Source organism: Amblyomma mixtum, chromosome 8 (assembly GCF_055824585.1).
Source record: "Amblyomma mixtum isolate Tamu chromosome 8, ASM5582458v1, whole genome shotgun sequence".
Lineage (NCBI taxonomy): Eukaryota > Metazoa > Arthropoda > Arachnida > Ixodida > Ixodidae > Amblyomma > Amblyomma mixtum.
Genome location: NC_143019.1, coordinates 11,472,150 through 11,758,223, shown reverse-complemented (window position 1 = coordinate 11,758,223; position 286,074 = coordinate 11,472,150). Strand labels below are relative to the sequence as shown.

General features: G+C 45.1%; 14 protein-coding genes across 24 annotated transcripts; 11 read left to right on the top strand and 3 right to left on the bottom strand.

Moving 5' to 3' along the window:
* Window positions 1–1,533: 1,533 nt before the first annotated feature.
* On the top strand, window positions 1,534–10,208 carry LOC149331352 (uncharacterized). Its single transcript, XM_089555475.1, has 6 exons — window positions 1,534–1,807; window positions 2,973–3,037; window positions 6,449–6,562; window positions 6,672–6,716; window positions 7,973–8,023; window positions 10,073–10,208. Exons 1-6 carry the CDS (start codon window positions 1,708–1,710, stop codon window positions 10,106–10,108), a joined length of 411 nt encoding a protein of 136 aa, XP_089411601.1. The 5' UTR covers window positions 1,534–1,707; the 3' UTR covers window positions 10,109–10,208.
* An 895-nt stretch (window positions 10,209–11,103) lies between these two features.
* LOC149331351 (uncharacterized) lies at window positions 11,104–18,043 on the top strand. Of its 2 annotated transcripts, none has more exons than XM_089556485.1 (3): window positions 11,104–11,661; window positions 14,268–14,373; window positions 17,253–18,043. In XM_089556485.1, the coding sequence occupies exons 2-3, from the start codon at window positions 14,298–14,300 to the stop codon at window positions 17,507–17,509; spliced, it is 333 nt and encodes a 110-aa protein (XP_089412611.1). In that variant the 5' UTR covers window positions 11,104–11,661; window positions 14,268–14,297; the 3' UTR covers window positions 17,510–18,043. The 2 variants fall into 2 exon arrangements, with proteins under 2 accessions (XP_089412611.1, XP_089412610.1); XM_089556484.1 differs by having other exon boundaries at window positions 11,119–11,659; window positions 14,265–14,373.
* A 3,524-nt stretch (window positions 18,044–21,567) lies between these two features.
* On the bottom strand, window positions 21,568–91,255 carry LOC149331350 (uncharacterized). Its single transcript, XM_089556483.1, has 5 exons — window positions 90,764–91,255; window positions 32,134–32,277; window positions 30,218–30,319; window positions 28,425–28,526; window positions 21,568–22,304 (listed from the first exon to the last, which is right to left on the bottom strand). The coding sequence occupies exons 1-5, from the start codon at window positions 90,819–90,821 to the stop codon at window positions 22,270–22,272; spliced, it is 441 nt and encodes a 146-aa protein (XP_089412609.1). The 5' UTR covers window positions 90,822–91,255; the 3' UTR covers window positions 21,568–22,269.
* A 19,076-nt stretch (window positions 91,256–110,331) lies between these two features.
* Window positions 110,332–218,259, bottom strand: LOC149331344 (uncharacterized). 3 transcript variants are annotated; one of them, XM_089556478.1, is made up of 4 exons: window positions 218,120–218,259; window positions 216,070–216,153; window positions 113,746–113,853; window positions 110,332–111,106 (listed from the first exon to the last, which is right to left on the bottom strand). In XM_089556478.1, exons 2-4 carry the CDS (start codon window positions 216,137–216,139, stop codon window positions 110,373–110,375), a joined length of 912 nt encoding a protein of 303 aa, XP_089412604.1. In that variant the 5' UTR covers window positions 216,140–216,153; window positions 218,120–218,259; the 3' UTR covers window positions 110,332–110,372. The 3 variants fall into 3 exon arrangements, with proteins under 3 accessions (XP_089412604.1, XP_089412605.1, XP_089412606.1); XM_089556479.1 differs by lacking the exons at window positions 216,070–216,153; window positions 218,120–218,259 and adding an exon at window positions 119,214–119,529; XM_089556480.1 differs by lacking the exons at window positions 216,070–216,153; window positions 218,120–218,259 and adding an exon at window positions 114,070–114,222.
* On the top strand, window positions 155,562–165,224 carry LOC149331349 (uncharacterized). Of its 4 annotated transcripts, XM_089556474.1 has the most exons (4): window positions 155,570–155,649; window positions 156,847–156,933; window positions 162,845–162,928; window positions 164,447–165,224. In XM_089556474.1, exons 1-4 carry the CDS (start codon window positions 155,604–155,606, stop codon window positions 164,995–164,997), a joined length of 768 nt encoding a protein of 255 aa, XP_089412600.1. In that variant the 5' UTR covers window positions 155,570–155,603; the 3' UTR covers window positions 164,998–165,224. The 4 variants fall into 4 exon arrangements, with proteins under 4 accessions (XP_089412601.1, XP_089412600.1, XP_089412603.1 ...); XM_089556475.1 differs by lacking the exons at window positions 162,845–162,928; window positions 164,447–165,224 and adding an exon at window positions 159,670–160,774 and having other exon boundaries at window positions 155,562–155,649; XM_089556477.1 differs by lacking the exons at window positions 155,570–155,649; window positions 156,847–156,933 and adding an exon at window positions 161,117–161,626.
* On the top strand, window positions 175,543–180,304 carry LOC149331348 (uncharacterized). Of its 2 annotated transcripts, none has more exons than XM_089556473.1 (3): window positions 175,543–175,662; window positions 176,513–176,603; window positions 179,622–180,304. In XM_089556473.1, the coding sequence occupies exons 2-3, from the start codon at window positions 176,531–176,533 to the stop codon at window positions 180,170–180,172; spliced, it is 624 nt and encodes a 207-aa protein (XP_089412599.1). In that variant the 5' UTR covers window positions 175,543–175,662; window positions 176,513–176,530; the 3' UTR covers window positions 180,173–180,304. The 2 variants fall into 2 exon arrangements, with proteins under 2 accessions (XP_089412599.1, XP_089412598.1); XM_089556472.1 differs by having other exon boundaries at window positions 175,593–175,662; window positions 176,517–176,603.
* Window positions 185,885–190,064, top strand: LOC149331347 (uncharacterized). 2 transcript variants are annotated; one of them, XM_089556470.1, is made up of 3 exons: window positions 185,885–186,009; window positions 186,874–186,964; window positions 189,385–190,064. In XM_089556470.1, the coding sequence occupies exons 2-3, from the start codon at window positions 186,892–186,894 to the stop codon at window positions 189,933–189,935; spliced, it is 624 nt and encodes a 207-aa protein (XP_089412596.1). In that variant the 5' UTR covers window positions 185,885–186,009; window positions 186,874–186,891; the 3' UTR covers window positions 189,936–190,064. The 2 variants fall into 2 exon arrangements, with proteins under 2 accessions (XP_089412596.1, XP_089412597.1); XM_089556471.1 differs by having other exon boundaries at window positions 185,887–186,009; window positions 186,878–186,964.
* Window positions 193,580–197,922, top strand: LOC149331346 (uncharacterized). Its single transcript, XM_089555473.1, has 3 exons — window positions 193,580–193,732; window positions 194,429–194,528; window positions 197,179–197,922. Exons 2-3 carry the CDS (start codon window positions 194,456–194,458, stop codon window positions 197,736–197,738), a joined length of 633 nt encoding a protein of 210 aa, XP_089411599.1. The 5' UTR covers window positions 193,580–193,732; window positions 194,429–194,455; the 3' UTR covers window positions 197,739–197,922.
* Window positions 202,530–207,110, top strand: LOC149331345 (uncharacterized). The gene is made up of 3 exons (XM_089555472.1): window positions 202,530–202,675; window positions 204,112–204,198; window positions 206,091–207,110. Exons 1-3 carry the CDS (start codon window positions 202,543–202,545, stop codon window positions 206,639–206,641), a joined length of 771 nt encoding a protein of 256 aa, XP_089411598.1. The 5' UTR covers window positions 202,530–202,542; the 3' UTR covers window positions 206,642–207,110.
* LOC149331343 (uncharacterized) lies at window positions 208,142–229,246 on the top strand. 2 transcript variants are annotated; one of them, XM_089556481.1, is made up of 3 exons: window positions 208,142–208,492; window positions 226,073–226,158; window positions 227,554–229,246. In XM_089556481.1, exons 2-3 carry the CDS (start codon window positions 226,086–226,088, stop codon window positions 228,108–228,110), a joined length of 630 nt encoding a protein of 209 aa, XP_089412607.1. In that variant the 5' UTR covers window positions 208,142–208,492; window positions 226,073–226,085; the 3' UTR covers window positions 228,111–229,246. The 2 variants fall into 2 exon arrangements, with proteins under 2 accessions (XP_089412607.1, XP_089412608.1); XM_089556482.1 differs by lacking the exon at window positions 208,142–208,492 and adding an exon at window positions 223,827–223,895.
* A 1,930-nt stretch (window positions 229,247–231,176) lies between these two features.
* Window positions 231,177–239,111, top strand: LOC149331342 (uncharacterized). The gene is made up of 3 exons (XM_089556469.1): window positions 231,177–231,333; window positions 235,901–235,992; window positions 238,384–239,111. Exons 2-3 carry the CDS (start codon window positions 235,914–235,916, stop codon window positions 238,950–238,952), a joined length of 648 nt encoding a protein of 215 aa, XP_089412595.1. The 5' UTR covers window positions 231,177–231,333; window positions 235,901–235,913; the 3' UTR covers window positions 238,953–239,111.
* Window positions 239,112–243,967: 4,856 nt separating this feature from the next.
* LOC149331341 (uncharacterized) lies at window positions 243,968–253,673 on the bottom strand. The gene is made up of 3 exons (XM_089555471.1): window positions 253,518–253,673; window positions 251,970–252,053; window positions 243,968–244,678 (listed from the first exon to the last, which is right to left on the bottom strand). The coding sequence occupies exons 2-3, from the start codon at window positions 252,037–252,039 to the stop codon at window positions 244,116–244,118; spliced, it is 633 nt and encodes a 210-aa protein (XP_089411597.1). The 5' UTR covers window positions 252,040–252,053; window positions 253,518–253,673; the 3' UTR covers window positions 243,968–244,115.
* A 6,400-nt stretch (window positions 253,674–260,073) lies between these two features.
* LOC149331340 (uncharacterized) lies at window positions 260,074–268,947 on the top strand. Of its 2 annotated transcripts, none has more exons than XM_089556466.1 (3): window positions 260,074–260,225; window positions 262,719–262,807; window positions 268,235–268,947. In XM_089556466.1, exons 2-3 carry the CDS (start codon window positions 262,732–262,734, stop codon window positions 268,807–268,809), a joined length of 651 nt encoding a protein of 216 aa, XP_089412592.1. In that variant the 5' UTR covers window positions 260,074–260,225; window positions 262,719–262,731; the 3' UTR covers window positions 268,810–268,947. The 2 variants fall into 2 exon arrangements, with proteins under 2 accessions (XP_089412592.1, XP_089412593.1); XM_089556467.1 differs by lacking the exon at window positions 260,074–260,225 and adding an exon at window positions 261,463–261,582.
* A 6,172-nt stretch (window positions 268,948–275,119) lies between these two features.
* LOC149331339 (uncharacterized) lies at window positions 275,120–281,272 on the top strand. The gene is made up of 3 exons (XM_089556465.1): window positions 275,120–275,271; window positions 276,119–276,207; window positions 280,560–281,272. The coding sequence occupies exons 2-3, from the start codon at window positions 276,132–276,134 to the stop codon at window positions 281,132–281,134; spliced, it is 651 nt and encodes a 216-aa protein (XP_089412591.1). The 5' UTR covers window positions 275,120–275,271; window positions 276,119–276,131; the 3' UTR covers window positions 281,135–281,272.
* Window positions 281,273–286,074: the final 4,802 nt, after the last annotated feature.

Below are 286,074 nucleotides of genomic sequence, written 5' to 3'. Positions count from 1 at the left end.
TATTCCTTATTCACAACAGTGCACGAAACACGGGCAAAAGGGGGAGAATCGACAACACAAGTGCTAACTTCAACTGAAATTTATTACGGGAAGGGAAGAGTATATATACATCTTCAAAGATGCCTATATACTCTTCCCTTCCCGTAATAAATTACAGTTGAAGTCAGCGCTTGCGTTGTCGATCATCGACGTATCTACGGCGGAGGCACTTCCATGCATCCAGAATTTGACCTCTAGCTCATTTCTCAATGGTGGAAGATTTGAAACTTAGCGCGAACTTCAGAACCTTCTGAATGTGTGAACATGCATGCGCTCGTGGTTCTTGAAAGGTTTCCATATGCTCGTCGATTTATCAGAGAAATCTATCCTATTACTAGCCACCTGAATCGTCAGTACTTAGTACATAGGGCTGAATCTATCCGCCACGCTTCTCAGAATGCCTACAGCAACGTGACAAACGTTGAAGTTGCAGCGTACCTTCTCCGAAGGTAAAGCGTTATTGCTGACATTTAGCAGTGATAGGTGCCTCTGCAGCATTACTGAACTTACGAGCTGCTTTGATATCATATTGTCGCAGCAGTTCTGCGTTCCTAATGACTGCAGTTCCATTTGTTTTGCAATATCAACCTTCAATTTCTTTCTTCAGCACCAGCGTTTACTTATTCCAGCTATTAATGACCACGCCTTAATAACCAGCGTTTACTTTGCTTTGTGGCATCTTGCAGTGCGATATAATCAATCTCTGGACTCTTTTCTTTGGTCGACATTTCTAAGCTAGGCTGCAAGCACTGCATTGCACTCGGACAGGCGTTGGCTCCGTTCAGAGCTCGCTAGGCTTCTTGGGAGTCCGGAATCACTCAGAGCAAGATAGAATTTTGCTCGTACCGGCGCGGCTGCCACGGGGCTGCGTTGGAATCGCAACGCCTTTTCTGGTGACTGAGCTGTTTTGCGAACGTTGACGTCGATTTGATTTTAATTACGCAAGGTAGCTTGGCCAAAAGGCGTAATGCAAACGGGATTTTGGTCTGCACGAATTTGGGTCGAAAGACCATTATGTCAAGCATTTCACCCTAAAGAAGCCGAGAAGCAGGCCAGGGAAAAGCTAGTGCTCATTGAATGAGCAGCGGTTACCCATTATCAGTAGGGGGATCGAAAACCGTACTTGCCGCATAAGAGGTACACATATATCAGGGTTATGGGATAAAAAATTTCGAACAGTGAAACCAGCACACTTCGACCATCAGACTATAAACGCGAAGACTCTTGGATAGCAGCCAAATTTCGTTCAACTATTCAGGGTTAAAACAATGTGACGTGTCTAAACCCGTACTGACTTCGTAAAACGCTTTCTATAATATTTATAGGAACACTGTGCGCCTTTTACTTTGTTCACAAGCTTACTGAGCTGTTTTCGCACACCGCTCCCTAGAGTGAGATCATAGTCCATAGATCCAGCCCCCGACGTAAGAGCCCACCCCTTGAAAGCGCTCATGTTACCTCGGGGCGCCTAGGGTTTCAGCCCTACGCATACGCCCCCCTTGCGCGATCTGTTTCACCGCCGCCGAAGTAAACCATCCGCGTACGATGTGTCTCCGCACGCAGTGGGCTTGCGCAGAAAGCTGACAGAAGGAAAGGATCCAAGTAGAAGCAGTCTTCGAACCAGCGCATTCAGGGTTGGACCACTGCTCTACTTATATTCGCCATTGCATGTCCGCAAACTGCACCATGAACTACACGATTGTTTTAACGCTCGTAAGCTGCTACTTTGTTCTCGCTGCCTCTCAGATACGAATATGCCCACACCAAGGTAAGTTCTTGCTAGTCGTTATTCTAAGCTGCGTTTCATTTTTTTAAGTTATTGCTCGACAGATGAAGGCTCAAGCTCCACTGAGCTGTAATTTGGACAGTCGCTGTTGTTTTTTGCACGTTTCTCTTGTAGGTGCTGCCTATAACTCCTTTTTTTTGGGCAACCACGTTCACCATCTCCTTGGGGGAAAGAGGAAGCACAGAGTGCTTTTTAATATAAAGAAAAATTAGCTTTAGTGGTACTTAAACTGTGTTTTCTGCTCCTTGAAAGAGAAGCGCCAATATTGCTTAGCCAGGGTAAAATATAAATGTAACTTTTTCTTTAACGCTGGCCTAAATGGTTGAGACGTATATTTTCCAGGTTATTCGTTATCCACTACCTGAGTCTGAAACGGGAGTCCGATATAATATAACTGAACATCATATCAGATTCCGGTTTCAGAGTCGGGTAGGGGGTAACGATTAATCACAGAAATTACGTCCTAGTCAATAAGACCAGCGTTAAGACATCAGATTACTCCTGTTTCCCATCAGTCATGGAATCTTGTCCTTGCAAGGTGCTAAGAAGCTAAGAAGCTTCGCCGCCGAACTTGCATTGCAATTCATAGCTTTTAAAACATTTTTATTCACAGTTTCACTCTTTTCGCAACAACACAAAACAAGCCCGAAAATTCTTGACTAGCGTCTCTATTTTGTGTGACCGTCCGTTACCCGGTGGCGCATGAATTTCATCATTACCTCGATTGCTTCAGTTGGCCGAGTAACTAATTAGTTGATTATTCAAGCAAAAACGTTAAAAGTTATTTACTTGAAAAGATTTAGCGACGCACCAATGCGAACTGAATAATTTTTAGACCGGCGCAGACACAAAAACGGCCACGTCGATTCCGGACAAAGGCAACTGACAGATGGCAGTGTTAAAATAGTTGGCGTGCATCGACTCCACGAGGGTGAGACGCACGAGTACAGCCTAACTTGCTCGTTACTTAGGTTATCCTGAGAAGAGAACAACGAGAAAACGAAATGTCGATTGCGCTGACTACAGTCCCTTGAGATACCAATGCAGTATTTAGCTATTGTCTAGAAGAAGGGATCCTGCCGCACATTTTCCCCAACTTGGTTCATCTATGAAATGTTACGAGTTAATCAATTGCATTTGCTTCCAGAGCACCTATCGGAAGAACTTCGCAACTGCCACGGTCGAGAAATGGTGAACAGCGTACTGGATAAGGTGACGCCCTGAGATGTGTTTCCCAAATAGATTTAGTATAATTTGTTATTTATTTATAACCGACTGCGTCATTTCTGTGGTTGTCTCACTGACATACGACATAACTATTTTCCATATGAGAATAGCACAGCCTTAGCTCACTTGTTTCTGTAGGAGCACCTCTTCAGCTTTTCCTTTTTTTTCTGTAGGAGGGCAGGCCTCAGTCACGTGCTTTTAGCGCCTTTTGCCTGCTTATCCTTGGTTTGCATATGTTTTGTGAACCAAAAATAAAATAAAATAAAAAAATTATTCCAGTGTATGAATTCTTAATGCTATACGTGCGACGTAAACGTGAGCTATTCTTGTGATAGTATAATCAGGTGCTACTGCGTTTTCGTGTCTTTCTTTTTTCTACGCTCTTTTCTTTCAATCTATGTGTGCTTGCAACTGCTGAATAAGTGTCTGCATACTCATTCAATATATTCTCAAGAAATTGCGCTCGCAATTAAAATATTGCGAAGGAGTGTCATGTACTTTTCACGTCACTTCACAAAGGAAACGCTGAGAGGTACTCCACACTATGGGCCAAATAGGTACAACGATAGCGGCAGGTACCCTGCACAACTCTCCCAGAATTAATTCTTTTGGTTTGTATTTCTTTAAGAAAGCAGCATAGGCATTGAACGTGAGCGAGTGACGTGAACTTACGAAAAATATTTTGTCGTAAGAATTTTACAGAATGATTCCAACAAAAGTACCGCTGTGACAGAAAATAGCCCCATAGGGAATGAATAGATATCGGCAGAACGATCGCTTGTGCTGAACTCTGTTCTCCTCCAAATACATATTGACCAAGAACCATTTCATTCTTGTGGTATCTGGCGGCCTTCGAGCAAATTTCTTTCAAGTATTTGCATTTACCATGCTTTTTCATTTAAGGCTCTTATGTTTGAGAGGCTATGAGGATATCCTTCATCGTCATCTGCATTCAGCCACAGTTGCCATGCGCCATGCAATTCACTAAGGTGGCAGTCTCGGCAAGTCGATTTCTTTTCGTTGCACATTTCCATTTTGAAGCGCCATCTAGATTTCGAAGACTTGACAGCGCTGTTCTCGTATTCATGAATGTATTCTGTCATGGAAGGAAATTTGACGTGATTTCTTCATTTCAATGAAGCGACTGTGTTCTACTTCTTATAATGGCATCTAGACTTGTGGTGTGTGGTGTAGGTAGCGAGCCCTCTGTACATGAACGGCAGAAGCGGAGGTGGGGACAAAGGAGGGGGTCTCAGATTGTCCTCTCCATTAGGGCGAATGTTGTGCTTTTTTCAAAAGAGTTAGCAGTTCAGACCTTGCTACGCTTAGAGTGCATCTTCGCAGCAAGTCATATCAGCAGCACGGGAATGGCACTGCAGAGACAGATGGATTAGGTGTGAAGTGTATTGCTTGTTATTTGAGTGATAGGCAACAAAGATCCAATAAATATCTTCTCCCATTAAAACTTTCCCGCATAAGGGTGACCCCAATTACAGAGCGTGGCTACCACACATCTGTACGATGTACAGCTCGTTGACTACTGACGCTGCTGCTCATGTCATATTAACCCATTAGGGACCAAGAAAAATCTAACAGTGGGATTTTCTTCATTTTTAGCACATAATACTCCCATATAAAGAAAAAGAGATTGCTGAAATTTCGTCATGATTACTTTATTCCTTCCAGAGGTTACACAGGTGTACTTTTTATAGTACACTGGGGCTTCCCCATAGCACATGTGGCTACTTCACTGCATTCCTATTGGTGGCGTGAATTTTGTTATTATGTCTGCGATTTTTACGCAGGGTGATAACACTTCTTGCAGGCCCTTATGAATATTTTCTGGCTATACTGGCACGGCAGTTATCCTACTTTGCACGGAAAGCTTTCTCCTTTTCAAAGAAGCATCAGATACGATTGAGCCAGAGTGTCTGGGAACCGCTGGTTACTGCATGTCAAGGTGTAGATAATAATAAGTAACGTTCTTACCAAACCAAAAATAGTCAGCAGGCTCGTCTCTGGCAATTTGGCAGATTGTTCAGGCTTTCACAATGGGAAAGTTGAGCTTTGGTGTCAACAACCACTATCACTTTTTGTCCCTGAGGCTGATATACTGGCAGTAGATGGCTTGATGCGAAAGGTCAACACTTGCCATACCACTGTTGTAAAAGGAAAGGAGTTTTGGCTTTAAAAAAATCTGTTTTTCTTGTGCTATAGGCAACCACCACTCTACAAAACACGTAGGCTCACTGCTGTTATAGTTGCAAGCCATAGTTACTATACTGCTGATCGTAGACTTCAATAAAACCATGTAACCTATACTACTGAAGCAAGAATCGATGTTTCATGGCTCCTTCTATTTCATCACTTTATTTGGCCCGAGTGGACACTTCCTAAACCCATTTTGGCGAACGGTTCCTCTAGCCCTAAATTGCTCCCCGTGGAGCATTACAAGAATGTCTTGAGAGGTAAAAAAATTACAAAAAAAGATGAAATGGTCATTAAGCGTTGAAATCACCGCAGGTGACGACAGGACAACACGCGCTTCCAAAAGTTCCATTTCTGAACTCAAGTACTTTCCGCAGACGGTGTGAATTGCATAACAGTAACTGTCTTCTCTGCAGAACCTTCAGTTCTTATAACCAAACTTTATTACAACCAATTAAAATCATATCATCATCATACTCAAGACCGCTAGCGGCAAGTACAGCAGCCTCCGAGGCCTTGCTGAGCAGAGAAAGTGATTTTTTCCGAAAAATTGGAAGGAACCATAAGATCTATGAACTGGAATAAATAGTCACCGTTCTGCACAAAGGAAGACCCAGTGTACTATAGAAAGTACAGCAGTATATAAATCATCACAGAGCAAAAAACGCCAAAGGTGCGGGACATTCAAAGCATCCGTTGTTTACTTTCGTCTTTCGTGCTGCTCTATACTTGAAACTAGAGTAATATGTACATAAATGCGGCCATGAGAAAATTATAAGCAAGCAACTACCGGTGCAGTTCGTGGGAAACAAACATCCTTAAGTTTCACCACGGAAAGCTGACATACTGAGCAGAGGAAGTGCGCCAAATTAGTTAAGAGTGGTTGGCCAATCCCCTGTTGACAAAAGCATGCCCTACTTGAAAAGAAAATTCCAGTCTTTGGTGGTGAAATTATAAAAAAATAAACTGTACTTTTAAAAGTACGCTGGGCGCTAATGGGTTAAAAAGTTCTCCGTAAATATCATCGGTCTAGCTCCACTGAATGGCACACCGAGTTACATGTAATAAAATATTATTAAACTGCCCGTTCCAAAAAGGTATTTGCCAAATTATAAAACGTACTTCAGCATGGAAAGTTGCACGTTCTGTAAATGGTTCATAAACGAACCGCAATATTTTTCTGCCCAGCTGTCGAAGATCAGCGAAAGGTACGAAGAGTTGTGCGCAGCGAAGCTGATGCCGGGCTCCACGTTAGCTGAGCTTTGGGCACAGCGGTGTGCGGACAAGCATTTCAATACCATGGTAAGCAGAGTGCCACTTTTTTTCTGCGATACGTGTGAAGCATTATTTCAGTCCTCCGAGGAAACGTACGCGTAATGGCCTATTTGACAAAGGACCTTTATTCTTCCAGTTTTATGGATGCTGGGCGGACATGTTGAGCGCGGATGACTTGCTGGTAAGCATTCTTACCAACCAGTCGATTGTCCATATAGTGTTCCCGGCCTATTGCGGCCAGTGTTTAATGAAATGTTCGATGGTCGTTGCTTGCACGAACGTAGAGAAATATTCTGCATTGTCGTGAAGGCCATATTTCCTCTGTTTGACTTCATCAGTGTCGCCCTATATAAATAAATATTTATAACTAGCACATCTGTAATGACAATAGCAGCAACTAAAATTGTCAGAATTAAATGTTATGCAGAAATAAATATTGTAGAATAATCTGAATGGTTTTTAAGGGCTCAAGACGATAGGTATGAAAGAACCATTCGGCGTACTTAAAAACTACTTGAGTCTTATCGAGTGATGTGCCCTGGATGTCGATTATTTTTTGTTCAAGTATAAACGGCAGAAGAAGCCAGAAACGCCTATGCGAAAGAGAACGCATGGGACAGTACCGAGTTGTATTTATTCGTCGGAAGTGTAATGTAAATTCTCTCATTACTACAGCATCAAAGTACACAGTGACCAGGTGATTTAGTAACTTTAGAACCAATAATTTGAAGAAGTGAAAAGTTTTATAGTGTTCCATATAATTTCTAAAAGTCTCGCTCAGTAGCCTTAACACTAAGCGTAACGGCTGGTCTAGTTGGTGGTGTTTAGCACTACAAGTAATCTTCACAAGGCACAAAAAAAAAAAAAAACACGGATTGAGGGAGAGCAGACACCACAAACGATATACGCGCTTTCTGTGCGCTACAAATACGAGTAATAGCCTAAACACACCTAATATACGTACATGGCTCAAGAAAACTTTGGGCTTGAAGTCTCTCTTGTTGGCCGTTTTGCGTTTTTCTTGTTTTTCTTTGAATTTAAACAGAAAGGGGAATTGATATATATTCACGCGCCATGTTCGCCAAAACCAACCAAGCTGCCGTCACTCCTTCTGATGCCTTAGGGTGGCTTATTACCAACAAGACGATGACAGCAAAAGCATAGAGCTTTGAAATGCAATTTATCTTGGTAACCATTGAAATTTGGACACGCCAGCCTAACTGCTCCTTCGCAGTATGCTTTTTTCTTGGTCACTGCAGCTAAGTTAACTTGGCATTGAAGTGGCATTTTTTTCCAGAATGACCCTGCACTATCCAAACTACATCTGTTAGTACTAAACCTGGCTAGAGAAAACTGTTCAATGCAAAACAACTCTACTTCTCCGTTTGGAGATGTACGTTTCTTTTCGTGATAAACCACCGAATTGTTTTTCCGCAGAATGCACCAGGACTGAACAGCAGGGACGTCGCAGTCTTTAAAAAGGCACTCGTAAGTTTCGCCACCTTTCATTTTGCTCTACTGCAATTTAGCCTCCATGATACTTGGGTCCATTGTTGTTTCAGAGCTGCAGGAACACTGCAAAGCTGCTATTTGTTCCAAATTACATGTTTGTTTGTGGTATCAATGGTTGTGGGTATCTTGATATGCATGTTACAGTCCAGGCATTTTTAGAAGTTTTTTGCGTGACCTATGATTTCGAACAGCCCTCTCGTATGTGGGAGGTGCGGGGTTCGATCCCAACAGATGCCAGATATCCGCCGGCAATATAATGGGTACAAGTACAAGTAATGGGTACAAGAAATGCTTATAAAATTGGTCTTTGACCCCACCTCGTCTAGGCTAACTACACATTGTGAAACGGCTCTCTTTTGCGAAGCGGTCCTTGCGCCATTAAAATTCATCTCCATTTTAAACATTTTTTTTGTTCCAAACATACACGTGTTTACTAAAACTGACGGTTCCACGCATAGCTTTCCTCAAATGTCACACTGCCCTTCTGTATAAGGCTTATTCAACATCGTTCTTGACAAGTACCACGAAACTCCTCAAATCAATTTATTCTCCCTTGAAATCAGATATCTACTGAGCAAATTGTTTCCTTTCAAACAAAGGCAACTTTTGGATACTTTGCAAGACAGTGACGATCAACTTGAAATGCAAGGTAAATCGGCTTTGCCGCATTGACTGTTGCGTAAGCATTACGAGCTCTTTTTTCCCAGTACACGCAGGCAGTATAAACGTTTAACGAAAAAAAAGGTGGAACCCGATAATTAACCGATTGTGCAGTCGCCGCGGTGGCTCAGTGGTTATGGCGCTCGGCTGCTGACACGAAAGACGCGGGTTGGATCCCGCCGCATCCATAGCATTTTGATGGAGGCTGTATGTTCGGGGCAGTGTACTGTGCGATGTCAGTGCCTGTCAAAGAACCCCATGTGGTCAGAATTTTCCGGAGTCTCCCACTACGGCGTCCCTCATAGTCTGATTCGCTTTGAAACGTAATAGCGCACAAAACCAACCAAACCAAACTATTACTATGCCTCCAAGTGTTCCTAAAAGTGCAAACTAGGTATATATCACTTTTCCACGTAAAGCCATTACCTAGAACTAGATGTGCAAAACGGCACCTGTCCTTGAGTCCCGGCTGCCTTCAAAAAAGTTGCGCCGCTTATAGAAATTGGTGCGTCTTTTCACGGGGTAACCCGCAATGCTTATATGTTAATATTCTGTTCTCTCAGCCCGAGCGCAAGACTAAAATTACTGTAGTAGAATGGAAAGTTGGGCGAGTTGGTATACGTTCATTTTGGGTGGAAAAAACAGCGCGAAAGGGACGGAAGACAAAGATGAAGGAAACCACACGGACGAGCGCTGACTCACAACTAAATTTTTTATTCAGAAAAAACAGACATTTATAGTTTAGAAAATCAGACATTTATAACTATAAATGTCTGTTTTTTCTGAATAAAAAATTTAGTTGTGAGTCAGCGCTCGTCCGTGTGGTTTCCTTCATCTTTGTCTTCCGTCCCTTTCGCGCTGTTTTTTCCACCCAAAATGAACTAAAATTACTTCATGACTCGCCCCCGTTTCCGCACCTCGGTGCCTATATTATTCCTAGGATAATGCATCGAGCACCTGACACCTAGCACAAGGAACAGTCCTATCTTAAAGGATCCACATGCAGTAAAAACCATCACGGGCTCCCCTTGCCGTGTTGACCGGCCCGAGGGATTCCTGTGTTGTATATTTTTATCTGAGCAAACTTGTGGAACGCATCACAGTTAACAGTGGAAGCCCTGGGGGAATGTCAAGAACAAACTGCCATTTATTTGACCACAATTTTCATCACACGGTTTAAAAGATTCCATCGTAACAAAGGAGCAGGGGCCGCCCCCTGGTCGATTTTCCGAAGACGGAATAAAAACAAAAGTATAGAAATTAGGTGGGATAGTAGAGATAATACGGCATCTTTTTTTTAAGTGTATAAAAGAGTTTCACGAATTCGCACTGTTCAAGAACACATCGTTCTATCTTTTGTTTCAGGAATGTGAATTTCATGTCTTGGGAATAGAACACTGACCGAAGGACTCCATGCATCAAGTAGAAATGGGCACGTGGTCCTGATTTCTGCGACTTTAAAGCTACCAGTTGCTCGCAATAAATGTGATTCTGAAGTTTCTCCACTTGCCTCCCGAGTCAGTGCAAAAATAAAATCACGTTGTGTGGTGTGTTGTGTTTATACTAATAAAGATATATATATCGAGACACATGGTCTGATTAATTAGTGAACAAATTGTTAACAAACTACGCAGAGACGACTTTTTTCTCCTCTACCGAGACCTTTAAGCCAGGGTCCACAAAAGGCACTTCCTGTTGATAGCATATAAGGGCCCTAAATGTGCGCCCGACAAGCCATCATGCTTCGTAGAAGGCATCTAGAAGACATGAAAGAGCAAGGCTTGCTTATCCACATCGTCACAAGGCAAATTCGAACACCATTTAACTCGCCACACTTTAGCTACACCTGTACAGCATGTGAATGGCATTTCCAACGCAAAATGAGTGTGAGGAAAGAGTACCAGGGCAAAGCTAACACAGCGCACGTACTTTGTACACATGCAAAGGGAAATCGCCAACAATTGCTTCACTTTTTTCTTCGTATTAGACGCGCATATGAGTCAGAGAGCACTGATCACTCGCGGAGAAGAACGTTCAGTCTTGAATCCCTTTCGCGGTGTCCTTCATTGTATTCAAAAACACCGCTCTCCCTCAAAGACATCCGTTCTACGTGAGAGCGTACGCGCGTTATGCCTTAGGCCAAACTTGACGAAAGCACTAGAAACAGCTGCTACGGACTTCGCCTTAACAGTTCTGTGCTATGCCGTAGCGGCTGCTAAGTATCTAGCCTGACTAAAGAAAGTATCCCACAAAGACGTCTGCAGAGTTCCTTCACTACGTCGCACCTGTGATGTCTGAAGAGGCTTTCACTTTCTAAGAATGAATGAGGCATTCATCTATAAGGTAGTCCGAGTGCATGACAAGTGCTGGGTTGCAAGCAGCACCAGGTGCACAGTTCTAAGCCGCCTAAATGATCCCGTACCGCTGAACGGAACTAGCCTTGTTAAGCGTCCGCGTGAAAGTGGCGAAATAGCCGCCGTTCGGAAAACAACTCCGCGCTTTCCTCCGACTTCTAGACGGAGCCTGCTCAGAATTCAGCGAACGTTTCGTCAAAATTGCTTCTTTATACGGGCTGGCTTCTGGCTGGGTATCCGTACCGAGTACGGCAGTATTCGACAGAGTGCTGCCAACTGGCGACTGCGTGGAAAAGTGCCGTCCGTGGCCTCTGATCTTCTCTCGTAGAAAACGCAATAGCGTACGAGCGTAAGGAGCGGCTGTATTTGCAAGTGGCGACTTTAACGGCGTTTAAGTACGCACCTTTGCGTTTATCGTTAGCACATCCCGATCATAAAGCACGGTCTTCTTGCTTAGCACTAAGGGCCCACTGGTAGTCGCGCACAAGAGAGTCGGCATCCAGTCGGCGTACACTCTTCTCTGGAACGTTGTCAACGAACGTTTTTCCTTCTTGAAGACACTTCGCACTTGGAGCCAGTGAACAGGAGCTTCCTTCAGGTAAGCTTAAATCTATTTTGCATAAATTTAGTGGCGCAATAATTCAACAGTATTTACTGGCGTTTTGTAAGCAGAATGCAGTAACTCGCGTTTCTGCCATAGGCGAGAGCTTGCAGGAGACACGAGGGCGTGGCACTGAAGTTCAGAGCTTCCGTAATGCATGTTGGTCCTATCGGTAGTTGCGATAGTTTGTTCAGCTGATTCTGGGAGGAATTTCATCCGCTTGTTATTACATCAGTGTCTTTGTTAAACCATAAAACTGGCGTACCGTAGCACTCTTTTCTTAAACATCGCAAACAAATCTTTCTTTTTAAGAAAAGGGTTCGCATTGGTATAGCTTGCTTCTTTCCAGCTTGCATTCTTAATTACGCATCTTTATTTATATCAGTCTTATTCATAGCTCATGAATGCTAGTTTCATTCTGATCAAATAGTGTCGATACAGGGCAATCAAAATTAAACGTCACATAATTAATACAATTAGATGCGGAGAGAACCTTTAAATCCACCTTTGAGCGTAATTCATGTGGCCATGGGGACACGAAGTGAGATAACTGTCATCGCCAGGCATGTAATTAACAAAGATCTAAAAATTAGTTGACAGTGACTGCAGTAAGTGGGAATTTTTATATTGGAAACACAGACTGTCGTATTCCTACACAATTCCATACGGCAGAATTCTTCTAGTAGGAGTGTGTTCACCGATATTCGCACCAAAACTTTCAGCCAGATTTCTATATCTACGCATGCAAATTGGTGACGATCGCCTGCCAAAGGCGTGGAGCGATTAGAGCGGCTGATAACTGTTTCGCTTTAACTTTCCGCTGACGCAACTGAAGAAACGCCCGACGCAACAGCTTCGTAAAAGGGAGGATCTTAGCGCCGACTGCCACCGCCTTACATGCGTAATTCCACGCACTCAGTGGAAACTTAGGGGCGGATATCTCGGAACACGAGTGCCCTAGAAGAATCTACTAAATGAAGTAGACTAGAAATGCGACTACCCCTGTGTTTCCAACATAAACATTCAAGTTACCCGCCGTGGCTAAAATTTCATTGTTATATTTAATTTTATTGGTACCTGATGGCAGGGTTGCCGTTGGGAATTTTTCAAAAAGAGCCAGAACTGAAGCTAAAAGTAGCCAAAAGTAGCCACGCCACCTGATCTTGGCGCCAAATTTGTAGCCAAGTAGAAAAGAACCATTATTATAAGCAACTTTTATTAATGAACAATACATAATATCATTTTGAATCAACACAAAAACACAGAGTAAATAAAGAGCACGGAATTTTGGGCCTCTTGCTCGGCCTTCAAGTATCAGGTACGTTGCAAATAAATAAAAGTTCAGTAATTTTGGTACATTCTATTCAACAACTCAGCAGGAATGTTAAACGATGATGCTGTTTTTTCTTGGAGTCGTAGCCCAAATTTGATTCACAGAATCACCATAAGCAAGTCCAGCTTCATTTTGTTACGGATCTCTGTTTTCGTCAAGTTCACGCGAGAGAACACGCGCTCTTCATCAGCATTAGAAATTGGAAGGGTCAAAATTTTCAGTGCTCCTTGCGCCAGGTGTTGAAAAGGGCATTCGCCGCAAGTGTCCTTGTACGATGCCGCTGCGTGCCAGAAAGTCAAACATGATGTGCGATCAAGTGCACCGCTAATTCTCTGCTGCTGGCGTATTTCAGACTCCAGTTCGTTGGAGGAATATATGCGTCGAGGACGCGCGCGCGCATCAAGGCGACCAAGACAGCAATGAGGACAGCAAAGCTTGGAAATAATTGTTCTTTTCTGTTCTTGCTTGCTATTGTATATGCAATTGAAAAAAATGGCTAGTAAATGCGCCAAAATGGAAGTTCAAAGTAGCCAGAAAGTAGCCAAGGAGCCAGCGTGAAATCTTCATCGCCAGACGGGGTCGAAAAGTAGCCAATTTGGCGCAAAGTAGCCACCAACGGCAACCCTGCCTGATGGTGACAACACAAAAAGTGAGATAATAATCTCCCTTTTTATCCCCCTGACCCCAAACTTTAGCGCTAGAGCAGATTGCCCGGTATCTGTGAGCGTCTAATCGTGAGAAATCTGTAAAGATTAATTTTGGCACCCAATATTTTAATAGATTAAATCTCGAGCATATCACATAGAGCTCATGAACTAATAATATCACTGATGCCGAAATCATAAGCTTTCAATTAGCTGAAGCCGCAATTAAGGCTAATTCATAAACAAAGAACCCATTCTTGGGTTCTCATAGCGGCCTTGTCGCAATGAGCGCGATATTATGTGTTTTCATTCCTGATTGATTATAACGACAGAGTTTTCAATGTTGATTTATGCGCGCTCAGTTGGGTCTTCTTTCACTGTGCCCGTGAGAAGTGCACGCTAGTCTCCAAAAGTAGTCATTTTTCTTTTCTGTAGGACCCCCTCTCTTCCCAGCCATTCGATTAGCTCGACGTTGCTAAATGCACAGAAATGTCTAATATTCCGCGCGCGTTCTTTAGGTGGACAATAGTCATGACAGTCCTAAAATAAATGAAAGCGAAGAAGTTCATGAAAATGGTTCCATGTTTTTGTTATCAATAATTATCTTTTCTGTTTGTACTCATAGGTGTACACAGTTCTCGGGCTTTGGTTTTCAACCATGACGGCAAGAAAGCTAGCGGCAGTGTTCATATTGACAGCCTTGGCCGCTGTTTATGTTCTCGCTGCCCCTCCAAGTAAGTTTCAATGGTTTTCAAGCATGGATGCATTGCTTCGCCGCATGATGAAATGTGCATTTCATAAACAAAACAGCTTGTACAGATATTTCGCCACTGTTTCATTATAACTGCCTTCATTCCCCGACCATGACAGGAATTTGTCGCTATATCATTCATAAAAATGTCAAGTTATAATTTTGTTTGTTTCTGTATGTTTCTGTACATTTTGTTCGGTACATTTGTTTCTGGGTTGTGTTGCTTCGTTGCCGTCAATGCCAGTGGGACCAAGATTTTTTTCAAGCCGTAAAGGAACGGCTTTTCTTCTTGGCCCCTTTCACAATGTGTACGTCATGTTGTGGAGAACAAATAAAATGAAATGAATGAAAAAATGCCAATATTCGTGCATACGTACCCAATAATTCTGGTCAAAAGCATTTTTAACAGGAACCAGATTATGAACTGAATATTTTCATATATTAAGACTTCACTATATCAATCAATATAACCACTGATCTCCTGTCGGCAAGCTTACATTATTTTGCTATTAATGTTTTGGCTTTTGCCAAAACTGTTCTCCGTTGGTTTTCTAAGGTAGTCTAAACTGCTCGATGCGAGTGATGGAAACACAATAAAATTAAGATTTTGCTACATATAGGGTAGAAGGAATCATTACCATGAATATTTCCATAACTGCTGTTTACAATATTCCAATATTCAAAATTTTTCCAAGAATGTTTGACATGTGTGTTCTGCTTGCAACAAAGTATGCTTGAACCTGATTGTATCACTATAGCATGTGTGTAATAATTATTCGATGTATACATTGCGAGCGGAATCTTAGCGGTGAACTTGTTTACTGCTTCTTTTCGACGCAACAGCGGTGGGCTATATTTATTTTGGTTCACATGTGGCAGCATCAAATACTGTTTCCTATCTTTTGTCATATGCTCCAATGGATAGAAAATTTTGAGTAGCGGTATAAATGCGCGGATCAATTTTTGTATAGTGTCGAGAGAAGCGCAGCGGTGCGCATTATTTCTATGCACTTTTTTAGCGACATGAATTGCAGAGAACTCGGACGACCTCACCTAACTGCACTTGTTTCTCTTGGATAGATCTGGAAAGAAAGCTATTTCGAAGGGCCGTTCTGCCGCGTAATCGCCACCCTTTAACTCTTACGATGTTTGCTTACACCTCATCTGCTATGCTTATTCAGATCGTGCTAAAGTTCAGAGATTCACTGCCAATAAAAGCCTGGCGGCACTAAGGAGACGTGCATCACCACCAGTATGTTGAAAAAACTTGGAGGGTCATGCATCACATATGTCAGTTCGGGGCAATAGCTCCTTTGTCGAACGTGTCCGTGTCGAATCTAAAGCAGCTGCAACTTTGCGGATGCGAAGAAGGTTTAGTACACAGCACAGAGACAACTTCAATACCTCTTGTTCGGCCGAGAAAATCCTTGCAAAAGTCTATACAGGAGTAGATGAAAATAAGTGTAGCACGCTTTTGACGTGTAACATTTTTGAAGTGTTGCCGGATTCAAATTGCCGGCTATGGTCTGTACATGTTGGTAGTAGACGCCAGTGCACTTTCTAGTAGAGAAACAATGTTTCCTCGTTTTAGATAGGGCAGGCGTGATTCCACTTAGAAGGGAATCGCTCTCTCCGTTTACTTCTTTCCGCATCTGCTCATCGTAAAGATATTAAATAGTTTGAAGCCGGCGGTAACTATTACGAGTTGAAAAAATATTGAAAGCTGTGATAGTTGTCAGAGGGCAACGATGATGCAATCACTTTCGTTTTGGAGCGTTTTGGAAGGAGTCATATTATGGGGCGTTTTCCCAGTTCTAACTTTTTAGTTACAGACCTCAGTAAGTAGAGGCCACGTATTAATGTAATGCGCGAGTCTAAAGTCTGGCTTGGTTTAATTTCTCGGCTATAACCCCTTGACAATGAAGGTTCCAGAGTGATGAACAGTGTCTATCTTAGTTTCAGTCTTTTCGTACATGGGCAACAAAGAACACCTTCTTGTGTTCAAACTCACAATGAAGGAAAGCTACGGCACAACACTCGTTTTTTTCCTTTTATGCACCGCTGCGTAGTAGCGCGCTGCGCATGTGATGACTAGTGTTACTCCGTTTGATGTAGTGGAGGGGCACAAAGTGCAATGAGTGTGCCACTGTCAAAGAAAGCAAGAATTTTATTTGAATTTTATTTTTCAGCTTTTCCAGAAATAGTTTCAGCTGGAAAATTCGATCAAGACTCATTTTTTTACCCCACTGTCCATATATTTAGTCAGTCGTGTTTTCCTTCTTTGATGTATAAATAAAGGAAGATGATTGAGGGTTCAAGTTTTTTTACCTTTAAGCTAAGCGTGCACAAAACTTTCTGTTAAAAGCATGGAGTTTTTCATGAGGTCTTACCCCTGATTTTATTTTCTGCATCGTGTAAACAACAGGCAGTGATCTGAACCAAGTCTGTCGTGACGCTTGTTAATATACTATACTATACGACGTCCGAGTTCGTGGAGCAACTATTGGAGAAAGATGATCCTGCTTGCACCATGTGACAACATCTTTTGGCCATCTCAAGTCAGGCGGTCTTTTTGCATGACTAAAACGGATGTTCCCTGATCACTCAGTCCTTAAAAAAAACAACTCTGCTATAAAACATAAAAACTCTTTCAACGAAGTGGTCATAAATTGAGATCACCGTTAATAATTCGCCTGCTCCAAAGAAGAACGCGGAATGAGTTCCTAACTTGGGTGATCTTACATCTTTCACATACTGGTAAAACCAAGCAGAGATTTAACCCATCTGTCAGGCAGCCACTGCAATTGTATTCAGGTTTCTTCACACTTACATGCATAGCTCTATCGTGCCGCCCTTTTGCAGAGCCATGCAACCCGGGCGAACACGACGACTACGACGAGGAGAAGGAGTTGAACTCGTGCCAGGGCTTCAGCCAGGAGAGCGACTGCCAGATGGTCCTCGAAGCCGACGGGTGCCGACGCTGCCAATGCCCACGAGCCTGCCCATCCATCTACTGTGGGCTGCGCTGCCGCAGGGTTCTCAGGACGGGAGCCTGCCCCTACTGCGACTGCCGGCGGGGAAAGCAGGTCTACGTACTCGGCAAGAAGCCGAGTACGTAGAACGGGCCGACTGGGCCTCAAGATTCTCGGAGAACTATCAGTGTTCTTACTCTATTCATTCGCATTTTACGGGCGAAGCTGGTGCGGCTTTTCTTCGCGGTTTACACGACTCATGATCACTTTTTCTGCGGTTGTTTTCGTTCTTTTTTCCACATGGCGGCTCCGCAGCTTTAAACGTTTTGGTTTTGTGGAAGTAACATCGCAGGCTACTTGCGGATTTAACGACGCCTCTCCGCTTCTCCATTTGGAAGAAATGAAATCTAAACGACAGCGCATAGAAGGTAGCTTCTCTTTTATGCTGCACTCTTTCGCCTGAAAGCTATTTATAATGCATAGTCGTGACATGGAATGACCTGGTTGGTTTAGCCCACGAGAATTTTCTTCTCTTGCTCCGCGCCAACACAGAATGGCTTCTACTCCGTAAATGATCATGCTTTCATGCAGACAAAATAACCTATGATATTTTGCCTCATCCCTACACTATGCTCTGTTTGTTGCACAAAACATCGAATAAAAGGTGTAAAGAAAACTTAACCATAAATTCCTGCATTCAAGAACAAAAAGTAGCTATTCATATGTTGCCGCCTTTTACGAGAACACGATGCAAAACTTCATTCATTTATATTGTGCAAGTGAAGGCATATTCCTGTGCCCTCACTGCATACGAAAAACAAATGAGGCCGACATTTTCCGAGATTTTTTGATCGATGAATTCAACTACACGTTGGAGTGTCCCTGCACCAGCGGAAGTACTCAAAAGCCTCACGTGTTAAGCGTAGAGAGTTTGTTATGATGGAGGCTAGATAAAGAACACAACATTGACACAACGTTAGCCTGCCCTTGCGAATCCCTTCCTAGTGGCAACCTCTCACGCCAAACCTTACAGGGAAACCTTAATGTTCGCATCCAGCGGAAACCGGCAACAAAGCGTACCTCGCTCTGGCACGCGAGCTGCATATATTAGCATACAAAGAAACAAAAACTGCGTCCCACGGAGTGCGCTCAAGCAAGTAGCCAAATGTCGGTTACTAGGCTTTCTCACTTATGCATGACGAGTCCTACAAGCACAAAGTTGCATGTTCATTAAACGTTAGTTCTCTTCTACTTTGAAACAATTTACAGGAGGTGCTTCGGAGGCACAGGTTGGCGGTTCACTGCTAGACCAGGTTTTGATATAAATGAACAAAATCGCAAATGACTGACTATTGTAGCTGCGAACATCACACGGCCAAAGATGTGCACCTAGTAATACTCTATTAATAATGGATGCAAGTGCATGACCAACAAGTCCAACAGTTTGTTTTTCTGGATTACTGTGTTGCCTCGGCACAAATGCTTATTGCGTTTCAAAAAGGATCATAATCTTTCGGGTGGAGTTGCACTAAAAAACAGGAGACAGAGGGAAGACTACGCAGGGAAGGCGCTTACTGGCAACTACAGCTGTCTCCCAACCCTCCTTCGTTTCTAACCACAACATAACCACAACTTGCTGTCCAGCTTCCAATATACCCTAACTGTATGGCAATGAGTTCATGAGAACACAGTATGCTCATAGGTTATAAACATTTAACCTGGTAGAAAGCTGTTCTCTTGCCATTTCCGCACATCTCTGCCCATGAAACTATATAGAACAAATGATTAAAAGCGACATCTGGCATTTCCTTGAGCCATGGTTGCCAATCGCACCGAGGTATGAATCTCACGAGAGGAAACGGTCCAACCTTGATCTTAGTATCAAGTCCCTCTTCGAGCGGCGTTGCACGAGTTCAAAGTTCATATTTGTTTTCATCATAATGTGTCTTTCGCTTCTTTATAATTCCTTCCCAATGGACACGATAATTTTTTTCGCAGTGTTCACGTTCGTGCGTAGACGCTTTATGCTTTGCAAGTTGCCTAAAAGCTGGCTGCATGTTTTTTTCTTCGTGTATTAATTTTGGTTTTCAAGCGGCATAGCTATGCGCAGGACAATACGGTTGATGGGGTTAGCTTATGGGCTAAGAAGTGTAGCTTATTCCTAACTTGTCTACGTTATACAGAATTTTTGTTCTCACTCTCCAAAGCTAAGAAACTGCACTGCAGCCATAAAGTTGCACTAAACTATACTGAAGAACGCTCCCCAGAATGTGTACTTTTGGCAAAGCCTTCACCAACTAGAACATGAAGACATTTGAAATGACGACCTCTAAATGCAGTCGCAACGCAGTCGATCGAAAACTGGAAAATATGGAAGAAAGACAGGCCAGATCATTTGTGAGTTCAATAAGAAATACGCTACCCTTTTCGACCTCTCGCTGATTGTAATGCAAATTTTTCTTTTAAGGACATTTCGTAAAAAACGCATCACTTCTCTAGTCTAAACGTTTTTGGAAGACAGAGAGTATTCACTGCGCTCCCACCCACTGATCTCCACTAGGTGGCTGGATGCCGCATTTCCGCTTTCCGAGACGAGCGCGAGTGAAGCCACCGGAAGTTGGACCGCTTGTCCCGGAAGTCGGGTGTCTGCCGTGTATTTCAATGCAAAAAGTCGTGTCTTTCGCCCTTTCGTTCTCAGTTTTTTGCGTTGTTTTCGTGTGATGTCTGCTGTTATATGAAAGGAACAAGCAAGCTGAACGCGAGAAATGTGAGCATTGTGTGCAGAACCCTGTAATTTCTGCGAAAGTGAAGAAAACAGGCATGCAGGTCTCACCCTGCCTCGGCAAAGGGGTACGTACATTAAACACTATGTGCTTGCCTGGTTCTTGTATTCCGAGCGTAAAGGAGAAGTAGTGGAATGACGATGAGGCTAGGTCACCTTAAAACCGAATTTTCGTGCAGCAAAGAAAAGGCACAGCGCGAGAGGAACGACTGACAAGAAAGGCGAATGGTGCAGTGCGCGTGAGAAGCGCTGTTAGAAGTCAACTGCACCAAGCACCACGAATTAAAGACCATTCAGGCTTAACTTGCTACAACACGAAACAGTACATGACACGCTCCGTCGAAAAAGCAGTACCATACCTATTGGAGGCGCTAATGTGAACCAACCGAACACCGTCGACACCTCACAAGATAGTAGCCTAGCCCTCGCTCCGGTTCGGTCTAAATATAATTCGGTAAAATGGTCGCTGCAAAGTAAGCTGCCTGGTGAATGTTTCAACCTATTCTTTCTTATATTTATCCCCCATTGATAGCATAACTTGGGCTTGAGCGTGGGAACAAGCATCGCAGTAAAGAGCATAGTTGGCGAAGCTAGGCAAACGAGACGACACCAAGCCGAGTAGACGAGGCTCCATACTTGCTGTGCGTAGCGGCGTCCTGTCGTCTGCTAGTGTCGCCCCATTGAAATGCCATGAGCCCTTATTTTTGAAACGTCCTTCCCGAAGACTTCACTAGTCTCCTCGCTCAGTTGGCGGCGCAAAAGGTAGGCATTGTCATGGAAAAAGACGAGAACGGCGAAAGGACGAAATGCTAAGTGGGAAAACAAAACTGGAACTGAAAAACCGTGCTGAGCTCCGATTTCATGCACTGCCAAAGGCTGACTTCCGAGACAAGGCCGCTTACTTCCGGTGGCTTCACTTTCGGGCGCCCGATGCGGCATCCAGCTCCACTAGTGGAGATCAGTGCTCCCACCTAATCAGCTTTTAAAAACTGCTTAGCAACACGGACGCTAATGAGCAACCTGCCTGCCTCAAGTCTCAAGTTTACAATGGTAATGTTCGTAATTCTGACTTTAACACCAGTTCTGTAGCGCACGCATTGAACTAAAATGAATCATAAAACATTCCTGCTTCTGTTCGAAGGCACAGAGGCGCTCAGCATAGAGCATGGAAAAAGCTCACAGACGCATAAGGGTTCGACCTGCGGCCGCAAAAATGTTGGTGTACAGTCATGAGAAATTTGCGGGGAAAAGTGTTCGAACATTCATTTATTGATTACACCACATTTATGCGTGACAAGTCGTTTTTTTTCTGTTTTCTTACTAGTTGTCCTCGGCGTATAATATCAAATGCCATTGTCAGATTTTGTCGAGAAATAACCAGAAAATTAACACTTTTTCCCAGAATGTTTCTTGCCTCTCAAATTGCTCGCAACGTACATTCGTGGGAACACCAGGACTTCGCAAATTTCTCTCGGTTCAGGCTGAAAAGCCCAAATATTGCTCTGTTTGACGAGGAAGAGAAATGCAATGCACTGTGCATCTGCGTGAGTGGGTGAATGTGTAGTAATTAGAAAAAAACTGAGCTGCTCACACGGTAGTTGTGCACCTAGCAAAATGTTTAACACCTTTTCGCTCGGACAGCACAGAAGCGGAGGGGAGAAAGGGAGTAAACAAAAATAGGGAAGGGGACAATTTTAAGGTGCATTTATTCTTGGGCTAGAGCACGGAAGCCGCCGAAGGCACGCAGGTATTCTTCTGCGCTCAGATGCGTGATTTGGCTGCAGACCTAGCACCTCCAAATGGCACGGCCTCTGTAATCTAAATAAATAATGAAATCACCATTTAATGGATTTGTGTACCAAGGAAGCATACACATGTTTATTCTGTTAAAGATGTTTGGTGCTCCTCGTTTATCATTTTATTATTCCTTTTCTCACAAGTGATTTAAATTAAGGTAGCATGCGAAGACTCCGAGGGTCCTTATTATTAACAAATGTGGACTGTTTTGAACCCATGTTAGCAAATGACAAGACCGTCCTGTATTGTCCATCGTCCGAGCAGTTCTTCTTGGCATGAGTGGTGCGATGGGCTCCAATTGGGCTCCAATTGGGCGATGGGCTGCAATTTACCCACCATTGCGTGGGCCTTGCTTCATGAATCCTGCATGTAAAATAACAAAAAAGGCAAGCAGTATTTGTCAGGGCTAGTGAATTTTATGATTCTTTAGAGTATGGCCTATTTATGACTTCCGTTTGGTTTGGAACGTTTGACACCACACACCCCAGTGTGAAAGAAGTCAAATTCTAGATCCCGCATTCAAGAGAGGCAGGCAGATTTTATGATTTCGCACACACGCACCGAGATGAAAGCGCGAAACAAAAAAAAACTTTGAAAATGTAAACCTTTCCGGAACTGAAGAAATGACGACCAATCAAATGGCAAGATTACTGGAAGATACACTTAAGTAGTTAACAGCCTTTGTCACTTCTCCGATGGGAAATCGAAATACATTAGGCATTTTCAATAGCATGTTACTAATTTCCAAATATCCATTTTCATCAGTCTGTAAGACTGTTATGGCTGCTTGGCATGCCAGAGTAGTGGATTTTTTTTATTCTCGCAATCTGATCTAAGCAAACAGAACCTTTTTCCCGCAGCCTCGCGCTCTCACTAAAAATGCTTAACAATGTTGCTTGAAATTAAGCGGAAATGTCTGATTTCTACGAAACCCTACTTCGCACGATAGCGAGGGTTGTACAGGCGTTGAAACACACAGGTTGAGCATCAGTGGCATTTCTTTTTTATGTATTGCACAAAAGGTCACGAATGGCGATGCATGAGTATAAAATTATTTCAGCGCTGTTTTGCTGTCAGTCCTGCAGATATAATTTGAGTGGATGAAGAATGCATATTGTCAAATGCTTCAGGATTTTCACTGCACTAAATTACTGATTGCACAGAAATGTTTTCTTTTTTTTTCCTAAGTGGCATCCTTAACGCATTTCTCCATTACGTTATAAATCGAACGAAAGCGTTCGATGTCAAGCAGCAAAGATTAAATGGTATCTATTAATGCATATCTTTTTGAAAGAAACAGGGCCAGCACGCAGCGCGTTGTCGAGAAGTAGACTAATTCAGTTGACCGATGTTTGGAAAAAATAAAGAACATCATGTGCGAAGTGCATTCCATAGGCGGTAAACGATTCTTGCGCGGGTAATCAGAGGGCGGCACCGTAGCATAACGCTTGACTCTAATGACGAAGTGCTACACTGCACCATCTGACGGCCGGGCTGAAAGCCCGTTGTGAGTTCTTGTGTAACTTAGCGAGAGATGGCGCTTCGCTTGCAACTACCGTCTGCTGCATGCATTGAGGCGCTACGATCAGACCGGTTCTGACTGGGCAGGCTGTGTAGTGCATTTCTTAGGGCCTCGCGTCGCACGCTACGGCAATCTGAGCTATGCGGTTTGTTTCCGCGGAATTTGAATAGCTTCATTCAGCTTCTTACTCAGTGAACGGTCCCATAGTGCCGATTGCTTTCATGACCCCTATTCTTAACATGTGTCAAGCTTCGAGAAAGGCCGAGAAAGGCCGTCTACGTTCGGCTTGCCGAGTCTTTGGAGCTGAGCTATGTTACAGGAAGCGGACCATCTTGCATGTTTCACTGTCAGAAGGACAAAACGAGATAGTAAAAAAAAAAAAAATAGGAGACTCACAGCCGAACCTTAAAAATATATAGGGAAATGACACCTCTATGTCCCATTTTTTTTATGTGTCCAGTGGACTGAGGTTGAGGAGTGCGACCTGTCGTCAAGTCATCGAGAATTTTTCGTGTGCTTGATGCAAGCTCGAGTACAGAAGCTTTCTGAGCTTTCATCGTTATTTTAGATTTCTGGAATATCTTGAAAACGCCTAATCGGAGTATGCAGAATTAGGCGTTGCATATTTCATAAGAATCTGAGGTTAAGAAATAATTTTTATGTTGGTCAAATGTTTAGGGGAATCCCCCAAGGTGGAGTAGATTTGTAATAAGGGAGTAATTACTCATTGGCATCCACCCGAGCGCAGCCATACGGCTACAAAGGCAAGCTATACAGCTTTCTCAGAAACTTCGTAGTTAAAGAAAAATTCGTCCTGGTCCGGGGTTCGAACCCAGGACCACCGCCACACCGGAGCAGTCGCTCTACCAATTGAGCTAACCAGGACGGCAAGCTTATGGTAGTGTGAGATCGAACTGATCAATAACTCGAAGTGGGAACTGTGTTGGTCAAATGTTTAGGGGAATCCCCCAAGGTGGAGTAGATTTGTAATAAGGGAGTAATTACTCATTGGCATTGTAGCCGTATGGCTGCGCTCGGGTGGATGCCAATGAGTAATTACTCCCTTATTTTAAATAATTTTTATACATCTGCATTTACTTAATTAACTGACAGCACGCGCAGCAATAGGCATGAATATAATTCAGAAATTCGCCTCACGGTGACCTGGATATACATCAGGTGTAACACTGGTGGCCTGAATATAACCTCAATTTTTGATTAGTAAAGCTTTCAGGTGAGGCAGAGTCAAAGTCGGCTGGAAATTCCTTCTAATCGCTAATCAGTGGATTCATGACTATACACAAGTTTTGTCATTACACTTATGAATAGTAAAGTATTTTTCAAGGCTTCTTAAAACAGCGGTTACAAGGGCGGTAAGAAAGGGGTTCGAACCGTGAGGGTTGTGAATAATGGCCGGCAGTAAACCTGTACGACTTGCAATGGGAAAGAGTATTCATACGTAGCCTACACTGTTTTTGTTCGCTGAACTGTGCATGTTCAGGCGACTTGCAACGAAGCAGAGACACTGTCGTCTATTTACACAGTAATGGAAAAGGCAGACAACGTGGTAAAAAGGCGGTGAGATTCTTCGATTCCGAGCCAAGAGCATTAAATGCCGCGCAAAAAAATAATAATAAATAAATCAACAATGAAAGACGCGGTTAAGTCCCAATTGTCACTGTACAATTTTGTCAAGAGGTTCTCGCTTCCATTGCAGTGCGTCGTTGCAGCAGGAAGTGCTCCTGTACGAAGGATATCTTTCTCTTCAAAAACGTCTAAATTATGATGCCAGAGAACAGACAGGCACAGTTACATTTATCCACGTTTACGCCTGCAAATGCTCTCGGATATAAATTTTAAGCTTAATATTTTGATTCTTTATTAAACGGGGCTTGTGCGAAGCTCGGTGTTCGTCAATATAGTAAGGCTGGAATTCAAAAAGGTTTTTCAGAGCTGTACTTTTGTGAAACGAGAAAAAACAAACAAGTAATGGTATCGCTTTGACATCCTGCCAGCCACGGCTTACTGTGAGCGCAGCTGTTTGTCGTGGTAACATTTGTTTTTTGTACTGCCACTCCAGGACGATATTCGATGATGTCCTACTCAGAAGCGAGAAGAAATGGAAATGGACGAGACGTGTAATGCGAAGACAGGATAACCGATGGCACTGTCCTTAATGGTGATGAACTAGCTTCCACCAGAGGACAAGCGTAGCAGGCAGTGTAAAGAGTAAGATGTCAGGTGACATTAGGAATTTGCCGGGAATAAGGTGGTCGCAGCTTGCGCTAGACGGGGTTAATTGGAGAGATATAGCAGAGGTATTTGTCCTGCAGTGGAGGTGGTTAGTCCGATAATGACGATGAATAATGATGACTCAACGTCCGAGGCTTTCTTTTTGCGTTTCTCGGCGCTTACGGCATCGGCCGAAGCAACTAACTTTCGTCATTTAAGGGACTACGATTTTAAGATTAGACTTACTTCTCTCTTCCATCGTATTTTCAATGCGAGTATTGTTTGGAATAAAAATAGAAATCGAGAAGAAGAAAACTTCAGCGTCTAGCCGGAACGCGTTGCGAGCACTGCTTTGCCTTCGTGACACCGTTTGTCGTTTCCTCGCTTACGCATATTTTTAGACTGCACAGGCATCCAAAAATACCCTAATAACCACAATTTCGCCGTCTCCGCAAGGTGTCCAAGGTGGCAGGATGGCAGCGGCCAATTTTTCTTCTATCCGAAGGTCCGTTCCGCGAGCCCTTGTCTGTGCAATTTTTGGACTCCTATGGAGCGTCATGCGACGAATGCGGCTGGAGGGCGGCTAAGAAGGCCGCGAGTGCAACGATGAATAGAAGCGTCTGTTCCTCCTCGCATCGCCCCTGCGATTCTGCACGCGGGGATGGGAATGCCGTAATGGCGGCCGCCTTTGGATGTTCGAGGTGTACATCGTTCGTGGTGGTGACCGATTAGAGTTGGCGCGCGCCGTCAGGCTTCCGGGGCGCTATTTGGAAAGTTGTTTGTCCAGGTGGTCCCGGCTGCTCGGGATGCGTCGGTGAAAGCAGTTCGCCTCAGGCACTGGTCTCTGGCCGTTCACGACCTCGTCGCCGCCCGCATACGCAGTTGTGTGCTGCAGAGACGGGCGCTTTCGACACGCATGAGGAATAAATACTCTGCAAGGCTGGCCCATTAGAAAGAATGTTAGTTCGTAGTTTTTTTTTTTTGTACCTCTGTGATTGATCGTTTTTTTGTACCTCTGTGCTTGATCGCATCAATCAAGGCCGAGTGGAAAGTGCTTGCGCTTCCAATCGAAGAACACTCAGCCCAGTACATTCGTGTGTTTTTTCACGAACAGAGGTGTCCCAGTAATTTCGATAAGACGTGCAATCGGCCTTTACTTTCTTTCCACCTGCATGATATCTGCTGTAGAAAGTTATGAAGAGTTCGCTGTTTTTTCTAGTCACTGAGGTAAATCTCGATCCTATGGCACTAACCGCAGTGCATGGCAACATGATTTCAGTCTTTCAACTGTGTGCCACAGCCACAGATATTAGATGACTCCAATAGGGGAGGACTCCCCGCTCCACATAAGTGCCGCGGGTATGCCACGGCAACAATGAGATTCCACTTATTGTGGTGTGTTGGCCCGTGAGTGACTCATAGTGACGAAATGTGTGTAATCTACGGCCCACCAAACTTTTGTCACTACAAGACAGGGAAGGCTTGGTATGATTTTTGTTATATTTTTTCCGCAACTGCGCACAAAACCAATAATATCAGCAACGAACTCATGTTCTTTTTTAGGTGTCATTTATGTGGACACCTAATTCAGAGCTTCCAGCTCCCGCATCGGTGAGGCAGTTTGACTGCCTCACCGATGCGGTCCTATAAGGTGCGGTCCTATAACGGGCATCTCAGTCACCCTGAATCTGAAAAGCAGAGGGGTCTGGTGCTCAATCTGCTCTTTTAGTTAATCCAATTTAGAAATTTTGCTGATATTAATACTGCGCATAAGTTACAATACACTTTTTTTTGTTTTAAATACAAAACATTTTCAGTACTGTTTACCACGGCCCGAGGACCAAAGCATTTTCCATTGAACTCAACTACAAGCAGCTCTGTCCTACAACAACCTTTGTCAAGGCGGCCATTGTCTCCACGCTTAAACACCATACTATCGCTGTTAAAGCTATGGACTAGGTTTCAAGGACGAAATATGTTTACGATCATGATGCTCGTACTTAAGACTTTGCACGAAACGTAGTAGGCGTTGACAGCTCATTCAGCGTGGCGTGAAGTAATCCGGGGCGTGGTAATATGAGGGTATAATTAAAGTCCCCTTTAGTTCTCTACTCTGAACGCCCTCCAACTCTGCTCAAACCATGTCACGGATTCGCCTTCCTCGGTTTTTCTTAGACGGTGTGATCGAGATAGATGAATAGAACAGATGAATAATCACGATATAACAGTCACCATGGATGCCATGATATAAGCGGGCTTGCTTGCAACTATAGTCTGCTACAACTCAAGACTGAAGCGGATTTCCCCCGTCAAAGGATCGCCTTCCAGCCAATGGCGTCGATCGAATCTCGTGAGTTGGCTGGCGTGACGATGCAGGGAGTCACAGATGGGGATAGCCCGTCCCTGCATTGTCACACCACTCTCTGTATTATTACGGTAGCAGGTACATGATAATCGGCCGACGCACCACTGGCTGGAAGGGGGTCCTTTGAAGAGTAAAAGCCGCTTCGTTTTTGAGTTGTATCCGACTGCATGCTCTCTGAATTCCCTGATTTCATGCCAAGCACTGGCTACTGTCATGGAAACATTTTAATACGCGACACTGGATTTTTCTGGGCGACGCCATCGTAGGTAAGCATCATACGTGAAAACCTTTCTAACGGTACGTGCTCTCGTTTATCGTACCACGGTCTATGTGAGACCACACCCGAAATATCGACGGGACGTACCGCACTTGCAGTAGGGGCATTTCCCTGTCCTTTGGCGAACTAGGCATCCGTACTCCTCCGGACAGTTCCCAATCGGAGGGCACTTGTTGCCGGTCACCAACGCTGCGACAGGAGGAAAGGCGTAACAAACTTACTTATTTATTTATTTATTTGAACATACTACTAGCTTCACATTTGAGCCCGTCGCAGGAGAGGGACATGATATACACTAAAATAACACAGTTCAAGTACGTGTAAACACAAAGGCGATTGTAGTCCAGCAAGGCAATATGCATTATACAAAAGCTAAAAGAGAATGACAAAACAGGAGCAAGCCGCATATTTGAGGACTTAGGCACGGGAAAGGAAAAAGAAACAAAAAAAGAACCACAGTAACAAAAATGCAGACGTTTTAAAGTTAGGGAGCAAGAAATGAAAAACTGGTGAAAAACTGTGCCAAGGGAAGACCAAAGACTGACAGAACCACGCAGACAGAAAAATGCTTGTCTGCAAAGTCCTGTCTGTTTTTCGTCTTCTCTTCGGTCTATTTTTCATCGTGAATTTGAAGCAGCCAGCCAAACTTTGCTCGAATTTTGCTTCTTGAATTTATTTTTCTTTGCCATGTTTTTGTTTATACTGGTTATTTATACTTCAGAATTTCAACCTGTCCCGCTTGTACTAAGAACAGATGCGCAAAATATGATCGGCACGCAAGTACTCTATGGAGTGGCCTTGGTACCAAGCGTCGGTGCAGAGATCCTAATCCTGGAACTGCTAATTTAGTAACAACTTGACGCACATCCCTGGTACCACGCCTTTTTGTTACTCAGGAAATGTGTTACTACTGTTTTGCTACGTCCCGACGGAATGTATTGTCTCCGGAGCAGTCGGGAGAAAGCGGGAAGCCCAGACACTTCTCTGCGTGAACACACAACTGCGCATTTTTATGCGATTACTGCAATTAGTCACAAAGTGGAGTTATTTGCCCTACAGGATAGTGCGCTGCCGAACATCCACAATCACGAAACAACGCTTTCCTGCGCTTTTCATCGTTTTTATTTGTTGGGACCAACAATGCTTGGACTTCAACTGCATTACCTGCAAAGCGTGGCATGGTGTTCGTAATTTTTATATCGTTGAAGCGGACACCTTAACAGCAAAATATAAAGTGTCGAGATTTGTGCAAGCTCTGCTTTCCCATATGGGGCTGCCGTAATGATAAAACGCTGCTGCAAGCCGATAGATCTGCCCCTGCTGAAATAGCGATGGCAGGAAGGGGGCGAAGCATTCTCGTGTAAAGCGCACACTCCAAGCGCTAACCCGCCTCTGAAGGAGGAACCGTCGAAATGATTGCCACACTCGCTATTGTAATGGGTCGCAAACACACCGAGAACCATCCCCTTAGGCTTAGCGCACAAAGCTCCGTGGCACTGCGGCCATTCCAAGCCACGCACATCAGTATTACAGTCAGGTTTGCAGGCGGCTGTACGTCACACTCATAGCTATGGCTAAATACTTCCAAGGCCCACAAGAAACGCTGTACAGCCATGCAATGGATTTGTTGCGGCAGGTCAGTCACCCAAACCCTCTTGATGGGCAAGGCCAAGAGTTGCCTTCACACTATGAAGCTCAGAAGCTTCAGCCGTTGCATAAGTGCCCACGAGTATTACAACACTGGCTAGCTGATATTCTGCTTTGGGGTCAATTGAGTAAGAATGCACTCCCCTCATTATAGCACTCTATTGATTGGTAGAAGGCTGGTAAGAAATCACAAAAAAAAATGAAAATCACCCACACTCTTCACAAGTACTCACCGCACTTGCAGTAGGGACATTTCCCCCGCCTCTGTAGGACATAGCAACCGGTCTCCGATGGACACCGCAGCCGGGGACACTCCAAGTGGTCGTCTATGATTACTGGCTCGGCATGGTAAGGAACAAAGGAATAAAAACACACTTTGAGGATCAACCGTTCACATATCAGGAGAAATACGCACTGTGCTAGCAAGCTAAACAAGTTTCCATTTTGTGGGGTCTGTTAGCCATGGTCTCATTTCGAAGTGTCAAACAAAATGCTGATTCCCCTGAGGAAAACGAGGCCTGGGAATAATTTCGAGGAGTGACACCATCCTTGCATTGCCGTTTTAAGGATGTAAACATTTAAGACGGTTTTTCAAATTTTTGAGGTTGCTACTGAAACATCGCTGTCTCTGTACACTTTTTTTTAAGTATCACTGAAATTTTTGGAAGATTTGGGTGTATTTCACACCTCCTATTACATCACAGGTTCCTTAATTTTGTTTTTACATCTCACAGCTCGTATAGCATATCAGATTGTTAGGCCTGCTTTGAGTTGCAATAGCCGTTGTGTCAGTCATGAGATCCGGTCCAAGGTCACCTTACCTGGGGTCACTTCACCTGGTGGGTTTTAAGAGGAGGAGTTTTACAGGAGGTGCTGTAGCAGGATCGCTCCAGCGCTAACTCGGGGAACGGCGTAATAAAAGCAGCGCTCTAAAAAGTTCAACAAACGATTTATAGCACGATGAAGAACGAGTAAAAATAACTCTGTGCGAATCTTGCTTCTGTGCACAATTTTTATTATTTTATTCATGACCTTCCTCCACTGTGTCAAGACGGCCTTCTGTTGAGTGGCCAAAAAGAAAATGAAGGCATGGCTTTCTCTAACGTATGTTTCGCGAAGACAAAACATATACGAGGGTTTACAAGTGCAGTTACCTAGAGGCAACAGTTTAAGTGGCAGCTATGGGTATCCAATTTTGCACGAAGGTGGCTCGCGCGTGTTAATGTTTCCAAAAATGAGGATAACAGGGTGCTTCTACTAATACGCAGTATGTGTTACAAACTTGTAAGAAGGAAGTTAAAACTGGCGACGTGGCCTCGAGATGCAAAGTAAACGAGTTTCCTGACAACGAAAAAACGTGCCGAAGTGTTCTTAAGCTCCTCATGTAGCTTTATATGGACAACTTCATTAAACGCGCAATAACTTTTCAATAAACGAAATCGCTTCCGTAGTGATATGAAATCGCCAATGAGCATGGTGAGAGCTACTTTCAGATTGTGCCGCACTACTTTCTTTTTATTCTCGTCACCTGAAAATTAATTTAAAAGAAATATTGATGTCATTGGTCCCCTTACCGTGCGGTAAGAAGTGAACTGTAAGGATTCGCCTTATTGCAGAAAAAAGTAAAAGCGGAGGGTGTCCCACGGCAGGTGTGACGCCGCCATTTTCTTCTGGCGTACAATACTTGTATCCAACAGCACTGCGCTCTTTCAAGTTTAGCGTGAAACGCCTGTTGGCTGGTTTTACATTCGTTACACAGGAAATCAGACGGTAAAATTTATTAACGTAGGCATATTGTTTCATTAAAATGACATATCAGGATGAGCTGGGTTACGCCTAATTTGAGCGTAAAAGGACATTTATTTTAGTACAGAAACTTGAGTTAGATTCAGGCGTAAGTCCTATGCTAGGTATGAGACAGTAGATAGAGAGAACAAATGAACACTTGGGATAACCCCGAACTCTGGCATCATGTGAGCAAAAACACCACCGCTACAAACATCAATATTTACTGTCCACAAAAATGTCATCGAACTATAACGATGTTTAACTGCAATAGTCTGGATTATCGTTAGGTAAAGCTCATCGGCAGGCAGGTTATAGGCATTGAGACGGCAAAGAAAGAAAGGAGACTGAAGGCGGCACTTACCTGGCCTCCTCTCCTGATCGCTGTCGCTCGTCGCACTGTTGATGTGCCCGCAGTTGCAGTGTGGACACCCCGTGAATGGCTCCCGCGTCACGCGGCATCCCAGGTCTGTCGGGCACTCGAAGCTCGGACAAAACGTGTTGGGCTCTGCACATGTGGAATACGCTTTGAGTAGGCGATTATCATGCCTTGTGTCGAAATTAAGATACATATTATAAAGCATGCAATGTACGGTACATTCATATGTCAAATGGTGCCGGTGGTAAGCACGGTGTCAGTTGAGGAAACCGAAAGCGGACTGATTACTGTCTGAGGCAATTGCTTGTGCAACAACTAGAATGATAGTTGCGCAAAAAGTTGCCATCGTAAAGATCGCGATTATTGTGTAGTTCAAAAGCCTGCATCACTTTTCACATGACCTGTATGCGTGTTTGCAAACATTTCCCAACATCGTGCTATTATTTCGTATCGGTTATTAACATCTGTTGCGAAAAAGAAAAAAAAAACTAGCGGCATCGTGCTAGACGCCTTTGAATTCCTGTCTATTAGAGAGCTGCACAACACATGGGTATAAAGAAAAAACGTTTTAAAAGGCACCGAAATAACTTATCGCCAAAAGGTTTAAGCATGCTCAGAGTTTGGATGAATTAGAGCCAGGACGGCCCAACCAGCACTTTCTTAGAACAGAATAATGACACTGCTGTAGTACTCAAAAGGAAAGGCAACAAGGGAAAGTATGACATAATGACACGACACACAGAACCGATGGTTTGTGGATTAGAGAATAATTTGTTCAGGGGTTCGACAAGTCCGTGAGTTACATATTCATTTACACCTAGAACCCATCTTACAGTAGCATTATCCCCCGTGCTTTCCTAATCCCCTTCGTGAAAAGCCTGGCTAACATTGGCTCATCTATAAGAACAGATGTTTTTGTGCTCCGTAATGCAGACCTTTTGGCCCATTAATGCTTTCAGTCTATGCGTACTCAAAGTAGAGGAACAACTGAGAACTGGTTTTTCTTTTTTCTCTGTGTTTTTACAGCCCCCTAATTTACACTTCGACTTTTCAAGATGTCATAGGATATCGCCAATAGGCAGTACCAAGCATTTTGTAAGACAGTGGTCAAAAGAACGAGATCTATTATAAGCATATCATTGTCATTTAAGTCAGTGCCTCGAATAAAAAAAAGTAATGGAAAGGGATCAAAATTAACGTTGAATGAAAACTACGGAAAAATAGGTTAGATTAGCCAGTCATTAAATAAGTGTCACGGCACTTTGCCTCAATTCTTGACAGCAGCAATCGTCTCTGGCCGCGACTTCCAAGATCTATTGATGACATTGAACTTTATAACTCCATTAACGCTGTATGACTAAGGATTGACTGATTCAGAACCATGTTCTCTTGACGCGCAGATCCAATTCCAATCGTTCATAGTTCGGTATTCCTGGCTGTTTTCGCATGCACGAGTTTGGGGTGTTATTTAACGAAAAAAAAAAACAGCACGACCCTCCGTGCGGGCTGTGGCTACTTCCGAAAGCCAGCGTCCTTGCACCGATCTCTCGAGCGGCCGACCCGCAAAGGAACAATGTCCCGCACTACATTCGCTCCCTCTGCTCCGGCCGAAACCTTCGTAGAGCATCGACGGCGGTTTCTGACACACTGACAGGACGTAGGAACAAGCTTGCAACCGAAGATGACACTTACTCCTGCCCTACACCGCGGTAGAGCAGAGCACGGTCAGCAGGTAGAAGGCGACGTCCCTCGGTTTCCACACCACGTGGGAACAATGAGACGCGCTGCCCGGCCCCTCTGACTGGATGGCTAATGGCGTGCTCGCCGCGGTCTCCTGGTAAGGTAGGGGTCGACGATCCCATTCAGTCTACCTCTCGCCGCGCACACCCCCACCGTCATGGAAGAGCGATTGTGTCCGCGGCGACAACCAGTGTCTGGAGGTGGCGTAAGGTCATCTCAGCCGCCGGGAAAACCGGGCTGCTACACATCTGTCTCTTCTTTTTTGTTTTGCTTTTTCTTTTGTTCTGCTTTGATTGGCGGCGTTTAATGACCGGACATGTGCACTCACGCGCGGATCTGCACTTCTGGCCAACACAAACACGAGAAAAGTGATGCCGAGCAAGATTTTAAAATTGGTGTGTCGTTATAGTGTATCCTGTTTCGCAGTCTCCTTTGCACCTCAGTAGAAGCTACACGGCTCCTGCCACTTGACTGGGGGATTACTATTGAACGCCCATGCGACGTAGGAACACTTAAGCGGCTCGCGCGGGTAGCTGCGGCAGTCGTGATAGACACCATAAAATCAAATCGATTCACTCGCCACGATGGCTCAGTGGTTAAGGAAGTCTTCTACCGAGCCGGAGTACCCGGGTTCGAACCCGACCGCGGCGGCAGCTTTTCGATGGGGTCAAAAGGCGCCCGTGTGCTGTGCCACATCAGTGCACGTTAAAGATCCCCAGGTGGTCGAAACTATTCTGGAGACCTCCACTACGGCAGCACCGCTGCGTATTTACTACGGTCATGGCAACCCCGGCGCCCTATAATCGTTGTCTGGATGCCAGCACATGCTGGCCTCCCTGCCAAAGAGGAGGCTCATTCCAAGGTGTCACATTCCACATTCCGGGCAGGAGGCGTCGAGAACCCCTCCACGGGCATCGGAGCTCCTGCTCTCCTTCTGTGATATTCCCTTGCACTACCGAGACAAACGAAGGGAATACGCCCCCCCCCCCCCCCCTTTTCCATCCCTCACCATATCGCAGGCTGCACATGGGCGACAACTGCAAACCCGGACTGCTCCATACCCAATACTGCTTCATGCCCGATGCCCAGACCAATTCCCGTCATCATGCAAACGTTGCGGCACACCAGGAGACTTCTTACACACCCTCCTCACATGCCCCACCTTCCTTCATCTCCAACCACCAACCGCGGCGGAGTCTCACTGGGAGTCTTTTCTGACCAGCTCGTCCGCTCAAGACCAGCTCGAAATCGTCTGTAGCGCTCGCAGGAGGAGTGCTCTCCAGGGCCTATCCTTCGCGTTGTAAGACTGCTTCCTAACCATGAGGGGGCATCCAGTTGTGATGTTTGGGGCTTTGCCCCCACTATTTACATCATCGCCGCCGCGGTGGCTCAGTGGCTATGGCGCTCGGCTGCTGACCCGAAAGACGCGGGTTCGATCCCAGCCGCGGCGGCTGGAATGTCTTTGGAGGAGAAATTCTAGAGGCCCGTGTACTGTGCGATGTCAGTGCACGTTAAAGAACCCCAGGTGGTGGAAATTTCCGGAGCCCTTCACTACGGCGTCTCTCATAGCCTCAGTCGCTTTGGGACGTTAAACCCCATAAACCAACCAAACCTATTTACATCATTGGCAATAAATGTTTCCACCACCACCTCCACCTCTTTTTCTCTTTTGAAGCTAAATCTTCATTACTGGACCTCGTGGTTCGATCGCCCGGTGCCTAGTTTTGACTTCAGCTGAGTTATATGTCAAACCATGAAAAAGAGAAAAAGAAATTGCATCAGTATCCATGACAGGGAGTCGAACCCGCGGCTGCGCGAACAGATCTCCTTTAAGTGTCGCTCAGGAGATCACTTTTTACCGGACCAGCTTCCTCTCCTGATGCGCTGTATATCCTTGCCGGCTTTGGTTTATTGGTTTATTGGGGTTCAGCGTCCCAAAGCCACTCAGGCTACGAGGGACGCCTAAGTGAAGGGCTCTGGAAATTTCGGCCACCCGGTGTTCTTTGACGCTCACTGACATAGCACACAGAACACGGGCCGCAAGAATTTTGCCTCCATCGAAATTCGGCCGCCGCGGCCGGGATGGAACCCGCGTCTTTCGGGTAAGCAGCCGAGCGCCGTAGCCACTGAGAAACCGCGGCGGTGGTGGTGATGGAAAACATTTATGTACAGGTATAATACAGGAGGTTGTGCATGAGTTGACCCAGAGGGGGCCCTTACAAATACTAGGTGGAGGTTTCTAGTTCGGGACCCCAGTGGCATCGGCCGCCGCCCAGGCTCGCGCGACCAAGGCCCGTTGGGCCTGCAGGTCAGAGCAGCCGAGCAGGGTCGCCTCCCAGTCCTCCCGGGTTGGGTTGGGGTGAGGGGTGATAGCAGGGTTCGAGGGGCAGGCCCACACCACGTGGTAGATGTCCGAAGACTTCTCCGCACAGTGCGGACAGCTGCCCGAGAAAGAAGGGGCGAAGTGTTTCAGAGCTGCCGGGCACAGCAAAGTATTAGTATACAGGCGGAGAAGAAGCCGCTCCTCCACCTTTGACAGACCTTTACACGGGCGGGAATAAAGACCATGGCCAGATTGATAGAGTAAAACGATGTCTTTGAAGGTGTAAGCTGGAATAAATTCGAGTTCCTGATCGTCAGGGTCGGAGGGGAATGTCCGGTGAGAGAGCGCGCGGGCGGCTGCGTCAGCTGCCTCATTTCCCTCAAGGCCCATGTGAGCGGGAGCCCAAACGATACGCCGGTGCGGCGGCGCAAGAGGACAAATCGTTTGCATGACTTCGAATGTTCTATGTCAATTAGTTCGCCCATAAAGTGTGTTTGGTTCCCCAAGAAGTCAAAGTTTCGGGAACCAAAGGTACTCGTGCGAATCACTATGATGCGCTAGGCTTTGATTTGACTAATAATATTATGCTCCGTAACGCGCAGAATCATTTGACACCACTCCAAAAATTCACGCAATTAGATGGCCCGAAATATGTGTACCAATGGTACCATCCACTGGTCCGACATGGGTGGCCTTGTGTTTTGTACTAACGGGACCTTGAGCAATGGTGGTATTGGAAATAACGCTTTTCGGCCAATTGATTTCTGCGGTTTCCCTCGCGCGTATGGACCCCTGAACTTTCTTCGACACATTATGGTTTTTGGACACAAGTTCCCTGCGTGTGTGTGTTTGCACCGGGCGACATCAGTCGCCGAAATGTATCTTTGTTTTTGTAGACCTTTTTGATCAAGGGTTCAATAAACTTCTCTTAAGTCTAATAAAGAAGTACATGCATGTAATCAGGCTATGCATATGCTCCAGTAGCTGTACCAGGCTACTGCTCGAAGTAGCAGCTCTACAATAAACATGCATCCCGTAATATTTTTCGGAATATAGTAACTGACAAGGGGTCATTGTGTCGTCTACTGGTAGGCTGCAAAAGCTGTTATTTTAAGGCGAAAGCCTTTAATGGCTCATGCTCGCGGCTTCCGTCCACCCTCCTCACACTACCTCTCCCTCCAGACACGTCCCCAGAGGCTGCAGAGGAAGCCGCCATTGCACTTGCTATCACTCGCACGGAAGCCCGGTATATTTTAAGTGACTCTAAAACTGCGATACAAAATTTTGCTCGAGGCAGAGTTCATGTCCCTGCTTTTGACATACTGGACTCGCTCGATGCACCCCCGCCATGTGGAGCTGATGTGGGTGCCTGCGCACTCCGGGAATTCCGGAAACGAAGCCGCCAATCTTTTAGCCTGAGGTTCTTTAAACCGGGCTCAGGTGACGTCTGATCGGGGATTCACGAAGGAATGCATGCACTCATTCAGTGATCTGACCCAGGCATACAGAGCCTCACGCCAGCTCTACCCCCCGCCCCACCTCTCCCTAGATAACGAACACGCAACACTCTGGCGCAGACTACAGACACACACTCTCCCTTCACCCCTTAACCTAGCCCACTATCATCCCTCGTTCCCCACTTCGGCATGCGCTCTATGCCCAGAACCCTTCGCCTCTTCCCTCCACATCATTTCCCTCTGCCCGGCGGACCCTCTCCCGCGGGACCTAGAGAACCTCAAGGCCTGGGAGGACTGGGAGACCATTGCCACCGGCCGTGCTGCCAGTGTTATGGACCTTAGGAACATAAACACTTGAGTGCAGTGGGGTCGTGCGGGGACCCTGGGGCGTGCCCCGAATTAATCCTGTGTAAAAATTCAGGGGGCACTTTGACTGTCTAAAGTGCGTAGAGGCGAAAGCGTTTTCCGCACCACTTTGATGCTTCTGTGGCACTGGTGGCGTCACATGTAATTAAGTACTAATTACTAATTGACGACAAATCACTAATTAATGATTAATTACTGATTTGGGCCTGAATACTAATTAACTGCTAATTAATGACGCTTAAGCATCGCCTTTAGAAGTGGAACGCGACAGCGTGTTGTAGCGTGGCCCAGGGAGTCCACGGAACACCCCCACCCGTTCGGCGCGATGCCTTGCCCTTTGAACGCTTTTTGAGGAAAGGAAAGGGCGCAGTAATTCTCTGTCATCTCGGTGGAAACCTGAACCGCACCGTAGAAGAAGGGAGGAAGTGGGAGTGGAAGAAGAAAGACAAAGATGGCCCGCAATGAAGAAAATGAAAATTGTATTTGAGGAAAGGAAATTAGGCAGTAACTGTCTCACATATCTCGGTGGACACCCGTCAAAATTCAGGGGGGCACTTTTTTGACCTAAAGTGTGGTCACGGATGTGTGGTTAAGATGTTAAGCTTCGCCTCTAAGAGTGGAACGCGACAGCGTCTTGCAACACTTCCAGGAGTCCATAGAACGCCATCGCCCATTCGGTTCTATGCCTCGCTCGTCGTTAAATTGGTTTTTGCGGAAAGGAAATGTATCTGTCTCTCATATCTCGGTGGACACCTAAACCTCGCCGGAAGGGAAGGGAGGAGGATGGGAGTGAGCGAAGACACCGTATTCACTAGACGCACCTTCGTTCTTCGAAACCATCGAGCTCGCATGGCGGAGAGGATAGCATGCTCGTCTCACACTCCGAATACCGGGGTTCGATTCGAGAGCTCGGCCAATTTCTTACTGGGTTTTATTTATTTATATGGCATGACTAGAAAAGTTAATTAGGCTAATTGAGTAATTAAGCAATTAACTAAGCTCAGTCCCATTTACTTGGAGCATCACTATACGATCCCTTCAATTGGTTACCAGGTTACTAGCCAAAGTACAATTGGCCCCGTTTGAAATTCGCGCACGGTGACGTCACGACCGTTTCGACCAATTGAAAAGCGTGACATTTCTGTCGACAACTGCTGCTTACAACGATGAGACATTAAAGGCTTTCGCCTTAATAAAGTTTTCTCTCTCTCTGCATGCTCGCGGTGTCCGTCCTTGCGCTGGAATCGTGGCCTCTCCTCCGCGCAGGGCGCAATCTCCTCCGTAATTTCTTTTTCTCAAATTCATTTTGCTTCACTACGGGCCCTATTTCTGTTCCTTCTTTTACTCCCACTTCCTCCCTTCTTCTGCAAACGGATGACGTGTGTCCACCGAGAGATGCGAGACAGTTACTGCATAATTTCCTTTCCTCAAATAGAATTTTCATTTCTTCACTACGGCCCTTCTTTGTCTTTCTTCTTTGACTCCCACTGCCTCCCTTCTTGTACGATGTGGTTCGGGTGTCCACCGCGACGGTTGCTAGGCAACGGCTCTTGCAGCCGCAGCAACAACACAAAAGCGCGACTGAGGCGTCCACTGTCCCAGGGAGCCAGTTATGAGCGCTTCCTTTTCCTTGAAATGATCGGAGTCTAAAACGTCAAACCCAACGCCAATGAACACAATGAACGTCGAACGGACAACGGCGATGGCGACGTCGCGAAACGAGCGTTAAAGAGCTGCGCTCTTAAAAAACTACTATAAAAATAGAGACCGCAGTCACCAAAGGCGATAAAAACCGCACATGCAGGAAGCCCGCCACGCGCCAAGCGGTTCGGGGGGTGGTGGTGAAAACATTTATTTCGAATGAACTGGAGGTATGTTTGGATCAGCCCGTAAGGGACCGATCCTTACAAACACTAGGTGGAGGTCCCTAGTATGGGACCCCAGTGGCGGTTGCCGCCGCCCGGGCGCGCCCAACTAAGGCTTGTTGGGCCTGTAAGTCGTGGCAGCCGAGCAGGGTCGCCTCCCAGTCCTCCCGGGTTGGGTTGGGGATGGGGGGAATAGCGGGGTTGGAGGGGCAGGCCCACACCATGTGATAGGTGTCAGAAGACACTGCACTAGTGTGGGCAGCTGCCGCTAAAGGAGGGGTCAAAATGTTTTAGCGCTGCCGGGCACAGCAAAGTATTGGTGAGAAGGCGGAGAAGGAGCCGCTCATCCGCCTTCTTCAGGCCTTTACATGGGCTAGGGTAAAGGCGATGACAATTTTGATAATATGTTGTAATATCTTTGAATGTATAGCGGCGGTGGGTTGACCACAAGGCTTTCGCCAAGAACACGTTAGAATTTCTAAAATGTCTTCCATAATTTTTTTGCGAAAGTAATACTACGCCAGGTGTCGCGTCTTCGCGGTACCGCAGCCTACCCTTCACGGTCGGTGGTCGGTCATCAGAGTACTGACGTCATACTAGAGCGTGAGATGGGGCACCAAGTCGGCTCTTCAACGCGCCGCAGCTAGACCACGGCCGAACGACAGTTGGCGGTCGGTCATGTGACTACTGACGTCATACCAGAGGGAGAGATGGGGCACCAAGTAAGCTCTTCAGCGAGCCGCAGCTAGAACTTCGCGGCCGGGCGACCACCTGCGAACGGCGGCAAGCGATTGACGTCATACAAGTTGCACGAGTTTGCAGGCCTTGCTGCGGTGATGGATATGAGTTGCAGCGTGTGGTATGACGTCGTCCACAGACATCCAGGTGCTATCAGGTGTAAAGTATAGCGCTGCTAGTCGGTTCTTCGGTATAGCTATGGAAGCTTCGGACGGGAGTCAAGATTCTTGTGTTGTGCTACCGTCTAACCTGATAGATGCTATGGATATCGAAGATTCTACAAGTTACACCACTTGCCTTCGCAATTACCTAGGCTTAACCAAAGCTAAGCCGCAGCAATTATTGCGAAAGCAATACAACTCGCACTTTCAAGCCTTCGCGTGACCCGACCGCAGTTACGTTTGACCTTTACCGGAGTGAATATGGGCGACCAACTCGCTCCTTCAGATAGCCCAGCTGCAGTTACGCCGCACCGCGCACCTGTGGCGCTACTGTCGCTGTGACGTCATACCAGCTGTAGATTATGTTTTCTTTGTCAGTCGCAACAATATATAAAACAACATATACAAAATTACCGAAGACGCTTTGAGTAGTCGCGCAGCGGCGGCCGGTAGCCGCGCGTCACCTGTAGACGCGGCGCACTGCGTTCCAAGACGCTTTCAGTCGTCGCACAGCGGCCGCCGGTAGCCACCCGTGACCTGTAGACGCGGCGCACTGCGTTCCTTCAGTTGGAGGCCCTGCGCTTTTGCTTTCGCAACCTACCAATCTTAACCAAAGCTAAGCCCCCGCCAATTTTTTTTTTTTCTTGGACGCCTGAATCACGCTTTGAGTGACTAGGGTTGGTGAGAGAGAGATGTGCGCTGCTCGCGTTAGCGCTGACAACGTTGTGGCAGTCACACGGCACCGCAGCAATATGCCGCAGCGTTCCCTCCACATCCTTTCCCTCTGCCCGGTGGACCCTCCCCCGCGGGTCCTAGAGAACCTCAAGACCTGGGAGGACTGGGAGACCCTACTGCGCTCGGAGGACCCGGCCGTGCAGACCATCGCCACCGGCCGGGCTACCAGTGTTACGGACCTTAGGAATATAAACACTTGAGTGGAGTGGGGTCGTGCGGGGAGCCTGGGGCGTGCCCCGAATTCCTGTTGTAATAAAGTTTTCTCTCTCTCTCTCTTCATTGAATCAGCAAACTCTCGCAAACAACCATTAACTGCCCCGTGCCAGGGTGGCAGGTTGGGCGCGCTGCCTATCCAGTGTCCAGAACGCACTCAACGATACCGACGCCAAGCCGCGTACGATTACGCAATCGATACGGTACGCTCTCTACCAGGTTCAGCAGTAGTTTGCGAATCACTATGATATGCTAGGCTTTGGTTCAACAAGTAATATTATGCTCCGTAACGCGTTGAATCATTTGATAGCGTCCAAATATTCTACGCAAATTAGGTGGTCCGAAATATTTGTACCAATGGTACCATCCACTTGTCCCACATGGGTGGCCTTGTGTTTTATACTAACGGGACCTTGAGCAATGGTGGTATTGGAAATAACGTTTTGTAAACATTGACACGCTTCTTTGTCGTGCACGAAGGTCGGCTGGTTATGCCGGCGCTGCGGTATTAGCCGGGCCGACCCCCCCCCCCCCCCCTCTCTTTACCGACTATGCTGGTTTGTTCGAGGATGGTGGTGTATAATTTTGAAAGGGCCAATCACCCTGAGAAAGATCCTTGCCCCCCCCCCCCCCCCGTGCGTCGTTGCTACGGTAGGCTGATTCTTCTTTGTCCAGTGTACGTTCTATGCACTATAGGCTGTAATTTGTGATATGAACGGTGTGTTAAAATATGGTGATGGTGTTTCTGGGTGGCCACCCACTTTGTATACATTTCTTTTGCCCTCAATCATGAGTGTGTTTCCAATGTTCTGTTTGTTTGCACTGTTGAATAAACTTCCCTTTTATTCAAGTATGCATGTCATCAGGCTATGTCAAACTCTCGCGAACAACCATTAACTGCCCGGTGGCAGGGTGGGCGCGCTGCCTATCCAGTGTCTAGAACGCACACAACGTTACCGACGCCAAGCAGCGTACGATACGCAATCTCGATACGCAATCGATACGGTACGCTCTCTACCAGGTTCAGCAGTAGTTTGCGAATCACTACGATATGCTAGGCTTTGGTTCGACAAGTAATATTATGCTCCGTAACGCGTTGAATCATTTGATACCGTCCAAATATTCTACGCAAATTAGGTGGTCCGAAATATGTGTACCAATGGTACCATCCACTGGCCCCACATGGGTGGCCTTGTGTTTTATACTAACGGGACCTTGAGCAATGGTGGTATTGGAAGTAACGTTTTGGAAACATCGATTTTTTGCGGCATGTCATCAGGCTATGTCAAACTCTCGCGAACAACCATTAACTGCCCCGTGGCAGGGTGGGCGCGCTGCCTATCCAGTGTCCAGAACGCACTCAACGTTACCGACGCCAAGCCGCGTACGATACGCAATCTCGATACGCAATCGATACGGTACGCTCTCTACCAGGTTCAGCAGTAGTTTGCGAATCACTTCGATATGCTAGGCTTTGGTTCGACAAGTAACATTATGCTCCGTAACGCGTTGAATCATTTGATACCGTCCAAATATTCTACGCAAATTAAGTGGTCCGAAATATTTGTACCAATGGTACCATCCCTTGTCCCACATGGGTGGCCTTGTGTTTTATACTAACGGGACCTTGAGCAATGGTGGTATTGGAAATAACGTTTTGTAAACATCGCCGCGGTGGCTCAGTGGTTATGGTGCTCGGCTGCTGACCCAAAAGACGCGGGTTCGATCCCGGCTGCGGCGGCAGAATTTCTTTGGAGGAGAAATTCTAGAGGCCCGTGTACTGTGCGATGTCAGTGCACGTTAAAGAACCCCAGGTGGTCGAAATTTCCGGAGCCCTTCACTACGGCGTCTCTCATAGCCTGAGTCGCTTTGGGACGTTAAACCCCATTAACCAAACCATTAACCAAACCGATTTTTTGCGGTTCAAGTATGCATGTCATCAGGCTATGTCAAACTCTCGCGAACAACCATTAACTGCCCGGTGGCAGGGTGGGTGGTGGTGGTGGTGAAAAACATTTATAATACAATAAATATTTACAGAGAGGTGATTGGGGTAGGCCCTATTGGCCCTTTCCCCTAACAATACTAGGTGGAGCCCCTATTCCGGGGCCCCATTGGCAAGCAACGCCGCCCGCGTCCGGTGAACCAAGGCCTTTTGGGTCTTTAGGCCCTGACAGCCGAGCAGGGCCGCCTCCCAGTCCTCTCTGGTGGGGTTGGGGTTGGGGGGGATAGATGGGTTTGACTGACACGCCCAAACCATGTGGAAGGTGTCAGCCACCTCCCCACAGAACTGGCACGCGCCATCAAAGGATGTATTGAAATGTTTAAGCACTGCCGGGCACAGTACAGTGTTAGTAAGAATTTTGATGAGGAGGCGCTCGTCAGCGCGATCCAGACCCTTACAAGGGGCCGGGTAGCGCCGGTGCTCCTCCTTGTAGTAATCGGTGATTTGTTTGAATGTAATGGCCAGATTGTCTGATTGGGAGTACCCTTCCAAGGACAGGGAGATAGCCCGGGGAGAGAGTGCGCGGGCGGCCTGATCGGCCTGTTCGTTTCCCTGGAGTCCCTGGTGACTGGGGGCCCAAATCAGGTTGCGTGGAGTTGGATCTTCAGATCGACAGCTATATTCCAGTATGCGCCAGGCAAGCGGGGGAGCCCAGCCCAACTCGTAGTTCCGACAGGCCCCTCGCGAGTCGGTGATGATGTGTTTCGACTTGGGAGTAGTGAGAGCAAGAGCAATGGCAATCTCCTCCGCGTGTGTTGCGCTGTAGGCTTTGAAAGTGAGCCCATTGACTGTGTTTGTGTTGTGTACGACTGCGGCCGTGTACCACACCCCGTGGTGTGGGCCGGCAACGTCCACGTAATACACATGTTGTTGGTTACCATAGTATCGCGCCAACGCTTCCGCGCGCGCCTGGCGACGACCGCTATGGTCTTCTCTGGACATGTTGCGGGGAAGGGGTCGGACCCGGAGGGCGCGTCTCCAGGGTGCTGGCACTCTCTCCCTTTCCTCAATATGGTAGTCATGTTTGATGTGTAGCCGGTCCAAGAGGCGGCGACCGGACGTGGTCTGTGCAAGACGCGTGTATTGGTTGACTACGTGGGCCTCTCGAAGCTCCCGAAATGTGTTCACCACGCCCAAGGCCAGAAGTCGCTGGTTGGACGTGGTGACCGGGAGGTCGAGAGCCCGCTTGATGACTTTCCGGTGGATGACCTCCAGTTGGTCATCATCATGTTTGCGCAGGTGCAAGTAGGGGGTTGAGTAGAGGATTCTACTCGTTACGAAAGCATGGGCAAGCCGCAGTGCATCTTCCCTCCAAATTGTCCTCTTTGCCCGGGATACATCACGCTCTTTATGCGGATGACATTACAATCTGGGCCACGCAAGGTAACCTGGGCCACATGGAATCCTGCCTGCAAGCAGCGGCGGCCCTAGTCGACGACTACGCGGCCTACTGCGGACTCCAGTGCGCCCCGTCTAAATCAGAATTTGTGCACATACGTCCCTCCCCTCGGGACACAACACCGCTTTGCATCAGTCTCCCCTCGGGACCGATCCGGGAGTCCAAGGAGATCCGCGTCCTTGGTCTCTTCATACACCACCAACGCAGAGTCGACACCACCCTAGCCAAACTTCGCACGGTGGGAGACCAGGTGGGCCGCATGGTCCGCCGGGTCTCCAACAAGCGGGGCGGATTACGAAGCAAGGATGCACTGCGGCAGGGTGGGCGCGCTGCCTATCCAGTGTCCAGAACGCACTCAACGTTACCGACGCCAAGCCGCGTACGATACGCAATCTGGATACGCAATCGATACGGTACGCTCTCAACCAGGTTCAGCAGTAGTTTGCGAATCACTATGATATGCTAGGCTTTGGTTCGACAAGTAATATTATGCTCCGTAGCGCGTTGAATCATTTGATACCGTCCAAAAATTCTACGCAAATTAGGTGGTCCGAAATATTTGTACCAATGGTACCATCCACTTGTCCCACATGGGTGGTCTTGTGTTTTATACTAACGGGACCTTGAAGGAAGGAAGGAAAGAAGGGAAAACTTTATTTACAGTAATGGTTTTTCCTGCAGTTTGGGGGCATCTTCAGAGACGTCTTGGTTCTACCCCCAGGAGCCTTCTCTGTCGAAGTCGTCCGCCTCTAATCAGTGGTCGGTTGCCCTCAGTCCAGGGCTCCGCTGGCCACTGCCGCCCGTTGAGCTCGCTGTACCAGACCTTGTTGGTCTTCGCAGCGGTCACTGGACAGCAGAGTCTCCCACTGCTCCGCACTCGGGTTTTGTATTTTGGGGACCACGTCTATGTTTTGGCAGGCCCATGTGATGTGGTATAGTGTAGGTTTTTCGTCGAGAAATGTCGAGGACGGCAACAATCCCCGACGAGCTTCGCAAGACCCTCAAGGTAGCGCCAATACCAAAAAACATGGATCCCAACCTCCATCGAGGCAGAAGAGAAGCGAGGGCCGAATTCATCGAGAAAACATACGCTCCTCAAGCCACGACCGTGTATACAGACGCGTCTTGGAGAGGAGGAGATACCAAAATCGCTGTAGCGGCGGTGGTCGATTCGTCTTTACGCGAAATGACCAGCGCGTCTCTCCGAGGCTGCACAGCTGCAGAGTCCGAGGAAGTAGCTGTTGCTCTAGCGTTGGCGGAGGGCTATAGAACCGGGCGGTCACTAACAATACTTACGGACTCTCAAACAGCCTGCCGAAATTACATGAATGGCAGGATAGGTCGTCACGTGCTCCGTATACTCCTCGCAGCGAGTGACAGAATTAAAAACCGGGAAGAACAAAACGACAAGATCCGACACAAAATTGTGTGGGTACCGGGGCACACGGGGGTGGCAGGGAACCGAGAGGCCGACAGGATAGCTCGAGGATACATTACTTTCCGAGCTTCCGACGAGACCGCGGAACTCGCGCCAGCACCCAGGGAATACTCGGCCATACTACAAAACTATAGAGGCAGAAGAATGCGATATCCCCCACCGCACAAATCTCTCAGCAGAGAGGAAGCTGTCACTTGGAGACAATTACAAACAGGCTCTTTCCCAAACCTACATATACTAAACAAAATGCACCCTACGATATACACGAACAAATGTCCCTGGTGCGACGGGACCTTGAGCAATGGTGGTATTGGAAATAACGTTTTGGAAACATTGAATTTTTGCGGTTCAAGTATGCATGTCATCAGGCTATGCATATGCTCCAGTAGCTGTAACAGGCTACTGCCCGAAGTAGCAGCGCTAGCATAGACATGCATCCCGTAATATTTTTCGGAATATAGTACCTGTCAAGGGGTCATTGTGTCGTCTACTGGTAGGCTGCAAAAGCTGTTATTTTAAGGCGAATGCCTTTAATGGCTTATGCTCGCCGTGTCCGTCCATGCTCGCGGCGTCCGTCCGTGCTCGCGGTTTCCGTTCATGCTCGCGGTGTCCGTTCTTGCACTGGAATCGTGCCAAAATTCTTACTAACACTGTACTGTGCCCGGCGGTGCTTAAACATTTCAATACATCCTTTGATGGCGCGTGCCAGTTCTGTGGGGAGGTGGCTGACACCTTCCACATGGTTTGGGCGTGTCAGTCAAACCCATCTATCCCCCCCAACCCCAACCCCACCAGAGAGGACTGGGAGGCGGCCCTGCTCGGCTGTCAGGACCTCAAGACCCAAAAGGCCTTGGTTCACCGAACGCGGGCGGCGTTGCTTGCCAATGGGGCCCCGGAATAGGGGCTCCACCTAGTATTGTTAGGGGAAAGGGCCAATTGGGCCTACCCCAATCACCTCTCTGTAAATATTTATTGTATTATAAATGTTTTTCACCACCACCACCACCAACTGTGGCCTCTCCTCCGCGCAGCGGCGCAACCTCCTGCGTAATATTTTCCTCAAATTTATTTTCTTCACCGCGGGCCCTCTTTCTGTTTCTTCTTTCACTCCCACTTCCTCCCTTCCTCTGCAAACGGATGACGGGTGTCCACCGAGAGACGCGAGAGAATTCCCTTTCCTCAAATAGAATTTTCATTTTCTTCACTTCGGCCCCTCTTTGTCTTTCTTCTTTCACTCCCACTGCCTCCCTTCCTGTATGATGTGGTTCGGGTGTCCACCGCGACGGTTGCTAGGCAACGGCTGTTCCAGCCGCGACAAGAACACAAAAGCGCGATTCAGGCGTCCACTGACCCAGGGAGCCAGTTATGAGCGCTTCCTTTCCTTAAAATGATCGGAGTGTAAAACGTCAACGCCAACGCCAATGAACACAATGAACTGAAGCACATTCTTTATGTCGACGATATCACCCTGTGAACCACACACGGCAGTGACGGAGACATAGAGAACACCCTACAGGAAGCAGCCACCCTCACCCAAAATTACGCACGGACCATCGGACTGTCTTGCTCCCCAGAGAAGTCCGAACTCTTCCTCATCCGGCCTAAGAACCACCGCTGCCCCCGCTTCCCCATTGCCATTGAACTGAATGGTGACCCGGTACCTGAGGTTGGAACCCTCCGTGTATTGGGCCTGCACATCCAGAACGATGGCAAAAACACCATCACACTCAAGAAACTCAAGCAGGTTGTAGGCGCGATATCGCACCTCATCCGCAGGGTTTCGGCACGTCATAGAGGCATGAAGGAGCGCGACCTATGTCGCCACATTCATGCCTGTACACTACCCCATACTTACAACTATCCAAACATGACATAAACGCTTTGGATGCTTTGATTCGCAAGGCATTCAAAGTAGCACTTCACCTTCCCCTCAACACACCCACAGACAGATTACTAGGCCTGGGCCTCCACAATACGGTCGGGGAACTGGTGGAGGCCCACCGACAGGCCCAATACATCAGGCTCATACAAACCTCCACAGGTCGGTATATCCTGGACAGCCTCGGAGTCAAAATACCGGCCAACGACCCAACCCTCCTCGCCATCCCACGATCCCTTCACCGAGAGCTCCTCATCAGGCCGCTCCCGAGGAATATGCACCCGTTCACCATGAGCAGCGCCGCAGAGCCCGTGCGAAGGCACTCCATCGAGCGTACGGCCCCCAGCCGGACGCCGTATGGGTGGACGCTCCCTGCACGGGTGATGAAGCGACAGCAGCTGTGGTGGACTCCTCTTTTTCCGCCCTCCTCACACTACCTCTCCCTCCAGACACCTCCCCACAAGCTGCAGAGGAAGCCGCCATTGCACTTGCTATCACCCGCACGGAAGCCCGGTACATTTTAAGCGATTCTAAAACTGCGATTCTAAATTTTGCTCGAGGCCGAGTCCATGTCCCTGCTTTTGGCATACTGGACTCGCCCGATGCACCCCCGCCCCGCCAAGTGGAGCTGATATGGGTGCCCGCGCACTCCGGGAATCCCGGAAACGAGGCCGCCAACCTTTTAGCCCGAGGTTCTTTAAACCGGGCTCAGGTGGCCTCTGATCGGGGATTCGCGAAGGAGCGCATGCACTCATTCAGTGAGCTGACCCAGGCGCACAGAGCCTTACGCCAGTTCTACCCCCCGCCCCACCCCTCCCTAGGTAACAAACATGCAACACTATGGCGCAGACTACAGACACACACACTCCCTTCACCCCTTAACCTAGCCCATTATAATCCCTCCTTCCCCACTCCGGCATGCACTCTATGCCCAGAACCCTTCGCCTCTTCCCTCCACATCATTTCCCTCTGTTCGGCGGACCCTCCCCCGCGGGACCTAGAGAACCTCAAGACCTGGGAGGACTGGGAGACCGTGCTGCGTTCGGAGGACCCGGCCGTACAGACCATCGCCACCGGCCGTGCTGCCAGTGTTATGGACCTTCGGAACATAAACACTGAGTGCAGTGGGGTCGTGCGGGGACCCTGGGGCGTGCCCCGAATTCCTGTGTGAATAAAGTTTTCTCTCTATCTCTCTTTGCCCACAAGGCTTTCGCCAAGAACAATTTAGAATTTCCAAAGAGTCTTCGATAATTTTTTTTTTCATTAGTGCCATGCCTTCGAAGCGAAAGCTTCACGACGGGACCTCGGGCTATCTTCGCGCCGCTGGCGGTTTTCACCTTCATTTGACCTTCAGATAAAGCAAAGGGAAATAAAGTGCGTAACTGGCCCCTTAGAACACCTTAGTAGCTCTTTGAGCTACGAAACCAATGGAGCACGGCACCTTCGAAAGCAAAGGCGCATAACTGGCTCCCTGGGACAGTGGACACCTGAATAACGCTTTGAGTGACTAGGGGTGGTGAGAGAGAGATGTGGGCTGCTCGCGTTAGCGCTGACAACGTTGTGGCTTCACACGGCACTGCAGCAATATGCCGCAGCGTTCATTGAGGGTGGGCGCGCTGCCTATCCAGTGTCCAGAACGCACTCAACGTTACCGACGCCAAGCCGCGTACGATTCGCAATAGCTTTCGCTCTCTGCCAGGTTCAGCTGTAGTTAAACCGCAGCTAATTTTTTTTTATTTTCAGTTGGATGCTTAACAGCAACGTCAAGGCAAATCTTTGGATGTTTTTGCACATGTCTCAGCCCTTTCATTTCATTTCATTTCATTTCATTTATTTCTTCCTTAAAGGCCCGAGGGCATTACACAAGGAGGGGGTTACAAGTTGTTTTGCGTAAATGCACTCATGATGAAAAACATAGGCAATGAAAGAAACACTGCTCTGAAAACGCTACAAAATATGAAAAAGAGTATCAAGTGGTTATGAAATAAGCGAAGCCAAAAAAGTACGGAAAAATAGAAAAAAACACCGGGAAAATACAGAAAAAAAAGTAAAGGCCAACAAACGGTTCACGTGTTCTGAAAATGACTGATGAGTTTCGCGCGAAATGATGTGCGATCGTTGCAACACACTATGTCGTTGGGCAGGGCATTCCAATGGTTTATTGCGGCAGGAAAAAAGGAGAGAGAGAGAGAGAGAAAAAACTTTATTTACACAGGAATTCGGGGCACACCCCAGGGTCCCCGCACCACCCCACTGCACTCAAGTGTTTATGTTCCTGAGGTCCATAACACTGGCAGCACGGCCGGTGGCGATGGTCTGCACGGCCGGGTCCTCCGAACGCAGCAGGGTCTCCCAGTCCTCCCAGGTCTTGAGGTTCTCTAGGTCCCGCGGGGGAGGGTCCGCCGGGCAGAGGGAAAGGATGTGGAGGGAAGAAGCGAAGGGTTCTGGGCATAGGGCACGTGCGGGAGTGGGAAAGGATGGATGATAGTGGTCTAGGTTAAGGGGTGAGGGGAGAGTGTCTGTAGTCTGCGCCAGAGTGTTGCGTGTTTGTTATCTAGGGACGGGTGGGGCGGGGGGTAGATCTGGCGTGAGGCTCGTATGCCTGGGTCAGTTCACTGAATGTGTGCATGCGCTCCTTCGTGAATCCCCGATCCGAGGCCACCTGAGCCCGGTTAAAAAACCTCGGGCTAAAAGGTTGACAGCCTCGTTTCTGGGATTCCCGGTGTGCGCAGGCACTAATATCAGCTCCACATGGCGGGGCGGGGGTGCATCGGGCGAGTCCAGTATGCCAAAAGCAGGGACATGAACTCGGCCTCGAGCAAAGTTTAAAATCGCAGTTTTAGAGTCACTTAATATATGCCGGGCTTCCGTGCGAGTGATAGCAAGTGCAATAGCGGCTTCCTCTGCAGCCTTTGGGGATGTGTCTGGAGGGAGAGGTAGTGTGAGGTGGGTGGATGAAGAGTCCACCACAGCTGCTATCGCTTCATGACCCGTGCAGGCAGCGTCCACCCATACGGCGTCCGGCTCAGGGCCGTACGCTCGATGGAGTGCCTTCGCACGGGCTCTGCGGCGCTGCTCATGGTGGGAGGGGTGCATATTCCTCGGGAGCGGCCTGATGAGGAGCTCTCGGTGAAGGGATCGTGGGATGGCGAGGAGGGTTGGGTCGTTGGCACTGCTCATTGCTAAAGTACGGCTCTTGATGCTGGCTATGGGGTGGCTGAGGCGACTGGAAGTTCGGATCGGTGGTTTCAGCAGGGGTTGTTTTGATATCGGATGGTAGTAAAAGCTGTGCAGTAGGCAAAGGCGTGAGATGATGCGGCGTGATTCAAATGTGGGGAGGGAGATCGAATGTTTGAGTGCAGTGATGCTACTTTATTTTGAGAGGTGATAAAACGGGCCGCGCGGTTTTGGATGGCCTCAAGTTCGGCGCTAAGGTACGCTTGACAGGGATGCCAGATGGATGATGCAAATTGCCGAGGTTTCTTGTCACCCTCCGTCAGCAATAAATGGTGCGCTCTGAAGCAGACATCATGTAGGAGATGCTTCTCCATGAAATTCTTCGCTTTCAAAGTTTGAAGCTGCAGGCTTAGTCATCAGTTTTCAGACAATTAAAAAAAAAATAGGTGGAAATTTGAGCTCCACCTTAAAGGTATAGCGCAACACGGTTGATGATCATTTACCTTTTCTTTATATTTTTACCTCTTTTGACTAAACGCTAGTTTACAGATACCAGTCGGCAAAGCAGGCCACGCGATACATTACAATACACACAATAGCTTCCTTTAAGCATATCGGGTAAACGTGCCTGAATGGCCTGGTGGTCGCATGTTTGACGAGGAACCTAATGGTCACGGGTTCGGTTCGCAACTAATTATCCTTGTTTTATTTGTAGCGTTATTAATTTACTCTAGAACCTTATATGTGGTGACGGCAATTGAGTTATGCGACGATCTCATAATCAAATTTCAATCCAAGCTTTATTCAATTTCATTTTATAGCTCAACGTGTGACGTACAAACCCTGCTGAACAACCCCGATTTATAGACACGCCAACGCCAACAACTCCAGCGATTTTCACGGTGATCCGCAGCTTGACACTGTCACGTAAAACGAATGAAAAGGCTGCAGCCAAACGACAAAAAATGAAGATGTAGCTTTCTCCAGGAATGCTTTGAGAATAAAATTCTCACACACTTGTCAAATACTGGTTGCTGAAAAAACGTTTGAACGAACTGCAGCTACAGAAGAGTTCGTTGCAAAAACTCGAAACCTTGCTGGTGTACAAGACCTCGTTGCAGAAGACTTCGTAACATTTATTCCGTTATCGGGTATTCAACCACCACTCAGTTGTTTTCATAATGCTGAATTCCCTTGTTCTTGCGGTGTATGGCACTTCGGGTGTATTTTCCCCTTATTCTTTTCCATATGTGTTTCTCGTGCATGTGTGGTTTTTCTTAACCCTTTTTAATTCTTTCTGCTCTCTTTAGAAGGGAGCACATATTGCTTAGCTGGTTTTGATGTTTTTTCTTGGCTGTTTCATAATCAGTGTTCACTGAACTATTTGAGCTGATTGTCACGAGTTTTTGGCTTCTTCTTTATTTCTACTAACTCCTGCCATGGGCGCCGAAGAGCAGACGGAGGTATTTGAAAAATAAATAAACAAACATTCAGGGAAACTTATAAACGTGTAATGTTATTCATGAGCCCCTTGCTGGTGTCTTTATTTAAACAGAAAGCACCACATCGAATTCTTATCACGATGATATCGCATTTGGCGTTGCCCCGCCCTTTTCTAGCTATTTTCGTTGATTAAGTAAACATATGACATGTGGTGTCACCCCAGACAAATATAATTCTTTCCTTCTTCGGCACAAGGTTTCTGATCATTTACGCCACTCTTCTAGAACCCCGTTTCTTTTGCCAGGCGGGCGTAACATGAGAGTACTGTCTTTTGTGAAATTGAATGCGCTTTCATACTGGAATACTGGAATATTCTGGCACACAGGAATACCTCGCCATTTCTAGCTTCAGAAAAGCGGATGTAGAGTACTCACTGACACAGCTCACTTTGAGATATGTATTTTTTTTTTGCGCTCGCTCACTCCTCGTGCTGGGGTTGGTTTAGTGGAGTACGACAGGCCGGAAAACCTAATGACACGGCCCGAGAACTTGTGTGAAAAGAGCGCGCATATACCTACCTGCTGCACACTTTTAAGACAAGTTGGAGCGAACCATGAGCAGTAGGAGATTGCGGGCGATAACAGCCTTGCAATGAAACAGTAGACGGGGCGCACAATGCTGGAAGAATGCCACGTCCACTTCAAGGAGTATTCATCGCGCGCAAGTCATTTAACACATCGTTGTAGTGCAAAACAAGCGTAGTCAATGTAATAGGAAGCGCATGCCATCACGAGTGACATGGAAAGCGTTCAGTTCCCATGAACGAGCCTTTTATCATTAATGTTATGTGCTTTTTACTCAAAGGTTTACACCATTTACCGTCATCACAACGTTTTTATATTTTTAGTGGGCGCTGGCAGACAAAGAACATGGTCGCCACACTTCCTCCATGATGGTGTTGCCACGATTTCAGGCGCTGGGAACGCTCTCATCTCAAATTAACTCAGTTTCCGGGATGCTTATTAGATTGCAAAAAGACTGCGAAAGTTTCAAAAACAGCGAGTGTGCTGCATTATCACCACGAAATATGAAGACCACCTCATAAAACTGGACCACCAAAGACGGCGAGCAGAAAGAAAAAACAGCACCAGCTCTTGCTTATGATAATAGTCGTTATTACTTACGGAATAGTTCCTTTTTATACAGTGCGTTTAATTCTTACTTGGCAAAAAGCGTCCTTCGGTTCTGCGAATAAAATTAGTATATCGGCCTGCCTAGCGTCAGTCAGAAGAAATTTTGCGGTGTTTTCTTCAAATTCAAATAAGGCATAAGTTTTCAACACTTTTTCTACATATTTCGCCTCACAATGAACATTGTAGAATTGTACCCGTCTGTTCTCTTCTTTCGCACACATCTTTTGCTGAAGAAATATAACTTTTACTGTGCTTATTAGAAGTTACTTTTCTGAGCATCAGCAAAAGTAAAGAGCGCCTCTAGAACACGTGTAATCTTCCGGTATTTAGACGTAGACGAAGCACAGCACAAACACGAGGCTGTATATAGCATTACTCGTTCCCCACACAAATAGGTTCAAAAGAAGTTCTATTTGTGTTCTCACGCACCGAGTCGTTCCAGCTTTCTGCAGCTAACGTTCCACGAGCAAATAATTCATCCTAATAGCCACAAAGACTAGTTACAAATGCCAGTAAGAAGAAGCATCACATATCAGGACAAATACTGTGACTGTCCACGAGGTCGGGTCCACCAGCCTTCCTGAAATGACAATTCGCACCGGATCGGTAATGACTGCATTCCTCCTCATCGTGCTGAGCAAGACGGAGAAAGTGGCTTAGAATTCGTTTAAGTAGTTTAAGAAAGAAACAGAGACCCTATGCATGGAAACGCCAGCCAGAGCATTTCTTGGCTGCCAGCCCACTGATCGAAAAATAAAGAAATCTATGGTGGTAAAGGTGGCTTTTAACAGGCAATTTTTCGACAGCAACTGGCCGCATTGAAGACATCCAAGGTGCAGTCTTCGTCAAAAGTATACAGCCCAGGGGTCTGCTTCTGAGCCCTGTAGCGCGGCTCCTCTTGAGTACTCAGGGGCCCTAATCTCACGAAGACGGAAGAAACTTAAGTCCTCCATCCTCCCAAGCTTAGGACTGTCAAATATGCTAAAGAGCCCCGCTACATGGCTCGGAAGCAAACCTCTTAGGCTGCATATTTTTGACAAAGAATGTACCTAGGAAGCCACATGACACAACTAGCATGGACATGTCTGTGGAACCAAGGCGAAACATGAGCGGAGCATCCTTGTGTAGTACTGCTCAGGGCTGATGTGGCGTACTAACCGTGCAACCGCTGACGGACAAAAAAAAGACGGCAAATAGGAGTGAATCACACGGCGCGAGGGAATAATTCTCATAAGTGTGGCGCAGTGTAATGCACTGCTTGTGGTCATGTGTTCGAGGCATCGGCACACAAGTATCAATAATACTCGCGCGCGGCACTGCTTTTGTGCACCTATTGTTGAACGCAGTATATGTCTATGCTGTAGTGCACATTAAGTACGAGTAATATTTTTTGCCTGTGCACATTCTCCACTCTGCAGTCCGTTGAGTGGCGCAGTACTGCTTTTTAACTGGTCTACGATGCAAAAACAAAGAGGCGCAATACAGGACGGCTACTTTTTTTTTGTAGGTTCTTGAGAGCACATCCTGACTGTTTATAGATTGGCCTCGACTTAGCATAATTCGCGTAGCACTAAGATTGCAATAATATTTTTTTCTCCGAACAATTTAGTTATCACACCAGTTCAGGCATGCTGTTACTGTAACTTCTTGAGTCGTGGTAAAAAACTAATTACTGCATTTAAAAAAGCCCCCTCCCTGTGTACCTTCCCTGTGGGTGGAAGGCACTTGAAACTGCTATTCAGTAGCAGAGTGGGAAGCTGCTCACGCGTATACTGTCCGGCCTATTTACCATCTCATTATCGCTACCACTGGAGTTCCCTACGGCAGTGCGAGCCTTTCATGAACGACCAGTAAGGTGACTCACTCTTACTATTCTTACACGTGGTTTGGTTAGAAGCGACTCGGTTTCTATACTAGACAAGCGACTATAATTTGGCCCGTGGCAAAAAGGCGACGGCTGCTGCTTTAAATAAGCACGGTCGTCTTCTCCGCATGACCCGCCTCGTTTTTAAGCTTCGAGTCACACGAATGAGAGACCTCCTCCGGACAGCATATAATTACTCCGCCAAGCACAGGTCAAAAGCCGAGCACAATCACGCCCAGAAGTGGGTAGGCCGTGGGCAGTATTTGAGAAAGATTAATATGAAGGCCCGACTTTAATTGGCCCCTTTCAAGGCGGAAGTACTGTGCGATGCGCCCGCGCTTTACGGCGTGTGTGTGTAGAGAGGAACGTCGCTAAAGTAACAACACGTCGAATAAGGAGAGATTCTGAAGCAGCCCGAGGACGTGTGCATGGACTGCAATTTCCGCCGACCAATTAGACTTCTCTCGCGTCTACACACTCAGTCATCGCACTTTTTAATTGTTAGCCCTAAGGAACTACACGTAGTTGCGGCATAACACTCCTGACGCGTGCATCACAGTGATTGATGTAACAATTCCCCGGAGCATGTGGTGCCTGGAGGTAATTTCCTACTTTCTAGTGTGGGAAAACAGAATACCAAAGGTAGATCGGGGTCGTTTGGGAGACGCGCACAATTTCTCGACTTTCAAGTGGCAAGCGCAAAGCTTATCTGTACTTTTTGTGTGCACCAGAGATGATTCAAGTGGAGAAGCATGAAATAACTTTCCTTCTTTCTTCAGACAATCATCAAAACCACATTTGACTTCACCTTACGTGTTGAATGTTGTGTCGCGCCTTCGAGACTTAAGAATGAACTGCGATAGATCTTAAAGCGTGCAGAATATCATTCTACAGAAAACGCTAAGTTAGTAACCCCGTAACCTGGAACCCGCTTAGTTTTAACATGTCTTGCTGTTCTATGATATTATGAAAAATGCAAGGAATTAAACATTTATTACACAACAGCCGTACCGATCGCGATTTACAGTTCCACGTGAACAATTCTTGTTTAGTGAAGGGAACCAAACTTTTGCGTCTTGCAAGCGCACCAGTTGTTAGTTTCTTCTCTTAAAATTTGTTAGATTTTTGCTCAAAGATACGCCAAGGCACGAGCAGTACGAGTTGCGCTCTCACAAAGAAAAACAAAGAAAACAAAAAATGGCGCACATCCAGTCAGACAGAATTTCCATGTGTGATATCCGCTGTTCTCAAATTCCTAATTCCTCATGCTAAGGCCGAGCCGGTGAATGCAAATGAACGACTTCCGGTAGCCGCCGCTGCGGCTCCTCCATCGAAGAACCGTGGGAATACAAACGAAAGGGACATTCGATTTTCATCTGTGTTAATTCTTTCGCCAGCACGTGCGGCCACTAAGCGGAAGACGAGACAGAGATCTTCCTGATTCAGGGAGGGAGGGGGCACTCCTACACTAATTTGTAACCAGCGAAAGCTCTGCGGTCACACAGCTGCTCGGCGGTAGCAGTCAGTGTCTTCGAAGCCAGCAGGTAATCCTCGTGCCGTGAGACGAACTGCGTGCAATTAGCGCTCCCACGAGAACGTGAGCTTGACCGCATTACGCAAAACAGAACGGCATTGTGTTCTCGTACGCGTGGCGCCTAATCAAACTACACGATCAGTGCTCTGTATACTAGTGCAGCCAGAAGATAAAAGCGATATATTCTTCTAGAAAGTTATCAAGACCAGCCTGAAATGTGCCGCTAAATGCGAAGCGAAGAAATGTTGTTGGTCAAGACACTTTATACACAGAAGAGATAAGCGGTATTGCGTCATTGATCGAGAATAGATACCGAAGTATAGAGTATCGCGGGCGCAAGAGAGAGTCAGTTGGAGAGAAAAAGAGGAAATCTGCGGATATAAAGCCGGCGCGACTGGCTCAAGGCAGAGTAATTAGAAAGTTTTTGGAGAGGTATTCGTGCTGCACTTAACTCTACCAGAGCTCTGATGTTAACAATAACGATAATCGAAATATTATCAATACTTTCACTGCAATGCAAGCTATGGACGAAGATTGAGACAAGTAATGTTCAGTGGAAGTTCTTTGTACAGCGCATTTTGTCCCTCGGCTTCTCCTATTAGGCTGGTATATCTTTATTTTTAATTAAATGTGTGCGGGCTTTGTCGTCACAAACGTTTGTCGCCGTTAAGAGGTGGCCTGGCTTGCATAGTTAAGAGTTAACCAGCTGATGTCGCGAAGCTGCAGGCGGTGGACGCAATGCATACCATTAGAATCCAGTGAAGTGTACTTCACACTGTGGCAGCAGCGTGCTGGGCCAAGCCTCAAGAAAGCTTTCGGTCCCAGAGCCAACGCACGTGAGAAAGGCACACTGTTTTGCATGGAGACAATGTTGTTCGCCATTTGCTTCGACCTTCGGCGCGAAAAAACACCAACTACTCGGCGCTGGAACAATACGAGTTTCGACACCAAGAGACCCACGGCGTTGAGCTAACGCCAACTATCTCAATTATTTAAACTGCGTGCAAACTTGTTTCGATTCGCGCAAGCCCTCTCGCTCTCACTATTGTACATTCAGCCGAATTACCCTCGCTCGCAAGCTTACACCAGCGCCTTTTGTCATACCTGAGCGCCACGCGTTTGCGAAGGCTAGCCGCGCTTAGAACGAGACCAGTATTGATGACGCTCCCGAAGACTTGTAGGGTAGAATGGAATTGCCGGAAACTTTGAAAAAGCGCTTTTAGAATGCATTATAAGGTTATCTTCTGTAGGGGCATTAGAAGAAGAAATAGCCGTCCTTTGAAATGAATGAACGAATTAATGAATGAATGCTTTAGACGAAAGGAAAATTTGTTCTTTTTTACACTGCTTTTTGGCCGCATCAATATTCAGCAAAACATAGACAGAAGGCAAAAAATGTTATTTCTTGTGAGAACATAGCCACAGGAGCTTCTGCAAATACATTGAGGTGCACTAGATTGGCAGGCACTACAAAGCACGAGTACTTAGAGTTATGTGCAGGTTTATCTCAAACTAAAAAGAAGTCCACCTTCTAGCGTCTGAGGAAAGGGAAGTTTCTAATCAGCCGAAAACGGTAGTTCGTCTTTTATTTGTTTAGTGCTCACGAAAATACCATTTCGAAGGTCATTAATTTACTTCCAAAAATAGCCGTCATTCCGGTCAAAAACCGACATTTTGGTCTCTGGCGACGAGCACCTCTGTTAAGAACGAATTTTGAGACTTAGAGGAAGATACACGCTGATACCAGTTGGCTTGTTGGGTGTGGTTTGCAACTGTTCGGAATTGCGGGGTGCATTGAAAAACATCGGTAGCATTTTTTAGTTTTAAATTTCTCTCCACGCTCTAGCACCCAAAGCGGCATCCCATTGAGCAGTCAGGAAGCGCATGCAGTCTAACAAAGGGTGATCGGCCCAATATTGCAAATGGATGATTTCACCCTGGGCCTTTGTAAGACCGTCATTTTCCAATCCGTTTCCAATATTGGGCCAGCTACCTGCGCTGCTTGGGTTGCACGCTAGACCAGTGGCATTCTGGCAGCGTCCTTATGAACAGTGTGATTATACTTTGCCAGCTCCTCAGCAAAATTTCAGCCTTTTCATAGCTTAGTTCGAGCGTGTACGAACTACATGTGTCAGAGTGCAGAGTTCCGGAAGTTCTTCAGCCAATAGCTGACATAATAATCTAGAATAAAATCGTCCCTGATTCAGCGAGAACATAAAAATCTAGTTATGTTTGCGCCTAGATTAATTTATTGTTGAAAATGGAGCCACAGATATCGCTTCCAACACTCCTTCGATAATCATTGTACTTTGCTTCGGAAGCTAGGATAGTATTGAGTTTTTTTTTTCTTTTTTGAGCGGGTACTTGCGTGTTGTGACACAAACCTCAATTTGCAATTTTCTATCATCACTCATTTCTTCGTTCTTCCTCTGGCTAGATCGAGAACAACCACTGACCTTAACTAGCAGATTTGTATCCCTTGATATAATTAGGCTGTTTCAGTGGATGTATACTTATTACTTAAATCTCCCACTTTCTTTGAAAGAGGAGCCCGGTTATCGATACCTGTCCCAGACTTTAGACATGGGGTGACTGCAGCTTGAAACTGTGCACTAACCTTAACTTAGGCACCTTCTTACGGGGGTGAAGGTAAGTGTGAGCTCAGCGGGCGACCCTCAAGCCAACGTCCTTGTTTCTCTTGCATTTCCACACCCTAGGTGGTATCTACGTGTCATATTCAGTAGACAGTTTTGGCACGGTCCCTGCGCAGAACAGTCAATACGCTCCAAGAGCTGAACGCCTTTGATAGGGATGAACTCGCAGCATTTTTCCTCAAACAAAATATCCCATGCTGTCAAGCTCTCTAAAGAAACACCGAATGGTTGCGGCATCCACTCGCAAGCTGGCGCAATCTTTCCTAAGCCTCCGATTTGTTGCTTGTTTCCATCATTTACATCGATGATGTACAAAAACGCAAGCGCTCAAAAATGCAGCTTCAATATTTCGAAGAGGAATGAATTCTCCCGAACAGCGTTACGCAAAGGCCGTTAGAAGGGAACAAAGACTAACGACGGCCGTCGTCCGGAATGTGGGCTGATGTGAACGGATGGCCGCTCCGCGAATCCCTCTTTCTTCCTCGCAGATTGAACAGCGCGCGGAGCTTATAACGCGCGGCAACTGCGAACGTGCGCGCGTGCGGCGTCGGCAGGGCATCGCCGCGGGTCATCTCTGAGCGTATTCAGGTTTCGGGCGCAAGCCGCTTCGGCAAATACTGCGCGTGTCTTTTAGCGCCGCCCAACCTTGGAAGAACCAGCGTAGCCACGCGTGAAGCGGAATGGAGGGGGGAGGGGGTAGTTAAAGGGAAAGGATTAAAGTGCTGCCTGATCAGACACAATCGTTCGCCGGTCGTTTTTTACTTAACGTGAACGCAAGGACTTTTGTAAGAGGTGAGCGCTAGTCAGTGACTCGTCGACATGGTTTTAGCTTGCATGTAGTACCGCTTATCCGCGTACACTACTTGCTTTTCGAGCGCATCAAGGCAACCCTTAGCGTAGCTAAATGGACAGATAGGTCAAGGCTAAGAGCGTCTACCCCTAAAGGAGCTGGTGGCGAGCCAATAGGCTCAGTGTTCCGTTGTCATAATTTCGAACTCTTCATTTAATTCATAGTAGACGGTTAAATCTTAAAATTTGCTCTGTTTTGTTACTTCTCGGCATCGTTACAGCGGTCAGGCCACGGCTGGCGCCCACCACGTATAGTGTTCATTTTGCCACTTTCTACTTCGATGGAAGAGTCGCTAATATTGGTTTGTCATCAGTTCGCTCTTATTTCTCGCTAGCGGGACGTTGTTTCTATAGCCTTATCAATAGTTTTTCCTGACCAGCTTTCGCGTCCCTTTGGGCTCATTGGCGCTTTCTTCCCATGCTCGCTAGTGTGCCTCTAAATAATGCTCTAAAAATGTGGAAACTTCGGAATTCCGCTAGTGTTCCTCGTCAATACTTCAGGCGGTTGGGCGGATCTGCGGGTATGGACGGCTGAACGTATAGTGTGCGCTAAATGGACGAACGCCGTATTTATAACGCTGAACACTTCAACCTACATCGAAGAGAGCATTTCTTGCTGCTCCAGCGAAGAGTGTTCAGTACTGAGCTAGAATGCATGCCGAAAACTAAAACAAAGGTGTAATAAGAGCCATCAAACCCCACTGCTCGCGGGCGCAGAAAGCGAATTAACGACATAAAACCGCCTCTGAACAACCGAAAGCCTTTTAGAACACAGCTGTTCGCTGATAAGTGAGTTTAGAACACGTTTCTGCATCTGTGGGGAGCTGGATGTCACTGGGAATTAATGACGCATGAGTCCACCGCAGCAAAGAAGGGGAACAGTAATGGTTAAAAAAAGTGAAACAGAGCACACACTTGCGTCGGGTACTATCTGTTTGGCAGAAGTGTTCACGTTGACAACTGGCGGTTTTGTTTTTTACCATTGGACTGTTCGGCCCAAAATCGGAGACGCTTCTGCGATATGGTGTTCCCCATATTCAACATGCTCACTTATTATTCGCTCACTTATTCACTTATTCACGCTCACTTAGGCTTCTGCATGTACTCGTACAAGCTTACTATCTAGTATGTTGCGAAGTCAACACGAATCAACGAATTTCTGAAAAGCTGCCTCCACCTGTATTGAAGACCGTTCGGCGCGTTGAGTGTGGGCCTGATTCCACCTGTTCCTTAACACGACTACCACCACCACATATTTGCTTGCACGAAGCCGTGATATCAAATGAGAAGATCGTGATGGTGGGGCACAAGCTATGCAGTGATGCAGGCTTCATAACGGCTACGAGCGAAGCGTTCCAACGACAAATTTCAGAATCGAGAGGGTTTGAAGAAAAGTTTAAAGGAAGGAAAAATGCCAGCGGCGAATGCAATCGTTCTACCTCAAATTTACTCCCAAAACATGGCATGTGAAACGTCCGCTGACCTAAAGGAGAGTGGTTTGACGCAGTCGCTACGAGATTCAAAGGTAACGCCGATGCCGATCTCTCTCCTATCGAGACCCCCGATCAAACGATGGAACGCCGCAGGCCGCCGGTAACATTGCATAACCGACTCAGAAGCACAAATCAAGGCTAGGCAAGCCTTTTTGCAGACCCTAAGGCGAGAACACTCGCCTCGGGGCAGGTTCTCGATCGGTCCGCAGGAAGCGACTGTCACAGTTGTTTGCGGCACGCGCTCGATAAAAATGAGCAGTAAGGCGTGAAACTAAAGCGAAAGAATAGAATCGTTAACGGATTGGCTTACTATCAATCACTTTTCACTTCCACAACTGCCACCTTTTCCTGCACTTCAATCTGAACATCTCACTATTCCTATATTACTTCCCATTGAAATGCCGTTGCCCTATATTGCACATGAATTTTTGTTTGCATAAATACGTGAGATAGAGATTAGCGTACCACCCTCACGTCCTTTTTGTGCTATGATCCACATTGTCACTGCTAAGAAGATTGCATGGCGTCGGCAAAGTGAATACAAAACCTATAATAGAACTTTTCTATCAAGACATCTATCTGCTCTCTCTCTCTCTCTCGGATTTATCTGGGGTGTAAGAACCGAAAATGAGGCATAAATTGTGGTCCGAGGAATTGTGGGCCGCAGACTTAAGTGCTGACGCTTGTTTGTACAGTACATAAATATATTTTACTATCAGCAAGAAACTGAAGGCGAACAAGACAACTGAGCCACGAACAGCAAATTATGGAGCTCTCAGCCAGGAAAAGATCATTACACTAGCAGAGGGACTCTTCTTCAGAAATATTAACCAACCACGTTTGCATTTGCTCTCCAATTTTCTTTTTCGTGGTTCATCCGTTCCTGTTAGTACTTGTCTTTCATGCTGCATTGGCAAGCGTGCCAGCACTCGCTTAAAGCGGTATTATTCTGAAGTGACTTAATTTAAAGCACTGCAAGTCATGTAAAGCATGCTGTTTTTTCACTGAAACCATCAATGAAACAGCCTTACTGACAGTAGGATGAGTGGGTTAAGATGGTGAAGCGATTGTTAAGTCAGCAGAGGGTCCGCCTTACTTATAATAAAGTGCTCTTAGACGGTTAAGCGGGTTAAGATGCTTAAGTGACGATTAAGTGATGGTTAGTTGAGCAGAGGGTCCGCCTTACTAACAATAAAATGTTGTTCGATGGTTAAGTGGGTTAAGATGGTGAAGTGATGGTTAAGTGACCGTCAAATGAGCAGATGGTCCCGTTGAAACCTTTACGTGCAGGAAGAGCGCATGTTTCGATCAAAGGGGTATTGCCTGCGGAAAAGCTAATGTGACATGCACATTAACAAAAGGACTTCCACTCCCGTTCCACGTTCAGCTCATTCTGGTATGCGCTCCTGTCAGATCAAAGATCGCACCGTGCATAATATGTTGGGCGCGTATAATATTCAATACGCGCTTGCAAATGGAACGGTCCGCGGGTGGCAATTAGGTGCACGCCTTCTGGGAGATAACAGCGGCGCCCGTCCGGCGTTCATCGAACTCCCCCGTGTAATCAGGCGACCTTGCGCCGATTTCAGACCGCACGAGAAACACGCGAGCCCACCGGGCGTATAAGGTGTTCTACCTCGTTCGACTTGACAGCAGCAAGCCGCAGCAATCGCGGCTAACCGACGTGCCGTAAAAGCGAAGCTGAAAACTGCGCAGCGCCTCGCTAGTTCTGTGCACCGATGCGCGAGAAGTTCAAGTAGCGAATCATCCATGCGGAATCACCGATAACACTTGGAGTCATTGAGAGAACGACGCAAGGTCGTTCCTTGAGCCGCTTACAGAGCTTCTTTGTCGCTATGCATTATGTGAGGTACAGCTTTCGGATAAAGACAAGAGGCGGAGGTGTTTGCGTCAAAGCCGTGTGCAGAGACTTCTACAGTATGTGTGTTAGTCTGTAGGGTTGAGGACGAAAGCTCTCAGCTATGCAGATCGCACGACACCGCATGACCAGGACGCAAATCACTTTATCGGTTTATTGGTTTATTGGGGTTTAACGTCCCAAAGCAACTGAGGCTATGAGGAACGCCGTAGTGGAGGGCTCCGAAACTTTCGACCACCTGGGGTTCTTTAACGTGCACTGACACCGCACAGTACACGGACCTCAAGAATTTTGCCTCCATCGAAATTCGACCGCCGCGGCCAGGATCGAACCCCCGTCTTTCGGGCCAGTAGCCGAGCGCCGTAACCACTGAGCCACCGCGGCGGGGCGCAAATCACTTTAGCTCAAGACTTCTTACAAAGGTTATGCTTGATGTACAGTCAGGCCGGAATGAAACGCGAACACGCATATGTCATACATTTCTGCTTTGCAGCGAGATATTCCTTTACAACCTATTTTCGATTATGCATTTCAGTAGGCCCTTTACCCAGACACATGAATCAGGCGAGTTGTACACTTCAGCTCCAAGTAGGCAGGTAAAATATTTTGTTTTCTTGACATGCTCTGTTCGCGTTTCATTCCGGCCTGACTGTACAAACCACTGACGCAGCAATCCTTCTCTGCTGCCAAAATTAACCCAGATTCCTGCCGAGGCGAGGTGCGCCTGCTATGTAGATATTCACCCCAGCATGTTGCGCTGTTCTGTGTATATTTCGCTAAATGGCTGCTGTAATAACGTGCGCGCTGAATTAGCCTGCCTCAGTAAATGAGTTTTAGGGGGCTTATTCATTCACACATAGCGCGGAACTCGTGTCACAAGGCGAAGCCGGTGCGCAAGTTCCGTCTATTGTCATTCAAGGCTGTTAATTATATATGCAGTTAATTATGCGGTCCCGTGTGGACATAAAGCAGGAGAGAAACATTAACAGTTTATCGCTCATGTTCAGCGTTGTAACGGAATGAAAAACATTATATCGAAGCGTGACTGTGCAGCCCGTTTTCTATCTTTGAAGTTTCGCATGCTAAACTACGCTATATCATTTCCTTCACGCGGCAATGTTTGCAAATATCGCCTGTTCCTTAAGAGTTAGTATCTAGTAAGGAGTGTTTGTAAACTTAACATTGGGTAATTTAACAGCAAACTAACACCACTTCGCAATTTTCTTAGCGACAGCACGTCATGCAGCCCCAGATTTATTTAAATAATTTGGTGATATGTGTTACATTGTACTGATTTGAAAGCGTGCTTTACTGAATAAACGCATGTGAGCGCAAAGCTGGCACTCGTGTTGAAAAATTCATCACATTTGAGCCATCATTCACATATTACAAAAATATCATCACCCTTTAAGATGTAAGGGCCTGTAATCGTGCACGCTCATATTACATTATATAGTATACATGAGCCCACACACTAAACTTGTAATGGTCACTAAATAAATGCAGCTAAAGTGCTGTGTCTGCACGAAAACATTTTTTATGTGATATCTCCGTTTCAAAAGATTTCTGTGATCTCCGCAAAGTAATTCTCTTTGTGAGATTTACACTTGTGCGTCATGTGCCCCACTGTACTACACTGTAGCAGTGTAGTGGTTGCAGGATGATATCGCTGCACTCAGGCGCATGCTACGTTTCGCAGACAGAGTAGGCCTACCTACTGAATGTGCCAAATCAGGGGAAATTTGTTGAAGTTATTGACAATATTATAAAATAGTAATTGAATTAAAATTGGCCTACTCACAGTGCCTGATAAGAGATGAAAAAAAAAGCTATAGGCGCGTAAGTATTGCGTACGGTGATTGATCAGCAGAAGCTGGCTTGCAACGCCGCACAGAAGGATCCATAAATGGTCACGAGTAGCTGAGTGGATTCGAAGGCAGACATCTCCTTTATTCATTAAAGTCTCTCTCTCCCTCTCTCTCTGAATGGATTCGAGGCTGAGGAAAAGTGTACTCTGGATGTCCGCTCGGGTAAGCGCCTCCGGTTTCATTTGGTTTACCCAAGGTGGCCTTTGCAGGAGGATGCAGAGCAGGGTACACTGGACAGTTTGGGAGCCATTTGCTGCTCTGCTTTGTGGCATACGGCAGGGCAGGTACGACGACGACGAAGTAGCGAAACTCAGGGAACTTGGCTAATACATCTAGCACTGTAATAACGTTGTAGACCTTCGCACAGCTTCGCGTTTGTGCACCGCTAATATGTTCTCCTTTCTTAGCTCTAACCTGAGGAGCAACCAACTTTTTATCACAGTCATTCATGCGGCGCCCATCACATGTGCGGTGCAGCCCATAAGTAATATCTTCGTGCTTTTCGTTTTTCCCGGGCACGAAATGTGGAGCGAAAGTTTCACAGCGCCCTTCTTAGGCCCAAAGGCAAAAAACCGCAAAGGGACATTCTCAAGGGCGCTGAACACTCTCTCCATTTGGGTACCATTGCAGCAAGCTAGTTTGTGAACGCGGTAGCATTCGGCTCGCGGAAAACTGGCGTTGTAAGTGGCAGCCAGTATGTTCATCCGCAAACGGTGGTTCCTGAAGCCTTGTTCGTAAAGCGCAATTTTCTTTTCTAATACTGACTTCGAATGGAGGATGTATTGTCACAAGACTGCTCATATTGCTAATGGCCATATCAGCGAATCAGCGCGAAGTGATCCTAAGCAAGCCGCTAATGAGGGCTGCATCGACTGAAGAAGGTAGCCCTGCTTTGCACTCTAGTCAGCGCTATCCGGTGGCGCTGTCCTCAATAATCTGCACGCAGCACACACGTGCATCTTGAAAGCGAGTTTTAAATGAGATGCGCAAACGCACGTGCACGGGTTTAAAGGTGAGCCGACCTGATTACGCCGCAGAAATGCGAGAACGAGAGTTAACGAGATTTCAGCAGCAGCGCGTGAGTAATAAAACGAAATTGGAGCACGCGGCAGAGGACGCTTCGCGCACGACAAGGAATGCGCACGAACAAAGAATCCAAAGGGTTAGAGTGAAGCACGAATAGCCTCAGGCCAGGTTCACGTTGAGTGCAAGGAGCTAACGCTGAGGCGGTCGGCCCCTGACAGTGCGCAGGACAAAGTTCCAGAGAGTGAAATCGGGCTCAAAATCAATGAGAAATGGTGTGGTTAAGCAATTTCAACGCGTAGAGTGCCAGCCCTGTGAAAAATTTTCTGTTGTAACGGATTGTGTTGCCATAGTTTGGAACCTGAGAAGAGAAATGATTGCTGTACATGATTGGACGTTTATTTATGCCGACCCGTGGGTAGCAACGTAGCCAGTTCTGTGGCGACAGCACACATCTCGGTAGCACAGGAACAGCTGCTGTAACAATAGGACGAAGCAAAAGTTTGTCGCATACTGCGGCTGGCTTTGTCGGTATACTTTAGACTGGGAGATCGTAGATAACCAATAAAGAGTTCAATCATGAGAGTTGGCTCAATTCTTCGCATTGAAAATGGGGCATGAGCCTTAGTTACAACTGGTGAGCGTAGAAGACACTGCTCAGAGGCAAGTTCGGCGATATCATATATATTTTAAAGAAAAGCTGGTCTGCGTGATGGTTTACGAACTGCAGAAGGACTGAGGATTGGGCGAGTTGGTGGTGATCCATTGTAGAAAAACCAGCGCTTACGAACACGGACAGAGGACAAGGGAAACAGACTGAACGGCGCTGATCTTACAACTGAATTTTATTCATACGTACGCAGTCAATTTATACATTTACACAGACATGCGCAAAGACATCTTGTCAAACCCGGATACACTGTTGCCACTCACAAGCGTAAGAATAGAGAAAACAAAAAACAGCAATCATCCATTCAAGGCACGTGTGTCAATACCTCACCCTCCCTACCCAGAATGAAGCAGGCTCATTTCCCTCCCTGACAAGCTAATCGAGGATTTGCTTACGCATCCCTCGCCCTTCCTGATGATGTGAAATGCTTCCGCGATCTCCCTCGTGCGCTGATCATGATGTACAAACAACACTTCCGTGTCAACAAAATACGGAATACAATCACACGTGAGGCAGTGTTGTGCTACATTTCTATTATCTCTGCTGCTGACCGAATTGGCGTGTTCTGTGAGGCGTTGTATCAACATTCGACTCACAGAACACGCCAATTCGGTCAGCAGCAGAGATAATAGAAATGTAGCACAACACTGCCTCACGTGTGATTGTATTCCGTATTTTGTTGACACGGAAGTGTTGTTTGTACATCATGATCAGCGCACGAGGGAGATCGCGGAAGCATTTCACATCATCAGGAAGGGCGAGGGATGCGTAAGCAAATCCTCGATTAGCTTGTCAGGGAGGGAAATGAGCCTGCTTCATTCTGGGTAGGAAGGGTGAGGTATTGACACACGTGCCTTGAATGGATGATTGCTGTTTTTTTGTTTTCTCTATTCTTACGCTTGTGAGTGGCAACAGTGTATCCGGGTTTGACAAGATGTCTTTGCGCATGTCTGTGTAAATGTATAAATTGACTGCGTACGTATGAATAAAATTCAGTTGTAAGATCAGCGCCGTTCAGTCTGTTTCCCTTGTCCTCTGTCCGTGTTCGTAAGCGCTGGTTTTTCTACAATGGTTTACGAAGCAGCAACAAAACTAGTGTACGTGTCTATGAGAAGCAGTTTTCTAAACTCGGACTGAACCATGTGGCGTAAGCATCTTCATTTAAAAATGGCCGCTATATTAGAAATCAAAGAAACAAATGTGCAGAAAACAGAAGTGGACACAGATAACAAAACATCCTTTACCAGGCATCGCCACATTGATACTGTTGGTCATCCCCAGCGTTGCAACGTCCTGGATTGTACAGACCAGGGAGCGCCTGTCAGAACTCGATCATTAAGTGAGCGGAATAAGGTGTGTAGGCATTTTTGCAAAGTTCTCCTCTTTGGATTTGCCGCCGTGGGCACGACAAGGGATTTCTTTCAATCTGGCAGTCGCAAGGAAGGTATTCCTTGACCCCTCGTAAAAAAAAGAAAGAAAATAGGCAAGCGTATTGGACGTCGTTAGTGCTAATCAATGAACAAAGGCGCTCAAAATTCATCCGATATATACACTGCTGCATTTCTCATGGTCGGCTACTGCGTTAAATCATTACGGTACACTTATGTTAAACCCAGGATACAGACTTCATAGAGGGCTATGGAAAACTCTAAGCGATTCCGCTCACTTCATGATGTAGTGAACGTAAAACTATCACGCCCAACGCAATGTTACTTTTCTTTTCGACTTGACTGCGGCGTACATCTTCCCGCAGCGAAAGATAACTCTTCGAAATCGAATACCGAAAGCCGGTTTTCAATCGTCAAACAAAGCCAGCGCAAACAAAGCAGGCACAAAAAATGGGGTCAGCACTCGAAAACAACAACAAAACTCCGAGCATCCATGTATTCTCTGCGCGTTCTTGGGCTCGATCCTTCCGCCTCGGTTTATCAAGCTCTCACCGAACTCCGGATTCTTGCATAACACTTGGCGTGCCTTTCTTTTTGCTCTTTACTAGGCCTAAATCCTCCTCAAGGCTGCCTGTGTCCGCCAGCGAGTGTGGTTATCGATTCGATCGAGTCTGTTACGTGGACTGTTACGTCGGGGCAGAAACGCTAGCGGCGTGTCCACAGTTGTACGAGCGAAGCTAGGCTCGCCATCTGGGCTTGGCTCATTAATCAAGACCGGAACCTTGAAACCCCCTACGTAGCGTCGCCTGCAGGCCGCCGCACCCCACTTTATCTTTACAGCGTAGTTGCAAGCTTCACTAGGGAGACAAACACGAAACTAGCACGGCCAATTATCGATAAAGCCTCCTGCATGGCAAGCACATCCGGTGTTTTGTGGCTGGAGTCCCCGGCAAACACCTTTTGACTGGACGCGAGCTCATTCTGTCTTGTCGTGACCGCTGTAGCTTGGCACTGGTTGAGGCGAGCCTCCGATTGATATTAAAAGCTTTACGATCGAGTTCTCACAGCCTGACGCACGATCGAGGGTTTGGCTCATACAAGAACCTAGACGAAGTTGGTTTGTCTTGGCCGAGACAGTGTTAATAGACGTTTTGTTTAGGTCCTTACAGTTTTACACCCTCGTCTGTCAGCTTTATTTAAACGGTATTGAGAGTACTGTAATGCGAAATGGGTGGAGACAGCTGGGAGCCCAAGGGCATGCCTGCAGAATTAACTAGTTGAGGTTTCGGGTACTTCGCATATCCGACTTCAACAAACGACTGAAAGTTCTCGAGTGTTAAAGGTGGATTAGGGCAACATTCGAACTCGCGCGGAGTGTATGTGTATATCACAGTCCTAGGGGACTGTGGAAGCTGGCAGCGAAACAAAGTCGAATTAACTAATAATAAAGGGGGAGCCAACCCCAGGTTTTTATGTCAGCCATAAAGTACAGTTTCTTCAATCTGCTAAAGCCCAGTTTTCAGCAATGTTTAAGTGTGCCTGTCATATCACCATTCCCAGCGAAGTTATTTATATCCTGTAGATGACATTTGTATTTGGTTTCTTCAGCTGTGCACATGTAGCTGCACCGGTATGTCTACTTGGCACAAGACAGGAAAGAAAACGACATGATTTCTACGCCTAATAAATAGACCCACTCCGGGCCTCTACGATCAGTCTCACTTGTATACCTTGCTTCTGCATTACAGGATAAGGGACTGTTATATGCGCAAATTTAAGCGCACTAAATGCGCTCCCTTTGTGGAAGCCTAAATAGACTAACTTTTATGACAGCACTCTATTCGATAGAAGACAAGTGGGTATTGGAGTGCTTAGAGAAAAAGGCAGCTGTAAGCAGTAAGAGAAGGGCAAACACCACCGCTTTCTGCCGAAAAACAAAACAAAAAACTGCAGAGTTTGAATATCGTTTTGCCTGGTGCTCAGGGGGATCTTTGTCGACTGTTCAGAAATGAAGCCACCGGAAATATTAACGCCAAATAACAACTCATGCGCACTTCTTTTTGAATTCAAATCATGCCCACGGCGATGGCTGCATTCAGTGAATATAACTGTCAGAAAACGCAAGTCATTCGTGACGTGGGCATAATGATCTAGGAACTGTGGTGTGCCTGGAACCTCATTTGATGCTTCAGTAAGCAAAGTGCCCCAAATGATGGTTTCTGCACGGAAATGTACGCAGCAAGCATGAGAGCGACATGCGCCTTAATACTGCACCGTGTAACAATCTTTTCATGCGGCATCGTTAAGGAGGGCTCCACACGGTATCTGAATGTTGGAAACGACGCTCGGGCCACAATATCTAGTGGCTTCCTCTGTATGCATCTCCACATCGTGAGCAGTACTAAACACGAAGCTGGTATTTTTTCACGAATTAAAGCCGCTAAAAGCCTTTATGACTGTGTAATGCCATTTGGTACTGTTCATTCGGCATTACCCTGCTCAGCTGCGTCGTGTGTGGGCAATGTCTTTTTTTTTTCACCTAAAGAATGCGACCTACTCATCCCTCTATCCGTCTCCGTCACCACCGCTGAAGCCTTCAGCCGGAAGAAACTTTGCATGGTGTATGCAGAAAGCCTGTTGTCACATCCGACATAAGAGGACTCGCAGAACACTGAGGCCAGAAATGACCAAGAAACAGAAAAACAGACAAAATTGCATACAAATGAGGTTTTCGCGTTGCATAAACGACACGTTTGATGAATGCCGGGCCGTCATAGCTCGGGCCACACACTAGAAGGAATAGGACGTGACATTCACAACGACAGCTTGAGAGGCCTACCGGAATATCCGGTTCTCTATTGCTCCCTTATACTTTAAACGCGGGCCTCCAAAGCAGAGATGGTTATTTTTTCGTGCAGCCTCGTATTCAAGATCGCTTTTCAGTTCGAAGCTTGGCACGCTTCTTTCTCGACGTGAAGCTGCCCCACATATCAGCCACGTCAGATGGGAGCGACGCAAGAGTTTTGAAAGCTCAATCATTCCTCGGAATGCGTAGGAAAATCGAGTTCACAAGAGGATCGCGCCACTTGATTGAGGTCTTGGTTGAACATCCGTAGTTTGACGGCTCCATTGGCTAACCGCTAAAGAGCATGCACGTCAACAGCTATCCGATGTTTCATTTCTTTCTGACTCACCTGCCTCTCTGCCTGTACCCTAATGGTATTGGCATCCTTTGTCTTGGGCGAGTTCCCGTTCTATGTTCTCGATATTTCCGTGGCTGGAATGGCTTTTTTTTTCTTCTCCGCCATTCGCATCCTTAGGCAACGACGTGTGCGAAACGCTTGCCTTTCTCAAATACCAGCGTCGCATCCGCATCAAAGCGCCCCCTTTCTATTCGTGCGTTGATTTAGCTTTCGTTTCAAAGCGTGCGTCTCGCTGAGGGGATGAATCACGCTCCGGCCATTACGAAGCCGGGTCGAGTACCGTGTTTGCCGTTTTCTTCCCGGCCACGTCATGCGTGCGTGCGTGCGGCCGCTTGGTTTACGTGAGAAGGCCATCTTGGCTGCCCCAGTTCAACCTTCACTCCAAGTGTGGCTTGACTCTTCTGCGAGTTACCCTAGCCATACAAAGAAAAAAAAAGGCGAACAATGTGGAGTTTATGGCAGGAACGGACGCTTTTGGGATTAACGCATACGAACATAAAAAAAATTGTATACGTAATATGAATTTGACACTGTGACATACAGCCTGTTGAACGAGTACGCATTCCACAGCGTGAGTACGTATTACTGACGTCCGGTCGCTGTACATTTGCTGCTGTTATGCCCCAAAATTTGGAACCTGCATTTGAAAGTGAGCATAAATTTGCTGCTTGGTGCGCAGGGTTTTCAATATCTAGGAGTGTAACTGAAGATCCATGATACTGCACTGAGGTCCTTCTCGTTCATAGCACTTCGAGGTTTCCATGATCACGTGTCTATACGAAAAAGCTTCGCGCAGCGCTAAGCTCCACCCCCAACAGAGGAAGAAAAAATGCTCTTGCTTAGAACGAGGCGTACGTGTCACTGCCTTGTGGCAGCATTATGTTTACGATCTGACAAAGCTACGCATAGAACACTATTAACCGTGTATAAGGCGCAAGCTTTATGCAAGTCTCTCATGCATACAAAAAGTAAAACTGCGCCCAGACTGGCTGCACAAATTGAAAGACACCTTTCAAGCCATTTCGACCACTGGGTATGTAGAGAATGAAAGACCTAAAATGTGGACTTATCCGTACCTCAGTTTCTTCGAAGCTCAAAAAAAATTGCTGCAATATTGAAAATCGCTTCAATAAAGTATTATGAGGCAGTCGACTGAGGAAAATAGCTCGCAAGCTCAACATTTTTTCAAATTTTATTTTCTTGCCAAACTAGGCTGCGCCGAACTGTGCACCTGGGCTTTTAAAAACACACACATTACCAAGGATACCGATTAACGATTAACATTGTCGGTGGTGGGTCGTACTATGAGTAGGGAGACAAATTTTCGCCGGTGGGTTTCCGGAACTGCACCCAACTGTGGGCGCTTTCACCGAGCAGTCTTCCTCGAAGATGGAGGCTTCCCCCACACATAGGCAACGTCGTTTTCGACAAAATAGGGCAACACTGCTAACCCGGTAAAAGCTCCAGTGTCGGAAGTAGTGCTGCCCTCAGCTACTACTCCAGGATTCTTGGAAATCACTTTTAATATTAAGGCAACTGTGAAATACTGTAATGTACTATATTCTAAATATTGAAGATAGTGGTCCATTCTTCTGATGCGTAGCAAAATCTTTCTTCTAAAGTTTGTCCACCGCTCGCATCAAGTAGTTCAGCCTGTCGTAGAAAACCAATGCGGAACATTTTCGACGATAGCAAAGAATTAATAACAAAAAAATCCAAGCCTGCTTGTTGGATTTGTGCGGATATATTGATTTTTTTTATAGTAGAATCATTATTTTTACAAAAAATTGCGTTCGTTAACAATTTTGCGCACGAAAATGCGCTCGTTCAGAGTTTCTGGGTGTGCCACGGTGCTTTTGCTCTCCTTTCGTGAATGTCTCTTAATAGTTACATGTGCGTTTTTGCTTCTACCCCTTTGGAATGTAACAAGTTAACCACAGCTTGGACGCATAGTTCATTTTGGCAATGAAGTTAGGCGAACTGAATAACAGCTAGTAGAGAGCACAAAGTTACACACAAGGTTACACGTTGTGGGAACCCTGGCTTTCCGCCGTCGCCTTTGCGCGGCTGTGCCGGCCTCCCGCGTTGTTTCTACTCTATCCCTTGCTCCCGCCTCAGGCGGTGGAGAGGCGGCTGGGTGACTAATCACTGTCATTTGGCCACAGCTCCGCCCCGGCTCCCCAACGGCCTTTGCCATTGGCGCCTTTTGGCGGGAAATCGGGACCCGCTACGGGCGGCCGCGCACGGCGCGACCGTCCGAGCGGGGCCCAGAGGGAGAGATCCCTCCGAGACAGCGTAAGGTGCGTACGTTACTGTTTGTCCGTGCCGGCTTTGCCGCTCGGACCAGTGCTTACTCGAGCTCGCCCGCACGTGTCCTCTGACCTGCAGCGGCTCGAGCCTGTCCAGCGGGGTCCAGCGACCTCCGACAGGCGTACCTTGCGTTGATTGCCCACTCTCTCTCGCAACCGGCCCAACGGTCGACACGAGAGAGAGATCACAGCACTGCCGCGGGGACATTCTCCTGCAGCGGCGTGCTAGCGGCGCACATTGCTCGAGTCGCTTCGTGCGCGCAGCGGAGCCTTGCTCCTCGCGCGCCCCCGGGACGGGGTGACGATTGAGTGCGTGTGTACTGCTGAAGGACGACGTGAATAAACGTCTCCTTTGTGAACTTGGAGGCCTATTTCTTTGCGGCGAATCGCTCTCCTCCCAGCGGAGGCTGAGTGCACTGCATCGGTGTCCCAATGTGTGTGTGGTGACGGCTGATCGGGGCCCTTGGCTCGCGCGAAGCTCGAACCGGCGGTGGGTGGTGGCCTGTGTCCACGTAGAAACCCACAACGTTGAAGGAGTTAGGCACAAACAAGGCTCCTCGCACAAATACACACACAAAAAAAACAAGCCTGGAGATGGAGAAAGCATTGACATGCTCACCTTAGTGACTAAATATGCAAGAAAACAGAAAGTCGACAGCTGAGCGTCCGCCACAACCGTACGAATAAAGCCCATACTGCAAATTGGCCAAGGTCTCATCTCGAGCGTATCGTGACTTGAAAGCAAAGTAGGCTTAATAAGTCAGAGCCTAATGCTTTCCTAATGTCTTCTGCATTGCAATGCACCTCCTAGAAGGCTTTGAAAGATGGCCGGCAAAAACGCAAACAAGGACGTGGTGTGGAATGGAGAAAGCGAACTACGAGGACTTCTTGAGCTGAGTATCAAGTACCGTATGAGAGCCATCGGAGCACCACGGCTCCTATGATCCTTTGTATGGACAAGGACTTCTGTGTTTGATGCTGTTCTTGCACCAACATTTGCATCAATTACCAGACTGGCGCCGTCGCCTAACTAAAGCGCAGCTCAGACCCACACGCCGTCTCGCTAATGGGCAGGCATGCATCACGGTTTTGCTTTTCCTGCGGTGGTCGGCACGAGAGCGGCACGGCGCGAATGTTTACGGCTGCAGCATGGCTGAACATCCTTCCTCCGAGCGTGACCTCTGACCCTTGCGCCACCCTTGGTGACCCTTGGGGCGGAACTTCCTCGAAATCGCTGCTTATCATAATCGCCTGGCTGCGCAGAATTATCCTTGCTTCTTTTTGTGGCACCTCCGTCTCTGCACGTTGTTGGTACCTCGAAGGAGAACTGGTGCTGAGGTAGAAGGCGCTGCTAAAGATAGAAGTCAAGCGTATGGCTCGCAAGTATGCATCTCCCTCTACTGGGAACTCGTGTGCTTCACTTTTGTCTCTACTAAACCTATGATCTGCATATGTCACCGAAAGTTCTCACCTCTACAAGCTTTAATTTTCTTCTGAACTCCTTGCTTCTTCTCTTTGTCTTTCTTAAGTATCAGAACTAATAAAAATCTAAAAGCTTCAAATCTTAAATACCATAATTTTGTGCCACAAAGTTTAAATTCATCATTTTATGCAGGCACTTGGAGGCTGCTATGTAATGCTGTAAATGCGGCAAGCGTTTTCAGTGACATTACGAATTTGCAAACAGATAAAAACTGGCTCTGGTATTTTGCACAGCATATAATTGCATGCTGTTCTTGGAAATAAAGAATGATCAGTAAGACAATGATTACTGGCCCCACCTGCACATGTTCGAGTCAAAGCGGAATAAAAACAATACAAACTTGGCATGAAAACAGGGCATGACTTTGCAATGTGCTAAAAAATGTACGCAAAAGTATTTTCGCGCACAAGTGAGGCATTAACAAGCTTTCAAATAAGCGCGGTGAGCTTCTAATATGCACAAGCTTGGCGTCAGTCATAATTACTTGGGCTCTTATTCTGATGCCTATTAAACCAACGCCCTCCCTATAACTCTGTTCGAGATTTGATGGCTGATCATGCGGATGCAGCAGACAGTTTTCTGAAGCTATGGTACTCAGAAATTGGCTACATGATTCATTTGTGCCAAAAGTATTTGTACTGGTGCGGTCGCATCTAAAATCGCCAATCTTCATTGAAAGGTGCAAACCTCATGCGTGCCCTTTAGTACAGCTTTTATCTGTACTCGGTTCCACCAGCTTTCTAGAGTTCGTTTTATCAACGCATTTTTAGAGTTTAGGGTCGCGAACCAAAGCTATATCCGGTTAACCTACCCAGCTTTCCTTTTTCTGGTTTCCCTCCATCTGCTCCTCTTAAGCAGTTGCTACCACGCCATACGCGAAGCACTTTACGTAACACAGGGACGCACATTAGCCTCCACCCCGTCCTCCCAAGGAAGCAAACGGTCATCGTGTGATCAGCTCGCTAAAGCTGGTGAGCAAGATACCACGTGTTTCACCTTTGGAGCATAGCTCCGGGAACAGCGGTGCTCCCTCTCACTGCTACACGCTGACTCACACAAAGGAGCGCTCGTACCACAAGCGTGTGAGGGCCTCGGCGGCAGAGCGGTGGCCTCGCTGGCCGGCATGACCTTTTTTTTTCTCCGGTGCCGTCGCGAGGTCGGGTAATCTCCGGTGGCCTGATTTTCGGCACGTGGGGCTTTCATCGCCCGTAATAGAGCACTTACAGCCCGATAGCGAGCCAGGAGCCTTCGCGCCTGCATGAGAGCATCTTGAACTAACACGAGAACCAGCGCTTCTGACGGCAGTTTTTGCATAATTTCTAGAAGTCCTGACCTACCCAACGACATCGCAGCCATCATGTGCTCATCCAACTTTGCCAATAATGTTACCAGTCATGTTTCGTTATGTTAACACTTGCTCACCGAAATGTATGTACCCACCCCTTATGTAATACCCCTCATGGGTCTTTAAGGTAATAAACTGAAATGAAATGAAATGTTCTCGGTAGAAACGGACCCACTTCCTAACGGTCCCTAATGCTCTGGTCTAGCTGTTATAAAGATGCCTGTGTGAAGGGTTTTGTCACGAGCAAAGGTCCTCGACCCGGCGTATGCCGTAAGATAAAATTGCCGAATGTGCCTACTGCCCAAACTATTGTCCTCCAGGGGTTCTGAGGCATGTGTAAGTAAAAGATATGGACCCGAGATGTACGGGCCTGAGGCCGGTGGGCTAGATGCATGTGCCCCTGAAGTAGGAGGGCTTGAGCCAAAAAGCTCTCGAGAATGCAGGCCCTCTGTGGTCAGTCACGCATGGAACCATTGAGTGGAGTGCGGTATAGATATATTTATAGCTTGCTCGCCAAGGGTACGTATTAAAAGAGCGGGGATTTGCTGAGCCATAGCTCGGTCTATATATGCATACAGACGCAGTCCATATATCATGGCTATATATGCACAGCTCTCTCTCTCTCTCTCTCTCTCTCTATATATATATATATATATATATATATATATATATATATATATATATATATATATATGAAAGAAGCCAACAGCCACAGAAACCAAGGGGCACAGGGAATTTTTTTTTTTATTTTATTTACTTATTTCGCGGTGTTCATCAATTTAGAATATTACTGAATATGTTATCGCTTAAAGCTAATTGATCAGAAAAGCAGAAGAAAAAAAAAGAAGAAAAAACAACTACTGCCGCCGGTGGGATCCGAACCCACGACCTCCGAATTACGCGTCCGGTGCTCTACCTCTGAGCTACGGCGACGGCTGTCAAATCATCTGCTTTGACAGCCGTCGCCGTAGCTCAGAGGTAGAGCACCGGACGCGTAATTCGGAGGTCGTGGGTTCGGATCCCACCGGCGGCAGTAGTTGTTTTTTCTTCTGCTTTTCTGATCAATTAGCTTTAAGCGATAACATATTCAGTAATATTCTAAATTGATGAACACCGCGAAATAAGTAAATAAAATAAAAAAAAAAATTCCCTGTGCCCCTTGGTTTCTGTGGCTGTTGGCTTCTTTCATATATATATATATATATATATATATATATATATATGTGTATATATATATATATATATATATGCATTTGCCATAATCAACAGTGTGGTTCTGTTAGTAGAACGTCTAATGGCCTGTTCTTTTTAGGTATACCTACGATTGCTATTCATGAAAATAGGTAGAAGCCCCTTCGTGCTAAGCTGCTCCAGAATTGGAGTTCGGGAATGGCCCCGTCAAAGCTGATGGGGAGTGAGGGTTGCCGATTATGTAAATAATGATGTCAAAAAGATGGCACGTCAGCCAGAATCGGTTTCCAGATTAGGACCAGATTAGGAGTGCAGAAGGGTAATGAAGCAGTCAGCTTACGAAAAGCACGCCTTACCTGCTTCACAACGCTGAAAAGGCCCTATTCCGCAGCGGAAGCGAAACTTAGTGCTTTGACGCGGTCAGCTACAGCCGACGGGTCGATGCACTCTTCGAAGCTGTGAACTTGTCCTGGCCTTTCCACCGCAGGTACGCGATGTTAGAGCGCTTTCAAAGGCAACAGATAATTGATGATGGGGCCCATGTGTTGAATGTCTGGCTGTTAGCTTATATCGAAGCGCAAGACTCCACAGCCTCTTTCGGAAGTAGCCGCCGGTGTTTGTAGTATTTGTGTACGCATAATTTTTTTTTGTGTGATAAAAATGCATGAGGTCGAAATTTTCGCTCTTTCCCTTAATTAAGTATTCTATGCGAGCTTCGATACTTAAAGCAGTATAGACACTTAACTCTTCTGTGCGTGTTTTCTTGTTTGTAATGTGCATATGGCATTATCACACAAGGCATTATCACTTGGTATTTTGCTACGAGCGCTAAAGAATTCATAGTCAAATTTTTTCCTCGTGATGTTTCCGTTTCAACAGCCAAATGAAGACTGTGCTGTGACGTCAAAGTGCGGTTATAGGTCACGTGAGGCATAAAAAAACTGCAATATAATCGCTGCTTCCACATTCGTTCTCACTCCGCCTCTTGAGAAAGGCTGGTTTCTACACTGTAGTGAATTAAAATCGTGAAGCAGCTATTATATCGACGTTTTTCGATGCCTCAAGTCACATAAACCACTCTTTGACGTCGCAGCCATTGTTCGGCTGTTGAAGCCGAAACCGAAACAGCAGCAGAGGAAAATATGATTATAAATTATTTAGCGGTCGTAGGTTAACACCACAAGTGATTCATGCGTAGTCGTGTTTTGCGCATCATTGAACAGAAGAAAACATGGCACCAAAATGAGGGGTCTATACTCCTCTAACGGGCTACTGATTCGTGAGTGCCTCCATGTGCGCCGAAACGAGAATACATTTGTGGGGACCGAGTGTAGAGTCAATTTCAAGGTTAAAGGATGCTCCACATAATCGTGAGTTTTCTGGAAAGAGGTTGTTCTAACAATATGGCACGCGTTTTAACTACGGATGCTGTCCAGACTAAATACCGCAAAAACAAGAAATATTAACTCTGTATGTGCATTTTTCTAAGTGCGAAAGTACTGTCACAGTCGTAATAACATGAAAGTGCACACATTAATACTAAACTGCTTCAGGAGGATGTGTGATGTGAAAGAGTGAAAGTATACAGTCTTCACAAATGACTCTTGCTTTTTTCAAACTTAAACTGGAACTTGTTACCACACATCAGTCTTTCCAGGTGAAGAAGACTGGACATTACGAGGTCGTGCTGAAGACTCTATTCCAAATATTTGCTTATGTTTTCAGTGGCACTGGTCTAATGGATTGTAATTATGCATAAATCTGCAAAAGGCACGTCTTGGAAGTAGCCGGCCGAATTCAATTCACACGAGATCGCAAGTACAGGTCAGTGCCGGAAGGAGAAGGTCACGTGCGGCGGCGTCCGCGTTTTATTTTCACCTGCCATGCAACAGAGCAGCGGCTAGCCTCACATGACTTTTTGACCCCACAACATCGGTCAAGTGCCTCCGTGGCTGCCATGGTGGCTACGGTCCTTGCTCTTCGCCCTCAACAGCTTCCCGCTTCCCCTCTCTTTAAAATTCCGCCAGGCAGCCGCACAAGAAGATAGTGCGGGCGGTCGCTTACCTCATGTGCGAAAGGGAAAGCCGACGGCCTTGTCGCCTCGTACTCGCGACACTCGCGTCTCTTCTTTCTGTTCTTCGCTCTCGTATGTCTGGTGGTAAGTCTTGTACCTAGTCTAGCTGGCCTGCCCTTCGTCTCTGCCTCGTCTGCCTCTCATTTCCTGGGGGCGTCTTGGCGGTAGATTTCGCGGTGTGCTACTCTATGTGGCTTGTGTGTGCGCTACCGCCTGTTTATTCTGTTCATTCAAAGTAAACTCCCGAGTTTCGTTTCAGCAGCTAGCAAACGTCGCTAGCCGGGCGCGGCATAGTAAGTAATAGAGATATCTTCTTTGTTCTATCTGGAATGTCGCACTTTCATAAGTCGTCGATGAATCTTTTTCGCATTCCTTTCCCTACATATCCTTCAACATTACTCCGCTCGATTGTCGCCTTCTTTAATTTAAGACAAATTCTTATGGGGTGATAGTACGCTTGTAGTTTGCCTGATGAGTATTTAGGATGAGGTCGTTTTAACAATCTACCACTTTTTCGAAGCCTTTACTGAATGGAGATTTTGAGTCAAGCATACCCAGTATTTGCTCTCGATTATTCTGTTCATGAAACGAATTTCGCTGCATGCCTCGGTGTTAACTTCAGGGCAAATAGCGGCATAGTAATGGGACACCGGCGTGTTAAGACAGCAATATTGACACGTGTTGTTTCTTCCTTTTGCCGTTGCGCACTGATTCACCTGCCGACTTGACACTAACGAGCCGAACTTTGGAAATTGAAACATAAACAGTAGAAAATGCTGCACTGGGCTACAAAAGCGAAGTAAGAAGAGGTCGAATTACTGATAATCAAAACAAGACGTTTCTTCTACTCATTGGTTCTACCGCCCATGATAGAAAATATTCGTAAAAAATTGCTGAAAGCGATTAATCCAAACCGCTATTAATCCGCGATTAAACCGCGATTAATCCAAGCCAAAGACGTTAACCGTAGTGTCTGCTTTGTATTTACTATATAGAAACTGGCAGCAGTTTACCAGATTTTCCTCATTACGATCACGCAGCCAATATCAACATTACTTTTAATGCGACCGGTATCGCGATAATCATGGAATCACTGAAGCTTTCATCGAAATCAGGCATCGATGGCGTCAACTCTAAAGAGCTAAAACACATAGTGTACATAGTGAGTGATTTTATGTCATTGTTTTCAGCAGTTAATGTCGTCAACAGTGGTGCCATAAGTCTGGTAAATACGCAAGGCTGTCCCGGTTCAGTATAAAGGCATTCCTTTTTATGTTATACTTATCATCTCATTCTTTCCAGAAGCCATTTTTCGGAATTAACAAGTGCCGTAATCCTATGTGCTAATTAATCGAAGTATCTACAAATACCCTTCATCTAACCAACACGGTATTCGTACGAGGCTATTACGTGACACTAAGCTAGCTTTATTCATTAACGACGTCAGTTGAAATCTATTTTAAACACACCAGTCGACGCTAGCTTGGAGTTCGAAACTACTTTTGCAAAGTTACTAATCAACGACTGCTAGTCAAGACTGAACCTTTACCACCTCGTCTTGGAATGTACATGCTACTTCCTTATCAACCGGCAACAATTTCTATGCAGTAATAGCTACTGGTCAACTTGCTCTCCAGTTCACTACGGTGTACCTCAAGGAACAGTACTCCAATTATTACTCTTTCAAATCTACATTGTCGACCTCCCTAGTAATATTTTCTCTCAAGTCCGCCTGTTCGCAGACGACTACATATGTCGCCTCATCAAGAACAACTCAGAGTACCGCAAAGTTCAAGGTGACTTTCAGCACGTTGAACCTTGTGCAATAAATTATTATTGCCTTTTAACACTAATAAAACCTTATTACTCTTTTTTCGTCATCGGCAGCATTACCAGCTCTAAACCAGTATACCTTACGCGGCTCAGAAATATCCTGTGCTAATCCAGAAAAAAACCTCGGCGTCACTCTTTCTAATACCGTCTCAGCTGGTGTACACACGCCATGAAAATTACTAACGAAGCCAATCGCACTCTTGGTTACCTCCGTTGAAACTTTCGGGACTCGTCCCTTTCTCGCTAAAAAAACGTTAACTTATCTCTCATTTGTTCGGCCTAAATTTGAAACGCATGCTCAATTTGGGACCCTCGTAGTATGACATTTCTTACACCCGCGAATCGGTTCAAAATCGCGCAGCCAGATTTAATTTTCGGACTACTCCTACTACTCCATCCTCATCACAATTAGATCCCAGGATTACTCTGCCCATATCGAATCGAGACGCGGCATCTTTAGCCTGTGCCTTTATCACAAATTTTTATTATGCACCACTTGATATATCAGCCAATTTACGTGCTCATCGTCTATAATGCCGCTGCAGTTATCCTAAAGCAGTACAACCTGCTCCAGCACAGACTGCCTAGCATCTCCTTTCTTTTTCCGTAAAAATTGTCCATTGGCTGGAACAGCGTGCCGGTTGACGGCACCACTGCGGTCCACTTCAATCAATCAATAAATAAATAAATAAATAAATAAATAAATAAATGAATGAATGAATGAATGAATGAATGAACGAATGAATGAATGAATGAATGAATGAATGAATGAATGAATGAATGAATGAATGAATGAATCGATGAACGTTTATTTTGGATTTTAATGCACACAAAAATGTAGGGAGCGTGGACAGAAAAAGCTGATCTGAGGCGAGCTTCACTGGGTCACAAGAGTTTTATCTGCGCTCTTTGCGTGCACGTGTTTTCTGTCTCTGTCCGTTTTACATGGCAGCTTTCGCAGCAGTTCTAGGTCAAGAGCTTAGACAGAGTACAAATGATTTGCAGCACACGCGATTTCTACGTAGATGGACTTCAGTTCCAGGCTGCTATTTGAATGCTCAGCCAATCTCGTATAGAATGCCAATTTTCATGGCTATTTGATGTTTAATAAAGAATAATTAGATAAATACATAAATATTTTGATAAAAAGTGGCAACGTACTGGAGAGTGACGTTGCCGACCTGCGATAACACTCGCTAAGTTTTTCGAAGTAAAGGACGCGTGGCGTCTCTTACACGGAACACTGAAATTAAAGTTTTTGTGTGATTTCCAGTTATTTTTATACTCTCTATGAGCACCCTGCCAATGGCTGCGGTAACCTGCGTTACCGCTCTTGTGTGACGGTGCACAGTGCGACGCCTTTAGAGTCAGGAAATGCGTGTTTTGACGCCGCAACGACCCGTGCAGTCCAGTTCGGGGAGAACTGCGCTCCAGTAATGCACCAGTGGTATTCAATGGTGTCTCTAGTTGCGCAATTATTATGTTCCTGGACCGGAAATTTCCTCGCCTGAGGGTTTTCCGCAAAAGATTATCGGGGCGTTGCGATAGGGCAGAGCATGAGGCGCCCGCAGCGGGGACCATAATCCAGTCTCACACACGATGCACCTAGCACACGCGAATTCACGGGAACGGCGTGTTTTAGACCGCTTTTCTCCTTGATGTAAAGTGTGGACATTTAATGTTACTTCCAGCAATGCCGACAACAATCTAACCTCGACACACAGTTGTGCCCAATTAGAGAACAAAAGAGCTCTTACCAGCTGGTGTCCTAACGAAAAAGCTGTAGAGAACGGGTTCACGCTAGAAAACTTTTCTCTCGTGTCTATACTAGGCCGCTAGCATTGGTCGTAATTAAAGAAACATCCATGTATGTTTATGCTTCCAGGATTTTAAGTCAAGTGGAGTCGCGAACACAGGGAAGTAATTTTTTTTACAGAATCTACATATCGCAAAACTTTTTCCAGGCTATACAGTCCCCGTCAAAAGTATACAGCCCATGGAGTTTGCTTCTAAGCTGCTTAGCGTCGCTTCCTAGCACATCAAGGACTCACAACTTGGGAGAATTGAAGACGCAAAGCCATTTCTCTTTCGAGCGATTACGGTCGATGAGGCAAACCCCTTGGGCTGTGTACTTTTGACAAGTGGTGTAAATGATTCGTTCGTATAAAAATGTGCTGCGCAAGATGTTACAGCCAAACTTGACGATACTTGGTCATCACTGAAGTTGGTGAGTCGTTCTTTATTTGTTTCGAAGCGAGAGGTTCACTCTGCTAGGTAAAGCTGGGTATCGCCGTGTGTGCATCACGAGCATGACTGGCAGGTGGCGCCAAGAGAGCAACCCAGGAGGCAGGTTGGCTAGGTCACGTGACCTTGCAGCGCCATCACAACCTGCCAATCGGATAGTGAACAAACTGCCCACTGTGGCAAGTGACCATTACATTAATGATTGGTCGCTCGGGAAAAGCAGCATGGGCCACATAAAGCACACCGCTATAAGCGCCTGCCATCCCAGGGCTGTGCCGCATCACTTAACTGCTGCACCACTGAGCTAAGAAGAGTATAAGGACTCCCAGGGATCTATGAATGTATAAAATAGAGAACGACCTTCTGCATGTATGGGAATTACCTCAATACGCTATCGCTTCATGCCCTTAAGGAGGAGCTTAAGTGTACCCTCTTTTACGGCAGAAGCATTGTGCGGGGCTGTCTGTGAGGGAATCGCGGTAAATTTTGCTTTTCTGGGCGCCATTGGTTGTATCAATACTCCCGCGTTCCCTCAATAATCGAGAAAACTTGCTACCTTAAAGGCTTTTTTACCCTTCTTTTCATTTATTTTTGTAGAATTTCGTGTTATTTGCTGCCCGCGCCGTTCAAGATCATTTCACTAAGACCTCCACAGGCAGTGAAGATTAATGCGCAGGTTCCAACAGGAGGCGACACCAATGGACTGAATCTCCGAAATGACGCAAAAGTGGGGTGACCAAAGACAGAACGCCTAAGCCTGATCTACATTCATTTCTTCATATTTAATGGCGCAACTTTAGCCTGGAAATAATATCTCGATTCTTTGCCAGCGCTATAGTATAAGTGTATGAAGACGTAGTTTGATTGATTTGATTTATTTGGGTTTAAAGACACAAAGCGACTCAGGCTATGAGGGACGCCGTTGAAAAGAGCTCCGGAAATTTCGACCACCTGGGGTTCTTTAAAGTGCACTGATATCGCACAGTACATGGGCCTCTAGCATTTCGCCTCCATCAAAATTCAGCCGCCACGGCCGGGATCGAACCCGCGTCTTTCGGGTCAGCAGCTGAGGGCCGTAACCACTGAGCCACCGCGGCGGGTAAAAGACATAGTTTGGTCTCTGTGCACAGGGGAGGGTGGGGGGGAGGTTATTTGGCGCATAATTGTGGCACTTACAAATTAACCAAAGCTTTGTTCGACCATATCTGTCCCTTCAAAACAAAACGATGAATAAAACGTGACGCTTCATGCGCTTTACGAAATCACTCAAGACGTCACTTCCGGTTGCAAAAGAATCAGCATAGGCAGCAAACGATAAACAATGACCTGACAGGCCCCGATAACTCGACGTTATCGGACTCTTTGACAAGGGCTTAGGAATGTTTGCTGGACGTCTAACGGCACAGTTGAGAGAACGGCATCTAGCAGGACAATTCGTCTTCCCATGTGCCCCTGCGTAATCGTCAGCTTCCGACGTGACATGTCCGGCGCTGACCTGCCTCATTCCTGCTCATCATACTTTCAGCAGGACCCTTTTCCTGGCTCGGTTAATAGCGCATGCAAGCGCTGAAGCTCCGTGCGTTGCCGGAACGGGCTTCCCTGCTCGCTCTAAGTGACCCGAAGCAAGCGGAGCGCGGCGAATAGTCGGTCACGCGGCCATCACCAAGCCCTCTGGGGGCTCCAGGAACCCCCCGTTCTTCCACACTGCCCGCGTGCGCCTTTTGCGCCGGCACCTGCTCGGGAACAGCTGCGAGCCCTACTATATTTGTGCTGGCGACTGGCTCCTGCCAAAGATCGACACCCCCACCTGCAGTGCTCTTTGCACCGATCAAACGTCAGGCATACATTTTGCTTTTCATCGAAGGCAAGCCGAGGTGTCGGGGAGCGCACAGCTCCGAGCTGACTGCTCACACATCCACCTATTAAGTTTGAGGCCCGTGGAAAATCGCTTTACTAACATTTACGAAGGCGCGAAGAAACCTACGAATGCAGCTCAGGTGGACGGTGTCCACTCTCGTCGTCGCTGAGCGCTGCGAAATGTTTGTTCATAAGAGCGTGAGTTAGCTAAATGCCGTTTGCCATGCGCCGTTCGTGACTGCAAGTATCCCGCGTCCGTCCTGAGCCACTGTGTGTAGGCACTGTAGCAGTTGCAGAACTGAAGCTTTATGACGTGCACTGCTTCCACTGGTAATCGTGTCAGCCGTATCCTGTTGACTTTCGAAGCAGCCAAGCGTTTCATCGTTACTTCCTGTTCTGCAGGGTGACAAAAAATTCCTTGTGTGCGTGATAAAAACTCCGCTAAAGTTATAGGCGCTATAAGAGTATAGGCGATATAATTTTTGTGTTCTGATAGCAGGGCAAGCACAGGTCAAAATACGGTGACGCATGCACTCCCGATGCAATCGAGAACAAAGACCGACGAAACAATTTCGCGCTATGAAACTCTGCTCGAGATGAAAGTCTAATCGAGCATGTATGTATCACAACTAATGATGCATTTTTCCATGCACTGCAATAATTGTTTTATACCTGTAATGAAGTCTGTACCCCCATGCTGTAATGCCCTGCGGGGCGATGCAGGTATCTAATAAATAAATAAATAAATAAATAAATAAATAAATAAATAAATAAATAAATAAATAAATAAATAAATAAATAAATAAATAAATAAATAAATAAATAAATAAATAAATAAATAAATAAATAAATAAATAAATAAATAAATGATCTGTCTCTAGTCGTGTTTCCTTTAGCTCGGGACCAGATCCTAAAGTTGTGACACTAGTTTATTTACCGCACTGAAACAAAGTGCGCGGAGAACACTACGAGAAGTAATGCCCGAAATATCCGTCGCTTCGGCTGCAGATTATAAAAATAAAAAAAAAATCCAGAAGTGCACGCCATTCTTCTGTGGATTCGACGCGTGTAACGGGTCTAGTGCGCCGAGAAATTTCAGGCCACAGTTTCCAGCATGGCATGTCTTCCGGGCATTAATTTGCCTGGCCTGCGTTTCTCAACTGTTCTGAAAACAGCGTATTTCATCAATCCTTTGCACTCCATGAATGGACTTTGTATGGACTTGTATGGACTTTGAATGTGTCGACCGACTGCACAACCAATCAGAAGCAAGTATATTTCAGTGCTTAGTGAGACCTTTCGGAACACTTATTAGCCTATCACTCAACTGCCAACAATGGATACTTCGCAGTGTGGTCACTTGTAGAGAGACCAGTGCGAACTTAATGTAATAAAATGTGTACCTGGTGTGAAGCCCTTAAAGGAAAACCTGTTGCAGGAAAAGTTAAAATACCGCTCAAAACATCAAGAAGCCTCTGTTAATTAGATATTTTTGACCTATATATTTAACCATAGGCACTTTGATTATAGAACAGTCAAAACCCGAAATCAGGTTCCAAGCGGTGGATGGAGCTAAAGTCGAATGGTGCTGGTAGCTGCGAAACAGCGTAGCCCGGCTTCCCTCTTGACATTTATGATTAAAACATGGCCATAAGGAGAATAGGCATTGTCGCCTGCCTCCCAGCAGAACTGTTGTTCGCCTGCGGACTACAATAGACTGCTTATTCGACCCACATGGCGTTTTGCTTGCAAAACAGCCAGGCTATGCGGGACGGCTTCCGAAGGAAATGTCGCTCAAACTGGCTTTTGGGGCCAGAAACCGGCCGCTGCTCTCGTTTGTCGTCATTCAGTGCGGGGCGGGCACGGGGCATTCAGAAAGCGCGTCGGTTTGTTTATTCTCCCTCTACAATGCATTGTGAACAGAGTTCGAAGCGAAGCAGGTTTCGACTCAATACATCGTACCGATTGCCAAACAAGTTAATCTACTCGTCGCAGTTCAAGTCAAGAGACCGGTTTTTCGAAAGACTTGGAACGATGTTGTACGTATGAATCAGCGACTCTACTATGATATTATTTTATTTTTCGCTGTACTGTGGAAAAAAGTGCAACCGGTGAAAGCCGTTCTTGACGTTTTCAAGTCCTTTTCCCACCAGACACACAGGCGACCAGCAAGCGGTACAATATTTTAATAGCAGAACTTCTAGTTGATTCACTCCTGAAGATGAGCAGTTCTTTTCTAGTTTCATTTAAAAGCTTCTTTGACAAAAAAAAGCACTCCTTTTAAGTGGTCAGTACTAAGCAAGGCAAAATTAGCGACTGTGTACAAAGCAAATAGTTTCTATTGAATATTATCTACACTCTAATGATGAAAGCATGCGCCACGAAAAATTTAGGTAAACCACTTATGCAAGGAATCTGCTATAATACAAATATGAAGCATGCCTTACACTATGCTACAAAGCGGTCAAATACTTATTAACTTCCAACCATGGAAACCACTAATCACCTTGTGTACAGTGCGCTAGAAGGAAAACTCCTTCCATGTTACCGCACATACAATTAAATTATTTCACCTAATCGCTGCTTTAGACGACTTTTAGAATGCCATCGGCTCACACCTGTTTCACAAAATAGTCTTCGGTTCCTTTACAACATGCATAAGCTTTTACAAACTTCATGAGTGCTTTGCAAGATGGAGATGTACTTAGTGGTTCTGACTGGACTCGCACTCCCTAACAATTGCTGTGTTGACCACCGAAATAAATTGTCAGGTGCCATGCGAGAGGCTAAAACGAGGCATGTTTTCGAATGACATGAACGAGAAGCGGTCATTTCATCTTAGATATTTTGAGCATATGCTTGCGCTCGTATGAAGGATGGCATAAAATGTACCACGCAGATTCCTCTGAAATAAGTTAGCAAGAAATGCAAAATATTTTTACTGGTATGCTCAAATTAATGTCTTGAAGATACGTATGGTCTATTAAGAACGCCGTAGTGGACGTCTCCGGATGAATTTACAGCACCTGGAAACATGCGCTGACATCGCATACACGAGAAGTTTTGCATTTTTCCTGCATGAAATGCGGCCGCCGCGAACGGAATTCGATGCCGCGACCTTGGAATGAGTAGCCGAACGTCAATTGGACTCAGCCACCGCCGCAGGTAGAAAAGTGAATAATGGGCACAGAACATTGAATGCAGGAAAATGCTACTCCCGAGTAGTTCCAGAAGGAAGAAAGAGGTCAGAAAAGCACAGCTAGCCTTAAGTGTACGAAAGGAACCCGTAATTACTTGATAAACATTAAATTCCGAACATTTCAACAATATTTCCAGGACCGGCACAGTTTCTGAATCCGTGACTTTTCTGGTGGCGATGAGAGAGAAATCGGCTGATGAGAAGAATTCTTCTAGATTGTGGCTGTTTAACATCTGACATTTATTCTTGAGCACCATGCCTAACACCAAGCAACTCTAGTTCTCTTTATTATTTTATAGTTGGCTGACCCGCCGACTGGTCCGTATGATTTCCTTCACGGTGGTTAACAAGGTTGGCTCTCATGTCGGCGTGCATATTATTTATACAGCTCGTTTAACTAGTAGCTCGTCCAAAGCAAACCAATGAGAACAGGCTGAAACCATTGCCGCTGACATAAGAGAAGATTCAGCTGTGAAAAACAATCACTTCACCTTGCATTGGAAAAAAGCTCAAGGACACTTACCTTCTAACATGAGCAAGAGCCACAATCCCATACGTGCCCGCAGTAAGCTATAAACCATGCCTCCTGCTGTTCCGGTCAGGGCAAGAAAAGAACTCGACGGGAAATCCGAAGCACAGGCTAAAACCAAACGTCGCTAACTGCAACGACGACGAGTGGCAGGACGACGACGGCGACGGCGAAGACACACTCTGGTCGAGCCCTCCCGTTGCCGTCATGACCGCGGGCAGAGACTCTCCGGAGCATGATCACTCTTTTTCCGCCGTAGGAGCTGCATCATCGCCTCTTTCCTTTTACTTTTCGTCGCTTCCCAATCCCTCCACTCCTGGTGAAGATAACCCTCACGGATGAAGGCGGGGAGGGGCCGAAGACTCGCACAGAGGGGGTCGAAACGGTCGAGTGTGGCGGCGACGACGTGCCCAGCGGGGTAACCGGTCGCGCACGACGACAGTTCCCAGCTCCCGCTCTTTTTGCCCGCGCACCGGTGCCGGCGGCAACGCGAGAGCGGCGGTAGTGACCCGTCATTGGCCGCCACCGTCGCCGGTGAAAGTCGGCCTGGCGAGGAGGGGAGGAGGGGAAAGCGGTGCCGTTGCTCTCGCTGTAATTTAGGGTCCCTATCCGGCGTGCATGCGAGCGACGCGCGGTATACAACGCGCGTGAGCGTGGCTGCGGCGGCAGAGAGGGCTGTGAGAAACTTGTTGCCCCGGGACTGTGCGTTCCGCTCTCTGATGGCATGTGGCAGTGAAGTGGAGTGGCAGTGTTTCTTTGGTCGCGGCGCGCCCCACATGAAGAGAAATGTTCGAATAGTGTCATGTAATGGAATAAAAAAAATATATTCAGGCGTATTGCTCTCTTCATTCCTATCGAGGGAGCTGTGGTCGAAATTTCCGGAGCCCTTCACTTAGGCGTCCCTTATAGCTTGAGTTGCTTTGGGATGTTAACCCCCATAAACTATAAACCACCTAAAGATGCGGATTTTTAGCAGGAGTGGAAGAAGGCCTAAGTGGAACCACGTCTCTAGCATAAATTATATAGGGCCACCTGGGGACGTGTTGCGTAATTTTGCTTTTCTTTCTTTTTCACTTTGCGGTTAACTTATCGTTACGTAATCGTGACGATAATGTGACGAAAGCAACTGCAGGTGAGGAAGCAAACCATCAGTCAAGACAAGGCCTGTCTCGTCGTGTCATCGCTGCTGCCTACCCCACTGCCGACCCATCAACTGCGACCCAAGTGACAGCTGCTATGCTCCAACAATGCGTAGCACAGCCACTGCACAGTTTCTTTCCCTATATGGAATTACAGCCAATAGAGAATGCTAGGCGGGCCTACGCGTCACCAGTTCCTTCAATCACCGACGTCGACTCCAGTTCTCCATGGCGGCAAGATATGGTGGTGCATCTATGCTAGTGATATCATAGGCGTGTTCCTGGTGCGACCAGATTGTCATTGCACGTGGTCTACTTGACCAGGAGTAGCCACCAATGGGTGAGGATCGAACAAAATTAAAATAAAATGAAATGTTCAAAAATGCATCCCACGAGTGGCATTTCGATCAACCAAGAGGTTTGCGCGTCATTAGGTTGTGGCAGGTTACCACGCCGACACCATGTTCTTACCGAAGGAAGCACCGCCCTTACCTGGCGTTACGATGGCCAAAGACGAGGCTCGTGGGCTGGTTTAGCAGATAGGCGGAAGCAGACTGGCCTCCGTTTGGTCAGAATGGCCTGTCTTTTGCGAGTGACTGTGCAATGCCCATTACGAGGCACTCATTGAATGGCTCGTCATCAAGAGGGTTGCGGAAGTACCCTGCTACACCCGCTAAGCGTACGTGAAGCGTGGACAGAAATTATACGGCCAGCTGTCGGAGTTATACAAACACTGTAATTAAGGCCTAAATATGGCTGATATCCTCATTACGAGAGATTAGCCTACACCCATATGTTAGGTAGAAATATGAGCAACCTATGAAACCACTTCCTTTTGTCTCTTTTATTTACTCTGAGAGGCTGGGGTAATAGAAGTTCGAAATGTTTTTCCTTCCGAGCTTCGGAAAAGATTCTTATACCTTCAGATTTTGTTGATTACAGCTGCTCATCAATTGCAGTTTATAGAATGGGACGTTGATATTCTTCCTTTTAGCCGCATAAACAAAAAATTCTCTCTAAGATATCCGATAATTAGATAGAAAGTTTTTGAGAGGCAGGCCAAGAGAAGTGTTCTGAACTCCTGTTGGGAAATATATCTTAGCAAGTGATTTTAGCAAGAAACATAAGAATTGCTGCTGCTCCGCCAATTGACCCGTTTTTTTTTAGGCACACACTGACTCGATCGTATTCAGCGCTCACTTCACTCCTCACTAATTCTTCTGCGGTTAACTTTGATATTGTTAATATTAATTTTCTTTGAGGCAATACTTTGCTACAAGCGTAAGCCAGGGAAACGGAAGTTTATTACTCTCCTCACGGGGTCAACTTCCTCTTTAAAGCCGGATAATTATTCAATGTATGGAGGAAGAGAATACGCACAATAAAGATGCATTTTCGTGGACAAAAGCCATGCTTGGTGGTTTTGTCATGATCATGCGCAAAGCGCGTTTTCTTTTCTGGCAGAATCATAGTGAAGTAGATGCAATCAAATCTGCCGACTGCTTCCAGAATGGGTTCACGGTTCCTTTTGAGCGCATGCTTAGAAGGAACTACATGCACACAAACTACATGCACACAACGGAATGCTTGCACGCGAAACGGTTACGATTTCTTCAGTTCAAGATGTCGAGCACAAGCTATGATACAGTAAATTGTTGTTTTCTGACATAAATTAGCAATTAAATTTAATTGTCACCGTTACTGCGCAAAAACGTGGTGCCCAATATATGGGACACTAATCACAAAGTGAACAAGGGAGGGAAAACCTCAGGCTGCTTGCCCTGAGTAGAAACATTGAAGATCATGTTACGGTGCAGCTGGGACCTTGAAGCGGCTTCAATTAAATGAAAAATACACAAGAAAATTGGGGCGTAGGTGGAATCGCAACGGGCCTCCAGCTTGCAAAACGGGGACGGTTGGACTCTGCCACGACTGTTTTCTTTTCTAAACATGGTATTGACTACACGAAGTTATGTGCTCCGCCATGACTGTTCGATTCTCGAAAGTGAATGAAGGCGCGTCTAGTGAATTCACAGATGTCCAAGTAACATATCTTCCAGATGTGTAGTGAGGAGTGCGTGAATCATTCAATTATGAGCATATAAATTACAGACATCCCAATTAAGCCAGTAGCTAAGTACGTTTCCATTGAATTTCCTTCGTGCATGGCGCGTTGTCGTAGCACCATCATGCGGCATTCACTCAAAGCCCAACACGCAATGTAGGGCGATGGTCCAGCAGATGACACACGTCTAGTGAAAAGACAGATGTCTTAGAAAAGTATCTTCGAGTTATGTGCTGAGACGTTAATGAATAATTTAATTCTGAGCGTGTAGATTACAAATTCTGCAGTTAAGCGAGTAGCGAAGTTATGCGGAATGAACTCAACGTTACAGAGACCAAGCCACGTCTGGTTGTCCGATACACCATAGCTTTTGCTCTCTAACCAGTTTCAGCAGTAGTTAAACACGCGTAATGTTTTCCTCCCCTGTTCTGGTTGTAGTTATCAAGAACCATCTGAAAAACCACTCTCTAAGTAGAACATTAGGCATATATGGTTTAAACAAAAACAAACAATGCGCCAAAACACTTTCCCTAGAAGACGGCCTCCACCACCCGAAAAATTTTGTAATGAGTGACGCCAAAACAAAAGAAAATATCTTACTAGTTCACAGATAATTGTCCGCTGGCATGGCCGAGGGAGGTCTGATTTTTTTTTCGTATTCTTTTTTACGTAATACAGAACAAATGGCGCCCATATATTTTTGTCGTTCCCGTTCAGATCATTCCGAACACGGGAAACTCTCTGGGAAAACTCGCTGCAAGCAAATCAAAAAATAAATGTATGTGCGTGCATATCCAACTAATTATTTTGCTGCCGGGGATGCGTGTTGTCTCCACAAAGCACTTGGCTCTGCTTCCGTGTGCGCCTTGATGTATGCTGCGCAAAGCGCAGTTTGTTTAACTTCTAGTTCATTCCTTCGCTGTTCCTTGTTTTCGCGTTCCTCTTTCGAGTAATGATGCCATGTTAGCTCCGTTAAAGCGCTCACATGCACGATATCGGGAGGATGTATGAGCCCGGCTTCGTCTGGAGCGACAGTGCTTAGGTTAGCGCAGCCGGCCGAAAACATTTTTCTGTCAGTATTCGCGAAGAGCTTCCACTTATCCCAACGTTGTGTCAACTATCGCAGGTTTGAGTATTCTTGTTGTTTATTCTATAATGTATTCATTTTAGTAAAGTGGTAATTGGGGAGGGAAAGCAGCGCTTCTTGAATATATCGCCTCGCCGTAGCTGTGAAATTGAAAACCCATTCCGCGGCATTGTTAACATTGTTAACCTTGTGCTCTATGGTGCGGTGTGGGTAGCATAAGCCGGTAAGATACTGTTGTCTAGAACGTGCAGCTTTCGTGCGCGCCCACCCTAGGTATTCATTCAGGGATCTCAGCCGTAAGAGAAGGGTTGGGGGACGAGGAGCCGCAATTGTCACTTTTTCACATCGGGAAATGGTGAGATGCATGGGAGTGTTTTTATTTCTCTTTTGATTTACTTAGATAGTTTGAGGCACCGGGTTCAATGATGTCATACTGGCCAAAATGTTTCAAAGGAAATGGTAAAGGGGAATTAGAGTGCTAACGAACAAGGTGGTGGTAGCATGCCTTAAGCTGTGCTCTCTCGGAACCGAAAGCTAGAATTGTCAACCAATAAACAAGAGTTTCGACCTAAAATAATAACCGATATAAGCAAGCTTTAACGGAGGATAATTGCGATTGTAGAAGTTGAAAAGTACGGTAAATATACCATTAAAGTAGTGAGTGGGCTGGCTTTAATCGTGTAAGTGGGTAGTCGAGGCAGCTTGTGTAGAATTAGTTTTTTGTATTTTGACACAATTGCAGGAATTTATGTTATTCATGAAAAAAAATTCCGCTAACGAAAAAAAAAAGTTTCCATCCTGAAACTCATGGAGAGTGCCGCAGCTTACGTGAGCAGTGAGTTTTAAAAGGAGCTCCTCATGGCAGTAAAGTTGAAGTAGAAATATTACCTGCACGTTTGGGTAGAGAGTCCTATTTTTTTCCTCATCATGCATTGAAAATTAGGTTCTTGACATTTATGCAACTTTTATACCACTGAAGATGCGCAATGCCCTCTATTAACGAAGTTCTATGACGTCAACAAGAAAACCAAATCACTCAGCCTTCAAGCAATAGCCTTGTTATGTGCTGCCCATACTAAGTAATTTCCGCACTTTGCAATAGGGTGAGCTCACGGGCTAGTTGGTTATTCATGATAATTTTTCAACAGGGCATGCTACACAAGGACACAAGACGAGGAAACACACACACAGCGCTGACTGCAACTTTATTTGAGAAAAGGCGCCAACCTCTACATATATACCCTCAAGGAACCGCCCACTAGGGTAAAACCTAAAATCACTGCACGTGTCATGCCACAAGAAAGAAAAAATATTCAAGAGTTAAGCATACAATACAATGGTGACCAAGACCGCAAAAAAGAAGAAAGATTACAAGAAGCAGCGAGAAGAAATTATTTCACTTGCCCTTTTCTTGCGTAACAAACAGTGGGCAGAAATCGTTTTTAAAAGTGGTAAAAGCACAAATCGCGGTAACTAAGCATGATGATGACCGAGGCGAAAAAAAACAAAAAAAACATCTGAAGTGCATGAGGGCCAACAACTAACACGGCTAAAAAAGTGCTGAAAAATGAGATGTAAGAAGTGCTAACACGAAGACTAAAAGAGATAAAACAGAGGTACAAAAAAGAGGGTAAAAGCAAAAGTAAAAACGAAGGAAGAACTACCGGAAAAAACCAGGTCAAAATCACATAAAACCAGAAAAGAACGCTATCTCTTTGTTTGACAGAGAAACAGAAGGCGTACTAACGCATTCACTCTTGAGGTTACAAATCTTGGCTGCTTCTATTATCTCGCGAGTCAGCTGGTAGGGGCATTTCTTCAGAATGGTTGTTTTTTTGAACATAGGGGTGCATTTTTAGCCGTGTTAGTTGTTGCCCTCATGCACTTCAGATGTTTTTTTTTCTCGCCTCGGTCATCATCATGCTTAGTTACCGCGATTTGTGCTTTTACCACTTTTAAAAACGATTTCTGCCCACTGTTTGTTACGCAAAAAAAGGGCAAGTGAAATAATTTCTTCTCGCTGCTTCTTGTAATCTTTCTTCTTTTTTGCGGTCTTGGTCACCATTGTATTGTATGCTTAACTCTTGAATATTTTTTCTTTCTTGTGGCATGACACGTGCAGTGATTTTAGGTTTTACCCTAGTGGGCGGTTCCTTGAGGGTATATATGTAGAGGTTGGCGCCTTTTCTCAAATAAAGTTGCAGTCAGCGCTCGTGTGTGTGTTTCCTCGTCTTGTGTCCTTGTGTAGCATGCGCTGTTGAAAAATTATTATGAATAACCAACTAGCCCGTCAGGTCACCCTGTTCAAGTATATTTCTAGTCCAGCGGGCACTTTCTCATCGTCTTTTGCCGACCCCTCGCATATAGTAGCCCTCATCGCAACGGTGTCCTGCAGGGCAAGGCTTCTTGGGTTCTGCATTCGCCATAAAATACTGCCTCCGGAGCTGCTGATGTTGTTTGGCGGCGTCCAACCCACGACTGCCCATGCTACCCGTGTGTGCAAGATTCTACGCTCAGAATGTCAACATCTAGCTCGTATCCACCGGGAACACCTCCGGCTCCTCGTGCTGTCATCTTCGCCACCGCCGTCCTCGACGAGGAAATTGCACGAGTTTTCTGCCATTGCTGCCCGTACCACCGAATTCCTCTGGCAGCAGATTCTTCCACGTCTACGCGCGCTTGCGCCGGCTAAGAAGAATCCAACCAGAAGTCCTGTCCACCTCATCGGCGGCGTCAAGGATGTTCCGGAGGACGTCCATCGGTTTCTTAGCCATGGTCCAAAGTTCGCCGTGGAGCCTAGAAGGACTGCACCTGATCTGCTGACCATGGTCAGGCAAGTGTCCAGGCTGGCCCCCCAGGAGGAGGCGGAACGATGCATTGCAGATGGATTGGATGTTGTGACACGAAGCAGCGCTGAGGTGAAGAAGTTTCCTTTCAAAAAGACAATTTCATATTTCGAAGCAAAAAAGTTATTTTTGCTAACTGCCGATAAAGAAGGAGGATTTGCGATCCTACCGCAAAGCGTCTATTTTTCTAAGGCTGATGAAGCCGTCCAGTCCGCTTTCGTAAAGTGTCCTGATGTTTCTGTGACCAAGATAAGAAGCACGGCAAAAAGATTATGCGAACGGTTGAACCTAGGGAAGCTGACACGAGCAATAGAGAATGACAAAAATACCTGTCTAGAAATGTTCTTTACGGTTAAGACGCATAAGGTTGGATACCCTCTGCGCGTTATAGTTTCAGAAAAAAAGACCTGGCAAAAAGACGTTGCAATATTCTTAAAAGATAAGCTGAACCTGCTTCCCTTAAATGACCCTTTTCAAGTGAAAAATGCAGAAGAAGTGGTTGATTTTCTGAACGACAACCATAGCATGGCCTTTCAAGGGTTCTCCATTGACGTCAAAGATTTATTTTATTCAATCCCTAAGGATGACCTTCTGAATTGTGTACGCGAGGCTATTGATTACTACGGCGCTGTTCCTTTTCAAAATCAGTCTGGCATATCTGTTGACGGTTTTTTGGAGCTACTTTCGGTGTACCTAAGTTCAACAATCGCAGAGTGGAACGGGTCCCGGTTCGTTCAAAAGAACGGGATCTGCATTGGATCTTGCATTGCTCCAGTTCTCAGTGACCTTTACCTTGCCATGCACGACCGAGCTCTCAGAGGCAACCTTCAACATACGTCCATTATTAAGGTTTTCCGATACGTAGACGACTTTTTATTTCTTTTGAACTGCGACAGTGAATCTTTTCCACTTGAAGTGACTCATGTCCTCAGTGTGTTTCAAACGACATTGGCCCCTCTAGAATTAACGCATGAAATACCGGACAACAGTACCATTAGATAGCTAGAAATTAGGCTTTTTTTCACGCCGGTTCACGTATGCTGGGCCTTTGAGCCAAGGGGCAAAAAACCGATCCTGGCATATGATTCCGCGCACTCAAAGTTAGTAAAAAGAAATATTGTACAGTCTACTCTGAACAACGCCTTAACAAAAACATGCAAGCATAAGCTAGAAGAAAGCTTTTCAGCTCAGGTGTGCAGGCTGGCGAACTCTGGTTATCCACAAGAAGTACTCACTTCTGTGGCGAAAAAGATGTTCCGAAGCATTCAGCGCACGAATACTAACGCTTCAGCCGACGTGCGGCAGCGAAATAAAAAGGTCGCCGTTGTTCCATATATGCACACAATATCGCATAACCTTAAAAAAATAGGAAAAAGGCAGGTGTTGATGTCGTTTTCACGGCCCCCCAGCGCCTTTCCAGACTGTGCCGGAGAATCAATGCAAAGACAAAAATTAACTCCGGTTGTACCACGCGGCACAGAGATCCCTTGGTCACGTGTGCTGAGGGTGTAGTCTACTCGATCCCTCTTTCTTGTGGGAAGGCGTACATCGGCCAGGCCGATGTATTAATGAAAGATTAATGGAGCATCGTAGGGATCTATCTGGTTCATCACTCAGGAACTTGCCAGTGCACTGTAAGAATTGCAAACTTAAACTAGGTTCTAATGAACAATGCACCCCTATGTTCAAAAAAACAACCATTCTGAAGAAATGCCCCTACCAGCTGACTCGCGAGATAATAGAAGCAGCCAAGATTTGTAACCTCAAGAGTGAATGCGTTAGTACGCCTTCTGTTTCTCTGTCAAACAAAGAGATAGCGTTCTTGTCTGGTTTTATGTGATTTTGACCTGGTTTTTTCCGGTAGTTCTTCCTTCGTTTTTACTTTTGCTTTTACCCTCCTTTTTGTACCTCTGTTTTATCTCTTTTAGTCTTCGTGTTAGCACTTCTTACATCTCATTTTTTCAGCACTTTTTTAGCCGTGTTAGTTGTTGGCCCTCATGCACTTCAGATGTTTTTTTTCGCCTCGGTCATCACCATGCTTAGTTACCGCGATTTGTGCTTTTACCACTTTTAAAAACGATTTCTGCCCACTGTTTGTTACGCAAAAAAAAGGGCAAGTGAAATAATTTCTTCTCGCTGCTTCTTGTAATCTTTCTTCTTTTTTGCGGTCTTGGTCACCATTGTATTGTATGCTTAACTCTTGAATATTTTTTCTTGCTTGTGGCATGACACGTGCAGTGATTTTAGGTTTTACCCTAGTGGGCGGTTCCTTGAGGGTATATATGTAGAGGTTGGCGCCTTTTCTCAAATAAAGTTGCAGTCAGCGCTCGTGTGTGTGTTTCCTCGTCTTATGTCCTTGTGTAGCATGCGCTGTTGAAAAATTATTACTTTGCAATAGTAAGTCTAATCCCGGCACCGCCACCGCGGTGGCTAAGTGGTTACGGCGCTCGGCTGCTGACACGAATGGCGCGGGTTCGATTCCGGCCGCGGTGGTCGAATTTCTATGGAGGCGAAATTCTAGAGGCCCGTGTACTGTGCGATGTCAGTGCACGTTAAAGAACCCCAGGTGGTCGAAGTTTCCGGAGCCCTTCGCTACAACGTCCCTCATAGCCTGAGTCGCTTTGGGACGTTAAAGCCTAATAAACCAATAAACCAATCTAATTCCCGCACCGTGAAGAAGTGCGATTGACGAGAGGAGAACAAGACCATTCGCGCCGGCACTCTGAAATAGCGAAGGCGCTTAGAGCGAGCTACATTGCTCGCAAAAGAATCGGAATGACAAACGTAGACAAAGAGAGGACTAAAACGGTGGCTCAAATTCCCAGCTTACTTGACAGCTCAACATAAAACTGTGTTTCAAAGTACACACAATAGCTGGGACATCCTGTATCGTGTGATGCGTTTCTCCTGTACTTAAGCTTTACAAAAGCTCATCACGGAGACACTACGAGCTCAAAAATTACCCAGCCTTCTCCCAGACATTGTTGGACACCATATGTGCGCACTGTCTGTCACGGGAAGTGCAAATGAAAACGCTGCAGACAAAGGCAGCGCAAACTACCCATGCTAGCCGGCCGGCGTCCAGTCCACTCTCATCCCAAAGCGTCTCGTGTAGCCGGACGAGCCACGCGCGAGGGCTTCTAAAATTACTCGCTGCGGGTTTGCCGGAAGACGCGTAGCTACCGCCCTACGCAGCGCGAATCGAAGAAAGCCGTGACGGCCCAGAGAGAGTCCGAACCGGCTGTGTGCGCAACAACCGAAAGTGCCGCAGCAGACAGGCCGCGCGCCGCATAACTCGGCGTAAAGCAGTCGGACGCGCTTGACAGAACACGACGCTCTCGTCCGCTCGCCCCGAGAGGCTTCTTCGACGAACGGTTTTTCCAACAGCCCTCTGGCACCCACTTTCAACGCCCGCCGCGGCCGCTGGCTACCGGCTCTACTATAGAATCCATCCAGGGAGAATTGTGGCGCGTGGTTTCCGGTAGCCTAGCCGCTCGTGCGGAACCATTTATAGGCATCCATACTTGGGCCTTTGTTGCTTTTTGCTGCGCATATACGGGTCTGGTTTTGTTCTTGCCTGGAAGGCGTTCGAGCATCGAGCGCTGTCCAGCGCGAGAGGCGCTCGCAACTGCAACCACGCAGTGCCTATGTACGCACGCGCCGCCTTGGACAGATGCTAGACGTGGCCTAATATTTGCGTGTTCGCCTACCAGCTCGCGCTGCTCACTGATTTGAATGGCGCCCGGCCGCGTGTCTGTGGCGGCGGAGGAGACTGATTGATTGCTGGGGGAAAGAAGCTCAACGCGATTGGTGTCGGACGTCACGCGGCAAGGAATGTTTTCAATTGGGGCTGCATTCGAGTTGAGAGACCCGCCATTTGCCTGTCTGATAGCGCAGGTGGACGCGATCGCCGTATGAGGGCGCAATTTTGGCGGTTCGAATTAGGCGTGAATCGTCACGAAACTTGACCTCAGCTGCACCTCTGGTTGCATCGAATCGATTCAACGGGACTGTCGCTTACGGGGGCCAATTTCTGTCACGTAATGACAGCCATCGATGAGACAGTTGAAGGCGTTCCTTTTTAGAACTACCGCAAGTAATATTGACCCAAGGCGTATGCTTGGCGGATAATTCTTTTTTCTTGTTTTTTCAATCGCTTGCTCAGACAAACACGTGTATGCGCCTGCATTGTGTATGCTTGGGTATGTGCTCCGGTATTGAGGTTTCATCGGTGAATGCCTAGTAATATAGGGTGCTGTAAGTTTGGCGGGTTTGGTCACATTCATGCTGGCTCAAACTAAGAAAGGAAAACAAAGGATAAAGAATGAAAGCACTGCACTGAAGCCATTTGTGGAAACTGAAGAACCCGGTGTGTTATGAATGGCGAAGACCTCAGAGAGTTTTTATTGGCTGGGGAGGCCCTCCTTACTGCAGCGTATGATTGAAGACCTAAGCTGGCCTACTACAATAGTATTAAAAATAACATCCCTTACGCTGCAGTAACGCGAAACGCTCCAAACAGCCAGAAACAATTCACAAAAGATGTCAGACTATTGAAATGCGTAATAGGGTAAATACATAGCGCTGTAAGCTGGCGAGTTTTTAACACATTGAGGAACGGCGGCGCGAAAGACAACACATGCGGAAGCGAGCACAGAAATTTATTGCGGTCGAACTCGAGTGTGCACTGGAGTGCCCACTGCAAGACGTTCTTCTGCAATGCCCATTTTGAAAAACTAATAGTCTGATGAAGTATCCTAGAGCGGAAGCTTGGGCGAGTTGGTAGGACATTTTTCTGAATAACAGCGCGAACTTGGACGAGGACAGAAGAAAGACACATGGACAGGCGCTGATGTGTCTTTCTTCCGTCCTCGTCCAAGTTCGCGCTGTTATTCAGGAAAACAAGTATCCTAATCGCTCTACCAAGAAGAATAATGAAGAAGACTGTAGCGTGAAATAGAGGACGGCGGACGATGAAAAGACAAGTACGACCGCTGACGTCTAACACTTTTATTGTTAAGGGTTTAAAGTACAATCTATTGCAAAATTTAACAGTCCGTCATTCATTCAAATCACGTCTTGGATGGTAAACTTTTGGCAACAGACTGTATATATGAGCTGTCTCAGGGACAAGAATCCTTTGCACATACGCAGAAAAGCTAGCAGCTTGTACTTATTTGAGAGGGCATTGGTAGCCGTGCTCATGCAGTCCTTCCCAAGTGTTGCGACGCGTTAAGATCCGACCATTTTCCGCGTGGGACCATTTGTGATTCTCTAGGTGGCAACCATGCTCTCGAGACCAAGGGTTCAGTTTTTTGCATTAAGACAGCTCAAACAGCTACTAGCGATCGAACTATCGCAATATTTTCAAAACATGCATTTTGTTTTTGTATTTGTGGTGTACTAAGTAGCCTTTCATTCCCACATCTTCAGCATTGTGCACACACATCTCCCCCGAACCTAAAGCTATTTGATAAGGAACAATAAAGTGAAGATATATGTTGGAAAGACTTCATCATGCGTGAATGAATGGTAGTGGGAGGAAGCCAAAAATGTAAAAAAATGCACGTGAAGAGAAAGACTATGGCGCTTTTCTCGCCAGTGGATGCTTGACCTGTCGTGTTGCACGGAATTGCACCCCTGATTTTGAGACCGCTGTTGTCATCAAGTGCTGCCAAGAACAAATAGCACGGGAAACTGTAGAATTTTAAAGCATTGATAGACTTGGGAATGACTCCTTGAGGACGGCTTCTATTGTCCTGTCAGACAAGAAGCTGGCGTTTCCGCGTACGCACCAATACTTGCGTAGCTTTGGACACCATGTGTATAATATATGTAGATAACAGCATTTGGATTTCAGCACTCTTTCTTGACAGTTCTTCGTCCCGTCCTCCTGTTTTTTTTTTTTTTTGCGCTGCAATCATATTCTGTGAAATATATACCAACACGTCCAATTCGCCACATCAGTCGACATTAGGAAAGCCTACCATACCAAAAGGCTTTTAAAAGAAGCATGTATGCGGCCGTTTGGCACATTCCAGGATAACGAGAATGCTTTATTTGCTGCCTTTAGTGATTTCTGCTTTTTTTGTTTGGCGGCAGGTGCAAATTTACCTATATTATATGCCCTTTCTTGAACAAATCGTAGTGGGTAGTCAGCGGGTGTACGGTGTCCACGTCTTGTTTCTATTTTAGGCGGCCGTTCCACAATGCATAAATAAATCGAGGTTAGGTTTTCAGGATTATATGCAATCAACACTATCAGAAAAGAGCTAGCCGGAGTATAAACACGAATTGGCGCGTTTTGGCAGGCACTCTAGGGATATGAACCACTCAGTACTAATATTAGCTAAATGGAAATTAGGTTACTGATGTGGCCTGTAATGAACTACTGCGCTGAACCTTGGCAGCAGTATTATGGACCGCCAAGCCTTGTATAACCCCTTTAAGTATTGCAGTCGCATTTGTGCACACGGCTTCCACAGCACGAAATTTGCCGTATGAAGGCTTTCCCCACTTTTAGACCGCAGATGTGACTGTGGTAACTACTCCACAAATCTCATCATAATCGTGTCCACTCCCCGTCTCCTCTGGTTCGTGTGGCGAAATTCGACGCTCTCTGAAAGATCTCAATGGTCACTCTTTGCTGTTCATAGTTGATGCATTGATGTTGATGCAGGGATGATATATTACAGGACAGGTGATATCCCCCAGGGCGTTCTGTGAATGCCTCCTTCTTTATCGCATTCAGCTTATTGATATGTATGCCCTCAATGCGATATGCAATAGAGAACGAAGTGGTTACAGCATCAAATAAAAACTGAAAATGCAGAGTGTGGTTTCTAGTACTCTAGTACTAATGAAGCGGCTATATTATACAGTGCCAAACCGGAATATTTCAAGTTTGGAACATTTTATAGAAATTAGTAACAGATTAATAAATAGTATTTTTACCATGTCATAAATAATAGAAAGGATTTTTCCTGGCTGTAAAGTGCTAGCAAGAAGGCTATACAAATGCTGGTTATATTAACCGGACAGGATTTCAGCGTGAAGGTGTCAAACACAAAATGTACAGGGACCAAATAACTGAAAAAACTTTTTTTTTTGCGTACGAAAGTTGAGATAGAGCTTCTGGTATGATCAGGGGCTCAAGCGATGCTACATGCAGACCACGAAGGTGTTAAGTAGTGTTAACGTTGGTGGTCCGAGTTAGATCATGCGAAATGAAAAAGTAGGTACCGCTTCGCCTACAACTCGGGCTGAATTTAACTATTTATGAAGGAACTCATAAATATTGAGAATTTTTTATTTTCCTTGTGCATTCATATTCTTGAAGCACCAATAGAATTTTCTTCCAGCCACCTGCGGACCTACGATACTCTACTGCCATGCACAGCGCGAATTGTTCTTAAGGCGACACTTCTTCAACCATAGAACTGGATGCTACGATCTATTCCCTTCAAGTATAATAAAGGATGCCAAAACTCGCCCTACAAGCCGCGCATCGACAACAAAGACAGCGCTGATGCTCGCAGCACAAGAGACAGAAGAGAGCTGTTGGAAACCTCTTACGTTACGCCGTTGTTCCTCAGATACGCGCTTACCCCCACCCACCTTTACAGATTCTACTGCTTGTAGATTTTAGTGTCTGCATGAAATCCGCCATCTTCACAACAGGCTCAAAGTGCACACTAATGCTGTATCTCGCTACGCCCACGGGGTTGGTTGTCACATCAAGAAAAACGTGTGCAGGCGTCGTTTAGGAGCCGGAAACTCTTACAAACGATACATTGTATGTTTCTTTAACACCTACCATAACGCAGTTTCAGTTACACAAAACCATTCTTGGCAAAACTGCACAGTTTCATCAAAGGCTTATGAGTACAACTTCATTTAGTCAAAAAAGACTAACCTCGCTACCTTATTAATGCGAGAGAGCCTTATATGGCTCTGTCACGTCAGCAAAGAGTGTCCGCAATTTTGTTCGCACGATTAAGTCGTTCTCTGAAGATAAATGTGTGGAAGCGTGAATGTGACAGATAGTGTGTGATAAAACGTTGCCTTGGGAAAAATTTGGTTGGTCAGGTGCAATTAGTGAGTTAAATAATCGCGAAAAATACACTTAGAAGTCAAAATAGGCATGGACGTCGATATAGTACATGGCCGTAAGAACCGCCACGGACGTCGTATAGTATGCGGACGTTTCGCTTTCGCATAGCTCCAATGCGGGTCGCGGCATGATCACCAAGATTTTAACCCATTGCTATCAAACGGTGGCAGTTGCCAGTAAAAATATTCTCAATACAAATGCAGCACGTGACTCGAAAATGTTTATTTCGATGAAGGCATGGGACATTTTCAGGCCGTTTTTTGATCAGGATTAGATAAGGTCCTCATTATTTTCTCTACACTGCGATGATGCGCCTATTCAAATTTTACATTCGCCCAAGTAATTTTAATAAGAATTTATTCGCTTGGCTGATAGCCACTGGTGAACATTATTTTCTCGGCAAGCAAAGACGATTACGCATTTTATGAAAGAAGTGGCAAAGGCCGGAACTTAAGCAATGATGGTTGCTTTCAGGTCTGCTAACTTCTTTCCCAGTGTTTTATGACTTATTTTCGGTTTTCACCCCGTCTAACAAAAGTATCTCGTCTTTAAAAATTGTTACGTTCTCATCATCAGCAGTAGGCTAGCGTTCTTTTCTGCAGCGACTGGAACGAACAAAACTCATTCAGTGTATCGGGCTTTTCTTCGGTGACATTTTGCGTTCTTGATGCTTCGTAAATGACCAATATTCGCGTGTTGAACTATACATACGTGTTGGCTACATGCTTGTTTGCGAAAAAACACTTCTACACGAATCCCCTCGACGCCATCGTCGAGTTTGCTTGCAAGGGACTATGGCTAATTTTTCTGAGATGCAAAATGTTCTCCTAAAATACTTATAAAAAATTGCTCCATCTTCAAAAAGCCATTGAAGGTGCGCTGTGTGGTTGCGAACTTGATGAGAAGGAAATTTCAAGGCGATCGATTTCGTGTAGAAACTGCGTAGAAAGTGTTTTGAACGGAATGAAAAGTGTTGGACTCCGTTGTAGTTTTAAATTGTGCTATAAAATACTTCATTAAACACTAGGCGAAAATTGGTCTCTAGAAGCTCTACCATCTTTAAAAGTTAGTTGGGAATACGTCACGAAGAGGCTTGCAGAGAAGTAACGAGGGAGGTAAAACGAAATAAATTTTCTTGAAAATTTAACTCAGCGACACGATCGAGCGATCTGCTAGGTCGACAATATATCCCACCATTTTTTTTTTGTTTTTGAAAGAAACGTGCTCGTGGCATGTTCAGTTCCTGACCGGTTGTCTCGCTTTTTCCCGTCGTTGTCGTGTGATAATTCTTTCGTATGTTCTACGAAACGGAAGATCAAGGGAACAGGTTTCTCCAAAGGCGTTGTTGCCCCGTTCCATATACAGGCTGTTTCAACTAAAGCTCTTGTATAAGAGCACTTTCTTCGTCACTGAATTGTCAGAGGTGGGGTGCATCAGTGTACCAGTACCGCTATGACATGTTAAGTAGGTGGCGGCCTAGCAAATGTTAAATTGTGAACTTTCAACTTTTTAGTCACGAGCCCAAATTATTTTATCACTGCACACAGGCGAAACGGAAACTATGCAGTCGGATCGAGTGACCTGCAGCCAAGCCTACGGGTGCGCATCAAACTCAGTACGAATAGCGTACACTAGGTGGAGACACGAGTGCGGAAAAATTTTCTCCGAGATGTACAGTGAACGGCCCGCGTTTGTTGCTTTAGACATCTAGTGGCAGCAAGGAGAAGCTTCGATGAACGTCGAGAGATCGCGCCAATAGGTGGCGGAAAATCCGCGCTCATCAGAGGGTGTTTCGATGCGTACTACACGCACCACACCTGAAGAATAAGGCAGGGATTCCTGCAAATAGCTTGTTTTACTATCTTCCTGTGGTTAAAATATGAAAACAGTTTCAACTTAGCAAAGTTACTGCAGCAAACACGATCTCACGATCTCTGTTCGCTACTGCCGTTGCTTGAAGGACACTCTGAGGTGTACGCGAAAATATTCTTTGAGAATAAGAATATGAAAAAAAATCGCTATAGAATGAGATCAGCTTAATTGTATAAAACGAATTTGTAACGTTACAGCAGTTAGTTGCATTTACTTGACTTGCGCCAATTATTTTACCTAATATTTCACGCTCATGTGCCTTTCATAAAGTATTTTTCTTAGGATGTCTTTATACACTCATCTACAAACGATATTGCACTGCATACAGAAACGCTTTTTTTAGTGCTACTGTGATACGTGTCGACGAAATGGATTCAGCTTTGTATTCAGCAATGTTTTTATCTCATAGCTTCCTTAACAGAGTGAAGAACTGATGGGTTAAAGGGTGGTTTAATATTTTCTCAAACTATCAAATATGCTTTTGATCAGATTATGCGTTTTTTTCTTGGTGGCCAATGTGCACTAAAGTTGCGTTTCCTTAATAACCAAAACTTCCACACTTGTACGGACATAATGACCGCAGGTATTGAATTTACTCTGCAGGCAGCACCGAACATTAAAATAGTGTTGTATAAATGTTATGTAAGTTGCAGTAATTTTAAATGTTCCACTGTAACTTTGCACTAACGTTAAAAATTAACATATCCCGTTGTAAGATATATCGAAAACTTATTTTAGCGTTCAAAAACTAACACTGTTTCAATCTAGTCTTCTAAACGTTATTATAATGTTAGAACTATAATACAAGATTGGACATATATTTCGAGCACTAATTTCTAGAACTTTTCCCACTCTTCTTAGAGCAACAATTTTTTACAAGTAAAGGTACTTTGCAACGGCATCTCTCACATAGAGTACTCACCATCGATTGCATGCACTGCAGGATTGTTTTGTCAGAAAACTGGTTTTTATCCACTCACCATATAAGCTTAACTCCATGATATGTTAGGGTTATTCTTGTATGCCCCAGCTTGGAGCTTTGGAGCCGAGCAACGAACAGACTCTCGACGTCATAAAGAATGAGTGAGGGCGGTGAACGGGGTACTCCGGTACGCACACACTTCAAGGAGGCACACAATTTTAGCTAAAAGTTTTCTGCTTTGCCATTATGCGTAGGACACTGCATAGATCGCCATGTCGTATTCATTTACGACCGCTAAATAGTTTACAACTGAATTTAATCTCTCACCTGTTTTGGCCTAGGTTTCAACTGCAGAGCGAAGGCTATGGCGTCAAAAGTCAATATTAACGAGTGGAATCCGTTACCACCATCATCAACAGTTGATATTGATGCCATTGAACAGGCCGTTCATTGATTTTTTTTACTTGCCTTGTACTTTTTGTTTCGTGCTTTTTTGTATTGTGTTTATTGTGCCCCTCCTGCCAGGGCCCTTCACTGGGCCTGCAGTATGTCCTAAATAAATAAATATAGGTCACGTGAGACACGAAGAAAACTGCAATGTAATCACTGCAGATTCACTCGTTGTAATCGGGCTCTTGAGGCAGGCTAGCCTTAGCGCTGTGGGGCATGACAGCGCTGAAGGAGTGATTACATCGTAGTTTTCCTATGCATCAGTTTAATTAAAGTGACGTTTGACACCAGAAATCTCGGTCGGCTGTTGGAGCCGGAAAAGATGACAAGAAAATTTGTTACAAATTATTTAACGCTCGTAGGCGAACGCCGCATGATGCCATGCGCATATCAGTGTCATACGTATCATTACAAAGAAGAAAACACGCAAAAAAATTTGATACTCTAATACCCCTTTAACGCGCTCTTGCGTAATCACGTGCGAACGGGATTACGTGCGTGTCTCTCTCCCGTGAGCACGACCTTCTCATTTAGCAACATTTTCTACTACATATACCACAATCACATAAGGGTCAGCTTTGAAGTCAGCTGAGGCTAACGTACCCTGTTAGTCTTTACAAAAGATTTTGGAAGTTCCAAGGTACGCGAGGAGCCATTCACAGTACTCAGGTATCTAAGTATTGAGGGATTTCTAAATCATAGCAATTTTAAACAAAACCTCTCAATGTTTTGGCGTTTTATGTACCCGCTGCATGTTTTCAGATTAGTTTTGAACATCGGCAGCACTGCCCTTTTTTATCATTAAATGAACACAGAATTAAGAAATACTAGAGCCAAAAACGCAACTAAATTTGCCACAGCAACTGAATGAGTTTTTTTGAACGCGACGTGAGTTACAGTGTTCTTTAATCAGTCGCAGAGGACACCCCTCAGAAAAAGAGCTCTTCAGGCAGCATGTTCGGGCATATCTTTCTCGAGTAGCTTTAAGAACTAACATTGCACACAAAACTAAAACAAAAAAAACGGCTTGCATGCACAAAGTGAGTCACACGTTGTTATGACTGAAAGTTCTGTAAATTGAAATAAAATAGAACAATGTATTTATTAAGTTAAAGTTCCGTTTTCGATTTCGATTTCTTTGTATCCTTTGGTGTGTTCTGGAAAGGTGAGTCATCCTTAAGGCCAGCCTTGAGAAGAGATTCAAAAGCCCCCGAGAGAGCCGACTCGAGTCCGTCTTTAGCGCCATCTTTACTAGATTTGTCGGGGCTGAAGATGGCTTTCACAGCTTGAGAAAACATCTTTTCGAGTCCTCCTTGTCCACCTTGCTGACTGCCCATAAGCAATGATAGCAGAGACAGAACGTTTGGTTGAGATCCTCCGCTCTGCGCTCCTAGTAAGGACGGCAGTCCTTGAAGTACTAACGGCGCCAGTTTGGACAGGTCGAGAGACTCTGCCCCCGCACTTCCTGATGATGAGCCTTTACCATTGAGTGCGCTCAGACCTTCGAGCACAGTCTTCAGGCTGTCCATAGGGTTAGCGGCATCGGCCTTCTGGGAGGCGCTGCCAGTGTTGCCGAGATTCGAGAGCAAGGATCCTAGAAGAGCGGCCGAGATGTCAGGTTGAGCGTTGGCGTTGCTCTTCTTGGCGTCTGCACTCGCGGGCGGCACACTGTCTTTTTTGGGTGTGGCACTGTCTCCGTTCTGTTGAAGCCCCCTTTGTAGCAGCTCTTCCAACGGGGAGCGGGAGGCTGAGTCCGCCGACTTTGACACGTAGTTTTGGTATAGTTCTATAGCTTTCCCCATAATGGCCAACCAGTCGATGTCGCCGCCTTTGGAACAGTAATCTGGGAGAGATACACAAAAAAAGATAGAAGAAAAGTCAATATATTCGTCGTGTTAAAGGGGTGCACAAAACGAAGTGAGAAAAGACTGAAGTGATTTGCACTCAAGAATGAAGTCCTTCCTTACACTGCCGCGAACATGAAAACATTTTGATATTTCATGTGCCAAGCGAATAACAGCTCTGAAGAAAAAAGTACATTTCCATCGATTTTTTCTACCTGCGCATTGAATATAGTTCTACTTTATTAGGATACAAAGGTCGGTGGCCTTAAGAGCAGAAACACTTACGTGACAGAAAATGACGCGTTATAAACTTACCTGCTTATAGATTTAGTGCCGCACGTTCCTATTAAAATAGGAGAGGTAAGCGCTTAAGGCGCCGTTCAGCAAAATAAATCTAAAGAGTGGGCGAAATAATGCGTTGGTGGTAACCTGATTTGCAAGGCCGTCCAAAAAAAATCTACCCGTTTTTGCATTATTCACGGCAGCAAGCATGCGATAACACATACTGAGGGAATTCCCAGCTTCGAAACGGGATCTTATAATTGTGTGATTCAGAATAACGAAGAGTGAAAACGTAATCTAGTTGTAATCTAGTTGTTTGCCCTCAGAATTACATAATTAATTTCATTCAGGGAATCTTTGTTTGTTCTTTTCTCCAAAGTCATTTTGATTTTCGTTAAAATGAAGACCGTTATACATAGTGGAACGGAAATCTCAGTGGATAAACAAAAAGCACAGCGGGAGGAAAGACAATACAGACGCCAACTAGTTGCATGGGCAAGAGCATTTCGCTTTTCATTTGTTACGACAAAGATTTGAGAGCTTTCAAACAGATATTTTGCTTAGTAAATAGACCATATGCTTCCTTCATTTAGAACGCTCGTTATGTTTTTACTATAAAGTGAGGCTGTGCGAGTGCATGCGATAATGACATAGATAAGTGGCGCAGATTAAGTTCGCCAAAAATGTATTTGACGAGGAAATTTGCGTCTTGGTCTCGTACAGTAAATACGGCTTTCTCTGCCAGACTATTTCACAGCTTAAGGTGTAACTGCATTTGTTGAGCTCCGTTCCACTACGATTCTTGAAAACACGTATTTTGAAGTAAAATCTTTTTCTTTGCGCTCCCCACCTTCTAAACAGCTTGAAATATTTAGTTTTTTTATATATTACACCTTAAACACTAAGACAACTTCTATTCATTAGTTCCTTTTGCCCCCACACACAAAAAAAAACATGGCACACCGCAAAAATAACATCAATGTTGATTTTTGACAGGAATTACACCGCTAAATGCTTTCAGCTCTTGTAAACACAAATGCATGCAGCTTTAAAGCCTACATTGCAGGCGACGTCAGGTGTGGCAACAAAAATATGCACGCAACTTAGCAGGAGCCTCTGTATGATTTCACAGGAGAGGGTTGGTTGAGTTAACGGTGCAGCCAGGATTCTCGACAGGAAGAAAAAGGAATACATTAGCATTTGTGCGCTTGCCAGCAGAACAACTATAGAGCATATTACGCGTTACTTGCGATCAGGAAATAATGACGTGTCGCCCTCTAAATAGGGACTCTCCACATATATACTCAGAGAGACATCGGCATAACTTCTGTTTCCCTGTGCGTTCCCTATCTATCAGCACGGGCGAGGGAAGGACACATAAAATCACCTATATCGCAAAGCCCAATGCGGCATGTTGTCGTCGTACAGAGTCAAAGAAGATTCCGTACTGACTGATTTAGAGGCTACGTACCGCAGGTGTCCAGACGCATTTTTTTCAAACCACGGTGTCTTATTAACGCCAATTACAAGAAATTGCGCCAGAGTGGTTTTGCTTATCGAAGAGCGAAAGAGGGAAAAATTTCCAGAGAATGAATGAAGACGCCACTTTCAATCTTATTTTTATTCGGTAGATTTATTCCCTTCACATCACCGCATAATTGTACACTGTACGTAACTGTGTCCCGTATGAGCGCGATCAAGGGTTTGCTGCCGTTTTTCGCTTTGTTATAAAGATAGGGCTGTTTTCGTCGTGCTGTCTTTTTTGCTGTCACAGATATGACTGATATAAAAGTATGGTCCACATGTGACGAATAGAATATTTCATGCCTTACTTACGTATTTCAGATTCACACAATTCAAATTTGCTTCTACAAAAAATGCACACAAGCGACTACCAACATCTTTCGTAGACGTGGCCAGAGTCCTAACAGCAAGGCGAGAATAACGCACAATAATAAGCATATATGCTGATAATTAAGTATGCTAATGATCAACTTCACTGCCCCTGTGTCTCGTAGGAAAAAAAAATAAATCACGCACCATGTCATCCTAAAAGCATATAGCCTTCGAGTACAATGCGAACAGTGTTTCCTTCCCCATTCTTCACAACCAATCCATAGCGTACACCTGTGAACTTTTTACGTTGTTTAGCCTTCTGTTTTAAATTTATGCCCGCTTTTCCCGTGTTCAATTGAGCATCACATTTTAATAAACATCGATCTGCGCACCTGTCACTGTTTCTGACCACTCCGATTTTTAACGTCACACATTAGCAGAAGGTGCTTTATAACTTTCATTCCTATGATTACATCTCGTGGATGCGCGTGCGCCATACAATATGGAACTGAGCACCCACCTGGCAAATCCTTCTGCGGTGTATCTTGCGCCGCCTGGGTCAGGCCGAGTACCGCAAACGCCAGGAGAGCCGAGGGCACCAGTTTTGTGCGCAGCCCCATGACACTTGCTGAAACCAAAGCACAGAGACCGTTGAGTAAAATACCATGGCGTCCTCTAAGCTGCAACCTTTATAAGTTCGACAATACAGCTATACAACACAAGCACTATTGTTCCAGCAAAAAACTTCATCCTTATTGCTGCAAACACGACCACAATCAAAAAGCCAAATCTTATGTCGGCGACTGCGGCCTCCGAAGAAATATTGCAGCGTTTTCAAGGGCACCTATTTCTCAGCGGGTCTCCGCTGCCGAGGCAGAGACGTGTGGACCGCCGCTTCTTCCTCCGCTTACTCTGCAGTGCGGACGGTGGACAGGCGAGGAGGGCCGGCGAAGGGGTTCCGGGCCACGTGCTACGCACACCGCTGAAGCGATGCAGCTCGGTACACAGAGCCCCACGCACGCTACGCGTAGAATATACCGACGCCACGTCTCGCTCTAAATAAAAGCGGGGGGAGGGGGAAGGGGGGAGGGGGAGAGAGGGGGGAAGGAAGCATACGAAGGGTAGGACAGAGGAGAGAAGGTTGTGTGGTGGTTTAATGTCCCGTGCTGCGATCAGCGTAAGTTTTATAAGTGGGGGGGACTATATGTGGCCCGGCTTGAATAGTGCATCCTCCACATCTCCATTCTTGTTTTTTTTTCCCTCGGTTGGTTTCATTGTCCCGTCGTTATGCCCCGACAAGTCGCAGCATGGCGCCTGGAGATGGAGATGTCACGGGCCTACGTAAGACGCGTTCAGGTCGCATGGCATGGTGAACGCGATTTGAGTGCTTTATATTGCCATTTTGTTGAAAAGAAGGGGCCCTTGTTACATAATGCGTAGTAGGTCGGCCAATTTGCATGACAAGGACAGCAGAGTAAGAAGGTGCACAAGCAACAAGAGCACTACCTAGGCAGTGAAAGATTGTAAAAGAGGGAATGCACCGGCGAGCAAAGGCAAGCTGGTTTGCAGTTTACTACGTCAGCGTACCCTTTATCTTGCTTGTGCCAGCACGTTTTGTAAATATTTGGGTTTAATGAAAGTGTTTGCATATCAGTAACCGGATCGCCGTATAAACAAGCATGGCACGTAACAGAAAGGTGCTTTTAGACCTGAAAGTGGCTTACGCCGCTAATATAGCAGGGTGTGGTATGACTGCTTTCTTAGGGCGCTAGGAGCACAGGAAATGTCCGGATAGTTTAAGTGCTAAAGCGGTGTTTGTCTACGGCGAACGCATACTATAAAAATGGAAGATGTGAATGCACAACTTCTACTTCGCATCCTGGCAGTGGAGTACAGTTTTAGGCACGTGTGTTAGCGTTTCCAATCCAGAAACGTGTTTTTTCTTTAGTTTTTGTCGAACTTGACGCTGTGCGAACAGAACCTGTTTCTTAAGGCTGAATAAAATTTCTTAAAGCTTGCGCGATTAAACAAACTGTTCTTTGGATTTACGGCTTAAGCGTAGTTACAAGCGAAGGATGGAGAGGATGGAATGGCGTTGCTGCTATAGCTTCCGAGTGCCCATGCCAATATTATGTCTATGTACCCGCTCTTGTGGACACTCTTTTTTTACAGTATGACGGCTCTCCATTTGGAAGGAGGCACCGTTTCAGATGCCAACTTTGCCGTTTAATGAATATTTCGAAGTGCTTACAACATACAAAAAAGAAATCTTACAGCGCATATCCAACCAAACATTTGTGCAACGACGACGGAAATGACGTAATTAAATCTCTACTATACGCGCAGGCGAACGCGTTCGACGACAAAGGCAGAACTCGAGGAGTAAGCTTAGGAGATGCCTGACTACGCCATTTTGTGTTTGATATAAAACATTGAAGACGCTTAATGCGTTCGTAAAGTGAAGTACAATTTTTGCATCATGTTCTTCCGGGCATTAAAGTTCTAAACTTTTGGATTTCGACACCGGAGGTTCTTTATTCTTGCTTTGCATAATACACGACCAGCACTTTCTTTTGCACCGACTCTCAGCATACAAAAGAAGTCACGAAGCGTTGCCTTCGGTACAACGCTTATGCACTGCCGTGTTGCACAAAGCTAAAATCCACACAACTGTTTCTTTGACAGCCAGTTCTCCACGAAAAAGCAGGTTTCGTTGATGACAGGCTGCTGGGAAACAGAATAAGGCAGGAAAAAAGTTCAGCGTCTTTTGGTTGAACCTTTTGTTCCCTGCAGTCGGCAGCTGTGGATTTCAGATCGCGGTTATTGTGCATGTGGCTTGAATCTTTCCTGAGGATTGTTCAAGTCCAAGAAATGTGTAAAAACGGTTCTAGTTGGCACGGCTACCAGTACGTGCCGACCAGCGCTGAACACTCAAAATCGCAGCGGGAATTTCGAGTGCCCGGTACATTTTACATCCGTTTTCTAAGGCTATCGGAAATGGTTTGTTTCAGCGTGGGAATCATTTTATTGGTCAAATATTGCAGCGAGTTTGAAGGGTCGAAAGTTATATTCACCATGTTCGCGCAGAATTCCTCGGGACTCCGTGGTTTGCTTATAATTAGTTTTAAAATACTCCCATTGTGTTACGTGGTGCCCGCTAACTCCCGCTAACAGATGGCGCTAGTTTCTGAAGACCCGGAAGATGGGCATACTTTAAAATTCTGTTTCTACAATGAAACGTTGTCCCCGGATTTGAGGATTTTGCAATGTTTCCGTCACCTAAGATGCCTGCCACTGAAGCGGTTTGGCTCTAGTAAACTTTCGCATTTCTAGCATTTTTTATTTTCGTCTCTGTTATGATGTACAGTCTTTCCCAAAAGTAACCAGGCTGTAAAGTTTGCTTCTCAGTCGTATATTAGAGCTATTATGCCAGCCCTCAAGCTCTAAATCTCTGCATGGTAAGGAGAACACCTGCGCTCACCTTCAAAGAACTTTTTGATCTTTAGGGAGGCCGTAAGGACTCTACTATTCGAATGAGAAGCGAACCAAGCAGCCTGATTACTTTTGGCAAAGGCTGTACATCCTTTAAACCAGTGCATAAAAAGTATTGAAAGCAGAAGTGAAAGAAGAAAAAAACAAACAGATATTTTGAGATTCGAGAATGCTAGGCCAATTTTCGTACCGGGATCATGAAGCAAAAACAAGCTTTAGAGTAAATATTGTTTGGCAACGAAACAGCCCTTGTCCACAGTTGGTTGATCCATCTGACAAGGTGACCAAGACAGGATCTGCCCTTTTGATAGACATTATGATTGTTGTAAGTACGAAAGATCAGCCTGACTACTGAGCTGTTTCTCTTCCTCTAGGCTGAAAAGTTCACACTCGCAGAAGTGGACGGAGAGCAAGGGTTTTGTCAAGAGACGTTTGTCCTCTTGTAACACAGAAGTGACGCGAAGGCGTGTTAGCCTGCCCTCCGCGCACTCTACGTCCTGCAGCCGCTGCAAGAACTTACCAAGGACGAGCGATATTTGTAGCAGCGAAAGAGAGCGAGAGAGAGAGAGTTGACTCATATAGAAGGAACTTTAGAGGAGTGGTCTGAATTATATCCTTCTCTGGACATCTACTTTGAACTGGGGGAGTGGAAGAAGACAAGAAAGTGGATTATCACGGGTATGACTCAACCAGAGTTCACTAGCAGTCCTAAGAGATAATATGAAAAGACGAAAAATCTTGACTAAAGGATCAGAAGAAGCGAGGAAAAAGTTTTCAGTATGTTCTATCTTCGAGCATGTAATCTAAAGCCAATCTCCCCACGCCTTTTGCGTTCTTTCCGATAAAAGGGAATCCGCAAGTTTCACAACTACAGTGTTAAGGCTGTCTTCCCTCCTCATCCGTACAGACACACAAACTAAGAGCAGCCTCTGAGAGGATGAAATTTCTTCATGCAGCCGGCCTAAGCTGGAGCTTTTGATTTAGTACGCGAAACCAGAGAACTCTATGGATGCCGGAGATAGAATCGTCCACACCCTACATTGTGAAATCTGCACTAAAAATAAAGAATAAGGGTGATAAAACTCCGTGCTGCTGGCGTGGTTGCTGGCAAATACGACGTCCCACCCTCTATACAAGACAACTGACATTAAAAGAAATTCAAGAAGATTTCGTTTGAGTAAAGCGTAAAAATGATTTGAGGTAAAAAGCAAGCAAGGGATATGCTAGCCGACCTGCTTTATGGGTGAAGTAAAATTAAGGAGGCCACCGAACACGCCTAAGCCATTTTGAGCAATCAGAATCTGCCAGGTCCTTTTGTCATGTGGATCGGTTCTTCGCACAGACACTGCGATGCAAAACACCGCTATTACCCTCACTGGTCCTCACGAACGTCTTGGAGCGCTGAGAACAATAAGCTTCTTCTGAACCCCGTCAGCTCGTTCTCAGATATGAAGGGGGAAAACTGGGCAGACCGTGAGACCATCATGAAATAACACGGACGAGGTCAATGTAAGGGTGCTTACGAGCACGCAGAAACAGCTTACTGTTTTACTGAAAAGCGCTTGCTTTCTTTCCTCGCGGCCTAGTTTCCTGAGTAGCTTTGCAAGCGTGAACGTTCGTGCGGTGTCACGTTCTTACCATCTTGCTTTGCGTGGTTTCCTTTTCCATTCCGCCCCTTTTGTCATTTGAAGAGCGGCCTGTCAGGACCATGTTTTCAAGAATCGCTTTGTCTGCTTCACAAAAACAAGAAACCGCAGCCAAGCCTTCGTAATGAAAGGCTGGTTCCATTGTCACACGTCAGCACCTTGGAACATTTTCTTCCACGCACTGACACTAGGTGGCGTTAGTGAAAAAAAAAAAGAAAACAATAACACGGTGCCGTACACGGCAGAGTTTCTTCCCGTCACATATATTCTCAGGAATTCAGGAATAGAGTTTATAGCATGTCTAGAAGCTTGTAAGTTTCCCCCGCGGTGCGTCACCGGCGTTGGCGTTCGGCTGCAGATTCCAAGGTCTCGGGTTCGAACCCTGCAGGGGCATTTGCATGTTGATGCAGGTGAAATATAAAAACACCCGTAAGCTGTGCTTCTTCAGCGCACGTTCAATTACTAAAGGTGATCTAAATTAATCATCCCTAGCCGTCCACTAGGGATTCTTCATAACCTATGTGTCGCTTCGGGAGGGTAAGCCCCATAATTCAAACTAAGCCCCGGTGGCTTAGTAAATGGCACTCGGGTGCTGACCCGAAAGACGCGGGTTCGATCCCGGCCGTGGCGGTCGAGTTTTTTTGGAGGCGAAATCCTAGAGGCCCGTGCAGTGCGATGTCAGTGCACGTTAAAGAACCCCAGGTGGTCGAAATTTCTGGAGCCCTTCACTACGGCGTCCCTCATAGCCTGAGTCGCTTTGGGACGTTAAACCCCGATAAACCAAACCAAACCTAAACTATAAATTAAACGCTTTCGTCAGAATAATCGCGTCGAAAGAAGAGGCACATACCTGTAGATCAGGAACTTCGGCGTCAGCTGATCCCCACTAGCTTGGCTGCGCGATATCCCTTTCTCTTGTAAACAAGTCTCGCCAGTGACTTAGCCGGCGGACAGCGAGCGGCGGCCTTGCGAGTGAGTCTCCAATGGAAGAAGCTCCGCTGTTTGCGACGTCGCACACGCGAGGCCACGCTCGCGTCTACGTCCAGCGACGACGCAGCTTCGCGGTTTTCCGCCGGCGACGGCAATCTAGCCGTGTTTGGCGCGCAGAGCTCGCGTGGCACGGTTTGCGGTTGGCGAGGACGCGGCCGCTGAAACGGAGGTAGAAGGAAGGGACGGCTACGTCACGGACGCCGTTGAAAGCGCTGAGGGAGAGGAGGAGCGAGGAGAGAGAGAGGGGATGGTGACGGACGTTGCCAGAGCTCTTGGCCAAAGTATCGCCGAGCGAGGGAGCAACGAGTCCGCTATAGTTGCCGCTTTATTCCCGGAACGCCAGATGCGCTTGCGGTCAACTTTCGCGAGCTGCCTGCTTACGTCCGACAAGTTGTGTGTTGCAATACATGAGCAATTGTTCATTATTTTTCTGTTTACAAAGAAATTGTGCACGTTACGAATGTGCTTTCGGCGGCCGAAGAAATATGCTTGTTTCATATATGTGCACTTTGGCAAACGCTATACGATATGCTCCAGCTATGCTGTTTCGAACTAATTTCATGTTTTTCTCACTTATGTGCAGTCGGGGACAAAAGTCTCTGGACCACGTGCTCTTCAAACGAAGCCGATAGCTCTGCTATTAATTGGCGGCTGAAGACTACATTTGTGGAGATGAAAGAACAAAATTTTGACTTTCACTTGCACAAGTGTTGTCTCCAATCGCCGACTAATAGCGCAGCTATCGGCGTCGTTCCAGGAGCACGTTCTCGAGAGACTTTTGTCCCCTACTGTACGCAATTTTGGCGCTAATAGACGCAATGATTATTATGTACTGAAAAAGCCACGTTTCCATGCTTAGGTGTTTTCAGGCGACACGGGGATTGGCGCCCTATTTTTAATACTGCAGAAGAAAATGGCTCGTTAGTTGTTGAAGCTTAGTGTTTTAAACTTGAGCTGATGGTTTTGCTGTTCGTTTCGTCAATGACATCTATTATTGCAGCTAAGGGGAACCAGGGTTTAGAAGGGGCATATGTTGAGGTACTAGAAAGTATCTCTATATCAGCTGCAAAGCGCTAGAGTCCTCCATTCGACTGGTGATGAAATCCCAATCAGTAAGGGTGTCAGAATAGAAGACGCCATCTCTCCAGCACTATTCACTGCGGGGTTTACATGAGGTGTAAAGAGCACTGGAGTGGGAAGGGTCGAAATAAAAATTAATGAGAAACCTTACGATCAGCGATTTCTTGATGGTATCGTACTGCGCTAATTGACTCAAGAGACGAATTGCAAAGAATTATCGAGGATGTAGAGAGGTAATCCAGAAGAACGGGTCTAAAAAGTTAATACGGAGGAATCTAAAGTAGTATTCAGTGTTTCGGAAGAGCACTGCAGCTTACGATAGGCAACGAGGTATTGAAAGTTGTGAAGGAATAGATGCACTTGTGGCAGGTAGTGGCTGCTGAAAAAAGCCGCTGCGGTAGTGGTTATGGCGCTCGGCTGCTGGCTCGAAAAGACGCGGGTTCGAGCCCTGCCGCGGCAGTGGAATTTCGATGAATGCGAAATTTTAGGGGCCCGTATACTCTGTGACGTCAGTGCACATTAAAAAACTCCAGGCGGTCGAAATTACCGGAGCCCTTTAGTACGGCATCCCTCATAGCCTGAGTCGCTTTGGGAGGTTGAACCCCTATAAAACCTAAAACCGAACTGCTCACAAAATCTACGAGAGAGTAGTAGTAGAAGGTACGCAGCAATTGTATCTGGCCAGTACCGCTCTAAGAGGCGGTACCAGGGAGGCGACTAAGTACTTCAAATTTATTTGGAGACAACGCTGCGCAAAAGCGTATTGGTGAGGGAGGGACCCTCAAGATATAAATTTAACAATCGTAAAACCATGTTTAACCCTATTTTATTGACGATAGCAATCAATCAATGGTAGAGTTCAAATAGAACGCCCCCCAAACAGGCTCCTCAAAGCAGGCCCATAAATCTGCCCCTGGCGCAGGAAAAAAAAAAACTATATGTGTAACGTAGAAACATTATAAAGAACAAACTCGAGGTATTGAGAACTTAGTTTAAAATGATAACAGCTGCCCAAGCAATGCTAAGGCAAGATAACTGATTATAACACGGGAAGTGATAACTGGTTGGGTTTGGGGGATTTAACATTCCAGAGCAACTCCGGCTATGCGGGGCGCACTATTGAATGGCTTCGGAAATGTCAGCGACCTGGGGTTCTCTAATGTGCACTGATATCGCAAAGTATACGGTTGTGTATAATTTCGCCTCCATCGAAATTCAGCCACCGCGGCCGAGATCGAACTCGCGTCTTTTGGGCCAGCAGCCGAGCTTCATAACCACTGAGCCACGGCGACGGCGCGGAGTGATATCTGATAATAACGGAAAGGAATTCAAGAGAAAACAAGAGTTCTAGTGGGCAGCGGAGAGTCAGGTAGGCGTATGAGATACGGAAGTCGATGGTTTTTAAGGTTTTAACGTCACAAAGCGACTCAAGCTGTAAGGGACGCCGTTGGGAAGGGCTCCGGAAATTTCGACCCCTTGGGGTTCACATCGCACAGCACACGGGCCTCTACAATTTCGCCTCCATCGAAATTCGACCGCCGCGGCCAGGATCGAACCCCCGTCCTTCGGGTCAGCAGTCGAGCGCCGTAACCACTGAGCCGCCGTGACGGCAGGTAAGGAAGTTTACGGGGTTAATGTGACCCTATCTGGCTCCGCACACAATTGATTAGATAGAGTAGAGTCATTTGCCCTGCACTAGACGTGATCAGAATCATGAAGATTTTTATATAACCTGCAGTATGCGCAAAAAAATCAAGGAATTAATAGAGAAATGAACGAAATCATAGAATGTACATCCAGAAGGGTAACAATGAAGATGATGCTGTTGCTGCGGCAGCGAAGCTTTCATGTACAAGGTCGAGAACGCACGATATAGGTTTGCGCGATTGCGAAAATTCATCAGAATTAGAATGAAAAAAGCAAAGCGAGAACAATGTGCTCAACAACACTAGCAAGGCACAAATTGCTCACTCATAGAAAATACTGAGAGATGGAACTGTGAAGCCAGTGAAAACCCTAATTCATGCCGTTACCAGGAGTACGGGAGAGGGGTCTAGGTCCCTCGATTTCCATCACGAGGTGCATGATAAAAAAGTAACACCTACATATTTTTTTTTCCGGAAAATAAGTTAGCTGCTCTTGCCAAGGTTTATTTGTAAGCATCATCATCAGCCTGACTACACCCACTGCAGGGCAAAGGCCTCACCCATGTCTCACCAGTTAACCCTGTCCTTTGCCAGCTGCAGCCATGGTATCTCCGCAAACTTCTTAATCTCAACCACCCACCTAACTTTCTGCCTTTCGACAGTCTCAACATTGATGAACTTTGGACACTGGGTATGTTTTCAATATTTCAGTGCTAGCCAGGTTTTAATGGCCATTATATCAGGTTCAGAATCTTAGTTCAGAGACGTTTGATTACCGTTGCGGTTGACGCATACCGCAGGCGAAACGTATCCTTGCCTATATGAAATGAATGGCTTCTGTAAACAATTTCGACAACACTTCCACATCGTCTGTACGCCGCTGTGGGGATTACTCCGAATACGCAATAACAGGAAATCTTCAAAATGAACGTTTCCTCTTGTTTACAGCAGCTCAGCAAAAAAATGCTGTAGTGAAATGCGCTGCTGTGTACAGTGTCAGCAGTGTGTACGGACAGAAGGTCATAGCGTGCAGCGGCCGGCGCATTCGCGTGACGTCACCTATGAATCATCACCACAGTAGTAGGGGCAGCAACAGAGACGGAAGTGGTTTTCACCTCATTGCAATTTAGTTAGAGCAAAGTGCTCCCACAGAATTTTTGTCCCTTTTGAATGCAGTAGAGGGCCTTTCTCTTATTAACTTATATATTTTCCTTAGCCATAACCTGCCGCTCCTCACCTGCAGGCGCAGGTGAAGAAGTGAGTTTAGTGTCGCTTTTGTGCTGGACATTCAGCATCCGTTAGCCGGGCCTGTATCATATAAGTGCCGGTGCCTGTTTGTCATCACCAGCTCATGTGCAACGTGCTGCACTCCCTCCTCTCTTCTTAACCCCGCCTTTTCTCCCCACGGCCCTATATATGCACGGACCGTAATAAACCTTGCAGTTGTTGTTCCCTGACTGTGCCGTTCGTCATTCCGGTCAACTTCTCGATACAGGGCCGTGGCACAGTCACGTCTCATGCGTGAAGACTTTCTGGCTTTGCTGCCACGTTATTTTCAAGTGGTGGCGCGTTTGTTCAAAACAGGCGACATACGTCGAAAACGGCAAAAAAACCGGCACTGACGAATACTGCGTGCCGTTACTTCGAGGTTAGTGGAACAAAATGCTTCGCTACCAACAACGGAGGCGGCGGCGGCGGCATCGAATACGAGGAGAGCCCTTACTAGATTAGGATGGGCAGGTACGGCTTGGTGAAGAGCGCGCGGATCACGCCGAGCAGTGCCATGCTATGAGCTCAGTGGTGAGGGTATGTTTAGGGGAGTGATTCACGGCCACCGCCGATGCAGAGGAGGAGTATTGCCGGTGTGTGGGTGGTGCCACGTAGGGACTAGGGTGCCTCGATGCCTGCCCGCCGCGCCGGCGGCGCGGCATCGAGGCACCCTAGTAGGGACTGAACCACGGAGCCGACTGGTGGACACTGTGTGCGTTGGATTTTTGAAGCGAAAGCGTTACTACGCTAGCTAGGCGAAGCCCAAGGTCACCGTGCCTGGAGATTTCACCTTCAGATGACCTTGAGAGCAAAAATTCAGGCGGTACTTTGACTGTCTAAAGTGCGTAGAGGCGAAGCGTTTTCCGCACCCCTTTGACTGCCTCTGTGGCACTGGTGACGTCACACATAATTAAGTACTAATTACAAAGTAAAGACAAATTACTAATTAACGGCTAATCACTGATTAAGGACTTAATACTAAACTGCTAATTAATGAAGCTTAAGCTTCGCCTTTAGGTGCAGAACGCGACAGCGTGTTGTAGCGCTGCCAGGGAGTCTACGGAACGCCACCACCTCTTCGGCGCGATGTCTTGCCCTTTGAACGCAACGCTTTTTGAGGGAAGGAAATGGCGCAGTAATTCTCTGTCATCTCGGTTGACACCTGAACGGCACTGTACAGGAAGAGAGGAAGTGGAAGAAAAAGAAGAAAGAGGGGCCGTAATGAAGAAAATGATACATTTGAGGAAAGGAAATTATGCAGTAACGTCTCACATATCTCGGTGGACACCCGTAATCCCTTTGTAGAGGAAGGGAAGAAGTGGGAGTGAAACAATAAAAAGAAAGAGGGGGCGTAAGAAAGAATATATATATGAGGAAAGGAAATTACGCTGTAACTGTCTCACATATCTCGGTGGACACCCGTCAAAAGCGGGACACTTCTGCCGACAAGCTTCTGCTGACAGCCTTCTGTCGACAACAATGAGCATTAAAGGTTTTCGACTTAAATAGAGGAAAGGCGCATAACTGCCTCCCTGGGACAGTGGACACCTGTCGTGCTTAAGCTGCGTGGCGGTAGTTACAGATGTGCGCTGCGGGCGTTGGCGTTGACAGCGTTCTGGCCGAAACGCGGAACTGAAGCCATAGGCTGTCCGTCGGCGTTCAGTGTGTTTTTTGGCGTTGGTGTTGACAACGTTTTAGTCTCCGATGATTTTAAGGAAGGGAAGTGCGCATAACTGGCTCTCTGGGTCAGTGGACGCCTGAATCACGCTTTTAGGTATGGTGGTGGTGGTGAAAAACATTTATAACGCAATAAATATTTACAGAGAGGTGATTGGGGTGGGCCCTATTGGCCCTTTCCCCTAACAATACTAGGTGGAGCCCCTATTCCGGGGCCCCATTGGCAAGCAACGCCGCCCGCGTCCGGTGAACCAAGGCCTTTTGGGTCTTTAGGTCCTGACAGCCGAGCAGGGCCGCCTCCCAGACCTCTCTGGTGGGGTTGGGGTTGGGGGGGATAGATGGGTTTGACTGACACGCCCAAACCATGTGGAAGGTGTCAGCCACCTCCCCACAGAACTGGCACGCGCCATCAAAGGATGTATTGAAATGTTTAAGCACCGCCGGGCACAGTACAGTGTTAGTAAGAATTTTGATGAGGAGGCGCTCGTCAGCGCGACCCAGACCCTTACAAGGGGCCGGGTAGCGCCGGTGCTCCTCCTTGTAGTAATTGGTGATTTGTTTGAATGTAATGGCCAGATTGTCTGATTGGGAGTACCCTTCCAAGGACAGGGAGATAGCCCGGGGAGAGAGTGCGCGGGCGGCCTGATCGGCCTGTTCGTTTCCCTGGAGTCCCTGGTGACCGGGGGCCCAAATCAGGTTGCGTGGAGTTGGATCTTCAGATCGACAGCTATATTCCAGTATGCGCCAGGCAAGCGGGGGAGCCCAACCCAACTCGTAGTTCCGACAGGCCCCTCGCGAGTCGGTGATGATGTGTTTCGACTTGGGAGTAGTGAGAGCAAGAGCAATGGCAATCTCCTCCGCGTGTGTTGCGCTGTAGGCTTTGAAAGTGAGCCCGTTGACTGTGTTTGTGTTGTGTACGACTGCGGCCGTGTACCACACCCCGTGGTGTGGGCCGGCAACGTCCACGTAATACACATGTTGTTGGTTACCATAGTATCGCGCCAACGCTTCCGCGCGCGCCTGGCGACGACCGCTATGGTCTTCTCTGGACATGTTGCGGGGAAGGGGTCAGACCCGGAGGGCGCGTCTCCAGGGTGCTGGCACTCTCTCCCTTTCCTCAATATGGTAGTCATGTTTGATGTGTAGCCGGTCCAAGAGGCGGCGACCGGACGTGGTCTGTGCAAGACGCGTGTATTGGTTCACTAAGTGGGCCTCTCGAAGCTCCCGAAATGTGTTCACCACGCCCAAGGCCAGAAGTCGCTGGTTGGACGTGGTGACCGGGAGGTCGAGAGCCCGCTTGATGACTTTCCGGTGGATGACCTCCAGTTGGTCATCATCATGTTTGCGCAGGTGCAAGTAGGGGGTTGAGTAGAGGATTCTACTCGTTACGAAAGCATGGGCAAGCCGCAGTGCATCCTTGCTTCGTAATCCGCCCCACTTGTTGGAGACCCGGCGGACCATGCGGCCCACCTGGTCTCCCACCGTGCGAAGTTTGGCTGGGTGGTGTCGACTCTGCGTTGGTGGTGTATGAAGAGACCAAGGACGCGGATCTCCTTGTACTCCCGGATCGGTCCCGAGGGGAGACTGATGCAAAGCGGAGTTGTGTCCCGAGGGGAGGGACGTATGTGCACAAATTCTGATTTAGACGGGGCGCACTGGAGTCCGCAGTAGGCCGCGTAGTCGTCGACTAGGGTCGCCGCTGCTTGCAGGCAGGATTCCATGTGGCCCAGGTTACCTTGCGTGGCCCAGATTGTAATGTCATCCGCATAAAGAGCGTGATGTATCCCGGGCAAAGAGGACAATTTGGAGGGAAGATGAAGCATTGCCAAATTGAAGAGGAGGGGAGACAGGACCGCGCCTTGAGGTGTTCCCCTCGAGCCGATGGTGTATGGCCCGTGTTCCGCATCTTGTATGCGTATGTAGGCTTGACGGTCTGTAAGAAATTGTTTTATGTAGTTGAATGTTTTGTGGCCACAGTTGGTGTTACTGAGGTGGTCCAGGATTACTTCGTGTTTGACGTTGTCGAATGCGCCTTTAAGATCCAAGGCCAGGACCACCTTGTCGTTGTGGGGACATTCGACAGGATCTAAGATGTCGTGGTGAAGCTGCAGAAGTATATCCTGTGCAGACTTGTGAGGGCGAAAACCGAACATGGTGTCCGCGAAAGTGTGCTGTGTTTCTAGAAAATCGGAGAGTCTGTCGCGCACCATCGTCTCCATCAGCTTGCCGACACAAGACGTGAGGGAGATGGGGCGAAGGTTCTCCACATCAATAGGTTTGCCGGCTTTCGGAATAAAGGTCACGAGAGCCGATTTCCAATCGAGAGGGAGAGGAGTCTCTCCGTCCCAAATGCTATTGATGTATTTGAGGAGCGCGGCGTAGGCTGCGTCGGGAAGGTTGGCCAAGAGCTTGACCGTAACCTTGTCGCGCCCGGGTGCAGTGCCCCGCTTCATTTTGCTCAAGGCCGCCCGGAGGTCGTGGAGCTGGAACGGCTTGTCCAGCTCCGTGTTCTCTTCGCCTGCATACGAGTACGCCGCCTGCCGGGGGTCCTTAGTGGTGCACAGGTAGCGATCCCTGAGCGTGTGCGCTAGTTGTTTTGTCGTTCCTGTAAAGTTGTGCAGGGCCCTATGTAATTGGCGTTGGGTTTCCGTGCGTGTTTGTATTGGATCGATGAGAGCGCGGAACAGGCGCCACGTGTTGCGGCCAGACATCTGGCGAGCAGCCGCGTTGCACCGGTCCACCCAGTTAGTGTCGGCTAGCTGAGTAGCATATTCCGCTGCCTGTTGTGTGAGTTCGAGGATGCGGCTCTTTAGGCGTCTGTTATGTTTCTGTTTTTCCATCGTTTCGTGAGGCTGCGACGGGCCTCCCAAAGGTGGAGAAGGTGGTTGTGGGTGGTGAGAGAGAGATGTGGGCTGCCAGCGCCCTCTTTGGTTGAGAAAACTCTCGCGACTACCCATCCTCTCTATCCGCTCTGTCCGATCTCTATCTCTATCCGCTCTCTAACCAGGTCCAGCAGTAGTTAAACCGCAGCTAATTTTGTATTCCGTGTCGAGCGCAAAGATGGTGAGTAGAGAAGAGGAGGTGGTGGTGGTGAAAACTTTATTTACAACTGGGGAGTTTGGGACACACAGGTCCGTGGGCCCCCGCACGGCCCCACTGCACTCAAGCGTTCATGTCCCGGAGGCTCATGACGCTGGCAGCCCGGTGGTGGTGGAAAACATTTATGTACAGGTATAATACAGGAGGTTATGCATGAGCTGACCCAGAGGGGGCCAGCCCTTACAAATACTAGGTGGAGATCCCTAGTTCGGGACCCCAGTGGCATCGGCCGCCGCCCGGTCTCGCGTGACCAAGGCCCGTTGGGCCTGCAGGTCAGAGCAGCCGAGCAGGGTCGCCTCCCGGCCTGTGGCGATGGTTTGCTTGGCCGGGTCGACAGAACGCAGTAGGGTCTCCCAAGCCTCCCAAGTGGTGAGGTGCTCCAGGCCCCGCGGGGAGGATCCGCCAGGCAGAGTAAAAGGATATGGTCGAGAGTGGCTTTAGAGTGGTTGCAGAGGGTACAGGATGGTTTGGTTTATGGGGTTTTAACGTCCCAAAGCGACTCAGGCTATGAGAGACGCCGTAGTGGAGGGCTCCGGAAATTTCGACCACCTGCGGTTCTTTAACGTGCACTGACATCGCACAGTACACGGGCCTCTAGAATTTCTCCTCCAAAGAAATTCGACCCCCGCGGCCGGGATCGAACCCGCGTCTTTCGGGTCAGCAGCCGAGTGAGGGTACAGGAGGGGTTTGTGTAGACTTGGTGATAGCGCGAGCGTATATAAGTGGAGGGTAAAGTGCGTGCTTGCAGCCGCCTCCAAAGTTTCTGATGATAATGGTCGAGGGAGGGGTGAGGGGTGAGGGGGGAGGGTGAGCAAAACCTGATCGTCGCAGGCACCCGGGAGCCGCACGTCGCGGACAAGCTTCTGCGGGAATTCGAACTTACAACATCGAAGGGCTCGCTCTCCATGTACGGGCAGCTGAAACTCACTGGCGACGTGTGCCGCGGCGTCATCACCGTGGGCAAGCACGAGACCAGTGAGTCGCTCCAAAACAAGATCCAGTGGCGTGCTGGAGAGCTTGCCGATATCCGCAAGCTTGGAAAATCAGACGTCGCGGCGCTCACCTTTGCGGGCAAAGTGGTGCCGCGATATGTTCACTATAATTCAGAGGTGACGCTTGTGCGGCCATACAAAAAAACCATCCCGGCCTGCGTGCTGTGCGGCACTGTGGGCCACCGTGCGGACACATGCCCCTGCCCGGACGAAAAGTGCGGCCTCTGTGGCCAAATGGTGAAAACCGTCGACGGGGTCAAGACACCTCATCAATGCACTCCAACATGTGCAGTCTGTGGACAAGCCCACGCTACCAACTCCCGAGACTGCACGGAAAAATTCCGGCAGCCCAAGGTGCCCGGCCCCAAGGCCAAGCGCACAGTGCTCCGAGGAAACCAGCGACCTGGCAAGCCGCCAAGTCACCCAAATTCAGGTGCCAGTGCCGGAACGCCGCGTGGTGCTCTCGGCACCGACGACAAAGTGTCGTCGGCTTTGCAATCATCGGTTAAGTCAGCGCCCGGGAAGAAGACGCCGCCTCCACCGCCCAGCGGCAAGGACACTGGCCACTTCCCGGCCCTCAAGACAAATGGCACTACCGGCGCCCGGGCATCAGCGCCTCAACACGGCAAACAACAGGTGAGCAGCTGGGCTGAGATCGCCTCCTCCTCCTCCCATCCCTCCTCCCCCCCAGTTAGTGCCTCCACACTAGATGCGGAATACAAAAAACAGACAGACGTGCTCCGGGCACAGAATGAGCTTTTGCTCGCCAAAATTCAAAATTTAGAATCAAAATTGGCGTCCGCCGTTCCGAGCCCACCGAACTCGGACGCAATGGAGAGCGACGCGGAGATCTCGCCTGTCCTCGTGACAGCCATCTCCGCGATGGAGGAACGCTTAACCTCTAAATTACGATCTATGATCGAGACCGCCATGGACCAGATCTTGACCAAGGTCAAATCTGCCATCCCCGCACTGGTCTCAAAACACATCTTGGACAACCCCCGCCTCCTCCGTCGGACGGGGCCCATTAGGGACGTATCCCGTCCTTCAAAATTCAACCGTCTCATTATTGATTCGGACAATGAGGACAGTTGCCCCGCTCCTTCCGTTCATCACCCCCTCGATGGCACAAGTAGCTGGCTCTGGGGCAGCCAATACCTCCTCCTCCCCCGTAAAAATTTTAAATCATGGCGAGACACCTTAATAAAAGGAGTTCCGCCATCTCCAATTCGGCCGTGTCCACTTCAATAACACAATGGAACTGTAGAGGCTTTAAAGACCGCACTAAGCGGGCCAATTTCCGCCTCTACCTTGAAACCTTCGAGTCCCTACCAGCCGTGGTTGCCCTCCAGGAGCCAGACCTGGGCGCCACACTTTCAAATTACACGACGTTCCAACAGTATCCCGCGTCTTGTCTTCTCGTTCACAAAGCCTACACAGCCAACTTAGATCTCGATCTCCAGCTCGAGTATTCTTATGTAATGGCGACTATCCTACCACTCCGCTGCAAGGACCCGCCGTTGCATATACTCAACGTGTACTGCACTCCCAAACTTAAGCGAGTGACTTTTTCGGACCTCTTTAGCCGTGCGCTAAGAGTTGCGGGTCGCGATCCCCTGCTGATTGTGGGCGACTTTAACGCTCCCAGTCAGCTGTGGGGGTATCGCAAGGAGGAGTCGCGCGGACGTAAGTTGGTGGAACTTGCGTCCAAGTTGGGCCTCACCCTCCACACGGACCCCGTCCACCCAACACGGCTAGGGAATTCTGTGACACGGGATACGTGTCCGGACTTAACCTTCACTCGCAACATACGACACGCAGACTGGCTCAACACCGAGGAGACCCTCGGTAGCGACCACTGCATCCTTAACACTACACTACGCACACGACCCCTCAAGCGTCCCAGAACACAAGCCCGTATCCCAGATTGGACGAAATTCAGGTAAAATTTTCACACACTTGATAATACACCCATTTCGGAGCAAGGATACCAGGCATGGTCCCGACAGCTGCTGACACACCTTTGCTCGCATGAAACTCAGATCCAGCTCTCAGAGGCGGTCACGGAAGTGGATAACCACCTTCTACACCTCTGGGAAGCCCGTCGCAGCCTCGTCCGCCGTTGGCGGCGCCAGAAACATAACAGAAAGCTTAAAGCTCGAATTACCGAGCTTACCCAGAAAGCGGCAGAGTACGCGGCCCAACTCGCCGACTCCAACTGGGTGGATAGATGTAACACGGCCGCGCGACAAATGTCCAGCCGCAACACGTGGCGTCTCTTTCGAGCCCTAATCGACCCAACCCAAACACGAACAGAAACACAAAAACATTTGCAGCGAGCCATGCATGCTTTCCCTGGCAACACAACTCAACTGGGACAGAAACTTCGGGACCAGTATCTGTGTACAGCCCAAGAGGCCCGTGGATCTGCGTACTCTTATGCAGGCAAGGAGAACACGGAACTGGATCAACCTTTCCAGCTCCATGATCTGCGGGCGGCCCTCGCCAAAATGAAACGGGGCACTGCGCCAGGGAGGGATAAGGTCACCGTCAAGCTTTTGACGAACCTGCCCGACTTGGCATACCAGTCCCTCCTCGCCTACATCAATGCAATTTGGCGCGGGGACACCCCCCTTCCAATTGACTGGAAAACGGCTCTGGTCACTTTCATCCCTAAAACAGGCAAACCAGTTGACACAGATAACCTCTGCCCCATCTCTCTCACCTCTTGTGTGGGAAAACTCATGGAGACAATGGTGCGGGATCGGTTATCTGCATATCTTGAACACAAACATGTATTTGCGAGCACCATGTTCGGATTCCGCCCGCACAGATCCGCACAGGATGTCCTCCTGCAACTTAATCGGGAAGTCCTTGACCCCCTCGAATGCCCCCATAATGACCGGGTAGTACTCGCCTTGGATCTCAAAGAGGCATTTGACAATGTAACACACGAGATCATACTCACTAACCTAAGTCAGACCGACTGTGGCCTCAACACATTCAGATACATATGCCAATTGTTAATGGATCGTCAATCCTACATCCGCATCCAAGATAGAGAGCATGGTCCTTACCTACTCGGCACGCGGGGAACCCCCCAAGGCGTGGTACTTTCCCCGCTGCACTTCAATCTGGCTATGAGGCACCTGCCGGCACAACTGGATGGTGTCGCCGGCGTGCAGCACGCCCTGTACGCCGATGACATAACCATATGGGCTACGCAGGGCAGCACAGGAGACATTGAAACCAGCCTGCAAACAGCGGCGACGATAGTAGACCGCTACGCCCGCCGCTGCGGTCTTCAATGTTCCCCTCAAAAATCGGAATTTGTGCACCTCCGCCCCTCACAGAAGTGCGCAACTAAAATTTCTCTTTCTCTTGAGAGTGGTCCCATACGCGAAAGTGACGAGATACGGGTACTAGGACTCTACATTCACAAACACAGACGGCCAGACACTACATTGGCCAAACTCCGAAAGGTGGGGGACCAGGTGGGCCGTATGGTCCGCCGGGTTTCCAACAAATGCGGGGGGTTACGAAGTAAGGATGCCTTGCGGCTGGCAAACGCCTTTGTAACCAGTCGAATTCTTTATTCGACTCCTTATCTCCACCTACGGAAACAAGAGGAGGATGCGCTTGAGGTCATCCTTCGCAAAATTATTAAGCGTGCCCTTGACCTCCCCATCACTACTTCAAACAGCCGGCTTATGGCTCTTGGGGTGGTGAATACTTTCCGGGAGCTTCGGGAGGCGCACCTTACAAACCAGTACACGCGCTTGTCGCTAACGGAGTCGGATCGCCGCGCCGCCTTCTTGCTCGACTCCATATCCAACACACCCCTCCAATGGAAGACAGGTTTCGCATCCCAGAACTGTGGAGACGTGCCCTCCACGTGCGGCCTCTTCCAGCAAACATGTCACACGAAGACCATAATGGTCGGCGCCTGGCACGAGCGGAAGCGCTAGCCCGACATTATGGCAACAAAACAGGTGTATACTACGTGGACGCCTCCGGTTCTCACCACGGGGGATGGTACACGGCCGCGGTAGTTCACAACAGCAACACAGTTAACGGCCTCACCTTCAGAGCCAGAAGTGCAACACAAGCAGAAGAGGTCGCGATTGCTCTCGCGGCCTCACATTCCGATTCAAAATACATAATCACCGACTCGCGAGGGGCCTGTCGGAACGTCGAACAAGGCTGCACTCCCTTCCTAGCCTATCGAATATACCAAAATTGCATACGGGATACGGACCCCGCACACCGTTACATTATATGGGCCCCAGCTCATCAGGGGTTGGCAGGATAATAAAGGATAATGGGCTCACCGAACGTGGGAACAATGAGTAAAATAGCGCGATTAAGGCAAACACGGATACATGGCAGGAAAACATAACAAAGAAAACATCCGAATGGCACGAGAGTAGCAGCAAAGCAAAGAACAAAAAAAAAAGATGCCCAGGCTTAGCTTGGTTAAGCCAAGAATGCGTTGCATATTGCGCGGTCTTTTTGCGCGAGGTATTGCTTGGCGGCACTCGATTTTCTCAGCAGCTTTTCCTCCGTGACGTATGGATGGATGGATGGATGGATAGGAGCCCCCCCTTTGAAACGGGGCGGTGGCAACCGCCATCATGCTCAGCCGTTCTTTTCTTTTCTTTGGTTTATCTTTTTTTCTTTTTCTTTTCTTTTTTTTTGTCTTTTTCTTTTTTTTTTCTTTTTACTGTGTTTGCAATTCTCACCAAGAATCGACATCATCTTACCTACGGTTTTTCCTCCGGCTGTCGTGACGCCACGTCACGTGGTTTGGTGGCTGCCCGGCCGCGCCCAAGGGCTGAACTGTGTGATTGCAATATGCTACGCATAAAAATCAGAAAAATAAAAAAGACGAACGTAGGCGTGCTAAATGACGGTTTCAGTGAAATATGTGATGAGGTGAGAATGGAAATATTCTAGATTAGACGCGGAAGCAATGTTGTCTGGCAGATGATTCCATAATCTGATGGCTCGTGGTAGTGCAGATGAATTGAAAGCCAACGTATCACCATATATTCTTGCGAAACTGAACTGAGTATACAATCTTTTCGACGTGCGGCATGAGAGATCGAGTGGAAATTAACTAGTTCTGAAGTGCGCATATTAGTGAAATAGTGTTAGGAGAGCGATGTCACAGCGCGTGCTTAATAGTTGTAGAGAAAGATCTGTTTTAATCTGAGTGACGCTTGAACGGTAGCTATAGTTTCGTGAAATGAATCGTGCTGCCCTGTTTTGCATAGATTCTAACGCGATGATCATGTTCTTATTATAGGGAGACCAAATGGGAGAAGCAAATTCAAGTTGTGGACGAACACTTCCCGGGCGCTGGCGTCGCCGACGGGAGAATCCGGCCGACGCGGCCTGGTTCGAACCCAGGAAGTCTGGCGCAGCCACCGAGCGCTCTAACCACTGAACCACGACGGCGGGTCGGGGCTTATTACTCCAGTGCCGCTTTTCTGCCAGCAGGTTAACGACAAGACATCGAGTGCACGTCTGCCACCACTACCACGAACCTCAAAGCACGATTGAGGTGTCTACCTACTAATTATTAAGGCGAAAGCGTTTAATGCCTCATCGTTGCCGACAGAAGGTTGTCAGCAGAAGGTTGTCAGCAGAAGCTTGTCAGCAGAAGCTTGTCAGCAGAAGCGTGTCAGCAGGTGGTGGTGGTGGTGGTGAAAACATTTATTAAAAAGGGACAGGAGGTATATTTGGATCAGCAGAGGTGTCACGCTTTTGACGGTTGTCCACCGAGATATGTGAGATAGTTACTGCGTAATTTCCTTTCCTCAATTACAATTTTCATTTTATTCATTACTGCCCCCCTTTCTCTTTCGTCTTTCACTACCACTTCCTCCCTTCCTGTACAATGTGGTTCGGGTGTCCACCGAGATGACAGAGAATTACTGCGCCATTTCCTTCCCTCAAAAAGCGTTGCGTTCAAAGGGCAAGGCATCGCGCCGAACTGGTGGTGGCGTTCCGTGGACTCCCTGGCAGCGCTAAAACATGCTGTAATAATTAATTAACATATAACTAGTAATAATACTAATTAAACTATAATTAATTATAGGTTGATTAGTATTTAGCAATTTATTAGTAATTAGACATTAATAATTAATTCGTAATTACTTAATAATTAATCAATCTGCTTGGAATAGTGAAATAAACAATAAACTACATTTGGTAAAACCTGTTTTAGGAGAATGGAAGTCATGTGTACACCAAGAACGTTTCAAAGAAGTGATTATCTGCCGTCTCCGTATAGGTCACACGCACCTTACACACAACTTTCTGCTCACGAAACATGATAAACCAGTTTGTGCATGTGGAGGTGAACTTACAGTTAACCACATTTTATTTTCATGTTCTAAACTCGAAAAACTAAGGAAAAAGTGCTTTTCTCTGTTTTACACGCAAACCATTCCTTTCCACCCAGTGCTACTCATAGGCGATAATGCAATTGTGGACATATCTTGTGTTTTTAAGTTTTTATCTGAAGCAGGTTTTCTCAACAAAATATAAATCATGACCCACAGCTTCACATGATGTCCCTCAGCCATTTCCTCACTCGTGAAGAAAGGGCTGAGGCTTTTATTTGATTGGTCGGGTTCCTCGACATCCTCGCCCAGCCAAGGATGGCTGCTGAGGCTACCTGACCTTTTTAAAGCTTTTACCTTTAGCAATTCTTAAATCTCTTTTTCTCTGTTATTAGTAGATAGGTAAATGTTTAGGCCCTTTACACCACTTTATTAAATCGCACAGAAATTATTATACCTTGTGTTTGGCGCATGATGGCCTTAGCTGCCTATGTGCCATTAAACCTAACATAACATAACATAACATCAATAATTATCTGGGACTTCATCCAGTGGTGACGTCACCAGTGCCCCAGAGGCAGTCAAAGTGGTGCGGAACGCTTTCGCGTCTACAAACTTTAGACAATCAAAGTGCTCCCTGGATTTTTTGCAGTTACGCGCCTTTCCTGTTCTCAAAACAAGCGGGCGGTTTACACTCCGTTCATTCGAGAATAGGAGAGGGGCACAACTGTATTAAGTGTAGGTGGATACACCGCCCATCCAAAGCGCGATTCAGGTGTCCCCAGGCCCAGTTACCAGTTATACTTGCTACTGAGGGGCTTCAGCCAGACACACACCGCTAAAACCCGGGGATGGCGGCTATAAATGCTTTCGCACTAAAAGCCATGCACTGAAATGACAGCAAAATTAAAAATTGCTGGCTTGCTTTGGTTTGGTTGCTATTGGAAGAAAGATGGGCGCAGTGAATTTCTGCGCCACCGGTGCACTACACAGTGTTCCCCACGGTGCAATCTCTTATAGGGGGTTGTAGGGATTTGAACCATAAGCATTGGACATGTTTTTCGCGCTAAACAATTTCATTTTGATCGATAAGCGTTGGATCTCCATTATTTTGCAATTTGGTTTTAAGGCGAAAGCTTTTGACGGGTGTACACCGAGATATGTGAGACAGTTGCTGCGTAATTTCCTTCCCTCAAATACTATTTTCATTTTCTTCATTATGGCCCCTCTTTCTTCTTTCTCTCCCACTTCCTGCCTTCCTTTTCAAATGGATGACCGGATGACGGGTTTCCACGAAGATATGCGGGACAGTCACTGCATAATTTCTTTTGCTCAAATACAAATTTTATTTTCGTCATTACGCCCCCCCCCCCCCTTTCTCTTTCGTCTTTCACTCCCACTTTCTCCCTTCCTGTACGGTGCGGTTCGGGTGTCCACCGAGATGACAGAGAATTACTGCTCCGTTTCTTTTCCTTAAAAAAACGTTGCGTTCAAAGGCCAAGACATCGCGCCGAACGGGTGGTGGCGTTCCGTGGACTTCCCGGCAGCGCTACACGCTGTCGCGTTCCACTCCTAAAGGCGAAGCTTAAGCGTCATTAATTAGCAGTTAATTAGTATGTAGTCGTTCATGAGTAATGAACCATTAATTAGTAATTTGCAATTAGTAATAATTACGTGTGACGTAAACCAATAGAGACGTCACCAGTGCCACAGAGGCAGTCAAAGATGGGCGGAAAACGCTTTCCCCTCTACGCACTATAGACAGTCAAAGTGCCCCCTGAACTTTTTTAGCCATAAGCGTTGGATATCCATTACTTTGCAATTTGATTTTGAACCGTAAGCGTTGGATGTCCATTACCTTGCAATTTTTACTCAGCTCAGTCTGTAAAGGATGGATGGAAACAACAATGACTGAGGATCGGAAGACCCTATCGAGCCATTAAACTTTTAGCTGCAATCTCCAGGGTTATTGAGAATGCTTCTTCCACGTGGCAAAACTATAAAAGAACCGTTCATGTTTGATAGGAACAAAAAGATGTTAAAGGTTTCGTTGAGTCTTCAAAGAATTATTCGCGTAATAGTGCGACCGTGACTTGATTCAATGACCACCGGTTAACGAAAATTTAAGCGTTAAGGCCAATGAAATCAAAAGAAAATACTACCACGCATTTACGTTACATCGCAACGCGCATAAAAGAGTCTGCTACGACATTTTTGTGCAATTCTGTCAGAGAGAGCTACGCTTTCAATAACGCGACCGCCATATTCTTCAATCCGCACCGAAGTTCAAGCTTAAGGGCTTCATGCCAGTTCAGACTAAACAAGCTGCTGACAGCGCTGCAGGGAATCAAACTCGCTATGTCGATTTCATTAGCAGAACCCAACGACTACTGAGCGACTGCGGCTAGAAATGGGTGTTTCACTGCTGATAGCATCATACGGGCATAGCCAAAAAGCAGGATTATGGTAAGCGATTTGCTATCCATAAAATTACTACTTCAACAGGCAATGATATATGTAGTCAAATTACAAGGAAGGAGCAGAAGCGGAATGTATGTGCTGATTTCTTTCACTGGACAAATACTAATTAGCGATAATGCAGCAACTATCATGCAGCAGCGATCATACATTAAATGTACTACATATCAGCGAAGTTGAGGAACCTCGCACACATTATCTGCGCAGTGTCGTCTATTATAAAAAGTGTTTCTTATCGTTTATATGTGTCAGTGAACGAACCTAACCGGCTAATCTGTGTTGCCGGGTTGCTGTCCACAGTGTGGCATTCTTATCAACACTCCAGCTAACCGTTTCTTCGTCGTTTTTGTCAACTTGTTTGTGTGTGTGTGTTACTAGTAGCGCTATTGATGTGGAATAAAATACAGCCTAGTGCAGTGTAGCAGCTCAGGCTTTACCGGCAATGCTTTGCGGAGTGTAATTTTCCCCTTAACCAAGTGTGTTTTAATTGGCGTTTGCTTTTTAGACCGCAGCTCTTTGGCGTCCGTTCCTGGGTTTCGCATCGTCGTCGGCGTCGTCGTCGGCCTCGTAACCAGCTCCGCCCCCCTTTCATCCCCCCAGCGCTAGCAGCGACCGACTGATACCGCTGGATGCCGCTGACGCCGCTAGAGAGTCAAGATAACCTGACTGCATAGAACACCGTCGCCGCCATGCAGAAAGAGGAGGAAAGGGTCCCCCCCCCCCCCCCCCCCCCCCCCCTGTTCTTGTGTGGCGGATAGGGTGCTCTTCAGTTGCCGACGCGCCGGTTATTTCACGTAGGCCCCGGTACGTCGACGAATACGTGACCACCTTCCCACGGCTAGACCTGGTTCTTAGCGCTGCGGAAGCGAGGGTATCATATTGTTTGTGTCGGCATCGGCGGCGTTGTCCCTGAAACCAACTCCGCAGCTGGGGTTGACTCACTATCGAAAAGGTGAAACAGCTTATTTGCTGCGCTCAAATTTCGCATTAGGAAGTAACGTAATCGTCGGTAATTTTTTTTGTCACGGTTACGGTGCAGGAGTAAAAGAGCTCTAAAAGAAAGTATAGATTAGGCAGAATCCAAGGCCGAAAGAAATTTACGTCTAGTTTGCGAATTCATTGAAACGAATCAGCTGAGGCTTCCCAAAACGGGCATAATTTGTCGTCATGTTGACCAGTTTTGTTTGAAAATAGTGCATATTTAACAATTAACAACGCAGCGGCTGGTTTGAACATGATGATATAATGAAAAACCACAATGTTCGTCAATGTCCTTGTAATTAAATTTTGTTCATTACGAAAACTTAAAAATAAGCGATAATCGATGCTCTTGGATGCACCCATTTTTTGCAGGCCTTCTTCCTTGAATACTCATCTACTTTTATTGCGATCCAAGAAAATGAATTCCTAATTAAGGTACTCTCCAGCGCTGAAACTCAATTAAAGCTGCTTCCTCTATTTTTAATTTTTGAACCGTCTTTTCTCAGTGCGACTCTGATGTGTTTAAGATGCCCTTTGTAAGAAACGCCCATACTGTTTTATTTATTATATTATTTTCCATATAATCATTTCCACCCTTGAGCAAAGCGATATCACACAAGAGAGCACGGGTATCCATTTAGCGACCTTGGGATGTCCTTATCTCGGATCCTCCGTATGGTGTTAGTAGGACAGACCGACATCCTATCCTCCACTCTAGTGAAGACGAGATTTCGTCCGTTGCCCCGACCAGTTTTTTTGCTTTGTTTTTGTTCTAGATGGTAATGGCAAGCGAGTGTCACGTGCTTCTATCAGGAACCTCGTCAACACGTATCTTATAAAGCACAAAGTTCTTTTCCTTCAGTACTGAACATGAGCAAAGCCTTCATATTAGGCTTACGTCTTGGTTGTCCTTATCGCAGGGGATTATGAAGTGGTGGCAAATATAGACCACGTAGTGTTCTTAGAATCGCATGTCTTGTTCTTACTGCAGCTTCAGTGGCCCGAAACTCTTTGCAGCAAACACTATTTGAACGAAACGAAAATTTAACTGCTGCTGATCCATGAAGGCTCCAAAACCTACAAAAAATATTTAGACACAATGCGATGCATAGAAGAGGAAAAGGCACATAGAAAATATATACTGCGGGCAAGGAATATGGCAAAATTTCAGGACGACCAACACTTTTATGAGATAGTTTATGAGCAGCATGTACACAAGAGCATTGCACGATTAATCGCCTAGAAGACCCGCTGGTAAAATATTTGAGAAGAAGGAACTTTTGGCCACTATTACATGTTGAACCAAAACGCTCAGCTTAAGGGTACAACATTCCTGAAGGCAACACGGAAATACGCCTCCAGCAACTCTCGAACACCAGATGGATGCGTTCGCTACTATTCCATCGCAGCTATGATTTATTACAGCATTGAATTTAAAAATAAATATTTTTTTAATTTTTCAATATGGAAACTACCTGACGCTGATAATTCTCGTTAGAAATCCGCAGCCATCCTATGAGTTTTTGATGGCTTGTTGGAGTTCTTAAATACTCTTGGTAATTGCCCCCCCCCCCCTCCCCCCCAAAAAAAAACATGCAGTGGGAGCCGTTCCGTACCTCTCCACTGTGAGTTACCGAGCGCCATAAGTATTTTATGAAAACCTTATGCAGTTGGCATTTCGAGTGTTGTTTTACTGAATTTTTGAGGATGGAAACACGGTCACAAATTATTTGCCGCTTTAACATGCAAGAGCTGAGCAGCATCAAGTCTTTGCAATAACTTTCATCACAGCGCAATTTCTTAAGTCTTTGTCGGCCGTCATTGAGACTTCTTCCACTACTCGCGATGTAATAACCATCCACGCACGTTTCATGGGCTAAATGTCACTGAAACCCTCTCAATCGTAGCTTAATGCTATCTGAATATTATTCAGCGATGAAAATAACAGGCACTGACATTAAGAACATTATACGCTGTTTAAATATAAAAACAAAATCTAAAGTTTCATTATCGCATGCGAAAGAGGGAGAAATGTTTTGGCCTTGATGACGGTCTGGAATTGTCGGGTTTGGGAACAGCAATGACAGAAAACGCGTAGAGATGGGAAAAGAAAGAGAGAGTTCTGGGCAAACGAATGAACAATCATTAAGGAAGCAGCAAAATCTGAAAAGCAAGCTGGGTGAGGAGAAAAATTAAAGAAGAGGGGAATAAAAAGGAAGAAAAGAGAAAAGGGAAACTTATAGGGCGGTTATTAGTGTGGGACGCGAATATATGACCGGTATCTATGGTGAGAAAGCAAAGAATGTTGATATTCTTCTCGCCTAAACGAATAGACTTCCGTCCAATGCTTGAGCGCCCCTACTGCTATACGCGTCGCCTCATACATCATGCCCCTTCCCCGCAACCTCGCTGGCCTTTTCTAGTGAAAGCTCTACTATTCTAGTCCAAACCAAAGTTTCGCTACGTGTTGCCGGTGGTTAACAACGCCGTCCCTACCAACCGGATCTGCGTCTAGAAACAGGTGGCCGCTGCGCCGAGCTCCTCGCTTTGCCTGGGCGTTAGTGTGTCCTTGCGAACTTAATAGTCAGTGTGGTTAACCATGATTACTTCAGAGTACAGTAATGAGCATACATGTCCACATGTAATACATCATTGAAAGGAGGGAGTTAAGCGTAATGAAGTAAAATTAACTCTACAGGTTAGTTACGGTACTTGATCAGATAATATGTACATATATTGCTATAGCAACGGATAACTGTACTGCATAACACTTGACGTGATCTTCAACTTGACCTTGAAAAAGAATTTAGCGAAATGTAAGAATAACATTGGGTGCGCACATGACGTCACATACGGTACAACGCTATGTAGGCCACGTGACTTAGAATGACATCAATCCGCGCGTTGAAAATGCGCCTGCCGAGGCTGCTCTCGTCACAGACGGGTGCGACATGGACGGGAATGAAGACGCAGTCGCTTCGACGAGCTCCAGTACCAGTAGTTGTGCGGGATTATTGATGCTGCTATTGGCACCATATCTAGAAGCATGTTTGCCAGCTTTAAATTGAAAACAGCCTAAAGGGGCGGTGATTCTGTTCGTCGCCAGCCGAAAACGCTTGTTCCTATCGCCTCCGAGTTGTTCAATGCTTTGTGAGTGGAACTCAGCCCAAGAAAGAGTTTCTTGCGCAAGCCTTTCAATGTCTTCCTGTCTGCTTGGCTGTGGTGATCCGTGCAGGTATGAGGAAGCAATATTTTCTTAACATTTCCGCTCCCGGTTGTGATTGTGGTGCTGTCGAGAAAATGAAACTATCAGCAGATGATTTTCGCTGTCCTCACTGCGTAAACCCGAGTCAGTGAATTGATACCCCGCGATACTCCTTGGTGAAAATAGAGCTGTGTTTCCCTTGCAGCTCCCCTTTAGATGATACATCGTATTCTAAGCGTTCTTCTGTGTACCGCCGCGCTATGCCTGTGTCTGCTGCATGGAGCCCCTATTATTCCGTAAGAGAGCGCGAAAGGATGTATGGGGTGTTCAAGACTATTCCTTATGATGAGTAATACATGACAGCTTATACAGCATCTGGGTAGGGGTTAAACGCACCAAATTTTCTTTGTTAAAATTAGGCGCGCTTTTTCCGATGGTCATTCTTGTTTATAACAGAACGCAGCTCTCGATTCTATTTTTTTTCCGAATATTTAATTTGTATCCGCTGACAGTTTTTTTACTTGGTGATATTAGAGCAATATATCGTTCCGGTGCGGTTCAAAGTCATTTCGAGTTTATTTTGACTTTCATTTGACAGCGTGAGCTGTCTATAAACCAGTTATTACCAATCAAATGATCCTTCATCAACAGCAGCAGCATGACTACGCCCAATGTGGGACAAAGGGCTCTCCCATGCCTCTCCAATTAACCCTGTCCTTCGCCAGTTGCGGCCACCGTATCCTGGCAAACTTCTACCATTCACCGACCTAACTTTCTGCTGCTACATGCTACGCTTGCCTTCCCTTGGAATCCACTCCGTTACCCTTAAGGAGCACCGGTTATCTTGCCTTCGCTATACATGCCCTGCCCAAGCCCATTTATTCCTCTTGATTTTGGCTAAAATGTCATCAACTCGCATTTTTTTCTGGTTACAATACTGGATGTTCCATCGTGACACCCCGGCAATAAAACAAGCCATCGGTTTGGGGTACCTGCTCGAGTCCCAAGCACAGACAGTAATTCGCTGGTGAGTCACGCAGTTGAAACACCGCTGCATTCATTTTGAGTTCGGCAATGACCAGTTCATCCTTTAACCGCAGCATGTAATACCGTTATCTTTGTTATTTAACGGCTGAACGACAAAATGATTCCTTGTACGATGCACTCGACATGAGTAATACTTGGTTGCCTTGCAGGGCCCGACGTTAAGCGTGCAATCAGATTCGTATTTCTGCCTCACGAAAAGGAAGGCAAGCAAATACGACCTCATTGTAACCTGATCCAATACTATGAGCCAACTGCGATGCAAACTGAACATTTAATGCGCCCTACACCTTAATGAAGCCGGAGCAGTCTTAAGGCTGTAGTAAACGATATGTGGGTGTCTTTCAAATTCTTTCCAACTTGCTTTACATTACGTGATTTCGGGTTAATGACATCTTAACCAATTACGGGTTAATGGCATCTTAGTTGAAATCAAGAGGAAAAAATGGGCTTGGGCACGGCACGTAATGCGAAGGCAAGATAACCGCTGATCCTTAAGGGTAACGAAGTGGATTCCAAGAGAAAGCAAACGTAGCAGGGGACGGCAGAAAGTTAGGTGGGCGGATGAGATTAAGAAGTTTGCGGGGATACAGTGTCGGCAACTGACAAAGGACAGGGTTAATTGGAGAGACATGGGAGAGGCCTTTGCCCTACAGTGGGTGCAGTTAGGCAGATGATGATGATGACGTGATTTCTCCCAGAGGGTCCCTGTTTAATACAGGGACTCACATGAATAATTGCAACAGGGAAGCGTGTGAACCAGGGATATAGTAGCGGCGAGTAGGCCATGAGTAAGTCACTCAGCTTTGGATAATATGTGGATGCGCTAAATTCAGAAACTGTCGCTGCCATTTATTACCTCAGTGCGAAAACAACTGAGCTGTACTGGTAGGGTGGTTGGTGAATTTCATTTAACCTTTCTCGGAGAACCACAAAGAGTATGTTTCTGCACCATGTAACTATCGGATAATTTCGGCGGCAAAGAACTCTTAGTTCCCGCCTAATTCCGGAGGCATAGTTCACTTTATTCATGCGGTGTCAGACAGAATGCTACCAGAGTAGAATGTGTAGCTTGCGTCTCAACGACAAATTAGAGGCCTCAGCGATGTAAATGGTGCACACCTACAGTAGTGTCAGAATATATGAATTTTCTGTAAAGTAATTGTTACTTGCACGCCATCGAAAAGACAGAAACTAGGAAAAAATACGTAAACAAAGAGTGACAATAGCAAAAAACGTTGGAGAGGAAGCAAGATGTGTAGGAATCAAAAGCCAGACCACTGAGGAAATCAGGGAACACAAGTTCCACGTTGCAATTAAAATCCCCTGTCTCCTAACATTTCGCGCGTCTTTTATAAAAACAGCTAGGAATTTGAACATTATCACGAGTTTGACCACAATCTGGAAACAGTAACATTTTTTTTCAGCACAGATTCGAAGTAAATTTCGCAGCTAATCGCTCTTTCGTACATTTCCGTGGTAGCCGCGAAATGCTGGTTCATATACACTAGAATAGGCATAAGGCAGGCGATACCACTATCGCCTGCCTTATGCCGATGTCGAGGCCAAGAGGTCTGCTGCCTAAGCAGAAACGAAATAACATGAAGAAAGTTTCGAATGCGGTTGTCAATTTTCGCGTGTTCCGTGACTGTTTTGATGAGAGAAACATAGTAGTGAATTGAAGAAAAAAAAATTATGCCTCGAAATGACTGCAAGAATTATTAGGTTTTTGCCAGAGTGTGGATTCGCACAGTAATAATTGTTTGCTGAATAAGTTGACCACGGATGCAGTCTCTATAATATACTGGCTAGTGTGGCGAGCGAAAACCCCGGGGTTGCAACGAGAGCAGTTACTGCCAGCGCCTGCCAGCCTTACAAAAAAAGTTTTAGACAGTCTATAGAGTGTCTATAGACTTCTGTCTCTAAAGTCTATAGACTATCTATAGACAAAAGTCTATAGGTAATACAAATGCCATAGCCAATCTATAGACAATCTATAGATTTAAGGCCAACACTTTTAGTAGACTTTTGTCTATAGACAGTCTGTAGACTATGAATAGACAAAAAGCAATATCTATAGAAAGTCAATAGAGTCAAAAAAAGTCTATAGACTGTCTATAGACCATTTTTATAAGGGCACTTCGACGCGCTGCCTAGTAAGAGTGTGCTGAAGGCCGAGCGCACTGCGCCTTCCTCGCGAAAAACGGTGTCACGAATGCCATTATGTTTTGCTCGGACAAAAATAGCCTACTTATTAACTCCCAATATATGCATCACATTAAAAAAAATGAAATCTCTCGTGACGTCACACTGTGACTCAGGTCGTGACGACACGTTGATACAAAGCATTATCCGTTCTTTACAAGGCCGCTTTCCCTATCACGTTTTCGGTATGCGTTAGTCAGATTAGAGATCACTGTACCGATGTGCCCTCGTCAACACCGAAACGGTGAGTGGGCTAAGCGTATCGTCTGCTAAGCGAGAGTGTCCGCTAGCGACGCACACTTCTTGTAAGTGGCGCCTTCAATCGGCAACTGTTGGCAGCCATTTGCAAACGGCACAGCCCCCTTCCCATGGTGAGCTGCCAGTGCTGAGAAACCTAGCCAATATATTCTAGGCCCTTTATCACGGGATACAGGAGGAGCCCATTAGGACGTTCATACAGTAACAAACTGGAAGCTTGTCCCGATAGCATTTCCCGCAGAGAGAGCCTAGAAATAGCGCCTTGTTAGAGGTCTAGTACTAAAGGCATCCACTCGCTATCCTGAGCCGCTAACAAGGCGCGGTGCTGCACCCGCAGATAGGCCTTTCAGCGGATGTTGCTTGTTTTGTGAAGATTAGACGGGGATGCGGACCTATGCTGACACGTCTCATGAGTTTCGTAAGTTAATTACTGCGAGATTACAAGTTTGGAAGGACACTCGAGACCGACGAAGGCGCTGGTACACCCCGCTTTTGATGTTTTCGTGTCTAACCTTTTCCTTGAAAGCGCTGCGATTGTGGAAATGACGTTCAGACGCTCAGAACAAGTGAGTCTATTCTGCTCACGCGCAGTGTTAATTATAATGCGTTCATTATTAATTTATTGTCTGCAATCAAAGTGGCAGGCTCTTGCAGCTTCTGTATACGGCCTAACTGGTTCCTTGAGCAACATGCAGAATTGAATACGCGTTGTGCCTTCGAACAGCCCAAAAGTAGAGAATTCTTTGAGGGTTCGGAAAATATGAAGCTAAATAAACAGGTATTTTGGCAGAAAGATGTTGGAGAGCAGCAGGGAGTGCCTAAATATCCTCATGTATGAAAATGCAGAGCAGTTGAAAGGAAATTAATGTGCTTTTATATGTGCCTTCGGTAATGTTGTCGTGATGAAATGCGTTCATGTAATATAAATAATAGCTATCGTCAAAGCTTAGGAGAACGGATGAGTTCGTACATGACAAGTGTAATTAATTGAAAATGGGCAACAAATTGGGCGTAATGTCAATGAAATGAAATTAAATAATGTCAGCCCATGCAGGTGCGAGGACACCTTAACAATGCAAAACCAAGGGACCTGCTCAAATGGTCAATGCTAAAAATACATCGTAGGTCCCCTAAAATTAAATTAATTCGGGGGCCATTTGTAGCAGTACCGCTGATTGAAATAATTCTTTTCCTCCCTTCAGTATGTTAACATTCTTGAGAAGTGTTACACACTTACTTCTGAGTGTCTGTTCTAAATGTGTGCAACTGAATGCATTTATAACAGTTGAATGATCATGACGCCATAACCTAAATTTTCTATCCAATTCATAATGAATCGTCTATCAAATTTATTTTTCCAAACCTGTCTTCAACGCCGCATATCATACCATAGAATTTAAGTATGCTGGTTCCCCGCAGAAGACGTCTGCAGCATGCAGACGTTGGTGAGTGGCGACACCACGGGGTTAACCCGAGCATCCGCAGGGACATCCTCGCAGGGGGATGATGGTGAGCAATGCGTTACCACGGACCCGAGCATCCGCGCTTAGCCGTGCGTGGCATCGCCGTGTCCGGGGAAAAGGGGATCCTGGTGATTGAGCCGATGCCAAGCGTTTGGACCCTTAAGGCCCCTCGGCGGAGGCAACACACCCCTTTGGCCCCAGCTTCCTGTAGACGGCACCTCCGGCCTGACCCGACCGGGGGAAATCGGCAGTCGCCTTTTCCTGTTCTCCTTTCTATCTTTCACTGTCCTATCTCCTCTCTTACAACTTTCGTGTATCCTCCTCCCTTCTTGGTTTTTTCCTTTTTTCCTGGCGGCGAGGGTAAACCTTGTGTGGCCAACTAACCTGAGTTGCGTCATATTTGGTTATAGTTAAGGTGTATAGCTGTCGTAGGCAGGACTTGCTTTCAAGTTCCTGTCGCGTCCCCTTGTTGGACTCCATGGTGGGTGGCTGGCACCATGACCGAAGAAACTAAATTTTTTATGGCTCCCCCCTTTCCAAACCTGATCGCCCTCTCAAAAGAGGGCGGACCGACGTGACAGCTCAGTACATTCAGAAATCTAAAGAAAATTTCAACCAATTCCATGTGCTGCAGAGCGAAGCGACAGACAAACCTGCCCGAACAATATCTCCATTCTTGGTAGCGAAAAGCCTGACCGATGCCTTAGGCACGGGTTACAAGCTAAAAAAAAATGCCTAGTGGCGACCTCCTTCTGGAGCTTAAAGACAACGGCCAACTTTCCAAGCTCTCCACCATATTGTCAGTCGGGGAAACCCCAGTCTCAATAACTCCACACCGTTCCTTGAACAGTGTCCGTGGTGTCATTTCCGAAGCAGACTTTGTCTGCCTCACTGAGGAAGAAATCCTTGAGGGTCTCAGTGACCAGAATGACACAAACGTGCATCGTATTAAAATAAGGAAAGTCGACAAGGAAATCCCGACGAAACATATTGTTCTGACATTCAACTCTAGCACTCTTCCAGACACCATCGAAGCAGGCTACTTGAAAATAAATGTACTTCATTACATACCGAATCCACGAAGGTGCTTCAACTGTCAACGGTGCGGACATGGGTCACAGAGATGCCGTGGCCACAAAACTTGCGCTAAATGCGCCTCAAAAGACCATGCTTCTGAGAACTGTGAAGGAGCAGCAGTTCACTGCGCAAACTGCGAAGGTGATCATCCAGCATATTCTAGGTCATGTCCTTCTTGGAAGGCTGAGAAAGAAATCATAACAATGAAAACAAAACAAAACATAACTTTCAAAGAAGCAAGACAACTCTACCACGCAAAGAACATCTTCACGTTCTCAACAAAAACAAACTTTGCTGACGTGGTGCGCAGGGGCGGTGGTGCACCACGCAGCACTCCGGCATCTGCAGCCTAGGCCACCAACACAAAGTTATCGCACGCAGGCCTACTCATGAAAAAGTAAACTAATTTTAACTTCAAATAAAACAACTGGGTCAGCATTCAAATTTTTTTTTCCTTCCGACGGTTCCATGTTTCAATAGCGGAAAAAAAAAGGAATATTTAAATGTGTTAAACGTACAGAGAAATGACTGTTGCACTTCAGATGATTGCATCTGTCCAAAAGTGGGAAAGATAGCCTGATATACCTCCATTATCTATGCTTATGTGACTGTTAAAAAGAAGAAAAATAAACTTCATTGCCGCGACACGTCGCCTTTATATTAGGCTCGGATTGTTAGCTTGTTATCGTAGAGCAGTAGCGCTGTCGTAATGCGAGTATCCGGAATAAATAAAACAGAGCGCCGTGGGCTGTGTCCTCTCTACTTTTTAGATTAGATAAGCCTGGTGCTGGGAGCATACGATACTGGCATACTAAAGTATCGGCTCAACGAAGGATTTATAGGCGGTTAATTTTCCATGAGACAATGCTGTAGCCAGTTTCCGACGCAAGAAATTGAGCTGCCTGTACGCCTTTGCACATGTGTTATCAATTTGGGCGTGTCAACCAAGCGTGTACGATAAGGACACGCCCAAATATTTTGCAGCACGTGAATGCGTTACAGCTGCGCCTCTTAGATTGAAACTAAATGAGGCAAATCCAAAACTAAATGCGCGATCACTTAGTGGGCAGGGTTAATAAAAGACAACAGGCTGAGTACCATGAGAAAAACTGGCCCTTAGGCAGGAGATACAAGAAAACGCAGAGATAAAGCGCGGATAGAGGAAGAGGAAAGGCAGAAGTAGAAAACTAGAAGTCAAGGATTCGGGCTAGAAATCATGTGACCTTTATGTTATTAGAATGGCAAATAAATGGACGTACCGGTACTCGAAACGCATACGAACGAAATGTATTAAACAAATACGTTGATAAAAATTACAATGAAATAAGGCTGTTAAAGTGAGTGGTCAGATGTAAAAAACATATAGACGAAAAAAAATTAAAACCTACGCAACCAGAATATAAATAACAACAAATGAGTAGAGCCAAGTGTGGGACAAGAGACTAAAACGATGAACATGAGTGACAGAAGCAGCGAATACGAGAACCAAAGTGCAAAGATAAAAAAATTATAGCCGTGATCTCGGAAGAAGGAAATGGTTTGGAAATTTTATGTCGCTTGCGAAACTAAGAGATAATTTGAAAGAGCAAAATTAGTGTCTCCAGATTGTTAAGAATGTGGACAAATGCGTTAGCACGCCGTCTATCTCGCTATCAGCGTAGTAAGAGAATCGTGTTTTAGATGGCCCGTCTAAGCTTTGTATCACGGTCAGTTATCTTTTGTTTCTTGTTAAAAAGACAAGAATTCAGAGAGGAACGCGCCTGCACTACGCTGGAAAGCTAAACAGTGTTGATGCTTTCTGAAGATATCTTGCTCTGCATGCGACACAGCTAGCTAATTGAGTACCCCAAACCTGATCAGCCAACCTCTAATCGCTTTCTTTTTTCCGCCCGCATCGATAAGGCAGTTTAAAAAGCTCATCGCTTCGAAGATGGCCTGTTTTGTTCCCTCAAAGAGTGCGAGTATTTAAACATCTCTGTCCGGTATTCGCAGAGAAGGCATTCGTTGTTTGTTTTCGTTAGAGCGTGGAACGTCAATCGTTGGGTCATCGCGTAAGTTTTCACACTTCCTTTTCTCTAACTGAATGGTAAGCAGTCTCGGGCTGTAGCACGGGTAGTAAAAGCTTGTCAACTTAATGCCGATGCGTTGAATGGGGGCTATAATGGAGTCGTGACAATGAAAAAAAACATATGGGAAGGCTGCGCAGATCTATTCAGCCCCTAGTGAGCATTAGTGGCATAGAAAGGAACTATTAAGGCGGAAGACTTTAATGCCTCATCGTTGTAAGCTGGAATTGTCGACAGAAATGTCACGCTTTTCAATTGTTCGAAACGGCCGTGACGTAACAGTGCGCGAATTCCAAACGGGGCCAATTAAAGGGATCGTTTAGTGATGCTCCAAGTAAGTGGGACTGAGTTCAGTAAATTGCTTCATTACCCAATTAACCTAATTAACCTTTCTAGTCAGGCCAGATAAATAAATAAAACTGAGTAGAAAATCGGTCGAGTTCGGGAATCGAACCCCGGTCTCCGGAGGGCGAGACGAGCATGCTAACCACTCCGCCATGCCAGCTTTTTTTTTTCTTCAACATGGTATTTATTACAGTGATGTAATGCGCTTGAATGTGAGGCTCCTGGCTTGTACACAGAGGAAATTGGTGCTGTTAAGTACAACCTTCAGAAGTATGATGCAGAACGCTATCGTGCGGCACGTGTACGATCCCGCAGCAACCGTGCTCTGCACTCTGAGGAGCCTACTAGACAGGCCTTGACAGATGAGCGTCGTCATGTGGCTGCCAAGCGAATTTCTGAGCTCTACTGTGGTGGTGCCCTGGTCACAAGTACAGATGCCATAGTTACCAAGTTTGAAAACCACTATAGCTCTCTGTTTGCTGCCACGTCCAGCACTGCTGATGATCATCGTATAGAGCGATTGGTGTCCATGATTAACCCACTCAATGAGGATGAGTGCAAGGCAAAAAGTGGCTCTTTAAGCTTGGGTGAATTGCAAGATGCAATTGATCAATTGCCGCTTTCGAAAACCCCGGGGCCTGACGGCCTCTGAGGAGAATTTTAAAAGGCATTTAAATCCGTTCTAGCTCCTGTCCTGCTCCAAATTTTTGAGACAAGTATTGATGTTGAATTTCTGCTTCAGTCATTTGCGAAAAGTCATATTGTCTTTATACCAAAGACCGAGGATAAGGGAAAACTTCGATTTGTAGATGGCTACAGACCAATCACGCTTTCTAATGTAGATTATAATATTTTTGCTAAAGTACTGTCAAATCGGCTGCAGCTTGCAATCTCTACTTTGATTGGGCCTCATCAAACATGTGGCATGCGGGGACGATCAATCTAACCTACATGTAGCGCGTACGGTGTTGCAGTATTGCAGTGACGCTCAAGAACAATTAGCAATGCTGCAAATTGACCTGGAAAAGGCATTTGATCGAGTGTGCTATTCATTTCTTTTCCCACTTTTAAATCACGTCAATCTCGGATCAATACTTTCTACTGGCATACGCCTTTGTTACAAATCCTGTACCACGCGCTTGATTGTTAATGGCTGTCTCTCGCAACCAGTCCCGGTTCAGTCTTCGGTGAAACAAGGGTGCCCACTGTCTCCGCTCCTGTTCGCATTATACTTGGAGCCACTTTGCATAAGTGTTATAAACAGTAGAGCTGTAAAATGGTTTCCGAATAATGGGCCACGAACTGAAGGTATTGGCTTATGCAGATGACCTTGCGTTTTTTTGTACTGATAAGCCAAGCATCGATGAGATTATTCGTTTAACGGAGGACTTTGGTTCGTGTCAGGAAGTCGGATTAATCGCTCTAAGAGTTGCGGTCTTTGGTTTGGTAGCTGGCGTACGACACCTGCTGAATATGCTGGTATAACATGGACATGCAGGCCACCAAAGTACCTTGGCGTCCCTTTGAGTGCTTATAAGCATAGCGCACATTATTGGAAAGACCGCGTGTCTACTCTTCAGCGCTATGCTCAAACGTTTGTCCCCCATGGCCTCTCAATTTTTGGCAGGGCGACCGCCTGTAATCTGTTTCTCGCCACTAAAATATATTATGTACTGCAAATTATTCATTGCGCAAGACTTCCTATCAAGCGTTTTCACAGGGTTTTCGCTACTTTTGTGTGGGATTCGTCTTTTGAATCCATGAGGCGTGATAACCTTTTTTGGCCTGTAAGCGCTGGTGGCCTTGGTCTAGTTCACCTGTATGTCGACAGATAGTGTCACGTTTCATGTTTTTCCGTGACACTACACACCCAATAGTACGTTCATTCCTGCAAACAAATTTAGTTCATGTTTTACCCAACCTCATTGTGTCTTCCAATGTTTGTGACCGTCCGTGTTTGTGGGGCATAATGCAAGAGGTGTATTTGGCTGTCCGTTTCCTACTAGTTCGTTTTTCTCCTGAGTTCCTTTTTTAGTGTCGAGGAAAAAGTTGTATAAGGATTTGATTAGTATGCTCTTCCCTCCGCCCATGTACCGCTATCTGTATTTTCGTTTACCTGGGCATGACGTACTCAAAAGAGTACGTAAGATGCCAGTCTCGCCGTGTACAAAGACCTTTTTCTTTAAGTTACACACCGGTACGTTGCCCGTTAGAACATGGTTAGAGAAAAAGGGCATTTTTGTGCCTACCGTTAATTGCCGCCTTTGTGATGAACCAGAAACAATTGAGCATTGTTTCATCAATTGCAAAGATGCAGTACTCTTCTGGGATATCCTACAACGCACATTTAAAAGAAGAATTCATCTGACTCCACATTCTGTTCGCTATCTCACTGCGCTGCCATTTGTTGATGAACCCCTGGACATGTTCTTTCTGATTGGACTGCACAGCCTTTGGAAAACCCGCATGATGGACAGACACTGTGAACCTGTTGTGTCTTCAAAGGATCACTTCAGTCGAATGGTTGTTCATCTAAGAGATGTGTATGCCCAGACTGAGTACGAACCGGAGTGGCACTCACTATTAGTGATGTGCTCTGCATTGCCCCTTTTCTAGTGCATGGTCTTTTCAATATGTATTGTTTAACACTGTTTTCATAATGGCTTGTATATAGTTCATGTAAGTACATAGAACTTTCCGCCATGCCAGCTCGATAGTTTGGAATGAACAAAGGCACGTGTAGTGAATACGGTGTCTTCATTTATTTATTTATTTATTTCAGTGCCGCCGCGGTGGCTCAGCGGTTATGGTGCTCGGCTGCTGACCCAAAAGACGCGGGTTCGATCCCGGCCGCGGCGGCTGGAATTTCTTTGGAGGAGAAATTCTAGAGGCCCGTGTACTGTGCGATGTCAGTGCACGTTAAAGAACCCCAGGTGGTCGAAATTTCCGGAGCCCTCCACTACGGCGTCTCTCATAGCCTTAGTCGTTTTGGGACGTTAAACCCCATAAACCAAACCATAAACCTTATTTATTTCAGTACCCTCAGGGCCCGAGGACATTACAGAGGGGAGTGGGGTACAATAGACAAAATGACAAAAGAACAGCAGTTACAAGTAACACAAAATGAACAAAAATATGGCTCGCGCAAATCAGTAGGTTACAGCAAATACAATCAAACAAATTAACAGTCATTTAACACGAAATTATGAGTAAAGGATAAAAGTAAGCATACAACGCAAACAAAAAAAAACACGAGGAAGTTGTTGAAAATGGCAGGAAAACACTGGTGCACACATTCTCTCATGCCCTTGAAATGCGAAATTTGTGAAGGGAAAAAACAAACCAAAAACACCAGGTCTGTTTGAACTACAACATATGCTGACAAGAATAAATGGCAGGGCGCAAGAATTACATGTACTATGTTACCATCAAGTTAGTTAAACACTGAATTCACTCCCATCTTCCTCCCTTCCCGTTACGGCGAGGTTTAGGTATGCGAGACAGATACATTTCCTTTCCTCAAAAACCAATTTACCGACGAGCAAGACGTAGAACCGAACGGGCGATGGTGTTCTATGGACTCCCTGGCAGCGTTGCAAGACGCTGTCGCGTTTCACTCTTAGAGGCGAAGCCCTTAACAACACTTGAGTGATACAAAGCAGCAACACCGCGCTTAAGGCTTTCGCGTCACCACATTTTAGGTCAACAAAGTGCCCCCCTGAATTTTTAAGGCGGAAGCCTTTAATGCCTCATCGTTGTAAGCACGAGTTGTCGACAGAAAATGTCACGCTTTTCAATTGGTCGAAATGGTCGTGACGTCACAGTGCGCGAATTTCAAATGGGGCCAATTGTACTTTGGCTAGTAACCATGCAACCAATCAAAGGGATCGTATAGTGATGCTCCAACTAAGTGGGATTGAGTTTAGTTAATTGCTTAATTAATCAATTAGCCTAATTAAGATAGAGGAGAATGAAGAGGTCAGAAGACAGAGGAAAAGAAAAGAAAGACGCGGGTCGCAGCGACAACAGCGTCCGCGGAAGGAGACGCTGCTGAAAAAACATAAGTACGAAGCCGCGTTCGCTCCACCACCACGCACTTCCCCACTCAGTTCGACGTTGCTCGTTTCATATACGTTGTGTCGAACATCCTAGACAGTTCCAACATTTGACAGGTGAATGACAGAACACGATGGATAGAAATACAATGATATAAATATGAAATAGCCTAATTAACCTTTCTAGTTAGAACGCATAAATCAATAAAACCGAGAACGAAATTGGTCGAGTTGGGGAATCGAACCAGGGTCTCCGGAGTGCGATACGAGCACGCTAGCCACTCCGTAATGCCAGCTGAATGGTTTGGAATGCACAAAGGCGCGTCTAGCTAATACGGCGTCTTCGTTCACTCCCATCTTCCCCCTTTCCCTTACGGCGAGGTGCAGGTGTCCACCCAGATATGCGAGAGAGATACATTTCCTTTCCTCAAAAAATAAATTTACCGCCCAGCAAGGCGTACAGCCGAATTGGCGATGGCGTTCTGTGCACTCCCTGGCAGCGTTGCAAGACGCTGTCGCGTTCCACTCTTACAGGCGAAGCTTAACATGTTAACCACACATCAGTAACACACGCAGACAGCCAATGGACGCGTCATTCGCTGGTAGCACTTGAATCATCATTCACAACCACATTCGTGGCAGAATGCTGTACTCAGGCTTTCGCCTTGCACCACTTTAGTCGCCAAAGTGACTCCTAATTTTTTTTGTTTGACGTATGGTAAAGGTTTTTGTCTGACGTAAATAAGAACTTTTTGAAAGCTTCAGACGCAAAAACGGTGCCGCATGGATTATCCTGACTGCAGTGGAATTTGCTGACAGGCTCTCTGCGTGGTTGAATCTCTCCTTAGTGATATGAACGACGCTGGGAGGATTGAAGAGAGGTTTGTAACCCAGAATTCAAGGTCTTCACATACTGCAATCAAACCCGACCACAGTTCCGTTGCAGTTTTCTAAGTGTCGATGCAAGTTCTTTGGTGTTTGACTACTGGTGTGATTTTCCAGCTAAGTGAGTACTACGGCATGCATGCCTAGAATTGACAGCACTGCATTGTTCCAGAAACGCGGTCACTGGTAAGCGCTGTGCCAAGACAGAACAAAATTTCTATGGAAACAAAAGAATTCAAAGTGATCCAATATTTGCAGGCATTGAATTTTTGTTCACTGTAGAACAACCAAGCAACTGCCTTTTTGTCTGACCGAATACAACCAACGATACGGAAGAATAAAGCGCGCGAGGAAAGTCACGCAAACGTGCTTGGTACAACATGCGTAATTTGAAAGACTATTAAAAGGTCATATATTCTTCTGTCCTCCATTCTTCTGTACTCTTCTGTCCTCTACTTATTCGAAGAATAAGTAGACTGCGGGCTTTTCAGCCTTGCAGTAAGCTGTATTTATTTTACATAATTGTCCGAATAGTTATGAAGCCTTGCCATAGAAAACGAGTCTATTAGTCTGCAATTGGTGTGAAAAATGATCCCATGTGCCCAACAGCATTGCGGCTAAACGAGATAACACTGAGCAATGCGAAATTAATCTAACGCGCAAGCTATGTGCGAAGCAGCACAGGCAGTCACCTCGGATACGACGAACTTTAGTATATTAACTCAGATGCCATATGCGATATACCAAAATTTCCTGTGTTGAACTTGGATATAACGAACCTACGACCATGCCACCTTGGATATAACATACTTGGTGCATTGAGCTTTGCATATAACAAACTTGAGTGTGTTAACCTCGTATATGAAGAGACTATAAATTGAACCACTAGACAAAGATAACTCTGTATGTGTGTGAAAGAAGCCAACAGCCACAGAAACCAAGGGGCACAGGGGATTGTTTTTTAATTCATTTATTTATTTTGTGGTGTTGATCAATTTCTATTACTGAATCGCTTAAAACTAATTGATTAGAAAAGCAGAAGAAAAAACAACCACATGGTCAAAAGAAGCGATACACTCGGTTGCACCAATCTAAATAAATACTTGAAACAATTCTTAACAAAACTATATGCGAAATTTAAATAGCAAACACAGAATCAGCTTCAACAGAGCATGCTAACGCACTGAAGTGAAACCTTTTCCAACTTATGCCTGGTGGCAAGCTTCTTGAAAAAAAAAAATGTTACCTGCCGAAAATCGCTCAAGATTTTTGCTTTCCATATTCTAATTCTGCGTATTGTTTTCATTCTTGCCTTCAGGATCACCTGACAGCATGATGCAACCAAAAGTACTAGTTGCTATGGCCTGCATGGTTATGTCTGCCACTGGATTGCATTTCCAAACAGGTAAAGTTGCCGTATTTTCCGGTGTACAAGGCGCACCCTTGTATAAGACGCACCCGCCATATATGCAGGCTGTCATTGAAAAAATTGGTATATAAGACGCACCCGTGTATAAGACGCACCCCAGTTTACCCAGTTAGGCTAGTGAGGCTTAATCAAACATGCTTATGCGACCATCGCAAAATGCACCGTACGTGTGAGAAGCTCTTAAGCAACGCTAAGTGATCGAAAAAGGCAACACTCACGCCATACCAGCCCACGTTTTTGCACAAAAGAAAAAAAAGCGAAAGAACTCTCTTTATGTCCATAGCAATTTATTTTTACATAAAACCTTCAAAGTCTTCATCTTCGGGTGCGCTATAGAAAAGGCAACACGTCTGAAGCATTCTCTTCGCACTACGTACTTGCAAAGGGTGACTAAAAAAAAAAACATCGGCTTCTCTTGGCTTGTCTTGACAATGGCGAGAAGCGCGACTGTCACTATCTTTTGGCATTTCACATTACCTTTGCTTGGGGCCTCGGAAACGGCCGCGTGTTTAAGATCCCGGAAGTGGTCAACCCCGCCGTTTCATGATAAAGTTCACCTAAAAAAGTTGCGCACGGCGGTCTCCGTATTGAAGTATTAGCCATGTTACAACCGCGTTATTTGTAGTAATATTTTTTCGGTGAAAAAAGCTTGAACATGAACCTGAGTAATTTCTGAACTCGCAAAAAAAAATCCCGGAAAATTCGCATATAAGACGAACCCTTGTATAGGACGCACCAGCAAGGTTTAGAAAAAAAACCGCGTCTTATACACCGGAAAATACGGTAAGCGTCATATTTGTAACAGGCAGGAAGAAGAGTCGTTTTTCAAGAGTACTAAGAATGGTAAACATTGGTCTTGCAAAGAAGAGCGTTCAGAAGCGGCATTGAATGAGCCATATCCGACTGTTCGCGAGAAAAGAACAAGGGCCTTGCTTTTTGCATGCTACCGTTCACCATGAATCAAATTCCACTGACCCAACTTTCCACCCTACTACTTTTATGATTGTCATCCAGGTAACACAACTAAAGGGGGTGCATTGCGGGGAAGGGAGCCACCAGGGACGAGTTGCGGGTGCACTGCGGAGAAGCGAATCACAGGGGATGGGTAAAGCGCGTCCCCATACGATACAAAAAACTCCGCCAACTTAGGATTCAGTGTACTAGGGAGTTATTCTGGATTTTTTGTGACAATCATATGCGCAATTAAATGCTATTAATAGTAGCAGAAATATTTCCAAAATTCCGCAGGAGGTCAAAAAAGTTCTTTCCTGAGTAATGCGAAGTCAAAATATCCGTGACGCGAACTGCAACCTTGATGAACTGTACTTCGAAATTGAATGGCAGACGCATTTTTTACAAAACAGCTGTTCACCAGGCAGAGGTCTGGTTGTGAAAGCTAAATGGCCACAAAATTTCGAAACAATGTTTTCTTTTTGTCATCCCGAAAGTTATTGCTTGCACATAAGCCAGTCACCGTGATTGCCACTCGAAGTGGAATTATAGAATCTAAAAAATTCATATTTTGTATTTTTAAATCAATGTAATGCCTAAACAAAATAGCGAGATAAAAAGCTCTTCCTCAACTCTGTGTGCTACGTATATATTGTTTATTTTTATTGTTTCTTCTGTACTTGTTTTCCTTACGTCATGCCTTTTGCTACGTTTATCTCCCCACTCACGTTTACATCAGCCAATCGGGCATTGCACAGATTGCCTCCCTCTCTTATCCCTCTCATGCTAATGCTCTCTACACTTAATATGCCGCTGCATTTGCCGGAAAAAAACTTGGGGCAAAAAACTAGTTCATATTTCCGTTCATAAAGCGAAAAGTTTCTCGGCTACTTCAATAAATTGCGTGCCTTAAGATAGCCTAGCACATCTTCAGCGCAGAATTTTAGCCATGCATTAGTTTTAGTGTGAAAACATTTCTAGGCTATATATCGCCGGGGTGGTGCCACCAAAGCGTGTCCGCGAAACGCGCCCGCAGCACTTGTGACGTTCTCAGAAGAGGTAGCATCAAACGAGTGGTTGTAATCGAAAGATGATAATGTGAAGATGCTGCGCCAAAAAAATTTCTCGATAGGACAATTAGTTGATTAATTAGAGCCAAAACTGTCGAAAAAACGTCCAAATAGCGCGGACGTCGATATAGTGAGTGGATGGCAAGTCAATCATCGATGGTAAAATAGTGCAAAAATAGTCAAAGGGTGAAAAATAAAGTTTGAAGTGAATTGAATTTGATGAGCGATAATTAATCTAACAGAAAGGTTTCATTGACATAGATTAATTAGTTAATTAGTTATCAGCAAAAACCATTGGACGGTTGAATAGGCTGGACTGGGATGTAGTAAGTGGACGGGAAACAAACCATGGCGCCAAAGCTGAAAAATCAGAATGGTTGATTGAGATAATAGAAGGTATAATCAGTGTAACTAAATCGATCCTGAATTAACGCATAAGATAATTTCGCTAATTCAGTAGTTAAGTTAGCAAACAAAAAGAAATTGATAAAGAGAGAGAAAGAGAGGCAACGAACACCGAGAAGGCGTCAACTCTTTCGAATTTTCCCAATGCGGGTCGCCGCAGTGATCTCTAATTTTTCATCTGTGGCAACTAAACTGAACTAGAATTACACAAATCTCGCAAATTATGCTTGCTTCAATTCCGAGAAACATCGCATTATAGCGCTTTACAACGTCTTGCCCACAACAGGCAGCCCCTGTGACTTTTCGGGAGCCGACTTGGACGGCCCCATCAACCAGATGCTCACGGAGCTTCCCGAGTACCAGCTGAGCCGGTCTCAACATTTCAAGGGAAATTTTGCCGGCGTCGAGTTTCTCGGCCTCAACATTTCAGGTCTCAACAAGCTTCAGCGGTACGGAGCCCTGCTTCCATTCTGCTTTAACGGCACGCGCAAAGTTCAAGCGGACTTCGCCCAGCCGGGCGACGTCGTCATGACCTTGCCCTGGAAGATCTGCACCGGGACGGAAGGGCGCATTGAACTGCGGGCAAAGGTTTCGCGCTTCACGACGTTGTTCCGCGCGGAAGCCAGCGAGTTCAGTGAGGTCATCAAACTGGTTCACGAGGGACCTACGATTCCTGTGTCCACAGAACAGCTGAAGGTGGACGTACATGGTGCCGGATTCTTCTCGTCGATTGCGATCAGTTACTTGTCTTTTGCTTTTCCCGCGCTCCTGCGAGAAATATGGAACGAGGAGTTCTTTCCCATCTTCGATATGTCGGTTCAGACTGTGCTTGCTTGAATTGATCCCGCACGGAAACGGGGTTATTTATCTGGAAAAGCAAAAAAGTTGGTCACCCTATAACTCCAGGAGTTACTGATGCTTCGCTGATCAGAAAAGTAATGATGGTGGCATAAAAAACAATCAGAAGTTATAGCAATCTATCTTCGTTAATGATTGTTTTGATACTAAAAGCGAAAAATTCGGCAGAGACACTTAAGACTGCTTATGTGGGGGAATGAGAAAGCATTATTGTCTTTGGCTGCACTAAACCCCTACCTACACACACATCAACCGCACACACACACTCGCGTTTGACAACAACCGGAAAGCTGTACGACGAACGATCATTTTTGTGCGGACACGCTTTGCCGAAAGGCTTTGCCGACACGCTTTTTCGACACGCTTTGCAGACACGCTTTGCCGACACGCTCTGCCGACACGTCCTGTAGACGCCACTCATGAGAAAAGAAAAATGCTTTCTCAGTAAAATCAGCTTTATATAGACTTTTCTAAGTAAATGTAAGTAAGATTTTGTACAGATTTTTGTAAGTAAATGAAATGAACCACAAGTGGTCAGAAAGTCTCAAACGACTATCTTCTTTCCACCTGCATCGATAAGAAACTTTATAAGGCTTGTGTTCCGCCAGACGCGGCGGTTTGTTCTCTCAGATACACAGCCTTTAAAGATTTAAGCCTTGTTCGCAGAAGAAAGGCATGCGAATTTTTTATTGAAGGGTGGGACTTCTTTACGGGACCTTCCATAACAATTGATTTTTCCCGTCATGTCTGACCACCCCTATCCAAGTGCTAAGTGCTATTAAATTCCTCTCCGCAGGGATAGCAGTCGCTTGGCAAGTTTCCTTCAAGCCATAGAGTAATGCCGATAATGAATTAGAACAATGACAAAAAATGCCTACCAAGGCATCGCCACGTGTCTCTCATCTTCCTGTTTTTGACACTTTCCGCATCAAGTGAGCAGCGGCAATAAAGAAAGAAAGGAACTCATCCGTTCACACAGTTATCGTGCGTATCGAATTCGCACACGCGCCTTGAGACGCTCACTAATGAGTGCAGTTTCTTTGCGTGTTCAGAGAGATAGCTGACTGCTTTCGCTTAGAATTTAACTCAGAGGAAGGCGCTATGTTTTTGTAGGGCGTCAAATCAGTCCTTGTTAGGGGTCTCTGATGCAAAGCGGATGCCGTGCACATTATCACAACTGCACTGAGCAACGCTCACTCACTGCTTTCACTGAGCGTTCTATATTTATCTTTGGTGGATGGGCTCCAGGCTCACGGCAACGGGTTTATAAGGCCGGTTGGGAAAATTGAGGTCCCAGATAGAAACTCGGCGGCGGTGTTCTAGAAAAGTTGCTCCAAGACTTTACGCCATTCTTCAACTCTGGTCACGGTGACCCTGCAAAGTGAGTATGTACTCTTGCAACTTGTGCCTAGAATTGTTAGCACCGGCTGATGTCCAAAACCCTATTTCTTGTGAGCGCTGTGAAGACTGACAATACAATTTGTGTCTGCGCAATGCATGGAAAAGAACTCTTGTTGTTGTTTCGAGCGAAAAGATTTCGTTTGCTGCAAGCCTATCATGTGAGTCATTGCTTGTTTCTGACCCAACAGAGCTAGTTAAAGCAAGGAATAGAAAGCACGGCATACAATTTACATTAATCTGCAAGATATTTAGAAGTGGCATGGGCTGTTCTGTTACACAACATCGCAGATAATCAGTTATATGTACAGTCTTTGTCAAAAGTAACCAGGCTGCATGGTTTGCTTTGAGCTCGTACAGTGGAGCCCTTACAGCTTCCCTGAAGCTGAAATGGTCGTTAAAGGTAAGGACGGGGGGCCTTCTTACCTTCCAACAGATTTCCATCTTTAGGAAAGCCACAAGGACTCCACTATACAATCTAGAAGCAAACCATGCAGCCTGGTTACTTTTGACAACGACGGTACATCTCAGGGTAGCTTGGGTTCACTGTGATTTATGTTTGATTTTTGAAAATGGTCGCAACGTTGGCGTGAAATGTTTTGGAGAAGCAACATTAATTATGTAGCCATAAGCGTAAAAATAATTTGATCCAACTATTCTCATAGCTGGAAAAAAATAGTACCACTTAAATCCTTGGTATATTTACGTGGCTCTATTACGTTGCCGCTCGTTGAGCAACGTAAAATTAGACGCGCGCAGTGCGTCCTTTTCTGGCATCCCTGCGCCCGCTGTAGTTTAGTTGGCGCAAAAATGGCGAAGGCGATGCATGCGTGGACAAGAAACTCATAAAAGGACTAAAAGTTGCCCAAAGAAGCAGCAGCACCAAAATCGATAGAAATAGTTTCTTTTAGAACATCACCTTAGTATATAGACTTCAGGAATGTGGATTTGTACTTTTCAGAGATTTTAGTGGACCTGCCTCTTGGTCACAAACAGCAAAAGCCATGAATGGAATTTTGTGCGTATTATCTGTAGTACGTGTTGGCTGCTGCTGGCACAGGGCAGGGTTAATTGGAGAGACATGGGAGAGGCCTTTGCTCTGCAGTGGGCGTAAGCAGGCTGCTGCTGATGACGATGATGTCTGTAGAACCGATGATGTTTATCCACAAACTTATTCTGCGTTTTGTTTGCTTTCTCGCACTCAGCAACAACGAACAACATGTTCCCATCAATCTTCGTGGCTGTGGCCTGCATGGCCATGTCTGCCGCCGCATCCCAGTATCAATCAGGTAAGAGAGCCTTTCGTATTTGCGTTAGATTGAAGCAGCAGCAATTTTGAAAAAGGAAGTAAAATATATGTGTACATTTGTGTTCCTCTGATAGTGCACAGGAGGTGCAGTAAATGAGCGAGATTTTAGTAGTGTCAGTGGCACAAAATATCTTAAATTTGGGTTGCTATACATCACAAAATGCTCTTGGTAATTCTGTAAAGGCCACTATGCATAATTGGTGGTATATAGGATATGAAATCTCAAACTTGCACATAAAGTGTAGGACGCGCCGTAGTTAAAGTCTCTGTAATAATTTAGAACGCAGGTTTCTGTAATCGCTATCGACATCGACCAGCATGCGGGTATTTTTTCTTTCGCCTTCCTTGAAATATCCTAGGACCGCGAAACAGCCGCATTAACTCTTAAGCCAGTGCGGTTGGTCATATGCGCTACTAAATTGTTCAACTGGCAGCGCAAACATTTAAAATATTAGCTACGGAGTACAGGCAGTTAAGGCTGCTGGCAACATATAACGAATGCAAATGACCGAAACATACGATCCGCCAACTGAAAGGTTTGTAAATTCTACTGTATAATTCAGGGGCCAGGGCCTGTTTCTCAAAGAAAAAAGCATTCAGAACAAGTAATCATTGCGGCACAGACAAATCATTATAAAATTTATAGCAATTCTTGCTCTCAAATGAAGAGAAAAAGCGTTTACATCGTGAATCTTCTTATCTCGAAAACAAGAGCGAGCAATGCTCTCTGAAAATCAGCATCAGCAACTACGTAATGAGTGCCCAGGCACGCCACCCTAAGTGTAATTCGTCAACATGACATATAGATATTTCTGGCATATTTTCTTCTTGCTTACTGCGTAAGAAAGAGAGGGAAACAAAAACCCCAGCACTAAATCCACATGAAGCAAGTGATGTAGTTATTCTTGATTGTAGGGATGTGACCCTATAACAAAATTTTTATCCCTGCTGCGCCATTGCAAGTAATGCTTCCTCTCATAAATACTGATTTTCTCCAAGGCGCCATTGAATCAACTGCTCTATGCGCGAATTTAGCTGTCTCGCAATAACGTTCTCCTCTACTTTGTGTTCCAGCCACCCTTCCTCCTCTATTATCTGCCTCTTACTCCCTTTTCTCTCGTTTCCGTCCATCTTTCCTGTCTTTTTCAGCTTTATCTTCTTTCTCAGGTTGTAGGGAAGCCTGACCTGGAATGCATTGCTAAACTAGCAAACATTTGTCTCGCGGAAGCATTCTTCACTATTTATATGCCGGAACATCTGCCGCAGGAATTTATGCCGAAAATCGTAGCTTCAATTTTGTTTAAGTGTCAGTTACTTTATTTGCTACTTAAAGAAATTATCTATGCCCAAAGGTAGCCTAGCCTTTGTAGAAAAGAAAATTTCTGTCATTTGTTGCTCGCGTGTTTCCAAAGAGCAAAATAGGAAATTTTCAAACCTTAAGCTATATTTAAAGCGGAATAACACCACTTAGTGGCTGTCGACGATTTACTTCTTGCAGAAAACCCCTGCGATTTTTCTGTACTCGACTTGGACGGCCCCATCAACCGGTTGATTGAGCAGCTTCCAGAGTCCGAGCTGCGTTGGTCTCCATTCGGCATGGGTAAATTCCTTGGCGTAGAATTTCGCCGCCTCAACATTAGCGGACTCAACAAGATTCACCGGTACGGCGCCATAATTCCCTTCTGCGTCAACGGCATCCGCAAGATTCAAGTGGACTTCGCCCAGTCAGGGGATGTCGCCATGACGGTACCCTGGGAGATATGCACCGGCAAAAAAGGGCACATACAGCTTCGGGCAACCGTATCGCGCTTCACGACAGTGTTCCGCGTGGAAGCCACCGAGCTGGGCCAGGTCATCAAATTGGTTCACGAGGGACCTACGATTCCAGTGACCACAGAAACGCTCAAGCTCGGCGTACACGGTGCTGGGATGATGCTGGACCTCGTGATGGAGACCTTGTCTTTGGCGTATCCCGCTGTTCTGCGAGAGATCTGGAACAAGGAATTCTTTACCTTCTTCACAACGTCCGTTGAGAAGGTGCTTGCTTGAATTTGTTACGCCAGGCAATAAAGTCATTCAGCAGGATGAGACAAAAGTTGGCCGCTCTTTAACGTTATAAAAGACTGATTAATGCCCGGACGATCAGATGTTGAAGATGGTAGCATGGAAAATGAAGAGAATTTATAGCGAGCGATTTATGTTCCTCTATTGTTGCTGTTATGCTTTATGCAAATAAATACGTTATCGCGGAACGACATGACCGCAGTCAAGAGTAAGAGCAGGTCACTGTTTCCGGAATTGGCTTCATCTAAGAGGACAAATACACAGAACTTGACGCCAAATTGGTTTATCGAACCTGGTGAAGTAGTGTCAAGCAGCGCGGGCCCAAAATATGGTGCTTCTGGGCGCTATGTTGCCAGTAAGGAGACCTTTAACAAATGTTAAACCATCCCACCACTCGCTGGTAGACTGAAGTGAAGGACTGCGTGTATCTGAGTCCCGTCATTGTCTGAATCCCGGCAGTTCTTAGTCCGGTCACATTGTCAGGGCGACAGGACACGCCTCACTTCCAGGTAAGGAGCGTGCTCAGGCTCTCGCCCGGTCTGTTACCCTCCGGAGACTGGATGGAGATGCTACAGTCCCATATACCACGAATAGAACAAGGGAAGCACACCCGCCGCCATCGACTGAACACAATGCACCAAGGAAGAGCCTCACGTACACCGAGATCACGCAGTGTTACATAGATGACGGAAATACCACCGCCCTGCAAAAATCCCTCGGCCGAGCGGATGGCACTTGGCGACAGCTACGAATCTATACATTCAAGAAGTTAGGCCACAAATACATTTCATACCTAGCGCTACACAGGGACGCATTCCCAAGGTGAAAAAACCCCAAGCCTACAGGTTAACACTACACAAAGCCCCCGGGCGGAGACACATCTATAGCCAACCCAACCACGCCAAATGGGAGGACGCCCTGACCAGCTCGGACCCGAAGGAGAGGTCTTGCCTGATGCAACGGGTGAGAGCAATCGGAGAGGCCAGCGGTGCCTGCATGAGTGACGGCAGTGACCTGACCAGGCGTTACGAATCTCTGAACTTTGTTCATCATCATCTTGAAGCGTGCGGGCCGCCTATCGGATTTCGCAATGCTGTCATTCAGCAAACTCGAGAAAGGAAAAGCACTCAATTTAAAAAAAAAAAAAGATACGTTGTCATTGGAATTCGACAAGATTTTTTGAGCTTTTGCTTCAAACCCAGCTTCTCAGTTTGTTTTGGTTGCGAAAATCTGTCCCAGAAACGGGACAAAAGCTAGACGAGTGAAGTCCACCATTGAAGTGATGCTGGAGGTTTTTTTTTTCACTGGGGACAAAACTGTGCCTGGTTTTGTAGTTACTCAAGAGCACACTGTGACTGCCGAGGTGTACCCTGTGAAGCGCCTCTTTGTAGTTAATAAATTAAGAGCACGCCATCTTCAGTAAAATGAAAGTGTTGAGGATTTGCGGGGTCGCAGCGGAGCACCAGAGCAAGATGACCAGCGTGGCAGGCTTCTAGTTCCGAACAGCCCTTGCCGGGCGTGCGCCCCGAGCACGCGCTGTCCATCTTTATTTTCCTCTAGCGCACGCTGGTACCGCCAATCTCAGCGCCTGCGCTTTATAGCGTCGGCGGGCGCTATAAAAGGAAATGGTTCTTTGGGGGCGGCAACGAAGAAAGCGATGACAGCCATTTTCTGGCACATCATTCTTTAATACAACGGGATGAAAATACTCTCTAAAAATGGCTAGTACCTTGGAAACTTCGACCATGAAAGCATTGTCTGGACAATCGAGAAAAATTGGATAATCATCAACATATCTAAATATCTTTAGCACTGGCGAGTTTGCATTCTTTTTGCTTACTTCTCTGCCACGCATGGCCAAGAAGAGGTCACTCAGGATAGGGGCAATGCAAGACCCAATACATATGCCCTGCATCTGAATATGAAACGATCCATTCCACTCAGCATAAGTAGACATGAGATAGACAGACGGTAATTCTAACAAACCACTAGCAGAAACGCCACATTCATTTTGAAAGACCACAACTCTGTGCTTGTCGATACAATCATTTACACAATGGAGCAGGTCATCATGCGGAATGGAATAACAGAGGTCTTTCACGTCAACGGAGGAACTTAGGTAGGTCCTGCTTCTATATTCTTGCAAGAAGTGAATGGTTTAATTTGAGTTTTTTACTAGGAACGGGTGTTCTATTGCAAGGACGCTGAGCTTGGCTTGAAGAAAGCTAGTAACCAATTTTTTCCGCGGCGGTTGAATTTCTTTGGAGGAGAAATTCTAGAGGCCCGTGTACTGTGCGATGTCAGTGCATGTTAAAAAACCCCAATTGGTCGAAATTTTCGAAGCCCTCCACTACGGCGTCTCTCACAGCCTTAGTCGCTTTGGGACGTTAAACCCCATAAACCAAACCAAACGAAACCAATTTTTGCCATGTGTCATTTTCTGGAACGATTACTCGGAGCGGGCACTCGGGTTTATGTGTTTTTGCAGTAAGAAATAAGTAAGCAAAGAGATAAAAGGAAAGAGGAATAAGTAAGAGGGAAGTAAGCAAAAAGATTGCAAATTCGCCAGTGCCAAAGGTATTTGATATGTCAATGATTATCTAATTTTTCTCGAGTGTCGAGACAATGTTTTCATGGCCGAAGTTTCCAAGGTACTAGCCATTTTTAGAGTCTTTCATCCCCTTGTATTTACGCATGAAGTGCCGGAAAATGGCTGTCTTCCCTTTCTATAACTTAAACTGCACTTTTCACCCGATTACGACTGCTGGATCTTCGAGCCAAGGGCCAATAAGCCAGTTTTACCGTTTGAGTCATGCGCATTCGAAATTGGTAAAACTAAACATAGTACAGGCCACCTTCAATAATGCATTACTCAAGTCTTGCGAGCCCAGTTACGAGAGTAGTTTGTTTAACCAAGCGCAGAGGCTTCTCAGTTCACGGTACCCGGCCTTGCTCCTGTCCTTAGTGGCTCAGAAAATGTTGACAACTAGGCAAGCAAAGACCCAATCCTCGAGGGAAGGGAAGGTTCGCAATGAAAATGTACATGTAATACCCTACATCTACGAAGTGTCCCACAATCTTCAAAGAATTGGAAAAGGGGCAGGGGTAGACGTTATTTTCCCCTGCTCGTCACCGTCTTTGTAGTCTCTGCAGGAGGGTCAGTGGATCTGGTGAGAAAAAAATTCCAGGATGCACAATTAAGCATCGGGATCCGCTCGTAGCAAGCTCGTCGGGCATTGTCTATTCCATTCCTTTACCCAGCGGCAGGAAGTACATTGGCCAAACGGGCTGATGTATAAACAAGCGGTTACTACAGCATAAAGCTAATGCTGAGGATAAAAGGTCCGGTAATTTGGCCATCCACTGCCGTGATTGCAGTCCTTGCCGACGCTTCTCCCCCACTTTCAAGGAAACAGAGATTCTGGCGAAAAACAAATCAACTGACCCGAGAGATTATTGAAGCAGCCACTATTAACAAGCTAAAAGATGAGTGCGTTAGCCACCTTCAGTTGCCCTGTTAGACAAAGAGTGTTCATTCCTCTCTGCCTCGATTTGATTCAGTGCATTCTTTTGGTTTCATCCCGTGATTATTCGTTGGCGCCCACTTTTTACGATGTTCACCATCTGACGATATCAATGACAAAGAAATTGCCCCAACAAACTATGCTATCGTGCGAAAAGACAGGTTAACACGTGGAGGAGGTGTGGTTATACTAATAAACAAAAAAATTCCCTTCGCAATTTTACCAGAAGTTGAGGGTGCCGAGGCACTCTTTTGTAAGTTGATATTTGTAACGAACACTGTCACTGTAGGTTGTGTTTACCACAGTCCTTCTGCAGATCAGCCTGCATTGGTCTCGCTATATGAATATATGCAACAACATGTTCAAAAATCCAGACTGATCCTTCTTAGGGACTTCAACCCACCAGATATAGATTGGCAAAGCACGTCGTATCGCTCCCCGTGTTCTGAAACTCCTTTTGATATTATGCTTAGTTTGGCCTGTTCCAAGTTATCAACGAGCCGACACGTGTTCGAGGTAGTGCATCTAACATTCTTGACCTCATCTTCCTCAGCAATCACTTTGCGATCGATAAAACGAACTTAGCAGTCCTCGATGGCATATCAGATCATAAGCTAACATTGTGCACCACACCCATTCAAGCAACAGCAGCTCGTACTATCTCGAAAACTACTTACCCAGACTTCACAAACGCTGATGATTCAAGCATACTTAATTACCTAATTTCGGAGTACGAATCGTTTGAAGAACTCGCTAATTATCAAGGTACAAATATAGATACGCTGTGGGAAAGCTTCAAGGCCATTGTATCGCACTGCATCAAAAACTTTGTACCATTGAAGACCAAACGAACAAATACACGTAATCCCTGGATAACACGTGATATCATTCATGGGAAACGCAAAGTAAAACGACTAAGGAAATCACTAAAATCAAAAAATGACTATCATGTAAAACATAAGCTCACGAACGCCATCCGTGAAATGAAAGCAAAAATTAAGGCAGCGAAAACAAACTACTTCTCAGTTACGCTTCCTAATTTTTTAAAACGCTTCCCTGGAAAATTTTGGAAATACCTCAGCCCCAAAACACAAAAAGACACCTTCAGTTGCCAAGGACAAAATCAAAACTTCGCAAATTCCTTAAATACATACTTCCAATCTGTGTTCACAGATGACGATGGCCGCACACCGGAGAGTATTCACCGCAATCAAACACCGCTAGACATGCCAACAATAACCGAGACAGGCGTTCTGAACCTACTATTATCAATAGATACAAAAAAAGCAAATGACCCTGATAATATTCCAAACCTTTTTTTGCAAAGATATGCCGAAGTGAACGCGAAGTATTTACATTTAATGTTCAATAAATCTTTATCAACCTGTAGTCTAGCTAATGAATGGAAATTAGCGAAAGTTATTCCTATACACAAAACAGGAGGCAAAGATGACGTTTCAAATTACAGACCAATATCACTAACGTGCACGGTTGGAAAATTATTGGAACACATTATACTAAAGCATATCTCCAGTTATGTTGAGCAAGATAACATTTTATCGCCTGTTCAACATGGATTTCGAAGGGGACTTTCAACTATCACCCAATTACTCGAACTAACACATGATTTATTCCAGAGCATTGATAACCAAAAGCAAGTTGACTTGATTGCACTTGATTTCTCTAAAGCATTTGACAGAGTAAGCCATAAAAACTAATTAGCAAACTTAGATCAACTTTAGGTAACGGCCCTATTATCAACTGGATCGAGGACTACTTAACTAACCGATCTCAGTATGTTGTAGTTAACAATGATATTTCTTCTACTGCGCTCGTTACGTCGGGAGTACCCCAAGGGTGCGTCCTTGCTCCACTTTTATTTCTCATTTTCATTAATGATCTGCCCTCTAACATAAAGTTAAAATTAAACTTTTTGCCGATGACTGCATCATTTACAACGAAATTAACTCTATAAATGACCACGATGATTTAAACAGCGCCCTTCAAGAAGTGGTAATATGGTGTCACAAATGGCAAATGGAATTGAACATTAAAAAAACAGCCTTCTTATCTGTAACCCGTAAAAAACAAAGGTCCGAATATGTGTACAGCATCAATAACATACCGCTCACCCGAGTTCACGAACACAAATACCTTGGATTAATCATTTCACATGATCTAAGGTGGGAATCACATATTAACAGCATAGTATCATCTGCTTTAAAACGATTGTTCTTCCTTAGAAGACGGCTTCGAGAAGCGCCACCGGACACCAAACTGTTAGCATATAACACATTTATACGATCAGTTCTCGAATATGGAAATACGATTTGGTTTCCCTACACACAACAACTCATTAACAAACTAGAAGGAGTGCAGAGAAAGGCAATTAGATTTATCTTTAACAAATACAGGAGCAGTGATTCACCATCCCAACTACTAAATCAAGCATGTATTCTTACTTTACAGAAACGCGCCAGACTAGCACGACTAAAATTATTGTTCCAATTAGTTCATAACACATTAAACATAGATACTTCGTTATATATATCTGTAGATGAATCCAGACCATCCCGGCATAAGCACCCATTAACCCTTAAAGAGTACGCATTCCGAACCGACTGTTTCAGATATTCATTTTTCCCGCTTGCCATAAAAGAATGGAATAGTTTGAACCCCTCTATTACTACTAATACATCTTTGCAGAAATTTGTAACTTTGGTAGAAGAACAGTTGCGCGATAATTAAATAGATAATTAAATCATAATTATTCAAGTACAACAGACCACTCGTATCACTGCATGTAACAGCATCTGTATGAACATGTTACTTACAATGTATAAAATTGCACCCTTTTCTGTGAAAAATACTCTCTCGTTATGTGTTTTATTTTCTGTTATCTGTGTTTTTTTTCCCCATACTCATGTAATTACTTGCAAATAACAGTGTTTTTAATGTATACCATTCCATTTGTATTCGCTTTGTACCTTCTTACTATATGCCCATCCTGTAAAAATCCCAATGGGATTGACAGTATGTGAAATAAAATAAAATAAAATAAATAAAAATCTTAAACTTTTCTGTAAAAACTTCTTTGTTATCTCATCTTAGGTTTTATCGCCCTCACGTTTTTATGGTTCATTGCTTCTTTTTAGGGATCTATTGTCTGTTCAATTCCATTTTCGTGACTACCTTGTCTTGCTGTAGGTGTTTGCAGCGCACACGAAACAAGGACGGACAGAAAAGGGAACAAAACAAAGCGCTGACTTTCAACTGAGCTTTATTGGAAAAATAAGCGACTTTTATACAATTTTTTTAGCCTGTGACTCAGAAGATGTCAAAACGTCCTACTACATGTGCCATCTAAAATCACTGGTACTCTAGATAAAAACCCTCAAAAAGAACATGAATGGAAAACACTGAAAGACACGTGCCGCTTAAACCAACTAAAGGGTGTCATGATCAACAACGGTGAAGGAACAACAATAGAAAAAACTAACAAAAAAAACTACGATACCGAAATGCAAAAGCAGGGTGAAGCTGTATATGGGCTCCCGTTGTGACAAAAAGTAAAAGAAAAAGAAAATAAATTGACAAAAAAACAGGACTGAAACGGTATAAAAAAATCTCTGCCTCTCCCGTAAACGAGAGTAGAGTAAGCATGAAATGTTTACGGGCCTAATGTCATCTCGGTGGACACCCGAACCGCACCGTACAGGAAGGGAGGAACGCCACCACCCGTTCAGCGCAATGCCTTGCCATTTGAACGCAAGGTTTTTTGAGGAAAGGAAATGGCGCAGTAATTCTCTGCCATCTCGGTGGACACCCGAACCGCACCGTAAAGGAAGGGAGGAACGCCACCACCCGTTCGGCGCGATGCCTTGCCCTTTGAACGCAGCGCTTCTCCCCCGGATCACGTATGACAACGAAGTGTAACGTGGCATTTATGTGCTTTTTGCACGTGTTATTAGAAATCGGAAATTATAATTCCGTGCATTATCAAACCCACAGCTCCACTGATATCTTGATAAACATTGAGAAGGCACTGGCAGCAGTTATTTTTTGTCTCATTTGGAGACCAACCGGCGCTTGCATGCCGGTCGCGTAGGAGGGCTTAGAGAGTCTCGTTAAATCTCGTTAAGTCTCGTACGGTGCCCGGATGTTCTCGTTTCAGAGCCCGGATGACTGGAATTCAGTGCCCGGATGACTGGAATTCAGTGCCCGGATGAGTGGATTTCAGTGCCCGGATGAGTGGATTTCAGTGCCCGGATGACTGGAATTCAGTGCCCGGATGAGTGGATTTCAGTGCCCGGATGATGGCGCTCGGTCTCGGCGTGACGTCACCACACTGCCGACAACGGGAGCTAAAAGCATTTCATGCTTAAAACACTAACTAAAACAGCATAAAACCGATATTATCCCACCATTTAAAGAGTGCCGAAATTTACGGGTGCGCGCCTGCGGCCTACAAGAATCCAAGTTCTTTATCCATGAGCACTAAGGACGCAGCGCTGACGCACATGTCCCCTTTCTGTTGGATGGCTTTTGCCTCGATAATCTCCCTCGTGGTCTGATCGCTGCTTCTGCCTAAAATCGTAGTGTCCTGGAACCTTGGTATGCACTTATTGCATTCGCTGCAGTGCACAGCGAGATTTCCTTCTCGTATGTTTCTCTTGCGCAGATTGTCATAATTATTGTTGTGTTCTCGGAGTCGGTCGTTAAGGCTTTTCACCTTGCCTTCTTGTTTTCATTCTCACCGGCTTCTCAGGTTTGTTCCTTTATCAGTTTTAACACTTTTAATTCCGTCAACTTTTAGCCGTGCCGATTTTTTGCATCTTCCGCAGGCTTTTCCTGCACCTTTTATGCTTCAGTCTGTTCAGCTTTTAGGGCTTTTACCTTTGTCACCTTTCATCGTAATTCGTTTAGCCGTGTTGGTTGTTGGCTTCTTCGGGATCTTAGAATTGTTTGTTTACGCTCTCTGCCTCTGTTTCTCTCCCTTTTTTCTGTCCGCCCCCGGCCCCCCCCCCCCCCCCCTTCATTTTTTTTGCTTTTTTTGGGCTGCGTTACTGGTTATCCGTGACGATAAGAATAGTTGGTCTATCTGTTGGCTCTTTCGGTGCTTCCAGTTTGCTGATTTCTGCGCGTGCGCATCACTCCCTCCGGTTCTGTATAAAAGGTGTGGATCGGCTGCCATCCAAAATAAACTAGTTAGTCAACGCAGTTGTGTGTCCTTCTCGTTCTGGTCCTTTGCCTGGAAGCGCTGTTTTTCTCAAGGTATGAAAAAAAGCAAGAGTATATCTGAGCGTCGAAGAAGGCCAAAAACACTGAGCTTCATGGGCGGAAGCAGCAAGGAATTAGAAGAACTATGTTGTCAACTACAAGCCCTTTTAAGACACAGAGATAAATTGAAAGAAAAATTGCGGCTCTGCAGATCTTTAAGAATGACGAAGAATTGTTCAGTGTGCAAAACTGCGTTTTTCGATAGCCTATACCTCTTTTCACCATCACTTTAAGTCGTGTTGTTGATGTTGTTAAAAAAAAAAGAATGAGTAAACATGTGCTCGCTGTTTTAGAGGAGAAAATCTCGAAGCTCATTAAAGAATGCACTTAGTAGATTAAGTCGCTTTGAAACTGGTCAAGCCGCCTCAAAACGCTATCGTATTAATGCGAAAGCATTGCAAGGCTATGTCGAGAGCGAACGTGTCACCAAAACATGTCCGTAGCGATTGTGGGGAACTAGAAAGAGATGTTGTCAAAAGTGTGGTTATAATCGAAAGAGGGCAATGTGAGCATGCGCCGCTAAAAATTTGTGGTCAATCGGATGATTAGTTAATTAATTAGAGTCAAAAATGTGCAAAACGTGGGCGTGGCTAGGACAAAAGTGACACCAAAATTGAATCGCCGGAAGTGCAGAACCTCGTGAAGCACCACGTGATTGGAACACATGACCGGAAGTGTGGGCGGAGCCAACGCCGGCGCCAAATTTGAAAGTTTGAAACGAAGCGTGGTAGGAATTAGACGGATTGCACAAAATCCCTTATTCTGAATATTAAGTGATCGATGAGGAATTGATACATGTTTGATTTGTGGTCCATGAGTGTCTGATAAGTGATGGATAAGCAACTGAAAGTAATCGATATGGAAGGATACATGGTTGACAACAAATGGTAATGGTCGATAAGTAATTGATACGTGATCGATAAGTGATCGATTAGTGATCGCTGAATGATCGACAAATAATGATAACTCATCAATGAGTGATCGATGAAAATTGATAAGAGAGGCGACAAGTGGCGAGAAGGCGTCAATGCTTTCGCATTACTCCAATGCGGGTTGCCGCAGTTCCCTCTAACGTTTTTTTCAGCTTCATCTATCAGGAACTTTATAAAGCTGACACCTTAGCAGATTTAAAACATTAAGCTTAGTTTGCTGGGGCAAGACAGGCGAATTTTTTATTGAAGGGTGGGACATCTACGTTTCACTTAAAATGTTTCTTTTCCTGGAAATTCTTTAATGAAATCAATTAAACTAATAAACTCTCTAGAACTTACCGCACGCGTAGTCGCAACGTGGGAGCTAAATTTTCAAGGGATACAAAAACTCCGATAATTAATTAGAACAACAAAAAACGCATACAAAGGTCTCTACACGTACGTCTCTATCATTTTTCTGTTTTGGATGCTTCCCTCACAGTGTTAACTCCTGCAATAAAAAAGAAAAGAATTCATCCCTTCGCATAAACATCGCGATATCGAAGTCGCACACGCGTCTCAAGACGTTTACTAATGAGTGCTGTTTCTGTGCATGTGCACAGCGATACGTCACCCTTTTCCGTTTTGCTTGCAATCTGACGCCGAAGTAGGCGCTATGTTATTGATGGGCGTCAACTGAGTGCTCGTTAAAGGCTTTCGGCGTACAGCGGATGCCGGGTACAATATCAGGTCTGCACTTGGCAACCCTGAGGCTGCTGGCGTTGTTTGTTCTATATCCGCTGATTTAATGTTGATGGGAGGATTCCGGAGACCCACGGCAAATGGTTTATAAGGACGTTTGTTAAGCTCGACTCCCTAGATCAAAACTCGGACTCGACGCACGTGTTTGACTCCGGCTGTGCTGACCCTGCAGAGTGAGTACTCCTCCAACTCGTGCCTAGAATTTTTGGCATCAAATTAAGCCTGAAACTCTGTTGCTGGTCAACGCTCAAAAATTTGTAATGAAATATCTTTCCATGCACTGGATGGAAATAAAATCTCATCGCTACTTCGAGCGAATGGAGTTTCAGTAATTGCTGGGGGCTCATTTGAGAATTTTTTTTTGTTTCTGAGCAAATAGCGGCTATGAGAAGAAGACAGAGAGCGCCCCGTAAAATGTGCAATAATTTGAACGAATTTAAGAGCTATCATTGGCTGCTATGTTTAAAAAAATAGCAGCTAACAAGTTAGGTGTTCATTGAGTTTTAAGTGCACTTCAGACTGGGGTGCAATTGGGGAATTGTACGAAAAGGTCTGAACAGTTTTAGCGAACTAACACAATTCTGGAGCCAAGAGCTCTATCGTTTACCCTTGTAGTGTGCTCGCATTGTTAGATACAAGTACTACCATGCATAACTGTGATCCTTCTTACCGTTCTATTAAGCTGTCACTCGCTCATGAATTTTACTCTAGCCCCTTGCGCAGTGCCCTTGTTTGGCGCTCCACCGATAGCTCTCGTTATTATATTGGCTAGAAATTGAAAAACATGGTAAAAGCTACCCAGCGGAGTATAAGTGACAAGTCTGATAGAAATAAATTCCCTTTGAACATCGCAGTTTTTATATATGCGGGAACAAGGTGAGTCTGTATCGGTAAAATTTCTAAGCAGACCTTCCTCTTCGTCACAAGCACCAGCTATGAAGAATAGAATTTCGCGCGTATTTTGTGCACCCCCGGTGAGCTTTCTCTACAACTTAATTAAGCGTATTGGTTGCCTTCTTGCAGTCAGCATCAACGAACAACATGATGCCTGCAAAAGTATTCGCTGCTGTGGCCTGGATGGCGATGTCTGCCGCCGCATTCCAGTACCAACCAGGTAAGGGAGCCTTTCGTATTTGTGCCAGGTAAAAGCAGCAGCCATTAAAAAAAAAGGCAGTGAACAGAAGCACATCTTTTTGCTTCCTTAAAAAACGAGCTGAAGCTGCACTAAAGGAGTGAGATTCGATTAGCGTTATTTGTGCAGACGTTCTCTGATTCGAATTTCTAAACTCTACAAAGTACTCTTGGAAAATAGCTTACGGCGAATTGCATTATTCGTGATATGCTGGGTGTAAAATTTCGAAACTGCATATGTGCTGTTGGAGACGTCACAGTGAGGCATTCTGTATTGATGTAGAACATTGGGGTTTCTAAAATGAAAAAAAAAGCACACGGAATTTTTTTTTTGCTTCGCCTGCATACAAACGCGGCAGCCATCGCGGGGATTAAAACCCATGTCACAGGGCTCAGTTGGCAATCGCAGTTGCTCATAAGGTAGCTCAGCTCGTCTCACGCGTAGCTGAATAGTTTAGTTGATTTCATTCGCTGGATTTAGGAAAGTTTAACGTCCCAAAGTGACTCAGGCTAGGACGGACGCCCTAGTGAAGGGCTCCGGAAATTTATACCACGCGAGATTCTTTAATGTGCACTGACATCTTACAGAACACGCGCCTCTAGCATCTGGCCTCCATCAAAATGCGACCGCCGCGGCTGGGATCAAAGCCGCGTCTATCGGGTCAGCAGCCAAGTGCCATAACCATTGAACTACCGCGGCAGCTTAAATAGCTTAAATGGGAGCACAAACCTTTAAAATATTCACGCACGAAGTCAACCACTGGTAGAGGCAAAGCCTTGTCCGCCGTAGCCGAAATGTCAAAGGTCAAAATATATGATGGGTCAACAGGAACCTTTGTTGATTATACGTCAAATTTCAATTGGCGATGCCATGTTACAAAGAAGAGGGTATTGAAAACAGAGAATTTTAGTTCCGAAACCTAATTTGTTATCAAATTTACTACATCGCTTATTTTCAAATGAAAAGAAAAAGTTAGCCTTTGCAGCCAATATCTTCTTTTGCCTGACAAAACCACTGAATAAAACTCTTTGACAGTAAGAAACAGCATGTAAGAAGTCAGCGCCCGTGTATGCCACCCTAATTCCTCCACATGAGAAGTATACCGGGTGTTTCAGTGAACACTTTAAAAAATTTTCAAAAATAGGCTTTTTAGGGTAAAATTAGAGCTTTTGCAGCATGGTAATGCCAGGCCAGATAACCGGTGAATCATCTTAACTATTACTCTGGTTAGCTATTTTCTAATTATGAACTTTTTAACTATTAGAGTTAGGCGCCTGGTTTCTGGTGCCCGCCAACACTGGTAATACTAGGCCGCAAGAGTCATATTTTTTACCCCAAAAAGCCCATTTCTCAAAATTTTTTAAAGTGTTCGCTGAAACACCCGGTATATTGTTGAGATATTTTAAATCTGTGTACAACGCTAGAGAAGAAAATTAAAACACCCTGATTAAATAAACGCGAAGTAATTGATATACCTTTTTGCTTTTCGCCGTGATGTGGCAATAAAATAATTTTTATTTACTTTGTGATTGTATAATTAATCCTTCCTCTCACAAACTTTAATTTTCCTCATGGCGTTCGCCCCGCCGCGGTGGCTCAGTGGTTACGAAGCTCGGCTGCTGGCCCGAAAGACGCGGGTTCGAACCTGGCCGCGGCGGCTGAATTTCGATGGAGGCGAAATTGTAGAGGCCCGTGTACTGTGCGATGCCAGTGCATGTTGAAGAACCCCAGGTGGTCGAAATTTCCGGAGCCCTTAACTACGGCGTCTCTCATAGCCTGAGTCGCTTTGGGGCGTTGAACCCCAATAAGCAATAAGCAATCATGACGCCATTCAATAAACTAGCTGAAAACGTCAATTTAGAGCTGTCGCAGTGAAGCTCTCAATACAGCTACATGTCCCCTCCTGTCTTGTCCATTATCGTTGTCTTACCACCGTCTTCTTTCCTTTCCCTCCGCTTCTACTGGCTACCTCTCTCTTTATCCCCTTTCTCGCGTTGTAGGGAAGCCTAATGAGCAATCCATTGTTAAACTGGCGGCCTTCTTCATCTGTGTCCAAAGAATACTCTTCGCGATTTACAAGCCGCAACATCTACCGAAGAAGTGTACGGCCGAAAGGGTTCTTTTTTATTTTACTTTAAGAATCTAAAGAGCGCGAGCCGAAAGCCCTTCTATTTTCTTTCCTTGTTTCTTGACTTCTTTCTTTCCTTCTTTCTTTCCTTCTTTGCTTCTTTCATTCTTTCTTTCCTTCATTGTTTCTTTCTTTCTTTCTTTTTTCTTTCTTTCTTCCTTTCTTCCTTTATTTCTATCTGTCATTCTTTCTTTCTATGTGTTTTATTCTCTCTCTGTCTCTCTCTTTCTTCCTTTCCTTTTCTCTTTCTTCCTTTCTTTGCTTCCTTCTTTCGTTATTTCCTTCTTTCTTCCTTTCCTTCTCTCTTTTATGCTTTCTTTGATTCTTTATTTCTTTCTTCCTTTCTTCTTTTCCTTCTATCTCCGTTTCTTTCTTGCTTTCTTTCCTTCTTTTTAGCATCCGACTGCTGCAAGGCGTCTGGCGAGAGAGCAGTTCGCGCGACAGTGGCGCCACCTTAGCGCATGCGCAGTAAGCCACCAACGACACGATGCCCGTTGGTACGCACGAGGAGGCTGTGGGGCGACTTGGATTTGCATGATTAAATAATCATGACCCATGATTAACTAGTCACAATTGGTTAATGACTAACTAGTCAAGATTGGTTGATGACTATCTAGCCACGATTCGTTAATGACTAACAAGTAATGACGAACAAGTTGACGACAGGTTAGGGACTAGTTAGTCATGACTTGTGACTAATAATGAGTGGTTATGACTTTCACCTCAGAAGTAACAGACGGACGGACAGAGTCATGGCCGCGAGTGGGAGCGCGTAAAGGCATTCGCCTTAAAAAGGGGAATATGTCCAAAAATAGACTGTCTTTAAAGTGGATGATACCATATAGTGGTGGTCGGCGATTTATTTCTTGCAGGAAGCCCCTGCGATTTCTCTGGGCTCGATTTGGACAGTCCCATCAACCGGATGATCCAGGAGCTTCCCGAGTCCGAACTGCGTTGGTCTCCCTACGCTACGGGCCGATTCCTTGGCGTAGAATTTCACCACCTCAACATTAGCGGCCTCAACAAGCTTCACCGGTACGGAGCCATCAGTCCCTTCTGCGTCAACGGCACTCGCATGATTGAAGTGGACTTCGTCCAACTGGGCGACGTTGCCATGACAGTTCCCTGGGAGACCTGCAAAGGGAGGAAAGGGCACATCCAGCTTCGGTCACGGCTTTCACGCTTCACGACAGTGTTCCGCGTGGAAGCCACCGAGCTCGGTCAGGTCATTAAACTGGTTCACGAGGGACCCACGATTCCAGTTACCACAGAAGAGCTCAGGCTTCGCGTATACAATGGCGGGTTCATGATGGATATCTTGACGGAATACTTGTCCATCGCGTTCCGCGCTGTTCTGCAAGATATCTGGAACAGGGAGTTCTTTACCTTCTTCGTAACGTCCGTCGGGAAGGTGCTTGCTTGAATTTATCCCGCCAGGAAATGAAGGGAAATAAAGGTTGGCCACTCTGTGACGTTATAAAGGCCTGATTAATGCCCGGACGATCAGATGTTGAAGATGGCAGCATGAAGAATAAAGATAGTTTATAGCAAGCGACCTATGTTCGTTTATTGTTGTTGTTGTGCTCGACGTAAATAAATACGTTATCGCAGAACTAAATGACCGTAATCAAGAGTAAGAGCAGTGCAAAGTTTCTGGAATTGCCTTCATATAAGAGGACAAACGCACTGAACTTGACGCAAATTGGTTTTTCGAACCTGGTGAAGTAGTGTCAAGCAGCGCGGGCCCAAAATATAGTGCTTCTGTGCGCTACGCTGCCAGTAAGGAGACCTTCAACAAATGTTAAACCATCACACCACTCGCTGGTAGACTGAAGTGAAGGACTGCGTGTATCTGAGTCCCGTCATTGTTTGAATCCCGGCAGTTCTTAGTCCGGTCACATTGTCAGGACGACAGGACACGCCTGACTTCCAGGTAAGGAGCGTGCTCACGCTCTCGCCTGGTCTGTTACCCTCCGGAGACTGGATGGAAATGCTACAGTCCCATACACCACGAATAGAACAAGGGAAGAACACCCGCCGCCATCGACTGAACACAATGCACCCAGGAAGAGCCTCACGTACACCGAGATCACGCAGTGTTACATAGATGACGGAAATACCACCGCCCTGCTAAAATCCCTCGGCCGAGCGGATGGCACTTGGCGACAGCTCCGAATCCATACAATCCAGAAGTTGTGCCAAAAATACTTTAAATACCTCGCCCTACACACAGACGTATGCCCAAGGTGTAAATATAATAAAACCTACAGGTACACACCACTAATGGGAGTGCCACTGCCCCCGGTGGCAGAAACTCCCATAGCCAACCCAACCACACCAAATAGGGGGCCGCCCTGACTAGCTCGGGCCCCAAGGAGTAGTCTTGGCTGATATAACGGGTGAGAGCAATCGGGGAGGCCAGCGGTGCCCTGCATGAGTGAGGGCTACAACCTGACCAGGCGTTAAGAATCTCTGAGATCTCTTCAGCATCATCTTGAATTGTGTGGGCCGCCTGTCGGATTTTGTAGTGCTACCATTCAGCAAACTCAAAAAAGAAAAAAAAAATCATTGGTTTAAAAAAAACGTTGTCAATGTAATTCAACAATCTTATCTAAGTTTTTTTCTTGAAACCCAGCTACCCAGGAGGTTTCGGTTACGAAAATCTGCCAGAGAAACGGGAAGAAAAGATAGACAAGTGAAGTCCACCATCGAAGTCATGCTGGAGATTTTTTTTCACTCGGGACAAAATTATGCCTGGTTTTGCAGCCATTCAAGAGGAAACTGTGACTGCCAAGGTGTACTCTACGGAACGCCTCACGGAGCAGTCAATTAACTAAGAGCACGGCATCCTCCGTAAAATGAAAGGAAATGGTTTTTTGGAGGCGCCAACGTGGAGCCCATTGCGGCATAGGCGTTACGAATTCCTAAGCTTTCTTCATCACCATCTTTAAATGTGTGGACCACCTGTCGGATTTCGTAATGCTGCCATTCAGCAAACTCGAGAAAGAAAAAGCGCTCAGTTTAAAAAAAAAAAACGTTGTCATTATAATTCGACAATCTTTTATAAGTTTTTACTTGGAACCCAGCTTCCCAGTTCGTTTTGGTTGCGAAAATCTGTCCCAGAAACGGATAAAAAAAGCTAGACGAGTGAAGTCCACAATTGAAGTGATGCTGGAGAATTTTTTTTTTTTTTTGCTCGGGACAAAACTACCTGCTTTTGCAGTTACTCAAGAGCAGACTGTGACTGCCAGGGTGTACTCTATGAAGCACCTCATTGCAGTTGTCAGTAAACTTGAGCACGCCACCCTCCGTAAAATGAAAGAAAATGTTTCTTTGGAGGCGGCAACGTGAAGCCCATTGTGGCGTAGTGATCTGCTTCACCAATAACACCTCTGACATCATTAATTGGTAAAATCCCACTTACTGACTACTTATTACGTTTTGTTCTGCCTTTATACCAAATAAAACGAGGTACACTTTATATATATGATGTTACCACCTAGCAGGCGGGGTACTGAAACCACTGCATGTTGACTACTAGTAGAAAATCTGGTGCATGGACAGAAAATGCCGAAGAGCGCTAGGACAACGCACCCCAAAGCAGCATAATGAGGTACAACTAGAAAATAAGACACCAAGGACTGGACCTTGATAAAGGCGTAAAAAAGAAACGCTTCAACTCCTTGGTAATATCACAATAACTTAATCGGTACGCCGATTATGAAAAAAAAATACAGTGAACGAATTGTAATCAACAAAGACCGTGACATAAATTAAAATGGAACAAGGAACTATTAATTTGAAGGATAAACATTTCAAAGTCAGGAGAAGAGAAACCGAAACACCACGCTAGCAAATTCAAAATAACAGGAACGTGTGAAAAAAAAAGCGAGAGTACACGTGAGCGTCGAAGAAGGCCGCAAACCATGAGCTTCATGGACGGAGGCAGCAAGGACTTAGAAAAACTATCTTGAAAACTACAAACCCCTATTAAGACACAGAGATAAATTGAAAGAAAAGAATTGCGGCTCTGCAGATCTTTAAGAAACATTGGTTTGGTTTGGTTTATGGGGTTTAACGTTCCAAAGCGACTAAGAGGATGAATTGTTCAGCGTGCTGTCTATATTTTTTTCATCTAAATAAACTGCGTTTTTCGATAGCCTATCATGGCCTCTTTTCGCCATAATTTCAAGTCGCGTTATTGATGTTGTTTAAAAGGAACACAATTAGTAAACACGTGCTCGCTGTATTACAGGAGAAAATCTCGAAGCGCATTAAACAATGCACTTCTTAGTAGATTAAGTCGCTTTGAAACTGGTCAGCAGGCTGCCTCAAGAGGCTATCTTATTAATGCGAAGGCATTCTAGGCTATGTCGAGAGCGAACGTGTCACCAAAACACGTCCGTAGCGATTGTGGGGAACAAGAAAGAGATATCGTCAAAAGTGTGGTTATAATCGAAAGAGGATAATGGGAGGATGCGCCGCAAAAAATTTGTTGTCGATCGGATGATTAGTTAATTAATTAGAGTCAAAAATGTGCAAAAAGAGGGCGTGGCAGGGACAAAAGTGGCACCCAAATTGAATCGCCGGAAGTGCAGAACCACGTGAAGCACCACGTGATTGGACCACATGACCGGAAGTGTGGGCGGAGCCAACGCCGGCGCCAAATTTGAAAGTTTGAAACGAAGCGTGGTGGGAATGAGAAGAGTATCACAAATTCTCTCATTCAGATGGTTAACTGATCGATGAATAATTGATACGTGATAGATTTGTGATCCATAAGTGTGTAATAAGCGATCGATAATCAAATGATAAGTGTTCGGTAAGGAATGACACATGCTTGACAACGAATGGTAATGGTCGAGAAGTAATTCATAAGTAATGGATAAGTGATCGATTGGTGGTCATTAAATTGTCGATAAATAATGATGACTGATCGATGAGCGATCGATTTTAAGCGGCAAACTAGCAGCTGTTCTAAAAGAAAGTTACGACACCATGGTCTGGCACGCAGATCCGCACGGCTGGCGGCCCCACCGTCACTCCGCTTGGCCACTGTACAGCTCGGGTCCAGATCCGCAACTCCACGTTCGTTGTCAGTTGCCTGGTTCTTCGTGATTATTCTCGTCACCTGATCCTGGGTGTTGACTTCCTTCGTGAGAATGGGGCCATCATCGATCTCTGCCAGCGCACAGTTGCTTTTTCTACAGACAACGCCGATGACACTTCTCACACTCGCCCATGTCGCTCCGCCCTTCACGTTTCTTCCTCCGAGAGGGTTTTCATCCCGCCACACTGCAGTGTTTTTGTCACTGTCGACTGCGATGGGGTCCGTGACGGGACAACAGTCGCCGAGGGCAATGTTTCAATGTTGCTAACACACGGCATTTCTACGACCCGAAGCCTCGTACACATACGCAATGGTAGGACCCAATTACTGGTTACCAATTTCACACACGAACTTCGGCACCTCTTCCGCGCCACAGCGATCGCGTTCGCCGACGAATTAGCTGATGTTTCTGGATGTTTTGTGTCCACAGCCGTGGAATCTCCGAACATGTCTCTCGATCACATTGATATCAGCTCAGGGCTGTCACAGGTTCAACGCCGCGCTCTCCGTACCTTACTACACCAATACACAGCCTGCTTTGCGTCTTCTTCGAAAGTTCAGCAGACAGCCATTACGAAACACCGCATCATCACAAGTGAAGATGGCCGCCCCATACGCCTACAGCCGTGCCGTATTTCACCTAAAGAACGCGAAGCCATCCGAACACAAGTGAAGGAGATGCTCAATGACGGTATTATTCAACCATCTCAGAGTCCGTAACGTATATGGTAAGGTATAAATTAATATGGTAAGGCCCATCCTCGAATATGAAAAAATAGTTTGCGACCCCCACACTGCATTCAATTGCTCTAAGCTGGAACGAATTCAGCGTCTCGATGCTAGGTTTATATTTAATAGGTACCAACATTCTGCTTCCCCACGTCCTTACGTGCTGATTTGGAAACGCTCGATTTTAGAACGATGTCACAGGCTCAAGTTTCTTTTCCAGATTTTTCATCACAGCTTGAAAACAAACCATTCAAAGTACTTTGAAATTAAAACTGGAGAAATATCACCCCATCGTCACAGCTTGTACATTGCCCACTGTCCGAAATGATTGCTTTAAATTTAGTTCTTTCAAAGGAACCATTAAGGAATGGAATATGCTACCAAACTCTGTTGTCACTTCACAATCACTGAGGGAATTCTCAGATAAGCTGCACAGTGTTTTATCGTCTACATGAAATACGCGTATATGCCGGAGTTTTATTTTTTGTGTAAGTGGCAAGTGGCGAACGCTTTATGTACCGAATTTTGTGCCTGTTTCAATGTTTGTATCATTGCTATTTTTTATAGCTCATTACCCACTCCTGTTATAGCCCGTGATCAGGGCCGACAGTATAAAAAATTGAAATGAAATCAATTTAAAACTTTAAGCTTAGTTTGCAGAGGCAAGGCATGCGCATTTTTCTTTGAAGAGTGGGACATCTATATTTGACCTAAAATGTGAATTTCTTTTCATGGAATTTTTTAAAAGAAATCTTTTAAAGTAATAAACTCTCCAGTAGAACTCACCGCACATGTAGTCGCAACGTGGCAGCTCTGTTTCAAAGGCATACCAATATTCCCATAATTAATTGAACAATGACAAAAACGCATACGTCTCTATAGTCGTCTTGTTTTAGACGCTCCCCTCGCAGAGTTAATTTCTGCAATAAAAAAGAAAGAATTTCATGCCTTCGCATAAACATCGCGATATCGACGTCGCACGCGCGTCTCGAGACATTTACTAATGAGTGCTGTTTCTGTGCATGTGCAAAGCGATACGTCACCCTTTTCCGTTTTGCTTGCAATCTGACGCCGATGAAGGCGCTATGTTATTGTTAGGCGTCAATTGAGTGCTCGTTAAAGGCTTTCGGCGTACAGCGGATGCCGGGTACAATATCAGGACTGCGCTTGGCAACCCTGAGGCTGCTGGAGTTGTTTGTTCTATATCCGCTGATTTAATGTTGATGGGAGGATTCCGGAGACCCACGGCAAATGGTTCCCTTACCCTTCCCTTCCCTTACCATTCCCTTACCCTTGTTTGGTTTATAAGGACGTTTGTTAAGCTCGATTCCCTAGATCAAAACTCGGCGGCGGTGCTTTGTAGAGAAGGCGCTCCAAGACTCGACGCACGTGTTTGACTCCATCTGTGCTGACCCTGCAGAGTGAGTATTCCTTCAACTCGTGCCTAGAACTTTTGGCATCAAATTAAGCCCGAAACTCTGTTGCTGGTCAACACTCAAAAATTTGCAATGAAATATCTTTCTTTACAATGGATGCAAATGAAATCTCATCGCGACTTCGAGCGAATGGAATTTCATTAACTGGAGTTGGCTCATTTGAGATTTATTTTGTTTCTGATCAAATGGAGGCAATGAGAAGAAGACAGAGAGCATTTCCTAAAATGTGCAATAACTTTAAAGAATGCAAGAGATATGATTGGCTGCTATGTTTAAAAAAATAAAAGATATCATCTGATGTGTACGTTGTTTTTTACATTCCCTTCATACTGGGAGGCAGTTCGGGAAGTTTCTGAAAAGTTGAGAAGAGTTTTAGCGAACGGACGTAATTACGGAGTCTGGAGGGTGAACATTTATCCCAGGCGCTACTCGCATTAATTGTTTGATATAAGTACTACTATGCATAACCAAGATAGATTTTGTGTTTCTCACACGCTGTCACTCGCTCAAGAATTTTACATTAGCCCCTTGCCCAGTGCTTTTGTTTGGCTCTCCACCGACCGCTGTCGGGAAATTGGCTTGTAAAGTACATTGAATAGAAGTTAGAAAACATACTAGAATTTACCCATTGGAGCAGAAGTGAAAAGTTTGATAGAAATAAATTCCCTTTGAACATCGTAGTGCACATATAAGCGTGAACCAGGTGATTTTATATCCTTTGGATTTCTAAGCAGACTTGCCTCTTCGTCACAAGCACCAAGTATGAAGAATAGAATTTGGAGCGTGTTTTGTGCACCCCCGGTGACCTTTATCTACAACCTAATTAAGCTATTGTTTACCTTCTGGCAGTCAGCATCAACGAACAACATGTTTGCTGCAAAAGTATTCGCCGCTGTGGCCTGGATGGCGATGTCTGCCGCCGCATTCCAGTACCAACCAGGTAAGGGAGCCTTTCGTATTTGTGCTAGCTAAAAATCTCAGGCATTTAAAAAAAAAGATAGTAAACGGAAACACATATTTTTGCTTCATTAAAAAAATTGGCAGTGGCTTAGCTGTGGTTAAGCCTGGATATACAAGCGAAAAGGTTCAGTTGTGCATGGTTTGACGTCATGGCTGTCGCAGTTCGCGCGCAATGCACTGGGAGGCACAAGATAACGGTGCAGGCGTTCGGCCGTCCACACACTGCCTGTACGGAGGCGGAGAAGGAGACGCGCGTGTAGTGAATGCGGTGCTGTCTTAGAAGGTAGCTTTAGAGACATGTACTGTGGTGTCCATTCCTTTCGGGTGTACACCAAGATATGAGAGACAGGCATTTGCTTTCCTTAAAGCCGATTTTCATTTCATTTCATTTTCCTTATGGCCCTTACGGCGCGATTCGAGTATCCACCGAGATACGAGAGAGACAGGCGTCGTTTCTAGTCCTTAAAACCAATTTTCTTTTCATTTTCCTTCCCTTACGGCGCGGTTCGGGTGTCCACCAAGATATGAGAGTTTCCTTGTGCACTGTTTAACTTTCATTTTTTTTATTTCTGATATTTTATTTCTTTCATTTCTTTTATATTCTCGTTTTTGTGCTTATTTTATTCTTTTTTTTATTACGGAGTCGGCGGCCAGCTGCGCTGCGCGTGACGTCGCTTGGTTTCGCGCATGCACAGAAGTGGCAAATCTGGCCTCCGGCTCACGCGAAGCGCGGTGTAGATGAGCCTAGTGAAGCTTTTCACTTCAAAAGCGAGCAGAAGCTGCAGTAAAGGAGTGAAATTCGTTTAGCGTTATTTGTGCAGACGCTCTCTGATCAGAATTTATAAACACCACAAGTACTCTTGGAAAGTATCTAACGACGAAATGCACAATTCGTAATATGCAGTGCGTAAAATTTCAAACCTGCACATGTGCTCTTGGAGTCGTCATAGTGAGGCCTTCTGCACTGATATGAAATATTTCGGTTTCTAAAATAAAAAAAAAGCATAGGGGCATTTTTTTTACTTCGTTTACATAGAAACGCGGCAACCATCGCTTATATTAAATCCAATGTCACAGGGCTTAGCAGACAATCGCTGTAGCTCATAAGCTAGCGCAGCTCTTTATATGCCCAACGGATTTGATTTGATTGATTTGTAAGGTTTTAACGTCCCGAAGCGACTGAGGCTATGAGGGCCGCCGTAGTGAAGGGCTCCGTATAATTTCGACCATCTGGGGTTCTTTAACGGGCTCTGACATCGCACAGTACACGGGACTCTAGCATTCCGCCTCCATCGAAATGCGACCGTCTCGGACGGGATGATACTTAAATAGTATAATTGGGTGTACGAACATTTAAAATATTCACGAACGCAGTGAACCACTGGTGCAGACAAAGGCTTCTCCACGATTTCAGAAATGCAAAACTTCCGAATATACGATTGGGGAACAGGAACCTTTGTTGATTATATACATTAAATTTCAGTTGGTCATGCATGTTTACAAAGAAGAAAGTATTCAGCAGACAGAATTTTTTGTGCTGAACGTAAGTTATTATAGCGCATATCTTTTTTAATCTATAAAATACGACTGAAAGAAACTGTGTATAAAAAAGCTGCACCTAAGAAGTCAGTGCCCGTGAACACCATCTTAAGGGTAATTCGTGAACGTGAGAAGTATATATATTTTGGGGTTTTTTGTCTCCGTGTGCTACGCAAGAAAGACAGAAAAATGAAAACACCAGCAATAAATCAACTTGAAGTAAATGATGAACGTTTTTGTTTCATGTTGTGATGCGGCCGTAAAATTTTTATTCATATCGTGCTTCTATGAATAATCCTTCCTCTCACAAATTATAATTTTTTTCAAGGTGCCATTCAGCAAACTAGCTGCGCGCGCAAATCTGGCGTTCTCGCACTGATGCTCTCTTTATAGCTTCGTGTCACCTCCTGTCTTGTCAGTTATCGCCGTCTTCCCACCCTCTTCTTTCTTTCCTGGCCGCCTTTACTGTCTATCTTTCGATTTATCCCCTTTCTCTCTTTGTAGGGAAGCCTAACGAGCAATGCATTGTTAACGTCGTAGCCTTTCTTGCCTTCCTTCTCCATCTGTGTCCAAAGAATACTCTTCACGGCTTACAAGTGGTAACATGTACCCTAGAAGTATACGGCTAAAAGCGTTCTTTTTTTATTTTACTTCAAGAATCGATTAGTTTATTCGCTATTTAATTAAATTATCTATGCCTTAAGATAGGCTAGCCTTTGTGGGGAGGTAATTTCTGTATTCTGTATCCTTTTCTTTTCTGTTCAGAAAAGGAAAAAAAAAATGGAGAATATTTCGAAAATTACACTATCTTTAAAGCAGAATGACATCATATAGCGGTGGTCGGCGATTTATTTTTTGCAGGAAGCCCCTGCGATTTTTCTGGGCTCGATTTGTACGCTCCCATCAACCGGATGATTCAGGAGCTGCCGGAGTCCGAACTGCGTTGGTCTCCGTACGCTACGGGCGAATTCCTTGGCGTAGAATTTCAGCGCCTCAACATTAGCGGCCTCAACAAGCTTCACCGGTACGGAGCCATCAAACCCTTCTGCGTCAACGGCACTCGCATGATTGAAGTGGACTTCGCCCAACCGGGCGAGGTTGCCATGACGATTCCGTGGGAGACCTGCAAAGGGAGAAAAGGTTACATCCAGCTTCACTCACGGCTTTCACGCTTCACGACAATCTTCCGCGTGGAAGCCACTGAGCTCGGCCAGGTCATTAAACTGGTGCACGAAGGACCTACGATTCCAGTTACCATAGAAGCGCTCAGGCTTCGCCTATACAATGGCGGGTTCATGATGAATATCTTGACGGAATACTTGTCAGTCGCATTCCCCGCTGTTATGCAAGAGATCTGGAACAAGGAGTTCTTCAACTTCTTCGTAACGTCTGTTCAGAAGGTGCTCGCTTGAATTTACGCACTAGAGAAAGACGAGTGAAAAGTCGGCCCCTCTGTATCTTAAAGAAAGGCCCGATGTCCGGCCCATCTGAAATGTAAAGATGGTGACGTGAAAATAAACATAATAAAATTAATCAATGTGTATTTGTGTAATGTCGTTTTTATACCTGTGGTAAATAAATACGTTACCACTTCGCGGAATGACCGTAACTAAGACGAGAAAGCGGTGCACAGTTTGGGGGGTTCATTTCTTAAAAAATACAAGTGGTTCAACTCTGCTGAACAGAGTTTTCACGTAGCGAAAGCAGAGCGCACAGCTCCGGTTTGTATACCCCATACCCTGACGTCACATCTGTAAATTGAATCACGTGACACCGCGAAATTACCACGTGGCTTCTTACCACCGCCTACCGACAACTTGAAAGGTCCAAGGTCACTGTCAAAGGTCAAGTGGTGCAGCACCGAGATGGACCACACATGGTAAGGCAGGTGTGCAACCATTACTATCTCAAGGTCGTTTCAGGGCAATTCGGCCGCTCACGGTGAAATGTGTGTGGTTTGTCAAAGTTCAAGATGAAAGGTGGTCCTCTAAGTGGAGCACACATGGTTAGGTGCGTGTGCAGAGCAACACTAGCCATGACTTATTTCAAGGTCGTATGAACGTCAATCGGAGGTTCATGGCAAAATGTGTTGCAGCTATAGTACTGTAGCGTTCGCTACAAAAGGACAAGTACACTGAATTAGACAACATATAGCCTTTTTGACGCTGCTGAAGTGCAGACGAGCAGCGTAAGAGGTACACTGTTCCCTCTTTGCAAGAGGACTCTCACAAGTCAAGTAAAAAAGAGACCAGTAAAAGCGCTAAAAAGAAATGAGGCTTGAAAAAAAACAAGTTTGATTAGACCAAAACGAAGAGGAACTGAGGCAAGTTCGCCCCATGGCTTTCCGAACTGTGGTTTCGTCTATGAGTAGCACTGAAGTTCTGAGTGCGAAATCGAATGATGGTCCGGCTCGAGCAGTTTTTATGCTCCAAGCATCCAGTAGGAGCGGCCACAGAACTGAGCTCATGCGGAGCACCTTTTTGAAGAACCGACGATGTGTGCTCGCTGCTGGCTTCAACAGACCAATGTAGCAGTGCTGTGTATGCAGACGCTCACGTGAAAATGAGCCTTGTGTCAGGGGCTACAACTCTCCACTAAAAACTCCGCTGTAGTGCAGCCCGCTGCTTGATTTTCCCGCGCAACTTGCAGTAGCTGCCGTTCATTGCGGCTGTTCCATCAGTGAAAAGACCCATTTAATTTCTTCTCTTTCGTCGTTCAACGTAGCCACCCAGGCAGCACAAGTAATCGGCCTAATATCAGAACTGAATGGTTTCACTGTAGTGGGCGGGGACCTCCGTCAAGCCTCTGTAGGCTTTTTGTTCCTGCTCTTCACATCCTTGATGTGAAAATAAACCTGATTGATTGATTGATTGATTGATTGATTGATTGATTGATTGATTGATTGATTGATTGATTGATTGACCTTTGTAGGACCGGCTTTTGGCAATACATTTCCAATATTGGGCCGATTACCTGGGCAGCTTGGGCGGCCGTGGGCGTTCGGAGATTCTTTACCATCACACTGCGAGTCGCGCTCTGTCTACAACTTACCTAGTTTAACTTTCGGTCACTGAGCGTCAAATAAACACGCTGTGGCGAGAATTGCTCATCGGGATTGTCTCATTTCTGAGACGTCCCGGAGAGCAGATAAGATAAAAAAAGCTGTATTGGTTGTAATTTTTTTCTCAAGTAAAAAAAAAAAGGCTACTATAGCAGTTACCGAGAACATAAGTAAATAAGCGCTGAGTAATCTTTTTCTTCAGCCTGCCAAAAGGTAATGTTTCATCCGTGCGTCTTTTAGAACACTTAAACTGCACTTTACCCTGCAATCATGAATCGAAAGCAGGCCACAAGCCCTGATTGTATGGGCCCGAGCCCGGCCCTGGCATTCAATTTCGAACCCGGGCTCGATTGAAGGTCCGACGGACAGGAAGTTTCGCATTTCTTCACTGGAGTTTGCGCATTCGAAAGGTTAAAAAAATTTCGATATCTTTAACATTAAAACAGAGTGCAACATTGTTTTTCAACAGTAGTTTTCCTAGGACCGCCGATGGTTGGTTTTTCAGTCGAGTGCCAAGAACGTGGTGGTTCCTGCAGAAGATCTGCGACATGATGGGCACAAGAAAGCTTACACGTGTACACACAGCAAAAGCACATAAAATGGCCTTTTCTTAAAACAGGCACAAGATGCTATTTCACGTGAATAGCTTCGTAAAAGTGTACTGTCCCCTGTAAATAATTTACAGTTGAATTTATTTTACAATTTTACTTCTGGTCTCGATTCTTGACCTGAACAATGAACGCTAAATCGTAGGTGTCTTCAGGTGAGGTAGCATACAAAACTCGTGTAGGTTCGCGTATGAGATGCATCGGATCAGAAAGTTGGGAGAAGCTATTATACTGCCCCGCGGGAATGGAAGCCAATTTTCACATTATGTGTACCCTTCAGCTTTTTAAACAGAAAACAAAACAGCAGAAGAGAAAACTTCAGCGGGTGATTATTTAAGCAGCACAGGATTTTAACACATGCCTATCGATGTATGGTAAGGTCTACCACAACAAGCAAAACAAGAAACAAAATATAGCAGTTTTAGTGTGTTTGCTCGTTTAACTTCTTCAGAATAGAACCCAGGGGTTTAGCCTCCACCACCCTCTGTGACGTGCGTAATCTACTACTGAATCTAGGGTCGCATGCGCTGAGTATTGCGGAATACAACCTTTTTCGAGGCTATACCAAAAAACTATGCTTTTAGCCGTTCCTACAGAAAGAGGACACTTTAACACGTCTCCATCCCTTCAAACAAATCAGTGAGGCAGTACATCTGTCTTATTAGTTTTGAAGTGATCCAACTAGTCAACGTTGTTCGGGTGCTCCAGGGTGAGATTAGCACTCATGGCAAGCGGATTCGTTTCGCGTTTTTACTGCACAGACGACATAGACCTAGTCCTCATGCACTGGTGAGGCTAACGATAAAGGCGCCAAAGATTTCCCTACAAGCAGCTTTCAATACAAAGCCTATGTTACCGCTACCATTATTTAAGAAAAGGTGCTCAGGCGACGCCGTTCAGTGGTATGCCACGTCCACCACATCCTACGGGTGCTCGTGCTAGTAGGCGTGCATCATCACGCCGAACGTCCAGTCCTGCGAGTTGCGGATATTATGAGCCATTGCTTGCACTATCGGAAAAGGGTCCTCCTGCATCCAGTTTCCACCCGGCTTCCGTTTGAAGGCGATCCCTTCTGAAAGCCAGGATGCCCTCAGGTCATTTATTCGATCCACGTAGCCAATAAAAATTGATCTAACTGAGTGTGTAAAGCCGCCTTTTAATTAGTGCAGCCGGCGCTTCAAAGCGCAAAGTTAGTTGGAGGCTTATTGAGGATAAAATACGAAGTTGATTTCAAGGATAAAACGAAAGCAACGGGCCCTCAAATAGGACCTTATTAGAGTCTTGAGACGGGAAGCGGATACGGCGCACATTGTCGAGTTTAAATGAACAACACACGCATGGTGTATCCGCTGCACACTTTATTTCCAGCGACAATATGTCTGCGGGAGGAGGTGACAGACTTACGGAAAGGGCTTGAGAAGCCCGAGGTTCAAGCGTGGCAGTCTACTTTCAGGGATAGGACATTACAGTTGCGAAATATACCAGTAGAGACAGCACATAACCTCTCAGGAACTGGACGCTAGGTTTTACGTGTACTAAAGTAAGTACGACAGCAACTTATACAGTAATTTTCAAGAGCTTGCTATTAAGCAGCGACTTTCAAAGTGTTCCTTTTCCACCTTCGAAGGAACTCTGGGCTCTTTTTGCGTTACACAAACAAAGTGAGCTTGACTAAACATTGAAACATGCGTTTTCCAGTGAGTACTTAAATTACGTCCGAGGAGTGATATAAATAATATTGCAATTCACATTATCCTCAGCTAGAGAACCGATAGCTGGAAATAATTATTTTCGCTTCCATCTCTCTAATCATGGCTGACACATTCAAGAGGAAACATCTGCCTTTAGGCTTTTTATTTAACATATGAGCGTTATATTTCAAGCGCGATCTCTGTTGGCAGGCCTCGGAATTCTCCGAGGTTTTAAGTTTTGGTCATAGTTGATTTGTAGTAGATTGTGATGTCAAAAAGTTCATGCTGATAGAGGAACAGAAACAATGCCCAAATAAAATTGTATAGACAGTAAAGTAGCCCCTAGAGTGACAAAAACACTTTCCTTTGAATGAACCGTTACTCATGGGAATGTTAGTTTGTCTTTACCTTTAATTTGCCCGATTCACGCTGACTAAGCTAAATTTGAGTGACTCATTCTCCTATGTACAGAGAGTTTGCAGTTTTCTAGTCTATTTTGAAGGCTTATGATAATTTACCTCATCATTATGTTCTATCCCCTTCAGCATTTTTATTGCAGTTTCATTATCAACATGGCGTTGGCGAAATTTCTCATTGCTGTGGTCTGCATGACCGCGATGGCCACTGGTTTTCACTACAGTCCAGGTAAGCAAAGTAACTTCTCTTTTGAGACAAAATATTGCCTTTTCTCGAAAAACAGCTAAAAGTGGCTACAAGTGATGTGAAACCAGAAAGGTTAGCATGCAGAGCGAATTCCCGCTAGAAGACTCCGGAAAACAGAAATGAGTCATCAGGCTTTCTTCGATGATTGGAAATGTCTAGAGAGTTTCAGATATAAACAAGAGAAGTATATTTAGCTAAGGTTAATTTTTTAAGGCAATTTTCGCATGCCTTGTGTTCAAGATTCGCGAAAGCATCCGTACTGCACTCCAATTTACTAATAACCCAGGCAGCACAGGCAACAATCCCAATACTTGAAATGTATTTGAAAGGGCCGGTCGTACAAGGGACCAGCGTGAAACCATTCATTCCCAATATTGTGCCAATTACTTGGGCTGCTTGAGGAAATATTGGTGAGGGAAACGGGGCAGATTTCGAGACTGTTTTCAAAGCACTATTAGAACTCCGACTAAAAAGTTAATTGTCCGGGGAAAATAGGAGACGAGGTGTTAACGCTGGACGTCTTTCTTCCATCGATATATTTTGCAATGCTTATAACTTCACCGTCAAAGTTTGTATTACCTTTGCGCAAATCTGCGTTGCTGTAGCTGCCTTCACTCACTAGCCATAACATACAGGGTCTGTTCTGAAAGTAGTAGGACTGGTCTTTTCCTGGGCGAACGGGCGGACGAGAGGCGGTTTGCGCGTGCAGGATCATTAAAGGGGATACTGGGAATGCTGGGGAAAATCGGCAGTCGGCTCTCGGCCGTTGAAGAGAGGAGGTCGCTTGTACTGTGAACCCCTGTCGAAACGTCTCGTCACGCAGAATCATGGAGTGTTTACTGGATCAGCGATACGCGATCAAGTTTTCAGTAAATCTTAATACAACGGGCAAAAAGACTCGCGATATGATTAAGAAGGCCTATGCTGACGCTGCCATGGGTAGATCAGGTATTTTTTGAGTGGCACAAGCTGTTCCGAGAAGTTAAGAAAAGAGTGGAAAACGACGACCGCTCCGGAAGCCCTTCAACCAGCAAGACCAACGAAAATGTGTAGCGAGTGAAACATTTGCTGAAAAGTGATTGTTGGATGAGCATCAGAATGATTGCTGATGACTTGAGCATTCCTCAAATTCAAATTTTTGAGATCGTGACCGAAAAGTTAGCCTTGAGGAATGTATGCGCGAAGTTGGTGCCGGGAGTGTTGTAAGAGGAGCAAAAGGCCAACCGGAAAGCGATATTCCAGGAACTTCATCATGTGAATGAGGACCCCGATTTTTTGCCCAGCACATGGCGGCAACGCTGCCTCAGCCCCCCTACAGCCCCGATTTGGCCCCGCCAGGCTTTCTTCTATTCGCGAGAATAAAATCCACGCTCGAGGGGAAGCATCACGGATCGGTAGAGGCGGTTCAACCGGCCGTGACGAGGAAGCTAAACAGCATTCCAGTGCAGGCGTTCCTGGAGGTGTACGAAAACTGGAAAATTCATTGGCAGCAGTGTGTAGATGCGGAAGGGTGCTGCTTTGAAAAATTCTAATCGTTTGTACTATTCTCATGAGTATATTTTATTTTAAAAAATGAGTCCTGCTACTTTCAGAACAGACCCTGTAAATGCAATTTTACTTCTGCTTTTAGCCCTATGTTTATCATCCAATGTTAATCAAGCGCTATTCTGTCAACGGCTTTCTGGCTGTAATTCTGTGTAATGATTCGGCCGCCTTGTTCTTTAAAAATCACTTCAAGTATATCGGCAATTACGCTAATACTCTAACTAGAATACCGAGAAATTGCGAATGTTAAAATACTGCATTATTGGAAGTCACTCAAAATTTCACTGTACAATGTGTTTTGCGTCGGCTCTAGCGCCAAAGCAATCCACTGATAAGCACTAAAATGCGTGCTCTTCTCTTCACACTTTTTTGGCTGAAGTTTAATACTATATTATATACCTTTCCCAGCTTCCTAACACACTAATACCTCTATTATAATTGGGTGATGGTGTGCGCGGTGCAGCTTTATCTTTAGGTAGTTGTGTGCGTCAAATGAAATTACGTCAAACGCCATTGTTTCCGGCTGCTTAGTATTCTTTTTAAAGACACTTGAAAATTTTCTTCCCAAGTCCTCTCTACTGTAGAAATGCTACTATATAGCCTGCATTCATCGGAGCACAAGAGAACGTAAATGTACAAAAATATAAATGTCGTCCCCGTTTGTTCTGTCGCTCATTACGGAAGCTATATTCGAGTGCTTGAGGTCGCTTGTGATGGGCTTTTTGGTACTGCGCTAATTTGCGAATTGTGGAATTTAGCGCCAAGTACGATACTTCGGCTATGAAGAATGCCTTAACAGAAGGTTCTGTATTACTTTAGAATACCTTGGGATATTTAACGTTGGCTAAAATGATACAGCGTACGGGCGCTTTCGTGTTTCACTTCTGACCGCGATCAAACCCAAGATCTTGGAATGAGGTGCCAAACGCAGAATCAACTGAGAGGACATGGCGGGTATGCGTTGAAAAGTTTAATGAAGTTTCACTGCTGGACGATGGGCAGATAGCATAAAAAACAGGTGTTCTTTGAGCCTAGGTACATATAACAAGTGTCATCGAACATTTACTCCGTTCCTTACCGTTTGCAGGCACCCATTGTGACTTCAGCGGAGTAAACCTGGAGGACGCCATCTCGCGGATGCTCGCTAAGCTTCCGAAGGAGGATATTACCATTCCAATTTTACCGAGACCCAAGGTGCCGGGCTTGAAGCTTCTCGACCTCGTAATGAGTGGCATAGTGAATCTACATCGCTACGGAGCGGTGATTCCCTTCTGCGTAAACGGTACCCGCATGGTTCAAGTGGACCTCGTGAATGACGGCGACATCTACTTTTCAATTCCCTGGGAAAGCTGCACCGGAAAAAGGGGTAGCTTCCAGCTGCGGCCCATGCTGACGCGCTTCACTACTATATTTCGCCTGGAACCCGCCGAGGTAGGAGAGGAGGTCAGGCTGGCGTACGAGGGACCGACGCTTCCAGTGACCACAGAAGAGCTCAGATTCTCAGTGGAGGGTGTCGGGCTCACAGTGAGGATGTTCAGTGAATACCTCTCTTTGGCGTTTCCCGCAGTCTTCAGGAGTTTATGGAACATACAGTTCGCCTACTACTTTGATATGGCAGTTACCCATGCTCTGGGGCTTAACAAATAGAAGTTTGGCGCCAACAACAATTAAAGAGGTGTATTTTAAGGCTCAAAAATGAACTATTCAAAGATAATAAAGCTCTCCTTCACTCTGGTAACGCGCTTTTCTGACCATCACAATGCAACACGCTCTGTTTTTTACATGTGTCTTGTTCTGTATGGAAAGAAATAAATAGTATGGTTGAAATAAACACATGGAGGCGAGTCGTAGTGCAACGGATCACATATCGCTTGTATTTATTGTGCTTTTCCCATCGTCATCGAACGGATTAAGTTTCGGTAGTGTTTTTTAGTGACGGGTGTGTTCTATTTAGTGACTCTGCCCAGGGCAACCCCCCCCCACCCCCGCCCCCCCTCCCCTTTTGCAATGCTGAATAACATTCCAGTCCGGCCTTTAAATCTGCCTCCGAAAAGTGCTGCTCGGACTAAGTGCTGTACACCTATGTAGGGAGTAATTTCTCCTTTTCACCCCTTTTTTTTATCTCATTTCCTGCTTTTTTTATCCCATTTCTTTGCATCGGTGTTTAAAGCTGCTCTCATCTCTTTCACTCTTGTACGTGTCACCCGTGCCACATTGCTGTAGTGCGTTGATCCCACCACAGCGTTACGTATACAGGTAGATCCGGCTGCAGGTTTTTACGCAGGTGTATTTATAGTGTAACTTCAAATCATCACGAAACCTGGATTGGACATGCCTTTAAAGGGGGATAACTGTACTACCCACGCCCCTCCCTCTATTTCTTTCTCTCTCTAAAAACAAAATGCAATGGTGCTCGCCTGAGTGACACGACGGAAATGCGTGAGCGGTCGCCGTTACCAACTACGCTCATTGACCACACACTGATTTCTTTTAATTTCTTTTAATTTTTAGTTTTCGCGGCTCATAGTGTTTGCTCTCATTATCTCTTTTCTTTTAGTGCCGAGAAATTGGTCATTCTTTAGTTTATATTCATAAATTCCTGGGAGTCCTCATACCCTTCTTGGCGCAGTGGTGCAGCGGTTGTGCGATGCGCCACTGGCCTGCGGTGGCAGGTGCCGCCATTTGTGGGACTTCTGAGTCCAAGGTTGCTATTCCCGAGGAACCTCTCGCGAGCAATTGTTAATTTAACTGCCACCTGCCACGGTGTAGAGTTTGCCTTTTTGCTGAAAATTCAGTGGCCAGGGCTTCACTTTCTACACGACGTGTCCCTTCTAGTGCTCACACATTAAAACGTTTTTTTTATATCTTACACTTACTGGGACACGATAACCAGCGTCTCGAGGCTTTTCTTGTTATGGGTCTGTCATTCAATGAATGCGAAGGACGAGATAGCATAGTCACAGATTTTCGTACATTTAAGCATCGTTTTCTTTTTGCTCTTCGAAAATTCACCCCGAAAAGAAGGCCTGTGGTGAACGCAAGAAAGTGGTATACAAAGACAGGTAAGTTTGTCATTGCTCAAAAATCCTCCGCACTTCGCGAGGGAAAAGGATGAATGCGACCTTTCCACTGCATCTGCCTTCCAGTCGCCACGAATGTTCTTGTTCGAAGACCCACCTGTACCACATGACCCGATGTGTTATGTAGTCTAGGGTCCTCATTGATCACGAAAACTTTTATTCCTTAAACTCTGCTACAGAGTGTTTCATTGAGCACTTGCCGGGCCATGCCAATATCCTAAATATTTATTTTTGTTTATTCTTCACAGCAAGGCTCCACTTCTTTCCTAAATGCACTGCATTCGTTAATCGTAGGTCTTCATACGAAAGAAATGGACTAATCTTCACAAAGGCTCGTGTTACGATGTCGCGGGCGACGCAGCCTCCATTTTGACTTTCCTACTTACGACGTTCTTCATAGGTCGCAGCCATCGCATTCTATGAAAAGCCACCTAATCTCCACAAAATGTGAGCCTCTTTTGACTCAAAGGTTCACACAGCGGCTTGGCTTCACATGCGTGTGCCTTAGAGCACACTTTCCGCAGGAAAATGGGGCCTATTTTTCAACCATTGCCTCTATTCAGTGGACCCTGGAACACATCTTCGCCTTCCGCCTATTCTACAAGCCTTAGGGGTAGCGCAGACACGTTCAGCCTTCTGCACCAAAAATTAAACATGTAAGAACAAGCTCAGATGGAAACCTTCATACGGAAACCAGTCAAAACAGCCCTAAGACTACCAGTGAACACCTCCACCAGCAAATAAGGCCGCCGCAGTGGCCCAGTGGTTATGTAACTCGGTTGCTTACCCGAAAGGCGCGGGTTAGATGCCGGTCGCGACGGTCGCATTTCTACGAAGGCGAAATGCTACAGACCAGTGTACTGCGCACCGTCAGTGCATGTCAAAGAAGTCCAGGTCGTCAAAATTATCAGGAGCAATCCACTATGGCGTCCCTCATAGCCTAGTAGCTTTGGTACGTTAAACGCCATAAAACCGAAAAAAAACAGCTAATGCATTTACTTGGGGATACCAAACGCTTTCATAAAATACAAGGAAGCAGAGCTGGTCAACGAGAAAAAAAAAAAAAACTCTCCCTCACCTCATCTGGAAGGGCGCTCGATGGTGAGCTGGGAAAAATGGTGGCTGGGACAGTGCGGGCACAATGAGAAAGCCAGCAGACACTCCCAACCAGATCAGGGCCAGCTACACATTCGCTCCTATCCCTCTCCATATGAACCCCAACCTGCACTAGGTAAGAAGAGCAGTTCGAGCTAAAAAAAAGAAATAACGAAGTGGAGGCGACCATGAATACACATAAATGGAGTCGCTAGCTACTCTAACAGCACAGCGAAGGGGGTTATGGTGGTCGACGCTCATGACGAACGGACGGAAGGACGAATGGACGGATGGATGGATTGGCAGTGTAAAGCACTTTACGCGTAATACTAAACTCGAACGGCAACGACTGCAGTGAGACCTAACAGTGTGCTGAAGTCGACAAGTTTTAGGTCGTATACGATCCGTGTGCACATAAAACGACCCCCCCCCCCCCACCCCAAAAAAAAAAAAAAATGATTCGGCTGTCAGAACGACAACACATATAAAGGCATACACTTTCCGTATCAGTCCCGGCGTAACAACACCGCAAGTGGTAAAATGCAGCGTCGTTCCTTGAACCGTTCCTACTGTGGCTGGGCATTTGGCAGCATGCTTAATTTGAACAATTCCAACCGACTCTAGTCGGTGGTGCTTAAATGGGAGAAGGTAGTTCGTGCGCTCACCGTGCAGTGGCTTCTTCACGCTGACATCTACTAGAAAAAGCGAGTGGCTTGATCGTGCGCTGACCAGAACACCGCTCAGTTCACCCAAAGCCAATAGCTTACTTTCCAACGTTTTTTTCGGCTTCAGGGTTAATCAAAACAACAAAAAGACATACAAGAAACATCGAACGCAAGCGCCACATTCACGCGTGCTCTTGGAAAGTTGCCCCCTCCCTCCCTCCCCCCCCCCTCCCCCCCCCCCCTCCAAAAAAACAAAGGGTCCCGTCTCTGGCATGCACACTTAACTTTACCTCAAAAGTGATATCACCCTGCCTTTGGCCGGGCCATGAAGCGAACCCCTAAACAACTGTGAATTCTTGATGACACGCCCCCCCCCCCCCCCCCCCCTAACTACAGTGAGCACAGAAGTGAAAGCCTGATTACGGATTCCTTTTGGGGACCTCCACCTTGCCTTTTCAGCCCGCCTACCCTTCCTGGGAACGAGCACAGTGAGTGCCGAAGCGTGCTTCTGACCTGTTTCCGCGGCACGTCTCGCGCCATGACAGTGGCACCGAAAGACAAGAGGCCGAGCGTAAAGAAAATAAAACTGTGGGTCAGGTTGGTAAAATCGACGCGAAACTAGCGAGTGAAAGACATATTCTATGTTTCGATAACAGTGTTTATACCTTCTTTTTATTCTGTCCATCAAAGGTATGGTAGATTCTCCCCCATAAGCGCCTGAAACCATTTGTCTGTGCAGCTCTTTCCTGTGAATTTTTGTGATGTAGTTTTCCGCTGAAGGACAGGGGAGGGTGCTGCCCTTCTCCCCTTTTTCGGCTACATGCATGCGGCCAAAATCAAGTGGGTACGTGCCTGCATGCATGCGGCCAAAATACGGAGGGTACGGGCCACATTATCGCGGTAACGCCACGTAAGGTACGAAGCCAATGATAAAGTGTGCCTTGAAATTAGTTCCCAAAGATATCGCTGTGCATCAAGGTATCAAGGCAGGACCCAAAATTTCTTACGTTGGGTTTCAAGGTGCAAGCCTAATTTACAGAAAAAAGAGGCAAGCACATTTAGCTTAGTAGGGTGGAACATTTCAGTAGCACTGACGTTGTAAATATATTAACAATATCAATGATAAGTTCAATAAACTATGAATGACAAAGAAATCTAGAAATACTCACTGCATGGGTAGCCACAGCAAAGAAACTATATCCGAAAGCATAGAGCGATGTTAATTTTGATTTATGAACTACAAAATTTATGCCCCAAGCACCATCTTGTTTTCAATGCTTTCAGCAGTGAGTGCAATGCAGCAGTAAATAAAAAAAAAGAAGTGCTCCGTTTCATAGACATTATGCATATCGAACTCCAACGTGCACGTGGAGGCGCCCAGTATCGAGCGCGGTTTCCGCCTGTGTGCATAGCGATACGCGACCGGCATTCCTACAAGAAAGCGTTGTGGAAGACGCCAGTCTTCTGTGCGGTTCCAATTAGGTCCTTGTTAAAGGCTGTATATGCACAACGGATGCGGAATGGATATCACGGTTTCACAGAGCTACGTCGACGGAGAAGCGGCGTTTCCCGTTCTCTACTCGGTGATGCAACGATGGCGGTGATGCAACGATGGCGATGGACGAACGGTTTATAAGCTCGGTGTTGAAGCTTGACGTTTCAGCTTCGAGCCCAAACGGTGTGCGCTCACGTCAAAAGTCCATTGTTCCTTGGTTTTTGGTTCTATCTGTGCCGATCCCGCAAAGTGAGTACTACTTGAATTCATGCCTTGAATTCATCGCCCCATATCATCCCCGAATGTTGACGCTGGTCAGCGCTGGGCCTTCATAACGCATAATAAGTTTGCGCACACAGTATAAAGAAAAAAGAAAATATTATGGATATTTTGCGCGAATGGCATTGTGCGAACTGATAATCCATCACACTAGCCATTTTTTTTCGTTTGTGACCAATTAGAGCTTACTAAGCAAATAAGTAGATAGTAGAGAATGAAGTGTGCATGTGTAAAAAAAATAGGCATTGTGGGAGAGTGCGAAGAGGTGGTATGACATTCGCTCCTCTACCAACAAAGAAAATTGTGGTCAGCTTTAGGGTGTGTCTTAAAGCTCTACTGACAACTGTGTGCTATTCCCAGGAAGGTCGGCACAGTTGCCGTCTAATTTTTAAGAACATTACATAAGAGACAGACAGGCGGAAAATTATCCAATGAGCTTATTCTCTATGCTGTGGAAGTGCACTAAAAAAAAAAAAAGAAAACCTTGGGAGTATTTGGAAGTCTAGTGCGCTTTCGGTAGGTGAACAATGTGACTGTGGTCTATTACGCCAATGCTAAGTCTGGCGCACCACTGGCCGCTTTCACTAACCCAATATTTAGTCGTGAAATATCGTATTGACGGAAAACTGAAAATTTCCTAATTTTTCAAGAAACACGCCTTGAGAGCACGAAGAATTTTCAACCCTCTCTAATAGTTAATTAGGCGCTTCCTCTTGGGTTCAAATATCGGCATTAACCTACACTTTATTTCTTGATGTCAACTATACTTCATTTCGCTCATTTCTGCAAGAAAAGCCTGTCATGCAAGAGAAGCAGCTCAGTTTTTGGCTTTTCAAAATGGTGATGTCTGCAGAACATGCGAAAGGATTCACACACGTTCGATCTCACAGCGGCGCCTACGTGAAACACGGACACGCTCTCCTTAAATATATGTTTCTGGGTTCATTGTCAATGATTTGCTTCAAGTTACCCTAAGGGGAATATCGCAAAAGGGTTGAGAATGTAAGGTTTAGCCACTCAGATCAGGGCACATTATATCCAAGTAGTAAGCGATGAACACTCTAAACAAGCTGCGTACACATACGTGTAACGTGACTGAAGTGGATAAGTAGGTTTTTGAAATTGAAATCGCGAGAGGCCCATGGAATATAAACGTAGAAACTGCAAAAAAAAATGAAAGGGTTCCAGAGCAGCGGTAGCCATAAGTGTGAAAGGAAAAGCCTTTATTAAAAGACAGTCCACCTAATACAAATCAGCCATCCTTTTATAACACTCAGAAATCAAAGCAGCCCTTACTCTCTGTCGCAGGCTTCAAACCGCCATAGTGAAATGTGCGCATTGCCAGTAGGACGGATTACCTTATTACACAACCTAATACTGCTTATTGTTTACCTTCTTGCACTTAGAATCACTGGGCATCATGTTGCCAGGAAAAGTAATGGTTGCTTTGGCCTACATGGCTATGTCTGTCGCCGGATTCCAGTATAAAGCAGGTAAGCGAAATTTTTATATTCCTCATTGCCAGAAAGAGCGCCTGTTTTTGAAAAGCAGTGGGAATGGTTAACACTAGCATTAAATCGAATAAACTGAAGAAGATGGCGTAAAGCGATGCTTAATAGTGTAGTTCGTACTAAGCTCCGGATAATGGGATTACGCACACCTCAACTTACTCCTGATAATTCTCTGATGGTGATATGGACGACCATAGTTTTTTTTTTATTCGATCGCAAACCAACAACGGATTCCGTACGTTGTCAAAGCATCACTATAAGCAAAGGCTTCTCAACTTTTCTCTTCGTAGCAGTGCTAAGAGATAACAGATGCACGAGCAGCTATTTTGGTTAGGTGTACTTCTGTATTCGTTGGCTAAGGCATTTTTAAGAGAACCACTTCTAAGACTTTTTCACCGGTCGCTAAGCACAGATACAACACAGAAAGCGCACTTCTTTCGTGCCCATAATCCCTTTCGCATCATTGCGGTTCAGACCGGAGTTAATGCGGAGCGTGCAACTCCTTCGCGATAGCAGATATGGCACCACTGGATAAGCCGCTATCAAAAATTTGGGGGACTCTTAAGCTCCTCCTTAGAGGGTAAAACGCGATAGCTTAACGAGTCCTGTCAGTGCCACATCTTGGTCTCATTAGCACATTTTCCGATCTCATGACCTGCTAATAACACCAGCTCGCATGACGCACCGATGTCACGTGAGACAACCACCCCTCGTCGACAAGCAGTTGGCTACTCGCTTAATCACTGCTACCTTAATTAGCGCCTAATTACTGACATATGATTCTCAGTAAAGCCGGTAATTGTCTCCACATGAACGCTGGAAATATTTGGGAATCTCGCAAGTGTAGATGTCAGGAAACAGAACTTAATGCTTCCTTGGACGTGCTCAAAGCTTTGATGGTGCCCCGACTTGCTAAACGTGTGGTAACGAGAGATCATATATGCCTTAACTACATGTTGAAGTCCCTGCGCGAGGAAGTTTTCCCTTCAATCTCCAGTTAAACCATTTGCAAAAATCGTACCTAACTTTTTTCCTTCTTGTTGAACTATTCGCCATCGACGTTTGTAGCTGTGGAAGCTTGACTGTTATAAACTGTCCGGGCAACGTTTTTTCTAGGCTCAAAGATTAGCTTCATTTTTTGGGGTGCATAACAATAACCGACAAGGAAAACCGTAGCCTTAAATTAACTGCAGGTAATTGATTTTGCCCCTTGTTCTTCCTTGTTCTTTTTGATTTCAGAGTATGTATTTGTACCGCTCTGAAAAATAACCGAATTGAAATAAATTGAATAGAATTTGGTCGTAGAATAAATTCTGATTTGGTGGTCGAATAAAGTTGCTTTGCCCTTAAAAGTATTTTAGAAAAAATAAATAAAATACAACTTATGATTTTCAAGATAAGGGCAATAAATGAAATTAACGGCAGGCGTAAATTTAGTCGTCTTGCAGCATTAATCTCCGATATATTTGTTTTCTTTGTTTTATTTCCTTTATTTAAGTCTTTTTCACTTCTCTTTAATCCTATTTTTCTACCTCTTGAGGTGGGCAAAAAACAAATAAATTTCGCTGCCTTCCTTACCTTGAGTCTCTTATCTGTGCAAATATCATACCCGCTTTATATGCTGCAGTGTTTGCCGGAAGAATGCGCTTAAAACGCTCCAGTTTTTCAAAAATGTTTATTAGTGTGTTATATAAAATCCCTAGCTCATGGCTTATGACAGCAAGTCTTTATAAAAACAGTTTGTGGCATGCATTGCTTGAATGTTCTGCGTTGAGATAAAAAAAATTGCACAATGATAAGAACATCGCACATAAGACTAGTTGAGGCTGAATATAATATTAATACGCTGTTCGTGAACTCTTTCTTCTTCGCAGAGAGTGCTTGCGACTTTTCGGCAATCGACTTGGACGGCCCTATCAATCGCATGTTGACACAGCTTCCCGAGTACGACCTGAACCGATCTCAGTATTACAAGGGAGAATTTGCCGGTGTGGAATTCCTTGGCTTTAATATTAGCGGCCTCAACAAGATTCAGCGCTACGGAGCCTTGATTCCCTTCTGCGTCAATGGCGTCCGCAAAGTTCAAGTGGACTTCGCCCAGCCTGGCGAAATCGCCATGACTGTTCCCTGGAAGACCTGCACCGGAAAAGAAGGAGTCCTCCAGCTTAAGCCGGTGGTTTCACGCTTCACCACTGTGTTCCGCGTAGAGGCCACTGAGCTCGGCCAGGTCGTCAAGTTGGTTCACGAGGGACCCGTGCTCCCAGTGGCCACGGAACAGCTCAAGGCTACCACACACGGTGCCGGGTTCTTCGTGGGCATCGCGGTGGAATATTTCTCCTTGGCCTTCCCTGCTATTTTGCGGGAAATTTGGAACCAAGAGTTCTTTACCTTTGTCGAAATGTCACTTGAGAAGGCGCTTGCGTGAATTTATCCATTTTTAAAACAACGCTGGTGAAGCGGGAAAAAAGAAATTTGATACTCTGGAACTGCAGGAGTGCCTGATGTCACGCCTTAGGAAAGAAATAAAGGCGATAGCGTGAAAAATGAAAACAATATCAAGTATTCTATGCTGTTTCGAACGCCCTCACGCCTGCAGAGTGGCGCGGCTGACCATTTTCCTTCCGCACCCACAATCTAAAACGACGACTATTCGACTTTCAGCGACCTTCTGAATTTGAAGGTGGGCTCAAAAAACAACAGCGAACTAGTGCCCTCATCCATGTCGATGAGCGAGTTGCATAGGGCGGCCATTTATAATTAACACCATTCTGCACGGTTTCTGAAAAGCGGCGTTCGTACTCATACTCTTGTGCCTGGCTAAATGCAAAGTCTTCATTTATCGCCCAGTGCTTACTGAAAAATATTAAATAAAGATTGCTAGTTGTATGGCGACACATACCGGCTGCAGCGTTTTTCATGGAGAGAGTCTCTGATAAGCATCTGGGTGTGTGCGCCGGCCGCTTTTCAATTGGACGGTGTTAACGATACCGTTCTGCATAAAGCCCGGAGTCAGTGTGCTAGTGACTTTTTGTGAGCCAAACAGCTGACGGCCCGCCTGCCACCTAGGGCACGTGGCCTTAAGAGGCAATCAACCTCGCCCACTGTGGCAATTGCTAACCTGGCCACTGCACTGCCAGCGAAGTGTCCTCCGTGGCAGTTGGCAGTTCAGCTAATGATTGGTGGCGAGATGTTGCTCGGAAAAAGCTAGCTGGCTCTCACAAGCCCAACCGGTGTCAGTATCCGCCATCGCAGGGAGGTGGCGCATCGCTACACTGCTGCACCACTGCGTCAGGTACGTTATGGGGGCTCCCAGAGATCTATGAGCGTAATGTAGAGAATGACTAAGGCCGCATGTATGGATATGTGGGAAAAAATCTTGGATATAAAGAAGGAGTACTTGTGTACTTAAGTGTCCGTCTTATGGGCAGACACTTAAGGGCGGATACCTAAGGTCCGTTAGATTAGATTAGATGATGGGGTTTAACGTCCCAAAGTGACTGAGGCTATGAGGGACGCCGTAGTCAAGGGCTCCGGAAATTTCTACCACCTGGGGTTCTTTAACGCGCACTAACATCGCACAGTGCATGGGCCTCTAGAATTACGCCTTAGTCGAAATTCAACTGCCGCAGCCGGGATCGAACCCGCGTCTTTCAGGTCAGCAGACGAGCACCATAACCACTGAGCCACCGCGGCGGCGACCGAAGGTCCGTTAAGGTCTATTATAATTACTCTCTGGCGTAGGATATCGGATAGCGGATAGCGGATAGCAAATATGCATCTTAACACATGCACTTACGATACAGCCTCACCACCATGTGAAAATGAAAAATTTTAACTACCACACCTATGCCAACTTTAGCTTGCACATTATTGCACCTAGTAGTAGCGGCAGCGAATGACTGTGACCGGCTGGGCGTAACCGTTTCAGCTCTTGTTTACAGAATCGCCTGTTTCGCTTACGTCTCTGGAGCACTGGATGAACTCTACTGCCCCTCCGCTTCCCTGATAAGGACTCTGGCTTGGTTTCCTGTTTTTGGCGACTTCCGGAGCATCGAGAATCGCATGTTTTGCTTGCGTCTATGCGACTATGGATGAACATGACTGCCCCTCCTCCGTTGCCCTGATAGGGACTGCTCGTTTGGCTTCCTGTTTTGTAGCCTTCCGGAGCAACGACATGCATTGTTCGTGTTTAAAAGGCGGTGTCCATAGGCTGCGCCTTCATTTGCACACAGAAGCACGCGCCCAGCGTTCTAACTGCCACGCAATATTCTTGCAGGTTGGTGTTTTTTTGGCATATCTTTTTAAACGTCCTTTTGAGCACCACTGCTGTTGCTATTGCTGTTTGACGATTTGCTGTTTTTTTCCGTTGTTTTCTCAGCGATCCCTCCTTTGAGAACATGTCGTTATATTTGTCTTGCGATAAGGATGGGACTGATAAAGAAATGTTCCTAATATGCTCCACTTGCAACTATTCTTATCACATTAGAAAATGCTCTGGTGTGTCTGTGCCGAGCTTTCGAGGCAAAGGTGACTCTTTTAAGTTTTATTATGCAACTTGTCATTCAGCACTAAGAAAAAGTAGTGCTGCTCCTTCAGCAGAAGAGAATGCAAACCTTTAACGCGAGATAAAGGAATGGAATGACAAATTTTTTCTGCTTCTTCCTCTTGTTGCAAAGGTCGTCGCACTCAGGGAACTTGTAGCGAAGGACGATGGAATTGAAAGCACAATAAAGTTAGTTTCCTACAAGTATGACAGTGTGCGAGAACATCTTGAGAAACAAAAGAATGACACGGCTGCCTTAAAGATAAGAGTGGAAAACACTGAGACTAGAAAATGCGCTGCAACCAGGAAAACAAGGATTCAAAATAATTAATTAGACCAGTACAACCGCAGACTGAACATGGAAGTGCACGGAGTCTTTAAAGAACAAAATGAAAACCTTCTCGAGAAAATGAATAGCCTATAGCGGCTTCGCTACAACTACCAACCCTAAATTTAAGACTGGGATCTTGAAGCTCGCTTGCCAGCGAAGACTGGAAAGGAAGCAGTCATTACTATCCAGACTTCGTTTGGTATCACTAAAAGAGAAATGTCGTACCACTCTCATTACATTGGAGTCTGCTCTGATGTCTTCAAAACTTTACTCCGGAAAACAAACGGTTACTCTGGCTATCCCGCTCAAAAGGAACCGAACTTAAGTATGCTTTCGTGTGACAGAATGACGGGCGCGTCTTTGCTCAAAAGGCAGAAGATGATAAGGTTCTTAGGCTCTACGTTTTCGATCCCGGCAGCGGCGGTCGAATTTAGATGGAGGCAAAATTCTAGAGGCCCGTGTACTGTGCGATGTCAGTGCACGTTAAAGAACCACAGGTGGTCCAAATTTCTGGAGCCCTTCACTAAGGCGTCCCTTATAACCTTAGTCTCTTTGGGACTTTAAACCCCAATAAACCAATCTTAGGCTCTACAACGAATATGATCTGCAAAAACTGTAGTCATAAGTGATAAGCGTTTTCTGCTGCGGTCGATTTTGTTTCACCAGAATGGTAGGCCTGGACACTGGCGTTGTTTATGACGACATAGAATATTTTAGTAGCATTCGTTCTTCAATGAAAAAACTGGCCAAGTATTTTTACTCTTATCATCTAAATGAGCACAGTTTGCATAACAAGGATGAAGATGTTTGCAGTTTTTTATCTTCTTTGAAGCCTAAGTTTGAGTTTTGGGCTTTTCAGAAACCATTTCAAGAATATAGTTCACTTTGAATGTTATGAATCTGAAGCAGAATGCAGAAAATATAAAATAGGCGGTGGTGTTGCAGCTTACATTAAGAAGTCTTTGCTATGAAATTGCATTTCATGACGCAGTTTTTCGTCAAAACCACGTTTTCATGTATTATTTGTTTATTAAATACTGCCAGCCTTTGTAGGCCCAGGCAGGAGGGGCAGTAAAATGAGATACAAGGCAAAGTAACATTTAGCACACAAACTAAAAGATAAACAAACCAAAGACAACAAATGCATGATTCGAACAAAACATAAGCAAATTGAACTCAATTTCTGGGCAGAACTGGAAGTGCAACATACAAAAGTCTTTATAAAAACTGGCAATGCTCTCAGTGTTTAACAGTGCAGTCAAAGGAAGCTGGTTCTACTCAGTTATCGTTCGGGGAAAATAAGAAAATTTATACAAAAAAAGAATATATATATATATATATATATATATATATATATATATATATATATATATATATATATATATAAACGTAATTCGGTTGACACACGGTAGAAAAACAACAACTTTATTCTAACGTTTCGACCAGGGTCTGGCCTTCGTCAGAGTGGCCTTCGTTGATCACTCTGACGAAGGCCAGACCCTGGTCGAAACGTTAGAATAAAGTTGTTGTTTTTCTACCGTGTGTCAACCGAATTACGTTTATGTTCTACCGGATCCATCCGATCTTCACCCCCTTCTTATATATATATATATATATATATATATATATATATATTAAATAAAATATTTATGTATTGTGGTTTGATCGACATTTTCAAACCACAATTTCTTTAGTACTAGGACTCGCTGTTGTAATTATGGGTTATGGGGTGAGTTGTCCCCATGAGGGCAGCTGCCTAGAATCAAGAGCTAAAGTAGCAATAACAAAATTTGTGATGCCAACATACACAAAGGTAGTAAACCTGCTTGACAGGCGTGTGTTGTTGTCTACAACCAACTACTGGCACCTTTTTCTTTCATGTTGACGAAGAACACCTGGGCCCCGCCGCGGTGGCTCAGTGGTTACGGCGCTCGGCTGCTAGCCCTAAAGAGGCAGTTTCGATCCCGGCCCGCGGCGGCTGAATTTCGATGGAGGCGAAATTCTAGAGGCCCGTATACTGTGAGATGTCAATGCATGTTAAAGTACCCCAGGTGGTCGAAATTTCCGGAGCCCTCCACTACGTTGTCTCTCATAGCCTCAGTCGCTTTGGGACGTTAAACCCGAATAAACCGAAGAAACCGAAGAATACCTGTATGTGGTGCAAGTTGCAAAAATGGTATCTTTAAGAAATATTTTACGCACCTACTTCCCGTATTGGAGTCTAATGTAGCAGCACGAAGGTTGCATGGTGGGTTATTGCTGTACCCTGCAAGGCTCTTAGTGCCGCTGGGTTTCAGCAGCATAACGGTTAGGAGAAATTTGTTATTGCGGTTAAAAAATAGATTGATTCCCAGGACTGCGTGCTTTCGATCGTTTCCGAAGGCTTTGAAAATGTTCCAGAAGTTAAGCTAATTCACAGACGAATTAATAATTGAATAAGGAGCAAATAAAATTGGGTCCAGTTAAGTTCAGCGCCATTTTTGTTCCAATACAAATCTGTAGGACAACAGAATTACCTTAGTTCTAGGAAAGGAAGTTGAAATGTAGAATTAAAAGGTACTTTATTTTATGAATAACAGAACTGCTCCTACTAACAGCCAAAATGAACTACTGAGGCACAAAAGGACATAGATTCTGGGCAGATTATTCAAAATTCAGGTGCAGATTTCGTCCTGGCCGTTATTGAGACTAGTGTTTTGCTGAAACCTTAGGAAATATACTCGGGAAGTTATAGTTGGCTACTTTTTTATTAAAGTCGTCTAATCTCTTAAGGTTATTTGCGCTGATCATTTTTTTTCTTTTTTAAAAGGCGATGTAACACAGGATGTGTTAAACTCATCCCTTGCCTTGAAATGTTAAGAAAAAAACTGAGGTCATGGAATTAGAGGACGCACAGAATGAGACGCCGGCCCACTTTGCTTGTGATTCGCGTATTATAGCAGTTTTATACGAAAGCTCACCTCACTAATTTTTTTCCTTTTCTATTGCTAGCCCTCTACATCTCGCACACTAAGTCCGTGTGAGTAATGAAATAAAAAATAATAGGGTGCATGCTTTCAAGTGATTCCTCCTTTTTGAAGCTTCGCAGTCCTTTACCCACGAGATGCGGCGACTACTCAGAAGTGCGCCACAATTGATCTGGGTGGCTGAAAACGAATTCACATGATCGACGCGGGCGCCATCTGGATCTCTGAGGCGTTAACTGTCAGTTGTCGCTACGTGGCGATTTCGCTTGCAGCCAACTGCGCAGGCGCACTTCAATCTCACTATTTGTTTTCAACCAGTGGAACCTACGAGAGGGCCTAGTAGGAGAGGCGGGTATTTACGATACACGGAGCGGCTGCGTGAAAAAGGCGGATTGTGTGCTTATTGCTTTCATTTCCACGGAGGGCCCGCATGGCTACGAGGTGCAAAATAATTTAGGAATATCCTCATACTTTTCTTGTCCAGGCAGCAAAACGACGCCGAAAGCTTAGCCGAACCTCATTCCCCAGAACAGAACTAATCCAGAGGAGCAATAAGAACACATCGCTATAGAAAGCACAATGAAGATTGCGCCATATCTATAACGTGTCACAGGCCAACTTTTGTAACCGTGTCTTTCGGAACTAAGGGAAGGCAAACTTTCCTCTTGCGATATTTTAGGATAAAGCCACCGGCCGAATCTTTTGCTCTAGAGGATGTGATTTGTAAGAATGAGTTTCGCACATGGACCCAGAACACGGAGGACATGTGGGGATGGTGAGGGTATATGTTTCGCAAGTGTTCGGCGAAGAAAATGAAGCATGCTTATCTGAAGTCGTGTGTGTAAAGAGAATTCGATTTCTGCTGATTGAAGTTAGCAGAATGAAGACATATTTTGAGTGTGATAGGAATCAAACAGCTAGTTCTGACAGAAGTATTCGCTAAATGATTCAGAAAAGTAAATGATCAACGTCCAAATGAGCGAAATATTGTCGCACTTCTATGAAGTGAAAAGGATTCCTGAATTAGGGCTCGAAATCAGTGACGCTGATTATGACTAAACAATCAATCTTCTTTTGTGCGCAATATTTTGGTTTAAATTCTGAAAAAGTTTTTTGTATCCCGAATGAAGAAAATGAAGAAAGTAATTATTCAACACTTCCTTCCATAGTTGTAGCGCCACCTTTGCCACCAATTGCTAGAGACAGAATGTCGAATTCTTCCAAGAATCTTTATTTCTCTTAGTGTTTCAGCATCTCGTTGCAGATTCGTTGCAACAAATCTTTTCCCCGGCAGTCTCCCTTGGTCTTCATGCGTCTTCACGCCTGGCCTTTTGTGAGGCTGGTGCGAACAGTTCACAGCGTGTTGTTATCCAGAGCATTTTTAACAACCTCTGCGAAGTTTGGGTAGAAATTACTCGCCCACTGTAGTTGGAGGGGTCCCCCGAAGGCGAGGCTTAGGCCCCCTATAGCTTGTTTCGCAATGTCTCCAGCCCCTTCTAGCACAAGAACGAGTCCTTCTGTGGTCACAGGTAGTGTGGGCCCTTCATGGGAAAGAACGACATTGCGTCTCGACTCATCTATGTTTACTCTGAACTGCGTGGTTAGGCGCGTGAACAGTTGGCGAAGTTTAATGCTGCCTTCACTTCCTGAACAATGCCTCCATGGGCTAGAGAGCTCAGTGTCACTGCTAGTAATGAGGTCCAACTGGAGCATTCGGGTCCCGTTCACGCAGTAGGGCAGGAGTGGCCCATACCGGCGCATTCGTTTAAGGCCATGGATGTGGCGGCCACCGATTTCAAGGCCTGCGAAGAGCGGTACAAAAGACTGGGGGCCGAAGAAATGATACTCGGGGAACTTTGCCAGTAGTCTGTTCACAGCGCCGTCCAGATCAATGTGCGTGAAGTCGCAGGAGCTGTCTGCACAAAAAATACGGGTAAAGAGGCAGTTGGCCTCACCAAATTTTCTATTGTGTTGCACACTGAGCAGCCATGGAGAATTGGCCAGATGTTGATGCATAAAAATGATGGTTAAATTGCAATCGCTATCAAAACCATGCGCTATGTTTCGGTGACGCTATGAGGAGTAGGAATGCTCAATTTGTTAGCCAACGCATCATTAAAAGGCAATGCATTTCCTATATCGCAATTCCTGGGAGATAAGTGGTTGTAGCGAGCACAACAGGCAGGCGCCAGTGAAAAGCATCTAGCATCCCATCATGTCTGCCTCAATCGATAGCTGTGAGAACGATCGAGAAGTAGCAGATCAGTTCAGCGGCTTTCTCAAGTGATTAGAGCCATGTTTTCAGTGCACTCGGAAATAGATATATTCAACGCACTGCGATAGTTTTCGCATGCTTTTTTATCATACCTCTTTTGGGGATCTGGCACACCTCTCATTGCCGTATCTTCACCTTTGCGGCAGCGAACCATTGGGCAATTCTTTTTTATGTTTTTGCTGGCATTTCTCTTTCTCGTGTCCTTTGCTACTCGGCCTTCTCATTTAATGTGACTCCTTTTATGAGTGAAAATTCATACCCCCTGATTGCAAATCCGCAGCTTCCGTATTGTTGACAACAGGTATTACTTTAAAGCCGCTGTAGTCATTGCTCTAATGAAGAGCGGAAATCCTGTATTCGAAGATATTTCCACCGGCGTTTGTTTTTACTCAGTTTTTGAGAGAAAAAAAATGATGCAGCGTGGAGCGACATTATATCGCTTATAATTTCCCGAACACCAAGTTGTGTTATTAAATGATCCTATTCTTACCCAAGCGTGGCCGCCAACTATAGCGTGAAATACATTGCAACCGCTGTGTACATTTGGTAGAGTCGACCCCAGAAAAAACAACACAGTTTACACTTTATCTCATGCTGTTGAAATGGTGCAGAATAATGCTATTCGATTTGTACTTTCTAACTATAACCGAACAGCCAGCATAACGTTAATGAGGTCTAATGTCTGTTTGCCGTGTCTGTCTTTGCGCCGTAAAATTTTTCGCATTTGCTTGTTTCATAAAATTTTCTACCATGAGTCTCTACATAGTGAATTCATTATGTCGCCTAGCTACCGCTCCTCACGTGTCGACCATCGCAACAAGGCTGCTCTTCCTAATTGCCCCACTAACACCTTTTATTATTCATTCTTGCCAAACACATCTAAAGACTGGAACCACCTTCCCGCTGAGATCGCATCCATATCAGACTACACTCTTTTCAGGCAAGCATTGTTGAATCATTTTTGTGATGTCACCTAAGAGTTTATTAATGCCTTTTTTTTCCTTTCTGTCGTTTTTTTTGTTATTTGTTATTCATGTCTTGGGTTGCTTTTCGATTTACTTTTCTAGTACAATTATGTTCGTTTTCTCGCTTTATTAGCCTTTCACGCTCTATGATTTATTTTGTATTTTGTACAATATACCTGCCGCTTTCATGTTGTGTTGTTGCTTTTTGTAACCCACTCCCCTCTACAATGCTTCGGCGATTGAGGGTATGCGAAATAAATAAATAAATAAATATAGCGATCGACGTATTGAGCTGATTTAGCAAAGGCAAGGGAGCACGAAATGAACAAAAGGGTAGTGAATGTGCACGCATTTGAATGTGTAACTACATATTAATTTCCTTAATTACAGCGCCAAAGGCGAGCACTTACCTTCTGTCGAAGCTTGAGTGTTTATTTCCTATGGAGACACTTACTCTGGCTACGCCTTCATTTCAGGTGGCGATAAGATTCCTGGTAGAACCACTAACATTTGTACAGTCTCATGTGGGTACTAGTATTGCAAGATCAGTGTATAATCGATCGAATATATTTGCTTACTGAAAGTTCGAGACTAGAAAATTCTACTTCTGGCATTCGCTGCTTTTTGTATTAATGATATGCAATAATACGAAAAACTTTCTTTGACTCTTTTCTCCCTATCGTGCTCCGGATATAGGAACTTGAATTCTGCAAACCGGGTTCCTGCTACACATTTTTATCACATTGCTGCTGCCACTGAGATCCAGCACTTACCTGTTGTAGAGACGAAAGCAGAAGCCATTCCCACGAAGGATACAGCAACCAGCGCACATAGTGACCACATTATTTGTCTTGAACCTAAAATGAAAAATCACTCTTGAAATAAGCGAGTAAAAAGAAAGAATTTCTCGCCCTAAGCAATTCATTAGAGTAATTTTTCCAGTTTTTGCAAGGTGAATATACATTTGGTATGCAGCTGATGACGACTTTTACTGCCTTGGGTAGCCAGAGTGAAATGTGGCTGACGACTTTCGGTGGCTTCATGGTTAAGGCGCACATCTACTGGGCCACGGCGGCCGCGTTTCGATGGAGGTGAAACGCAAAAGGCGCCCCTGCGCTGTACGATGTCAGTGCACGTTAATGAACCCTAGGTGGTAGAAATTATTCCGAAGCCCTCCACCATGGCATCTCTTTCTCTCTTTCTTCTTTCACTCCCACCTCTAGCCCTTCCCTTACGGCACGGCTCGGGTGTCCACCGAGGTATGTGAGACAGATACTGACTCATTTCTTTTCCTCAAAAATCAATTTTTCTCTTCATGTACCTCAAAATTTATAAAGAAACGTGCACAGGTTCGTGATTGCAGAGATCAGACGTGAAAGTCTCAATACTGTCGCTGAGGGAAATACCGCCTCGCTTTATAGCCTTTATGGATTAGGTAATGTTTTAGAGATCAATGAGCGACTCCTATAACAAATCTTCATGGTTATTAAAATCAATTAGAATTCTTTGCAGGCCGGACAGTTAACGGTGGCGTTGCGAACTAGGATGCCGTGGATGTTTCAAGCAATGCAGATTAAACCGACGTTTATCCCCACATGCCCAACTTTAGGAAAGAAGGTATAATAATGACAGTTGCCTGCTGCCGACGTGGGAGAGAGTCTATCAGTGCACAGGTTATTTTTAGAAAAAGCAAGGCGGAATTGCGTCTTTCATTCGCTATAACCACATCCTCAATTCCTTCGAAAGAATTTCTGCGGCGACTGATTGTCTATAACGCGTTTCGCGGTGGAGTAAATTTTAAAAATCTTTTTATGTACCATGGAGCTTTGCGGTCGTCCGGGATGTCAAGTCTTGGGAGAGTTTATATCGTTTTTTGCGACACAGAAGCCTACCAAGAATTTTTAAAACCGATCTTTAGGGGCTTGAGGACCCTGCAGGCCACATTCTACGATTAACGTCAGTGTCATAAAATTTAATGAAGAATAAAGGTCATGACATAAACGTCATAAAATTTTAACACTGGCAAACAGCCGCGGAATCCTAAACGAGGATCCCAATTTCTTCTACTCAGTATACGGAATAACGACTGCATGAACATGAACTTTAGCAGCGTAAAAGTTTGATATCTTAACCATGGCGGCTTTGTGGAAATTAAGTGTAAGGTTCCCTTTGATCGTGGTGGAGCAGCGCAAAGGACGGGACACAAGAAACAAGGAAAGACGTACACAGGCGCTGATGTCCTTTGATGCTCTCGGACGAGAACCCTTCTGTGCAGTTCTTTCCCTTAGAGTACACCGCGCAAACTCAATTGGCTTTCACAATATTTTCGTTAGTGGCAGAAGTTGATCCAACTGCTGTTTAGCCCGCTACTTTCAAATACGTGGTTAGCACAAGCCATATTTGCCCATTCACCCTTGGTGTACATGTGTTGCTCCGAAAGCACGCTGCTTTTTTGGCTACGATAGATGAACAATAATAAGGGAGTAATTACTCATTGACGTCCAATTGCTCATTGGTCAACACTGTTCCCACTTCGAGTTATTGATCAAATCACTCTCGCCCTACCATAAGCTTGCCGTCCCGGTTAGCTCAATCGGTAGAGCGACTGCTCCGGTGAAGCGGTGGTCCCGGGTTTGAACCCCGGACCAGGACGAATTTTTCTTTAACTACGAAGTTTCTGAGAAAGCTGTATAGCGATCCTTTGTAGCCGTAAGGCTGCCCTCGGGTGGTCGTCAATGAGTAATTACTCCCTTATTACAAATCTACTCCACCTTGGGGGGTTCCCCTAAAACTTTTGGTCAATAGATGAACAATCATACTCACTTTTCAATAACGTCTTCTAGGGCGAAATAATTTCGGGGCTTCTGAGTAGACGTAAATGGCCCTGCTCAAAAAAGCACTGGACACCAACTGGGTTGTGGTTTACACTGAGGCGGGTCGTCTCGCACGAGACCTAATATAGAGTCGCTGTTGGCCTTGTTTTGATTATTTTTTGACACGCATCCAAGAGACGCGCGGTCGTGTGACGCCGCTGTGTGCAACCGCGATAAACAATCCTGCGGCCACCCTGCAATAGGATCCTCTGAGCGGCGCCAAGTGCATCCGATTGGCATGCCTGCCGGCCTTTAAACGACAAAATTGGCCGTGACAGGCCGTTTACGTTTAAGCGTGTCCTGAAGTCTGTGTTGCATGCATGTGTCTTCTCGGGAAGAAATAGTGTTGTTTGGGCGGGAATGCTCTTAATGCGAGCCGTGGCTGACCTGCAGCCGATTGTTGAGATAGACCTAGCGAAAACACCCCGGGATGATTTTAATTTTCTAGAGGGTAAATGAGCAAAAATGTTCGGTTTATACTTTGGTTCATGGGGGTTTAACGTCGCAAAGCGACTCAGGCTATGAGAGACGCCGTAGTGAAGGGCTCCGGACATTTCGATCATCTGGTGTTCTTAACGTGCACTGACATCGCACAGTACACGGGCCGTTAGAAAACCATCTCTCATCTTCAAAAACTTCTTTCCTTCTTTATTGGCTTTTTTGAGCTTCTACTTTTTAACATGTTGAGAGAGTTGCCAGGATACCGAAGTGAGGACGTTAGGCCCCCTACATCTTTTATTTATTCGTTAAAAAGTGTGATGCGATATGTATAATATTGCACCACGCACAGCAAGTGGTAGCATCTAGAAATTCGATTTCTATTATCCCCTCTCTGAAAAATATCTCTTCTCCTTTATTAGATACCAGGCTTTGATTAGCTATTCTAGAGCTGCACTACGACGCCGCATAGAGAGACTTTTTTTGAATATGAATGATCGGCAAGTTGCGTTACGTAACGTGGCAGTTTAACTCTCCTCGTTTCATAGCGGCACCTGCGGTACTGTCCTCTTTAAAGAGTTATGGTATTCGTAGCTGCCTGCTGTCTCCTCAGTACGTCATGGCTGCTTTTCTATGCTAGTCTGCAATTGTATCAATCAGTGAAAGAAACGGTAGCTATTGAAAGGCTAATGCGTCGAATTGTGACCTACATCAGAGGGGGTGTGTGTGATTTTCAGGGGTCGGTTGGGCTACAGCAATCGCTGTCATCTATCAAGGCGAAAACCTCTGGACTCATTATTCATACAAATGGGCTCATGACCAGCGAGTCCGTCGGCGTGGAATTTGTGCCTATGTATCACTTTGTTCCCCAATATATACTCCAGTGTGTCAGGAGTTCAAGTGGGACCAGTGGGTGGTACCATTGGTCGACAGGTTGTGGACCGCTTAGTTGTGTTAGAATGTTGGAAGTGGTATCAAACGATTCAGCGCGTTACTGGGCATAAGACTACTCGCCGAATCAAAGCGTAGCTTGCAACAGGGAGCCGCACCGACGATCTTTGGTTCCCCAAACCGTGACTTCATGAAACATCAAACATCCATTACTTCCAAAATAATTGACGTAGCACATTTGAAGTGGCGTCAAACGGTTTGTCTTCATGCACTGCATGCGTTGGCAGTCAATGTATAGTACGCGTATGTAGTAACTTGGAATCGGTTATAACGAGCATAACACCAGACACAAGCACACAGGGAAGAATCAAAAGCTTTCCAGAGAGCTCAGCGGGATGGTACAGAGGCGTTCGCCTTGTTGCACATGAGGTGACTTAAGTGGTCCCACTGAATTTTTTTTGTTAGCCATTGGAAAATTTCTTGAAGGATCAGTCATGGAGCATGAAGCTTGTTGGGAAAGAAAGAGCCAGATACCCCGATGCGATGCCTAATATAGGATGAGCATTTATCTATAGTAAGGAATAGAACGTTATATAAAGAAATTAGGATATAACTGAACCTGGCAATCCCCACGACAATAGGATTATGTGTTATTTGGCTCCGACTTTTATACCCCTGCAATACCGGTTATCTCAATGCCCCTTGAGTCAATGGTCATCGAAATTTTCGATGGCCATCAAGATGCACCGGAGCCACACAGCTATTTTCAATGATTATTCAGTGAGCAGTGTGCACGCTATTCGATAGATGGCGCTAGGGATAGCAACACTGATAAAAAAACTACGCTTTGAAGCTCAGTAAAACGTTACGAATATAGGGGTAAGTGCCATTTTGACTGAAACACTTTCGGAATAAGTCATTCAAATACTTCACAGTACGGCGTAATGTAGAGACAGCGATGGAGGGGAGATCATAGGAAGCGATGCGCACTTCGTTTCAGAAGCGTTCACTTTTCGGCGCTGTAGCTGGCACTGATCACTGACCGTCTTTAACGTGTTCATAGCTACTATGGGCTTTGTCAAAATGTGTTTGTTTATCTAACGTTAACGCTTTTTGTGTAATCAAAGCCCCTGGATCAAACCTCAGCCCGATTTCGGTGTAGAGAGAATGCGGGAAATGCCGGTCAGCTAAGCGATATCAATGTACTTTAAAGAGCCACAGGTGATGGAAATTATTCTTGTACTCTCCGCTATGCCGTCCCTCTTAACCACTTTGCTGCGTCGGGTTATCAAGCACGACACTTTCTATATTACCAAATTACCGCAGCGATAGCGAAAGGTCGTATGAGCAGAAGTTTTGGCTGACGTCTCACCGAGTCCCGTCGTATGTGTGCCGGCTTGCAAAAGTATCTTGTTTTCAAGCCTTTGTAATTCGAGGAGCGTTTTGCGTAGGAAGCCTTACAAGTAGAGTGGAAGTGTGTGCGTTGCATTTTCACCTTGTAGCGGTGAAGTAAACATTGGGCAGGCATGGTACTAAATATTCACCGTTTTTTCCACATGTCTTCTTAAACTTCTCACACTGTTCTGTGAAAAGAGCGGATCCGATAGTTATGGTTATCTGAGCAAAAAAGAGATATCACTCGCGGTGCGCGCAAGGTCTTTTTAAATCCAGAATGGGAGCAATTTGTGTGGGTGGCTGCTGGTGGCTAACTTTTGAGACATGTTATTAGGATGCATTCTCGTTTCTGCTGTTGACAGACTGTAAAGAGCACCCGCTACTCTTAGTTACTGTCATAAATAGTAGGGTGAAAACGTTGTAAATTTGTAGCGGGAGTAAAAAACCCTGAAACTGGTGCGGACTGGAAGAAATAATCCAGTTTTCAGTTTATCTTCGGGGTATTTGCTGCTATTACTGTACTCGAACACTGAATTAGTTCTACGTAAAAGTCGGAAAAGTTTGTTACGTCGATAGCAATCAGCGCTGATAAACATGGCGGCAACATTGAATTCACCATTTTGCACGCTACGTAGAGAACTAACGTAGCGAACACAGCGCGGCGAGTGAGGCATTCACCGTGCTTTGATTTGATTTATGGGGGTTTAACGTCCCAAAGCGACTCAAGCTATGAGAGACGCCGTAGTGAAGGGCTCCGGAAATTTCGACCACCTGGGGTTCTTTAACGGGCACTGACATCGCACAGTACACGGGCCTCTAGAATTTCGCCTCCATAGACATTAAGCCGCCGCGGCCAGGATCGATCCCGCGTCTTTCGGGCCAGCAGCCGAGCACCATAACCCCTGAGCCACCGTGGCGGGTCACCGTGATTTGTTACCTGCGCCCAGCGAAGTGTTACTGCCGAATACAAAGGTTAAACAGCAGACAAATGTCTGGAAGCGAATACGGATGAGGAGAAATTAGCATAAGCAACGCATTTAACACGAAGACTACAGTGTTGATGGCAGCGAATGGTAAGGAAACGGATTTTCAGCGAAGGCATGCGTAGCACGTACAGAAAGAGAGTTTAGTGCGAAAAATGCGGAGATTTTTATTTAAAAAATTATTGAACTTTACTTATTGTGTTTTATTAGGCACCAAAGAAAGCGTGTGGAAGCAGTCAACGTAATAGAGAAATAATAGCTCACGCTTGTATGTGCGGGAAGAAACAACGAAAAATACATAGTGTGCAAGGTGCTAGCAATGCATATTAGTACGCCGGAATGAAGAAAGAAACGCGAAGACGCGTAGAGAAAAAAACGGTCTCAAAATATGCACTAAATATTTCGGAGTGCACGAAAAAAATATGGATGCAACAAAAGCTACAAACCGCGAGGAACCAAAAACATAGTTGCAGTAGTGTTAGTAGTAGCATCAGTCGTGTTAGTAGAAGAAATAGTAGTAGGAGTGGTAGTAGTAGTAGTAGTAGTAGTAGTAGTAGTAGTAGTAGTAGTAGTAGTAGTAGTAGTAGTAGTAGTAGCAGCAGTAGTAGTAGTAGCAGTAGCAGTGGTAGTAGTAGTAGTATTAGTAGTAGCAGTAGCAGTAGTAGTCACTCCTGCAGTGGCAGTAGTATCGGTAGTAGTAGTAGTAGTTGTAGTAGTAGTAGTAGTAGTAGTAGTAGTAGTAGTAGTAGTAGTAGTAGTAGTAGTAGTAGTAGTAGCAGTAGCGGAAATAGTTTGGTAGGTTCGCCGCAATGGACTAGGGTGGCGCTGGTGAACATTCTGAAGGTTCGGTTACACTACACATAAATGCCCCTGGAAGAGAAGATTAGACAGCTGGAGGCGTAGCTTGATTGATGTAGCGCCATACGCGGAAGAAAGTGTAGTCTTGCTTGATGTACAATATTTCTGGGCGTTGCAAGATGTAGAAAGCATTTACGCATTTTTAATTAAACAATATGCAATAGTTATCACAGGAGTAGGAGTACTGGACAAGATTTTTCGTTTCACAGAATTAAGGTTCACGGCTTGATGGCGCAGATCCGGGAGTACCTTTCCTGACTGTAGTAGGGCGCTCAAAATAGCCACGTTGATTGCCAATCTGCCTCGTATGTAAGTTCTACAGGAGCCTAAATATTGAACTTTTTTTTCGTTAAATAATAGTTAAGCAACAGTGAGTTGCCAAGATTGTCCAGCAATCGTTTTTGATCTTCGAGTGCAGGCGACTTGACAGTTGACGAATGTGTTCATGCTCCGCCACAATCCCTCCTGCTGCTATCATGATACAAATCGTTCTTGGTATGCAGTAACGCCTTGTGTTTGCTGTTACCTACTAAAATTTTGGGAGATGCGCACTTCTGGATTGGGTTCTACTGACAGACACAGAGGATGGATATGCTAGTTGTTTTCGAGTAGGCAATGCATATTACTTGACGGAAGCGAACAATTTAGTACGTTCGGGAAGCACTAAATATAGCAATGCGGCGTGCGTCGGCAGTGCATTCAATACAAATCAAACCGAAATCACATGACACTGCATTTCCTGTCTACAACTACGCCTCGGCGGGTTCACCGTAATTACACTTTGTGCCGCCTGCACACATAGCGATATCAGGAAAAAACGGAAGCAGACTAATAACTGCTTCACGTTTTGAGAAGCAGCTTCTGTGCCGGACGGATGTAACTTCTGAGGGTCAATAGATACTGCTGCGGATATAGCAGTAAAAAATCCGGGCAACTGATTTGGCATTTCCTGAAGACAGGACGTAATGATGCTCCGTAATGATGCCTTCGCTCTAGCGCCTTAGATGCTGGCTTATCGACGGAAAGCAACACCCGACGGCAGCGTATAAATAGTCGTAGATGTGCAGTGTAGTAATCCTTCGTCTTCCAGTCTTCAGAACAAGCTCGAACACACTTTGCGTGGTCTATGGACTTTCGCCTTTGAAAGAAAAGGTGTAAACGGTAGGCCCTTTGTTTATTCTGCATTTTACCTAAGTACGATATGGTTCACCAACTCGCAAGTTACATTCTCTGGGATAGCCTCCAAGTCGCAAGAAAAATATTAACCTAAATAGTTACTGCTTGGATATTCTTATACAACAATAAAGTTGCCTTTGCCATAGTTAACTGCAATGTTTATCTGCTTACGTTTATTATATTTAAAAAAGAGCATTGTGTTAGATAGCCGATGTACGCGACTCCAGTCCCATTGTTCACTCATTTCCGCCATTCCGCAAATGACATTTAAGAACCTTTTCGTGTACGTGCTTGTATGAGCACTCCAAAATGGAGTGCTCCGACTTTTACTAGCAAAATGGTAGTTAGGAGAAGTCGACCCAAAATATCGGGGCCCAATAGAAACAACAGGCAAAATAATTATATGACGAAGGATGGCAGTTGAGTTTATCGTGGTCACCATTCTCCCCCCCCCAAAAAAAACAAAATGACCGTGACAATAACCCACACATCTTACGGCCGTCGTTATCCTAGTGTCCGAAGCAGTGACCAGGGCTCCATTTAAACTTAATGGACATCTTTCTTGATACCTACGTACATATTCACGGTAGTTCACCAACTTAGCAGAATGGCATGCTCCTGACTGTGAAGATTAGGAAACCGTCTAGGAGCCGGTGCACATGACAAGTCTCTTTCTATGGAGAACGGCACATGAGAAGGCCATGAAAGAGGCGGTCTGCAGTAAAGAGAATTGACAAAACGCCTAATCATAGTTGCAGTAGGTTCCCTGTACACACTAGGTATGGAAAGACATATTGCGCTAGAACCGACTGGCGCCAACTTCCGACTGGGTTTATTTTGCTGGAAACGGCAGTTTTTAACCAAACGAGGAAACCAGTCAAACTATTCGGATTGTGGTTTTTAGCTCAACGTAGAACAGAGCTGAGTGAAAAAGAAATATGTTCCAGCAAGACTTTCCTTTGATGTAGTCAGTAGTTTCGCGCCAGTTCGCTTATGACAATATGTCTCGATACTACGAACTAGCTCAAACAAAACTTTTGATGGGCTAAGAAGCGTCAACCCTTTGTTTAGAGCGAAATAATTGAATCTCTGAAGCCATAATTAATGTTCACAAAATGCGGGGGCTAGGAGTATTTGACGATGTCTGAGGGGAACCGAAAATTACGCTTTAACATTTGCACTCAAATTAATGATGCCAGTGTCCTATGTGTTCACAACATTGCAAAAGACACGGAAACGTGACGCAAATATATGATCTAGTACTGGATTTACTGGCCTTATCTTTGTTGTTCTTGGAAGAAGATTTGGAAACTCCGAAAAATGCGCGAAATAAACACGGCGATTCTGTACAACGTCTTTCCCTGCATCTGGTGACGATTGATTCGTTTTGTAGTGTGTGGGCAGAGACTGTGCTCCTAATTTTTTATTACTTTTCCTACTGCAGTTATTAGCGAGTATGTCGACTGCGATGAGCCTTCAGCTAAAGAATGATGGCAGCGCTCAAACTCAAACCGAATACATTGGTGATTTTTCAACGAAGGACTGCGGTTTATGTTTCGCAGGGAGAGTCAGAGGGGCACTCCACCTCTCAGAACTACGAAAAACGGCTTTAAAGCTACGTAAGGGAATGTGCTATGTAGCCGCGATAAATGCCGAGCCTTGCGCCGTGGCTGAACTCTGCGGCGCTATGCAAAGCTACGGCATATGCTGTTCCTACAAGATGCTGTCACTTTCCCAGCTCGCGTGCTTGCTCGTGACAGGCGTTTTTCGAAAGTTGCTATGTTCTTACAAGTGTCGCGGGAATATGGACGATCCCGAACTTTTTCAGAAACCAGTGTTACTACTAGGAGAACATTATACAAAAAGTGTCATTTCTTAAAACAGAAAGCGGGTCCCTTTTGCAGTAATGTACCATGCACCATCAAGTCGGTTGAACAGCGCCTGGGGGTTAAAGGGACGATGTGAGTAATTAACGTAGCCATAGTGTTCTAACGGAGCAGTCAAGAAACTCTCATAGTGTACAGCAATTCGGACTGCTTTAGAATCATTTGGACGATCATTCCAGGCTGTATGATCAATTAAGATCTCTCTTTCTCTCAAAAAAGTTTCTCTTCTCCCCCACCCACGGTTTTTTCAGCCTTTTTTTCCTTGTGTTCTCACAGTATTCAAGCTACCATGGCGCTCGTGACTGCAGTGGTTACTGCACTTAGCATTTTTGTGCCAGTCATTGCTACATCCTATAATCCAGGTAAGAATCCACTATATTATTAGCCTATTTAAACTATCTGTGTGTTCAGTCTTTATGTTTGCAGAAACCTTGGCTACAAAATAGCTAAAATAAACTCATCGCTTCTCAAATTCCTATCTGAGTATCAATAAATTCGTAACCTCCAAACAGTCTGCCTGCGAATTTCAATGGTGCCTCAAGCGACCACCTTTTGCCCTCAAATTAGAAATTTTTTACTATACCCCGTACGCCCGGCGTCACCGCACATCGGGAATGAAAGTAAGGTGGAGTGCTTTTCTTCTAGAGCTTTTTTCTTTCCGGTTTCGGGATGAAGAAATTTTTTGTCACTTTTTTGCCTAACAGACGCTTTTCTGAGCCTTGCCTGTATTGATTACCTCTTCTAATGCTTTTCAAAATGGTGCATATGATTTTTGCTGCGGTAGCACTGTAACGACTATACCTGAAGGTGGCTGGGCGTCCGCTGTGCGAGCCCTCTATCTAACTTGGAATGGAAGAACTTTTTTGGGGGGGGGGGGGGGGGGGTCGCTTCTCATGTCTCTACTCACCCAATATCATTAACCGCCTCCTCCATAAATATCATAAGACCCAACAGTCAGGTTGATAAGACGCAATGAGAAAACACCCTATGCTTAGTAGGACTACGACGATCTGTCATGGACACGTGGAGTCTGTCGTCAATAACAGCGCTGAGTGCAACCAATAGCGATTGGCGCCACTTGCGGAGGTGAAAGTGATTAGCTTTTTGGAGCGCCCAAATACTCTCCTGTGACGCAAGTTCTCCTGGACAGGGCGCGAGCATGACTCACTGTGCTGCAGTAGGGACAACCAAAATCGCTCTGGGCTCAAGGTGAGGTTAATGTTCCCACAGATCAAATGGGACGGCTACTGCGCCACTTCTTTCCATTTCCACAAAATCAATTTTAATTTTCTTTGTCAGATGTCGAGATTGGGCATTTCCCTGAGTAAAACCGTTGGGAAGGCAATAACCCAGCAGTAGGTAAACCGGAACGCGATGGCGCCAGGTCTCGCTTTTCATGGTCTGCGATGAGAAGACGCTGTTCGGGACGTTCCCAAACGTTAGAATGAAGCATAACGCTTAGCTGAGTTCCTGGGGTTCGCCGGACAACTGACGGAACCACTGCCTTCTGCTAAACATGTGTTAAAGGATGGAGAGCATTCTACAGACGTCAAACAGAAGCGACAACGTCGCTGCGTGGAAAAATTTTCGTTGAATTCTTCATGCTAAGCCTCACCCTTAGCTGCTCTAGTTTTGTTTTTATGTACAGCTTTCAGGTGTTGCTTTGCAAAAAAAAAAATACTTAATAATTTAACAAGTGTAGCCTTTTTGTGAATGACAGAAACAAATTTAACGCCCTGCCTCCTTCTATTCCGCAGCGTGCGACTTTACAGGCTGGGACTTGGACAGCGCTGTGGCCAAATTTCTCTCAAAGTTGCCTGAAAGCCATGTGCCCTACGTGCACGACTTCCGAAAAGCTTTCGACGGTGTCGAGACGGGCCCTCTTAACGTGACTGGTCTCAACAAACTGATTCGGCTCGGGCCGCTCCTGCCATACTGCGTCGGCGAGAGCCGCCTCCTAAACGTCGAGCTGGTCAACAACGGTGAAGCCATGCTCTCCTTACCTTGGAGGTCATGCATCGGGAAAGAAGGCACTTTGACAGTAACCGCCAGCAAGTCGCGCTTCACAGTTCTTCTTAGCGTAACCTCACAAGGAGCCGGACAGGACGTCAAGCTCGCTTTCGTCGGACCCGTTCTGGCCCTGTACACGGAAAACCCGAAGATCAATATTCGTGGCGCCGGTAAACTAGTGTTCGATGCCTCTGAAGCTCTGAGCACTTTTCTGCCGGGCGTGACTCACCGTGTATGGAGTGACTATTTCTTTGTGTACCTGCGTGGCGCCATCCGTAAGGCGCTACAGGAGGCCTTCGAGTAAGGTTTACTGGTAAAAAGCTGTTGAGCGTCACAAGGAAGACAAGGTTCTACTTTTTTATCCAAGAAAATCAAGCGCGCTGCATGGCTTCTTGCTTGGTTGCTAATATTGTGTGTTTCGGCCACATGCGTATGGTTGGTACTTGAGGTACTTTAGCTTTTAGGTTTTTATTACCAGGTACTTTGCATGGTCGCTTTCGTCAACATCAATATGTCGAGCTAATTTCATTTAAACACGTTAAGGAATCCTTTTCCAACCTATAAATAGTATTGTTTTGATATATGTTTGCTTCACTGATCTATTATTTCTCTTACCTTTACGTTATGTAGGTCCAGTTATGATCGTATAAATCTAGTTTTATTGCAGTAAGTATGTATAATGTGTTCTTGTATTATTTCTGCTAACATCGAAAACTAAACTTGTTTGTTTTTGAAAACTATACAAAGTTATTACTGTGTGTGCTATTCTATGTCTTTCCATTCTTTATTTAACTATTGTTGTTAGTAGCTATGTCAGCACTGCCTTGTAGAGGTTTAGCCCAGGTACCCTTCCAAACTTCTGGTAAAACAAAATTAAATTGAATTGAAGTCAGCCTACTCTCAGAAGATTCATTATCCTCACTAATACTGGAGCTCAGTAGAATGCCAGATTTGAAGAAAAGTTTATTTGTACTAGTTAGCTATCACGTCTAAATAATGTAGAATGGGCTAGATGCAACAATGGCTGTTTTAAATAAATAGACTAATGTCATTTGATCACACAGTGCTAAAGAAGGGTGAGGCTCATTACTTTTGCTGAACACTGACACGTTTAGGTTCACTAAGGACAAGTACACTCGGAAGCAAAAGGCGCGACAGCCGGCCAAGTAAATCAGTTCGTATAGCACCATACGTGACATGCAGACGTCACGTTTTCGAATTTATCCGACCGCATGTTATCAGTCAAACTTCAGCTGAATTATTTTTTACCTAGCAATGGTTACACTCCTTATTGCCAGTTTATTAACACTATCCACAATAAAAAACACATTTATGTATGATTTCGCTTGTTTCAATGAATACTGGTTCGTTTTGAGCACGATAATTTCAGCATTTTTATGTTAACTTTCATCCTGGCGCAAATAAAGCTCCCAGCAGTTCGTATTTTTGTCTTATTTATGCCTGCACATTGTAGAAGATGATTCTAGATAATGTGCCTGCATTGAACTTTGCACGCGTGCATTATGGATGGACAAGCTTATTGAATGGAAGGGCATGGAGGTTAAAAGATGATGAGGCCTGCTACTCTGCACTTGGGTAGGGGAGGAGTTGAAGGAAGAGGGTCGTGATGGTTGACCATGTGGTGAGAAGAGAGATGGAAGTGTATACAATAAACCTTTTTGGCGTCACAATCACGAAACCAAACCGTGTCTCTCAAAAAGCGTAAAAACTGCCCCATTGCTAGGAAATCTTTTCAATTCTGCGTCTGAGCGCATAGCAGTAAGTCCTCCGGGAGTGACGTACTTTGGAAACGTTACGAGGAAGCAGCCAACGTTAGTCTTTCGTGCGGATATACTGAATATATGCTGCCCAGCGTCAGTTATGCCACAAATGTAAGCTTATTTCTCTATTTTTGTGCTCGGCTCTAATCTTAAGCTGTGGTCTTGTTCTCGATGAAGATTTTTAGCGTTCTAAAGCTTGCACCAGACTTATGTAGCAATTCAAGGGACGCAGAGAGCTTAAATTTGCAAAAAGACCACTGTACCTTTATTTCATCGGCTAACAAAATCCGGACAATTTTTGTGTCCTTTTAACACTTTGATATCAGGCCTTAGTCGGTATTCGAGGAAGCGTCCTGACGTAAATCTTTTGAGTTAATATTTAGCAGAAGCTTCCGAAATAATCTACACAGCAGGATAGTACACATCAGTCCTATGTATAATACCTATAAATGTAAAATATATCATTTGAATATATGTAGTATGCAGACATTAGGAAGAAGTTTACTGTTAGGATACCGGGCCCTGTCAACCTATGTGCTTCTATCAGAAAACACAGAGCAATCGCTGCCTTCTTATGCGCCAACTTTTTAAGGTTCGGTCGACAACCCCCCAATAGCCGTGTCACTTGCGATAGACGCTTGAAAGCTGTGGGCATATCGGAATGAGCACTGACAGAGTACAGAATGAACGTAAAATGGAGAACGGTAAGCAAACAGCTAACAGGATAGAGCCCCAGTCGTTAATTTTTCGTTTCATTTGGCGTGACGTCAGCCCGACGGCAGCATCGGGCGAAAAGAACAAGCTGCAATTCACACAAATCGCAAGCCAGCGGGTCTTCACGTCGACGATAATAATCGCAACTCGCCGCACGCACCAATTCACAATTGGCTGCAAAATGAAGCCAATGGTGAGGTTTGGCTACTCATGAGCCAATATCACGATCGTTTTCCACTGGAGCTTTAAAGCCGCGGCAACATCACCGAACTGCAGCGACCAACTCCTCAGAATCAAATGGATTCGAAATGTGAAACTGACAACGTATGGAGGTCGAATCATACATCGTTTCATTATCTCTTCATTTCATTTTTTCTGGAGGCAAACTGAGCCTTCCCTCTAGTCAAGCATATTGTTATTTAATAGCTTAGTGAAGAAGATAGAGCCAAGAAAGACCATTTCATGGACTTCATGTCATGATACACAGAAAACGTTCAGTACCACAACGCGTTGCCTGAGACGGCGTGTTTTTACCCCAACAGAAAAACCACTTACACTTGAGGTCGACTTTGAAAAACGAAGATAGGTAGACCTCGCACTGTAATTCTGTTCTGTCACCACGGTTGCTGCTTCTTAAGTGAAGAATGAATTCCGTTTTTCGCGTGATTGCTTATAATAATGCACCCTGCGTGATTATTTTCTGTTTAGGTATAATTGCCTTACTACGCCTCATTTCTCGAACCTAACGCTGCCAGTGGAGGCTTTTTATCCCACCAATCAGAAGCCCAGCGGACGCGTCGTTGCCGGAAGTCTCATTTAAGAGTGTAACGAGTGGCACTTTCTGGCGTCATGTGACCGTCGCAACGCCTTGCGGCTTGTCGGCGGAAGCCAGCGATCCAGGGCTCCTTAAAAAACATATTGGCCTCTTATCACACTTGTGTACGAGAAAGTGCGACAGCCGACTAGCTTCATTTCCATTCGGCTCCGACTACAGCGTTGAGGAGAATCACTTGCACTAAGCAGAGCCGAAAAGTAAGTAGTTGCGTAAGCAATGCATGAATTGGTCATTATATAGCACAGTAACAATAAGAAAAGTGAAATTGTGCTGTTATGCATCAACCATGATCCACAGCCAGTTTGCTGTATAGATGCTTTGACTCAATCGGCTCAGCTTTCGCACTTTTGATGACCGAAATGCTTTGAGAAAGTCTCCCGCGTCACTATCAAGAAGCAAGGTAACCAAGTCTATAAAGTTAGGGCATGACACACCAAAGAGCCAGCCCGTAATTATAAAGAATCTAACTCATGGAGTAGGAAGGAAGATCATGCTAAGCTCTCTTCAGTGGGTATCTGAGCATACAGTCACATCCAGAGTGCCGTAACGTTAACTGAAGCATTTGCAGGGCTCTTAGGAAGATCCTCATGTGGGTGACGAAGATTTCTCTTCTCCTGAAATTGCTTTAATTTTTATATCGCTCTAGGTATTTTATAAGTTCATCAGACTACCAATGCTTTAGCAACCAGCTTGCCAGCCTGGATTAAACGATCAGAACTTCGGTCTCCGATGAGGCCCGCACTAAGAGAAAGAGTGATTGTAAGTGAATAAAGTGCGGCGTTATGCCAAAATAGGTGTCATGATCGCTGTAAAATTACACTCTTTCTCTTTGTAGTCCATGTGAGGGTGGTTCTTTCCTCGTTCTTCTTGCTTGTAGGACGCGTTTTTACGACGAATGGTGTTACAGGATTATTATAGCCGTAGTAACACTCTATTCGACCATGGAATCTATAGTGTCAGCCGGAACACCATAAGTACTTAGCGAATACATTTAATTGGCACATGCACGATGGACAGGGGCTCACTGAAGTGAATTTAATTGATTTAATTTATTGCCAGGGCAGATTACAACTGAACTCAGTTTAATTGTATGAAGTTAAATGCTACCTGCCATTGTGGGCAGCTAGTAATTCAACTGGCAGGTGCCAGGACTTTCCAGGTGGCGAAGTGCAGACATCGAAACAACTTGTGGCTTGCCACGGAGGACGACGAAAACGTTCTCTTTCAACTTGGGACCCGAGACAACACTGATAAGCAGCTAGCCGAAAAGTTTTATCTGCTGGAGAAGCACCTATGAAAAATTGTCGTAGCTAAGTGGGCAGTCAATCGACGACGTGATGCCCTTCATATTAGCCACGTAAAGGCGGCCATCAAAGCCATAGTCGCTATGACCGTTCGTCCTCTTTAAAATACCGCTCAGTTAATGTGCACGATCAGGTCTTGAATCACGCTGATATGCGGCACTTCTCCGAGAAGTGGATAGCCGCGACCCTAGCTCTTAAGATCCGTGACTATACATTAGGGTGTGGGTGACGACGAAGCGACAACTGGGCCTCCGAGGTAGTAATATATTCGCCACAAAGCCAGTCATGCTTTGGACAACGTCGTAACATTGGACTTAGAAGGTGATGTCGACAACAGCATTGGGAAAACGTCTGCTATTTGCCTAACAGCTTGGTGCTTGCTTGTGTCTACTTTACACCGAGTGTGCCAAAGACCGACGTCGTTACGTTTGTCTGTACCTATCTGAAAGAGGACTTGAAACGCAGCCTTGCACTGGTTGGAAATTTCAACGCTTCTGTTGTGCTCTGCATTTATGGAAGCCATGACAAACTTTCAGCTTAATGGGGCTCGGATCTGTCACATCCAGAGACTAGCCATCACATCTCTAATGGCTTAATCTTCGGACACGAGTTCTCTTCGGTCACAGCACGCAATGTTAGTTCCAGCAACTTCAGCGATCACTGGGTTCTTGTATTTTTCTGGCATGAACAAGATAGTTTTTCTTTAAAATTTTTTTGTGGCTAAATGGATAAAACAAAGATTTAAGAGTGTTTTTTGAATAATAGGCTAAGCCGGTATGTTTGAGTACAAGAACTGCTTTTCTTTCATCGCCATGTAGACCTCTCATTTGTGCCGGAATAAACTCAGAGACAGAGTAGTTTACACGTCTCTTATAAATATAAAAGTGCAGTATACAAGCGAAAAAGACAACTACAGCTAGCAGGAAGCTTAAGCTGATCTGAACTTCACGCATAAACAGTCAATCATGCTAAGCAGAGTGCAGGATGGCGGCCGTCTCCTTGTGACTTACAACCTAGCCTGGCTGCTTGTCCATGGCCCCCCTTCATCGGCGCTTAGTGTCCAAGAATAAAGTGTTGCAACAATTTTTTCCTTCCTTCCTCCTCCTCGCTATCGCAATGCAAGTTCCCTTGGTTCAAATGTACACGATTCTATCTGGGATAACGGTCCATGAGTGAGGTCCCCGATACTCAAATTTTAACGAAGAAAGAAGACACGCACACACAGCACAGTTGTAAGTTCAGCGCTGTGTGTGTGCGTGTCGTCTTTCTTCGTCCCATGTAAGCGCGCTGTTTTATGGTGAGATCATGTACCAACTGGCCCGGCAACTATCCTTTATGCATTTAACGAATACTTCGTGCAGAAACACAAATGGTTTAGAAAAATCTAGGAAAAGAAAAGAAATAATAGGAAAAGAGAACAAGACTACAGCAATTCATGTGGCATACTTGGGACACGCCTGCAGGAGCAGTCTCGGCTCCGTACCGAAGAAGGCTAATAAACGCTTCCTGAGTGAACGCATAGCGCTTAGGTGAAACAGCTGCGAGATAAATCGAAGAACCTCAAGGCAAAGAAAGCAGCGGCTGCATGGCTGTACACGCAAGAATTATACATTAGTGTTCCCTTCAGTCCTTTCTGCTTACGACAAGAATAGTATACGCACAATTGCTGAATTTATGTCGATGATCCCTGTGGAAAAAGACGACCATGCTAAATCATGCATTTCGGGTAGCACAGCAGGAAGATTGAGGAAGTTCGGCTATATGAGCTTTAAGCTAGGAGCTATCGGCAATCGCACGCCGCATATTTAATTCGCGCAGTATATGACTGATAGTACTCAAGCTAACTGAACGTTTCTGCATGCTAGATATCTGCCCTTTGCAAGGAAGGTCACAACGTCAATGTGGGTTGTTCGAAGACTTTTCCGTGTCGAATAGGTTTAAACGGGAAACATCCGCTCTGTGGGAAATAAACCTTGTTATTTAGTAAGGAAACTATCCAGTGTAGATGTGTCGGCCACAGGGTTATTATAGGTTATTCAAGAACAATTTCTCAATTTGTTTGTTGGTGATTGTAGAACCAAGTAGCATAATCCAATGACTCCAATTTTTCGTCGCATCAGAACGCTTCGCCAAAAATGGCAACACATTAAAGGAAGGCATATTTTGCGCCACAATGCTCTTGTATCGACGTCAGAGCGTAGGTTGTTTTTGCGCTCCAGGGAACATCTTAGATTGGATAGAGCATAGTGGTCGTACGTTATGTTATTGATTGGAGTGCAGCCAAAGTGCGCAGAAATTTGGCATTATCATTCGCATTAGAATAGCAAAACAAGCGCCATTGCATTGTTAAGGATGCCTGCTAGAAAAATCGGTAGGCTTAGGAAGTTCAACTAAAAGGATTCGTAAATGCGCAAATAGGGCCTACATTACAAGTTGCTGCAGCCTCGGCCACGTAAAGAGCGACAGGAGAAATGTTAGGGATAACGCCCGAATCCATTTCCCGTGCTCCTGCTGCTTATGAAAGTGGAATTACGTGCTCTATAAACAAACTTCTTAGGTGGCCTTTCAGAGAAGGTATTTAATTTCCTCGTTTGCACACTCTCAAGCAAGCTCAAGCGTATGCGCTCTTCTGCAGCTATGCGCAGCCTTGTGAGAAGAACACCATGTGAAATAACGAATTTCGAAAGGCTGTTTGCGAAAGGGACCTAGCTGATAAGATTTATTCTTCAAGGCACTCTGAGACGCCATTTATAAACGTGATGAAAGAGCTACCTGATAAGTAAATATAAAAAAATGGATGCTCTCGCAGCTATAGCAGCATACTGATGAACTTCTGAAGTTTTCCATCTGATACCACTTCGTTCAGCGCTTGGTTAAAAATTGGCGTAGAGATATTTTTTACAGTGCACTCAGATAGTAAATTAGGCTATAACCAGAACATTCATCAGCTACAGCTTTTGCGAGGATGTGATGATAATTTCCTAATAGGAGTTTTCTGTAACATCGGTGCTATGGGCAAGCTAGCTTGCTGAGGACAAAGATAAGAAAGAGATGTAACCTACCAGCCCGCCTAAACACTTCGTGCCCGATGACGGACTTCCAACTGAAAAGAAAATTTACCGTGGAAAGGTGAGAACACTCCGCTATAAGAATAGGGCAACAAAGTTCGTTTGTAGAGCTATCGCACTATTAGGTGCGACTTTGAGCTACTAACCACTGTTGCCACCCATTACTGTTCAACGTGCGAATGCTTCACCATGAGCAATCGGCATTACGCGGTCGCTGCAAGAAATGTGTCCCGAAGAGTTTTGCAGAACAGGCTTTTAAAGTTTTGCTGCTCACGCAGGCTGCAAAGACAATTTCCTACTATTCGGTCAAATACACAACGAGCGCATTTGAATTAGTGTTTGTGATTCACGTTCTTCAGATGATTAAAAGTTCATGCTTTTCCTTTGTGCAGGCTACAAACAGTTATGACTCCTCTGAAGCTTTTCGTTGGCATTCTGATCGTCGGCCTCGGAATTACTGCAACAGAACTGAAAGCAGAAGAAGGTAAGCCATACGAAAAATAACGTGAAAGTCGAGACCTCTCAGCTACGAAGTCAGTCTCACAAAAATGCGAGTAGCCACGCCTATGTTTATATGTGTTTAAAACGCTGGGCCGCAACGACTTTTATACAAGACGGAGCTGCGGTGTAATGGATAAAAAAAGATTATTTAATTTTGCGACTTTCCGGCTCTTGAGGTGATGCAACATCTAGCTGAAGCCTACATGCGCAACGGCGAATATTCTAGCTGCTAGACACAGTTCATAAAAACAGCATAAAAAGAAACAGTTGATCGCGTTTCATAAGAGTGTCCTGTTGGCCCCGCCGTAATTGTATAAAGATCGAACACGAAGAGGATTGCGGAATAGTTCGATATATCGATAATACGACATATAAAAATGACAATCGATAGCTTTTAGGTCTAACCTAGAAGCAACAATGCACTTAGCTGATGCAAATGGAGCGCTTCTTGAAGCGAAATGCCACCCGGCGGCGTGTAGGCAGCGCCCCGCTCGCTAGACGTTTCTAGGCCCAACCTGCTTAGCATCCAAGCCGTGCTGCACAATTCTGCCTATCGAAAGGTGTCTAATCACATTATCAGTACACTAGAAATAAAACAATCCCCCAGATGAATTAGGGTAATTTGGCTGCCGCAACGCGTTCGCCAGCAAAGCATGCCCAGACAGAGCTGTCGGTATGATTAAGCTATAACTAGTTTGACTTCGCCGTTTGGCAGCAACGTCGCATGGAAATTGAAAGCAAGATCTAGATGGCCACCTTCAAGCACATTCCATGTTCCCGTCGCCACAGGGTTTCACAAGGCTAACACTGCCATCAGGTGTCAAGGGCGCGCAGCCTGCCTGTCTCTGCACGGGAAATGTGATCGAAGAAGTCACTGGTTGAAGCGCCACTTGGAGGCGTGCGGTGCTCGTTTCGATGTATTGAAGGACCGGCAAATTAGGGTTCTATATACTGCACGACTGTCGTATATTTTTACGTTGGATGTTAAAAGGAAAATTTGTGTGTTTGATGTAGCTGGTAATTCGAGATATATGGGTTTGATATATTGGGGCTCGACTGTAGGAACAGTCGGGCCGGGGTGAAGAGGGTGTTAGGCTGTGTGGCTCTCAAAGTGTGTGACCGCGAGGTGGTAAACTGGGGGTGGCGCGGAGGCAAAGTCTGCATTGCGTGTGCGAGCTATGTGTAACGTTGCTTAAATGCGTTAACGTAGAAGCAGTTATCGTTCAGCATGGTTAGGAAAGGCACTCTGGTGGGCGTGGCTGGCCGCGATCGGCTACTCCCATTGACCAGTCAGCGCTTCGCTTGCCGGAAGAGTATGCGCAAGGTCTTATTTTAACATTTATAAAGTATTTATCTGTCACTACACTTAAGTAAAATAAGTACTATGAATATCAGCCTGTCTTAGAGCGCAGCCGCGCCAACAGGTTCATTATATGTTCCTATCAGTTCTTTGAAAAGGGAGATTACATACATTTTTTTCTACCTTTCATACTAAAGTTCAGCCTCAAGGCCTATTCCGCCAGCAGCAATTCATGACTGTACGTTAAGCAGATGGCAATTGAACATCGAGCAAATATGAAAAGGTCTGGTCACGTTCTGGTACTGACCGGGCAGACGGTATCCTCCGCAAACTAGCGAAAACAATCGCAACTTATGCTCGCTCCTTGTCGTTTCTTGAAGTGTCAAGCCGCTCAGTAATGCTAAATTTATTCGCTCGCAAAGGTGCGAGCATGAGAAAAGGCAAAAATAAACAGCTCAGGGTGTCAATTTAGCAGTTCTGTTAAAGAGTGCTTTGAGCAAAAAGATCAGTACTCTCTGATAGTTACAGGTGGACAGCGTTTTACTAATGTCCCTGAAACTGGTGGCGTAGTGGTCAGTGGCAAGACATGTCGATGTTAAATGTCCGAAGCAGCTACCAGTAATGGCTATGAACCACAGCATGCACCTACCATGGGGCATTTTTGGAGTTGCCATCATAAATTTCAAAAATATTCTAAAGGAACAATTGGTTAGGAAACTGCGTGACGAGTCGTTGCTTTTAGCAGTACACAAATGCTATATTGAAGCTGCCGACGTAAATTTGTTTGCTTGAAATGCCCTATACAATACTTCGAAACAGTAGCATCATGACACGTTTTCCACTCTATTTGAGTCCACGAAGGTATTCGTATATTGTCTTTTCTGCCACGGGCGCCAGTTTGTTTCTGAAGTCTAGGTCACGTGATATTTGAAAGTATTGTATGTTTTTGGTATATGCGTCAGTTTTATGTAGTTCTGCCCGAACTCTCCCCCTTTCTCACTCTCTCTCTTTCCTAAAAGAGTGCAGTGTCTTTGTGTAATTCTTTGTCTTTTTATATTTTTCTTTTACGTACAGAATGCGACTTCTCAGGCATTGATTTGGAGAAAGAAGTGGACAAGATTGTCGGCTTGTTACCAAAAACTTATCACGCCGGTGGTCCTGAGGACTTCACACCCATCTTTGCTGGCCTAGATGTCGCTGGCGTGCAGGCGACCGGGATTGACAAAATAAGACGATACGGGCCAGTGGTTCCCTACTGCTCGAAAGGCACGGCTTTGGTCCAGGTGGATTTCATCAACCTCGGCGATGTCCAATTTAGCGCTCCTTGGAAGTTGTGCTCCGGGCAGAACGGCAAAGTGTCGCTAAGAGCCGAGTTCTCACGCTTCACTGCACACCTGCGCGTACGGAGCCAAAACACCGGAGAGAAATACCTTGCGATGACTTCTGAGTATCCCATCATGCCTGTGGACACTTACGGGGCTGCAGTCAGTGTGGAAGGTCTTGGTGACGGAGGAAAGATTGCCAGCAGTGCGCTTAGCAACCTTTTCCCCTCGATTCCTCTGAAACTCTGGATGGAGAATTTTTTCCCCAATTTCCGCGAGGCTCTGCGCAATGCCGTGGAAGACAGCAGAGAACTCTTTTAGCCAGCTTACCCGCATAACTGATCACAAGGCTTCACTACTTGGCTGCGACTGTCAAGTGAAAGGGCAACACATTACTCCGAAGCATGTCGGATTAAGTGCTCTGGAAGAAAGCTTGATAAGAAACACTGTGCTTGCAAGCAATAAAAACCTTTAGTTATATTTGTGTCGTCTCAACTCGGATATTTAGGAAAATAATTCGTAGTTTGCTTTCAAATCGGTACTTAACTGAATGGATATTGTGCGCAGACACCAAAAAAAAAAAAGAGACTGGTCTAGCATGCAGCACTGCATAGGTGAAGGCTGGTGTCGAGCGTATACCTCACGCAATTCTCCAATGTATTTATCCTTTTCTGTCAGCGCCTTTTCATGCTTTACGTGCTTACGATCAATTTCAGCCAGGTCGTGAAGATGTAAAGCTCAAATGCATTGTTTCTCCTTATAAGATACAATGGTTTGTGTATAAGGACACTGCAAACGGTGCCCCGCCGCAGCGGCTCAATGGTTACGGTGCTCGGCTGCTGACCCGAACGACGCGGGTTCGATCCCGGCCGCGGCGGCTGAATTTTGATGAAGGCGAAATTCTTGTGCTGTGAGATGTCAGCGCACGCTAAGGAACCCCAGGTGGTCGAAATTCCCGGAGCCCTTCACTACGGCGTCCCTCATAGCCTGAGTTGCTTCGGGGCGTTAAACCCCAATAAACCATAAACACTGCAAATGGAACTTGGTGGTGGGCAATACTCGACATCAAGTGCGTAACATCCACTTAAAGCGGTTACGCTGATCACATGCCTTCAACGTTTTGGCGTGACTCTTATCGATAAAAAGAGAGTTACAAAGACGTGTTTATTTCGCTACTAATGTTTCATGCTGCATTATCGTACTTTGCAATAACAGCTTGATTACTGGTTATGCCGTTAAACGCTCATTGTTAAAAAGCACATCATAGTTCCTTTCCTAGTGCAAACTTTGATGTAAACAGTGAACGGAGGGCATGCTGATATCTATTGTAAAGCTTAAATTTGTAATAAATTAAACCAGCAGGTGTGGGCAAGCCAACCCATTTTTTTTTTAAGTCTCACCCGCTCACATCTCCAGAGACAATGGGATAGCATGCCAAAAGAATGCGCAAAGAGTTTTAACGCAAACTTCTTTATCGGTTTCAATTCTTCTGCGCACTAGAAGAACGTGAAAACAAAAGGAAGAGACAGGAGCAGCGCTAGGGAAAAATTGGGGTATTCTCTTCTTTGCCCTTATCATATCATCATCATCATTCATCATGATTTATTGTACCCTTAAAGGTCCCGTCTTGGACATTACATAAGGGAGTAGGGGGAGACAGTGGTGTGAAGCGGTCATAGAAAGGAATGTGGACAAAAAAGCATAAAAAATAGCAAGAATAACAAGTTTGACGTGAAATTAACGTCAGGTAATCCAAATAATACAGAAATTATATGACAAAGCAGTGGTATGTAAAATTAAACATTAAATTGTGCGGAAATTAAATAAGTGGGAAAACACTTGTGGGGGGGGTGACGCAATGACACAAAAAGCAGTTCAAATTGCAGGTGGAGCAGTGCGAGGGAAGTAACTATAGTTGGTTCAAGTGGTCTGTTAGTAGCTGTCTAAATCTGGTGGGATTAGATTCGATGACATAGGTTTCAGGTTTTGGAAGGGTTTGAAGAGCAAGGTAGAAAGAAAATGATAAGCAGTATCAAAGTTGTTTTTGGTGTATTGTTCTTTCTGTTTTTTTTTCGGTCTTTCGGACTATTTGAACAACTGAGAATAAAGTGCACTGGACCGTAGATGGAACAGGAAACCCAAGAGCTTCCTTAGTACCGGATATACTGTAAGAGCGCGAAAGATGACAGTGTTACATTATGACAAACTCAAACCAACTCGCCCAGCTTTTTCTCCTCGAGTAGTAGATCGTTAGTATCTGAGAAGAAGCTACAGCGAATATCACGTGGGAAGGTTGTTGCCTGCGCCAGGAAAAATTCCTGGACGAATGGTTGGAATATGGTGGTGGCAGACGGAGCGACCATAATATTATTCCGCGTCGTAGTTTGTCAACCGCATATATAGCTGACATCAGATTATTCTCACGCCTTTCCAATTCCCTCAAGATTATTTTTACGCCGGAATTTTAGGTCGGTAGCATCTTAATTCCTTCGAACAGAGGCAAAGTTTTATGTAGTCTTGCATTTTGATGTAAGAAGGGGGTTTTCCAGGTTATGTATTTCAATACGAAAAAAACTCTTGTGAGGAAACTGAAAGTCCTCCATTCAATGCAACCACTTGACTTGGTTGTAGTGACTGGTTACATAAGTTCACATCGCAATATGGCAGACGCATACATAGCAGACATCAGATTATTCTCACGCCTTTTCAATTCCCTCAAGATTACTTTCACGCCGGAATTTTAGGTCCGTAGCATCTTAATTCTTTCGAACAGAGGCAAAATTTTATGACCTTAATTCAATACAACCAATTGACTTGGTTGTAGTGACTGGTTACCCTCAGAATAGAAATAAAGTTATCCACCTGCAGGAAGCATGTTAGTGCATCTTTTCATCGTTGCCGGTGCTAAAATTTCTTCTGCCAATGCGAGATTAAGTGATAAAGACAGGAAACTATGGAATGGCCGTTCGACGATCAAACCCCATGAAGCCGAATTCTCTTGCAGCACAATGTGATTTGCGAGGCATATAAGATGCATCTTATCTTCGATGCAGCATCGGATCTTCGGACAACTTCCCGTCACTTTCCAGTGGTTGTTTCCTATAATGAATTGCTGAATGCAGGATAGAGGAATTCAAGAATAGTTTTCTTGCATGAAATCAATTCCAGCTGTTAAACGCCATCGTAAAACACGTACTGCTCAGTGAGTCGGTCTGACATGCTTTAAAAAATGGCGCCAAAAATAAATGGCACTGAAAGAAGAACACGTGCGCAACAAACGCAGCTGCAGCAACAACTGATAGTTTGCTTCAACCTGTACAAAATAAGTAAATGTAGCAAAGGAATAAGCATTCAGATAACCTATACCTTCTTGCACAACGCCCAAACAGCAACGCGTTACAGCACCATTTTTTCGCTGTGTGTCACAAAACTCAAAATATGCCAGTTCATTGTCAGTGACGACACTAAGGAGTCATTAGCACACAGTTACCAGCCATTTTTTTTTAAATTTCCAAAGCACATATTATTCTGCTTATTAACTCATTTTTAGCTTCACCCAAGACGCGTTCTTTTTCGATGTATGGTGGACACTCATAGGCCCTAGAGTGCACAATTTTTTTCTGTCCTTTCCTGCTTATCCTGCTTATCTACTGTTTCCTCAGAAGATGGTGTCGAGTGCTTATAGGAGTAGCGATCGAAAGGAAGTTTCGCAGAAGCTTCGAGAATCTCACTATAAAAAAAATAAAAAAAAAATCATCAACGCTCGTCTTGCTCCAAGTTTCAGAACAAGAGTTCTATCATTGGTTTTAACATTCGTTAGATGTTGGGCAGCTCAAGAAAAAATAAAAACAAAAATTGCGCTGCCCGAACCGCCAACCCCACAATGGGCGCTGGTTCTCACAGTTCGAAACAAAGGTTTACGGCCCTCATTGCTTGATCTCGCGTTAAACTGGACGGAGAATCTCAGTGACTCTGCTGTACCTGGAAATTTACTCTAATGGCTCCAGAGAGGTACTATTTGCAATAATAGGACAACACACTGGGAAGCGGAGAAAGAACAAGAATGGATGATGCACTACGCTGACTGAGCACTGCCACCTTATACGCTCTACCGAACGCAAATATTCATAGAGAAATTGCCTAAAAACAAGAGAAGATAGCAGGAAACAACAAAAACCAGCAGAAAGACTGCCAGGAAGCGCACTCATGCATTGACAATCGTGCAGAGGATGAAACAAGAAAGACTAAATTGAGTACAAGAGAAGAACAGATGTCCTTTTTGTAACAGATGCGGGTGGAGCGCTGGTCGGGTTCGTACCAAGCTTGTTCTAATCATCTGTTCATTGAAGCTATAGGAAGTTGAGCCGCTCACTATTCTTGATAAGCGCCTTCTCAACAACGCTACAGGTAGAAGAAAACAAACGTTTTAATGAAAGCCACGGAAAGACGGCACGATGTTCTTCAGTGATGCTCAGTTCTACGTAGGTGCAATTGCTTTGCATAAAGGAGAAAATACTTTGGCGTCACCAATTTTTAGTACGCGATGTCAAAATACCGCTGCTACTATAATGTTCCTCGCTGGTGATCCGTCCACAATATTTGGGTTAACGTGCAGTCACCAAAATGAGTGCTCGTTGATCCACAGTGGGGGGGGGGGGGGGGTGTCCATAGCTTTTTGTAGCGCTATCTCCAATGCGGAAAGAACAGGCATTATGGAATTGCAACATGGCGAAAAATCAGGACAGTGGTGGAAATTTATTTCTTCCGTGCAATTATTCTCCATTTGAAAGCATTCTGGGGTGCGCTTATATCCTCTGGCGTCTTTTTGACCTAAGAAAGGAAAAGGAAAGATTACTACGCTCCTACAGATTGCTACAGAGAAGCAAGGAGGAGGAGGACAAAACATTCAGTCTGTCTGACCCTCCGTTCAGAGCACTCTCAGTTGGCGATGTATGTGGCGGATTTGGCCGATACCAACTGGGGCCGGCCTCTTGTCACCGTTCAGTGTAGCGCGTCCACAATGACACATTTGTATGAAGACTCCCACGTTAAAGAGGGGCAGTGAAAGCTGGTAATGGCGAGGAGAAAGTAGTGGCGACAGGGTTAGTCGCAAGAGCGGAAAAGTGGTAATGCTCGTTGTCGGCGCCTCCGCTGTTGTTGGGGCAGACTGGATGTTCAGGCTGTTGTAGGCTGGGTTGCGTGAGGGGGCGAGGCGGGGGGCGGGGGGTGGAAAGGTGCGCATTTGTGCGCTGCGAAGAGTAGCTCTTAGGAGGATAGGCATGCAGATTCGAAGCTACTTGCAGTGGTGCGAAATAAAGACAGACATCAGTTCGGGATTTCTGCATTGTCGAACCAAGTTTATTTGCAACTCAAAATATTGGCTTTGACGATTATCAAGAGTTTTTGCTTTACTTATTGTTGAAGCATAATTTGCAGCCTTGTCATCACAATTAAATTGTTCTTCGGGAGGCAGTACCAAGTGATTCATTGCGCGGTTTCCTTCAGTGCTTTGTAAAAGAGCAATTCGAATCTCTTATAGAACATGTCATTCCACAGCTGCTGCATCCCAGCGTTAAAGAATAAGCTTAGGTGTATGCTCGCTTGCTTGGCGATGTCTCCAGCGCCCTCTAGCACACATACCACGCCCTGAGTCGTCACTGGCACAAGAGGTCCCCCGTATGAAAGCGATACTTCCTGGTTTGACTCCGACACGTTAACACGCAGCTGCGCAGTCATTCGCGTGAGCGATGAGCGGAAACTGATGCTTCCTTCTGCCCCCGAGCAGTGTCTCCACGGGCCCGTTATCTCGGCGCCGAAACTTGCGATGAGGTCCACCTGTAGCATCCGTGTGCCGTTGACGCAGTAGGGCAAGAGGGGCCCATACTGGGAAATTTTGTTGAGGCCATTGATGGTAGCTTCGCCTAATTCAAGGCCTCCGAACTCTGGCCTGAAGGACTGCGAGCCAATGTATGTCTGCTTAGTTAACTGTTCCAAAAATTTCTTGAAAGCGCCGTGAAGGTCGATGCCCGTGAAGCCGCAGGGTTCATCTGTTACAAGAGGTCAAAATAAATACAAAATAAGCCATAGCATTAAGGAAAACTGCACCCTGAAAAACTCGATGGAGTTTGCATTCAAATAACATAGAATCTTGAAATGAGAGTAATAGTTGTAGGCACACCTTGGTAACAGTTGTAGAAACGGCGCTAATTCGATAAACAAGTGTGCTCAAGATAATATACAGCCATCGAAAAAATGCCAGCCCAGTCGGTTTATGCGAACATGAATATGTGTATCTAGGGTGCGGCTGTTTTAGTGTGCACATTAATTTGACTATGCGCAGAGTTCTAAAAAGTTTGGCTGGATGGAGTGTTCGATAAAATTTACTAACCGCTTGCGACATAATTTGACCCCTGAAGAAAGAGTTTAGAAGAACGTCAATTTGGGCTAGATGGTGCATTATTTGAGACAGAAATGGTAAATAGCGCTATAATAAGATGTACACAGGAAAGACTGACAAAGGACATGCGCTAACTTCATCTGATTTTATTTACTGCAAAGCCAGCAAATATATGGAAAATTCAAGGCACGCGCAAAAAAAAGCCTGTTGTACCGGTTTTTTCTGCGCGTGCCTTGAATTTTAATCTGAGTATGCTTAAGCCACAAAACACGAGGCTGTGTAATACGAGCTCACAATATTTTCGCACGTCGCCTTCCCTCTTCTATATATCAAGAGTCTGGGGCGAACGCACATGCATCTAGATAGGGGAGCGAGCTATGCGGCTCTTCCAGTGCAGCATATACTCCCCGAACCAAAGCGCACTGTTCATGGAACAAGAATTTCGTTGACTGCGGTGATTCGGCGTGGTGGTCAATTATACGGCTCTTCCAGAGACTAAACAGACCCATCAACATAAATAGATCACATCCCACACCAGTTTTTCTCAGCAGGCAAAAATACTGTAGGGATGTCCTTCTTAAGTAGTAAGGTGGAAAATTGGGCGAATTGAATTTTATTTATGATGAAGTTAGCGCCAGAAACGAGGACCAAAGTGGGAGAAAGACACAACAGGAGCTTAAGTGTTCGCTGTAATATGTCCCAGAAGAACACAGCATCATTTCACAAAATAAGACAGTGGTCAATGGCCCCTGGCGCATTGCCTGCTTCAGGCAACAGAGACTTGCAATGAAGTTTCTTTTTACATATTTAAAAGACATTGGACATCTCGATAAGCTCTAAATTCATCTGCACGTTACCTTCATGCATTCTTCATGCAGTGAACTTCGTCAGCCCATTTGTCGGACTATGCACTCCATCATTCCATAGGTCACATCAATACTCGCCATTGCATCCTTAGTACCCATTTCATGGCCGCATTTCAATTCAATTCAATTCAATTCGTTTATTTCACCATATGCATGGTAGGAACTCTTGGGCAAAAAGCTGCTCGAGGCAGCTTGACAGGGCCCAAGAGACCACAACAAGACAGGCCAGCGTGGCAATACAAAAGCCCAGGGAGAAGACAAATAAAATCGAAGCTGACATGTTCATACATGAGGACACGCAATACAAATCAAGTAGGTAGACAAGCAGTTAGTATTGCAATAGTGCAGTCAGTCATCAATGAGCGTATTACATTAGATGTTCAGTGTACATTCTAGATGCAGGAGAGACAACATTTTCAAAGTTCATTATTATACTAATTACAATACGAAGTCAGACATTTTATAATGTGGCACATAAAGGAAAACATACTGCATGTATAAGAAGAAATAATAAAAAAGAAAAACCAGCTTACACATCTTTAATTTCAAAAGCAACAACTACATTAGACATAACAAAACCAACATTTTGGAAGTGAGAAACATTCAAGGTAGTGTTTAGAAACTTTGTCATAATGTGTTAAGAAATTGCTGCCTCAACTGGTTTATCGTAGGATTAGTAGGAAATATGTACGTGTTTAGAACCGAAGGGAGATTATGTTTTAGTGACTGATGTTTATAATTAGTTCGAAAGCGCGGAATGTACCAGTTATCAATGCTTCTGGTAGAAAGAATATGTTCGTGGCGCTGTAGTGATGCGGTTGCAATTACAAAGTCATGAAATGGGCCGTTTGAAAAATAAAACGTGCGCAAAATTCGGAAGTAGTACAAAGAAGTCACAGGGATTTTTTTATAGGTTGCGAACAAGTGACCAGTGTGCGAGAGGTATGGGTGATTTCCGATGTATCGCATGATCCTTTTTTGTAGTGTAAGAATTTTATGCTTATTGGTACCTGTAGTGGTGCCCCAGACAAAACTGCAATAGTGGATGTGGGATGCAAATAATGCGTGATAGAGCTGGATCTTTATCTGCGTAGGCAGGAATGTTCGACAGCGTGAGATCGCCCCGGCTGCTGCGGATACTTTCTTGCATATGTTCTCAACATGCAAGTCCCAGTTCAAGTTACTACTAAACGTGACTCCAAGTATTTTGTGGGATTCTACAATTTCAATATTTTGGGCTTCATAATTTATTGGGTGATTAACCTGAAATTTTTTATTTTTCGCTCGGAAAACAATAATTTTGGTTTTGGATGGACTCAGTTTCAGTCCATTGGATTGTGTCCATAAGGATAATTTTAAAAGAAAGTCTTCGCATTGCTTTACCAACATACCTACATCTGGCCCCGGCATAAGTATTGAGCAGTCATCGGCATATATGATAAACTTCACTGATCTGTCAATGAGGACAATGTCGTTAATAAAAACATTAAACAGGAGAGGCCCTAAGAGGCTTCCTTGTGGGACGCCTTTATTAATGGGTAGAAAACTGGATCGGTGATTTCCCAGGCTTACCATCTGTGTTCTGCAGCTTAAGTACGATTTAATCAATTCTAGAGGAGTACCACGAACTCCATACCGGGACAGTTTATCTATGAGGATTTTATGACTCAAACAATCGAAAGCCTTCGTGAAATCTACAAAAAGACCTAAAGTAAAGTAGTTCTGATCGATGTTATGTAGTACATACTCTTTCAGTGTTACGAGAGCAGTTTCGGTTGATCTCCCGGCTCTGAAGCCATGCAAGTCTTCACTGAAGACATTTTTTAACGAAAAAAATTTAATTAGACGAGAAAAGATGATTTTTTCCAGTCCTTTGGAGAAGATTGGAATAATGCTTATTGGTCTATAATTTGCTACCGTGTTTTTATCACCACCCTTGTAGATGACGGAAACTCTTGAACGCTTCATTTCACTTGGAAATACGCCAGTTTCAAAGATCAGGTTGTATATGTGCACCAGCACGGGAAGAAGAAAATCTAACGCATGTTTTATCGGCTTAATCTGTAAGTTATCGCAGTCCAATGCAGCACTATTCTTTAGGTTATTGAAAGTTCTGTGCACTTCTGTTTCGTCTGTTGGTTCCATAAAAAAACTATTTGTGGGGCTAGACTCTACATCTTGTCCTGGTTCTTGGTCTGGTGGCACCGTCTGTATTGTTGCAGCAATGTTGACGAAATGCCTGTTGAAATATTCAGCAAGGGACTTGCCGGTGAATTCGTGGCCGTCCACAGTGATCTTATCAGGGTGAAAGTCTGAGCGGTTGCGGCCCAAGACTTCGTTTAATGTTTTCCAGGCTACGTCTGGCTGTTTGCCTGAAGCATTAGCAAATAACTGGTGATAATATGCAAGCTTAGCCCGTTTTAGTTCGGCATTAAGTTTATTCCGGGTCTTTTTAAATTCTACAAGTGACGCTGGTGTACGCGAACGCAGAAATGAATGGTATAGATGGTTTTTATGCCTTATCATTTTAGCATGCCACTTCGTTATCCACGGCTTTCTGATTTTCTTCGATGGCTTAGCTGTTTTGAAGGGAAAGTGCTTTGTGTAGACACATGTAAAAGTTTTGATAAACACGCTATACGCTTCATCCGCACTTGTCTTTTCAAATACAGAAGACCAGTTTACTGCACTTAGTTCATTTATGAATGATTCTAAGGCATCTGTTGTTACGCACTGAAAGGAAAATGGATCGCGGGATATACTCTTTTTCTTGTCTGGGTCTCTTGAATAAAACATGAATACAGGACAATGGTCACTGACATCGGACGTGATTGTACCAGCATGGTGAACAGTCGTTTCAATGTTTGTAATAATTAGATCCAATGCTGATGAACTCGATAACGTGACACGAGTGGGTGTAGAAACTATGTTTCTGAAACCAGTTGAGGACAATATATATGTAAAGTCAATAGTTGTATTACTCTGCTCTAAAACATCTATGTTAAAATCTCCAGAACATATGAGTCGGAATCTATTTTCAGAGACGTATTCCAAAAACTGTTCAAAGAAATTGAAGAAGCATAGCATATTACCGCCGGGTGGGCGGTATACAACCGACACAATTTCATTGTTGGATCGCAGCGCCAGCATTTCATAATCCGCAGTAACCTTGCTATATTCTGGCACAAGGTCGTATTTTTTAGAAGCTTCTGTATATATAGCGGTGCCGCCACCTTTTCGGCCTGGGCGGTTAAGGAAAAAACCTTTGTAACCATCAAGCGTAAGAGGGTTACAGCCTTCATAGTACCAGGTTTCAGTGAACATTATGGTGTCTATTGGAAAGGAAAATTGACTTAAAAGATTGTTAATGGCATCGTGTTTATTAGCTGCTGAACGGGTGTTCAAATGTAAAAGTGAGGCGCTTGCTAAGGATACAGGTCTAATGGATTCCGGTAAAGCGAAAGTTACATAATCCATACTGTGCGCCTAAGCGGGTACTTCCGAGCTAGCTGCTTCCGAGCTTGTTATCGTTGAGAGGTCACGTTCTCCTGATATGTGTATAATCTTAGACTTTTCTGTTCTCTTTGCAAAGATTTTACCGTTAAACGACCACACAGATTTCCATTTGTGCTCCGTTTTCCTTTTGCTGGCTGCACCGAGTAGTTTTTTAAGTGCAGGACAGAGATGCTCGTTTACATACACTGATCTTCGTTTTTTTTTTCTTCCACCTCCTCCACGCTTCTCTCCTTCAGTCTTTAGCTCCCAAATTCCCCTCCCTACGCAGAGTAGCATGCCAGCGATATTGAAACGCCGGCTATATTCTCTGTTTTTCATTAAAGAGCCTCTCTCTCTTTCTCTCTCTCACAGCAGGTCATTAATCTTTCTTGGCGCAAACATCTTCTTAGCATGTAGCCGTGGATTGAGAGGCAGCTTCGATGTGTGCTGTTTAACGAAGAACATTTTTGTAGCAGTTGCATTGGACTTTTGCTTGACATGTTTTAAAGCAATCGTGTCAAGGAAGTCCACCAAAGGTTGCCGATACAAAGTTAGAGGAAACAAATACTCTATCAGTACTTCAGTCACTTGCCTTTTGGAAAGGCTACACAGGTAAGCTAAAGAAAGCGCACTCTGAGAAAACAGTGTCAAAAACTTCCTGAAGGAATCCTCCTAAAGGCTCGCCACCAAAGTGTCTGTTCGGTGCGAATAGGAAAGCCACATGAGCATCATGACGCTTAATACAGGCAGCTATTAAAAAGGGGTGGTTTGATGATTTGAAAAACAAACAGGCTCGCACAAGGCGTGGGTTCCCATTGGGAGCGCCTTACATTAGTAGGGAATATTCTATCAATCGCTTGCGATGTGTTCCTCGCACAGTGGGGAATCTCCACGCGAGTTTTGCAGATAAAAAAAAAAATGTTGCACGCTTGAGCTCGAGCGAACAGTGACACTTCCCTACCCATCCAAACCAGGGTCTGTCGCCTCATGGAGATTGTCTGTGAATTCCAATAAGATCCACTATTGCGTATTTAATCCTGAGGAACCCTTAGCTACATAGAGTGTCAGGTGAGGTATAAGGTGCGGCTCTTAAGTTAGATAAATCCAAGGGATTTTGACTGGGTCATTTCGATGCCAGGCCAAGTCATTCTGGTGGCATAAGAAAGGACTGCGGTGCACATTAGTACCTACGGGCTTCCTGGAGCACTGAGGAACGTCCGTTCGACTTGCTTGAAGGGAGGCTGTGTGTGTTTTGTGGCAAGTACAAAGAAACTTCAAAAAAGAAAAAATGATATATACATTTAAAACACAGCGCCGATGTCTACGCACTTATGTGCAAAGCGAACTCCAGGCCGCTGAATAGACTGATTAGCGTCGTACCGTCATACTGTTAGGTATAGATTACGTGTGCCCAAATTTTCCAATTTTTGCTGTATTTATGGTTATGAATCTGAGTAGTTCCCAAACAAAGGTTTATTTGTATTTTCCTAGAAAGTGTCGCTGAAAACAATGTTGATTCATTTATCTCACTAGTCTGTAAATTATGTTTAAAACTTAGGGTGATTATTAGGGATTTTTTATATTACATATGACGCGTATGATGCACATTTGTCATGATTCTACCTGCTGGTCGTGCAGCAAGCCTTTTGGTTTTGCGTGCTTAAAGAGTTTTCGCACTACATTTAATATAGATATGAAAATAACTTTGAAATAGGCTGTCCATGTAGTCTGATGAGTAATTATCAATGCAGGATCCAGGACGGTGTAAATTAACCCACTTATACGCGCGTATTGAAAGTGGGATCGTAATAGAGGGTCCTCTCCGGCGTAGCTACTGGTCTCGCCATAGATATATCGAAAACAGAAATATCAGCAAAGCGAATGTAGAGCTACTGACAACAGTTTTTATTGTGCTTGGAGGTGGTAATTTTAGAGCCACTTGCATAGGAGGTAAAATGATTTACTTTTAACCAATCTTTGCGGCGTGTTTCTGCCTGTAACATTTAAGAAAATTCTGACTCGACCTGTGGATTCGCATATTAGTTACCTGAGAGATCAGAAGCCACTGAAAGCTTGCTGCGGGCAGTGATTATTCCTCTTAACTTATGTGACCGTTGCGGCTTTGTATTAATGAACAGGCACGAGGTAAAAAAAAATTGTCAATAAAAAAGTATTAAGATAGGGTAGCCGGAAGCCATTTCCCCCAAAAACAGTGCGTCCAAAACCTTATTTAAGACAAGAAACTTTGTTTTGCAAAATGATTAATGTCACCACTGAACCTCTCAAGAAGCGCAGAAGCTATGTGGTGCTCAAGTGCTGAGTAGAAAGTTGAGTACTGAGATATGTAGGAGAAAAAATTTTATATAAATAGTCAGCTCCTGGAATTGGAGTCCATAATTACATGGGAGATGAAATAGGACAAAGCAAGTGTGAAGCGTGATGTCAGTTCACGTCAAGGAACCAGAACCTATCGAAATCAATCAGTGGTTCAAAATTACGGTGCCTCTCGTTGCCTGGCTACGGCGTGCCTTAGCATACCATTTCACACTGTACAACTGACGTCGGATATTTAGCTCTTACCTGTTGCGGATTGTAGGGAAAGGGCCGCTCCAACAAAGCTGAGGACCAAAATAGCTTTCAGCGAACCCATTATGAAACATGTACCTGGAATAGAAGGTTTCGCCTTATTAAAGCACATACAGATTCATACCGGAATGTGTATCACAGAGCAGCTTTGTGGCTCCAAGAAACTAAAGAAAACATTTTTAACCTGCTTGGTGCTGCGCTGACGAGCTCAAAACGAGCACTGTTTAACTGTGGAGCAATGCTTTTACAGATATGCACAGAGATTCATCACAACGTCTCTATGATTCCAAGCGCTGCGTGCTCAAGAAATTGGGCCATATGTTGAGGACTTTACTCTGACAAGCATTTGTTATAAAAAATCTATCAACAAGAAAGCGTCGGCACATAAAACCATCTGATACTGTAGGTAGGCCACATGCTGTTCGGATTGCAAAATAAAAACCCGTCAGTGCGCGAAAATCTTGGGTAATCTGGTCTGTCATGAGGAAAAGTGATGATCACTGTTAGCGAAGGGTGTTTAGGATGTAGCAGAAGCACTGCGCTGCCAGAAGCCAGAAAAAACTGTTTTTTTTCTCCAGTGAATATGCTTGGTTGTGAAAGAGTTGCAGAAAATTTCGAACAGGTGCATGTTCCAAAGGGTGCTCCTAAAATCATCGAAGTAAGTGTTGTATGTTAGATCTAGTTTCTGGCTTCATGGGTTTGAGTGTTGCCAGACTTCATTCTCACAAAATGGACTAGTTTGTTTTCAGTTATGGCCAACTAACGTATGGCTAACGTATCATAATCCCAGGACACGCATGAAGGTTGGGAAAATTCTGCGTGAATTTAAAATCCCAAAATGCGAAATGCAACCATTTAACACAAGTTCATGGGAACAAGGGCGTAACTAGGAGCTTCAATTTTCTTTAGGCGACTATTTAAGCCAGAGTTCTCGTAAAGGGAGGAGGACACTTTACATTCCACACATTGCCGCATGTAAATGGCACTTACTCTATGAAGATAAAGATACGTATTAAGTGCACGTCGGCTGTCCAAGCGTGTTTGTGTTCTGGCGAAGTAAAATCTCAGTAAGACCGCATGTTAAGCTAGTTGGAACGTACTCTGAATGACAGCGCAGCGACAACCCAAGCAGCGCATTTAATGGACTCAATATTGGAAATGAATGGTCTTACTCTGGGCCTTTGTTGGACCAGCCTTTGGCAGTATGTCCGATATTGGGCCGATTTCCTCTGCTGCATGGGGAGGGAGACAGGGAGGGAGCAGGAGAGTGCACTGGGCACTGACGGCCATGTTTGCTTCCTCTTTCTCTTGCCTATGCGCTGCTACTCAAAGTAGAGCTTCCGAATTTAAAGATTCCTATCAAAAACTTCCATCTCCAGTAGACGAGTTAAATAAAGTTCACAACGCAGTTTACACTTACTCGGTTAAAATCCTCTTTTACTCTTCGTGTTATTTCCTCGACTTTTCTAAGCATTTTTTTAAGCAATGGGACCAACAGCGGTAATGAACAGCAGCAACAAAAAACTAAAACGAAATACTCACTTTGAAAATCTTCTTCCGAATTGGAATATTCGTTTAAAGGCGATCCGACAGCTGAGTGGCTAGGCAGTGGAGTCAGCTGACACTGGCTTGTTTTTCACTTGTTCAGTAGTGAGTTTCTCTTCGTGTGCGACTTAATATAGTGCTCAAGTCTGGAGCGTCTGTTTTCTGACGTGCGTCCAAGAAGGGCACGACTGTTTGACACCGCTTGGCGTAATCATGATAAAAGTGCAGCCACCGCAGCCTTGGCTCTTTTTTGATACGCTGAAGACCTCTGATTGGCAGAACTGCTAACACGGTTACGACCAAGCGAGAAATGATAGCGGCCTACGTCTATGTGAGCTCAAACATGCCTTTTACATTTAGGCGTCCGTCTGAAACTAAATCTTGTTGTTTAGAGATAGAATAGCTGTTTATTTGCGTACATGGTTTCGGGAAGGTTGGAAATGTGGCTGGGTTGCGTTCTTAATCTTATCGATCACAATAAAATAGCTATAATAAACAAAAATATCTAGCTGCCTGTTATGGAGTTTTAACGTTTGCTTTTTTAGTTATATCTTTAAGTAATTGTCCTCTGTGAGTGGTCTAAGCTCGTGTGAATTGTTAAGACCACCTTGGGGGCAAAGGAAAAATCTTATAGCTATTTTTAATGAACTACGCACATCTGCATAGAAGTTATCACATTATTATAAAGGCACCTCGTAAGAAGGTTTCGTACAAAGGGTAATTACTTGACCAGAAACACAAAAATATCAGTTTTATTTCAAAGAATAGGTAATGAAACAGTACAATACTGCTAAAGAAATGCCACTAAAAGTAACATCGCCGCAAGCTTCCAAAAATATCAATGTTGCATTGCAATGTTTGCAATACAATGCGATGTTGCAATAACAATGTTTCAATTGTAAGAAACGTCCCAGGTCAATTCGAAGTCTCATTGAATAGATGAAAGACACTTTTATTTATTAGGCTTTCAAACCCACTGCTGCACGTGACATCCGTAGTGGCGTATCGCTCCACATTAGCTAGTGCTTGATAGTAAAGTTAAGCTTGGTGGCCATCAAATGCCCTTAAGTTTTGCGCTGCGACCGTCGTTGATGAAGTTTGCGTTTTTCGCTATTTGCAGAATGAATTGACTGTCCCATCAAGAGCCATGGTATGATTCATGTCGCCATGTGTGGCAGAGCTAATTTTAGTGGAGAGATTTGTGAGCTTTCTATAAAGCCGGTACATTATTCTGTTTGTTTGGGAATAGCTTATGTCACTGATCCGAAATGGGTGTAGTAGTAGGGTAGAATAGTAGTAGTAGAATCAATGTAGTTTGCGTGCCTTTCGGCACCTCGGAGATATGTGGGCTGGTAAGTGCTTGCTTCCTCTTAGAGTCCTTCTCTTCCTAGCAGATCACTTTCCATCTATCCCCTCTTCTTCCACGCAACCCGCTTGGTGCGTTACAAAATCTTCAAAAATAGAGAACTTGTCACAGGGCAAACAGTGATACTTCGAACGCGTCTGGGTCCTGACCACTTAGGCCCTTCGTCGCATGCCTCTTGAGTAAAGAACTCAGGTCACAGGAGCTTGTTACGGCCTCTACCACGGCTGAAATGATTGCCCATTGCTTTACTGTGGCTACAGATCTTGTTGTTCTTCCTGAGAGCCTAGTTCCTTGCGCTCACATAGTGCGTGCAAAGAATCTACGAACGAAGAGAGGCGTCGTGTTTACAATCTCTCTTGTGAGATTTGGTGACGGCGGATCCTCATCAACGTGCAGCCTGCTCGGAGTAGTATAGTATCCAAGGGAAGGCTTACTGGAAACTGCGCTAAAGACAAGTCTGCTGTCTGGGAGTGCAGCTTTGAAAGATATGTAATTTACTGCCATGCTGTTGCTGTGAAGAATAAGTTCTTATTTAGGTTCAAGACGAAATTAAGTTCAAGATCCAGCGTTACTCTTACCTCTGACTCATGAGGAATAACAAGCAGGCGCTAAGATACATCGTTCTTAAAGAAATTGTTCTGGTGTTTCTTGTGACTCAGAAAGAATTCGCCGCAGTTGAAATAAGTCACTGAATAAATAAATATTTCGACGGAGGGAAACTAAGATCAAAATCGATATACCAGATGTACTTCAACAATAAGACAGCATGGAATATATGCATGATATCTTGGTCAGTGGCCTTTATTTATGGTTATCTAGATAAAGGTTCTATGTAAATAATTGGTGCTCTAATTCCGTTGCAATCTTGGTTGTGAAAAGAATCAGCTTTGCGCCGCAAGAAGCATCCTGAAACTGCGTTCTCAACCTGCGTTCAGGCCTGGCGATGAAAAGGTCGACATTTGCTTGCCACTTTGCAACTGAGTTACTTCCTGCACGTTAAGGCTTCAAACTGCGTATTGCGGGCTCTATATGTTTAGACTTCACCAGTTTCTCGATCTTTCAGTACGATTTTAACTCACCACGTCCAAGGACTCGTAAGAAGTAATAATAAGGTCGTTAATGCGAACGGTTGATTTTAAACTTAAATTACTCTTGAATAGCTGATCCGAGTAAATAAAGATAACCGCCTTGAACGTACAACGTTTTATGCACTCTTTGGCTGCGTTATGGAAAGAGTTGCTCGGTAACAAATAATTTAGCAGGAAAAAAGATATTCGCTGGCTGTAAAAAGGTAAAAAGATACGCACTTCCTCGTATGAAATATTATTTGCTTCCTCCTTCCTGATCGCGCTCAACGGTTGTCTAAATACTTAAACTGAACGACAGTGCTGCAGAGTATTTCAGAAGATTTTTCTTGGTCCGAAACGACTCTCTGAGCGAGCAGGCGAGAATATGTACGGACTTAATCAAATTGAGCACTGTGCCCTTAGTTTACCTAAATGCACTTGAACCACTAGGCACCTATCGGGGTTTTCACAGTGAGCCGTAAAATGAGAGAAATGGTAGCTATGCGAAGCATGGAGTTATGTTGGAGTTATGTGAGTTATGTGAAGGAACGGCAGCAGAGTAGTTTAGGTTTTAAACAAGAGCTAATGACAGATTCACCAAAATCTTATGGGTGGAAGAGATATGAGCAGGTCATGCAATGAGGTGAAGCGAAAACAAGTTTAGCCTGCTAGAATAAATAAGTTGATTCCCAAACAGTGTCAACGAAATAAGGGGCGAAAGAGTGAGCTGGAAAGTGATATTAGTTGATTTGTGAGAATATGTTGCCGCCGTCTGGCAGCCGATAGCAATTAGGAACTAGCGCAGATGCCTTTCCTGTGCTGTAAACGCAGCTGCTTTTAAGATGTACGTGACTAAGAGATCAGCATGGATACAAAATAATGTTCCTGCGCAACTGACGCACCAAAAGCCAAAGCAGCTAGATTAAAAAAGGAGTGTCTGAAACGGAAATTTTGTTACCCACACCGTTTTGATGTACGGCTCTGATCCTTAATTTTATTGCAGGCATACGAAAGCCACAGGCTGTCAACGATACTAAATATGAAGATGTATGCTATGTAAGCCGTGTGAAAGTCAATAACATTAGGCTTACATGAACGACACCTATTGTGTTCACCTCGCAGCAGTTTCTCAGCCTCGGGAAATTTTGCGATCCCGTATTCGAGGCAAGGTACTAAGTTCGATACAGGGCGCTGAATTTGCATCTCCGTAAGGACAAAATTTCGAAATTTCCGTGAGCTTATACATCAGCGGGCGATAAGTGGCCGATGCAACCACTCCAAACAATTTGTTCAAAGAATTTCAAGGACTTTCTTGAAAGGATAGCAGAGAAAGTTTTCGGCTATTCGTTTCTTTAAAAGGACGTACGGCTTTAGTAACCATAAACCCCGTAAAAAGACCAGTGCGCAGAGGTAATTAATAATTACAAGTGATTTTGTAACGGATTTTTCTGTCTCGGTCGGTGCCAGCGCTGAAGTGCAATTTGACTTTATGGTGTACCGTTCTACCTGGACAATTGCAATATTGACGACGCCGTCGTCGCCGTAAAGCAGTGGGTTTGCTCCTGAGAACAGCTATTGCGTTCGGTGACGTAACAATATTTGGGGTAAGCGCACATTGACGTCACTTGATGCGGGTGCAAATGTCCAACGGCAGCAACATGTAACAATCAGAACCATATTAAATTATGTTCTACTCGACATCGGCTCTGAAAATTGCTAGAAGGCTTCTCCTGACCCCCATAAAACAAACCATAATATTTTTTTGTGTCCAGCACCTCATGGCTACACGGCTTTAATAAAAAATCTATTTATGGCTCTTTCTAGCTGTGATATCTGTTTAGCAGCAAAATGCAAGTTTTTGATGATGAAATTGATTTATAAATTTTCCAGCCTTTCGATTCAAACTCATAATGTCAAAAAAGAAAGTAGCGTAGATTTAACATAGTTAAACAAACTATTCATCCGAAAGAATCTTTTTTCCCCTCCGCGGTGGCTCAGTGGTTACGGCGCTCGGCTGCTGACCGCAGAGACGCGGGTTTAATCCCGGCCACGGCGGCTGAATTTCGCAGAAGGCAAAATTCTAAAGTACCGTGTACTGTGCGATGTCAGTGCACGTTAAGGAACCCCAGGTGGTCGAAATTTCCGCAGCCCTTCACTACGGCGTCCCTCGTAGCCTGAGTTGCTTTCGGATGTTAAACCCAAATAAACCAATAAACCAAACCAAAGCATCATTCTAGCCTGGTTGGCTTACGGTTTTGCTTGGCTGGATTGGCGGCACTTTTAGCGACGATAATAGTTCGATGCTATCATTAGATGATGAAAACGACGTTGTCCAATGCATAGCACGAGAGTGTACATATTACTTCGATAGTAATATTAGTTGAAGAAGATGTGGACTGCACAGCGCGAGAGTGTGCTGCAGTTTAATTAACACAAGACCTGATCGGCTGCGGAGCTCTCGTGCAGTGACCAGCGAAACTGATCGGTTCGCGCCGCCGCGGTTTCGAATCCCATTCCGGGCAATATATATCTCATTTATTCATGGTTGGGCCAAGGTCACCCTTGAAGTTAAGCTTCACACAAACTTGGTGAGCCGATTAGACATTGTGAAATAGTGCTGCCGCACAAAACAATCGGTCAGCATGGTGAGCGTAGAAATCTCGCTGAAGCGTAGCCTAGCGATCCCAGAAAAAGTGTTTTAACAATGCCGCAGTTTTTTTACGATATTTTTTAGTGTTTACAACATTTATATTCATTTCTTTAACCATTTGCAGGCCATAAAACCTGTGTTCATTGCAAAATTGCGTCAGTGTTATCAGAACGCGGCATTCAAATTTTAAAGGCTTACAACCACTTTTTACAGCGTGCTATTCAAGGGTAGAAAGAGAATAAGTTATTTCCGGGGCCTTATAAATTGATGCCACGCTCTATGTGCAGCACTACACAGTTTTTTCGGCTTTCATCGTAGAATAGATAATTATTGAATACGAGAAGGACGAGTAGTAAAACAGCTGTATACAGACCAGGGTCCCAGAGTCAGGAGGCTGTAAAGGACCCTTGATTAATTAATACTAAACTAAATTACAAACAAACGAGTAGCAACAAAGACAGGTCATTACCCAATAACAACAATAACAAAACGTACCAAAACGTTAGATATAATGGAAACTAAAGATATAGTCTAGCTGGTCTAAAACCAAACATTCACGTCTAAAGTAACCATCGGTATGTATTATATTACACGAAATAGAAAACATAGTTACAGTGCAGTGGAAACAATTGAAGAATTGATTAATAAAATGCACATACACAACGTTGTGAAGTCTTCTATCACGGCAGCTGCGGTGGCTCGGTGCTTATGACGCTTGGTTGCTGACCCGAAAAACGCTGGCTAAATCTTGATCATGGTGGTCGAATTTCGACGGCGGCGAAATGTCAGAGCCGTGTACTGTTTGATGTCACTGCAAGTTAAAGAACCCCAGGTGGTCGAAATTTCCGGAGCCCTTCACTACGGCGTCTCTCATCACCAGGGTTGTGTTTTGGGACGTTTAACCCTACAAACCATTAACCACAAGCCTTCTATTGTTAGGAAAGAAAAATTTCCAAAGTTGAGAAACAGGTATATCACTTTGAAAATAACCATCAACAATAGGAAGACAAAATTGTTCATCCGAAACAATATTCCAGCCTTCAGTCGTTTTCGTGATATATACAAACAGAAACTTCAAACCAAGTTTGCAATCCGCAAGCTAATTTGAAATAAGGAGAGCCTGAGAATTAACGGCTCTGAGATACTTTCGGTCAAGTAGCGGAATCAAAGTTCATTCAAATAACTTTGTGACTTGCCGAGGCTAGTGCAATCGCGCATTTGCAGCTGGCTTCGAGAGCAGCCTTTCAGGAAGCAAGTGCAAGGGGAAAAAAAAGTTCAGACGTCAGCGATGCGTAAGCGCGTATACGACTAGCGACGACTGCGAGTCGCTGCGGTGTTTGCGGCCCCAAGAAACACGCGGCTGCCAATTGTAGCTTGTTACCAATCACAGAAGCGTGTTGGGGTCGACCGCTTAAGATTGGAGGGTGTTATCGCGGTTGCACTGAGGACCAGCGTCTTGCATATACCACGCAACCGAGATGCCGCTCTTGGGGTCACTATTTAAGAACTGCTGCACAAGAACGCAGAGGCGAGCAAGAGTCTTACTTGGTCTCCCTGCAGCCAGCGGTCCATTTCTACAAGTTCCAGGCGTATCACTGACCGAAAAAGCTGTCGTTGAAACTGTAAGTTGCTTTCAATGTAACCGCTCCCGCTGCCATAACCTTATGGCAAGCGACTTTAGCAAAATGAACTCAATTTCTTGACACCCATTGTGTATTGATGAAGATGTAAAGGTGCGCTCTGTGAAGCACATATTTACCGTTTGGCAGCATACTCACGTTCCGTGCTACATGCAAAAGTGACAGCGAAATCACTTCGCTTCCCTAACACTGATCCACACGCGTTTGAGGGCGGGTATTGAAGAAAAACTTTTAATACCTCTGTTCTTCCTTCATGTCTATTTCATTAAGCGCAATAATTGTACCTCGAGTTTTATTAAGCAGCAGCGCACAGCGACTCCGCTTATTTGTACTTTAAATATTTTTCTTAGAGCCCTGTATCCAAGAAAAATGACCATGCACTGAATTTCGAGAAGAGAGCATACGCTCCTGCAATGAAGACAAGTCATCCGTAAATAACCGAACTCTGGCATTTTTTGTTGAGCCTTGGTTAGGCAGTTGCTTCCTGGAACCAAAAAAAATGTTATACTTTTTAATGCTGCGCTCGAGTTCCGATGCCGTGGACTGATGTGATGAAATTGGGAAACGTAAACACGCGGAAACATGCGTATCTATAACATACGCATCGGCACAGTATATAACTATTCTGATTTGCTATGAAATCATTGGTTCGAGTCCTCACTTACATCCTCTCCTCTTCCCTTCTGTCTGTCTCTCCATTTCCGGTTGTTGTATTTAGCTAGTTACCACTACGAAATGTTTTTGTTTCTTTCGAGTACCATTTCCAACCTTCGTCTTACAATCTGCCGTTCTGTCTCGAGTGCAAATTTCTCCTCACGTACAGGCGGGTCGATTTCAAGCCTTGCCGGATACAGGCTCTAATAATTGAGGCTAACTATTCAAAAGCAGTGAGAGATTGTGCTCATGCCTCGGTCTCACCCTGCAAACACGGCTGAAGCTTTTTGAGTCAATAAACAATCGCGTGTTTTGCGCAAAAATACAAAAACAACTCAGCCCCCTAATTGTTTCCAGCCGGATGATGACCTAGGGGCGTTCTCTTCCGGCCAACAACTCCACGCCTTGAGTCCCAGCTTGGTAGCTTGTTAAAAATAAAGCGGATGGGGCGTTTTCGACCTTTAATTGACAGTGCAATGGGTGAGGTTATCTGGAGGTCACGTAAACACTCGCAATGCCTGGCAGCTTATCGGCGGAAGCCAGCGGTCCACAGCGCCTTATAAATCGCCGATGTCGGCGTCGGTCCAAACTTTCGTGCGAGGCGTGTGGCTCCCTGCAAGCTTGATTTGCTTTCGAGGGCCACTGCAGCATTGAAGTGAGCGACTGGCACTTGGCGGTTAAAAAAGTAAGTAGTGCCATAGACATGCCCCTATCTGATCATTGTGGAGCACAGTTTTCACTGTCGATAATTACAATAATATGTTTCACATTTACTATGAAAATAAGGCTGCTCTTGGACTCCAATGTAGAAAGCATGAAGTGCAATTAGCAGGTTTTTGTAAGCCCATGGCTGATTCTGGTAAGCTCACCCTTAATTCTAATAAGACCAAATTCATCATACGTCACTCGCTTAGGGAACATATCATTACAGATGTCCTCAAAATTTGCAAGAGCAGGTCTCTGCTTGAGCAAGTCAATTCAGTTAAATATCTTGCAGTTATAGTGGAGAAATAGAGCACAAAGTCTATGAGACGTTAGCATCGGGATGTTTTGCGCTGTTAAAAGCACGCGAATACATAATGCGAATACTTTATTTTTCGTTTTTTTCATACCCATCTAGCTTATAGCATTATAACTAACATTAAGTTCAACAGTTCGCTTAAGTTCTCGTTTGAGGAATCGTAGTGCCCAAGCCTATCCACTTGCCGTAATATTCGTGTGTAAACCGGTTTTATCGTACTGCTTATTCCTGCTTTAGAATGGCGCGAGGTTTGTCCAACTTTTGTGTATATATATGCAGAATTAGTCCCAATATTTCTGTTGGCGCAGCTTAATATAAAGTATGAGAAGTGTGCACAAGGAAAACCAAGTCTACAAATCCAATATTTCAACAATACCCAAAAAATGGAGAAGAAGGTTACAAGAAATCTCTTAATATATTCTGGGTAGGATTGAGATAATACTGCATGGTCTCAATCGGAAAGAAATTTCTGATAAGACAGTTCGGTTCCCTCGGATCCTTAATGAATGTGTCGTATAAAGAACTGTTTTTCCCGCACTGTGTTAATAACGGCATAAAGTCTCAACTTTTCGGAAATGGTGTTACTTCATCGTATTTTTAAACGCCTTGTGCGAAACCAACAAGAGCATGCACTGTTCTCACTTCAATGATAGAGCACATTGTTCTGCAGCTATCAGTAACCAATGCATACGACACAGATTTGGCATGAAAACTGACTGTACACTATGGTATCACGCCTTATGGCATTGTTTTTGCTCTTCATCTTCTGATGTCTACCGATGAAATGCATCACACTGCAGGTCACCAAGAAACATGGCGTTTGTGAAAATTCTGGTTGCAGTTGTGCTCATGGCTCTTGCGGTTGCAGCGAGCCCATTCAGCACAAAAGGTAAACCAAAGTGCTTATGTTTTCTTTTCGAAAAAATAACAAATTTCCATATAGTGGCGTGAGTTACATGAAATAAAGAATGAACCTCCCGGACAACAGTCCTCCTGCAGACAATGGCCTGAACGAACTATAATGACAAACTGTTAAGCGTGCTTTCTTTCCGGGCACAAACAGGCATCAAGTAGTTAAGAGTGACACAGAAAATGAAAGAGGAACGTTTTTGACAATTGAAGAACATTAATAGCCATGAATTCAAGCCCGCCACGCGAGATCTGCGCATACATTGATTGTTGTAGTAAAACCTTGCCATGTATTAAAAATTACGTTCATAAACAACTTCCTTGCGCTTGTCCAGTTTTTTGGGGCATGTGTATACTTCGATAATAAATTTCAGGTACGTTGCGTCTTTTCTGATGAAGCAGAGGGATTAGTCGCTTCTGCTCAGTTTTGTACGGACAAAAAGGAGTTACTGTCCTTCAAAAGAGTTCAAGGGGTGCCGATGCATAACCTTGTATCGTAATCCTTGTTTTATTTTAATGATTCTCCTTCTTAGCAGAACCAATATTTGGCCTTCAATGACAAGTATTTTGGATTAAATTATTTGTTGTCATTGGCCTTTGTGATGTACTCGTGCTTAATCCTGTGCGCGCCTTAGTGCAGAGCTGTACACTGAAAACAGGAAACCACCAAATAGGAGTGAATGGTTTGTGGCTAGCCCAATCCGGGAAGGGTGGCTCGGAAACTGCCCAGAAAAAAAAATGTACTGATTCCGCACCTATTTATGCAGAAGTGTTGAAGGAAGTCAGGAGGAGCCAGCTGTTACCGCGCTCTAGACAAGTTTATTCTGAGTAAATATTCCGCTCACCATGGAGTTAGCACGGTAACTAATAGAAGTATTGTATGTTTCCCTGCAGTGGACTTTATAGTACATTTCAGGAGTACGTGGTTATTTCTTTTAAGTATTTTTCGCAGGCAATTTTCGGAGTAACTTATGTTGCTGTGAGGTAATCTTCATTGTGTCCATAGGAGTAAATTCCTCTCCATGAGGGAGCTCATTTGAAGTACAGTATCCCAGGCGAGCCTGAGTTTTGAGTTTTGTGTGCCAGAGTGACTGTGTAAATAAAAATTGCGTTGACTTATTTCAAACAATGATTTTATTTAATACAAAACAATCTAGCTTAGTCACCGGTAGCCTGCTTTGGATGTTTACAGAGGACCAACCCCTTAGCCAATGTTGTGAATAAGAGGAGTGCCTTCGACAAAGAGGACTGTTTGGCTATCGCTGGCTACAAGCCATGGCGTAAAAGAAGGCCCCTTCTGAAAGAAAGATTCGAAAAATAAGCATACAAAAACAATTACACCCTTAAGGTTGAAGTATGTTATGTGTCTGAAGTGTAATTGGGATTACCTTCGGTCAAGAAATATAGAGGACATTTTGAAATAAAATAGGCATTGTTTGAACTTCGCACCATTTTCATGCTAAAAGATTGCCTAGCAGTACATATCCTTAATATCGGCTAATCGACTAGCTAGATACATCTCTGCACCCAGTTCACTGACAGCGCTCCAACGTCGTTTTAAGGTGTAGTACAAAGTGGGGCTTGCGTACAAGCTCATGCAATACGGGGAATAGAAAGTAGCATTGATCGCGAACCTTTTCCCTATAAAACATAAACCTGCACTTGCGCATTCGCACTGCTTTTGGTTCTTTGGTGCATTGTGATAATTTTTTTTCACAGCTCAGAATGTTCCTAATGCGTTCCAGGCGCCAGCTCAAAATTACTCATTGAAATCGGAAAACGCCACCTAAAGAGGGCACCTTGCACACACGCATTGCAAGCTTTCACACACTTCCTTGCGGACAGAATCCGCAGGAGTGCATTTTGACGCCATCGTCGTTTGCTCACATGCCGCAGGCAGAGAAAGAGAGAGTGACATAGCATATTGAGCGAAGCTTCATTCTATTTTCTTTGGCATTGTTAGGAACAGAAAGGTGCCAGCGGTTTCCACCTTCCAGTTCCCCGTTTTCTAGCCACAAATTGTCTTTTGTTCGCTTTGCCGTCAAAATATGGGCTGCGATGTTTCATTTAGCTGTTTTCATTTTCTTTCGCTGCCTTCAGGATTTTGGGAGCTTGACCCGAAGCTCTTTCCTCCATGATTGTTTCACATTAATAAAAACTGATCGTGTGCCAGAAGTGCGAGTGAAGAAACTCATGAAGAGTCCCAGACCATGTCTTCGCGACGAAATGGCAGCTGCTACTATTTGTCTGCTGCGGAGGCAATGAATGGCCAGTCTTTGCTTCTAGTGCATTAGCGGCTTGAGTGAGGCGTTCAGTGCAGTACATTGCTGATGTCTAGTCTCTTCTATCACGGCAAGCGCGCGTAAAGTAGTGGGCAGTGAGGTGGCTGCGCCCGGGAGCTCGACAGGTCACACGCCGCCATGTTAGACGGGAGAAGCTCTTTCTCTCGTGGAATGGCAGGGGACCTGAAGCAACACCGCGCGTTCCGCGCACTGACTGGTGGCTTCAGAGGCAAAGCTGGGGTGGTCCGGTGTTTTTTATCATAAAAAACATGCGGGAAGCCGCAGTGGCCGAGACGCCAGAGAGAAGCCACTCAGCTGCAACGAGGAAGCCGGCGCTCTCACTCGTTAGCGCGGAGAACCCACAGATGCTCTAGGCGGCTGGTGGCGGAATGAAAGAAGTTTTCAAAATCATTTAGGGTCTGTAAAGGTACCCAAACCGGTGTACTCCTTTTTAAAATGGATGTAAAATCGAGTTATTGGTCTGTTTTACTTATTGATTTGGCGGTGATAGTGAAAAGGGGGATTTTCTTATATCACCTGTTTTCCTGGTTATATTATTTTATGATATGCGGTTTAAAAGTGGTAGTCAGCCATTTATACTTTATTCGGGTATATTTTTTATGTTTGCATTGTAGCAGGGTGGCAGTACTCATAATTTTGAGATACGCGTGCAAATTTTGTTTTTCAGGAGAAAAAGGGCATCATTATGCATGCCGATTCACTGGGCAACATTTTACCGACCTTTGCAAGAAAATTAGAAATAGTTGTTTTTTCCTCACGAACATCCTTTCAGATTTTGAACATTGAGTTATGCAATGATGGAGGCTACTTATGCTGAGAATATTCACAGTGAGCGCAAAAAGAACGGCACCTTTAAGCACCACCTCGCTTCAAAAGAGTCAAGGGAAGCTTCTCCAACTTTTTCATTGAACCACATTTCATGAAATCGTTTCACTAAGCATGGAAGCAAAATTTAATAGATAGTCAAATGGCTGCTTCAAGCTAAGTTCCACTGCGCAGTTATCACTGCAGGTTTAGGGTTAGCTCCACTTGAAAAACTAAAGCGGGTCGTGACAGAAAGAGTGCAAGCGAGAGAAAACGGTTATACCCGGGAAGTTTTTGTATGTGCCCGATATCTCCCACGATCTTAAAAGCGGGCCATGCAGGTTCAATACTGCGGTCGTGTTGTCGGCTCCTCACAAGGCTTACCAACTATGCGCCACGTACTTCTTTATTCGGATGTGGTGAAAACAAGACCGAAAAGGCATGCGAAGCCCTTTATAAAACACTACACTGTGAGAGTGTATGCACTTTTGCTGTCTTGACAGAAAGGCTTTACGCCCTATATTCGCCTCAATATGCGCTTTGCGCTGCCTACTCGTGTGGGTGACGGCAACACATGGTTAGAATTTCGCACAGAATATTTGAATAATTAGCGCGGGTGTTGTAAGAAGTGCCACATAATTAAAAAAAGGTGCAAATTTTGTCAAGTGTATCTCTGGCGGAGTCCTTGAGGTTAAAAATATTTCTTGAGTGTTTCTCACGGGAGAGCCACATCTTTTACAGTTTTTCGTCTGGTTTGCTTCTCCCCTATATTCTCCGCCCTGTTCCCAGCAAAAATCAAGCGAAAAGTTATTTTCTCGGGACGTTGTGCGACTGTGTTTGCCTTGTCAATCCGCTGTTGCTCATCCTAAACTGCGAATGAGAAACTCTTCTTCGGCGTGTTTAGTCCGCTTTAGAAAGGACATGTCGCATTGTAGCCGGATTCCAGTGTCTTGATCTTAGAGAAATTACCGGCATGACTTTGTTTGGCCAGAAAAAACAAAAACACGTTGTTTCTAGTTTCATATTCAAGCGATCGTTACGTGCAGCTCTTCAAACTGCACAAGCTGAAAGCTCTCAGTACATGGTCAAGCCCATCTGTGATAAAGAATATGGCTGCGAAGATACAGAAATCAAACTAAAAATATAGTGGAGAGTAGCTTGCCGGCTGACTTAATTATATGAGTATGTCTAGAAATACACGGCATTTAAAACTGCTAAAGCACTCATTTTGGGTACTTATCCTATAACTTATGCCCTATCCTTCAACCCTATACATAGCCCAGTGACAGGGGTGCAGCTTTGTGTACTTCCCATCTTGAAAGCCTAGGTTTGACTTGCAGATAGGAGAGTACATGCCGCAAATGGAAAACAAAAGCTGTCGCCATATAGTGAGGACCCCGTGCACGCGTCCATTAACTTAAGTGGCACAGCTTTCTTTACCTGATTTTTTCCGATTTCGAATTTAGCGTTTGTGCCTCTAAACTAACTTCTTCCCGGAAGAAATCTTAACTTGACGTGCAATCGCATGTGCGTGTTTCATTAAACTTGAAGGAAAAGAAATCAGCTGGACTTCGTAGAACTTAAACCTTCATGTAGTGACGATCGTATGCTAGAACTCGTTTATGCAGTTTGAGGCAAAGCAAATTTCTTAAACAACAGCTAGCACTAAGCCATCAAGCTTTGACCGAAACAAGAGGCGCTGCGCTAAAACAAAAGTTACAAGCGTGGGAAAAGATGCGGTTTGTAGCTTAAAAAGTGGCAATGCTGTCAGTTTGTAAAGAGATATGATGTTATTGAAAACCACGTGACAAGAATTTTTGAGCCCTATGCAACTCTAAGCACTCCCATACTGGCTTCTAGCGGTTAACCCCCAAATTGATGCAGCTGCAGAGTATACAGGAGCGCCCAAACAGCCGCACTCCAGTGTTTTTTTTTGCGTTTTAGGCACGTTCTGAGCAACGGCAAAAAAATCGGGGGAAACGCAATTTAAGGGAACTGTATCATTCACTCTTTTCTCGTGCCATAATACTTTCGTTGTGCTCCTACTCTAGCATTCTTTTGCTTATTATAGAGTTACTGAAGCAATATCGACCACACCTACAAAGTCATGGTTATCTGAGCTGACCAGCAATTAAAGTGCTCCAACTTCGTTTGCACAGCAGCAAGCAACAGCTTCTAGTTAATTTGGAGCTATTTTACGATGAGTACCCTGGCAAGTTGTAGACAATGTACCAAGTACGCTCGTGAAACAAAGTGCTCATATTTTTTTACATTTCAAATATATTTTTTTTTAATTTCAGGTGGGAAATGTGACATGCCGGATATTGATCTTGAAGAAGAAGTCGACAGACTGCTGGAGAAGATGCCTAAATCCTTTTCACCGTGGGGCCACCGTGGCTTCAGGCCTGCCTTTGCTGGTTTTGAATTCGGTGACGTTAATGTGACTGGTATGAATAAGATCAAGCGATCCGGACCAGTCATTCCCTACTGCACTAAAGGCTCAAGCATGGTCCAGGTGGAACTGATCAACCTGGGCGAGGTAGAATTCACTGCTCCCTGGAGGGCTTGCTCCGGACAAGAGGGCGAGCTGCTCTTGAGCGCTGAATTCTCGCGGTACACTGTGCATATGCCAGTTGACAGCGAGAGAAGCAATGGGAAGTACTTTGCGATGGGCGAAAAGTTTTCTGCCGTGCCGGTGACGACATACAACGTCGACTTTGTTGTGAAGGGTCTTGGCGACTTCGGCAAGATTTCTAGCGGAGTTTTGAGCAAGCTCTTCCCAACATTGTTCACGGAAATTTGGATGCAAGGATTCTACTATAGTTTCCTGTTTGCACTACGGGATGCACTGATGGAAAACAATGAAGTCTTTTAAATTGTACTCCTCGACGGCTACTTCCAAGACACGACACCCAAGCAAGCACAGTGTTGTGGTGCGCATTGACTTCAGCAACACTTTCCAATGGTACGGAAGATGATTGACTTGTATTCAATAAACATCTTCCCTTCGGTATGACTCTTGCATCTTACGACGCTACCAACGTGCTGGATGGTGTATTTGAAGGCCGTAATGCTTCCAGTACAACGTCACTTGAAACACTACAGTAAGTTACATCGTTATTAGAGAAATTACTCGAGTGTGGCATGCAACTCAGAGACAATTCGCCGCAGTAGGCAGCGAAATAAGTGACTGAACAAATACATATTTCGACGGAGGGAAACTGATAACAAAATCGATATACAAGATGTACTTCAACAATACGAAAGAATGAAATATATGCGTGATATCTTGATGAGCAGCCTTTATTTATGGTTGGATAGCAATTCTCTGTAAATAAATGATGCTTCAATTCTGTTGAAATCTGGGCCGCGAAAAGTTTTTACTTTAGTGATGCAAAAAGCGTCCTGAAACTACGTTCTCAACATCTGTTGAGGCATTGCAGTGAAAAGGTCGACAATTGCGCTCAGTGTTTCAAGTAAGTTTAAACTGCACCACAGCGGTAGCCTAGCCGTTTGAGCGTGCGGGAGGTGCGGGGTTCGATCCCCAAAGCCGCTGGGTACCTGCCGGTGACACAATGCGTACAAGCATTGACCTGCCTGGTGTTCGGCTTGTTTAGGGTGAAATGCTTGGGAAATGGGCCGTCCACTCCGCTTTGAGCATACGAGACGAAAAATACCTTATCTTAGTACCAACATGTTATGCTTTCAAGCTGCATATTGCGTGCCTGATATGTCTAAGCTCCTGAACTTTCTCGAACTTTCAGTACCATTTTAACTCACCATGTACAAGGCTTCACAAGGAGTAACGTTCCATTTTCGGCGGCAGGTTGTTAATGCAGAACTATTAAGATGAAACTTAAATTCCTTTTGAAGAGCTTATCCGAGTAAATAAACAATAACCGGCTTTAATCTATAACGTTTTATGCGCTGTGTGGCTGCGTTCGAGAATGAGTTGATTTGAAACAAATAATCTAGCTGGAAAGCAGGTATTCCCTGGCTGTAGAAAGGCAGAAAGATACGCTTTCATCATATGAGATAATATTTGCTTGCGCCAGCCTTGAGCGCGCCCCAGGGTTGCTACTGTGAATAGATGAGCTCAACGAGAGTGGTACATTGTATTTAAGGTGAGTGGTACATATAGAGAGCGTTATAGAGAGTTATAGAGAATTATATAGACATTACATATAGAGAGTTATAGACAGTGGTACATAGTATAGTATTGAAGAATTATGGAATTATTAGTATTTCAGAGGTTTCTTAGTCTGTAACGGCTCTCTGAACGAGAAGGTGAGAATATCTACGGACTTAACCAATTCAGCACTGTGTCCCCCGTTTGCCTAAATTCACTTGAAGCACTACGCAGTGAGAGTTGTACTGTGAGCAGCTGAAATGAGAGAAATGGTAGCAAATGATTGCAGTGAAAGTTATGTGAAGGAAAGGCAGCAGAGAGGGTTAGGAAATTAACACGAGCTAGTGATAGATTCTATGAAAGCTTATGGGTGGAAGAGGTATAGGCGAAGAGGAAACAAGTATGGCCCGGTAGAGTGAATAAGTTGATTCTTAAACATCGTCAACAAAATAAGGGGCGACTTAGTCAGCTGGAAATGGGGATTACGTAATATGTGCTAAAAGGTTGTCCCCGGCTGGCAGCGGATAGAACGAATTTGGCATTACCACATAGCCTTTCTTCTGCAGTAAACGCAGCTTCCCTCAAGATGTTGGTGACTAAGAGATCAGCAAAACTGCGGGATCAATAGTCAATCCAGCCACTGAAAAAGAAAAGAAGCGTCTGAAAAGGAAACCTTGTTATCCACACCGTTTTGATGTACCGCTTTTATCCAGAATTTCGTTGCAGTTATACAAAAGCCACAGGCTGTCAACGATAATAAATGCGAAGATGCTTGCTAACTAAGCCCATGCGAAAGTCCATCACATTGGGCTTACATAATCCGCAACTGTAGTCTTCACCTTGTAGCAGTTTCTCAGATCGGGAATTTTTCGATCTCATATTTGAGGCAAGGCATTAAGTTCGATTCAGGGTGCGGAATTTGCACTTCCTAAGGAAAAATTCCAAAATTCCCGCCAGTTTATCAGCGGGTGATAAGTGGCTGATGTAAGCACTCCAAAGAATTTGCGTTCTTAAAGGGGCACGGAGAGGAAGTTTTCGGGTGTTCTTTTTTGTTACTTTAAAAACACGTACGGACAAAATAACGATAAACGAGCTGAAGAGACCGGTGGGCAGAGTTAATGAATAATTACAAGCGATTAATTAAGGCCGGTGTCAGTCTCGGTCGGTGTAAGCACTGAAGCGCAATTTGAAGTTTTGGTTTACCGGTCAACCTGCACGATTACGACGTTGATGACACCATCGTAGCCGGCAAGCAGTGGTTGTTCCTGAGAACAACTGCTATGATCGGTGACGTCATAATATTTGGGGCAAGCGCATTTTAGTGCCACTCGATGTGGGTGGAAATGTCCAGCGGCTGCAACGGGTAACACTGAAAATCATAATAAATTATCTTCCACTCAACGTCGTCACTGAAACTTGCTGGAAGGCTCTCTAACATTTGCTTGTGTTCAATACCTGATAGCTGTACCCCTTCAATAGAAATTTATTTATGGATCCTTTTAGCACCAAAATGCGCATTTTAATGATGAAATTGATTTATAAATTTTCCAGCGATTCGATTAAAGCTCATAGTGCCAAAAGAAAAAAGTAGCATAGCTTTAACCTAGTTAAACCGAGTAGTCGTCCGAAAGCATGTGCTCCTTGTTGCCTAGTGGTTTTGCTTGGCTGGGTCGGCGGCACTTATAGCGAGGATACTAGTTCGATAGAAGTATTAGGGTTAATTGGAGAGACATGGGAGAGGCCTTTGCCCTGCAGTGGGCGTAGTCAGGCTGATGATGATGATGACGAGTATTAGTTGCTGCGGACCACGATGTGCAGTGCACAGCGCGGGAATGTGCACATTAGTTCAATAGTAGTATTAGTATCAGACTAATGCGTGCACTGCGCAACGCGAGAGTGTGTTGCAGTTTAACACTTGGCGTGACTGGCTGCGGCGACAGCGTTGTGCTCTCGTGCAGCGGCCAGCAAAGCTGATCTGTTTGCGCCGCCGCGTGTTCGAATCCCAGTCGCGGCAATGTTTATTTACGGTTTTTCTAGGTCACATGTGAAGTCACGCTTCACAGAAACTTGTTGAGGCGGCTAGACATCGTGAAGTAGCGTTTAGCATTAAAATATTCCGTCCGCACAGTGAACGTAGTAATCCCTCTGAAGCCTGGCCCAGGCAATGCTCGCAAAAAGTATTTTAACAATACCGCAGTTATCTTGGAAAATTTTTATTAATGGCAACATCTGCATGTAGAGTTTTTTACCTTTTGGAGGCCATAAAACATCTCTACCCTGAAAAACCGTCAGTGTTACCACAACGCGGCAATCAATCTTTAAAGGCTTACAGTCATTCTTTACAGCATGCCTTTGAAGAGTAAAAAGCGGACAAAGTATTTATCTTCGAAGCTATATAAATTAATGCCACGCTGTCTGTGCCACACTGCACACTTTTTCCGGCATTTATATTAGTTGCTGAGGCTAGTGCAATCATTCATTTGCAGCTGGCTTCGACAGCAGTCTTTCAGGAAGCAAGTGCAAGGGGAAAAAAAAAGTTCAGACGTCAGCGATGCGTAAGCGCGTATACGACTAGCGACGACTGCGAGTTGTTGTGGTGTTCGCGGCCCCAAGAAACACGCGGCTGCCAATTGTAGCTTGTTACCATTCATAGAAGCAGCTTGGGGCGACCGCTGTGGATTGGAGGGTTTTATCGCGGTTGCACTCAGGACCAGCGTCTTCCATATATCACGCAATCGAGATGCCGCTCTTGGCGTCACTTTTTAAGAACTGCTGCACAAGAACGGTGCGGCGAGGAAGAGGCTTACTTAGTCTCTATGCAGACAGAGGTCCATTTCTAGAGGTGCCAGCCGTATCATTGACCGGAAAAGCTGTCGTTGAAACAGTAAGTCACATTCAATGTAACCGCACCCGCTGCCATAACCATATGGCAAGCACCTTTAGCAAAATCGACTCAATTTCTTGACACCCGTTGTGTACTGACGAAGATGTAAAGGTGCGCTCTGTGAAGCACATATTCACCGTTTGGCTGCATACTCATATTCTGTGCTGCATGCAAAAGTGACAACGAAATCACTTCGCTTCCCTAACATTGATCCACACTATTTTGAGTGCTGGTATTCTACGAAGAAACGCGCGTCATGTTTTTGTCGAGCAATCATTATATTTAAAAGCCGCTTGTATATTACAGTCTTTGATAGTTGGAGTGTCCTTTTGAGAAAGGGGACCAATTGGGACGTTTAGAGGAGATAGGCTTCTTGTAATACAAACAATTCACTATGGCGCTTCCGCCATTGAGTCATCGCAGCCATTGAGAGAATCGTGGGTTTAGTAGATATTGAGATCTAAGGACCTACTGCTTTCTATGTGCTATAACTCAGCGTCGTTTCCGAAATAATCGCGTCATCGCGACAAGCCAGCTGCAGAAAGAGTGATATTAAACGCAGGCTAATAACAGCAGTTGTCGAACGTGGTTACAAGAGAGCACCATGTGGAAGTGTTTCATACTTGTGCTGTTTCAGGCGCCAATAGCCATTCGTCTTTCCGTCTCGGCACGGATCAGTATTTTCACCAAGTCCTTTATAATGAAGGTCTCACATGTGACATGCAAAAAAAGGGAGAGGAGCGCTTAGTCATTCAGCCATCATCGAAGATACCAGTGACATTTTGAAGCGTTGTCGATCCCGCGCTTGGAAGCGTTCACTTTTCGTGGCAAGCAGGCTCCCCGCTTGAGTGTTCTATCATACTGTTTCACACAGTGCAGAGCAAACGCGTTTACTGGGTACGAGTCTACTCATTTATACAACGCAAGACTATGGCAGTGTGGTATACGTGTGCGCTACCTCATTTTCGGCAGGCTTAAACTCTCGTGAGGAAAATTATCGCAATAAAAGCTGTGAGCGCGAAGAAAAACTTTTGATACCACTGTTCTTCCTTCATGCCTATTTCATTAAGCGCATTAATTATACCTCCAATTTTATTAAGCAGCAGCGCACAGCGGGTACGCTTTTTTGCACTCTAGATATTTTTCTTAGAGCCCTGTATCCAAGAAAAATGGCAATGCACTGAATTTCGAGAAAAAAACATACGCTCTTGAAATGAAGACAAGCTCTCCACAGAGAACCACACTCACGGCATTTTTTGTTGAGCCTTGGTTAGGCAGCTGCTTCAGGGAACCGAAAAATATTATATTTTATAAGATTGTGCTCGAGTTCCGATGACTTGGTTAGATGTGATGAAATTGGAAAAGGTAAACCGGCGGAAACATTCATGTCTATAACATATGCATCGCCACAGTGTATAATTATTCCGATTTGCTATAAAATCATCGGTTGGAGTCCTGACGTATATCCTCTCCGCGTCACTTCTATCTGTCTCTTTTTTTTCCGGTAGTTGTATTGAACAAGTTACCACTATGAAACATTTTTGTTTCTTTCGAATACCATTTCCAACCTTTGTCTTGGAATCTGTCGTTCTGTGTGGTGTGCAAATTCCTCCACACGTACAAGTGGGTCGATTTCAACCCTTGCCGTATACAGGCGCTAATAATTGAAGCTAACAATTCAAAATCAGTGAGGGATAGTGCTCATGCCTCAGTATTAGCCTGCAAGCACGGCTGAAGCTTTCTGAGTCAATAAACAATCACGTGTTTCACGCAAAAATACAAAAACAACGAGAAGAGAAAACTGGGCAAGTTGGAACGGATTCATCTTAAAGCAGCGCGATACACAGGACGAGAGAAAGAAACAAGAGAACACACGAGCGCAATCTAACAGTCTGAGTTGTTAGATTGCGCTCGTGTTGTCTTTTGTTTCTTTCTCTCGTCCTGTGTATCGCGCTGCTTTAAGACAAAAACAACTCAGCCCCCTAATTGTTTCCAGCCGGATGATGACCTAGGGGCGTTCTCTTCCGGCCAACAACTCCACGCCTTGAGTCTCAGCTTGGTAGCTTGTTAAAAATAAAGCGGATGGGGCGTTTTCAAGCTTTAATTGACAGTGTAATGGGTGATATTATCTGGAGGTCACGTAAACACTCGCAATGCCTGGCGGCTTATCGGCGGAAGCCAGCGATCCACAGCGTCTTATAAACCGCCGACGTCGGCGTCGGTCCGAACATTCGTACGAGGCGTGTGGCTCCCTGCAAGGTTGATTTGCTTTCGAGGGCCATTGGAGCATTGAAGTGAGCGACTGGCACTGGGCGGTTAAAAAAGTAAGTAGTGCCATAGACATGCTCTGATCTGACAATTGTGGAGCACAGTTTTCGTTGTTCATAATCACAATAATGTTTTAGATTTACTATGACAATAAGGGTGCTCTTGGACTGCGATGTAGGTAACATTATGTGCATTGTAGCAGGTTTCTGTGAGCCTATGGCTGATTCTGGTAAACCTCGGTATTCTGCATTAAGGATAGTTGCCGGGCCAGTTGGTACATGATCACACCGTAAAACAGCGCGCTTACACGGGACGAAGAAAGAAGACACGCACACACACAGCGCTGAGCCTGATGTACAAGAAATTAACTGCATTAAGGATCCTTAATGCAGTTAATTTCTTGTACATCGGGCTCAGCGCTGTGTGTGTGCGTGTCTTCTTTCTTCGTCCCGTGTAAGCGCGCTGTTTTACGGTGTGACCCGGTATTCTAATAAGACGAAATTCATCGTACGTCACTCGCTTAGGAAACATATCATTACAGATGTCATCAAGATTCCCAGGAGCAGCTGTCTGCTTGAGCAGGTCAATTCAATTAAATATCTTGGAGTTATAGTGGACAGATAGCGCGGAAAGTCTATGGGACGTTAGCATCAGGCTGTTTTGTGCTGTTGAAAACACAATGCATAGGACGAAAGCACAATGCATATGCAAAGTAACCAATGCATACGGCGTAGATTTGGTATCAAAATTGACTTCATATTACGGTTTCACTCCTTTGGCATGGTGTTTGCAGTTCATATTCTGATGTCTACCGATGACATGTATCACACTGCAGGTCACCAAGGAACATGGTGTTTGCTGTTCATATTTTGATGTCTAGCGATGACATGTATCACACTGCAGGTCACCAAGAAACATGGCGTTTGTGAAGATTTTGGCGGCGGTTGTGCTCATGGCTCTTGCGGTTGCAGCGGGCCCATTCAGCACACAAGGTGAGCGAAAGTGGTATTGTTTTCTTTTGAAAAAAAAAACAAATTTGCATATAGTGGCGTGAGTGACATGAAATAAAGAATGAACCTCCCGGACAACAGTCCCCCTGTCGACGATTGCCTGAACGAACTGTAATCAGAAAATATTAAGTGTGTTTGCTTTTCGGGCGCAACAAATATATTTGGCGCGGCCAGAACGCAGTCACTCTGCCAGGAAAATCGAATGAATGCTGCATACACGTCCAGGATTTCTGGACGCCATCATCATCATTTATTTTACCCTTAAAGGCCTCTGTTGAGGCATTACATAAGGGGGGGGGGGGGGACAAAGCAAATGCAACTGAGAATAATACGTTAATACAACAAAACATAATGCAATACAATAAAATGAAAAACGATGCATCACAATACAACGTTGGTCAATAATGAAGGGCGCAAGGCTGAATTAGGTGGTAACAACGACAACAACAAGAAAAAGAATAAGTGTAACTGGATGAAGTTTGTGAAGTGTCTTTTATTCAGTACAGTGATTAATTAATGCCTGTCGAAATTTAGTAGCGTCGCGCTCGTTAACAATGTAGTCGGGTAGCAGGTTCCAATTTTCTATTGCAGTTGGAAGAAAAGATTTATTAAATGCCAAGGTCGATCCATGTATACGTTGAATGCTGAGGAGGTTAAACAGGCGGCGCGATGTTCTGATGGGAGCTAGTAATAATGTGTCACGAAGATCAGGAAAATTGTAATATAACTAATTGTAATATAACTTGTATGACATTTTCAACTGTCATACAACTGTGGAATACTTTAAGGTACTTTTCAGAGATATTGTACGTAATTACCTATTCTTGCGATGTGTAGCAAAATATTACTTTAATATGTGCATCGCTCGCATCGAGTAGTTAAGGGTGCGACAGAAAACACAAGGGGAACGTTTTTGACAATTCAAGAGCAAATTCATGCACGCCATAGGAGATCTGCGCATAATGTGATTGTTGTAAAATCTTGCGATGTATTAAAAATTGCGTTCATAAACTACTTCCTTGCGCTTGTCCAGTTTTTTCGGGTAGGAGAATACTTCGATTATAAATTTCAGGTATGGTACTTCTTCTGTTCTTCTGTTCAGTTTTGCACAGACAATAAGGGAGTTATTGCCCTTCAGAACCGTTCAAGGGGTGCCGGTACATAACCTTGTATTGTCATTTTTGTTTTATTTTAATGCTTCTTATTCTTATCAGAACCTATATCTGGTGTTCAGTGACAAGGATTTTAGATTAAATTATTTGTTGTCATGGCCATTGTGATATACTCGTGCTCACTCGTGCGTTAACTGTCCGTGATTCCAGTAGTACATTTTTAAAGATGGTTTACACACAAATAAAAGAGAGAATGAAATTCATCGAACGCTTAACGGCGGGAAACGCAAAAGACTGCCAGTCTAACCACCACCTATTACTTAAGCACATAAGAAGCGACGGCTGTACTGACATACGCTTTATTCAGCCGCATCCAACAATTCATTTCTCACATACTTACTTAGTGACCGCTGTGTTAACTAGGTACCTGGGGCGATGATGAAGCCTTTCATCTTAGTAGACTCAATTGCCTTGTGGAGTTCACATCTTGTCAACGCACACTGACGAGGAAGTGGCGTTAAAAGCGCACGCGTCAGTGGCTCTAAAGTGGAGTTCAGTGCTGCTTACCGCAGCACACGACGGCAAAAATCTGGCCTTCTGTACATTGGAAAGTGAAAGTGAAGAAACTCATGAGGAGTCCCAGACCATGTCTCCACGACGAAATGACAGCGGCTACTATTTGTCTGCAGCGGAGAAAATGAATGGCCAGTCTTTGCTTCAGAGTATGTTAGCTGCTTGATTGAGGCGTTCAGTGCAGTTTATTGCTGATGTCCAGTCTTTTCTATGACACCAAGCGCGTGTAGAGAAGTGGGCAGTGAGGTGGCTGCGTCCGGGAGCTCGACGCGTCGCACGCCGCCATGTTAGCTGGGCAAAGCTCTGTCTGTCGCGGGATGGCAGGGGACGTGAAGCAACACCGCACATTCCGCGCACTCACTGGCGGCTTCAGAGGCAAAGCTGGGATGATCCGGTGTTTTGTATTATGAAAAAAATGCGGGAAGCAGCAGTGGCCGAGACGCCAGAGAGAAGCCAGTCAGCTGCGACGAGGAAGCCGGCGTTGTCACTTGTTAGTGCGGCTAACTGGCAGGCCCTCTAGGCGACAGGTGGCGGCAAGAAAAAAGGGTTTAAAATCCTTTAGGGTCTGAAAAGGTACCAAAACTGAAGTACTTCTTTTTAAAATGGATGTAAAATTGAGTTATTGGTCTGTTTTACTCCTTGATTTGGTGATGATAGTGAAAAGGGGGATTTTCTTATATCACCGCTTATTTCTGGTTACATTATTTTATGATATGCAGTTTAAAAGGGGGTGTCAGCCATTTATACTTTATTCGGGTATATTTATGATTGCATTGTAGCAGGATGGCAGTACTCATTATTTTGAGATACGCGTGCAATATTTATTTTTCAGGAGAAAAAGGGCATCGTTATGCATTCCGATTCCCTGGGCAACATTTTAACTACCTTTGAAAGAAAGTTAGAAATATTTGCTTTTTTTCCGAACAAGCATCATTTCAAATTTTTTAAATTTTAGTTATGCAGTGGTGGACGCTACGTCGGCTGAGAATCTTCACAGCGAGCGCAAAAGGATCTTCAAGCATCACCTCGCTTCAAAAGAGTCCTTGAGGTTAAACATATTTCTTGAGCGTTTCTCAAGGGACAGCCACGTCTTTTACAGTTTTTCGTCTGGTTTGCTTCTCCCCTATATTCTCCGCCCTGTTCCCAGCAAAAATCAAGCGAAAAGTTATTTTCTCGGGACGTTGTGCGACTATGTTTCCCTTGTCAATCCGCTGCTGCTCTTCCTAAACTGCGAATGAGAAATCCTTTTTCTGCGTCTTTAGTCCGCTTTAGAAAGGACATGTCGCATTGTAGCCGAATACCAGTGTCCTGATCTTATAGAAATTACCGGCATGACTTCGTTTGGCGCAGAAAAAACAAAAACACGTTGTTTCTACGTTCATATTCAAGCGGTCGTTACGTGCAGCTATTCTAACTGCAGAAGCTGAAAGCTCTCAGTACATGCTCAAGCCCATCTGTGATAAAGAATATGGCTGCGAAGATACAGAAATCAAACTAAAAATATAGCAGAGTGTAGCTTGCCTGATGACTTCTTTATTATATCAGTATGACTTGAAATACACACCATGTGAAACTTCTAAAGCACTCATTTTGGGTACTTATCCTACAACTAATGGCCTGTCGTTCAACCCTGTACATTGACCAGTGACAGGGGTGCAGCTTTGTGTACTTCCCTTCTTGAAAGCATAGGTTTCACTTGCAGATAGAAGAGAGCATGCCGCAAATGGAAAAGAAAAGCTGTCGCCATATAGTGAGGACCACGTGCCACCGTCCATTAACTTAAATGGCACAGCTTTCTTGACCAAATTTTTTCCGATTTCGAATTTAGAGTTTGTGCCTCTAAACTAACTTTTTCCCGGAACAAATATTAACTTGACGTGCAATCGCATGTGCGTGTGTCATTAAACTTGAAGGAAAAGAAATCTGCTGGACTTTGTAGGACTTCAACCTCCATGAAGTGACGATCGTACGCTAGAACTCGCTTATGTTGTTTGAGGCAAAACAAATTCGTTAAAGAAAAGTCAGCACTAAGCCATCAACGAAAGGCGCTGCGCTAAAAAAAAATGTTACAAACCCGGGAAAAGACGCGGTTTGTAGCTCACAAAGTGGGAATGCTATCAGTTTCGAAATGGAGATTATTTCAATGGAAACCACGTGGTAAGAATTTTTAAGCCTTATGCAACTGTAAGCACTTCCCTACTGGCTTCTAGCGGTTAACCCCTAAATTGAAGCAGCTGCAGAGTATATATGAGCGCCCTAACAGCCGCAGTACAGTATTTTGGTTTGCGTTTTGGGCACGTCCTCAGCAACTGAAAAAAAAATTAAGATGAAATGCAATTGAAGGGAACTGCATCACTCACTCTTTTCTCGTGCCATAATTCTTTCGTTGTGCTACTACTCTATTATGCGTTTGCTCATTATTGAGTTATTGAAGCAATATCTAAAACACCTACAAAGTAAGGTTTATTTCAGCTGAGCAGCTGACAATTGAAGTGCTGCTGCTCCGTTTGCACAGCAAGCAACAGTTTCTAGTTAATTTGGCGCCACTTTACGATGAGGACCCTGGTAAGTTGTAGACAATGTACCAAATACGCTCGTGAAACAAAGTGCTCATATTTTTTACATTTCGAATATTTTTTTGAATTTCAGGTGGGAAATGTGACATGCCGGATATTGATCTTGAGAAAGAAGTCGACACACTGCTGGAGAAGATGCCGAAATCCTTTTTACCGGGCAGCCACCGAGGCTTCACTCCTATCTTTGCTGGCCTTGAATTCGGTGACGTTAATGCGACGGGTATGAATAAGATCAAGCGATCCGGACCAGTCATTCCCTACTGCAGTAAAGGCTCAACCATGGTCCAGGTGGAACTGATCAACCTCGGCGCCGTCGAATTCACTGCTCCCTGGAGGACTTGCTCCGGACAAGAGGGCGGGCTGCTCCTGAGGGCTGAATTCTCGCGGTTCACTCTGCACCTGCCAGTTAACAGCGAGAGAAGCAATGGGAAGTACCTTAAGATGGGCGAAGAGTATTCTGCCGTGCCGGTGATGATATACAACGTCGACTTTGTTGTGAAGGGCCTTGGGGACTTCGGCAAGATTTCTAGCGCAGTTTTGAGCAAGCTCTTCCCAACGTTGTTCACGGAATTGTGGATACAAGGATTCTCCTCGTCTTTCCGCTATGCACTACGGAATGCACTGCTGGAAAACAACGAAGTCTTTTAAATTGTGCTCCTCGACAGCTACTTTCAAGGCACGAATCCCAAGCAAGCAAAGAGTAGTGGTGCGCATCGACTTCAACAACACTTGCCAATGGTACCGAAGATGATTGACTTCTAATCAATAAACATCTTCCCTTCAGTATGACTAACTCTTGCTTATTACGACGCTACCAACGCGCTGGGTAGTGTATTTATTAGTCGTAATACATTCCGTTGAACATCACTTGAAACGCTACACTGTCTCAATGTTTTCTATTAGGGCTATGAAAGATACAGATATCCTGAACCACTGCTAAAGAACCAGAGATAGTAAAGTTGCTCCTTCGCGCTTCCTCTCGTGTTTGGGGCGATCGCAATAATAGCACGAGAAAGCACTCCTTTGCCAACCACGCCGCCTGTTGAAAAACCGACCGAATAACGCTTTGAGGGAGCCATAAAAAGTGATCTAAAAACATTAGGCTGTCTGTGGCGTTGTTTGATCAAAAGCGACGTGGTAAGAAACTAGCCTTGTGAACGCCACAACAGTATGGTCCTGATTGTGGCTGCACATTGGTGTTTTGTGCCTTCATCGCACTGTGAGAAGCCAGGCCTATTACGCTTTTCGTAATGCCACCACACAAGATGAGCCAGGTGATATTTTTTTGCCAAAGCAGTTACGGCTGTCGTTTTTCAGAAATCCGCATAACTGTCCTGTTTTTCAGAAATCCGCATAACTGTCCTAACATTGTCATCTGCAGTGGTATGGGTACTAACAGGAGATTATATCATTTTAATTCCCCGAATATAAAGAAACCATTGAAAAATTACCTCTACATTTTCTCGCTAATGTTCACATTGAATAGTCAGTACTAATATCAAGTAAGCGTCACTAAAATTTGAGTAAGCGGATTATCACTGCTTAGCAACAGTTAGCGTTTGTTCCGTTTCGTGCTGGTTTATCTTCTTTGTGACAGACCAAAGTGAATGCATGGAAGATGGCTGGCCGAGATATACTAGTAACCAATTTCATACGTAACAAAGTTTCCTCCTTTTCTTCGAAAATCATATTTTCCATAATGGAATGCCATGAATTGATGTATGGCGGTTTGAACACGCACAGTCTCATAACTTTTTGTTTACACAGCTTGCTGCACGTGACGTAGACAGTGTGGCCTGAATGCGATGGCTGCTGTACACATGTAGACATTAAATATTTACATCGAAGCTCTATGTGGTAATGCGCACAAAGTATGTGAACGGCATGGCGTTAATTGCGCATACTGCGCAGTAAACGGCTGGCTGAAAGATGTGACTAATTACATACCGCTTCTGGTATATCAACAAAATAAGGTAATAAATTATTTTTTATTATAGCGTTGTATACCGTGAAACTAAGAGGCAGAGAATGATGCTTTAATGAATGATTGCCTTTGAAGTAATGAGTATGGGTACTAATGGGTACAGTAATGAGAATGATTTCCTTTGAAGTAAAACATTTTTGAAGAATAATACCTCATCGAACCAAAATGCATGTCTTTTTTTGCATGTGCAGTCCAGCAGTGTCACTATACACGTCACTTGCGCATATCAGTGCTCAAGGCTAAAGGGGAGACTTTTATGCTGGCACTGTATACTGCCGAACAGTAACGGGCACTCTGCGTTCTTCACAGTTTTGGAGACACTGTGGGGGAATACTCAGATGCCGTATTAATGTCTTTATGAAAGCCACGTACAGACCGAATTACCTAAGGTCAGACACTGGCGCTCAGGGCAATCTTGCCCCTCCAGTTCCAGGATCAACGTTAGTCAAGAAGAATTTCGATTACGGCTACGTTAAAGCAGTTCTGTTTAATGGAGTATTGCTCTGGCGGTCAGGCGTTTTGTCATTTCTGTCGCTGTGCAGTTCCAATTTCAAACCTTTCAATTCAGCGCTTTTATGTTTATGGCACAAATATTATTCAATTAATGTGAAATAAATATTTCTAGATAAAATGACCAGATTGATTCTCTCTTCCTTTCTGAAATCATAGACTTCAAAAGGTTTTAAGACAACAAGCGCAAGTCCAGCGCTAATTTTTAAAAGCATATCTGTGCGTGGTTGTTACGTTTATGCCACACGCAGACGAGTACCACCGAGTAGCCCGTGCTGTACGTCATGTCAGTCAAGGGTCGTGGTACACATGGTTATTTACTTACACATGACGCATCTGCCTAGACACACGTAAAAACCGGCGCGAGAAGTGAGTATCGTAATGCGTAATACACATCAGATTCGTTACAACGGGGGCTAAAGGAAATAGTAAAGATCTTCATGGCGTGAATGTCTGTCGCGGCGTGAAAAATAGGTTATGTTTACAGCAATGGCGAAGCTTACATTTTAGAGGCCGGCATACACGGACGCACGCACGCACGCACGGACGCGCACACGCGCACACACACGCGCACACACACACACACACACACACACACACACACACACACACACACACACACACACACACACACACACACACACACACACACACACACACACACACACACACACACACACACACACACACACACTCTCTCTCTCTCTCTCTCTCTCTGCCGTGGCAGTTTCCTTTTTGCTTAAAGAGAGCTCACGCTCTATCAGTACTGATTAAAGATATCACTGCCGCATTTTGGAGCGTCTTCGGCCCCTGGATTGAAACCCTTCACTTTTCGTGGCAGACAGCCTCTCCACTGGAGATTTTTATCATAGCGTTGCGCATACTCTTGCTCAAGCGCGGTAAGTCAAGCGCGCATCTTCGCCTGCATGCAGCGCACGAGCACTGGCGCATGGTCAGGGTGGTACACGTCTGCGCGACAAGGTCTTCACTGCACTCACACTCTATTGGTAAAATACTTGCTTTAAAAGTAGTGCGCACGACAAACTAGTGATACCATTACTCCTCTTTCGTATCTAAATCCAGTAATTATGCCTTGAAATGATTATTCCTCTTCGGCTGTGAACACCGGTGTTCCGTACTCGAAGGACTTACCTTAGAGGCTTTAAAGCAAAAAATGATAATGGAGTTAACTTCAGGAAAAAAAATTTAGTTCTCCAACGAAAGCAACCTCACCTTAGAGAACGGCACTGGTGGCATTTGTTGTCGAGCCTCCACTCTACTGTTTTTTTTTTTTTTAAGGCGGCTGCTTTCAGGAAGGAAAAAAGTATTGCATTCCAAGACAGTAAGTTTCAGCTGAGGTGTCGTGGTCTGATATTTTGAAACAGGGAAAGGTGAAGCAACAGAAAACTGTGGTCGGGGTAGTTGAAAAGGAAAGTAAAGTAGAGAGGTGCTATTACAGCGAATTCGCTGCGCCGCTACAGCCAAAGTTTCAAGACACAACACTGCACGACAAAGGACGCGTCTTTACGTGTATTTCGGGCCACTTGGTAAGGTTGGTAAAATTTTTATTAGTATAATGAACATTCTGATAAATTTCTTGTTAATTATCTCATAGCCAACAAATAGTACAACAGAAATCGTAATTTAGATATGAAGAACATACAGCCAAGCTTGCGCCGTAACTCACAGCGAAAGACAATTTTCAAACCCGGCACGAACAATTGACTGCATCACGTGACACTGCACATGTCTTCCTGAATAACGCACGCGATAGGAACCACCTCAAGATAAAAGTTTTGGGTTACGAGACCCCGTTAGGAGGTTACGAAATGCGATGATAATCAGCAGAGGATCAATTGAGTAAAAACCCAACTTAAACACGAAAGCGATTAGAGCAAAGCGGATCAGTTCACTGACTTTTAAGTACAGTCCTCGTCCTCATGCTAAATATAAATAGCATATTGCGCAAAACAGGTGCCTTACCTGGTCGCCAAAGAATTAGCGATCATCTCATTCTGGTAAATAGTTTTGAGATCAGCAGAACAAACAAGCCTAATATTCTGCACAGCGAGAATTTTCTTCCCCCATTAACCAAAATATGTTTTTTTTTGTTATTTATGTGGCTTTATGGCAGCTGTAAAACTGCTTTGGCCAGCTCTGCTGGACATTTCTTAAGGTATGGTTGCAATGGCTTGTTACGGTTTTCTATTTAAAGTACAGAAAAGCTTGCCCAATGTGGCATTGCTTATATTTGTGTTCGAACAGCGTCGCCATGCGGTAGACACCACCGACGTCCCGCATAGTGTTGTTCTGGATGAATCTGCAGCAAATATTTCTACTGATAGCATATCCAACGTTGTTTTCTGGTTGCGGTTTACGGAACAATGCCTGACAGGCGACGTTCTTCGCGTTTATGGAAGTGTCTGAAAAGCGCCTGTGAATCTCTAAAGACTTCGTTTTTGCTCTCTGGAGTAATGACCACCTATTTAGCATGGCGTTACTTTATTTCAAGGGTGACGCTCCTACATACAAACATTTCGTGACGGGCCTTCATGATTTCAAACTTGAAACTCCATACTTGAGATTTCATATTCGGACACCAGACTCTGTGCTCAGGATATTCATTGATTCGGCGGGAAGAGCCTCAGATGTATTAGTAATTAATACAGCACTGGTCAAAGGAAGTTGTTAATTTTTTGCGGGGTCTTAGTTTTTAGAGAGTGCTTCTACCCAAGATATAACGCGCAAGAAGAGTCAAGACCGAGATATTATGCGTCAATAAAGTTTGAAAAGCATCCGGCAGTATTTTTAGAGTTGTGTTTGAGTTTCCTTAGCATTTCTATAACTCGGGAGTCTCATAAAAAGTGAAATGAGATTCACCTCTACTGAAGCCTCACTACGTATAAGTGACAACAGCAGCCTGAACATCGTCGCGGCTTTAATCGACGAGTACGTCATCATTCTAAACGCTAGCGCAAAAAGGCTTGCAGCCTTTACCTCCTAAGAACAGCATTTGAATCCTTGAATCCTGCCGAATTGTCAAAAGAAGGTGGAGCATAAAAGGGTTCTATTTCAAGGGCAGTGGCCTCGATCC

Bases quoted from the DNA above. Each gene is read 5' to 3' on its own strand.
- LOC149331342 (XM_089556469.1), top strand. From the start codon at position 235,914: ATGACTCCTCTGAAGCTTTTCGTTGGCATTCTGATCGTCGGCCTCGGA. The intron at 235,993-238,383 runs GTAAGCCATACG...TTTTACGTACAG, and splicing joins AGAACTGAAAGCAGAAGAAG to AATGCGACTTCTCAGGCATT.
- LOC149331347 (XM_089556470.1), top strand. From the start codon at position 186,892: ATGTTTGCTGCAAAAGTATTCGCCGCTGTGGCCTGGATGGCGATGTCT. The intron at 186,965-189,384 runs GTAAGGGAGCCT...TATTTTTTGCAG, and splicing joins CGCATTCCAGTACCAACCAG to GAAGCCCCTGCGATTTTTCT.
- LOC149331352 (XM_089555475.1), top strand. From the start codon at position 1,708: ATGTCCGCAAACTGCACCATGAACTACACGATTGTTTTAACGCTCGTA. The intron at 3,038-6,448 runs GTGACGCCCTGA...TTTTCTGCCCAG, and splicing joins TGAACAGCGTACTGGATAAG to CTGTCGAAGATCAGCGAAAG. The intron at 8,024-10,072 runs GTAAGTTTCGCC...CTTTTGTTTCAG, and splicing joins CAGTCTTTAAAAAGGCACTC to GAATGTGAATTTCATGTCTT.
- LOC149331340 (XM_089556466.1), top strand. From the start codon at position 262,732: ATGGCGTTTGTGAAAATTCTGGTTGCAGTTGTGCTCATGGCTCTTGCG. The intron at 262,808-268,234 runs GTAAACCAAAGT...TTTTAATTTCAG, and splicing joins GAGCCCATTCAGCACAAAAG to GTGGGAAATGTGACATGCCG.
- LOC149331339 (XM_089556465.1), top strand. From the start codon at position 276,132: ATGGCGTTTGTGAAGATTTTGGCGGCGGTTGTGCTCATGGCTCTTGCG. The intron at 276,208-280,559 runs GTGAGCGAAAGT...TTTGAATTTCAG, and splicing joins GGGCCCATTCAGCACACAAG to GTGGGAAATGTGACATGCCG.
- LOC149331349 (XM_089556474.1), top strand. From the start codon at position 155,604: ATGCAAGTTCTTTGGTGTTTGACTACTGGTGTGATTTTCCAGCTAA. The intron at 155,650-156,846 runs GTGAGTACTACG...TCTTGCCTTCAG, and splicing joins TGGTGTGATTTTCCAGCTAA to GATCACCTGACAGCATGATG. The intron at 156,934-162,844 runs GTAAAGTTGCCG...TCTCGCACTCAG, and splicing joins TGGATTGCATTTCCAAACAG to CAACAACGAACAACATGTTC.
- LOC149331345 (XM_089555472.1), top strand. From the start codon at position 202,543: ATGGCGATGGACGAACGGTTTATAAGCTCGGTGTTGAAGCTTGACGTT. The intron at 202,676-204,111 runs GTGAGTACTACT...TCTTGCACTTAG, and splicing joins ATCTGTGCCGATCCCGCAAA to AATCACTGGGCATCATGTTG. The intron at 204,199-206,090 runs GTAAGCGAAATT...TCTTCTTCGCAG, and splicing joins CGGATTCCAGTATAAAGCAG to AGAGTGCTTGCGACTTTTCG.
- LOC149331341 (XM_089555471.1), bottom strand. From the start codon at position 252,039: ATGGGTTCGCTGAAAGCTATTTTGGTCCTCAGCTTTGTTGGAGCGGCC. The intron at 244,679-251,969 runs GTAAGAGCTAAA...CTCTTGTAACAG, and splicing joins TTCCCTACAATCCGCAACAG to ATGAACCCTGCGGCTTCACG.
- LOC149331348 (XM_089556473.1), top strand. From the start codon at position 176,531: ATGATGCCTGCAAAAGTATTCGCTGCTGTGGCCTGGATGGCGATGTCT. The intron at 176,604-179,621 runs GTAAGGGAGCCT...TATTTCTTGCAG, and splicing joins CGCATTCCAGTACCAACCAG to GAAGCCCCTGCGATTTCTCT.
- LOC149331350 (XM_089556483.1), bottom strand. From the start codon at position 90,821: ATGGTTTATAGCTTACTGCGGGCACGTATGGGATTGTGGCTCTTGCTC. The intron at 30,320-32,133 runs GTAAGTGCCGCC...ATGCCGAGCCAG, and splicing joins CGATCAGGAGAGGAGGCCAG to TAATCATAGACGACCACTTG. The intron at 28,527-30,217 runs GTGAGTACTTGT...CTCCTGTCGCAG, and splicing joins ATGTCCCTACTGCAAGTGCG to CGTTGGTGACCGGCAACAAG.
- LOC149331351 (XM_089556485.1), top strand. From the start codon at position 14,298: ATGACGGCAAGAAAGCTAGCGGCAGTGTTCATATTGACAGCCTTGGCC. The intron at 14,374-17,252 runs GTAAGTTTCAAT...GCCCTTTTGCAG, and splicing joins TGTTCTCGCTGCCCCTCCAA to AGCCATGCAACCCGGGCGAA.
- LOC149331346 (XM_089555473.1), top strand. From the start codon at position 194,456: ATGGCGTTGGCGAAATTTCTCATTGCTGTGGTCTGCATGACCGCGATG. The intron at 194,529-197,178 runs GTAAGCAAAGTA...TACCGTTTGCAG, and splicing joins TGGTTTTCACTACAGTCCAG to GCACCCATTGTGACTTCAGC.
- LOC149331343 (XM_089556481.1), top strand. From the start codon at position 226,086: ATGGCGCTCGTGACTGCAGTGGTTACTGCACTTAGCATTTTTGTGCCA. The intron at 226,159-227,553 runs GTAAGAATCCAC...TCTATTCCGCAG, and splicing joins TGCTACATCCTATAATCCAG to CGTGCGACTTTACAGGCTGG.
- LOC149331344 (XM_089556478.1), bottom strand. From the start codon at position 216,139: ATGTGGTCACTATGTGCGCTGGTTGCTGTATCCTTCGTGGGAATGGCT. The intron at 113,854-216,069 runs GTAAGTGCTGGA...CTTTGGTTTCAG, and splicing joins TGCTTTCGTCTCTACAACAG to CAAGTGTCATGGGGCTGCGC. The intron at 111,107-113,745 runs GTGGGTGCTCAG...TATCTCTCCCAG, and splicing joins ACCGCAGAAGGATTTGCCAG to ATTACTGTTCCAAAGGCGGC.